Raw genomic sequence first — 259,537 nt, forward strand, 5'->3', positions numbered from 1 at the left:
GTTCAATCCCTATTAATTAAAAAAAATGAAACAAACAATGCAAAATTTAAAAAAATACAGTCTTTCAGTTCACACACACCTCAGTGGCCCACTCCCTCCAATCATACCCAGCCTCCAAATGTGGCTTTTAGGGGAACATTTTTGGATTTAAACCACCACAACAAATATCTATCAGCTATTTGATAGGTTAATTAGAAAAGGATCATCCTATCTGGGCGTGGTGTACAAGCCTGTAATCCTAGCCCTCTGGGAAATTGAGGCAGGAGGATCGAAAATTTGAGTTCAGCTTCTGCAATTTAGTAAGGGCAACCCTCAAAAAAAAAAAGAATCACTCTCAAAATAAAAATAAAGCTGGGTTTAGCAGTGCATCCTGTAGGCCTATCACTCAGGAAAGTGATGCAGGTGGATCACTTTGAGTTGGAGATTGGCCTGGGCTACAAAGTGAGCTCAAACCACACAGTGAGACCCCGTCTCAAAAAACCAAAAAGAATTTTTTTTTTTTTTGTCTTTTTGAGATAGGGTCTCACTATGCAATTCAAACTAGCCTTGAGCTTACTTTAGAACCCAGACTGGTCTCAAACTTGCAGCAATCCTCCTGGCTCAGCTTCCTAACTGCTGGGATGACAGGCATGCCGCCACACCTGGCTCCAATAAGAATTTTAAAAAACATTTTAAATAAATAAAAAATAAAAAGGGCTGGTCATGTTACTCAGTGCAAAGGCCCAGACTCAGGGCTGGGGATTTACCTCAGTGGCACAAGTACCTGCCCGGCAAGTGCAACATTATGAGTTTGATCCCCTGTACAAAACAAAACCAAAGGCCTGGAACTTAATTCCCTGTATTGTGGGTGGGACGGTGGGGGGGGGGACTAAAATCATAACATTGGCATAGAGTAGAAAGGAGGGATTTACACTCTATAATTCAAGAGGTAGCAGAACATATCCACCAATGATGTAAAATGCTAGTGTCATTACTTGTCTCATTTCTTTATTAATATTCCAGTCTTCTTTGTATCTGGCCAGCTTCTGAGCAGGAGTCAATGATGGTCTTGAACAGGAAAGAACTAGGGCCACCCACCATGCCAAACAGATGGGAAGCAGATGCAATGGCTTACACTGTCTGGACCATGCTGGACACAGAAATGGGAGCAACAGGAGGAAAGTGGCAGAGAAGGCCCTGCAGCCCTGGAGTAATTGTTTTGTAGTGATTGCTTAAGTCATTGAATTTTCAGAACTGTTTGTTATTGCAGCTTACTTAGACTGTAACTAGTGGGCTGTATTTTGAACCTGGGAATGAGAAATATGTGATGCCCCTGGTGGAAGGGGTGCTGCTCCTGGGCCAAGAGACTTGGGGAGAACAGGTCCGGGAAGAATGCAGGGGAGGGGAGAATGATTCATTTCATGTAGAGTATGTTGAGTGCCTGCACAGTGGTGTGCAGTAATGCTCTTCATGGAGGGAGTGCTCTGATCAGAAGCATTTGCAGGTTGTCATGACGTGAATACCCTCTGCATGCCTGATTTCATGTCACTGCAATCAATACCTTAGGGACAGGGGCATGATCCTCCCCAGATGTTACGTGATTTCACCAGATGAGCTCAGAGGAGCGGTGCACAGTGGGTTCTTTGGGAGCCGGTCTGAGCTGGCCCGACTTAATGAAAGCACACCACTGTTCTTCAGCTTCCAAAGGCAGATCTTCAGCCTGCAGTGGGCCACAGGGAAGAGATGACAGGCGCAGTTAGTGGGGAAAGTCACAGCAGTGGGCAAAATCACCAAGGGATGACATGGTGAGTGAGAAGAGAAGGTCAAAGTTTGAAGCCTGAGAAAATTGTTTGCAGAGTACTCCCAGGAGAAGAGGCCAAGGAAATGACTGACAAAGAAGAGGCAAATTGCCAGTTGTGGTGGTGCATGCCTGTAATCACAGCACTCTGGGAGGCTGAGGCAGGAAGATCAGGCGTTCCAGTCCTGACTGGGCAATTTAGTGACTTAGTGAGACCTTGTCTTAAAATTAGAAACATTGTAAAAAGGCTGGGGATGTAGTGCAGTGTGAAGGCCTTGAGTTCAATCCTCACTGAGTCCTGGGGGCGGGGAGTGGGGGGAAGAGGTAAAGAAGTGTCCCAGTGACCTTGTCTTTTTTTTTTTTTTTTTTGGACTTTTTTAGACAGGGTCTCCCTATGCAGTTCAGGCTGGCCTTGAGCTCACTTTGTAGCCCAGGCTGGTCTGGAACTTGCAACAATCCTCCCACTTCAGCCTCCTGAGTGCTGGGATTACAGGCATGAGCCACCATTGCAATAACAACGCCTGGCTGCAATAATCTGCCCGGCTGCGGATTGAACTCACAACCTCGAGCTTGCCAGGCAGGCGCTTATACCGCTAAGCTAAATCCCCAACCCTGAGCCTTGTCTTTTCATGTGCAGTACTTCTGCCTTCTCAACATGTGCTCATCCACTAGCTATGCCCTACCTACCTGTGGATTTCACCTCCTCTTCCTTTCATCCTTTCCACTGTCACCTAAATAAGCTCAGTAGCTCCCATAAAAAAATCACATATTGGCCGGGTGTGGTGGTGCACTCTTGTAATTCCAGCACTTAGCAGGCTGAGACAGGAGAATCCTTGCAAGTTTGAGACTTATCTAGGCCATAAAGTGAGCTCAAGACCAGCCAGAACTGCAGAGCAAGACCCTGTCTCAAAAAAAAAAAAAAATAATAATAATAAAAATCACGCATTGGGCTGGGGCATAGCTCTGTGGCACAGCACTTGTCCGGCAGACAAAAAGCCCTGTGTTCCATCCCCAGCACCAAAAAACAAAAAGCTGAGTGCAGCCCACCTTTCTCCACCCTGTGAGCTGAAATTCCCAAAGCCTTGGCCACTCTGGTGCAGCCTACTGTCATAGATTCCTCACTTTCAGTGCAGAATCTCTAGGCAAAGCCACTGGCCACCCTCATGTTCCTTTTTCCGGGGAACACTTCTCAGCACAGCGTGGCCTCATCTCTGTAGCATTCAGCACAGCTCAGCTTTTGCTTTTGGGAACACTCTTTCCTATTGGGTTTTGAAACTCTGCATTCTCCTGATTTTCCTTCTTAGCTCTCGGATTCTCCTTCGGTAGCTTGTGCTCTGCCCAACTTCTAAATGTTGGGGTTCCTCAGAGTTTGGTGTGAGGCAACCTTGTCTTTCCCTTGAACTTCTTCATGACTTCATCTGCTCTATCATGTCACTCACCCTTGGGGTACTATTGTAACTCATATTGCCCCAGACCTGCCTCTGCAGTCACCTATGGGACATTTCTCCTGCCACCCCAAACTCTTGATCTTCCTCCCTAAATGCTTAGTTTCCCAGATGTTTGGCTCTTAGTAAACACTATCCTCATTGTTTTTTCTCTGTCACCTTTATAGATTATAAATTTCTTGCAGTCCAAGAAGGTGCAATTGCAGTTCTCAGTTGTATCCTTGATCCCTAGGATGGTGCTCTCGATACATCACTGGGAGCCAAGAAATCTGAGCTGAATGAGTTAAATAGTGAAGCAAATTGGCTTCACTAACCAGAGAGAGGAAGCAGTATCATTTGCCCTTCAGAGATTAACAAAATTAAATTCTAGTCCTAGGCCACTAATTTTCTGTTATTTTAGGGAAGTCATTGTGTCCCTTCTGTAGACTGAGGAGACTGAAATAAATTCTCTATAAGGTCACTTCAAAATTTTAACATCTAATAGACATCCCTTTCCTATTGCTAATATGTTGCCAAATTGGTAGGTATATATAAATAGAATTTTGTATAAAACAAAAACACTTTTTTTCTTAAAAACTTGTGCTTCTGAAAACTACTTGTAATGCATTTTATAGAGGCTAAATGAGTAGTCTTGATACTATGTTAGCTTTCCTATTGCTGGGTGAAATACCTAATATCCACAATTTAAAGGAGGAGAGATTTAATTTGGCTTTTGGTTTCAGGGGACTCAGAACATGGTTCACTGGATCCACGGTAGAAACAGCATGGCAGAAGGGTGTGATGGAGAGAGGAAGGCTACTCAACTCATGGTAGCCAAGAAACAAAAGAGGGAAGAGAGGATCCAGGGACAAAAATATATCTATCTAGGTCATGCCCCACAATGGCCCACCTTCAACCAGCTCCCACCTCCTAGCAGCACATTCAGCCATAAACTCACCAATCGATGAATCTATTGATAGGGATAGCACCCCTGTGATTCAACCACTTTCTCAAAGCCCCACCTCTCTATATATGATATTTTGGGGGACCTTTTAGATCTAAGCTATTACAGATACTTTAAATTATGGGAACTCCAAACTGGCCATGGTGACACACTCCTGTAATCCCAGAACTTGGGAGACTGAGGCAGGAGGATCATTGCAAGTTCAAGTCCAGTCTGGGCTATAAAGTGAGCCCAAGGCCAGCCTGAACTGCATAGCAAGACCTTGTTTCAAAAAAAAAAAAAAAAAAATGAGAACTCTATGAAAGAATGACTTAAACATTCTAAGGCATTTTCACAATCCAAGGGGATCCATCTCAATAACCCAAGAGACTTGCAGGACAGACAGCCCTCATCACCCTCACTGAACACAGGTGATAACGGAGATTCACGCTTACATTGTCATCTCTTTATCCGGGTGGCTTACATTGGGGTTTCATCAAGAGATTGCATCGACATAATTGCACAATCAAGTCGTTAAGGCTGCCTGGGTTTGCATCTCAACTTGGTCTGTTATCACGACTACAAAACTAGCCAGCTAGTACTTAACTTCACAGTACTGTGAAGATTAAATAACGTAAGCATGAAATCCAGTAAATGTGAGCTATTATTACAGTGGCAAACAGCCACTGTACAGGGATCTATAAAAGCCCACTGGGCAATACTGATAAACTGGCTGAGAAAGAAAGACTCGCCTCACTATACTGTATTCTCAAGGTTGCTTTACTAAGAATTGAACCCAGGGTCTTCACATTGCGCCAAATCCCCAGCCCACCTTTATTTTAACCTTTTGCAACAGGGTCTCGATAACTCGTTAAATTGGCTAGGTTAGTGTCAGACTTGAGATTCTCCTGTCTCAGCCTCCTAGAGTGTTGGAATGACAGCTTTATGTCAGCGGTGCGCCAGTGTTCCTTTCGGGTCTCATTTAAATTGGAATCTATTCTTTCTTTGCTTGGACACCAAATCCTGCTCGGAACCGGATCTTTGTAGCTCCGCCTCCGGACGGGGCGTGACCTTACTAGGATGGGGGCGTGGCCAGGTCGAGAACTGGGCTTTAGAGCTCCCTTTTCCCTGTCTGGAGCCGCCCAGTCCGGGAGGGGCTGGAGGTCGATCACGTGGCCCGCGAGCGGGTTTTTACCCTCCCTTGCGCCGGTACCACTTGTGCTACCCCAGAGGGGAAATGTCTGGCTTCTTTTAGGGAAGCGAACCATTAATATTAGTGCTTTTTGCGTTCAAATAATGTAGGATAGTATCTTCTTGGGACTGAGTCAGTCTGTACCTCTGAAATGGTGTTCTCTCTTTTGGTCTCCCCCTCTGGTAGTGGTCTCGTCCAGCCGGGCCCTGGGCGCGGCGGCGGCGGTGGCCGCGTCACTGGCGGGCGGGATCCCTCCGCTCTGGGGAGAGCAGTGCTGGACGGTTGAGTTGGAGTGACTGAGGAAATTCATCCGCGTCGCCGCCGCCGCCTCCGCCGCGGAGGAAGACAGGACCTCCCCCGCTCCGCCAGCGACCCCCTTCGCAGAGTTCCCACCGCCACAGGTACCTCCGCTGACAAAAGGAGTCCTCATCTCCCCCAGCCCCAAATTCCCATGAGTTAAATTTCCTTCCTGTCTCTTTCCCCGGTCTGGCTCTTGGGAGCGGACGTAACTCGCCAGACCTCCCCTCCCTTCCTCTGGCCCCATCGCTCCCAAACCCGGAAGGGGAACCGGGGGACCCTTAGCCCCAGCAATGCATGCGTTCCTTGTACCATCGGCTGCGTTTTCCTGACCCCAGACCCCATTCCAGCCCTGCCTGCCTCTAGCTCCCTTAGTAGTTGGGGGCTAAATTCCGGGCTTCCTCTAGGCCCCGTCCCGCCCCCTTGACCCCCAGCTCCCGCCGGTCGGGGTGGCACCCCTCGTGTTCTCTTATTTCGCACCCTCGCCGGAATTCGCCTTGCAAAACTCCAAAATGTTGGGACAGACTGCAAGGCCGCGAGGCCACCCTGCCGTCGTCCCCACCCCACCCTTGATTTGCGCCCTGCCCATGGTTTCTGGCCCCAAACAAACTGGAGACCTCGGCACCCCGTCCCCTTGCAAGTCCTCACCCCAAGCTTAGCTTCTAAGCGTCTGCCCCCCGCCCAGTTTTCTTCGGGCAAAATGGAGGTCGTGGGGGCCGGGAGGGCCAGGTCCACTGCGCTCCGCAGCGCGCGGCGTTAGCCTGCGCCTCCCAGCTGCCAGATCGGGGGACCCTCTCTGTCCCCTCCCTTGCGCCCCACCACACTGGCGGAGGCGGTGGCACCCCCTTTTCTGTTTGGGGCCCTGGCTGCCGTATCCCCAGAATCCCCCGAGCGGTCTCGGAGGGTGATGGGATGGAGAGGTGAAGCGCGGCCCCCGCCTCCAATGGCTTCCTCCTGGTCGCTTCCTCTTCCCGGGTCCCGGGCCGTGTCCACACCTGGAGTGGGGTAGGGCCGTGCCCCCGGGGCAGGGGCATCCCCTGGCGCCTGCGTAGTATTTAGGGAGGGGGACATATCAGTGGGGAAGAGGAACGCTCAGGGCTGGGGGAAGTGGGAGCTGGGTGGCAGACCCCGGCTCAGCCATGCAGTGTGAGCGGCCAGATCGCACAGGTGTCCCCGGGGCAGAGGAGGGGGAACAGGACGCCGGGGACTGGGCAGAACCAGCCAGACCCTGTGGGACCCGGCGCCGCGCCCGCAGACTGAGCCCCCGAGGTGCAGAGGGCGCGGGAGCCGGCCGCCTGGGGCCGCTCGCCGGCGCCTGGGAGAGAGCAGCGCCGCGCCCCAGGGCCGGGGGCCTCTCTTCGGAGCCCTAATTACTTCAGCACGGCTCCCACGGGCTTTGAAGGCTCCTCAGGCGGGCAGGTGGCGGGCCGGGGCTCTGGAGGGGAGCAGTGGCTCTGGGTTGCCTTACCCGCCGCTGTCGCCCCCACCCGCGGCGCACGGCTAATGGGGTGCAGCCGGCACTGAGATTATCCGGAGTGAGCCTTCCCAAACCTATTAGTGCCCAATCGGCTTTTCCCAAATCCTGTAAACAGCTACCCCGGCCGGTTCTAGGGAGAGGCGGGGAGGCTGGGTGGGGCGGGGGCGTTGGGGCCGGGGGTGGGGTCACCCACCCTACAGGTCTCTGCTGGGGATGCGGTTCCCTTGGTAACGGGGCTAGGGTGGGGGCACTTCACCAATGAGGTGCTCTCAGTCCGGGTGACGGTTGCCTAGGCAACCCCACGAACAGCCCAACCTCCCCACTCTGGACTCCCCCCCACTATAGAAGCTGGGGGGGTGTGTGTTGAGGGTGTGCGGCTTGTGGGGGTGAATTTAAAGAGGCACCGCCCCTTTTAAAATTAGGTGCTGGGAGGGCGTTGCCTTGCGGGCTGGGGCGGACGCCAGGTCTGTTTTCGAAGGGACTCCCCCCCCCCTCCCCAGTTCCTGCCGCGGGTGTCCCGCCCGGTCTGCTGCTGTCCGAGGGAGGGGTTTCCCCTGCGTTTCCTCTTGCACTTCCCGCTACATTTCCGGGGGGCGGGAGGAAGATTGGGGAAGTCGCCTTTCTCGGCCACGTCTTACCGGTGCTAACGTACCAGAGACCCTTGTCCTGCTCGGGGAGCGGTGTCTGCCCCTCTCCCTGCCGAGCTCACCCCTTCCGGGTGGCGCGTCCACCCCGCCTTTCCCCCTGCTTGCCCGGCTGCAGCGGCCTTGGGGCCTGACGTCAGCCCTGCATCCCCCAGGCCTCGGGCCAGCGGCCAGGAGCTGCCTCCCCCAGCCCCCGTCCCGCGGCCCCCAGCCGCCCCCAACCCCGCCCCACGGGCCCGGCGCCATGAGTGAGCTGGAGCAACTGAGACAGGAGGCCGAGCAGCTTCGGAATCAGATCCGGGTGAGGGCCTGGCCGCCTCTGGGATGGGGAAGCTGAGGGGCAGGGCCTTGCTGCTTGTGGGGTTGCTGCCTGCTTTACTTCCCTAGGGGGCTGTCTGAGTGATGGGGAGGATGCCCTAATCTCTGCGTGTCTCCTCTTACCCACTGCCTTTCCTCTTCTTTTCTCTTTCCTTTCTTTCCCCAACCTTCTTCTCTTTTGCTTTTCTCCGGCTCTGCCATCTCTTGCAGGATGCCCGAAAAGCATGTGGGGATTCAACGCTGACCCAGGTGAGGCCACTGCACCTGGGGACTCAGGAGTAAGGGCTGGAGGCATGTCATTGGGTTGAGGTCTTGTTGCCTGGTTCTGCCTGAGCCCTTGTGTTTCCACCTCCAGATCACAGCTGGGCTGGACCCAGTGGGGAGAATCCAGATGAGGACACGGAGGACTCTCCGGGGGCATCTTGCAAAAATCTATGCCATGCACTGGGGGACAGACTCAAGGTGTGTGGGTGGCCAGGGTGGGGCTTTGTGCTCAGCTTTGGTGCTCACAAGCTAAGGGATGATCTTATATTGGCTGGAGCAGCAGTGGAGGGAGGATGGCCTCTGAAGTCTGATGGGATTGGGCATCACTGGTGAGCCAGGAAAGGTAGGACCACAGACAGGATACCTGAGCTACTGTCTCCAGATGGGAGAGGGTGGCCTGCCTCCACACCCTGACCTGCTGCCTCTCCCTGACCTGTCTCCCAGGCTGCTGGTCAGCGCCTCCCAGGATGGGAAGCTCATCATCTGGGACAGCTACACCACCAACAAGGTAGAGGCACTACCTGAGGGAAGCTGGCGTGGCACTGGGCTTCGGAGTCCTGGCTGTCCTTGAGCCTGGCACTACCCTTCCTCCACAGGTCCATGCCATCCCACTTCGTTCCTCCTGGGTCATGACCTGTGCCTACGCGCCCTCAGGGAACTTTGTGGCCTGTGGGGGTTTGGACAACATCTGTTCCATCTACAGCCTCAAGACCCGAGAAGGCAATGTCAGGGTCAGCCGGGAGCTGCCTGGCCACACTGGTGAGAGGGGTTCAGCAGGCAAGGGCTTTGCTGTAGGAGAGGGGCTGTGCTACCCTCCCATTGACTCAGCTGACCAGCCTCTCTCCCCAGGGTACTTGTCGTGCTGCCGCTTTCTGGATGACAACCAAATCATCACCAGCTCTGGGGATACCACCTGGTGAGGCCTCACAGGAATGGGCAATCTGGGCTTACCCGTACTTCTCACAGCCCTGTCCCATTGCTCAACAGGACTGCAACCTGAGGCCCCTGGCTTGGGCCCTCCATGTGTCCTTCACCCCCCATCTCTGATCCCTTCCTCCTTGTCCCCTTTCCAGTGCCCTGTGGGACATTGAGACAGGCCAGCAGACTGTGGGTTTTGCTGGACACAGTGGGGATGTGATGTCCCTGTCACTGGCTCCCGATGGACGCACCTTTGTATCAGGTGCCTGTGACGCCTCTATCAAGCTGTGGGACGTGCGGGATTCCATGTGCCGACAGACCTTCATTGGTCATGAGTCCGACATCAACGCCGTGGCTGTAAGTTGGGGTCAAGCCGCCAGCCATGCTTTCCTAAGTCCTGGCCCTGCCCTCCACCCTCATCCCCCTGTATCTGTCCCACAGTTCTTCCCCAACGGCTATGCCTTTACCACGGGCTCTGATGACGCCACATGCCGCCTGTTTGACCTACGGGCCGATCAGGAACTCCTCATGTACTCTCACGACAACATCATCTGTGGCATCACCTCGGTGGCCTTCTCGCGCAGTGGCCGGCTGCTGCTCGCGGGCTATGATGACTTCAACTGCAACATCTGGGATGCTATGAAGGGGGACCGCGCAGGTGAGGCCTGGGTGCTGGGGGGGGGGGGCGGCGGCACAGAACCCAGAGCCCAGCTGGGGCCTGTCAACATGCCTTTTTCTCAGGTGTCCTTGCTGGCCATGACAACCGAGTGAGCTGCCTTGGGGTCACTGATGATGGCATGGCTGTGGCCACAGGCTCCTGGGACTCCTTCCTCAAGATCTGGAACTAACTGCCCCGATCCCAGCTGGGCCCAGGCCAGGAGGGGCCCTGCCCACGCCCACACTACAGGCCAGGAGCTTTGGGGCTGGGTCCACACCAAGCCTCCCTCCTTGGGCCACGGGGCCACGGTCCCTGCTTCCCCACCCAGGTTTGGTTCCTCCCGGGAGGGGGGGCCCCCACTGTGGAGAAAAAGATGGGGATGGTATAGGGGAAGAGGAGGTGGGCAGAAAGCCCTTATCCTTTTGCTGCCCTGGAGTTAGGGCCTCACCTCTCTGGATGGCCAGGGGCAGGAGGTAGAAACTCCAGGGGCTGGCTTTTTTAAAACTGGTTTTATTTTAATTTTTTAATTATTTTCAGTTTTTCCATAAAGGAACCAATTCCACCTCTGTACCCAGTGTCCTCCCTTGCTTTGTCTTCCTCCTTTCTCTGCTGAGGGCAGACCACAGATAAAGAGGACCCCTACGAGGGGGGACGGGGGTATAGGGAGGAAAGGCCTTTTCTCTAGGCAAAGCGTAAGCCAGAGGCAGGATCAGAGATGTTCCCAGAGGCTGGCCGCCCCACACTGGTCTCCCCACACCCCAGCTCCTTCACTTCCAGGCCCTGAGCCTTCCCCACTCATCCCTCAAGTCCCTTCCCAAACAAAGCCAGGAGCAGCAGTGGACAGGGGGAACACACACCAAGTTTTATTAGGAGTATTTACATGGGGCAGGTAGAAGGATGGGACAGTCACATGGGGAAGTGGGGGGAACTGTAGGTACAAGGCAGATGAGGGAACACAGAATGACCCCTTTTCCACCCCAATCCCAGGTGGGGGGCAGCAGGGCCCAGGAAGACTGGGACAGGACAGCAATGGGATCTGAGTCCCTGGGTGGGACTCAGGGCTTGTAAACATTGACCACTCTCAGAGGGGATGGGGTGGGAGAGGGCTCCCCCTACACTTCCTCACAGGGTTAAGGCCTCTCCAGGCTTGTGGGGCCCCCAACTCAAAGTCTCTTTAGCTCTGGGGGGAAAGGGACAGGAAGAGACAGGAAGTGTCCCCCTCCCCCTGCATTGGCTGTGGCAGGGGCAGGGTGGTTACATTCAGTCACAACAGGAGTCTCCCCTACCCCTCTAATGCCACCATACTGGCAAGAGGGAAGGGGGAGCTGGGGGGCCAGCAGCAGCAAGACATTTCCCCCTGGCCCATCACCCCCTTATTGCTTTATAGAGAATATTGTCTTTTCACGGACACTTAACACTGTCGAAACCAGGGAGAAGTAGGTGGAGGGGCCCTGCCACCCCGAGGCCAGCTTATTCCCCAACACTGACCCAGTTGCCACTTTGGTGCCAAAAAAAAAAAAAAAACGAAAGAAAAAAAAAGTCTTCTCTCTGGAGATAGATGGGGAAATAAACTGGGGCAGCTCCCCACTTCCCCAGGGCAGTAAGGAGCAATACATTCATGGAGGGAGGCAGTGGCAGTGTCGCCCTAATACTGCACTCAGCAATGAGGTCGATGGGAGAAGTTTGATGAGAATGCAAAAGGTTAGACAAACCACCAAAAAAACAAACAAAAACAATGGAGACAAGCCCAGGTGGGGGTCAGGAGAAGTCGGTGAGCAACAGGAGACACCTGCACTCTTGACCCCAGCCTTACCCGACATTTAAAACACGTCGAGGGGAGGCCTCTTGCTCCTCTCCCATTTGGTCAGCGAAGGGTCGGGCGCAGAGCTGGGTGATCCACACCCCACACGGCAGCCTGGGGGCAGGGCGCTCTGGTGCACGCAGCAGCCTCCACCTGAGCCGCCCACTTCTGGCCCTTTGAGGCTCTCCTGCCCCTCTTGACAGCAAGGACTGGCCTCTGCCAGCTGTGAAGTAGCGCCTTCCCAGCTCCTAGAGGAACCACTCCGCTCCTCTGGGGGTAGGTAAGGCGGTGGGGGGGGCTTGGGAACCAAAGAATACATTCATGTGGCAAGGCAGGGAGCTGGGGCTTTCGGCATCACACCAGGCCGGCAGGCTCCCGAAATGGCAGCGGTGGGGGAAGCCCCTCAGCAGGCCTGAGTCCAAGTCCGCCCCTGACAGAAGGCGGTCACCAACTGGCCTTTCCCCATCTCCCCATCAGCTAGCGCATGGAATGGCAGCTGGGGGCTGAGGCGACTTGTCCAATTTGTGCAACTTTCCCCCAAAGCAGCGAAGCCAAGGGGTGACTTTGGCCCCTACCCTGGACACCTCTGCCACAGTCACAGCAACAGGGAGCTGCTCACAGCGGGTCCGGTGGGCGGGGCATTGAGGGGGCCTCGCTGTGCAAACTGCTGGGGCCCCAGCTTTGTTACCCCAACAGCCCACCTTCCGGGGACAGCAGGGTAAGTTCAGCCTCAGGGGCCAGGCAGGACAGGTCCATGGGGCATGTGTCCCCACTGCCCTAAATAACAGTGTGTTTTTCCTTTCAGCCTAACTTTTTTTTTCATTATTTTTCATCATTTTTCTTAAAAAAAAGCAAACAAAACTTCTGTGGACCTTCCATTATCACACTATCCCCCCAGGGAGAAAGTGTGTCTAGAATCTAGCTTTTTAACAAAATTTTTTTGTCTCCTAACGTTTTCTTCAGTCATTTAAAATTAAAAAAAAAAAAAAAAAGAAAAAACCCCTTCCCCCCCAATCTGTAAAGTGCCTCGTGGTGGGTGAGTTAAGGTGCATCGTGTGGTTTGTAACAAGTGCTGGGGACCCTGCCCCTGCTTCCTCCTCTGCTCCTTGCTGGGAGCCTGCAGACTGGGGACCCGAGGGTCCAAGCTGTGGCTGCCACTCCTGGCCTCAAGCCCAGGGCGCTAGTGGGACAGGCTGGTCAGTAGTCATCCACGCTCTCGATCTCACCAGAAGGTCCATGCAGGGAGTACCCTAAAGCCATGAAGAACTGGGCATGAACTTCCCCAGTCCCCTCTGGACGTCCAAGAAGGAAGCCAAGTACCTTCTGCAGTCCCCTCACCCCCACGCTCACCCAAGATGCTGGGGTCGGAGTGCAGCATCAGTGCCCGCCTCTTGGCCTTGGTGCCCTCCCCAGGGCCAAGTTTGGTGCTGTGGTTGGCCTGAAAGGCTGTCTGCAGGGAGGCACTGCTCAGCCATACCTCCTAGGGCAGCAGAGAGGATGGTGAGTCAAGCGGGTGTGTGGCACCCCTCCCCAGACCCCCTGAGCACTTACCTGCTGCTGATGCTGCCGCTGCTGGCTGGCTTTCTGCTTGGCCCTCCGCTCCAGGAATTGTTTGGCAAATTCTTTGGCTTCCAGAGTGTCCCCCAGGCAGGAACGGATATAATCATGTACATCATAGGGGGACTCCACTTCCTTGAGGATGGCAACAGCCATGGGCACTGTGGGAAATGGTAGTGCCATCAAGCACACCTGGCCAGACCAGAAGCCCTGCCCCACAGCATGTCTGGCTGTGTGTGTGCCATGCCCTACCATCCAGGCTGCCTGTGGTGCTCAGGGTGTGTAGCATCTGCTCACACCACTGAGTGAAGCCGTCCTGGGGCCTGGGGATGCCCTGTAGCAGCTTCAGCAGCTTCTCTTCTTCCTCTGTCTTTTTGCGAACAGGCCGACCTGACAGGTGGCTATAGGAGTCGCTGAGGAGTGTAGGAAATTGGAGGGCAGGGATTAGCCCAGGAATCAGCACCCCTTACCCCATCCTCCTAGCCCTCCAGGTCCCACACCCACCTAAGAGACGGGCTGCTCCGGCTATTCTTCAGACCGAGACCACGGGCCAGGCTTCCACTGCTCTTGAGCGTGTCCTCCCAGAGCCCCAGGCTGCCACCGCCACTGCCCCCACTCTTGTCAGGCCCGCCCCACAGTGGCCCGGCCTCAGAAACCCACTGGTTCAGGGGGGCAGCACCCAGGCCCCCAAGCTGCTGAGATGGCAAGAAGTCAGAGGGCTCTAATCAGGAGCCCAGGAAAGCTAGGCAGGGCAACTTGTTTATGTGGTACAGGGAAAGGTAGCAGGTTAAGAGCCATGCAGAAGAGATGTCAAAACCATACCACTTGGATATACAGGAAGGAGCCTGGGCCCAGTGCCCCTCCCCCCCGCCCTGCGCCCACCACACCGGGGGCGTGGCCTGCTCACCGAGCGGTGGTTGGGGGCCTGGGCCCTTGGTGGCTCCCGGGGCACAGGTGGCTTGTGCAGCTGTCGCTCGCCCTCCAGCTGCAGCTCCAGCAGTGTCTTCATGGACAGACCCTGCTTAGCCAGGCCGGCCCAGAGTGGCGGTGGTGAGCTGGGTGCAGGTGGCACAGGAACTGTGGTTGACGCCTGCTGCTGCTGTTGCAGCAGCTTTAGGAGCAGTTCTTGCTGCCGCACCTAGCAGAGGAGGGAGCACTCAAGTGGGACTGGCAGCAGCCGGAGCCTCAGCCAGCCACCATGGTAGGGGCACTGACCTGCTTGCGTCGGAAGAGCTCCTCCTCCTCCTGCCTCCGCTTCTGCTCCTCCTGCTGCTGCTGCTGGCGGCGCTTTTCCTCACGGCGTTTCCGCTCTTCTTCCTCCCGCTTCACCCTGAGCTCCACTTCTCTGCGTTCCTGGAACTAAGCCGGGGCAGATCACAGATGGGAATGCAGCCACCCCCCATCTCTGAGCCGGGGTGCTGAGCTCAGGGCGCTAGCTACTCACTTTATGCTGCAGCTGGAGCTGTTCTAGTATTGGACCCTGAGTCGAAGAGTTAATTGGTATGTCCCAAAGACTGGCCTCACCACCTGCAGAAGGCACGGACAGCTAAAGGAGGGCACTCAGTCACAGTGGTAGCTGCAGTGTGAGGATGACAGGCAGACCCAGTCCCATCTTCCCCAGAGCCAGCCAGTCAGTCACTCACCAGATTGTGATGAGGCTGAGGTATGTATGTCCCAGAGGGGGCTTGAATCTGGCACCGACAAGGACCGGCTAATCGTCGGGAGCAGATTCTGGTCTCCACCTCTGAGGAGTAAACTACTGACTTTCAGGGCTCTATACCCATATGTTTGGCCCCCTCCCCTTGGCCTCATCCTCAGAATCCAGACACCCATGCCCACACAGACCTGGGGGGTTTGAGAGCCTGGAGCTGCTGCAGAAACGTCGTGAGTTGTTGCTGCTGCGGCGGTGCCAGGTCCCCCATAGCTGCCTTTTCCCGGAGCGAACATGGCGAGAGTTGGCGACTGTACAGACAGACAGCACAACAGTGGGCCACGCGGTACCACTGGCCAGCCTGAGGGCCAAGCCTCACAGCCCCTGTACCTGCCGACCAGCTGAAGGAACTGCTGGTGCTGCAGTTGCTGGTACAAGGCTGCCGTGGCCAGTTCCTGCTGCTTCTTCAGCCGCTCCTGGTCCATGTTTCCCTGCATGGGGTAAAAGCACGTCTGGTGTGCACAGCCAGGAGAAGGTCCCTGGGGTCCTGCCTGCTTCTGCCAGTCTGCCACCTCCCACCAGCCCTCCCTGCAAGGGGCAGCAGCAGAACATCATGCTCACCAGCAGTGGGGGTGGTGAGGGACCGGGGGCGAAGGGCACACGGCCCCACATCTTGATCACTTCTCCCAGAGGCTGGAAGCCCTCATCGCAACCCCGCTTCACCAGCAAGGACATGGAGAAGTAGCCGGCCTGGAACCATTCTGCCATCTCCTGGGTTGTGAAGGGGCCTGGGCCAAGCATGTGAGGGAGGCAAAGGACAATGCCACTACGGTCAGAGGGTGCACTGACAACACCCTGAGCAAAAAGAGCACAACCCTCTGGCTCCCACAGCTACCTTGGATCTCGCCCTGGGGGTCCTTGTAGAACCACTTTCGGGCAGCGCCGTGGCTGAGGGGGAGGGCAGTGGCAGCAGTGGGGTGGCGCAGGCCCTGGCTCTGCATGGCAGCCGTGAACTGCTCCTCCTCCAGGGAGCTGTCCTGCAGGGAGGCTACTAGCTTCTCTGCCTCCTAGGAGCCCACAAGAGAGGCAAAGCTGATGCCAATCAACAAAGCGTCAGTGTGGGAACACAGGGCTGGCATGGGTAAAGAGGGCTGGATCACAGACCAGGCAGAATCTGGAATGGGTAGTCAGGGACGGAGACAGATGAGCAATGACACTCTGCTTGCCTAGGCATCCCCATACCTGCTGCAGGTGCTTCAAGCCTTCTTCATCTTCCAGGTCTCCAGAGGGCGGAGGGGGAGAGCCAATACTAGGGCTCAGCTGGATTCTCTGCATGTCATCTCCTAGAAAAAGTGAGGGGACATGAAAAGGGGACAGGACAGTTCCCATTCACCCCCTAGACAAATGGGTTCTTGCTATAGCCCCCCCTCAATAATGACACCCTATGTGCCCCTTCTTTACCAGCACTGCCCACAGGTATCCCCACCATACCTACCTTCAGCTGCGGGGAGTTCCTTCTCCACTGCTTCATCACCCTCCCCATTCGTGCCCCAGAGTGGGCCCAAGGTGGGCAGTAGGGACGGAGAGGTGGACTTCTCTGGAGGCGGCAGTGGGGGTAGCTCCTTCTCGCCTGAAGGAGGAGAACAATCACAAAGCCGGGCATGGTGGCACAGCTGGTAAATCCCAGCACTCTGAGAGGCTGAGGCAGGAGGACTATAAGTTGAAACTCAGCCTGGGCAACTAAATGACTTAACAAAACCCTGTCTCAAAATAAAAAGTAAAAAAAAAAAAAGACCAGAAATGTAGATCAGTGTGAAGGCCATAGGGTTGGTAATGCATCCTTGGTAATGCAAAAAAGAGTCAAACATCAGGACTCAAAACCAAACTGTGGAGGCCTCCACATGCAAGGTGGTACAAACAACCTCGGGCAGCATGTCTATCCTCTAACAAAACTCTGGGAGTGCAAATGTCCTGTGGCTCTCCAGCCCACACTGCAGGATGTCAGCAGGCCTGTGCTCCGAGGACCCTCACAGGGATTTCAAGACCATCCTCATCACGTGTGATCTTACCTCACATGCTTTCAGCACAGCTCCGCTGCTCCGGGTCCCTCCCACCAGAGCACTTGCTTAGCCTGTGGTCCTAAGCAGCCTGACCCTACAGCTAGGTGAGCCGCCAGCACCCTGCTCACTGACTGACATCACCATCCCTCAACCTCCTACCCTGAGTAGTCCCATGACTTACCTGCCTCAGGTTGCTCCTCATCCAGCCCTTCTTGAGCCTCTTCCTCCTCTTCTTCCAGGCCCTGGAAGTCAAGCTCTTGCTCCTCAGGAATGGGCTCCTTGGGGCCCTTCTGTGTGGGCGAGAGGCAGGAAGAACACAGTGAGGGAGCCAGGGCAGCCAGGGGCCCCAAGTGGGGCATGTAACTCTCCACCCTCTTCACAGCCCTCTCCTCTCCTTAAAGATACCTTGAGAGGCAAGAAGGCCCCGGAGGCATCAAAGGTGCCCATCTCTTCATCCTCATCATCAAGGCACCACTCTGGGAGCCCATCCTTGTCGTCATCAAAGCCATCGGGCCCACGGCACCTCCGGAGATGAGAGCCACCCCCCCCAACCCGCCCCTCCTCTTCACCACACCCTCCTCGATCCCCACGTAAATCGAATTCAAACTTTCGACGTCGCTCCCCATGTTCCCGCCAGCCAGCAGAGCGGGGGCCACCATCTGGAAGGAAAAGTAAAATTGGCACACAGATCAAGCCAGGATCGCCCTCTTCTGCCATTCATAGGACATGCCAGGAACCACCAGCATCACCAACACTGTTTTCCCTCATCCTCACCCCACAGAGCCCTCTGCTCCCTCCTCTCGGCCTCAGGAGCACACCCTCCAGTTCCTGAACCCTGTGGCACCACTCTAAATCTCACCAGGACTAGCAGAGCGCCAGCGATCACCATCTCGCCGGGGTCCTGCCCCAAGTCTCCAGCTGCCCTCTTCCTCCTCCTCTTGCTCTTCTCGAAGTGAGCGCCAGTTCTCGCTGTCTGAGCGGGCATGCTCCTTCCTTGGGCCAGCCCCGCTCTCCTCAAACCCAGATCGTGCTGGCCATGGAAAGATACACACAGTAAGCAGGACAGCCACCCTGGTACCTGGACAGGCCCTTTGGCTTCTACCACTGCCCCTATAACCCTGCCCCTCCTGGGGGTACCCCCATCCCAGTCTACCTCCCACCCCTAGGCACCCACCATGCCTGCCACTCTCATACCTCCATCCCTCCTTGCTGACTTCTCAAACCGCCTGTCGCCTCTGTAGGAAAGAAAGGTGTTGGTCAAGAAGAGTACCTGTCCCTGACCCTGCAGGAGTGTTATACACTCTGCCCTGGGGTAGGGGTAGAACAGAGGGAAGAAGGAAAAACAGGCTCAGGAGGAAGGAGCACCAAGGGTCACACAGAACAGATCACAGGGACAAATAGGCCCTAAGAGAATCGGAAGCAAAGGGTCACAGGGAACTCTGACCAGGGCTTATATGGAGGGTCCCTGCTAACTCCTAGTCTCCCTCCATGGACACTGGCCCAGGCCTTCCTGGCTCTGCCTCTATGCCACCTCCTTCCAACCCCACCTGTCATCCCAGCTCTGGCTTCGCTGGATCTCCCGGGGGTTTCGCCCAAAGGCTCCATCACCTTCTTCAATGCTTCTTTGGTAAAAGCAACTGTCGCCACGGCCACGGCCTAGAGAAGGACAACAGACACACCTGCATCTGCAACTTGGCAGTGTCTCTCCACACTTTAACGACCCCAGCTCAGCCCTGCCTGCCCCTGAATCCGCAGTACCCCTCTACCTCGGCTCCTCGTGCTGCCCCTGCCACGGGAGGTCCCAGTCAGGGGGGGAGCAGCTCCTTTCCCCATCAGTCTCAACACAGCCACACTGTTCACTGACAGGGAGAAGTTCCTCTGAGGAGGCAGCCAGGGGTGGGAGTAAGGAGCCAGGCACTGGACCAATCCGGCTCCCCCAACCTTGCCCCCATAGCCTTGGCCTGGACTGGTCCCACCTGCTCCTCCTCAGTCAGAGGCTCCAGGGCCAGGGGCTGCAGTGGCTCCTCCTGCAACACTGCGGCAAACTCCTTGTCCTGAAGTTCTTCAGGCACCTGCAGCAGGGCAGGAAGGCCCAGACACCACAGGTCAGGGCCTCTCTGCAGCTGAGGCCACACAAGTGCAGATGCCACTCCCCACTCAGCCACCACACCTTGTCCTCCTTCACATAGAGGGCCAGCATCTCCTCTCGCCCGTAGCGGTAGTCGGCCAACTTGTACTTGGGCATGGCAGGGGAAGGGGGTGGTGAGGCCACGCTGCCACCGCTGGAAAGGGCCCTTAGCCTGCAGCAAACACGAAGGACGAGAGCACCTGGGGTCCCAGCGGCCCTGCTCCTCTCCCACAGCATGACCACACCAGCCCCAGCATGTGTGACTTACCACTCAGGCCCAAAGTTGAGTGTCTCTGCTGCCATTGTGGAGCTGGGGTGCTTCCCAGAGGTCAGGGGGTGAACAGAGCAGGAAGGACCTTGTGTACACTGTCCAAACACCTGTGGGGCCAGGAACACACAGGACATAAAGCTGTACAGCCTCTGTGCTTGGCCATTGGTCCCACTTTAGTCAGCACCGCACTGGGCTTGGGCTAGCTCATGGCTCACTGGGGCTGGGAAAGGGCTCACCTAAGCTGCTGGCCACTCACACCATGAATTAACAGAAGCTGTTAGGGCCACTGGGAGACCTGGGGGTGTAAGGAAAGAGACACTAGAGGCCCTCCTGCCTCTACAGCCCCCCCCCCCAAACCCAGCACACTAACCTGGTAGTCTTGCCGGAAAAGCGGTAGGGGGTCCTGGGCTCTCTTCAGGCAGGGGTCAATGCTGGAGTTAACTAGGGTCCCCACACCCCTGGCTACTGGTATGGCCTCAGTTCCTCTGGGCCTTTCACTTCTGGCAATGATCCTTAAGGACAAGTAAGAAGGGGTTAAAGCATGGGTCACAGCTCAGCAACACAGCGTCTGCCTGGGAAGTAAAATGTTGTGAGTTCAATCCCCAGTACAAAAAATAAATAAATAAAATAAATAAGTTCATGGGTCACATGGCATCCCTGTCTCTGCTGTCTTCCCTTCCCACAGGACTAATGCGGCCCCCAGCTGCTGGAGGCACAAGCAGGACACTAGCTGGATGCTGAAGAGTGGCACCCCAAGCCTGGTCTCAGATTACTTGTACTCTAACCAGGAAGTTTCAACAGCAAATGTAGCAGAGAATTCAATAAAAAGGTGACTAAGGTACTCATGGTCATTCCAGGACATAAAACAGGAAACAAAGCCACCAGAGCCACAAATGTCTCAGAGAGCAAAAGGTTATGAACCAAAGGATGACAAACCTAGAAGCAAAACTGCTTTCCTCAAGGAAAACAATCAGGATTGGCTGCTCTATTACTAGAATCTAGGCACTGGGTCAGGAGAGGAACCAGTATGAAAGAGGCAGAAATTCTTCCAGGGCCAAAGACAGCCACACAAGGTGTCTCAGGGCCAGCTTCCCCAATAGAACACGCACCTAGCCCTCTACTTGCATACCAACAATGAAAGGCAGGGGAAGGGGCTGGGGATTTAGCTCAGCAGCATAAGCGCCTGCCTTGCAAGCAGGCAGTCGTGAGTTCGATCCCTGGTACCGATAAAAACGAAAAAGACAAAAAAAAAAAAAAAAGAAAGGCAGGGGGACAGGGTCCTCAGATACAGACAGTAGAAGGATCCCTCACCATAGAATAGAAAGCAGGTCAGAGTCACTGAGGCTGACAAGTGGTGGTCGTGGGGGTAGCAGCAGCGACCAGTCCCTCTAAACAACAACAGAGGAAACTCTTGGGAGAGGGTTCATCCCTGGTGGGACTGAAGCTGAGGAGGAAGGCCAGGCAGTGTCCAGGGATGCTCGAGGGCTCCGTCACTGGCCGGGAGGGAAGCTGGGCCACAGCGCGTCTGCAGTGCCCATCCACTCCAGGATGCCGGGTCTGCAGGGAGGAGGGGAAGCTTCTGTCAGGGACCTAGGACAGGAGCTCTCTCGTCTGCACCACAGCCAAAGCAAGATGTGATGACTGACACTGGACTGCCCAGAATCACAGCAGCTGAGGATCTAGAGTGAGACACCTAAGCTGGCTAAGTGCCCTGAACATCTCCTCCTCTCTGACCCTCCAAAGCTTCAGTGACATTGCTGCTATGGGTCCCCACATGGCATAGCTTCTCCTCCCACTGCACTGGAGGAGGGCACAACCCTTAGGCAATCCCATGGCAACTGGATGGACTCAAAGATATGATCAGTCAAACAGCCAGTCACAAACACAACAGTGGAGGATTCCTCTTGAAGGACGAACCCAGGGCAGGTTAGATCAGACGATGCAGGAGAAGGAGGTGTGGAGCCGTTTAATGGGCCCATATTTTCAGCAGACACTGAGGAGAAAGTTCTAGGTAGGCAGGTTTGGTAACAATGGCTGCACAGCATAGCAAGAATGCAACACCTCAGAATTGTACTTACAATTGGTCAATGGTGAATTTTGCATCAATAATAAAAAAAAGGGGCCAGAGATACAGCTCAGTGGCATAAGCACCTGCCTGGCAAGCACAAGGTCCTGAGTTCCGTGCCCAATACCAAAAATTATAATAATGATAGTAATAATAAAGAAAGCTCCAGTGAGGCCAGTGGTAAAGCACATGCTTAGCATACACAAGACCCTGGGTTCCATTCCCAGCACTTCAAAAAGTAAAGAAAAAAAGCTTTGAGAGAAAAGAGCCCTTTAGGGATAAGCACTGCACACCTATGCCATCCTGACTGCAAGAAAAACACCCCACATTCCTTCAAATAATACCCAAGACAGCAAGACAGGCAATTTTGAGCCTCCTCGGTTCACTCATAGTGGGACATACACTAATTCTGGGGGCACCAAAGGGACTACAGGGTGGGACGAGGAAGAATGGAAGGGGCAGCAGAGGCAAAGTGACATGAGACAAGGGTCTGAGAACCAAAGCAAAGGAAGACACAGCCAGCGAAGCAGGCGCTGGGCCACCATGTGGTCTACATCCTCCCTTCAGACTGCCTCTGTCCCCACACTGCCTGGAAGCAGAGGGTTCTTGTTTGGGGACAACTCTGCTCCCCCAAGTTTTGGCCATGGATGGAGACATTCAAGGCTGTCTCAGATGGGGGTGGGGTGCCACTAGAATCTTTTAGGTAAAGACCAAGTATCCCACAAGACACCCTACAATGCCCAGAACAGACTCTAAGACAAAAAATACTATCTGATCCACAACAGCACCAATGGAGAATCCCTCATCCCTGAGTCCAGTACAGTCTACTTGGAGTTTACAGGAGAACAGAAGAGGGAGAACCAAGTGTCTGTTCATTCATTTTCCCCTCAGAGCAGCAGGGAACAATTCTTTAATTACACTATCCCATGAGAGAACTCTGAAGTCCTGCCAGGAGGGAATCCCCAAGAAAAGAACAGATTAAAAGAAAACCAGCACCAACCCCAAGTTCATTGGTCACACGCTCCAGGACAAGCACTTGAATCCCTTTTCTAATGAAGAAAGGCTTGGGAGAGGTGGCCTGCTAGGACCAGGACCCCTGCCCTTCCCACCTCTCCTTTCTATCACAGGCCTACTCCTTGTCACCTGCCCTTGGCACTGTCTGTCTACCTCAGCTTCTGGCCCCCTCAGCAGCCTTTCTCTTTCAGATTTCAGCGAACCTTTACTCTCTTAGCATCTGAATTACTGCTATTAAAAGGCTGCCCCCTACTGGAAGCAAGAGGAGAGGGTACATACCCCTGCCAGGAGCTCCCAACTGCCTTGAAGGACCCAAGAGGCAGTGCTCTGGAGTTCAGACCACATGGGAAAAGGAAAGGATGTAAGGAATGGACACTCTCACCACACGCTAAGTTAAGAACATTATTTCCTTACTCCATCACCCCTAAAATTAGCCCCAATCCAGAGCAATGTGCCTTGGCACCACTTAGTACCACCGTTAATAGAGACAGTCCCCAAAGTCCCAAGTCACAGAACCACTGCCGGCCCATGCCATTGGGAGGTGACTGGGCCCTTTTTCAGGTGCTGGGAGGAGAACTCAGAGGCTGAAATGGGCTGCAGCCTGAGTTACTGTGCTGGTTAGTTCTCCCAGCTCTCTGCAATTGGGTACTAGTTAGCAGTTTTCAAAGCACTTTCACTCTACATCATTTGATCCTTTTTGCCCACTTGCCCAGGTGGGGGCTCAAGCCAGGGAAAACAAGGCAGAGAGTAGCAGCGGCCTGGTCAGGGCACACTCTCCAACCATGTCAACACTACCCAAGACTGCAGAGTTCTCTGAGGCATCCCTGGCCAGTGGAAAGCCATTTTTCATTTTTCAGACTTCAAAATCCTTCACATGTCACCTCTTGGCATCTTCTCTAAAGTGGGGCCATTTTTTCTATCCTAAACTCCAAACACAGATGTAAAAATGTGGGGTTCCTGATCCATCAAATCAAGCACAGTACCAATGGCTCCACTGGCTCACTAAACCAGTCCAGAAGTCTAAACACAACCCACTTGACTACAATCACCATCTGAGACCCACAAGGGTCTCTGATTCACAGGCAACGGCAGGAACACAAAGTCCTGAGGCTTCTTCACATCTTTCCCAATTGCAAGATCAAGATCTAAGACTACAGAGAAGCAGGGCTGGAGGGTGGCAGGCCTGCAGGGGCAAGGACAAGATGCTGAGAAAGACCCAGAGTCCAAACTCCCACTTGTAAGCAGCAAAGGAGAGCAGCTTACTGGTCCCAGGCATGTGTGGATCGCTGAATGCAAGAAGCTGGCATGGCATGAAGGACAATCTTTGGAAAAGCAGCACTTCAAGATGCAAGAAGAGAATAAGATCGGGATGGGCGGGAGGAAAGATCCGGCCACTAAGTACAGTATTTATTCAGCATTTCCCAGTGGCCAACATGCGAGTGAAACAAACCACAACTAGACTGGGAACTGTAGTAACAGCTGGGTCAGGGAGGAAACACTAGGTCTCTTTCAAGTTTCTCGCAAAAAAAAAAAAAAAAAAAGAAAAGAAAAGAAAAGAAAAGAAAAAAAGAAAGAAAAAAGAGGCAAAGAGTGAGTGTCTGTAGCCAGGTAGCTGCTGCATTAAAGGCACGGGCTGGGAAGAGCCTGGCCTGGCGACACCAGGGAGACCCGTGGTTCTTGCTAAAGGCAAGTGTTTCCCGGGGCTGGGCAACCAGGAGAAAGGGGACCCTGATGACCAAGCACTAAGGTGGCCGCTTGAGATGCAAGTAACGTAGGTGAGGAGCTCGGCGAGGTGCTTGGGTGGAGGGGAAGCTTCCATGTTGGCCAAACTGGCAGAGCGATTGGACCAGGAGCCCCGCAAGCCAGGCCCCGCTAGCAGAGAGGGGAACCCGGCGACACGCTAGGGATACCCATGGGGAGCACGGGGCGCGCACTCCCCGCTGGGGCCTCGGGCAGGGAGGGGTGCGAGCGACCCCGAGGGGGGCGACCGTTAGCGCGCGGGGACGACGTGCCCTTCAGGGAGGGGCGCAGGTGCGCGAGGGGCGGCCGACGCCGGGGCTCGGGCCCGGGGCCGGGGCGGCGACGGCGGGACGCGGGAGGGCCTCCCGCGGGCTCGGGGACGCCGGCGTCGGGGGCGGGCCTGCGGGGCCGGGGTCCGCCGAGCGCTTACCGCAGGCGGGCGGGCGCAGGGTCCGGTCCCAGGCGGGGGCGACGCGCAGCGGCGGTGGCGGTGGTGGCAGCGGGTGGCGCGCGGCGGGCCGGGGCCGGGAGGCGGTGGTGGCGGTGGCAGCGGCGGCGGCGGGGAGGGGGCGCAGGCGCTCCCGCGGCGGCCGCTCCTCTCTGTTTGTGTTTGTAGCAAGATGGCTGCCCGCCTCGCACCACGTGACGCGGACGCGGGGCCGCGGGGCCGCCCCCTTCGACGCCGCCGCCTGCCTCGGCCTCCGCGGCTCGGCGCGTTCCGACCCGCAGCCCGGCTCCGCGCGTGCCTGGCAGGGCGCGGCACAGACACCCGCCGCCCCCGGTAAACCCCCCCCCGCCGCCGCCGCCCGCCGCACGTGATTCGGGAGCCCAGCCGTCACGTGACGTGGGGTCCGCGACGGGCGGGCGGTGGGTTCTTGGGGTGCGCCCGGCTCTGCCCGCGAGTACCCCAGGCTCCAGGCTGCGGCCAGCGGCGTCCCCCAGGAATCCTGCCAGGGTTGAAAGAGCCTAAAGAAAACCCACAACTCTGTTTTCCTCGTTCGCGTGGGATCGAGGAGAGGACCAAGTCTAAGGATTCGCAAAGGGCCCGAGGCTGCCTGACGGGCAAGACCAGGAGTTTTGTCTGGCTTCGGCGAGGGAGCTCATGCTTAGCAGCCTCAGGTTCTCCTCTGGAACTTCGTAAAAATTTTAGTTTTAGTAATACCAAAGATTGAACGTCAGGCCGTTGCACTCGCCGAGCTATATCCCCAGCCCTGTTTATTTTTCATTTCGAGATAAGTCTGGTAAAATTACCTAGTGTCCAGGCTGGACTCCAACTTGCAGTTCTCCTGCCTCTGCTTCCCAGAGTGTTGGCATAAGAGGCACAAAACACCAGCCCTGAGTTACAGGCTTAAAAGAGCCGTTTTAGCAGTGCTCTGTGCCCCATTCCCTTCTTGGGAGTTCTGTAACAATGAAAAGATGTGAATGTGAAAGGCTGAGAAAAGGGGAAACTACTATGCAAATGTGCGACCTAGATGGAGAAACCTCTTTTGTTTCAGAATTTTTCGAGATTGATGAATGATTTCTCTGAAGCGCCTTGAACTTTTCAGGATGCGAAAGTTCTTATGTGCTTTTACCATTTTCTTGGGGAGGCAGTGAGAATGTACACTCTACTTCCCTGCTTCCTAACACAGCTGCTTATCGCCCTGGCCGAGCCCTGGGATTCTGTGCCTCAGATCTGGAAGCCCTGCCACTACCTGAAGGGACTGAGTTCCTGCTCTCAGGAGGGGGCCAGCATTTGTGGTGCCTGTTTTTCACACTTGTTGCCTTTCCTGCAGCCAGGCTTTCTGCTCACTCACAGGCGGGAAAACAGCAGTAGTTAAGAAAAAGAGGGTCCCAGCACTACGGAGACTGAGGCAGGAAGATTTTAGAGTTCTAGGCCAACCTGGGTAACTTAATGTAGACCCTGTCTAAAATCTTGCAAATGAAAAAAGAAAGATAATAAGTTGGAGGTGCAGCTCAATGTGAAAACCCTGGATTCACTCCCCAGTACAAGAAAAAGAAAGAAACTAGAAAATAAGAAAGAAAAGGAAAAGACAGGACAGGAAGAGAAACTGGCCTCATCGGCTACCCACTGTGACCCTAGCCAAATTAGCTGCTTTTGGATTGTAAGACACAATACAGTGCTTGGTGCAGGGCAAGATCATTAAAAATATCAGCTGATGGGGTTCCTGGTTCTTCGGGGTCTTAGAAACTCAATATTCATGTTGTTTACACTGTTTGAAAGTGTGTCAATAGGCTGGCAGGCTGGCGCATAACAGTCCTAGAGGAGTTGTTTAAAGTGAGGGAGAGCCTAGGTTGAGCTAAAGCACTTTTAAGGAAGAAAAAAATTCCAAGCTTCAGCCCCAAAGTTCTACAATTTGCTTGTGAATTTGCTTGCTAGAATAAAATTTGTAAATCATGGAAGCTGTTGTTTTGCCTCTAACTCAAAAAGTTTTTGTTCTCGGGTATGGTGGTACATGCCTATGATCTCAGTACTCAGAAAGCTGGGGCAGGAGGATCACTGTGAGTTTGAAGTAACTGAGCTACATACAGAGTTTGAGGCCACCCTGAACTACATAGCAAGACCTTGACTTTTTTTTTTTTTAACCTTGTCTTTAAAAAGGTTTTTAAAAAGCTTTAGCAGTTCCTAAGCAAATGTGAGATTGGATCTGTGGGTAGAGGAATGGTGGGAGAAGGAGGAGTGACCCTTGGGCAGGGGAACAGGACTGGAAGTTACTGCTCCCACTGAGCTGGAGGGAAGGGAAGGAACTGGGTGGGTTTGCAGAAAGTGGGTATGCATTTGGGAGTATTGACTGTCCAGGCTGCTGAAAATAAATGAAATGAAGGTGAAATTCCAGTTGAGTTTCAGTTGCCACTGGGAAAGCTTTGTTTGGTTTTGTGATACTGGGGATCAAACCCAGGGCCTCCAAGTGTTAGCTGAGAGCTACAGCCCCAGCTCACATCAGTTTTTGAGAACAGCTTGCTATGTAGTCCCGTAGCTGCAGGAGAGCTCTAGCATTGGAAACGGGAGGGTCAGCCCTGAGTCTCCAGGGTACCTGTGGGTGACACTAACACTGATAATGGCTTTTACCTGTAAAATGGGAAAGGCGGTACAGAAGACATTGAAGTGTATGAACTTTCCCTTTGAGAAAGGAAATTCTGAAGTCAAAACTGTGTGTGTGCCCAGGTGGTGGTGGGAAGTGCCTGTAATCCCAGCAGTAGGGAGGCTGAAGCAGGAGGATACCCATGAGTTTGAGGGCAGCCTGAGCACTATAAAATGCAAAGTTGGCTGAACTAACAGTGAGATTGTCTCCAAAAACAACAAAGCACAACAAAACCTGAGTCTCCCATATAAAGTTTAAAAATTACCAGCAAATCACTTGGGCCTATTATATTAATGTTTATTCAGGCACTACGCTGTGAAATGTCTTGATTTGCGCTTTAAAAATCTGCAAGCATAGCACTTGGGAGGTTGAAGCCAGAGAATTGTTGCAAGTTCAAGATCAGCCTGGGTTAGAAAGTGAGCTCAAGGCCAGTTTGAATTGCATAGCCAAAAGACAAAAAAATACAAGCTTTTGAGTGGAGCAGAGATTTGGTTTAGATGGTCCATCAAGGTGAAAGAGATGCTTCAAGCAAAACTAAACAGCTAAGCTCAAATTCCACCTTTCCTTTTATACTTTGCAGTGCTGGGGGTGGAACCCAGAGGCTTGCACATACTAGGCACTCTGCCACTGAACTATACACACCAAGACCCTTTGCCTTTTTAAAATGACTTTATTGTGGTGCTGGGGAATTAAACACAGGGCCTTCATGCTAAGTTTTGAGACAGTAAGTTGCTCAGGCTGGGCTGGAACTTGGGATACTTCTGACTCAGCCTCCCAGAGCATTGGCCTGCCCCCCCCCTTTTAAATAATGGTAGATTCCATCTTTTTTTTTTGTACCAGGGATTGAACTCACAACCTGTGTTTGTCAAGCAGGCCTTATGCTGCTGAGCTAAACCCCTAGCTAATAATGGTAAGATTCCTTTGTGGTGTTTCCTCCCCATGAAATGCAAAGAGATAAGGTCTGTGTTATATGGACAACAAAATCTGTAAAACTTGAGTGTCTTGAAAAGTTACACAATCTGAGTCATGCAGTGATTGCTCATAGTCTGTGCTCATTATTAGTTATCAGACATAACAGGCCTTAAAACTAATTTTTGCATTAGTAAATACTTTCTGCCAGAAGCTAAATTGTCTTTGTTGACCAAATACTGTCCATATAATTGCTTAGAAATGGCTGTGATGGTGCAATCTCAGAATTCAGGAGAGCAAGGCTGGAGGATTGCATGAATTCAAAGCCAGCCTGAGCTACATAGTAAGACTACCCCAAAAAACCATATGTATCTGGCTATTTCTCAAGTCACCCATGACCTCTACATTGCTAAGTCCACTGGCCCATTATCTTAGGTGACCTGTCAGTAGTCTGTGACATAGCCGGTCACTCCCTTCCCTAGAAATGCTCTCTTCACCTGCCTTCCAAGACACTATACTCCTTTGGTTTTTTCCCTAGCTCACAAACTTCAACGTGTCAGGTCTTCTCTGGTCCCTCCCTTTGGCCCCAACCTCCCAAGGTTCAGCCCTTCAGCACCTGCCTTTTACACCAAGATACCAGCACCACTGCTAGACATTCCTATCTCAGCTTCAGCTTGTGCTTCCTCTAGAAAAATCTGAAGCCACAAGATCGTATTCTGCCTAGAGGCACCGCCAAATCCTGTACGTTGCTGCATCCTTCACGTAGTTCATACTATGGAATTTGTTTGTTTTCTGGTGCTCAGGATTTAACTCGGGGCCTTCACAGTGAGCCACATCTCCAGTTCTATTTTCATTTTTATTTCGAGACAGGGACTTACTAATTTACTAAATTGTTGAGGCTAGAACTTGTCACCCTCCTGTCTCATCTTCCAGAGTGCTGGGATAGATATACACCACCATGCTTGGTTAGTTCATACTATTTGCTCATCTTGTCCTTTTTTTTTTTTTTTTTTTTTTTTTGTCTTTTTCGTTTTTATCGATACCGGGGATCGAACTCATGACTGCCTGCTTGCAAGACAGACGCTTATGCCACTGAGCTAAATCCCCAGCCCCTGCTCATCTTGTCTTTTACATCAAAATATGAATTGCTTACCCCAGTATTATATAACTTGTATTTTTTCTTTTATTTGCATTTATTTTATGCCTAATTTATTTTTGTGCCATAAGTTTTTGTTTCTGCAGTTTCTTCTGGGATATCTTTTTCTTTTGTGCAACTTCCTCCCCTGGTTTAGGAGCAATTTGTTCCTTTTAGGTCAGGGTCATCTGTGTAGGTGGGGGAGCTCATGTATGGGTGAATCCGGCCCTGAGCTCTGTAAGTGTGGCAGTGCATTTTGGGTGCTTTGTTCACCTGGATATGTTCAATGACCAGAGAGTCTACAGCTAAAACCTTAAGTTCAGCATCACTATTTGCATTTTTAAGCATGTACAGCAAAAATTCAGCACTCTTTTTGGGTCACCAACCCTGTGTCTAGCCCTACTGTTTGGCCTGGGCACATCAACTCTACCATTGTAACACCAGAATGGCACACAATGCTTCTCCAATGTGACATCCTTCAGACACTTGGTAGCCTTTCAGATATGCATACCTTTGATGGCCTGGGCAGTTTCATGGATGTTCTTAAAGTGAACACAAAGGTTTGAGCCTCTTGATTTGCAAGATTTTGTGGGGTTTTCTGTGTCAAGAGCATAGCGAACCATTTTTACTGGTCACCTCAGGCTGCTTACAGGAAAAGCCATCATATGTATTTTAACACCCCCACAGGTTGATCCAGCTCTGATTGCTCTGCAGTAGTCCGGGGTTTATTTTACCATTCACCAATTAAAAGACATCTGGATTGCTTCCAAATTGGAGCTAGTGTGAGTAGGACTGCAGTAGATGTTGACTATGGGTTTTGAGGCTATGTGCCTAGAAATGCTTTTGCTGGGCTCTATCGTACAGAAACTGCCAAGCTGTTTTGTAGAGTGACTGGACCATTTTACATTTCCATAAGCAGTCCATGAAAGATCCGTACTCATCCACACTTGGTATTGTCAGAATTTGTATTTTAGCTATTGTAGTAAGTGAGAGGCATTATCAAAGTGTGCCTTTAATGTCCATTTCCTTAATGGCTAACAATACAGAACATTTATTTTACTTTAATATTATTAGGGATTGAACCCAGGGCATTCACCTTCACACTGAGTTACATCCCCAGTTCTTTTTTTTTTCTTTTCAGACAAGGTCTAACTCACTAAGTTGCTCAGGATGCGCTCAAATTTGTGGTTCTCCTGCCTCAGCCTCCCAGTGCTGGGATTATAGTGTATGCCATGTTTGAATGTTTTATGATATGCTTAGTTATCACCTTTATACCCTTTTAAAACAGAAATGCCAAAGATTTTTTTTTTTGCCTATTTTGTAATTTTTTTTTTTGAGACAAGTCTCACTGTGTAATCCAGGATAGTCTCAGTTACCCCCAAATGCTGGGATCACGGGCATGTGTCACCATGCCCAGCCTGTTTTCTAACTTTTGAATTTAGAAAGTTCTTTATACAAATCTGTTGCTGGCTATATGATTTGGAGTTATGTTCTCCAAGCCTGTAGCTTCTCTTGATTTGAAACTTTTAAAAATATTTATTAGTACAAGTTTATAGTACATAATGATTACATTCATCATGGATTGAAATTTTCATGCCTTTTTTTTTTTTTTTTTTTTTTTTTTTTTTGAGACCTGGTCTCGCTATGTAGTATAAGGCTGGCCAGAGGCTGGGGATTTAGCTCAGTGGCATAAGCACCTGCCTTGCAAGCAGGCGGTTGTGATTTCGATCCCTGGTACTGATTAAAAAAAAAGACAAAAAAAGGCTGGCCTGAACTCATGGTGATCCTCCTGCCATAGCTTCCCAAGTGCTAGGATTACAGACCTGCACCACCATGCCTGGCAGCGGGTTGCAATTTTGATGAAGTTCTACTTATCAGGGTTTTTAAAATTTTATGGATTGGGGCTGGGGATTTAGCTCAGCAGCATAAGCGCCTGCCTTGGAAGCAGGCAATCGTGAGTTCGATCCCCGGTACCGATAAAAAGACAAAAAAAAAAAAAAATTTATGAATTGTTCCTTTGGAACCACATCTAAGAACTCTACCTGACCCTACCTAAGATTTCCCTCTATGTTTGAATCCAAGAAGTTTTATTGTTTTGCTCTTTTGTGACAAGGTCTTGCTATGTACTCCAGGCTGGCCTTAAACATACTGTGTATCCTAGGCTGGTCTCAAACTTCCTGAGATCCCCCTGCCTCAGCCTCCCAAGCACCAGGATTACAGGGATGCACCATGATGCTTGGCCCATCTAAACCATTTTATAGTTTCAGATTTTATATTTTGATTTGCCATCCATTTTGAATTGCTGAAGTTCATTTTTTGACCTACTGTCCAATTGCTTCAGCACCACTTGTTGAAAACACATGTTTTCTCTACTGGGAACTATTTTTATACCGTTGTCAAAGCACACACACACCAAGTTAGCTTTCTTGGTGGACTGCCAATCTCTCCATACCATTTTTTTCAATTTTGGGTCTATCATTCAGCCAATACAACATTTCCTTGATTACTGCATTGTTTTTTGTTTTGAGATAGGGTCTGGCCATGTAGTCTAGGCTGGTCTTGAACTTGTGACAACCTTCCTGCCTCAGCTCCTCCAGTACTGGGATTGCATTCATGTATCATGCCTGACTTCCTTTCCCTGTCTAAATTTTAGAATACAATTATGTATATAAAAGTTTTTGCTGAGATTTTCATAGCAATTGCATTAAACGTATAGATCAATTTGGAGAGAACTAATCTTTTTCTTGAATCTTCCATTTTAACTTGTGGTTAACGAAAACAATGGAGCAGAAGAAGAAAATGCCAGGATTTATTTGGTACTGGGAATGAGCAAAACCTTCTTTCCAACCTTGGGTCAAATGCAGTGAAACTATGTCCTAGGAAGCTAGAGAATGGTTTGGGCGTCAGAGATGTCAACTCACATGTGCAGGTTTACAGTTTGCAGGATCACACTGGCTTTCACAGCTCAGTGGCACGGCAGAAATTAGTATCCCAGTTGAGAGACGGGGCAGTCAACGACGCAAGTCTCTTTCCAAAGGGAATTGGCCAGAAGCTAGACAGGAAGCTGGGCGTGGTGGCACACACTTGTAATCCTAGCACTCTTGGGAGGCAGGAGGATTCCAAATTCGAGCACACTTTCGGCAATTTAGCCAGGCCTGATCTCAAAAGTAAGAGAGCTGGGGATGCAGTTCAGTATCAGAACCTGGTCTCACTAGCCTGCCCGGTAGGGGGCGGCAAGCTGCTGCTCCTGGGTCACCGGCCCCAAAGCTGGGGGCGGCGGCTGCGGGGTGGATCCCCGTGAACTGCTGCAGAGACCAGAGGTCCGCTCTACCCAAGCCTTTGCCGACAGGGGGAACTCGAAGGAAGCGGAGTCCAGTTTGCTTTCAAGCCCCTTCTAGACCACGCACCTCTAAACTTGCCCCACTCCCTGCCCACACCCCCATCCCCAATCTTCCACGCGCCTAGCACTTTCCGGCACGGTTTCGGCTCGTGGAGCCCTCCACTGCTTGGAATTACACTCACCCAGAAAACTCACCCCTCCCCTTCTAGCTGGGCCCCCAGCCTCCTCGCCCCGCCCCCCGGCGTACGCGTGTAGATCCCGTCACGCCGGTAAGTCTCGCGGTGCCAAACTCCTCGAGAGTTCGCGCGAGTGCTCAGAAAAGGGGCGGTGAGAACGGAGGCCGGGAAGGCGATTCGGCGTGGGGCGGGACGCGGAGCGCGTGCGCACTCCTTAGCTTTCCTGGGAGCTTCTCTCTAGCGTTCTCGTTGTGCTTCCCTTGTGTTCTCTCTTCCCTTCTCTCGGACTTTACGAGTCACGGCAGCGGTCTTCAATTGGGACGGTTGGCGAGCTCTGGAGTGGCCTGGCCGGGAACGGGCTGCGTGCGCGTGGAGGACGCTGTGGAGCGGACAGGGTAGGCGCTGAAGAGCTGGGTAAGGGGGCGGCGGTGGGGCGTAAGGTTGGGCGCGATGCAACGAATGAATGAAAACTCAGAAGCTGGAAGGGGAGAGGCATGGAGCACGCCCCATCCGGGATGCACTCTTTGTAAAACTGATGCTAAGTTGTTTGTGATCTCTCCGATCTAGTGGCAGCTCTCGCAGCATGGCTGAAAATCGAGAGCCCCGTGGTGCCGTCGAGGCTGAGCTGGACCCAGTGGAGTACACTCTTAGGAAACGCCTTCCCCACCGCTTGCCCCGGAGGCCCAATGACATTTATGTCAACATGAAGACTGACTTTAAGGCCCAACTGGCTCGCTGCCAGAAGCTGCTGGACGGCGGGGCACGAGGTCAGAATGCATGCACCGAGATCTACATTCATGGCTTGGGCCTGGCCATCAACCGTGCTATCAACATTGCCCTGCAGCTGCAGGCGGGCAGCTTTGGATCTTTGCAGGTGGCTGCCAATACCTCCACTGTGGAGCTTGTGGATGAGCTGGAACCAGAGACTGATACGCGGGAGCCACTAACCCGAACCCGAAACAACTCAGCCATCCACATCCGGGTCTTCAGGGTCACGCCCAAGTAATCAAACGAAGTCCTACCATCACCATACACAGCTAGGTCCCAACGCGGCTCTCTTGACTCTTGTACTAAGTACTGTTATGGACCATCTGCTAGAGCCATGTAAGAGGAAGCCCATTTCCTCGGCCCGAAAGACTGAACTGAGGGTGGGAAGGTAATTTCTCTTATGGGGCCCAACCAGTGGATTTTTCTTATCCTGGACAATAAAAAGTATGAAGTTGTTTTAGCGCCTGCCACTCATGGGCACTGTCTGTTTCCTGTATAATTCTGTGTGTATCTGAGCAAGAAGAGTGGGAAACCTAAAAAATATTAGGTCCTGGAAAAGACCCATGTCCAGCCTTCACGGAGTCCATAGATTATACTGCAAGTAATATAATATAAAACAAGCTGAGTTTTATGCTTGATTTTTCCAGAACTAGCAGTTGAACCCAGGGCCTTGGCACTGAGGTACATCCCCAGGCTATTTTATTTTATCTTACTTGACACAGGTTCTCACGAAGTCCCTGAGTTGCCCATGCTGTTCTCGAACTTGAAATGCTTTTACCTCAGCCTCCCAAAGTATAGGGATTACAGACATGTACCACCATGCCTAGCCAGACATACCGTTTAAAATACAGTACAGAAGCTAGCCAATTCCAATGTTTACCTAGAATTTGTCATGATCTCAGCACTGTTTTCCTTTTCTTTTCTTTTTTTTTTTTTTAGTACTGGGGGTTGAACTCATGACCTTGCACTTGCCAGGCAAGCGCTTGCACCCCTGAGCTAAATCCCCATCCCTATGATCTCAGGATTGGACAGGTAAAGTGTCCATTCCCTTGCTGAGATGCAGCTGAGATGACTGCTCTATGCTCAGGATTTGTTAAGCTTCTCTCCAGTGATGGTTCCAGGCACTGGACGAATGAGGGCCCAAAATAAAGTATGTGAACTGAGATTTTGGGGCCACCTTAATGTCAGGTTCCCTGGGATGAAATTAGGGGTTGTTTGTTTGCCTGTTTGTCTTTATGAGACAGGGTTTCTCTGTGCAGGTCAAGCTGGCCTTGAACTCATTATGTAGCCCAGACTGGCCTTGAACTAGCAGTGAGCCCCTTGCTTCAGCCTCCCAAATTCTGAGATTCTGCAGTGTCCAAATGTACCCCAGGCAGCTGCCAGGCAGAACTTTTGCTGCCCCCCTGATTGGGCTATACAGTGGGACTAAGATGTCTCCTCCAGAGTAATTAATTATGGAAGACAGCTAGTCCGTGCTTTTTTGTTCAGATATTTATGGGATAACCACGTTTTACATCAAACCAGAGATACCTCAAGCATTCTTTATCAAAGGGGGTTAGTGACTCAGTGGGCCTTCAGCTCAGTATATTGGGGAGAGTTTCATTTTTTAAAAAACAAGTAAAAAGTGATTGTCATTTAAATAGGAACATTTTATTGAAACTTTTTCTAGGTAGATAGGTGTATACAGTCAGTGCTCTATGTCCTCAAGCTGTGCATCTTCAGATTTAGTTGAAAACACTAAAAACAAGTCTGTGTTGAACACATGCAAATTTCTTTACTTAGCATTATTCTCTAAACATGGCCTTATAACTATTTACATTGTGTTATCTATAAGTAACCCAATGTGTATAAGATGGTTTATTGTACAGGAGAGTATGGGTTGGTTCTATGTAAATACATCTTATTTAACTGAAGTCAGTATCCTTGTATTTTGGTATCTTTCGGGTCACACTGGAACTGATCCTTGAATACCAAGGGACAACTGTATGTACATGTGTACCAGTTAGGATATATTGTGACTCTTACTGTTGTTCGAGGTTACAAGAGTCTGAAACCCTTGCTGGGTGTGGTGGAACACACCTATAATTGCATCACTTGGGAGGCTGAGGCAGGAGAATCAAATGTTTGAGCCAGCTAGGGCTACACAGTGGGTTCAAGGCCAACCTGAACTACATAGCAAGACCCTCTCTCAAACAACAGCAAAAAGGCTGGGCATGGCAGTGCACTTGGGAAGCTGAGGCAGGAGTGTTGTCATGAGTTTGAGGCCAGCCCTGGCTAAGTGGTCAGTTTAAGACCAGCCTGAAAAAAAAAAAAAAAAAAAAAAAAAAAAAAAAAAAAAAGACCAGCCTGAACTATATGGCAAGACAATGTCTCAGGGGCTGGAGGTTTAGCTCAGCGGCATAAGCGCCTGCCTTGGAAGCAGGCAGTCGTGAGTTCGATCCCCGGTACCGATAAAAAGGAAAAAGACAAAAAAAAAAAAAAAAAAAAAAAAAAAAAAAAAAAGACAATGTCTCAAAAAACCAAAATTAAAAATAAACAATGACAATAACAGAAAAGAGCTAATCTTACATGTTTGCAACTATGTTTTACTCTAGTTATAAAGGTAATTTGGTTTAAATCTGAAAATAGCTCCTAATTTACCAAAATCTCTTCCTTTGGTTTGTACATATGACACAGTTCCTTCATGTAAGGAGCTCAACATCTACTTGGAAAGGTTGGCAAATTTTTCTGAATAAGATATTGAAGAAGTAATAGCTATGATATGAAAGTGGGGAGATGTAAAGACTTTAATTTTGCTTGTGGGGTCCCAAAAGGTTTCACCTTTGATATGGGTACTGAAGGATGAATAGGAGTTTGCCAGGCAGAAAACAGGTAAAAGAGCAATCTGGCAAAGGGATTAAGGGGAGATTCACAAATATCTGGGGATGTACAGGGACTGGACAGACAGAAGATGGCTAGAAAACAAGGTACTGAGGAGATGAGGGAGACAAGGCTGCTAACATTTCCCTCCAACCACCCCCTCCATCAGCCTTAACCGTAATCCCTCAGTAGCAGAGTGGGGAGGCAGGAAGCTGAGCGGCCTGTGTGTCTCCCTGCACGTATATGTTCTGCCTCCGTGCTTACAGCCTGGGCCTCGCCAAAGTGGTGGCAGGCAGCCCTTTGCGCTCGGTTTGTTTTGGCAGCTTGCACTACAGCCTATGTGTTTGTTGTTTCTACTCAGTCTTTCCTCACTGCTTGCCAGTGGGCTTCCCCTCGGTGCGGTTCGCACCAACAGCCTTAGAGGCCCCACCTTCGGGAGGAGGGTCCCAGGCTCACAGAGAGATGGTGGCAGTCAGCCATTGGCCAGCAAGGCTCCTGCATCTGACAGGGCCCCTCCAGGTGGTGCAGGGAAGGTTGTCTCCCCCTAGGGACCTCCTCGGTGAGGATGCTGGTCCTAGCTTCTGTTCCTGTCCTATTAGGGCTCTTCTGGTGACTTCCAACCAAGCTTAGCCTCAGGGCAAGGGATGGGGACAAGTGTGTCCAGCAACAGGGCACTGCTTTTATCAATGGGTGCAGTGCACACCATGAAGGGGCAGTGACCTCTTACTTCAGAAATGGGTCCTGAAGGGCCAGATTCAAATCCAGATGCTCATTATCCTTGGCATTTCCTGTGCATCTGCCACTTGGAAGGATCTGTGTTAGGCTCCGGGCCTGCCAGGAGGGGCATAAACTGCTGGTCTTGTAATGTCTGCTGGGAAACTTTTTTTTTTTTTTTGAGACAGGGTCTTGCCATGTAATCCAGGCTGGCCTCAAACTCAGGTGCTCCTCCTGCTTCAGCCTCTAGAGTGCTGGGATTATAGGTGTGTGCCAGCAAGCAGGCAAGAAGACATTACTTTTTTATTTTTTTGAAAATTTCTTGCTCCCCTTGGCCTCTTCCACCTTAGTTGTGCTTCTGGTGCAAAGGTCAGGGACAAGATGGTGCTACCAGTACAGGTCTCTCCGCTCATGGAGGCAGCTGCTACCCTGCCCTGGCTGTGGGCATATTCTCTGGAGTGAAGCACTACACCTACCTGAAGCCTTGGGCAGAGGAGGAGAGGTGGACAGCCCCAGGGGAGAAGAGGCAGGATGACTGGAAGGGATCAAGAAGGAACTGGCAGAGGCTTGAGATGAAAGCGTATGGAAGTGAGAGGTTGCCCCAGCTCCAGCAGATGAATAAACTTCTGAGTTAAAAAATAAATTGCTCAAAACTCTTCTAGCAATAGTAAGGATTCAATTAAGAATAAGGGCTATGTAATCTCAATTGTTCTAGGAGCTGAGACAATAGGATGGCAAGTTTGAGGCCTGCAATGGACAATATAGTGATACTTGTCTCAAATTTGAAAAAAAAAAAAAAGCAGTGGAAGATGCCAGATGTGGTGGTGCGTGCCTGTAATCCCAGCACTTGGGAAGCTGAGGCAGGAGAGTTGCTATTAGCTTGAGGCCAGTCTGAACTATGTAGTAAAACCTTTTATCAAAAAAAAAAAAAAAAAAAAAAAAAAAAAAAAAAGGAGCTGGTAATAGAGCCCAGTGGTTCAGAGCCTCTGTGTTTGATGCTGGAATGTGAGGGTGGGGGTGGTAAGAGTGTCTATTGTTTTTATTTGTTTGTTTGTTTGATTTTTGTCTTTTTGAGACAAGGTTTCACTATGTAGTTCAGGCTGGCCTTGAACTTATTTTGTAGTCCAGTCTGGCCTTGAACTTATGGCAATCCTCCTGCCTCAGCCTCCTAAGTACTGGGATTACAAGTGTGCAATACCACATCCAGCTCAGATATTGTTTTGGTAGTAAGCAAAGGTTTATTTTTTTTTTTAAAGCCTGTTCTCCATTGATCCTTTGCTTTCCAGGTGACCAGGAGTTAGCCATAAAACAGCTGAGATAATTCTAACGAGGTGATTTTCTATCCGATCCGGACGCTGGTGAGTCCCTGATGAATTCAGACAGGTAGCAGTCCAGAGGGGCCACAGGACTCCTGCTTGTTTTGTAGGCAGGCTGTGTGTCCTTGCAAGATACCACTGTTTGAAATAGGTAAGCAAAGGGTGGGCTTTTTCCCTCCCTGCCAGTTCAGAGTCTTCAAAACTCATCTGCTGGGGCTGGGGATTTAGCTCAGCGGCATAAGCGCCTGCCTTGCAAGCAGGCAGTCGTGAGTTCGATCCCCACTACAGATAAAAAGGAAAAAGACAAAAAATAAAATAAAATAAATTCACTATGTAGCCCATGCTAGCCTCAAACTCAAAGTGAAGCTCCTACCTCAGCCTCCTGAGTGCTCTGGATCAGAGGTATTGTCATGCCTGACAGCAGGGCTTTAAAATTTAGAACTTTATAGTTTTATATAGATGCTATGGAGAGGGACTTGGGAATATTATTCTTTGATACCTGTGAGCTAGAATCTTAGGCTGAGGCCCAATGCATGTTGCAGAGATCCGGCTGGGGGCAGGAGCTCGAGATAGATGTCCTCTGTGCTATAGGAGCCCTGCTTGCAGGACTCCTGCATGTAACTGAAGAAAGTGGCCCTGTGATGCTGTGGGGCTTGTCTAGGATGTGCCCAGAGATTTCCCTTAAGCCAAAGTCATGGAGGTTTCTTGCACTGGTGGGGTCAGAGATCCTTGCAGGGCCCCAGGCTTTGAGGAAGCTTGTCCACTGTGTGTCTGTCTGCAGGGATCTGTGGCACTCAACAGGGTGTGAGGAAGGCTTCTTCTATGTGCACTCAACACAGGTGCCCTCCACTGCTTTGATGACTTCTTTTCAATGAGCTGCTGGGTGGGGTCAGCTGCAGCATCAGAGATAAGGTGCTGTGGATCTGTCCCAGCTCCTGAGAGGGAAGAATGGAAGATGCTAAAAGCATACCGAGGAGTACCCTGGAGACTCGGTCTCCAGCCTGTCTCAGAATGGATAAGTGGGAGACGTCATAAAGCAGGGAGGGTGGTACTGATGCCCCACACCGCTGAGAAGCAATTATGATCATTTTCATAGAAACACTCAGAGGCCAGGGGTGCCGATGCGAGCCTCTAATCCCAACACTCTGGGAAGATCACAGGTTTAAGCCCAGCCTGGGCAACTTGGTGACTCAGTAAACTCCTGCTTCAAAATTAAAAGAATTTTTTTAAATCAACGGTTCAGTTCGAGGACCATGAGTTCAATAGCCAGCATCACAAAAATAAACGAAGCTCAGAAATAAGGTTGCCTGGCCAATTTGGGTACCTGCAAATGAGAGGCACAGCTCTTATCCAAGATCTCTGACTCACCCTGTCTTTTTGAGACTGTGTGTCATTATGCAGTGAACTCACTTTGTAGTCTGGAACTTGAGGTAATCCATCGTCCTGTCTCAGCCTCTGAAGTGCTGAGATTAGAGGTGTGTGCCACCACACTTGGCCTAGCAATAGCCCCTGTAAACTGCTGGGTCAAGAGCTACTTGCTAAAAATAGGAACCTAGATGACCAATTCTGTTGGTTTGTTTGTTACCAAGAAAGCAGCCCTTGCCTCAGTTTCTTTGAACTGACTTGGCAAAGGCCTGTCCGAGTTCTCAGCAGGTTTCCCTGAGTTCTGTAGTGCTTTCCCTCAGCCAGCAGGGCCAGGACCTCCAGACCTCACCCCCTTTCGGGGCTTTAGCCGCCTCACTTCCCAGCACACAAGGTCTTCAGGGTGCTGGCAGAACTCCGAGAGGAACAGCCGCAGTGTGGAGGAGAGGAGCTGGGGCTTGCACTGCCAGGGGTCGAGGGCAGCTCTGAGCTGTAAATTGCCTTCTCCTTGGACCTTCGACCTGAAATGGCTGCCAGTAGGGGTCTGTGGAATGGAGCTGGCCTCCACCCCCGCCACTGAGTCCTCACAACTGTCCTCTTCAAGCCTGACTCCGTGGCTGCCAGCTCAGAAAGTGACCAGAAACTCGGTGAGCCCAGGACTCCAGGGAGCAAGGCCAGCCAGGCCCAGGTCACTCCCCATCATCACCTCATACTCCCTGGCATGAAGGCCATGCATGGGGACCATGCTGGGTGCTTGGTGGCCATGAAGGTGCACAGGACCTGCCACATGCTGCCCTTTGTTCTCTGTATCAGGGAACCCCAATAGCATGAGTGCAGAGGGAATGAATCTCAGCTGAGACTTTATGAATACGTCCTGGAATCGTGCAGTGCTCACCTCTAATAGATGGACATCATGGCCCCACAAGGGGAAAACCGAGGTCACACATGCACATGACGGCGATGCAGCAGGAGGAGCCGCTTCACACTGGGGGACTGGGGAAGACCCCATGGAGGAGGGCTGCTGTGGGTTTGGGCTTTGAAGAAAGGGAGGTGAGTGGCAATGTCACCCAGGTAAAAGGCACAGATTTAGCCATGAGCAGCACGCTGTAAGCACCTATGATGGAGAATGCACTGGAAAGAGGTGGATGACAGGACACGGATGGTCTGGTCCTGAGGTCTTCGGGAGCTGTAGCAGATTCCTGCTCAAGGCAGGGTGACACAAACGAGGCTTTCAGGGATGGAGTTACCTGAGCAGCTCCAGGACGCAGAGGCTGGGAGCCTGGGTCTCTCCATGGGCCCTCTGGTGGCAGGAGGGAAGGAGCTGGTCCCCAGCCCAGCAGTCCCCTCCCTCTCCTCTGGCTGTGTCCTCCCCACCCCTCTGCCCTGGGCCCCTCTCCGTGGTCAGGTCAGGACAGTGACGCAGGAGTCAGGGCCCAGCAGGGCGGGAGACGCGTGTGGACGTGTGTGCACGTGTCTGGCTCCCAGCTTTGCTGGGCTCCAAGTGCAGAGCCTGGGCGCCAGGTTCTGGAAGGGCCCCAGCAGGCCCAATCGAGGGAGAGCAGGGAGCAGCATGGAGGCAGGCGTCCAGCCCCCATTTGTCCAGCCAGTAGTTTCCTGGCCTTGTCTTCCACCAGCCTCTCCCTTTTCAGATCATGCTCTCCCACTGTACTCTCAGGGCTCCCTGCTTCACCCTAGCAGGTCACCTCAGCCTGGAATCCCTGGCCACCTCAGGGATAAGCTTCTTGGCCTTTTCTCCTTAGTTTTGTTTTTGTTTCTGAGTTCTTGTTGTTTGTTTTGTTTTCTGTACTGGGGACTGGGTATTAAACTCAGAGCCTTTACATTGAGCTACATCCCAGCCTAATTTTTTTTTTTTTAATTTTGAAACAAGGTCTCCTCACTAAATTGGAAGTTGCCTGTCTGGGCTAGAACTTGTGATCCTCCTGTCTCAGCCTTCCAGAGTGTTAGGAGTACAAGTGCAAACCACCACTCCTGTCTGTATGGTTCATAGCTTTGTTCCAGCTTTCCTGGCAAAGAGTATGTTCATAAACATTTCTTTACATTTTTTTTTTTTCTTGTTTTGTTTTGTTTTGGTGGCACCAAGGATTGAACTCACAACCTCACGCTTGCCAGGCAGGCGCTTATGCCACTGAGCTAAACCGCTGGCCCAAATTTTTTTTCTTTTTTTCCAAATTTTTTTTTCTTAAGGGGCTGGGGATTTAACTTAGTAGGCATAAGCGCCTGCCTTGCAAGCGCGTGGTTGCAAGTTCAATCCCTGGTCCCGATTAAAAAAAAAATTTTTTTTTTGTCTTTTTTGTTTTTTTTTTATCAGTATCAGGGATCGAACTCAGGACTGCCTGCTTGCAAGACAGGCGCTTATGCCGCTGAGCTAAATCCCTAGCCCCTAATTTTTTTTTTTTTTTTTCCTTAAACGAATGAATGAATGATTTCCTATCCTTTCTAAAAGAAATCCACATTCTTCAAGGTGGCATTCAAGGTCCTTTGCAACCTGACTCCTCCACAACCTCACTCTGGCCTCTCACCTCCCGGCTCTCTCTCCTCCATCCCTTCACCCTCCTGCAGCTCGGCGAGCCGGCCCCCCACCCCCACCTTTGCCTACTGGAACCCACCCACTCTTCAAGGCTGCCTCCTGCTCAACCCCGCATCACCTCTGTCTCCCTTCCTCAGCTGGAGGGAGCGCCCCCTTTCCGAGCTCTTTGCGCAGCGCAGCTCCGCAGGCTGCAACCCTCACACGCCCCGGTTACCCAGCTCACTTCAGAACGTGCATGCTGCAAACTCCAGGCAAGAGGAGCTAGGTCTCAGCACCTCTTTTTGTACTGCAAAGTATCATGCACAAAGGAGGTATATGGAGGCTGGTGACGCAGCTCAGTGGTACAGCACTTGCCTAGTGTGCAACAGGCCCTAGGTTCGAATCCCAGCACAGCAAAAAACAAACAAGAAACAAGGCAGGCACTAAATGCACGCATCTGATAGCTCTAATATCACGTGACTTAATCAAGCGCAGAGGACTAACTACAACCTCTGTATTTGTAAGACGGCTTTGTTTTTTTTTAAAGCCAGTCAAATTTAGCAGTGGGGGAGGGGTGGTATACCAACTTTAGTGACACTAATGTTAATAAATTCTGATAACCCACTGCCATCGGACCAGCCGACGGCTTTGTTTTTTAAAGACAAAAAATAAGAAAAAGGATGATCCAAAATTTCAAGACAGGGGCTAGGGATTTAGCTCAGCGGCATAAGTGCCTGCCTTGCAAGCAGGCAGTCGTGAGTTCGATTCCCAGTACCGATAAAAAAAGAATAAGATAAAAAACAAAACAAAACAAAATTTCAAAACAAGATAATAGGAAAGCAACAATGGCTGATATATTTCGTATTATTTTCAAAGAAGTTGCCTGGATTACAAACTGGAGGCATCCAAACAAACCTTTCTTTTCAATGAACTAATAGAAATTAGTAGTATAATTATCTTAACTATGTAGTATATTGACTGCTATTTTTGATGACTTCTAAGTGAGGTAGGATGGTGCTTTCCTCGTACCCACTGGACAAGTGAGAGCAGTGAGGTTCCAGGGCTGAGGCCACTTTCTAAGGTTTGAGAAGCCAGGAAGCATGGACTCTTGCCCCGGTGAGTTTGGCCCCCCTGCCTTGAAGCTTCCAGAAGCCACAAAAGCTCACCTGTAAATCCCAATGCCATCACTCCTGGAATCAGGTCAATTTCAAAGCTTGTAAGAATTTTGCCAACTGGGAAATCTATATCACAGGTCAAAACACCTAATGCCGACTGGATGAGGTGTGGTATGCCTGTAATCCCAGCACTCTGGGAGGCTGAGGCAAGAGGATCACAAGTTCTATCCCAACCAGGAAACATTGATTTAGCGAGGAGACCCTGTCTCAAAATTTAAAAAGATGGGGGCTCAGGATTTAGCTCAGCGGCATAAGCACCTGCCTTGCAAGCAGGCAGTCGTGAGTTCGATTCCCGCTACCGATAAAAAGGAAAAAGACAAAAAAAAAAAAAAAAAAACATTAAAAAGATGTAACTCAGTGCAAAGGTTCTGGGTTCAGTTCCCAATATGAGAAAAAAGGAGAAAGGAAAGAAGGAAAGAAAAGGAAGAAAAGAAAGAAGGAAGAGAGAGGAAAGAAAAGAAAGCTGGCCAGATATGGTGGCTCACACCTGTAATCCCAGCACTTGGGAGACTGAGGCAGGATGGTCAATCATTGTGAGTTTGAGGGCAGCCTGGGGACACAGGACAGTGTGGTATATGGCATGAGACCCTGTCTCAAAAAAAAAAAAAAAAAAGCTGATATCAAAACCCAAGAGTGTCCTGAACAGGTTACCAGTGTTCTGAAACTTAAGATGCTAGGCTTTTAGGGTCCTAGAAAAGAAGCATTGGGGGAAGAAGAACCCCAAATTCTTTGCTGCATTTGCCTCCATTCAGTTCCTCAACATGGACCACAGTGGTTTCTAGATAGCGCCCAGATTGTGAAGGAAGGAACCCAGTTGCTTCCAGGTTTCCAGACCCAGCCATTCCACCAGAACCCAGGAACCCAGCAGCTTTGAGTACCCACCCCAACCCCCACTCTAGGGTAGGCGTCGGGGTCCCCAGCCTTTCCCAGACAGGCGCCCCCGGCTAGGGGCCAGGTATCCCGCCAGTCCCAAGACCCCAACCCCTGGCCCAGCGCGCCCCGCGCCTGCACGCGCGCCTCCAGTAGCCCTGCCCCGGCCCCGCGAACCCCCGACCCAGGCGTCCTGCCCCGGGCTGTGACCCCGCGTGGCCCCCACCCCCGGCGACCCCTCACGCACACAGCCTCACCCCCACCCCCACGGCGCACGCACACAGGCTGATAACAGCCCCGACCCCCGCCGGAGCCGCAGTGTCCCCGGGCCAACCCTGACCGGTCGCTGTGTCGTGCTGTCCTCCGGGACCCGCTTTCCTCCGACCCCCGGCTGGGCGGCCGCGACGAGCCCGTGACCCCCTCCTTCAGGCCCGCGGGGTGTCTCTGTCCCACCGAGCTTCCCGGGATGAGGGCTCCCGGCGTGGGCGCCGGTCGAGTCCCGGGTCGCTGAGGGGCCCCGCCAGGCGCGGAGATGGGGGCGCGCGGTGAGTGTTCCGGGGCTGCGGGAGGAGGCGGGATTTACCCCCAGCCTGCCGGGGCGGGCTAGGTTCAAGGACCCGCGATTTGCCTAGGACCCGCGAAAGGGGGAGGGGGTGGGGCGGCCTCCACGTGCCCGGCAGGATTTGCCGGGGAGGGGGTGGTGGTGGTGGAATGGACAAAACCTGATCCCGGCGCCGGGGACGAGGTTTGAGAGTTCAGGGAGGAGAGGCGTGGGTCTGCGGGTGGAGAGCAAGCCGATCTGCGGATACCTGAGTCCTGGAGCAGCGGGCGGGATCTGCTCTGGCGCGCACCAGGATTGAAGTTTGGCCCGAGAAGTAGATAGTAGATGCCGGGCGCGGGGGGTGGGGTGTGTGCGCGCGGCGGGATTGAATGAAGGCTGCGCTCGCACTGCCCGGCCGGCGGGGACTGGCTGGGGGCAGACCCTGGCTCACTCTCAGTCTGCCGCGCTTCTAGAATGTCCTACCTGGCTCCTGCTGTCATTGCTGCTGCTGCCTCTGGGGCTCCCAGCCCCTCTGGACGGCCCCCTGCGCCTCATCTGTGACAGCACAGTTCTGGAGAGATACATTGTGGAGGCCAAGGATGCAGAGAACGTCACGGTGAGGCCCCCTCCTTGGTCCACCCCGCAGGACTGACTCTTGGGGCTCCAGCGGTCTCCTCCTCTCTGGTCCAGGAACCTGGTGCTTGGTTCGAGATGGAGTGAAAACCAAGCCAGATCCTCAACCCAAGATAGACGTGGTGTCCCCCAAAGCATGTCTGGAAGCTAGGCAGGAGGCAAAGCCTGGGCGTCATGGGCCGAGAGCCAAGGCCCAGGGTCCCCAGGGCCGCTGACTCCCCCACTGCTTTTCAGATGAGTTGCACTGAAGGCTGCAGCCTGGGTGAGAATATCACTGTCCCAGACACCAAAGTGAACTTCTGTGCTTGGGAGAAGATGGGGGTGAGTGAAAGTTTTCCTTCCTCTTGGTGTGCATGCTTGTGTGTGTTCCTGACAGGGTAGAAATGAGAGAAGAAACCAAGTAGCAAAGATGCTACTCATTCATTCATTCATTCATTCAGTGAATGTTATTGGGAGCCTGTTTGCTCAGCCTGGCTGCTGAGTTGGGGAGGAAGGAAGAGGTGACAGAGGACAGCTGACTCCAACTCTTTGCTCCTCTAGGTGGGGCAGCAAGCTGCAGAGGTGTGGCAAGGTCTGGTGCTGCTCTCAGAAGCCATGCTTCAGGGCCAGGCCCTGCTGGCCAACTCCTCCCAGCAGTCAGAGACCCTGCAGCTGCACTTGGACAAAGCTGTCAGCGGCCTTCGCAGCCTCACCTCACTGCTTCACTTGCTGGGAGCTCAGGTGAGCAGGAAGGACTTGGGCACTTCCACTTATCTTTTCTGTAAGATAGAAGGAAAAGGCTGGATGTAGTGGCTTGGTGCTTGTAATCTCAACACTCTGGGAGGCTGAGGCAGGAAGATTGCAAGTTTAAGCCCAGCCTGGACAGTTTACCAATTTAGCAAGATTTTGTCTCAAAATAAACAATAAAAAGAATAGAGGGCTGGGGATTTAGCTCAGCAGCATAAGCACCTGCCTAGCAAGCTCAAGGTTGAGAGTTTGATCTCTGATACCAATAAAAAAAAAGAAAAAGAAAAAAAGAAATATAGTTCAGTGCAAAGACCCTGGATTCAATTGCCAGTCCTGTAAAAAGAAAAAGAAAAAGAAAAAAAGAGTAAAAAGGATTCTGCTGAGGAATACTGGTGCTCTCCATGTCCCCCATTCTGTCCCTGATCCCATTTCCATCTGGGTCCCCAGCACCATGGTAACCTCTTGTTTTCCCCGACAGAAAGCACCCATCTTGCCTCCAGATGCAGCCTCCCCTGCTCCACTCCGAACATTCCCTGTGGATACTCTGTGCAAACTCTTCCAAGTCTACTCCAATTTCCTCCGGGGGAAACTGAAGCTGTACACAGGGATGGCCTGCAGGAGAGGGGACAGGTGACCAGGTGCCTGCCCCGGGCTCATTCACAGCCTGCTCACCATCACCACCACCACTGCCACCGCCTGTGCCACACCTTCCCTCTGCCACTCCCAACCCTCCAGCAGCTGTCTCCTCAATGCCAGCCTGTTACACGGACACTCCAGTGCAGCGATGACATCTTGGGGACCCGAGAAACTGTCCAGAGCTCAGCTCTGAGACCTAAGGATGTCACAGGACCAGCCTGAGACCCCAAGCAGGAGAAATACAGGGGATAGCTTTAAACTCAGGCAGAGCTGCGCGGAGGAGACGCCTGACCTCACTTGGTGCTCTGCAGAGCTGTGATATCGGCACAGGCTCTGGAGGCCGACGCTTCTTTCTGCACCCTCCAAGCAGGGACAGGATGGACTGGAGAATTTAGGTGGCAACCATGAATTCTCTAGGTCTTGTGGCAACTCCCATGGCTACTGGACAATGGGGGTGGGGGCTAGAAAGATGGGACAGGGGCTGGTTCCTGGCTGTCATGGAAGTGTGTGTCTAAATTTTTCATGTTTTTAAACCTCACTGCTAAGAGCTGAATCCACCAGCATGGCCCTTGGTCGTTCTGTTTCCCCAGAAGCCTCCACTCCCATCCTGGCAGCAGGGCGTCAGATCTGGGAAGTTGGAGATGGAGGGGGCTGGGCCCTACGTGCTGCCTCACATGGCCTGGGTGACCTCTTGACCCTACTGGGCCCGAGGCCACAGGCTCTGCCCACGCTGGTCAATAAGGAGGCCCCAGTCAAGGTTGTCCCTCAGTGGGCAGCTGCCAGCCCGCCAGCCTGCCGCCACGACAATCATTTAGCTGTCATTAAGGAAATGGGAGTCCAGAGGAGGTAGGGTTCCCTTTGGAAAGGGGCTACCCTGCCTCTCCTCTTAGGCCCTTTGAGTTATCCCACATCCCTGCATCAGCTTCCTAGCTTAGCATGTAACCCCCATTTTTAATCTAGTGGTCTGGGGACTGTCAGCATTTGGGGCCCAGCATGCACCTTGCAGAAGAGCAGGTGGACAGGTGCAGCAGGAGCCGCCTTCATGGGCTATTGTCTTATTGGGCTCTTGCTCTGTGAAAAGCGCCATCCTGGCAGTCCCCTACATGTTTTCACACAACCCTATGAGAAGTTCCTGCTGCCATTCCTATTGAGCAGAGGAAGAAGCAAAGTTCCAGGCCAAGAAAAGAGGGTTCCCAAATTCCCCCATTTCTCCTTCCCTCATCTGCTCTTTTCTGCCTTCTCTCTCCTGGGGTGACAGGCATAGCCCTGAGACCCAAGAAACCCAGCCTCTACCCTTTTCTGCAGGGTGAGAGGAATTCATCAGAATGAACCCAGTGTCTCCCCATTGAGTTACGTTCTTTTATTTTTCATTGTGAGACAGAGTGTAGCTAAATTGATAAATTATCTAGATTGGGCTCTAACTTCTGGTCCCCCTGTGTTGGCCTCTCGGTGCTGGGATTACAGCTGGATGCCACCATGTTCAGCTGCAGCTTCCACTCTTGATCCTGCTTCTAATTCTGCCCTTGACTCTGGACAATGACTCAATTCCTTCCTAGAAGTAATGCTTCACCTGCAAAGAAAGTTTCACCCAGCAAAAGATGCCACAGAACTGTGTGGGGACCTCCATCACAGCCATTATCCTGTAATTGTTGGCTGGTCTTTCTGTTTCTAAAACAAAACACAGAGATTTCAGCCAGTATCTCTGCACGTATGCAAAGGAGAGAGAAAATGTTTTTGCAGTCGTGGCAGGAAAAATTACAGGTGGAAAGATTGCAGATTTAAACTCAGCCTGAGCAACTTAGTGAGACCACATCTCAAAAGAGAAAATAAGAAGGCCTAGGGATGTAGCCTAATGTGAAGGCCCTGGGTTCAAACTCCATTACTGGCTCTAAAGAAAGGACGTAGAGGCGAAGAGAAAGAACAAAAAATAAAAAACAGGTTAGAAGTTGGAGGGTACTATAATTACCAAATATTGGGGAGATGAGAGAGAAAGGTCGAACTGGGGTAGGAGGACTGGACAAAGGGAGGACCGCCCCCCACCCCCGAATTTCCCCTTGGCTAACCTGCGGTAGTTCCTGGGTTACAGTGCCCTCTTCAGGTACCATTGGGAACTGCCAGAAAAATTACAAGCTTTGGAATCCCGGAGGGTCCTGAGGCTGGCATTTCAATACAAATCTATACTGTGGTTTCCTCAAGTGACATCTGACATCTCCCCACTGCTGTGGGTCACTAAGGGACAAACCTCCCCTTAGGTGGGTGAAATTGGATCTGGCAGACTTGTTTTTAAGTCTGAGGAATCCAGCTAATAATTGACAGCTGGGACCTGAACAAAAGATTTAGGACTCATAACTCCAAAGTCTTGTCCTCCCCTCAGCTTGATTTGTTGTCTAAGACACAGGCATCCCAGCACAGAGTAGCTGGCTCTTTTTTCTCCCCAGGATTCAGGGTCACTGACTTTCTTCCTCTACTTCTCTTCAAGCTCCTTACTGCTTTTAACTTTTCAAAAGAGCGTTGAATCAGAATTCTGTGGTCACCCCGGAAGGGATTTATTCCACACTTGCGGGATGCCAAACTTTGCCCCAGTGCCAGAAAATGTGACACAACATTCAGTCCGCTCCACACAGAGGCCTGGGAGAGAAAAGATGAGAAGCGAGCAAATTAGACCTTGTCAGCTTGCTGTGTGACTGAGGGCCTAGATGGAGCAGCCCTGAGGCCTGGGAAGAAAAAAGCCTCAGCATCAAGAGAACCTCATGGGGCCCAGAGAGTCTGGCTGAGAGGTGCAGACACACCGAAAGGGTCCCCCCAGGAGAGATTTCCTCTGGTAATACTGACGATGTTGCTAATTAAAGTCACATTGGATCTCTGGCACCCACACGACTGGCTGTGATTCCCATCATAACACCACGAATCAGCGGCAGACTAAGTGTTACCCCCAGCTGTCACATAGGGAGGCCAAATTCCCCTAGGCAAGTGACCAAGCCAGCTCTGCTGACTTCCTGGCATGGACAGGAGCTGGCGCACTGCAATTCTGAGACTGTCTAATAGTGTCAATCTGCTGCTGTAGGAGCTCAGTGATTTACAAGGAGCTCTCCTGACATTCCTTCGTTTGCTGTCCTAAACCTATGAGGGAGGAAGGGATGGAAAGGGGCCCCCATTTTGGAGAGGAAACAGGAGCCCAGCCAGCCACTCAAGCCCCCCAGGAAAGGGCCAGCTCAACCCTACATGTGAGCTTGAGTCCTCCCCAGCCGAATCAGGGTGGCCAAACAGCTGCCTGGGGCTTCCTCCGAAGTCAACCGAGTCCTTACCTCAACTTCTGAGTCTGACTTAGCTAAATGAGATATTTTCACCGTTGGAATCTAAGCTGAATACTATGATGCTATTGTAACCTGGTGAGGCTAATTCTACCATAAAACGGCGACAAAGATTATTGGTGCCTTGGTTACTTCTGTCTTGCGGCTGAGACAAAGAATCCAACGTCCAAAATTAAAGGAAGAAAGGTTTATTTAGCTCACAGTTTGCAGAGGTCTCAGTCCATAACCAGCTGGCTCCAAGGCAAAGCTGCATCTCAGACAGACATCGCAGACCAGAAACAGTTCATGATGGCAGAAAGTAGCAAAGACAAGCAAGGGGCCTTGATGGCATTTTCTGCCCCTTTTATCAGGCTACTCAGGGCAGGTAGCACTCACACCCTTAATCCTAGTCTTTTTGAGCCTAGCATTCCACACACTCTAGATTCAACCGTGTTTTTTTAAAGCCCCACCTATGACCCCATGAGGCTCTGAGTAGAGGGTAACTACACAGAAACCATAATAGCTGGCAACCGAAAAACAGAGCGGTGGAGTTTCCCAGCTTAGAAGAGTCCCATCAAAATGTCTAAACTCACTTTTTGATTTTGTTCAAAATTAGCCAGGTGTGGTGGTGCGACACCTGGAATTTCAGCACTCTTAGATGTTGAGGCAGGAGAATCACAACTTCGACTCAGTATGAATAACTCAGCAAGATCTTGTCTAAAACAAAGCAAAATAGGATGTAGCTCAATACAATCGGCCCTGGGTTTGGTCCCCAATACCTTGAAAAAAATTAATTACCAAGTCAAGTGTGATGGTGCATACCTGTAATCCTAGCTACTTGGGAGTCTGAGGTAGGAAGATTGTGTGTCCCAGAGTTCAGGGCCAGCCTGGGCAACATAACCAAGAAAACATTTCAAAGGAGGAAGAGGAAGAAGAAGAAAAGGAGGAGGAACCCCAGAAAATCTTGTAAATACATATGTAAGTTTCAGATTTTTAAAAAATACACGACAGCATGATTTAATCTGTCTCCCTTCCTAAAATGGGATTAAAGTCCATAAAAGGTGAAGAAGGTACTTAAAGATGCACAGAACAGGGGGGTGGGGTGGGGTAGTCCTGTTTTCGATTTTCTGCATTTTCTTTCTTTTTTTTTTTTTTTTTTTTTTTTTGGTCTTTTACCTTTTTATCGGTACTGGGGATCGAACTCACAACTGCCTGCTTGCAAGGCAGGCGCTTATGCTGCTGAGCTAAATCCCCAGTCCCGATTTTCTGCATTTTCCCAAATCCCAGCTTCTCATACTATATTCCTACAGTTCCTAAGCTTATCAAGTCTCAGGGTCTCTGCAGCCTTGCCCGCTCGGGCTTCTCCAAATGCAGAATGCAGCGGGCCACCCCCAGCTTCCTGTCCTGTGTTGAGCTCCGATCCTCACAACCTCCAGGCTGACTGGAAGCTGTGACCACCAAACACTGGGGTACCAAGCAGGTCAGCAAAAGCAGCTGTCAGAGGACTGATTGCCCAACCAGGACAGATTGGGGATCAATCAGTGCTGCTGTCCCTCCTTGGGTTAACTATCTCCTGGCCCTGACCCTTCTGGTTACTACTCTGCTGACCCAGCATGGTGGAGGGGGAGATAAGAGCTTGAGATGGAGCCCAAGGAGGCCCAGGGCTCTCTCCTCAGATTGGACCCTTGTATCTTGCTCTTTCGCACTGAGTTACATTCCCAGCCCTCTAAATTCTTTTTACTTTTTCTTTTTTTAATTTTGAAATAGGTTCTCACGAGTTTGCTCAGGCTGGCCTAAAACTTGGGATTCTGCTGCCTCGGTTTTCTGAGTAGCTAGAAAACCAATGGTACCACCACACCCAGTTTACAGAGGGCCTTTCTGACCTTTCTCCTACACACTGTGCAGCACTAAGCTGGCCCCTTGCCGAGAGCTCAGAATAATGACCAGGGAAAGGCTGGGCGCCTCAAGCCTAGATGTGAGATCGAGTTGGGCTGCTGAGGCAAAATGAATGAAATAGAAGGTTTGGGAACGGCTGCTTGTAGCGGGGTCAGCAAATCTGGGCCGAGGACAGCTCAGCACACTGGCCAGAGCCATGTCCAGCCCCGTAGAGCTGTGTGTGCATGGAAGGCATCAGGGGGGTTGTTTTGCTTTGCGTGTTGGGGATCAGACTTAGGACCTTGAGCAGGTGCTCCACCCAGCAGAGTCACAGCCCCACCTTCAATGGTCTTTAAAAAGCAGGAAAACTACCCTTCTGGCTGAGATTGTATATAGACCTGCTGTTTAGGAAGCTGATAAAAGTGGGGCTGAGCCAGGTATGATAGCCCAAACCTGCAGTCCCAGCACTGGGAGGCTAAACTTGTAGGAAGACTACAAGTTTAAATCTAACCTGGGCAACCTAACCACTGAAGAAATCCTGACTCTAGTTAAAAGCTGCTTTTAAAAAGATTATAGAGAGCTCAGTGCAGAAGCTCTGGGTTCAGCTCCTGGGTCTACATGTGTACCTCTGGTCTGGCCTCTCTCAGTCTCTTGCTATGTACAGCATGTGACACTCAACAAGGGGACATGTTCTGAGACATGTGTCATCAGGAGGTCCTGTTGTCGGCACATCTCAGAGTGCACTTACACAAGACTAGATGGCGTGGCAGCCACTGCAGGTGGCCTCCTCATGTCACCACGAGACGGGATAAACAGGGGCTGGCTGAAGCTATGGAGCTGGCATCATGTGGCAGACTGACTGAAAACTGTTTGCTTGTTTGTTTGTGGCACTGGGGATGGAACTCACATGCTCGGCAAGCTATGTATGCTTATAAACAGCTGGCAGTGTGGTGGGTTCGTTTCCAGGGTTGCCACGAGCATGTGAGTCATGCACCGAGACATTAGGACACTAGGGTAGCTGTGATGTCACTAGAAATACGAGATTTCAGATCTGTCATAATCTTTTGGGATGATCACCATACATGCAGGAATGTGATGCTGTGGGGCCTGCACATGCTAGGCATGGTGGTGTAATCACAGCACTCAGGAGGCTGATACAGGAGGATCATCACAAGATCCAGGCCAGTCTGGCTACATAGTGAGTTTAAGGGCAGCTTGTACTCCAAAGCAAGACCCTGTCTCAAAATGCCAAATTAACAAATAAATACAATACAATAAAATAAATATGCATGTTCCTTGTGCTCATTAAGGACTTTATATAAGTGGGATCACACTGTACGTATTTTTTTCTGTGATTCACCTCTTCCGTTTAATAATATGGCTAGGTGCTTTTTCTACTATTACAGTATACAGATATACCTACAACAGTTTCTTTTTTCTTAAATTTTAAATCAAGAATAGACTTTTTTTTTTTTTTACCAGTACCAGTGATTGAACTCACAACCACGCACTTACAAGGCAGGTGCTTATTCGGCTGAGCTAAATCCCCAGCCCCAAAATAGACTTTAATAAACAGTATTAGTAAGTATTACTAAGTAATAGTGTCAAGTAATGATTTTTAAAAATTATTTATGAGCTGGGCATGGTGGCTCACACCTGTATTCCTAGCACTCTGGGGGCTGAGGCAGGTGGATTGCTGCAAGTTCAAGACCAACCTACAAAGTGAGCTCAAGGCCAGCCTGAACTGCATAGTGGGATCTTTTCTCAAAAAATAAAAAATAAAATATATATATATATGTCATTTAGTATTTAGCATCTTAGGTACTTCAGTGGTTTCAAGAACACTCACATTGTTCGTTAACCATCACCACCATCCACCTTCTGAGGCTGAGACAGAAGGACTGCAATCCTCCAGACTTATTTGCCAAGAGAGGAGGCAAATAAGCCTCCCTTCCCTTTCCTCCCCTCCATTTTTTTCCTTTTTGTTTCCTTTCTTTTTTTCTTTCCTTCCTCTTTCTCTTCTTTCTTTCTTTCTTTCTTTCTTTCTTTCTTTCTTTCTTCCTTCCTTCCTTCCTTCCTTCCTTTCTTTCTTTCTTTCTTTCTTTCTGTCTTTTTCTGTTTCTGGTGCTGGGAATCATACCCAGGGCCCTTAGCAAGCTAAGCACAACCTCTGTCATTGAGCTACACTCCTAGACCTCAGAACTCTTCCATCTGCAAAACAACCTCTGTACCCAACTAAACAGCACCATCTTATTCCCTCTCTTCCCCTCCTCAAGGCCAGGGCCCGTGTGTCCTGGGCGTGCACTTTACCACTGAGCTACACCCCCAGCCCATCCCTCCTATTAAGGCTGGTAATACTTTGTGTATGTGTGTGCACACACACGCGCGCGTGTGTGTCTGTGTGTATGTGTGTGTGTGTTACTCACCCCCAGCTTGGTGGTCCCCTGGACTTCTTCCACCTCTAGGCTGTTAGGACCAGAACATACATGTACAGACATGTGTTTCAGATCTTTGCTTCAGCCCTTTGAACATATACCTACAAGTAGAATGTTTGGTCACACAATGTGACAGTTGATCTTGTCACACTGAGAGATGCCTGGGAGATTGGCAAAGCATATTTTCGAGTGTGTCTGGTGGATCTTGGGGATCATATCTGGTCCTGGCCCCCTTTCCCTCGGGCTCCTCCCCTCTCCTCTGCTCCCCAGCTGCCAGGAACTGAGCGGCTTCCCTCCATCACACCCTTCTGCCCTTCTGCCATGATGTTTCTGCCTCGGACCAACCCAACCAAGGACTGAGCTCCAAAACCATGAGTCCAAATAAATCATTTCTTTCTTGAAATTGTGGGGGCTTTGTTTTTGTTTTCTTTTGTTTGCTTTTGTATTTTTGAGACAGGGTTTCACTATGAAGTTCAGGCTGGCCTTGAACCCACTTTGAGGCCCAGGCTGGCCTTAAACTCACAGTGATCCTCCTGCCTCAGCCTCCCGAGTGCTTGAATTATAGATGTGTGTCACCAGTCCTGGATGTGTGTATATTTTGTTCTGGCAACACAAAAGCTCACTAACTAGTACATAGTAATTCTATTTTTAACTTTTTGAGGAGCATTTTTCTTGTTAATGCCTGCATTCCATTTCTTATACATATTTACTGATAAGCATTAAAATCATCTTGAAGACTTTTTTCCTATTGTAAACAATATAATTAACCCTGTAAGGTAGGTACATCTCTGCACAGATGTACTCGTGCTTCTGTGGGAAGATTCCTACAAGGGAATGTGGGATCAATGATGTACACATGTACTCAGTGTGTTGGTGGTGGTGGCTGTGGTTCCAGCTACTTGGGAGGCTGAGGCAGGAGAATAGCTTGGTCTCAGGAGTTCAGGGACATCTAAACAACATAGTGACACCACATGCCAGGAAGAAAAAGAGTGAAGAAGGAAAACTAAAATAAGCATATCTGAAATTTAGGAGCCATGGTCAAGTCATATCCTTTCTTTTTTGCTTAAAGAGCTGTATTGTTTCTCACTTTTGTAACCGCTACCATCACATGAGTAAATCACCAGTGCTTCAAAAAATATGTAACAGTGTCCGATTGCCTTCCACACACTTTTACTTTGCTTGGTTATTGAGACAGCCTTTGGTTATGCAGGCCAGGCTGGCCTCAAGCTTGCACCCTCCTGCCTCAGCTTTCACAGCGGCTGAAATAACAGGCCTGCAACGTACATTTTTACTCGCCTCCTTTCTTTCCTGCACCACTGAGGATTAAACCTAAAGCCTCCACACAGACCTACATTCCCAGTCCTTTTCCTACTTTTTATTTTGATACAGGGTTTCACTAAGTTTTTTTTGTTGTTGTTGTTTTGTCTTTTTCTTTTTTATCTGTACGGGGGATCAAACTCACAACCACACACTTGCAAGGCAGGTGCTTAGGCCACTGAGCTAAATCCCCAGCCCCCACTAAATCTTTAGGTTGTCAAATTGTCCAAGATGAGTTCAAACTTGCAATCCTCTTGCCTCAGCCTCCAGAGGGCCCAACATACATTTTGTTTTGTTTTGTGCCTTTTTCCTTTTTATCGGTATCAGGGATCGAACTCACGACTGCCTGCTTGCAAGGCAGGCGCTTATGCCACTGAGCTAAATCCCCAGCCCCGCCAACATACATTTTTTTTTTCCCAACATACATTTTTTTTTTTTTTTGGCTTTTCCCTTTTTACCGGTTCCAGGGATCGAACTCACGACTGTCTGCTTGCAAGGCAGGCGCTTATGCCACTGAGCTAAATCCCCGGCCCCCCAACATACATTTTTATCACCAGAGTACTTTACTGTGCTACTTTCATGCTGTCCAACTCTTATTGTTATCAATCTTTTATATTTTTGTCAATACGACAGTTGTAGGTTTTTAGCTTTAACTCCCAGCCAACCTTTATTCTCCAGGGCAGAACCAGAGATTTTTTTACAAGGTTGGTGTTATATGAGTACGTTGATGCTTAGTAGGGAGGTAGAACCTCTTTTGAATCCTCTGTGACTGTCTTCTTCGATTCTTTGCCCATGGCTGCTTTTAGTGCTTTCAGGGCTTGGCCCCCCCATTACCTCTGCTCCCACTGCCCTTTATAGAATTTTGAGATTGAAATGACTTTCTGCTGGAACCCTGCAGACAATGTTCCGCCACCTCTTGGAATCCATGGTTGCCATTGGAAAGCTCAACGCCATGCTGATTCCTCAATTCTTTTCTCTCTGGAAGGGTTTCAGGATCCTCCACTTGCGCCTGATAGTCTCAAATTTCCTGAAGTCCCTTTGGTGCGTCTCTGTAGGCAGTGTACCTTAGTATTTTGGGCCTGGGGCAGTTTCTTGTAAGTCTTTCCTCTTTTAAAATAATTTTTAAACGGGCTGTGGTGGCTCACAACTGTAATCCCGGCACTTGGGAGGCTGAAGCAGGAGGATCGCTGTGAGTTCATGACCAGCCTGGGCTATGTAGTGAGTCTAAGGCCAGTCTGGACTTCAGGACTCCTTTTTTTTTCTTTATTCTGGAACTCACAACCATGCACTTGCAAAGCAGGCGCTTATGCTGCTGAGCTAAGTCCCCCACCTCAGTCTGGACTGCATAGCAAGACCATGTCTCAAAGGAAAATAATAATAATAATAATTTCTTTTCGTTTGTTCCCTCTTTCTGAGCTCTTTTTGTTTGACATGAGCCTTCTTGTATTGATCCCCTATGTTTCTCTCTTTTCTTTTTCTTCCCTATTTTATTTCACTTGGTTTCAATTTCTCACTCTTCTGTTGGATTTTCAATTTTACTCTCATAGCTTTCATTTCGTAGGGCTTTCTCGTTTTTTTCTGTTTTCTCATTGCCTCCTCTGAAGGCTGCCAATCAGGGCAGTGCAGAAGCGTGTAATAGTGGCCAAGAGTCTGGCATGGTGGTTCATGTGCCTGTAATCCCAGCACTGCAGGAGGCTGAGGCAGTAAGATTTGGAAGTTCCGGACCAGTCTGGGCAGCTTAGTGACTTTTTGAGACCCTGCCTCCAAATAAAAAATAAAAAGCATCAAGGTGGTAGCTCCAAGCACAGGCCTTGGGTTCAATCCCCAGGGCTAGGATGCGAGAGAGAAGAGTGACCCAGGCTCCTCACTCTGCCTCCCCTCCTCCCGAGGGCAGCCTCTGAATCCCTCATGGCTTCTCCAGTTTGGATTCTGGTGCTGCTGCTGGGCGCTACCTGGGACCAGGGCCGCACGTCTTTTCCAATTGGGTAAGCTGGGTTCAGCAAGGAATGTGAAAGGGGCGTCTGGGCTGGCTCTGACGAAGGTGGAGGGCACAGGTGAGGTAAGGAAAAATACCAAGTCCTAGAGAGGTAGGAGGAGCTCAATGGGAGGTGGGGGACCTGACTCTTTACGGAAATGGATGCTGCACAGCCCCAGGCCTGGAACTGAGGACCAACAAAGGATCCAGAGATGGGTGAGGAGGCCAGAAGTCAGGCCCTTCACAAAGTGAGACTTCAAGCAGGAGGCACAAGAAATGACCGATGAAGCCAGGCGTGGTAGCACATGCCTGTGATCCCAGCACTCTGGGAGGTTGAAGCAGGAGGGTCACAAGTTCCAGCCTTATTAAGACCCTGTCTCAAAATGAAAACTAAAAAGGGCTGGCAATGTAGCTCTGTGCAAAGGTCCTGGATTTAATCCCCAGTACTACAAAACTAACAAAAACAGCCCCACAAATGGCAGATGCCTTTGTGGCCTGGAGGTTGAATGGAAGGGATTTGAACAAGCATAATTTGAACAACGAAAACAAAGTGCTGTTCTAGGTGGCCCTTCCTGCCCGGCAGGGGCAAAGGCTTCTCCGTGAAATCTGCAGGGTAAGGAGCAAAGGCAGGGTCACCTTTGCTATCCATATAACTGTTGGGTGGGTTGTGACAAGGAACTGGGGACCCATAAAGTCCTTACATATGGACAAAAGCTTGGGCTTCTCTATCAAAGATCTCAACTCTAAGGACAGAGACATTTCCCAGGGAAATGTTAGTACTAGGAATTGAACTCATGACTTTGTACTTGCCTGGTAGACACTTAAGCCACTAAGCTAAATCCCCAGCCCAGCCTTAGAATTCTTGATAGTGACAAGATTGACATCTGTTTTTTGCTTTCTCCAGGTCAGATTCAAGCACACAAGCTCCACTGGACTGGGAATTGGCTGGTCAGAGCACAGAGGACGGCTGTGAGTTGGGACCTGGACTACTTAGGCCTTCTCTTCCTCCTCGGGACCCCTGTTCTGGCACCTCATGCCACTCCCTAACCCAAGGTGGCCTCATAGGTGCCCTCGGGGCAGGGCAATTCTATAAACATGGAATAAGTGTGTAAAGGTCAATCCTTGGGCAACAGAGGGCCAAGGGAATGGTAGAGAAGCAGAATCCTGGAAGGCTGAGACAGGAGGATGGCAACTTCCAGCCCAGCTTAGGTAATTTGACAAGGTTCTTTCAAAATAAAAATAAACAAATAAAGTCTGGGGACACAGCTCAGAGCAAAGGCCTAGAGTTCAATCCCTAGTATAAAAAAAGCTGCAGAGATTTGGGAGCAGAATTTTTGAAGAGAAATTTATAGAGAGTGAGTGGGGCAGGCAGAATCAGAGGTCCAGGTGATGATAAACTGACGTAGGAGTTGATTCAGCTGGACAGATAGACCTCATCGTGGCAGCACATGGTGGTTCACCGGTTTGTTGGTTGGTTTGCTTGTTTGCAGGACTAGGGATGGAACCCCAGACCTTCGCAGCGACTTACATCCCCAATCCTTTTTATTTTCAGACTAAGCTGCTCATTTGTCCAGGCTGGGTGAACTTGCCATCCTCTGGCTTAGCCTCTGACAGTTGCTGGGGTTACAGGTGTGCCCGGCCAGCACATAGCCCCAAGTTTAGCTGCAGGGCGCAGGACTCCCACCTCCCCGCCCCGCCGCGCTCCGCCCCCTGCGGCGATCTGGCCCCGCCCCACCCCACCCCTCCCTTGCCTCACCGCTGCGCTCTCTCCCAGCCGTCCTGGCGCAGTGTGATTTCGAGGACAACTCCAAGCCGCTCTGTGAATGGTCCCAAGTATCCGCAGATAATGGTGACTGGACTCGAACCAGGGGGCTCGCCCGGGCTAGCACCTCCGGGCCCCCCGGGGGGTTCCCCAATGGAGGTGAGGGGCCTGGGGAAAGGGAGGATGGGTGGGTGGGGACTGCGGGAGCGGACCCGGGCACTGAGATGCGGAGGAGGTGGCAGCACTACGTGGGGGTGGACCGCTTGGTCGGCAGCGTCCTGACTCAGCCTCCTGCAGAGGGCTACTACCTGCGCATGGAGTCGGGCAGCTTCCCCAGGGGCGGCGTGGCGCGCCTGCTCAGTCCGATGCTTTGGGAGTCGGGTCCGCTGTGCCTGCGCTTCGCCTACCACATGTTCGGGCTGTCGTCGGGCTCGCAGCTCCGGCTGCTGCTGCTCACCGGCTCGCAGAACACCCAGCCCACCGTGCTCTGGAAGGTGGAGAACACCCAGAGCCCCTCCTGGATGCCCACTGCCGTCACCATCCCCGCGGAGCTCGCCCTGCCCAGCCAGGTGAGGCCCACACAGACAGACGCCCCTGCTGCCCACTGTGGGAAGCTGGGGGTCAGGGCCCACAGGGTGGGCAGTGACAAGGGTGGCTGCGGCCGGGCCATCTGAATTCAGGTACCAGAAGCCAAAGCTGTGGACTCACAGGGTCGGGGTTCCTATGTTCCCTGTCCGGCAGCTGATATTCGAGGGGATGAGGGGCAGCACCGCCTACCTGGACATCTCTCTGGATTCCATCTCCATCCATCGGGGCACCTGCAATCGGGGTGAGTTTCCGTCTCCCCCTGCCTCGTGTGCTCTTTCTCCCCCTCACCCAGGACCCCCAGAAAAACTGCCCGGAGTGGCCAGAGTGGAGGCAGCCAGCCCCTTCTGCCCCATCCCTGGGACCTTTGAAGCAGCCTCACCCCAAAAAGAGCTGTGGGACACCTGGTCTGCAGTGAGCGACCATTCTAGGTGTCCCTGGACCATCTGTGTCTTCTTAGCTTAGGAAGTCCCACGGTCAAGGGAGATATGGTGGCACAGTCCTGTCATCCCAGCACTTGGGAGACTGAGGCAAGAGGATTGAAAGTTTGAGCCCTAGCGGCTGGGGATTTAGCTCAGTGGCATAAGCGCCTGCCTTGCAAGCAGGCAGTCGTGAGTTCGATCCCTGGTACTGATAAAAACGAAAAAGACAAAAAAAGAAAAAAGAAAAAAAAAGTTTGAGTCCTGCCTGGGGAATTTAGGGAGGCTCTGTCTTGAAGTAAAAAAAAAAAAAAAAAAAAAAAAAGGAAGTAAATGAATAAATAAAACCCTGGGGATGTAGCTTAGTGCAAAGGCCCCAGGTTCAGTCCCCATTACTGCCCTGCCCTGCCAATAAAAGAAGAAAAAAGAATCTCACTTCTCAGGAAACCCCGTGTTCCAGGAGAACCTGGTTGTGAGGTCACTCTTGCTCTTAGTACTCCCTCAATTGGTCCAGAATGAGGCCTGTGGGCTCTTACACATTCTTTTTTTCTTTTTCTTTTTTGTCTTTTTTCTTTTTATTGGTACCAGGGATCGAACTCACAACTGCCTGCTTGCAAGGCAGGTGCTTATGCCGCTGAGCTAAATCCCCAGCCCCGGCTCTTACACATTCAAGGGGCGCAGATTTATAGAACCGAACAAAGAATCTGGGGAGCTGGCTGAAGGTAGCCAGGGCTGAATGGCATAGGCACCGGGCTGGGCCTTCTGTACCCATGACCTGACTCTCGGTCATGCATGCCAGGCACTAGTGTGCCTAGCTGATAGAGGGTTAGGGGATGAGTGTCAGGAACCCAGCTGTAAGCCATCGGGGTGTGGGGGCTCCAGAGTGCACCAGGCTCGGCATGGGGTGGAGGCTGGAACACAGCTGGGACTCCAGCCTGGCCGCCCTTTCTCCAGCTGCTACCCCTTGGAGAAAGCTACATGGGCCTTCTGTCCTTCCTCCCCCCAGTCTGCGTGATGCAGACGTGCAGCTTTGACATCCCAGATGACCTCTGTGGCTGGAGCTGGGTCCCCACTGCATCTGGGGCCAAGTGGAGCCAGTGGAAGGGACCATCGGGGAAGCCGGGCGTGGGGCCGAATGATGACTTCTCCAGCCCTGGTAGTGAGTACTGACTGCACCTTCGCCCTGAGGTGACCTCTGTGCACCCCATAGCAACCGCCTTGGGCCAGTTCCCGTGAACCCCAGAGTGCTCAGCCTCTCATAGCTCAGGTTTCATGACAGGAAACAAACCCCAAGCACCCCTACCCTGGATCCCCAAACTGCCACCTGACCACTGGTGCTTGACAGATCCAACCCTCCTGCCCCTTCCTTCTGTTGCTTGATGCCATCCGATTTCCCCACATTCATTCCTCATCTTCAGTGTCAGGTAGTGTCCTGAGCACTTCAGAATAAGTGTGCAAAACAGACATGGTGGTGCACATCAATAATCACAACTTTTGGGAGTATGAGGCAGGAAAATCATTGCAAATTCCAGGCCAGTCTGAACTACATAGCAAGACCCTATCTCCCAGGCAGATGGGCTGGCTGTACAAAAACCCTGAGGTAGTAGCAGGCTTGAGACACAGAAAAAACCATTGAGGGACAAGAGTCTGGCTACTGTTTCTAAAAGGATTTTTGTTGGTGGTGGTACCAGGAATTGAACTCAGGACCTTATGCTTGGCAGGCAGGCACTTATACCACTGAGCCATATCCCTGGCCCTGGCTGCTGCTTCTGAAAGGCTGCTCAGCTCCTGGTGGCAGCACTCAGCTCCTCACCCAGTCTGGTCACCTCTGGGAGGCTTGAAGGGCTCAGCCAGGGTGATGCATGTGTAGTCCCATCTCAGTGCTACCTATTCCAGGTGGCTGCAGGACTCCCCTGGGCCAAATCTGCATCCTCCTGGGACCTCTTCCCTGCGTCCCTCCCACCTGCCAGCCCTTTCCTTTTGCAGGTGGCTTCTACATGCTCCTGGACCCCAAGTATGCCAAGCCAGGGCAGAAGTCGGTGCTCCTGAGCCCACTGAGCCACTCGACTGGCTGTCTGACACTGTCCTTCCACTATACCCTGTGGGGCCAGGCTCCAGGAGCAGCTCTTCTGGTCTACGGCTCAGTCTCAGGTTGTGGGGGGAGAAGTTGCTGGGTTTGCACCAAGCCCAGTGCATCTTTGAAGGTTGGGCTGAGGGCTGAGGGGGTGGGGTGCAGACAAGCCTCACCATGGAACTGAATCTGGGATATGTGTGGATGAGGCAATGGGGAGGGCCCCAGATTGTAGGCAAATGAAGGTGCCATGGAAGTGAGAGAGGACTGACACTTAGGGAATATTGCCCAAGTGTTCCCTCTGTGATTCAACTTCTGGGGTACAGGTTCAAAGTAATTTTTCACTCTCTTTGAACTTGCTCATCTGTCCAATTCTTTTATTTTAATACTGGGATTTACTTTTAACTTTGGGATAGTTTCATTAAATTGCTAAGTTGCCTAGGCTGAGTTCAAACCTACTATCCTCCTGCCTCAGCCTTCCAGAGTTCTGGGATTAGAGGTGTGCACCACCACAGCTGGCTGTATCTGACATTTTTTTTCCATTGTAGGCAGCATCCGGAAACACACACTCTTCTCAGGACAACCTGGATCTAACTGGCAGCCTGTTTCTGTCAATTACACGGGACAAGGACAGATCGAGGTACAGAGAAACAAAGGGTTGGCTCTTGCATGTGGCAGATTCCCCAGATGTTGAAGTGAATTGAAGGTCAAGGCACAGGAGCAGGGACCTGGGTCCCCAGATGGGAAGGTCATGTTGGGGGTTCTATTCCCTGTCTTTGCAGTTCAGCGTGGTGGGCGTGTTTGGTGAGACCCCAGAGCCGGCGGTGGCAGTGGATGAAGTCAGCATTGCTCCCTGTGAAGGTGAGAGTGGAAACCCCAGATTGGAGGTGGTAAGGAGCAGTGGAGAGCAGGGCTGGAGTTTCTCCAACCTCCCTCTCGTACCCACCAGAGAGCTTTCCCCAGTGTGACTTTGAAGACAGTGCCTATCCCTTCTGTGACTGGAGACACACCTTGGGGGACAGTGGCCAATGGGCCTGGGGAAGCGAAAACATGTCCACCCGTGGTGTAGGCTCCTTCGGAGAGGCCCTGTTTGGAGGTAAGGAGGCTGAGGATCTGGAGAGGCTGGCAGGTACCATGGAAGGAGGAGGGTATTGGAGGAGGCCCTTGGCTGCCGACAGGTGGTTGCTGGGAAACTGCCCTGACCTGGGCTGCAGACATCCGCACGGATTTGGTCAACGATGTTCACAGCTGCAGGATCACTGAGTGCTGCTCTCACTCAAGAAAATCCAGCCCTCCAACTCTGTGGAGCCCAAAGCTTCAAACTCTATCTCAGTTTTAGTTAGGACATTTGCAAGTGGTGGCTTAGAGGTTTGGTTTTCTTTTTCTTTTCTGTCATTTTCAGGTAAAAATCCCACTTGGAGTCAGCTGTGAGGTGCCAGGGGTGTAATCCCAGCATTCAGGGAGGCTGAGATGGGAGGACTGCAAGTTTGAGCCTAGCCTGAGTGACTTAGCAGCTTAGCCACATTCTGACTCAGAGTTAGAAAGTGGAAAAGAACTGGGGATGTAGTTCACTGTGAAGGACCCAGATCCGATCTCTAGTAACTCAGCCACACAAACAAAAGTCTAACATGGGCAGAGGTCTGCTTAGATGTCATGCAGAAGGCCAGCTTGGTTCTGGATGTTGAGTCTTATTTCAGCTGTCCCCCTCTTCCATCCAGGCGAGCACTATGTCTACCTGGATACCGACAGGTCCTCCCAGGAGGGACAGTTGGCGAGGCTGGTGAGCCGGCCCTTCTGCGCCCCAGGCAACGTCTGTGTGGAGTTTTCTTACCACATGTATGGTCTCGGATATGGTGCCACGCTCAGGCTTTTGCTGCAGAGCCCCGCGGGCAGCACCCCCATCCCACTCTGGGAGCGCATCGGGCCTCAGAAGCCCAACTGGCTAAACGCCTCTGTCACCATCCCTTCGGGACATCAGCAGCCCATGCAGGTGACACTGTGGGAATGGCCTGGAGGGGGAAAGGGTGGCTGGGACTGTTGAGGTTCCTCCAGAGTGGCCTTGGGCAAGGACAGGCCCTGCAGGGTTGCTGAATGGCCAGGGGTTCATTTTCTTTTTTCTTTTCTTTCTTTTGTCTTTTTGAGACAGGGTTTCACTATGTGGTTCAGGCTGGCCTTGAACTCACTTTATATCCCAGATTGGCCTCAAACTCACAGTGATCCTTCTGCCTCAGCCTCCCAAGTGCTGGGATATAGGTGCATGCTGCCACACCGGGTCTTATTTTCCTTTCTGTCCCACATTGCTTTCAGCTAATTTTGGAGGCCATCCGGGGGAGCAATGCTGCCTTTGTGGTTGCTGTGAGTTTCATCTTTATCAGTCAAAGGGCTTGTCGAGGTAAGGAGACACTCAAGGTCCCAGGAAGAGTCAGACCCGATGTGACCACCTTGGGCTGTCTGTCTCTATATGAACTCTGTGAAGTGCAAGCCCTCAATTGGATGTCCTGGCCAAGTCCAGTAAGCTTAGCTCTCTGGGTGGCTGAGGCAGGAGGATCAAAAACTCAAGCTCAGTCTGGGAAATTTAGCAACTTAAAACCTGTGTTAAAAAAAAAAGAAGAAGAATACAAAGCACTGGGGATATAGCTCAGTGTAAAGGCTCTGGTTTTAGTCCCCAATACCAGGAAAAGAAAAAGTAAATCCTCTTGCCAGGAGTTCCACACAGCTGACATGGTTTCTATACACCTGTTCACTTCCCCTGCACTATCAGGGTGCTTATTTGGGCAAACATGGCGGGTGAGGGTGGGGCATGGGGAATTGAACCCAAGACCTTTACACTAAGCTGCATTCCCAGCCCCTTTTTTTTTTCTTTTTCTTTTTTTTTTTGTCTTTTTCATTTTTATCGGTACCGGGGATCGAACTCACAACTGTCTGCTTGCAAGGCAGGTGCTTATGCCGCTGAGCTAAACCCCCAGCCCCCCCAGCCCTTTTTTAAATTTTTGATATAGGGGCTCACTAAATTGCGTAAGATAAGCTCAAACTTGCAGTACTCCTGCCTCAGCCTCCCGGAGTGCTGGGATTACAGAAATGTGCCATCATGCTTGACTAGTAAACTTGTCTTTGATGCCATAGATTTCTGGGACTGGATCTGAAACCTCTTACCTAGCACTTGTAAAGACAGGTTAAATGTCCTGTTTTTTCTTATGCTTCTTGTACCCCGCACACTGTCAGACATATGTTAGAAGCAGTTTCTTTCTTTTTTTTTTTTTGTCTTTTTCATTTTTATCGGTACCGGGGATCGAACTCACAACTGTCTGCTTGCAAGGCAGGTGCTTATGCCGCTGAGCTAAATCCCCAGCCCTAGAAGCAGTTTCTTGAGTGTTAGTTAAATGAGTGATGTCTGGGTTTGAGAGTTGAAGAAAAGGTGACCATGTGTCCCTTCATGCTCACCCACTGCAATTTGATGTGAATGAAGGGAAGGGTATAAATTTTCTTTTGGTACCAACAATCAAACTCAGGACCTTGTGCTTGCCAGGCCAACACTTATGCCACTGAGCTATTATCCCTGGCCCAGGATGGTTATGATTTTGACTAAACTCAAGGATTTGTTTTTCTTTGCAGCACCAGTGCCAACAGCAGTGCTTCCTACCACTTCCCCTATGGAAAAGTCAGAAAAACCTACAGTCCTCACAGAAGAACCCACTGTGCCTGCTAAAGAAATCACCGTCCGCATGGAAGGACTCGCCATTTCTACCAAAGAATCTACTGTCCCCACAGGAAAACCTGCCATTCGCACTGAATGGACCACTATCCTCACAGAAAAACTCACCATTCCCACTGAATGGACCACTGTCCCCACAGTTAAGCCCACCATTCCCACTGAAGGGGCCACGGTCCCCACAGAAAAACCTGCCATTTCCGCTGTGGAGACCCCTACACCCACAGAAAAACCCACCATTCCCACTGAAGGGACCACAATCCTCACAGAAAAGTCCACCATTCTCACTGAAGGGAGCACCACCCCCACAGAAAAGCCCACCATTTCCACTGAAGGGAGCACCATTCCCACAGAAAAGCCCACCATTCCCACTGAAGGGACCACCATCCCCACAGAAAAACCTGCCATTCCCACTGAAGGGACTACTGTCCCCACAGAAAAGCCCACCATTCCCATCGAAGGGACCACAATCCCCACAGAAAAGCCCATCATTCCCACTGAAGGGAGCACTGTCTCCACAGAAGAGCCCACCATTCCCACTGAAGGGATCACCACCACCACAGAAAAGCCCACCATTCCCACTGAAGGTTCCCCCATTCCCACTGAAGGGACCACTGTCCCCACAGAAAAGCCCACCATTCCCACTGAAGGTTCCGCCATTCCCACTGAAGGGACCACTGTCCCCACAGAAGAGCCCACCATTCCCACTGAAGGGATCACCATCCCCACAGAAAAGCCCACCATTCCCACTGAAGGGGCCACCATTCCCACTGAAGGGACCACCATTCCCACTGAAGGGACCACTGTCCCCACAGAAAAGCCCACCATTCCCACTGAAGGGACTACTGTCCCCACAGAAGAGCCCACCATCCCCCCAGAAGAGCCCACCATTCCCACTGAAGGGACCACCATTCCCACTGAAGGGACCACTGTCCCCACAGAAAAGCCCACCATTCCCATTGAAGGGACTACTGTACCCACAGAAGAGCCCACCATCCCCCCAGAAGAGCCCACCATCCCCACAGAAGAGCCCACCATCCCCACAGAGGAGCCCACCATCCCCACAGAAGAGCCCACCATTCCCACTGAAAGTATCACCATTCCCACAGAAAAGCCCACCATTCCCACTGAAGGTTCCACCATTCCCACTGAAGGGACCACCATCCCCACAGAAAAGCCCACCATTGCCACTGAAGGGATCACTATCCCCACAGAAGAGCCCACCATTTCCACTGAAGGGACCACCATTCCCACAGAAAAGTCCACCATTACCATTGAAGGAACCACCATCCCCACAGAAGAGACCACCATTCCCATTGAAGAGACCACCATCCCCACAGAAGAGACCACCGTTCTCACTGAAGTGACCACTGTCTCCACAGAAAAACCCACCATTCCCACTGAAGGGGCCACTGTCTCCACAGAAAAACCCACCATTCCCACTGAAGTTTCCACCATTCCCACTGAGTGGTCCACTGTCTCCAGTGAAAAAGCCCTTAATGCTGAAGAGACCAGCAAAGATCTGTCCTCCACAGAAAAACCCATTGTCACCATTGAGAAGACCAAAGCATGTCTGCTCTCGTGCTCCACCTCCACTTTCCTGCCCACTGAGCCCACAGCCCTGATGATGCCTCTAGAAGCTTCAGGTGCCTCCATGACCAACAACATACCAGCTATCACTACAAACCCTGCCCCCACCACAGGTAGGAGGGGATGGGTGCTGGGCACAGGGCTGAGAGACAGAATCCTGTCACCTCAGCAGAGTGACCTAGGCCTCTCCTGAGCTGGAGACAACAAGATTGGACAGGGTGACAGGAGAACCAAATATAGCTGCTCTCTTCCACCGTTGTCTTTTTTTCCATTACTGGGGACTGAATACAGGGGCTTCACACTGAACTGCATCCCCAGCCCTTTCTTATTTTTTTATTTTATTTTTTATTTTGAGACAGGATTTCAGTAAGTCACCAAGTTGCCCAGGTTGGGCTTGAATTTATATCCTCCTGCCTCAACCTTGCAGAGTGCTGGGATAACTGGCATGCACCACCATGCCAAGCCCCTCTTTTAAAGTATATAATTCAGTGTTTTTATTTCTTTTGGGGGAATAGCAGGAATCCAACTCAAGACCTTGGACTTGCCAGGCAGGCACTTATGCCATTGAACTATATTCCTGGTCCAATTCAGTGTTTTTAAATGTGTTCCAAAGGTTGTGTAACCATCATCACTTTTTCTTTTTTCTTTTCTTTTCTGTTTTATTTTTTTCTTTTTCTTTTTCTTTTTTCTTTCTTTTTTTGGCCCATGGTGTGGAACCCAAGGCCTTCACACTGAGCTACATCCCTGGTTGTTGTTTATTTTTTATTTTGAAACAAACTTTTTTTTGGTTCCGGGGCTGTAACCCACAACCACATGGTGCTTATGCCACTGAACAGAGACAAACTCTTAAGTCACTAAATTGCCCAGGCTGTGCCTCAAATTTGTGATCCTCCTGCCTCAGCCTCTCAGAGTTCTGGGATTACAGGTGTGTACCATTGTGTCTGGCCCACTTTCTAATTCCAGATAGTTTTATCACCCCAAAAGTAAATCTCTTCTCCTTCAGAAGTTACTCGCTATTCCTTGATCTTTTCAGACCCTGATGATATTAATCTTTCTATAGCCTGGATTTTTTCTGCACATATAAGATGTGAGCTTTTGTGCCAGGCTTTGTCATTGAGCTGATGTCCTCAGTGCCTCATCCTAACTGTGTAGCTGTGTCAGAACCTCGCTCCTTTCAATGGTGGAACATTAGGTGCCTCCTCTTTAGGGAGGAGTTTAAGGCTGGGCAGAGGCAGGGAGGCTCTTGGGAGCAGCTGCAGAGCAGGGGCTTGATGGAGGCTGTGTCTTCCCCCAGCGAACTGTCCCCCAAATGCCCACTACGAATCTTGTGCGTGCCCGGTGTCCTGTGAGAACCCCAAGCCCAGGTGCATGCTGCCTTGCCACCCAGGCTGCGTCTGCAATCGTGGTTTCCTGCTCAGTGCCAGACGGTGCATCAAGGCCTCATCCTGCAACTGTATCTATGGCAATAAGAGGTATAAGGTAAGCGAGCCAGGATGCTGCCACTCCTGGAGGAATGCTTGGGCCCTGCTGCACCTGCTTCCAGGGTGAGATGAACTGGGGCAGTCAGGAGGGCCAGTTCAAGGCTGTGCTTAGTCAGGGTCTTGCTGTGTTGGGTGCTTTTGTTTTTGTTTTGTTTTTTTTTTTTTTGGTACTAGGAATCAAACTCATAACCTGAGGCACTGTGCCACAGAGCTATATCCCCAGTTTGCTGTGTAGTTTAGGCTAATTTTGAACTAATTTTGTAATCCAGGTGATCCTCTTGCCTCAGGTGCCTGAGTGCTGGGATTACAGGTACTACACTTGACTCAATATGTACTTTTTGATGACCCTCTTTGCTCATGCTGTGAATCTTAGTTAGGCTTTCACTTTGGCCCAATGTCATGCTAGCCTGTGCTGAAGAGTCTGTCACCCATAGTCCTGAGCTAAACATTTCTTCCAGTCTTATTATTCCCGAAATTCAGGGCTAGAGCATTTATCTGCCACAAGCAAGGCCCTCAGTTCCATGCCCAGAACAACAACAACCCCTCCCCTCAAAAAAAAAAAAAAAAAAAAAAAAAAAAAAAAAACAGAAGCAAAAATACTGGAGATGGTGGCACATAGCTGCAATCCAAGCTGTCTGGGAGCCTGAGCCAGGATGGCAGATTTGAACCTAGCCTGGGTAATTTAATGAGACCTTGTCACAAAATAAAATATAAAAAAGGGCTGGGGTCCAGCACACACCTATAATCCTAGCACTCAAGAGGCAGAAGCAAGAGGATTGCCTCAAGTTTGAGTCCAGCCTAGGCTGCATAGTGAGTTCAAGACCAGCCTGAATTTCAGAGCGAGATTCTGGCTCAAAAATCCAAAAGCAAGGTGGGTGCTGGAGATGTAGGTCAAAGGAAAAGGTTCAATGCCAAGTGTGAGGAAAAAAAGTTACTGATGGGATAGTTTACATGTGTGCTCCCTGCCCTATACTAAGCCTTCAAAATCTGTGGCCGAGAATGTAGCTCAGTAGCACAGTGCCTGCCTGGCAAACTCGAGGCCCTGAGTTTGATTTCCAGTACAAAAAAAAAATCCAACTTGTATTTTATACATTGAGTATTTGTCATTTTTGGTGGCCCACGGACTGGCTGGTGACTGGTGGCTGGTGGCTGGTGGCCAAAATAATGGACCAATCTGCAACCCAGCAGACCTAAGCTTGAATCTGCGCTGCAGCATCCACTCACCAACCGGCCTTGGGCAAGTTACTTTACCTTACTGGGGACTGAACCCAAGGCCATGACACTGAGCTAACCCCAGCCCGTGTTTCTGATTTTTTATTTTGTGGCCGAGTGGCTGAGTTGCCCATGCTGGGTTTGAATTTGCTGTTCTCCTGTCTCAGCTTCCCAGAGGGCCAAGATTAAAGGCTTGCACCACCACACTTGGCTTTTTACCTCTTTAACTCTGTTTCCATATCTATAAAAGTATATACAGTTAAGATTTTCTGCCTCGGGGCTGGGGATTTTAGCTCAGTGGCATAAGCGCCTGCCTTGCAAGCAGGCAGTCGTGAGTTCGATCCCTAGTACTGATAAAAACGGAAAAGACAAAAAAAAAAAAAAAAGATTTTTTGCCTCATATAAGATTGCTGTCTTGGAGAAATTAGCTTCTGATGACACAGTGCTAGTTACTTAATAAACGTTCATTGTTATCATGAATGGTTTATGATAAATATCACATGCAACCATTAATTAAAAGTGCAGTAAGTTACTCAATAGCATCCAGAGCCACCCTCAGCTGCAGGTGTCCATCCTGCCCACTCTGGCGGCAGAGCTTCTGCTGATCTCTCCAGCTCCCCAGAACCCTCTCTGCCCACCTCCTGGGGTGCTGAGGAGGCACTGCAAGGAGCAGCTCGATGCCACCTGGGCAGACAGGAGCGTGGCACCAGCATCAGGGTCCCCACCACCAGGAGGCAGAGTTAATTTTCACATGCTTCAATGGGTGCATTAAACGTTTGCCCAAGCACTTTCTGTCATCCCGGCAATGGGCACCTCATAAATAGGGTAAGCGTCTTGCATTTCTAATGCTCTCACCCAACTGTGGCGGTGTATGTCTGTAATCTTGGCAGCCTAGGAGGCTGAGGCAGAAAGATATATAGTTTGAGCCCAGCCTGGGGAACTTAGTGACATAATAAAACCCTGTCTCTAGATAGACAGCCAGACAGCCAGGCATAATGGTAAATACCTGTAATCCTAGTACTGGGGAGGCTGAGGCAGAAGGATTACCATGATTTTAAGGCCAGCCTGGACCCTGTCTCAAAAAAAGAAGCAGCGGGGAGCTGGTGACATAGCTCTGTAAAAGCACTGAGTTCAATTCCTAGTACTGCAAATGAGTAAACAAACACACACATGGATGCTCTTGGAGTTGGAGGGGCACATCTGATTCTTCCTGACTTCTTACGAAGTGAGAGCTGTCTGCTGTGACATGCCCAGGTCAAGATAGGGAGTAAAGACATAGTCCTTACCTGGATGCTTACCGCCAATCAAAAATAAACATAAAAGTGCCATTGTGGTGGGTCAGTCTTCAGAAGGACAGTCTCAGTGCAATGAAGGTGACCTAGTTGAGGAGTCTTGAGATATCTTCCCAAGACAGCTGCCCTTGAACTGAACTATGCTGGTTGCCATGGAATAGGAAAAACAGGGAGTGAAAAACATGCAGAGATTCAAGAGTAGCATGTGCAAGTGCCGTGTGGCTGTCAGGGACTGTCAGGTTGGCAAAGAGGGCATGGGAGTGAGTTTAGGTGCGCACGGGACTGGAGGAAGAGGTCTAGATAGAAGGATCTGAGAGATACGGCTTTGTGACTCTGGATCCCTCGCTCCCAGCCTGGGCAGAAGTGGTTCGGCCCTAACTGTACAAAGTACTGTAGCTGCTGGCCAGGCAACCGGATGAAGTGCCAGCGCGCTCGGTGTGGGATACACTCTGTGTGCCGGCTGAAGGATAACAAGTATGGATGCTACCCATACGGTGAGTGCCTCCTTGCTTACTATTGAGGGGTGTGATGCTGGGGTCTTGTGCCCTCCCTGCAGTGGAGGAGCTACTGCATCACCGGGCAGGAGAGCTGGTGTGCGGGCCCAGCCTGGCTGGCTGTGGGAAGCAGCTTCTGGGTCTCCCATCTCCTCAACAGACACTGCCACCTGCTTTGTGTATGGGGACCCTCATTATGTCACCTTTGACAAGAGGCAAATTGGCTTCACTGGCAAATGCACGTACATCTTGGCCCAGCCTTGCAACTCCACAGGTAAGGCTTTGAGTGTCAGTCACAGCCTGGGGGTCAAAACTGCTGAGCATCGGGGACTGTGTATGGCAGGGCCTGGATGGGAGCAGATGGGTACAAGAGGCCACACTGAGGCAAAATCCTCTGTGTGGCAGATGTTGTGATGTCAACCCAGAGGCAGGCTCTCAGGCCCAGGCCACTGGGGAAAGTGCAGTGCAACCTATCATTCATCAGCTGGGCGTGGTGGTGCGGCCTGTCATCCCAATACTGCAGTAGGCTGAGGCAGGAGGGTCCCAAACTCAATGCCAGTCTGGGCAACTTAGTGACTTAGGGAAACCCTGTCTCAAAATAAAAAATAAATCAGGTCTGAGGCTGTGGCTCAGTGCAGAGGCCTTGGGCTCAGTCCCCAGTAGTGTACTGGGAAAACAAAAAACTCATCGAATGAGTCCCTAGTCTCTTCCTTCCTCTCCCCACCCAGAGCCATTCTTCAGGGTGACAGCAAAGAATGAGGAACGGGGACAGGAAGGTGTGACCTGCCTGAGTAAAGTCTCTGTGACCCTGCCAGAGACCACCGTCACCCTACTCAAGGGCCGACAGACCTTGGTGAGCCCTGTCCTTGTCCACCTCGGGGAGGCCACCAGGCCAGCCCAGCCACCTCTAAGTGGGCTGAGGGAGAGACCTGTGGCTACCAACTGCGGGTGTGGGTATGCCAGGTCCTCTTCGACCCCCAGATTAGTGTCTGTCCCCTCTTCCTGCCTCTCTGTCTGCCAGGTTGAAGGCCAGAAAGTCACCCTACCAATCATGCCTGCCAAAGGTGTCTTCGTGGGTCCAAGTGGGCGATTTGTGGAGCTGAAGACGGTGTTTGGTCTGCGTGTGAGATGGGATGGCGAGCAGCAGCTGTTTGTGACGGTGTCCAGGTGAGGGGTGGCCCCGTGGGCAGCTGCCTTGCTCCAAGCTTCACACTGCTTCTGGACCCCCCTAGAGCCTGCGCTCTAACCTCCTTCCCTTCCAGGCCCTGATGCTCAGCCATGCAGGGGCCTTGGGGCGGGCAGGAAGCTGCAGGCTTCCTTGGGCTAGGGAGGCAGACAGCAGGGTACACACCACAGAGTGCTTGGGCCTGTGCGCGAGGAGTCACGCAGGCTTTGTTTGGACCCGCTCCCTGGGGAAATGGACAGACTTTATCCAAACAGTGATCAGGATTTGGGAAAGCCAGCTGGAGTGATTTAGGGCCAGCTGGGGATGTTTTATGGCTGGGCAGCCTCCTGGTTGAGCAGAGGGGCACAGAGAGACTGTCAAGGCAGCTCGGGAAGGCCCGCAGAGTCCTCCTGCGCCCAGCACCTGGCGTGGAGTCCATGTCGGGAGTAGGCACTTTTCCTTTTCCCCCTTTACCGTAGCACTGGGCCTTTGCACTGAGCCACACTCCCAGCCCTCGGTAAGTTGCCCACCCAGGCTATGCTTGAGCTTGGATTTCTCCTGCCTCAGCCTCCCAGACTACTGGGATTCCAGATGTGCACCACCACACCTGGCAGGAATAGGCACCTCTTAACCCACTGGGGATCCTTTGACAACTGGTCACCTCCTCCCCTATTCATGCCACCCGCTCTCTGTCTCCACAGTGCCTACGCTGGCAAACTCTGTGGTTTCTGTGGCAACTATGATGGGGACAGCAACAACGACAGCCTGAAGCCGAACGGTAGCCCAGCACTGGATGATGAGGAGCTGGGGAACAGCTGGCAGTCAGCCGAGGATGAGGGCAGGGAGTAAGTGAGGAGCCCTCGTCTGGTGGCCTGGTCCACGTCTCCACCCTCCTGGCCTTTGCCACCTTCTAAGACCCACCACAACCTACTGGGGAGGCTGAGGCAAGAAGATCACTTGAGCCACAACTTCGAGGCCAGTCTGAGCAACAGAGCATGGCCCTGTCTCAAAAAACAGAAACCACAGCTGACATTGCCCCTTTCCCTTCACCTTCCTGGAGCCTCCAGGTAGCTCTTCCCTCTGGGCTCAGGGTTCCAGTGTCTTCTGTACCATGCCACCTCAGTAGCTGCTGGCTGGACTTCAGCGGGAAGCCACCCTTGGCTCTGAGCACTGGGCTGTCTGCCTTCCAGGTGCCTGCCGGACCAGGCAGACTTCCCTCTCTGTGACGTGGCCTTGAAGAGCACCATATCAGGGCCCAGGTTCTGTGGCAGCCTGATGGACTTGAGAGGACCATTTGAGTAAGGCAGGGGGTGAGGGGTCCCCCAGAGGACAGGAGAACGTGCTCCCTCTTGCTCACCCGACCTCTTGCCCAGGACCTGCCTGCTGCATCTGAAGGCCTCTCTCTTCTTCGACAACTGCGTGTCGGACCTGTGCAACTTCCAGGGGCTCCCAGTGATGCTGTGTGCCCACCTGTCAGCCATGACGGCAGCCTGCCAGGACGCTGGCTACCCCGTGAAGCCCTGGAGGCGACCCCAGTTCTGTCGTGAGTTGCCATCCGGAAGCAGGGGAGAAGATGTGCGACCTTTTCTTCAGACGCAGACAGGACATAAAATGGGGGGTGACTGCAGTGGGAGCGGGGCTTAGCAGTAGGATGTGCACTTGGCCTGCATGAGGTCCAGTATCAAATAATCAATAAAGTTGGCGATGAAGCCAGGCGAGGTGGTGCACACGTGGAACCCGCCACACATACTTTCACATGAGGACAGGGCAAGGGGCAGAGCCGCAAACATCCCCGAGAAAATCACAGTCACTTGCAAACTCAAAAGGCTGGCTAGGGCCAGGGAAGTGCCTGCCTGGCAAGCAAGAGGCCATGAATTCAATCCCCGGTACCACAAAAAGAAAAAGGCTGGCTGGCTGGCTGAGTTGCTTTCTTTCTCTTATTTACTTTTGCAATATTGGAGATTGAACCCAGAGTCTTCACACTGTGATACATCCCCCACCTCCTCTTTTCTTTTTTCTTTTGAAACGAGATCTTGCTAAATCCTTAAGTCGCCCGGGCTAGGCTTGATTTTGCAATCCTCCTGCCTCGGCCTGCCAAAGTGCTGGAATTACACCTGCATACCACCACTTCTGATGGACTCTGTTGCCCTCTCCCCTCCCCCATCCCACCTGTCTGCTTCTAACCTGAGTGTCTGCCTCCCTGTTCTGCAGCCCTCAACTGCCCAAGCAACAGCAGATACTCCCTGTGCACCAGTCCCTGCCCAGAAACCTGCCACAAAGCCTTCAACAAGCCCTGCCGGGGCCGGTGCGTGGAAGCCTGCGAGTGCAACCCGGGATTCGTGCTCAGTGGCCTGGAGTGTGTGCCCTGGGCCCGGTGTGGGTGCCTTGGCCCCACAGGGCGCTACTTCAAGGTGAGTGGCTGGGGTGGCTCTCAGCCCTGCAGCCAGAAAGGACCCGCTCCTGGGGCCTGCCCTCAGCCCCAGAGGCCTGCCCTTCCTGCACCTAGCTGGCTCTCACTTCCCTTTCTCTTCTTGGCCCTGGAGCTGGAACCCACGGCCTTCTCATGTTAAGCAAGTGCTTTACCACTGAACCACAGCTGAAGGGCTCTTTATCAACCTCTTTCTCGCGCCGTGGGCTGCCTCCCAGCCACCTCTGCCCATTGGAATCTGCTGTCTCCCTTGGGGCCCTATTGAACTGCTCTCCTTCTTAAAGCCTTCCTGATAAACCAAGTCAGAAAACATCTCAAGAAGCCAGGTGTGGTGGTGCATGCCTGTAACTGCAGTCCTCTGGGAAGCTGAGGTAGGAGGATTGCAAGTTGAAGTCCAGCTCAGGCGGTGTGGCCTTGTAGCAAGACTTCATCTCAAAATAAAAATAGAAAAGAGCTGGGATGTAGCTCCTTGAAGAGGCCCAATCTCCAGTACCACAAAAGGAAGGAAGAAAGGAAGGAAGAAAGGAAGGAAGGAAGGAAGGAAGGAAGGAAGGAAGGAAGGAAGGACAGAAGGAGAATTTCTAGTAAAGAGATATTTTCTATCTAGTTAATTACTGAATTTCTGACATCTAGCAAATTACAGACAGACATCAACTAAAATACCAAAGTAACAAAGAGATGGTCTGGATGATAGGAGGTATGATATAGGAGTGATATATGGACCTCCAAATAATGTAAGGGAAATATAACTCCCACTTGCTAGATGTCCAAAACGCTGAGTTCCTGTTTTTTAAAACTGAGGAATGAGGGGCTGAGGATTTAGCTCAGCGGCGTAAGCGCCTGACTTGCAAGCAGGTAGCTGTGAGTTCGATGCCTGGTACCAATAAAAATGAAAAAGACAAAAAAACAAAACAAAACTGAGGAATGGGCTGGGCATGGTGATGCACACCTGTAATCCTGGAATTTAGGAGATGGAGGCAGGAGAAGTGCCATGAATTTGGGGCCAGCCTGGGCTACATTGCGAATTGAAAGCCAGCTTGAACTACATGGTGAGACCCTGCCTCAAATAAATAAAATACAATGAAATCGAAGAATGAATTCTCGGAATGATATAGGAGAAATGCTAGATGTCAAATACACTGAGTTTGTGTTTCCTGAAGTCGAAGAATGGATTCTAAGGAACAACAGAGGTTAAGAGTAGGACATGTATTGGGGAAAGGAATGAAGAATTAGGATGGGAAGCAGGAATAGCCCTGAGAGACAGGAGGGGCTCCGAGAGGGCTGCGAACGAGCCCACCCCTCAGAGGAAGTTTTCCAGAGCAGAATCATGAGGTGAGTACAATGTGGGTCAAAATTATGATCAACCAATAAGATCGAGAGTATAGTGCCTTAGGTAATATTGATCTAACCGTAGCAAGGATACGTGCGTGACATCATTAACCTTGGTTGATGGAATTTAAGAGTAAGGAGTCTATTGAAAGAGAACTGTTATCTAAGAGAGACCGAAGGGGGCCCAGAAAGTGGCTTGCCCACCAACCTCGATTCTCAAGGGTGTTTTATGGAGCAAACCCATGAGGTGAGACAGGTTGAAGGTGGGACGAAACTATAGCCAACAAATAAGATTACAGATACAGCCGCTTATGGACTATTGATCCAATGGGAAGTCACAAGCTGGGTGTGAGGCGGGACAAAACTATGTTGAACCAGTAAGATTACAACAAGGAGAGTCCTTAGGTAAGACTGATTAAATGCAGATAGAATGAGTAAACAAATCACGTAGCAAAGGGTAAAGGAATGGGCTAGGGAGGTTTTGGTTCCCTCTCTAAGGTGATGGATGCTTATTTAAAATAACTGTCACTGCTGTTCTTCCCTAGGGGAAGCCTGCAGGTATGGTCGTCTTCTTTTCCTTAAAGCCTGGCCTTCAGCGAATGCACCTCTGGCCACGGTTGTCCTCTGTGCTGAGGCCCCAGCCCTAACTGCTGTAATATTTATAACTAGCTGAGCTGTCTGTAATTTCTGGGCTGAGTCAATGAGCCAGTGCCAGATGTTGGAATGGGAATGGCAGTGGGCTCTGTCTCCCTGGGAAAACCTCCTTTCCTTTCTTCTCTCAGCTAGGGGAGCGCTGGTACAAGCCAGGGTGCAAAGAACTCTGCGTCTGTCGCAGCAACAATCGCATTCACTGCCGGCCCTGGAAGTGTCAGGCGCAGGAGGCCTGTGGCCACCGGAGAGGCCTATACGGCTGCTACGCCCAAAGTGAGTGGTCAGGGGAAGGTGACTGAGGGCTCTCGGTTGGTGGGGGGGAGGCCTTGCCCAAAGCAGTGTCTCTGGGGCTGTGTGTTAGTCAGCTTTCTGTGACTGTAATAAATACCTGAAATCTATCAGTTTATAAAGTAAAAAGGTTATGACCAGGCATGGTGGTGCACTCCTATACTCCCAGCACTCAGGAGGCTAAGGCAAGAGGATTGCTGTGAGTTTAAGGCCAGCATGGGCTACAAAATGAGTTCAAGGACAACCTGAACTATATAGTGAGACCCTGTCTCGAAAAGACAACAAAAAAAAAAAAAAAAAAAGAGAGAGAGAGAGAGAAAGAAAAGGTTGACTTTGGATCACAGTTCTGGAGGTTTCAGACAATTTAAAGGAAGGAAAGTTTATTTTGGCTCTCATTTTTGTTCCATGGCCAGCCAGGAAACAGCATGGCAGAGGGGCCTGACTGAGGAAAACTGCTCCCCTCAGGGAGCCAGGAAGCAGAGAGAAAGGAGGAGCCGGGGGGGGGGGGACCTCCAGAGACCACCCCTTCAGGACAGACCCCAGCTCCTAACAGCAAGGTCCCTCAAGGCCTCACAGAGTCAAGCACTTTCCGGAAGCTCTGCCTATGAACCCATGAGGCTGTGGGGGGCATTTTTGATGTAAACCACAAAAGTGGGGAGTGCATGGCCAAGGCATTCAGCTCATAGCTGGGACACGAAGGAGAGCAAGAGAGGCCAGGGCACAGTCCCTCCACAGCCAGACGGACGCCCAGTGCCCAGGGCCTAGCGGTGTCATTAAGGCCTCAGAGAGGGGAATGTGAGTGGAGCAGAGCCCCTGCTTCACATCCCCAAGCCAAACCAAGAGCTCTTTCTAGAGGGCCACCACATCCAAAGATGGCCCCTAGGTGCCATCTAACATGGGCTCGCCAAGATGGCGCCCCTGGATTGGGGCTCCATGGTGCAGGGCCCTGAGACCCTGAAGCCTGTCCTCTCCTGCCAGGTTCTGCCACCTGCACTACCTTGGGTGACCCTCACTACCTGACATTTGATGGAGCCCTGCACCACTTCCTGGGGACCTGTACTTACATCTTGACACAGCCTTGCTGGTCCAAGTACCCGGAGAACAACTTTGTCGTGAGCGCCAGCAATGAAATCCGCGATGGGAACATGGAGGCCGTCTATGTCAAGGCTGTTCACGTGTGGGTCTTGGACCTCAGGATCTCACTGATCAAAGGCCGTAGGGTGATGGTGTGTGCCGCCCCCTGCCTCCCAGACCCCACACTGCCTTGCACACTGTCCACAGGGACAGCTGCCGTCCTCTTAAAGCCCCTGGGGATGAGCTGCACCCCTCTTCCTCTGTGAAATACTCACTACCCCTTTTGCCCTGGGTTTGGTTTGTATGTTTGTATCCCCAGCACTGGAGATGGAACCCAGGGCCTTTGTACTGAGCTACATCTCCATCCCATATTCTGAGACAAGGTGTCGCTAAAATGCCCAGTCTAGGCTCAACTTGTGATCCTCCTGCCTCAGCCTTCTAGACAGGCATGCATACCACACATCGTACCCCAGATTTTGCCCCCATGTGGTTTATGTCTTACGTTCCTAACTCTTCTTACTGTGTCCCCACCCCCACCTCTACAGCTGAATGGCCATCAGGTGGCCCTCCCTGTGTGGTTGCTGCAAGGCCGGGTGACCATTAGCCTCAGTGGCTCCTTTATCCTGCTCTACACGAACTCTGGGCTTCAGGTTCGCTACGATGGGAACCACCTGGTGGAGGTGACAGTGACCTCCTCCTATGCCGGCCAGCTCTGCGGGCTCTGTGGTGAGCACCTGTGGGAAAAGCAGGGAGGAGGGGCACACGGGCCTGACCTCATCCCCAGGTCTTCACTGGGTGTCCTTGTCACTGGTGCATCAGTTGAGGACACTGGGTGTGAGGGTAGGTGCTCAGGGAAGCCAGAGATGCAGGGCTCAGTCACACAGGTCGGTCATCCCAGCACTCTGGGAGGTGGAGGCAGACGGATCAAAAATTGGGCTGGACAACTTCATGACTTAGCGGGACTTGTCTCAAAACAAGAAATAAAGGACAGGGCTGTAGCTCAGTGTGAAGGCCCTGGGTTCAGTCTCCACCACTGCAAAAGGAAAAAATGGAAAGCCCGAGATGAAAGAAAGGCTAGTCAGCCCTGAGGCACACAGTAGGTGTCAGTGAGAAGCCCCTGTGGTCAGGAGGGTGGTGGCGCTGAGCTGGGGGTACCAGGAGCAGCTCTGTCACCTCTATTCACTGCCCGCTCCTGCAGGGAATTACAACAACAACAGCTTGGATGACAACCTGGGCCCAGATGGGAAGCCCATGGGCAGCTCCTCCCAGCTGGGGGCCGCCTGGAGGTCCTTGGAAGGCTCTGAGCCAGGGTGAGCTGGGGACAGGGACCCAGGCAGAGCCTGGGGAGGAGAAGCATCTGTCTCCCGAGTTCCTGTCTCCCTCTGTGCTATAGCCCCCATGCTAGGAAACCAGCTGGCTGTCTCCCTTTGATTCTCTCTGAGGTTGGAGATTTTTTTTTTTTTATAATTTTTTTTTATCTTTTTCGTTTTTTTTTTTTTTTTTTTGTCTTTTTCCTTTTTATCGGTACCGGGGATTGAACTCACAACTGCCTGCTTGCAAGGCAGAAGCTTATGCCGCTGAGCTAAATCCCCAGCCCCTTCTTTTTCGTTTTTATCGGTACCAGGGATTGAACTCACGACCGCACACTTGCAAGGCAGGTGCTTATGCTGCTGAGCTAAATCCCCAGCCCCGAGGTTGGAGATTTTTGATTGTGTGTTTTGTTTTATGTTTTGCTTTTTTTCTCCTCTCTCTTTCTTCCTCTGCCTATTTTCTCTGTCTTTCCTTAACTAAAGTCACTGAGGTTTCCCAGGCAAGTTTCAGACTTGGGATCCTCCTGCCTCAACCCCAGAGTGCTAGGATTACAGGTGTGTAGCAGAAAGCTCTGCTGAATATTGTTTCCCTTTTTCTGGTTTTTGGTTTTTTGTTTGTTTGTTTTCTGAGACAGAGCCTCACTATCTAGTTCAGGCTGGCCTTGAACTCAAGGTAATGCTCCCAAGTGCTAGGATTACAGGTGTGCCCCACTACACCCAGCCATGGTTAAATTTTGAAAAGCTTATTCTCCCTTGCTTAATGACCCCATTGGCAAGCCTATTTGGGAAGTCCGGCCTTGCTCCTTCCTGTTTGAGGCTACTATTTCCTTCTCTTTCCTTGTCTCCCTTCAATTTGAGGCCAGTTCCTCAGCTTTGTTTTCTGTCTTTCCTTCCAGTTGCTTTGTGGCTGGTACTGAGCCCTCCAGCTGCCCAGAGGATGACAAGATAGACACTTGGAGTAAGAACTGTGAGATCTTGACAAACCCCCTAGGTAAGACACAGCCTTGCTGCCCAAACTTTGTCCTCCCTCTTCCCTGGGGACAGGAGGTGATGGTGCATGCCTGTAATCCCAGCACTCAGGAGGAGGTTGAGGCAGGAGGCGTTCAAGTCCATCCTGGCCTACAAAGTGAGTTCAAGGTTAACCTGAATGCCATAGCAAGACCCTGTCTCTAAATAAATAAATAAACAAATAAATAAAATAAAAAATCAGTTTAACTAAATAAATTAGTTGGGGGCCTGGGATTTAGCTCAGTGGCATAAGCATTGCACTGACAAATACAAGGTCATGAGTTTGATCCCCGGTATGGAAAAAAAATAATAAATCAGTAATTCTGGCTTTTGTTGGAAATAGACATCACATTAACCACACAGAAGTGTCAGGGCTCACCTTCCTTTCGCTGTCCTCCAGGGCCTTTCTCCAACTGCCACCAGCTGGTACCCCCGCAGGCCAGCTTTGTCAGCTGTGTGCAGGGCCAGTGTGGGTCCAACGGTGACAGCCTGGCACTGTGCCGCTCCCTGCATGCCTACGCATCCCTATGTGCCCTGGCTGGCCAGGTTCTTGCCTGGCGCAACGATACCTTCTGCCGTGAGTAACCTGAATGCTGCTTCTGTGGCTGGGAGGGAGCCCCAGAACCCCCGCTGCTTCTCCCCTCAGTCTTGCTCCTCTGCATGCGTGGAAGCTTCCACCCTTCCTAGAGCCTTGCTCCCAGCTCCTGGGGCCCAGCCCCTCACCTGCTAGCGGCTCTGCTCTCTGACTCTTCTGTCATCAGAATGTCTGCTTTTAGCTGGGCATGGTGGTGCATGCCCATAATCCCAGCGCTGAAGGAGGCTGAAGCAAGAGGATCTCCAATTCAAAACCAGCACCCCATAGGTCGGGAGAGCTGGGCAATTTAGAGACTTGTAGTCCTGCCTCAAAAATAAATAAATAAATAAATAAATAAATAAATAAAGAGCTGAGGATGGTAGGGATGTAGTTCATTGTGAAGGCTCTGGGTTCAGTCCCCAGTAACACACACACATGCACACACACACGCACTTGTACCTTCGCTTTTACCTAGGCCAGCTCTGTTCACTTCTTCTTTCCCCTGAAACTCTTTTTTTTTTTTTTTTTTGTCTTTTTTATTTTTATCGGTACCGGGGATTGAACTCACGACCGCCTGCTTGCAAGGCAGGTGCTTATGCCGCTGAGCTAAATCCCCAGCCCCTGAAACTTTTTTTAATTGTGGCAAAATATATGTAACATAGCCAGGCGTGGTGGCACACTCCTATAATCTCAGCATACCTTGAAGGCTAAGGCAGGAGGATCACCATAACTTCAAGGCCAGCCTGGTCCACATAGTGCAAGGCCAGCCTGCACTGCACAGCAAGACACTATCTCAAAAACATATGTGTGTGTGTGTGCATGTGTGTAACAAAAGTTAACCACACTCACTTTTTTTCAAATATCAAATTTCTTTTTCTTTTTCTTTCTTTCTTTTTTTTTTTTTTTGGTACTGGACCTTGAATCTAGGGCCTTTGCACTAAGCTATATCCCCAGACCTCATAAAATATATTTTGTATCTTGAGACAGTCTTGTTAAGTCACTAAGTTTCCCATGCTGAGCTGGAACTTGCAACCCTCTTGCCTCAGCCTTCCAGGTATGGATCACAATGGCCCAGCCTTGTAAGGCTGAATAACTGTCCATTGCCTGGATAGAACACATACAACATGTCTGTTCCCCCATCAGTGGACATTCTCAGGAGCTCTCAAGATCCCACAGTCCGCAGCTGGAACGCCACACTGCTTTTCCTAACACATGTGTTCCTTTTAGCTCTGAGGTGTCCACCTAATAGCACCTACAGCTCCTGTGCCAGGCCCTGCCCGCCCACCTGCCTCAGCCTGAGCAACCCCAAGGACTGTCTGACCACGCTGCCCTGTACAGAAGGCTGCGAGTGCTGGAAAGGCCACATCCTGAGCGGAACCTCCTGCGTGCCCCTTAACCAGTGTGGCTGCATTGAGCCCCAGGGCTTCTACCACCCGGTGAGAGACCAGCCGGCAGGGGGTGCCCTTCTTGTTCCAGCTGCAAACGGGGGTGTGGACAAGCACAGGCCAGAGTGCCCGAGGGCCCTGAGCTCTGGAAGGGGTCTGGCAGACCTGGGCTGGGGATGAGATCCCATGCAGCAAGTTAGAGATGGAGGCACCCATCTGACACAGGATGCCACCCAGCTTTTGGGAGGGCTGTGCCCATTTCTGGCTTCCCAGGTCCGGTGGCCCTGCTGATCCTACCACCCCATAGGTCGGGGAGAGCTGGTACCCAGACAGGACCTGCACCTCCCGCTGCACCTGCTTGGCCCACAACAACATCACCTGCCGCCAGGCCACCTGCCAGGAGAACCAGGTGTGCTGGCTCCACAACGGGCTGCTCAGCTGCTGGGCGCCAGGTAGGAGCTCACAGTGCTGGGGCACCCACAGTGCCTCACTCTCCCCTGTGCATTCTGTACTCAGAGAAGAAGGGCACCTTGGAGTTCACCCGCTGTCCTAACCGTTTCTATTCTACATCAGAACAGTTGAGACTGGGTGATTTATTTAAAAAGGATTTGTGTGTGTGTGTGTGTGTGTGTGTGTGTGTGTGTGTGTGTATACACATATGATATACTGGGGCCTTTGCACTCAGTTACAACCCCACAAACACCTTTTATTTTGAGGCAGGGTCTCACTAAGTTTCTAAATTGCCTAAGCTGGGTTTGAACTTTCTTTCCTCCTGCCTCAACCTCCAAGAGTGCTGGGATTACATGGTAGGATGGCAGTATCTTGTGAGAAACCAAGCTGACCTTCATTCATATGGACCCAATTTCCTGATACCTAACCCACTGCCTCAACAACTCATGAATCAGTTACTCATGGAGAGAGAAATCCATTCGCAAGGACAGAATTCTTACCACTCTGTCACTTCTCTGTTGGTCAGCTTTTGGTTGCTGTGACAAAATATCCCAAAGTATTTAAGGAGAAAAAGGTTGTTTGGGCTCATGGTTTCAGGGATTTCAGTCCATGGCACTCGACTCCTTTGCTTCTGGGCCTGCCATGAGGCAAGTCTGCATGGGAGGACTGTGTGGGGCAGCACACTGTTGGGCTGTTCACCACATGGCAGCCAGGAAGGAGAGAGGAGGAGGAGCCAGGGGCAAGAACAAGGTGTGATCTAAAAATATGATAAATTTTTTTTTTGTCTTTTTCCTTTTCCTTTTTATCGGTACCGGGGATCTAACCCACGACTGCCTGCTTGCAACGCAGGCACTTATGCCGCTGAGCTAAATCCCCAGCCCCCAATAAACCTTAAATTTAAAAAATTACTACAGTAGCGCTGGGCATGATGGCACACACTTGTAATCCTAACACTCAGGAGGCTGAGGCAGGCAGATCATTGCCTGGGCTACAAAATGAGCTTAAGGTCAGACTGAACTGCATAGCAAGACCCTGTTTCAAGAAGACAAAAGCTGAGTGTGGTGGCACATGTCTGTAATCCCACAACTGGGAGGCTGAGGCAGGAAGATCACTGGGAGTTCGATACCAACCTGGGCTGCAAAATGAGCTCAAGGACAGCCTGAACTGCATAACGAAACCCTGTCTCAAAAATACAAAAAAAAAAAATTAAATGAAAATTTAAAATAGATTATTACAGTGAAAGACACATTGCCAAGAATTCCCCATTAAAAGTCTCCCCCTCACTTCGAACATATCATTCTTGCCACTTTCTTTCTTTCTTTTTTTTTAAAGTTGGTACCAGGAATTGAACTCACAACCACACACTTACAAGGCAGGCACTCACACCGCTGAGCTAAATCCCCAGCCCTCTTGCCACTTTCTGAAGCAGTTCTTGAAGTCCTCTTTCCTGAGTGTCTTTAGCTCTGATGCTTCTATACCCCAAAGGGACTGAAAACATTCACTTCTCATGGTCTTTTTTTACTTGGGGGGGGGTGCTAGCAAATAAAGTGGATTTGGACACAGTGTTTTTACAAGCTGGCCTCTGTTAGGTGGCACTGAGTGGCAGCATTCACTATATATTTGATCACACCTCAGAGAGACTCATGAAAGAGGACTTTGGAGCTGCTTCAGAAAGTGGCAGGAACTGTGGATAAGTGTGTTGGAAGCCAAGAGGAAGAGGAGGATTTTGAGGGAGGATCAGGACATCGTGCTTTTCACTGTAATAAACGTCCAGAACGTAACCCTGAGCATGTGTTTTGGTCCCCTGTTGCACACCTTTGCGAAGAACACTTCAGTGCCCTCCCTGCTGCCCCTGGGCCCCAGCACCCCACAACACTCCAGTGCAGCTGGGGACTCATCCATGGATCAGCCCAGTGATGGGGTCTGCACCCCGAGATCCACAGTCACCTCTGCAGGCCCCACTGCGGAACACTGTTGCTTTGGGGTTCAAGCCCTCCATCCATGAGTCCTGGGCAGTATTTTATATATGACCATAACACACCCCAGAGGCTCCCCCTGGAAATCCCATTACCATACCACTTTCAGATTCAGTTTCTAACACAGGAAGTGGGGTGGGGAACATGCAAACCACAGCACCTGTGTTTCTCCCCTGGTGACCTGCATGTGATGAGCTGTGACTGTTCACACCTCTGCCCCTGCCACACACCAGCTGGCCCTGGGCCTTGGGCCTTTTCGCAGATTTTCCTAGATGTTTCTCTTTTCCTGTCCTGGGGCTCCCTAGCCTTTTCCAGGAGGGGAGAATGCAGGGCCTGATCTCACCAATATGGGCAACCCCTCAGCCAGCTCTCTCCTCCAGGTGCAGGCGTCTGCAGGGCTTTGGGGGATTTCAAGTACGTGGGCTTCGACAGCAGTAGCCACCTTGTCCAGAATGCCTGTGCACACATCCTGGTGAAGGTGTGTCACCCCAACATGGACCTGCCTGTCTTCAAGATAAGCACCAAGAGTGAGGGCAGGACCGGGGCTTTCAACCATCGCCAGGTCTACATTGAGGTGGCCAATGTCCAGATCATTCTGCAGGAGGGCCACCAAGTGCTGGTGAGTTGGATGTGGTGACAGGCCCTGGAGAGAGGAGGAGAGAATAATGGGGAGAGGACTCTGGTCTTCCTCCCACTCACGGATGCCACCTTCCCCTTCAGATCAATGGCACACCTGTCACCCTTCCTGCCACTTCCCAGATCACAGGGCTCAGCATCACCTCCAGCGGCATCTACACCATGGTGCACCTGCAGCCTGGAGTGCAAGTCAAGTTTGACGGTCATCGTTTCTTAGAGATCAAAGTCCCTATGGCTTATTATGGAAAGGTGAGGATGATACCACCTCTGAGCGGAGGGGTGGGGTGAGGCGGGGCAGTATCTCAATTTCCCCACCCCAAGATGTCAAGGGCACCTTTCTGGGTGTAGTATCCCAACAAACAGTGCCCCTGGGAGCCAGCAAGATGGCCCATGCCTGTGAGTCTAGCACTCTGGGAGGCTGAGGCAGAAGGAGCTTAGTCTGAACAACTTAACAATTCAGCAAGACCTTGCCTCAGAATACAAGAGAAAAAGGGCTGAGTGTACCTCAGTAAGAAGGCCCAGGATTCAGGCCCCAGTGTTGAAAAAAAAAAACCCTTGGGCCTCCCAGAGCTGAGCACCTTGTGCCCACTCAGGTCTGTGGTGTGTGTGGGAACTTCAACGGGGAGGAGGAGGATGAGCTGATGATGCCTAGCGATGAGCCAGCCCAGGACGACCATGAGTTCGTGGACAGCTGGAGAGACGAGGACATTGACTCAGAGTAACAGTACCCTAAGACCTCCCCCTTGTCATGACTGAGGGAGCGGAAACGAGACTGCAGGCCACATCCGGGACAGGAACAGCAGGGGTCCCTCCAGGGCTGTGGTTTGAGAAAGGGGGCTTCTGGGCTTCCAGGTTGATGGAACTGAGTTGGGGAAGTAGAAAATTTCCTTTCTACTTAGAAATGCAGGAGGGGAAAACCAAAGAAAAGAAAGTCAGGCTTGGTGGTGAAAAGCAATAATCCCAGCGCTCAGGAGGCTGAGGCAGGAGGATCACTATGATTTCAAGACCAGCCTAGAGTACAGAACTCAAGGCCAGTCTAAATAGCATAGTGAAATTCTATCTCAAAAAAGACCAAAAAAAAAAAAAAAAAAAAAAAAGCCTGCTCTGGTGATGCACACCTAAATCAAAGATCAAAGCACTCTGGGAGGCTGGTTGATCCCAAGTTCAACTCCAGCCTGGGCAAAGTTGCAGGACTTGGTCTTAAAATTTAAAAAAATAAACAGTAGTGTAGAGCTCAGTGCAAAAGCACTGGGGTTTAATCCTTAGTATGAAAGGGGGGAAAAGAAAAAGGAAAGAAAAAAACCCTAGGAGAAGATGAGGCCACATGCAAATTTGGCCTCAGCTCAGACAGCTTCCCATGAAGAAAAGAAAGGCCAGGAGTCCCCAAGGTCTCTTAGGGTCACTTGGGAGCAGCGCTCTGTAGTCCTAGGTGGCACCATGGCTGTCCCCAAGCTGATCCTGTTCCTTTCCCTGACAGCTGCCAGGAGGAGGATGAGCAGGCAGAGCAAACCCTGAACGGAAACTGCAGGCTGGAGGACATTGAGATGGCCCAGGCGCACTGCCAGGCGGCCCTGCAGGCTCCGGCCTGGGCCAAGTGTGCCACACGCGTGACTCTCAGGCCCTTCCTGCTGGACTGCACGAGCAAGCTCTGTGAGTTTGGAGGCCTCAGCCAGGCACTGTGTGAGGTCCTGCAGTCCTTCGGGGCCGCCTGTCAAAGCGAGGGCGTCAAGGTGCCGGTCTGGAGGAACGGCAGCTTCTGCCGTGAGTGTCCTGCTGCCACCCCGACCTGCCACATTCCTCCCAGGGTCCCGGGAAGCCCCCTCAGTCTCCTTCCAGGCTGTCCCTGACCTACCTTCCTTCCTACCTCCCCTCACCCCTACCCAGAAACATCTCCTTCTGCTCCTCCTCTCCATCCTCCTTCTGAAGTACTGGAGATTAAATCTAGGGCCTTTTCCCTGAGCTGCATCCCAGCCCTTGTGATCTTTCAAGACAGGGTCTCACTAAATTGCCCAGTGTGGGCTTGTACTTCTGATCCTCCTGTCTCAGCCTCCTGAGTGCTGGGATAACAGGCACGTGTGTCCATACCTGGCTTCCATTACTATATTATATCATAATTTGTCTTTTCTTTTGTGGTGCTGGGGAACCAACCCAGGACTTTGTACATGCTAGACAAGCATTCTGTCCCTGTCCTATCATAATTTATGGTCTTTTTTTGAGACCAAGTGCTGAGATTACAAGTACATGCCACCATTCCTGGCTCCCTAGACACTTTTTAAAAGTTTTGATACAGACTTGCTAAATTGCCCAGACTGGGCTTAAATTTAGAACCCTCTTGCCTCAGCCTCCCAAAATGCTGAGGTTATTATCGTGCTACCATGCATGGCTGCATCCGTACTTATGAGAGATGTCACTAAATGACCTTCCAAAGGTTAAAGGATTTACATCCCATACATGCCTTCATTTTTCATATGTTAAATACCCAGGTATGAGCAGGTCTATTCCCCCACAGCCTCACCAGCACCATGCGTGTCAAGTCTTTGGATTTCTGCCCATGGGGATAAGTCCAAAGGAATGAACCTTATTTACATGTTTGTTATGAAGTGAGGTTGTTCATTCTCTCATACGTTGTTGAATTTTCTTTCCTGTGAACTCTCTATTCATATTTGTTCACATATTTCCATTGGGTTGTTGGTCTGAAACCATTGTGTAAAAGTCCTTTATGGAAAATAGCTCTTTATTAGAGCACTAGTTACACAAAATTTTCCAGGTTTTTTTTTTTTTTTAATTCACCATGTAGGAAAAAATTTTATTTTTCTAAGATCAAATATATTAATCATTGTTTTCTACCTTCTGCATCTTGGGCCATAGTTAAAAATGCTGTTGCCACAGAAATTAAATTTTTTGACCATGCTTTGCTTTAGAATTTTTAAATCTTTTGAAATATATTTTTTTGGAGGCAGAATCTTCCTATGTGTCTTGAAGCTTAACGTGAATTTGCTATGTCGCCCTGGCTGGCCTTGAATTTGAGATCTTCCTGCTTTAGTCTCTTAAGCACTGGGACTACAGGCAAATGCTACCACACCTGTTTTAAATATTTAAATGTTTAACCCATGAGAATTTATCCTGGTGTGTGGTATGAAGTCTTTGTTTTTATTTGATTTTAAACTTTTTTTTTTTTGAGACAGGGTCTCACTGTGCAATTCAGGCTTGAGCTCACTTTGTAGTCCAAGCTGGTCTCAAACTTGCAGTGATCTGCCTGCCTCGGCCTCCTGAGTGCTGGGATTCCAGGCATGCGCCACCACACCTGACCGAGATGGCTTTCCCTGCCACCTGAGAGGTCCTAACTAATCATCCACTAAATTCCCCCAACCAGCTGAATGAGGATCTGAGTTTTCTTTCCTGTTCCATTGGTCCAACTATATCTGCATTTGCCAGGAATTCGATGTAATCATCGAGACTCTAAAATGTGTTTTATTGCCATGTGTGGTGCCACATGCCTATAATCCCAGCACCTGAGAGGCTGAGGCAAGAGGATCACTGTGAGTTCGAGATCAGCCTGAACTACATGGCGATATGCTGTGTCAAAAACAGACAACAGGGGCTGGGGATTTAGCTCAGCAGCATAAGCACCTGCCTTGCAAGCAGGCGTTGCGAGTTCAATCCCCAGTACCGATTTAAAAAAAAAAAAACCAGACAACAAAAAAGTATTTTAACTTTTGGTAGACACATCTCACTAATCACTATTCATTTTGAGAGTTTTGCTAACCTTTTTAATTTCCTTATATTTCCACTGCATCTTCAAAATCACTGTATCCTATGAAACACACACACACACACCCTGTTAGTCTATTTCATTGGGATCATATTAAATGAATGTTTCATGTGTTCCCAACTTTTTTCCCTTGAAGTCTTTTTTTTGGCAGTACTGGAGACCAAACGCAGGGCATTTGCGCTGAGCTAGCTACAGCCTCATCCTTTCTTGATTTTAAGTCTCACTAAGTTACTAAATTGGACTCAGATTTAATATCCTCCTGCCTCAGCCTCCTGAGTGCTGGGATTACAAGTGTGCACCACCATGCCCTCCCCTCTCAGGGTTGATGCCTGCCTACCTGCTCTGCACCCTTTTACACACGCACACCATCTGCTGCACACTCCAGAGTCACACTGTGGCTGCCGGCTGACAAGCCTGGTTCCATGCTCTTTCCCAGTCCTTCCTCCTTAGGGCCTGCACGCAGCCATGCTCCCCACTGACTTCGGGATGGAGAAGGAAAGGATTCCCAGGCTCCTCCCCAGCCTGGTTTCGGGCCCCTTCCGGCCTTCCACTCACCTGCACCCCTGTTCCTGCAGCTCTGAAGTGCCCAGCGTACAGCAGGTATACCACCTGCACGCCTACCTGCCTGCCATCTTGCTGGGACCTGGATGGCCGCTGCGAGGACGCCACAGTCCCCTCTGCCTCCTCCTGCGCTGAGGGCTGCGTCTGTCAGGCTGGCTACGTGCTGAACGAGGACAAGTGTGTGCCCAGAAGCCATTGTGGCTGCAAGGATGCCCAGGGTGGTTTCATCCCTGTGAGTGGACAGGGACAGTGGGAGGTGGACACAGCCCTTGAGGGTGGCACCATCTTTCCGCAGCCGGACACACCCAGCCTCTGTGGCTGGCCCTGGGAAACTCGGGCTGGGGTCTGTGGTTTGAGTTTGGGATACAAGAGGGCAGAGTGCAAAGGTCAAAGTGCCCAGTGCTGAAGGACCCAGACTTGACCTCTGTGCCTCAGTTTCCCCATCTGTAAAATGAGGGGCACTGCCTGGACAGATACAAAAGGCACCAAGCACAGTGCTTCCCGGGGGATGTAGGGACATAGAGATCCAGTGGCATCGTAACTGCTTCTGGCCAGGGCACTTTATATCTGTCCCTGGGCTTCCACGAGGACAGCTGGCTCCAGCCCCCTGCACCCCAAGGAGGCTCAGTTTATTGTGTGAAATGGCCTAGCATTCACACAGGACCTTTATCACATGTCCTCCTGCAGACTTTATATCATCTCTAGCTGACTTCTAATAGCCAGTATAATGGCAAACCTGGTCCACAGAGTGAGTTTTTTGTTTTTTTGGTCTTTTTCCTTTTTATTGGTACCAGGGATCAAACTCATGACTGCCTGCTTGCAAGGCAGGCGCTTATGCTGCTGAGCTAAATCCCCAGCCCCCTCCATAGTGAGTTTAAGCCCAGCTTGAACTACATAGTGAGACTCTGTTTCAAGAAGAAAGAAAGAAAGAAAGAAAGAAAGAAAGAAAGAAAGAAAGAAAGAAAGAAAGACTCTGCATCTTCAGTACAGGGACAGTTTTTTTTGTTTTGTTTTGTTTGTTTTTTTAACACAGGGTCTTGCTTTGAGTGCAGGATCATCTTGAACTCACTGTATTCTGCCAACTGGCCTTGAATTTATGGCAATCCTCCTGCGTTAGCCTTCTCAGTGCTAAGATTATAGGCATGCACTACCACACACAGCTAAAATTTTTTATTTAAAGACAGGTTAAAGACAGGCATGGTAGTGTGTACCTAAAATCCAAGCAGTTGGAAGCTGAGGTAGGAGGATCATTGGGAGTTCAAGGCCAGCTGAACTGCATAGTGAAACCCTGTCTCAAAAAGACAAAAATAGGGGCTGGGGATTTAGCTCAGCAGGCATAAGAGCCTGCCTTGCAAGCAGGCAGTCATGCAGTCGTGCAGTCGTGAGTTCCATCCCCGGTACCGATAAAAAGGAAAAAGACAAAAATAAAGGCCAAGGGTTTCGCTCAGCAGCACAAGCACCTACCTGGCAAGCACAAGGTTGTGAGCTTGATCCCCAGTTTAGGGGGGAAAAAAAAAAAAAAAAAACAGAAATGAAAGACAAGTTCCCATTAAATTCCCAAGTTTCCCAGACTGGACTTGAATTTTCAACCCTTCTGCCTCAGCCTCCCAGTGCTGGCCTCACAACTGTGCGTCACCACCCCTGACCTCCTTCCCTCTCTCTCTTCAAATGGCTCTTCCAGGCCGGTAGGACGTGGATCTCCAGAGGCTGCACCAAGCAATGTGCCTGCTCTGAAGGAATCGTTCAGTGCTGGGCCTTCCACTGCCCTCCTGGGTCCCACTGCCAGGACAACGAAGATAGGGACAGCAACTGCGTCCCCAATAGTAGGAAGCTGGGGGAGGGGGCTGGGCCAGCAGGGCCAGCAGGGCCTCAGCCTGGCTTTGAACTGGGGCTCACACCAACCACGGCCACGTTTAAATTACTGAGTCTCTGGTGTACCCTACCCTAAAGACCCAAAGGATCAGAAAGAGAACCAAAGTAAGGGTTCTGGAGAGGGAGAAAGTGGAAGAGAAGTGTCCAGGGAGCTGGCCTGAGAGGGGGACAGGAGGTATCATGGTGGGGACATAACCTCCAGGGACACATATCTGCTGCGATGCCCACTCCGTGTGCTCCCCTTCCTGGCAGAGTCGCAGCACTGCTCCATCTTTGGGGACCCACATTACCGCACCTTTGACAGCCGCAGCTACCACTTCCAGGGCCGCATGACCTACATCCTGGTGAAGACGGTGGACGACCTCCCCAGTGGTATGCAGCCCCTGGTCGTGGAGGGGCGTAACAAGATGTACTCACCCAGGAGCCCTGTCTTCCTGTATGAAGTGATCATCAGTGTCTACAACTACAGAGTTCAGCTCCAGTACGGTCTGGTGCTTCTGGTTAGTAAGAGGCAGCCTGGGGCTGGGTGTGGCCATGCAGGCTGACAATCCCAGCACTCTGAAAGGCTGAGGCAGGAGGATCTCAAGTTCAAGTCTCACCTGGGCAATCTAGTGATGCAGTGAGCACAAACAGGAAAATAAATAACAGGCTGGGGATGTCGCTCATTGTGAGGGTCTAGGGTTCAATCTTCAATGCTGCCAAAGACAAAAACAAAACCAAAGCAAAACAAAACACTTAGGTTGGAAGAAGCAGCTGGTCAGGCAATCCAGCAGGTCCTGTGTACCCTCTCTAGGTCAACAGCCAGAAGATGGCCTTGCCCTACAGGCCCAACAAGCACCTGCGGATCATCCTGCGCGGCCAGCGGCTGTATCTGATCACAGACTTTGAGCTGGTCATCAGCTTCGATGGGAGGAGCAGTGCCGGTATCTGAGAGGGCGAGTTTGTGGGTGGGGCAGTGGAGGACCCCTCAGACAGGCAAACCATGGGAAGCAGAGCCCTGCCCTGACATGGGGTCCCCAGCTTGAGGGGAGCTCAGTCCGGGGACCCCCTTGCTCTTGCAGTGATCTCTCTGCCCAGAATGTACCAGATGCTGGTGGTCGGCCTGTGTGGGAACTATGACGGCGACCGCAAGAATGACTTCATGCAGCCCAGCGGGATGCTCACCCGCAGCATCAGTGCCTTCGGCAAAAGCTGGGAAGTGAAGAACCAGGAGACCCTCCTCCGTGTCCCGAGGTGAGAGACTTCCAGGAGCACAGCCACCCACCCCCTCGACTCCTCTTTACCCCTGGAAACCCCATCAACTCCGTCAGCCTCTCTCCCCAAGCTCACTGCCTCCGGCCCTGACTTCTCTGCTCCAGGGCCTTCCAGGAAGAGGAAGAAGAGGAAAACTCATACTCCCAAGCAGGGTCCCGGTGCAGCCCCGAGCAGCTGGCTCTCATCAATGGCACCCAGGCCTGCGGGGTGCTGGGGGACCCCCAGGGCCCTTTTGCTGCCTGTCACCATGTGGTGGTCCCAGATCCCTTCCAGGAGTGAGTCAAGGGCCCAAGACTTGGGGGAAGGGCCCAGCTGGCTCTGGGCTTCTGCTGTGTTGGCTCCGTGATGGTGCCACCCTCCAGCTTGGCTTGGCTCCCCTACCTGCCTCTGCCTGGGGTCTTTCTGTTCAGGCTGCAGGCCTTTTTCTCCTCGACCCTGTCACCCTCCACCCCAGGCATTGTATGGCGGATCTGTGTACCACTCAGGACCCCAAAGATCAAGAGGAGCTCCGATGCCAGGTCCTCAGTGGGTACGCCATTCTGTGCCAGGAGGAAGGTACCAGCCTGGCCAGCTGGCGGGACCACACCGGCTGCGGTGAGGCGCTGCACCCGCCGGCTGTTCCACCTCTTCCCCCACTTGGTCCTCACCCGAGGCTTCCCATCTTGGTTCCTCCATCCCTCATCCCTCGTGCCTCGTGACTCCATCATAGCAAGTCCGAGGCAGGGTCCCTATGCAGCCTAACTGCTTCTCCTCCTTCCCGGGAGCCTCTTCCTGTGGGACACCCCATCTTTGCCTATCTGATCCCCACAAATGTTTTCAAGTCCCTGACTCCCTGAGGAAGCCAGTCTCCTCATTCGGACTTCCCAGCCCCCAGCCAGCTCCATGCAGTTGGGTGACCCTGCCCCCCTCCTCCACCTTGAGTCACGGTCCCCAAGCCTGTTTTCTGGCCCCAGCTCCTGACCCAGCCTCTGTCCCTTCAGCCATGACATGTCCAGCCAATACAGTGTATCAGAGCTGCATGACACCCTGCCCGGCAACCTGTGCCAATCTGGCAGCTCCGGGGGAATGTGAGGGCCCCTGTGTGGAAGGCTGTGCCAGCCTCCCGGGTTACGCCTACAGCGGCATCCAGAGCCTCCCCTTGGCCAGCTGTGGCTGCACCACCAATGGCATCTACTACCAGGTCTGGGCTGGTGGCGGGAGGCGCCGGGGAGTTGAGGTGCTGACAAAGCCAGAGCCCCACCAACCCGGCCCTTCCTTTCTAGCTGGGTGACAGCTTCGTGGCTGAGGACTGCTCCCTGCATTGCACCTGTGCCAGCTCCCAGGTCCTGCTGTGTAAGCCCTTCAGCTGCAGTGATGGGGAGATCTGCACCCTGGCCAACCTCACTCGGGGCTGCTTCCGGGGTAAGCTGGGCTGCTTTTTCTCCAAGCTGTCTGAAGCTCCCAAGGTGGACCCCTGGGCCACAATCAATCTCTGTTCTCTGCCTGGGACTTCTGCATTGATGTCAGGAAAGGACTTATTCCTGCTACCCACTAGCCTTGTCCCAGGGTCTCCTATAGTTCTGGCCTCCAGCATCTGGGGTGAAGCTCTTTCCTATTTTATGGGTAATGGAAATGAAGTTCAAACTAGGTATGGTGGTGTAGGCTTGTAATTCCCATACTCCAGGAGGCTGAGGCAGGAAGATCACAATTTTAAGTCCAACCTGGCAACTTAGTGAGACCCAGTCTCAAATTTAAAAATTAAAAAAAGCCTATGAATATAACTCAGTTCAGAAGCCCTGGGCTTAATCCCCAGTACCTTTAAAAGTAGAGAGAGAGGGCCAGGGATTTAGCTCAGTGGCTTAAGCACCTGTCTGGCAAACTTGAGGTTGTAAGTTCAATCCCCAATACCAACAGAGAGAGACAGAGACAGAGACAGAGACAGAGACAGGTGATAAAATTTCCCCAGAGCCTAGGGCTATGGTGTAGTTTGGGCCTGACCTCCAGCCAGGCTCTAGTATCCCCTGCCTTCCTCCCTGGGGTCCAGCCTGCAGCTGGATCTCTCATGTTCTGAGGGTCCTCCAGGACCACTCCTCTCCATCCTGCAGAAAGCCCATGCCTGTGGAACCCTTGTCAGAATGACGGTCAGTGTGAGGAGCATGGGTCCAGCTTCATCTGCAAGTGTGAACTCGGTTACGGGGGAGACCTCTGCACAGAGCCTCAGGATGTGCCAGCTCCTAGAGAGAAAGGTAAGGGCCATACCCACTGACAAGCAGCACAGAATTATTCTAGTATCTAAAAGAGACATAAATGTAGCATGTTAGATATCATATACAATATATTGCTCATAATATTGATAATACATGGCACCTATATTACAGGGATCACATTACCATACTATCACTAGAGTTAGGTGTGGCAGCTTCATCCCAATAATCCTACCACTCTGGGAGGCGGAGGTAAGATGGCAAATTCAAGCCCAGCCAGGGCAACTTAGAAAGATGCTGTCTCGGGGCTGGGGACTTAGCTCAGCGGCATAAGCGCCTGCCTTGCAAGCAGGCAGTCGTGAGTTCGATCCCTGGTACTGATAAAAAGGAAAAAGACAAAAAAAAAAAAAGAAGATGCTGTCTCAAAATTAAAAGAAATAAAAATTTACAAAAGGCTAGAAGAATAGCTCAGTGCAAAGGCCCTGGGCTCATCCTCAGTACAAAAACCAAAAGATCCCTAGGGATTGGTGGGCCATGGATGCTTGATCCTACCACCTACCCATATGCTCTGGAATCTTTTCTCTTAAACAACTTTTTTACCCCTCACCCCTCTGTACCTACCTAGTTAACTCCCGCGTCTGCCACTCTGTGTGTCTCCAACACTTTTTCCTATTTTTCTCTACCCCAAACTCAAATTCCACCATGCTTCCAGAGCAAAGGTTCCCCAGGTTTCCCTGGGACCCAAGGCACATCTGCCTCCCAACCCGAGCTGGGATGAATGGGCACTGATGGTGGAAAGAATTCCTGAGCCGCCTGGATCTAGGAGCCCACCGGATGAGCAGTTCCTAAAAAAGCCCATGGGAATTGGGTCTAGATAGTGAAAGGGTTACTGGAGGTGGGTGGCACCAGGGCCTCAAGGTCCCCTGGGGTGACAGTGTCCTGGAGAGGGAATGAGCCACCACCAGAGATGAAGGGGAATGTGGTCCCTCAGCTGGCAACTGAGGACCGAGGACGCCTCCTCATGCCTCCCCTTTTCCACTCTCTGGTCCGTTTCTCTCCCTGCACCCAGAAGCACCCAGCTTGGTGGCCATCCTGCTGAGCATGCTCATGCCTGTCATGGTCTTAGTCCATGTGCTGAGCAGAGAGTGCATTTGCAAGAGGAGGAAGAGAAGGAAGAGAAGGTGAGCTCCTGGTGGTGTGGTGCTGGGGCCTGGGATGTCAGAAGACCTCATGCCTCTGTTCTCCACCCCTCCTAGGAAGAAAACAGAGCACAGAGCCCAGCTGCTGACCCCAGGTGAATAAGCCTCAAGGCCAGGACATGGGCGGCCAGAGGGGACTTCTGTGCCTGACACATGTTTTCTTGCTTTCTCCTCAGATATCATTGCAGAGCCTACCTGCAAAGTCACAGTTCTGAGTTGACCTCAAACAAAGAGATAAAAAAAAAAAAAAAACTTGTTTACTTATTTATTTATTTATTTATTTTTTTTTTTACCCTCCCCAGTACTGGGAATTGAACACTGGGCCTTTGCACTGGACCACACCCCTGACCCTTTTTTATTTTGAGACAGTCTTTCCACTAAACTGCTAGAGTGCCCAAATTGGGCTCAAATTGCAATCTTCCTGCCTCAGCCTCGCAAGAGTGCTGGGTTACAGATGTGCCACCACACCCAGCTAGAAATCCTGGGTCTGCCAAGGTAACTGGAAAGTCATTGAGAAGCTCTAAGTTCCTAATGATGAGAAGCTCAGGGGAGGGGGGCTGGGACTTTTCCCTTAGGGTGGTCCTGGGCAACCCCAGCCCTCTAGCTCCTCCTGGTTACTATGAGAAGTGAGGGTGGGATTGGCTCAGGCTTGGGGGTAGGAGCACTGCACTCCACCCAACCCTTCCTAGGGTCTCATTCTGGGTTGAGGGGAGGGGTTGAACCCTCTGAACGAAAGCTGGGCTCCAAAGACAGAAAATAGCCGGCCAGCTAGGAGGGGGAGGATGGAGCTGGGAGCCTTGCTCTGGGGATGTGGAAGCAGGTAGGACACCAGGATTATTGTCTGCACACACCCTCCAAGACCACCAGGTCTGTGACAGACTTCCTTGAAGGACGTGAGACCTAATCCAGGTGAGCAAAGGGCCCTGCCCAGCAGAGCTTTCCCTGCCTTAGTGGGGTGCCCTGCTTCTAGGAAAGCACAGGGCCCCTGGTCCCCATCTGGTTTTCTTCGCCTCTTACCTGTCTCTTCTTGGAGCCCTTGACGTTTATTTCTGCTGAATCAGCTCTTCAAGGTTACTTTGTCTAGCCCAGATGTGGCAGAGGAAGAGCCTTGGCTGTCAGGCCTCCGCTGGATGGACACCTTCCCTGGGTAGGGCTGAGTCCTGGGCCACCCCCTTTCAGAGGTAGAAAACATGAGCACTGTATCCCCAAGGGAAAGATGGGACAGAGGAGCTGGGGATTTAGCTCCGCAGCATAAGCGCCTGCCTGGCAAATGCAAGGCCATCAGTTCCATCGCAGGTGCCAAAAAAAAGATGAGACAGAGGGCTGTAGATGCTGGAAACCACGGACAGGCTCCCTGGGCTAGGAGGTCCTGCACTAACCCCAACATGACAACAGGGGGCGACCGAGAGGCCAAGGTGAGAAAGCTGCTCCCACAAAACCAGGCTGGCCCCCATCAGACCTGCCCCTGCAGGTGTCCCAGGGGGAGGGCAGGGAGAAAAAAAAAAAAAAAAAAAAAAAAACACGAGGGGAGGGATGACCCCAGCCTTCTCTTCCTGTCTGGTAAGTCGCGCAGAGAGCGCAGACGCAGACGTATGAGGGTGGCCCCCTCTCTGCCCAGGCTGGAGAACCTGCCAGGGCGGCAGATTGAATGAAGGAATTGTGCAGCAGGCACACGTGGGGTCTTCTGCAGCCACTCCCAGCTCTCCCCCTCCCCCACTGCTGTTAAACTAACCCCAGCTGCCAACATCTGGCCCACATCTGTCTACCCCAACTGACTAGACGCTCCCCCCTATGTACCCCACCCTCACAGGGGGCTGCAGGACTATGAACGTAAACCTCCTTCCTCCTCACAGCACCCTGGTAGGCCTAAAAGGAACCAGGACAGACTGGAAGGGGGCAGCCCCACCCCGGAGGTGCCCCAGGCTCTTGGCACAGCCAGCTGAGGCAGTTAGAAGCAGCTGCCAGTGACTCATCTCTCACAGCCCCCACCCCGCCACCCCACCCTGGGGCTGGGAACCAAGCACCCAGGCCCCTGCCCCCACTGTCTGATCATCTGGACCCAACCCCACGGTCTTCAGAAATCTAGCTCCCCCTGGAACTGTGATATGACTCGTTTTATTTATACAAAAAAGTTTCTTTTTAATTTTTAAATATAATTTAAGAACCCCTCCAAGCACCGGGTGTCTGTCTGGTTCCCACCACCGACCCCCTGCCCCTTTATCCCCTCCCCTGTACCCCCTGACGGACACAGTTTAGGGGTGCTTGTGGAGCAAGTGAACCTGGGGTTGTGGCATGGCCAAGGCACTGTTCTGGAAGTGGACACCTCAATGGGTCCGATGCAACACAGGCAAAGGAGGAGCGGGGGCAACAGGTGCCTCCAACACAGACACTAGGACAAGGATGCTAGAAAAACAAAAAATGGGGGACGAGAGGAAAAGTAAGACCAAAAACAAAATCTCATGAACCTTCAATATGAAGGCAGCAGATGGGAAGGGGCATTTACAAGGCAAAGATGATTGTGTCGGGTGGTGGCAGCAGCAAGTTGGGACATCAAACCCCAATGACCATGTCACTGGGCTGTGACACCCCTTCCTGCCTCCTGGGATAGTGCTCCTCCAATCCCAAGCTGGCAGGCTGGTCACCCTCTCTTTGGTCTGCAGGGACTTGTCCCTCAAGGTGAGGGGGAGCACCTGGGGAGCTGGCAGATTAAGGGTGTCACCTCTTCCTCTGGGTAGATCTAGTCCTGAGGGAAAGACACCCTCACCTTGGCTCTGGGGTTTTCCCCCTGAGGGGCCAGAAAGTCGTTTCTACCCTCCCAAGTGGCACAGTCCCCTAAAATACTCTTTCCAAATTGCCAACTCCCCACCCCCACGGGTTCAAAGTGCTATCCAGCGGGGCACAGGGCGGGAGATCTTTGTGATCTACCAGACTCTGCCCCCCTCCCCGAAAGAAGAGGAGGCTGTGTTTCTGGGGTGAAGAGGTCCTCCAGGTCAGTACTGCGGGGCTGGCCCTCCTGTCCCGCCTGGAGTTCCAGGCTTGGCTTGGGATTTCATATGCTGGACACTGGCCAAGATCTTCTTCTGGTGTCCCGCCAGAGTGACTCCAATTCGGAGCAGGTCCCTGAGAGAGAAAAAAGCATTTTACATGCTATCACGCTTCCAGACCTGAACACCTCGCTTACCTCCAGACCCACTTTCAGAGGCCCGGGATAGTCAGCCAATGAGACCGTCAGTGTGGACTGGGGAATGGACAGAATGACGTCAATAGTTGTGAGGTAGTTTTTGAAGATTTAAGGCCCAGGACACCCTTCTGCGCAGCTGCGGTAGAGCGTGTGGCTGCGTTTCCACCAAGCAGGGGTTTAGGGGGTGGGGCTGGGAGGGGAAGGAAGTTAACTGTAGAAAGCCTGGGGGAAGGGGCTGCACAGATTGTTTTAGTGGTTAAAGAAGTAAGCCAGCGAGAGAGGGAGAGAGGAGGAATTGGGTGGAGAGGATGGGGAGCGCCTGGCACACACAGATAAAGGTGATAATGGAGAAGAGGGGCAGACAGGTTAGGGCGGAGAGCACCCAGGCCCAGCATTCAAGCATTCAAGCAGAGCCCCTAGGAGAGAAAGCGTCTCAGCAGCTGACCTGGGAGAAGTTACTTGGGAGTCAGAGGAATCATAAAAGCATTTAACATTAAAGCCGGGAAGGATCTCTAAAAGCTAGTCCAGTGTTCTCCTTTTATGGTGGGAAAAGAGCAGCAAGGGCTGACACGTTCTGAGAGCTAAGTGTGGAATGCAGATAGATGCACAAAGATAGACGGCAGGGTGGCAGCAAGAAGGGCGGTGACCTGGGCCGGGCAGGATCACCGCCGGGGGTGAGGGTGGGCATGAGGAGACCTGCTTCTTAGCACACACACACCCCAAGCTCTTCTGCTTGGGGGCTGCTCTGGGCATAGCCCTGGGTGACTTCCTTACTGCTGCTGCTCGGAGATTACCCAGAGGTTGACCCCAGAGGCACCCGAAGACCTGAGTTAGATCCTCCCCTGCTCACTATCCCCAAGTGCCTCTGGCTCCTCCGCTCTCCTGCCATCCTCCCTCCACTTACTCTGCAGAGATCTGGCTGACCAGCTCGAAGGAGCCGAACCCAGCTGCTGCAAAACTTTCTTCATATCTTCCCATCTTGATGGCTCGAAGCCACTCGCCCACAGAGCCAAAGGCTGAGTAGTGTGGCTGCCGCTGGTCAAGGAGTGGGTGTGAGGCCCTGTTAGGTAGGGAGGAGTGGAATGCTAAGTCCCAGGCCCGAGTCTAGGAATGCAAGCCCCTCTCGGAGAGGCCCATGGGCATCACCTCGAGTACCACCAGAGGGCTAGGAGGGGGATCTCAGGCCCTGACAGACTAGGGAAGGAGGGTTTGTTCTCTGGGGTCCTCACCCGCCGTTCTCCCTGGCCACGATTTTGAGGCTGGCAGGGTTCCGGATCATCTTGTCCAGAGCGCTGACCACCTGGGGGAAGCGGGGCCGGGCATTCCGGTCCTTCTGCCAACAGTCCAGCATGAGCTGGTGGAGGGAGGTGGGGCAGTCTGGAGGTGGGGGCAGTCGGTAGTCTTGTTCAATGGCGTTGATCACCTGGGATGACAGGAAGAAGCACTTGGTGAGGCTGTCCCAAGACTCCAGGAAATGGTGACCTAGCCGATGCTAGGACAGATCTGGAAGCCCTTTTAGCTGGGCCAGAGTGGGCAGTGGCTGGATACCTTAGCAGATCTCAGGCTATAATCTGGACATGCAGCTTGCCAACCCTGCCCTCTGTTCCTGCATCCTTCTGTGACCCACATAATGCTGCAGAAAACTCTCCCATGCAAACATCACCTCTTCTATGTCACCTCCCACCATCCCAAGAACCTCCTTCCACCCAGGATGAATCTAGAAACCTCACTCCCAACGTATTTCCTAGATGAGAGAACACAGAAAAGCTTGGTGTGATCACAGGACACTTACGTCCTGATTGCTCATGTCCCAGTATGGTCGCTCTCCAAAAGACATCACCTCCCACATCACAATCCCATAGCTCCATGCATCGCTGGCAGAGGTGAACTTCCGGAAGGCGATGGCCTCGGGGGCCGTCCATCGGATGGGAATCTTTCCACCCTGGGAAGGAGGAAAAAGTAAACCCAGGCCCTCAGCCCCTGAACAGGCCCCTATGCTGTCTTCTCCCCCTAGGTCTGACCTTTCTTTCTTTCTGGGACCCAAGGTCCCATTTCCCCAACTCTGTTCCTTTCCTAGACATCCAGAAGTCGGTTCACCCTTAGCCCGTGCCTCTATCCCTGGGCCAGAACTGCCAATCCCCCCTGCTCCCACCTTTCTAACCTGCCCTCCGACGTGGCCCTGAGACACTAGCTTATGCCCCGTGCCCATCCTCACCAGAGAGCTGGTGTAGGTGGGATCAGAAGAGTTCTCCTCCAGGAAGCGGGACAGGCCGAAGTCTGAGACCTTGCACACCAGGTTGCTGTTGACCAGGATGTTGCGGGCAGCCAGGTCTCGGTGCACATAGCTCATCTCAGCCAGGTACCGCATGCCCGAGGCAATGCCCCGCAACATGCCCACCAGCTGGATGACAGTGAACTGCCCGTCGTTCAGCTGGGGAGTGGACAAGGAGAAGCCTTGGTTGGGATGACCCACCATTCCCTACCCTTCCACTCCTTGAACCGTGCCTGACACTTAGAGACCTGCCACCTCACCTGTAGGGAACCTGCCAACTTGTAAGGTGAACAACCCAAGTTCTTCCGGCTTGCAACAACCTCACCACAGGCCTACTGACGATACAGTGACCTTAAGTACTTTTCTTCGTTTAACCACATACAGTACTTCACATGCAGAAAATACTCAAGCGGTACTTTTTTAATTTTCAGATAGTGTCCCACTTTGTAGTTCAGGCTGCTAACCACAATCTCATTCAGCCCTCTTGGACCAAATGTGTTTGGTTTTGCCAGTGAGAAATGAGTACCCAGTGCCCAGCTGAGGTCTGAAGCCCAACCTTCTCTCCCTGAGTTTGCTCCAGCAGGTGAATCAGCCAGGCAGAGTTAACTGATCCTATCTCCTGGGCTCAGCTGGGTTCAGGAGACACTTCTGCAGCCCTGTGGGGTCAGGGACCAGAGACCATATGAATCCCAAACCCATTCTGCAGGCACGCACCTGCCCTGGGCCTTCCATCTCAGTTCCTGGAAACACCATCTGGGCAGTGATTAGGTAAAGACCTCAGCATCCCCTGCAACACCTCCCCCCAACCCCACCTACTGCTGCAGTCCATCACCATATTCTGCTGGCTGTGCTTCCAAAACATGTTCTCAATTCAGCCACTTCTTCCTAGCCAAAGTCCAAAGGGCTGTGCCAGCCTCCCCCATTGCCCTCTTCTGCACCAGCTCCCCATCCACAGGGATCTCTTTCGGTCTCTCACTGTTCCGCCAAACTCTCCCAAGCACTGCCCACCTCAGGAATCCCACTACACCTCTGCTCACAACGTGCAACCACACTGAACCTGTTTCTTAAATGGTTCCCGCCTGCTCTGGGCCCCAAACTCTCTCTTCCCATCTTCTTCTTTTTTTTTTTTTTATTGCTACCAGGGCTTGAACTTACCATCTTACACTTGCCAGGCAGGTGCTTAAGCCACTGAGCTAAATCCCCATCCTCTCTACCCATCTTCTAGTGACTGACTCTTTTATTTTTTAGTACTTCGACCTGAATCCAGCGCTTCTACAATGAGCTATATCTCTAGCCCTTTTTCATTTTTTATTTTGAGACAAGTTTTTGCCAAGCTGCTAATTTGTTCAGGCTGTATTCAAACTTGGAACCCTCCTGCCTTAGCCTCAAGAGAGTCTTGGGATCATAGATATACGCCATTACACCTGGCCCCAAATGCCATCTCTTCTCCCATCTATTTTGTCCCCCCTTGCACTGTGACCTTTGGATATCAGGACAGATTCTCATGTCCCCAGGAAGAGGTCAGGCTAAACTCCTGCCACTGTGGGCTCTGTCTCTGCATCACTGGTGGAAGCCAGATGTGGTGTCTCCCAAGTGACACATACAGCATCCCCTGCAGTGTGGCCACACATTTAACTTCCATCTTATTAGAACACAGAGAGCTTCACTTGCCGGACACCATCCAGAAACAATGACCCTCTCAGGAAGAAGCCAGGAGCCCAGGACACTGGAGGGTCAGAGATAAGGGGCCCAGCTCTTCAGCAAAGCAGTGCTCAGGAATCAGACGATCAGAAAAACCCAGCAGCAAGTGACAACCAGAGGAAAGTGAGTGAGTATCCACTAGTAGGAAAATGTTCTGAGTTCCGCTTCCTTCCTTCCTTCCTTCCCTCCTTTTCTCTCTCTGTCTCTGTTTTTGGTGGACCTGGGACTGAACTCTGGGGCTTGCACAACTCTTTTTATTTTTCATTTTGAGGCAGTTTTGCTAAGCAGCAAATTTTCCCAGACTAGGCTCAAACTTGTGGTCCTCCTGCCTCAGCCTCCACAGTGCTGTGATTACAGACTTATGCCACTATGTCTGGCCCTGAGTTTTTTCTTCTCATGCCTAATGAGATTTTAAAAGGATTTTTTTTCTTTCATTAAAACCAGTTAAGTGATCTCATCTCCAGCCAGTGCCCTACGACCCCATCTGATATCTACTTTTCACTGCCGTAATGATTTGCTATTTATTAATTTCACAAGGCTGTCTGCTTGGCAAGAGCAGAAATCCTGTCTGCCATGTTCTCGGCTTTATTGCCAGGTCCTGGATGGTGGCTGGTGAACAAGAGACGCTCAGTAAATATTTGTCACAAGAAAGAATGACCTCCTACAGAAAGAACCAAAGACACACTAGACTCAGGGACTCAACTCTTCCCCAGCCGAAAGCCAAGAGCAGAGCTGAGCATGAGGGCATGGCTTCTAATCCCAGCTCTCTGGGGTGCTCAGAAAGGATGACCTCAAATTCAAGCCCAACCTGGAAAATGTGGTGACTTAGTGAGACCTTATCTCAAAATAAAAAATAAAAAAGGTTGGGGATATGGCTCAGTGCAAAGGCCCTGAGTTCAATCCCCAGTACCACAGGGGAAAAAAAAAAAGAAGAGAAGGCTGGAGCCCAGGGAAAGGAGCTGGCAGCTGGTGAGGGGCCCACCGTGTACCCACTTCTAGGCTGCCCGGGGACGGGTGCTGGCTCACCCGCAGGAAGGAGTCCAGGGCGCCGTTCTCCATGAACTCCGTGAGGATCATGACGGGCACGCTGTTGGTGACCACGCCCTCCAGGCGGATGATGTTGGGGTGCTCAAACTGGCCCATGATGGAGGCCTCGCTCAGGAACTCGCGCCGCTGCCTCTCCGTGTAGCCGCCCTTCAGGGTCTTGATGGCCACACAGGTCTCCTTTTTCCCTGGGGCCTTCAGCCGTCCCCGGCAGACCTCCCCGAACTCGCCTTGGGGGTCAGACAGGATGATCAGCTCTGCACTGGCCCTGCCCCTGCCCTCCCACCCTGCCTGCAGGTCCCTGCTGCTTACCTGCCCCGATCACCTCCTCGATCTTCACGTAGGACACGTCGATCTCTTTGGCGAATTCCCTCACAGCCTCATTGGGGTCTTCGTAAGTGAAGGGGTCAATGTAGACCTTCGTACCTAAACAGTGGTGCAAGGTCCACTTAGTCAAGGGGTAACACTCCCCTGGAATCCCAGCACTCTGGAAGGCTGAGGAGGATGGCTAGTTTGAACCCAGCCTGGGCAACTTAAGGACTCAGTGAGACCCTGTCTCAAAATTAAAAATAAAGCTGGGGATTTAGCTCAGTGGCACAAGTGCCTGCCTGCCAAGCATGAAGTTGTGAGTTTGATCTCTGGTACCAAAAACAAAATAAAACAAAAAACAAAATTAAAAATAGAAAGGCAGGTAGGAATTGTAGCTCAAGGAAAAGGCCCTGGGGTTAGCCCCTAGTGCTGCAAAAATTTTTTTAAAAATGTAACTTTGGGGCTGGGGATATAGCTCAGAGGCACAGCGCATGCCTGGAAAGCACAAGGTCCTGAGTTCAATTCCTAGTACCAAAAAAAAAAAAAAGTAACCTCAGCAGGACTGGATTCCCTTTAGGACAGGTGCGCTTACCGTGCCCGATGAGGTACTGCCCATGTTTGTCTGAGTATTCTGCTTCCCTCCCGTTGCTCTGCTTCCTATAGCCAGTGGGAAAGAAGCAAAAGGTAAACTGAGCCCACACACTTCAATGTCCCTGTAAAAGAACTCAGGGAAGGGCTGGGGTGTACTTCCGGTCAGCACCTACATAGCACTCGTGAGCAGAAAAAAGAAAAGGCACTCAGGGAGGAAAGGACTCAGGTTCAGCAAAGATCCCAAATGGAAAGAGGCCCAAAGAGCAGCCAGAGACCTTCTCCCCAGAGCCCACAGCCTGTAGCAGGCGCCCAGAGCCCTCACCTGAGGCAGAGGACGGCGATGACAATCACCACCAGGACCAGCACCACGCCCACGACTGCCGTGCCAGCAATCAGGGCCAGCTGCTCGCGCCAGGTGTTGCTCTCTGCTGGAGGACAGGCCACTGGTCAGGAGGAGCTACGGCCCCAGTGGCTGCAGCCCCAGCCTTGGACATTGAGCTCAGGTTTCTGGAGAACAGGCCCCAGCTCCGTGTGGCCGGTGGGGCTCCAAACTGGCCCATGGCTCCTCCAAGGCCATTCAGCACAGGGCAGGGGGGGGATGCTTCCCGGTTTTGTTGCTGCCAAGGCAGCTTTAATTTTGGTTAGTAAGAATTGGCATTCACAAAATCACATTGAAATGAAAGATTCCAAAGACAAAGGGAGGAAAGAGGGATGTAAAAATAATTGTCATGTTATATACATGTATCAACTCCCCCTGATGCATGTAATCATATATACCATCAACGTATTTAAACAGGGGCCGTGGATTTAGCTCAGCAGCATGAGCGCCTGCCTGGCAAGTGCCAGGTCATGAGTTTGATCCCCGGCACCAAATAAATAAATAAATAAATAAATAAATAAAAACCCAAAAAGAGTCCTACCCAAGTGGAAACAACTCAAATATCTATCAGTGGATGAATGGGGAAAAAAAAAAGGGTTCCATCTCTATGGTGGAATGCTATGCAGCCATGAAATGGGTGGAGCACTGAGACAGGCCATAACTTGGACAAACCTCACAAATATATGCTCAGGGGAAGCGGGGACTAGCTAGAAAATGCCATGCATGGTATGACTCCATTTACATAAATTATCCACAAGAGGCAAATGTGTAAGTGTTTGCCAGGGGATGGGGATGGGAGGCTGAGATGATGGCTACTGGGCAGAGGGTCTCTTTCAGGGTGCTGGAAATGTTCTCAGCCGAACGACAGTGGCTGTATAACTATGAATGCATTAAGAGCCACTGGATTATATACTTCAAATGGAATGGATGAATCGCATGGCATGGGGAGTGCATTTCCCAATAAAGCTATTTAAAAATTACACAATTAGCTGGGTATGTTGGCTCACACCTATGATCCCAGCACTCAAGAGGCTGAGGCAGCAAGATCGCAAGTTAGAGGACAGACTAGGCTAAAGAAGAGTTCAAGGCCAGACTGGACTATATAATGAGACTGTCTTAAAAACAAACAAAAACAAAAAACAAAAAACATTACAAAGTTTAGAAAACACTGGCCTGGCCTATTAACAGCTGCAGGTGTTACCGCATGGAACCCTCAGAACCCTGTAAAGAGGCTCCATGACTGACTGCCCACTTTATTAACTGAGAGATGGGAGGCTCCCACATCAAGAGGCAGGAGTTTCAGTTCCTCCCTGCACCCTCTCTGCACTGGGCCAGGCCCACATGGGCTAAGGCTGGGTTGTGTGGGGGTGCCCACCCACACCTACTCACCGTCCAGCTGGGTCTGGCTGTGGTGCTCCTGGCCGAAGGGTCCATAGCCGGCCTCAGAGCGCGCGCGCACCTGAACCAGGTAGCTGGCTCCGCGCTTCAGCCCCTGGAGCTCTGCCCGGTTTTCTGATGTCTTCAGGAACCGGACGCTGCTCGGGCCCTCTGCACCCTGTCCAGAAGGAGGGGGACTGTAAGACACAGCCCTGGTTTCTTCCTACCTCCTGCCACCTCCACACACCCCACAGCGGCATCCAGGTTCTGCCGCGTGGCAGCTGAAGCCTTGGAGCCCACTCGGGTGACCCTGTGCCGCACTTATTACTCACTCTGTCCTTGGGGCAGTTCTGTGACCGGCAGAGACATGCACGTTTTTGTTTTTGCTTTAGTACTAAGGATGGAAGCCAGGGGCTTTGCACTGAGTTACATCCTCAGCCCTTTTATATTCTAAGACAGGGTCTCACTTGCTAAATTGCCCAGACTGGGCTCAAACTTGAGATCCTCCTGCTTCACTCTCCCCGCATGCTGAGATGACAGGTGTACCACCACACCCAGATTGTTATATTTTATAAATGAGAATACTAAGGCTCAGAGGCCCTGGAGATGGCCTGTGTACACATATGTGGCGAATCTAGAATTCAGATGCCCACTCAATGTCTACAATTCAAGTGTCCTGGCCCTGGACCAAGACCGTGGCCCTCCAGCCCCTCCAGGGCTGGCTGGCTGCCTCACCTTCTCATGGTACTTGACCTCGTAGTCCAGCACAGCCCCACTGGATGCTCGGGGAACGGCCCACGCCAAGGTCAAGCTGCTGGGTGAGGACCGTGTCACACGGATGTCAGATACTGCAGGAGGCACTGCGACACAGACACTCATGAGGCCCCGATGCACAGCAAATCAAGCCCTTATTTTTCCCCACCCGTGCTCTCTTGGCTCCACCTGACATCAAGCTGCATCAAGAACTCCTTTTTGTTTTGTTTGGGGATTGCACACAGGGCCTTACACTGAGTCACCTAGCTCTTACTGTTTATTCTGTAGCGGGGTCCTGCTAACGCCCTGCTTTGCCCAGGTGGGGCTCAAATTTGAGTGTTAGGATCACAGGCCTGCACCATCACGCCTGGCTTCCCTCTGCATCTTTTTCACCTTCTGTGTCTTGTCTCCTCCATGCTTCTTGGGAATCCACACTCCAGCCCTGTGTCCACCCCTTTAGGTCCTAAGGCTGCTGGCCTTTCCTACAGACATCTCTCCAGCCCACCACACAGTGCCCATTCTCTATCTCACCCTCGCGGTCAGTGGTGACGTTGACCAGCTCAAATGGGACAGGCCCTGTGGCTAAGGAGGACACGCCATTCAAAGCGGTGACTTCGAAGGTGTAGGTAAAGTCAGGACGCAGCCCTCGAATGGCCACCCAGGGCTCGACCAGATCTCGAGGCCCAGGGTCGAAGGTCAGGTCGCCCCCGCAGGGCGTGCAGGAGCCCCCTGGGCGGCACTCCCTGCAGCGCAGCGCGTAGGTGAGGTCGTCCCGGCCACCAGACTCCAGGGGCGCGCTCCACTCCAAGTGCAGGGAGGAGCCGTTCAGGTGGTGGATGACACTGCGCGGGGCCGATGGCGGTGCTGCGGAGGCCGGCAGTCAGCGGGGCGTGCTGACCTCCTGCCTCACGGATGGTGAGGACGGGAGGGGTCCGGGGAGGGAGGGGTGCCATGCAGGGTCCACCCGGGAGTCAATGTCCCCTCCCTTAGGAGCGGCCTGGTCACTTACTGGTGCAGGCTGCACTGCGTGAGTCCGCGCGGGTGCGGTAGTACCCGATGCGGCACTGGCAGACTGAGGATCCGATGGTGTTGGTGTGGCTGTTGGCGGGGCAGGGCTGGCAGGACCCTTCCCCTGACTGCGGCTTGAAGGTTCCCTGGCCGCAGGCTAAGGGGTGGATGAGAGAAAGGGTTCATCTAAAACCATGTACCGTGGCTTGGCATGGTGGTAAGGGCCTGTAATTCTAGCACTTGGGAGGCTGAGGCAGGTGGATCACTGAGTTCAACGCCTGCCTGGGCTACAATAGTGAGTCCAAGTCCAGTCTGAATTACAAAGTGAGAGTCTGTCTCAAAAAAAAAAAGTGCTCCAAAGACCAGGCATGGTGATGCCTGCAATCCCAGTGCTCAGGTGGCTGAGGCAGGAGGATCATAAGTTTTTTTGTTTTGTTTTGTTTTGGTACTGGGGATCAAACTCATGACCTTGTATTTGCCAGGCAGGCACTTAAGCAGCTGAGCTAAATCCCCAGCCCAAGGATCTTAAGGTTGAGGCCACCTGAGCTACATGGCAAGACTCTTTTTTTTTTTTTTTTTTTTGTCTTTTTCCTTTTTATCGGTACCAGGGATCGAACCCACGACTGCTTGCAACGCAGGCGCTTATGCCGCTGAGCTAAATCCCCAGCCCCCATGGCAAGACTCTTGTCTCAAACAAACAGTACACCGAAAATATGCAGCTGCTTCTAAGGATGTACACAGTGCTAAAAGGGGATGGAGGCAGGATTCCCAGAATTCTCACCTCTGAGAATGGATGGGACCCTTCTTTCAGAACAGGGCTTCATTACCTTTTCTTTTTTTTTTTTTTTTTGGTGGTACTGGGAATTGAACTCACGACCTCACACTTGCCAGGTAGGCACTTAAGCCGCTGAGCTAAATCCCCAGCCCTGCATTACCTTTTATTTACTTATTTTTTCCTGGTACTAAGATCAAACCCAGTTCTTCCATACTAAGCTATATCCCCAGCCCTTCTGTTGTTGTTCTTTCTGTCTGTTTGGTGCTCATTAAATTCAAAGGTGCCCAGGTTGGGCTCAAACTTGCAAAGCATCCTGCTTCAGCTTCCCAGAATGCTGAGATTACAGGACGGCCCTTTACACCTAGTTAAGATTCAACCTTTTTGGACACCGACCATAGCTGTCCAGTGAATGCCTCAGACCCTTGGTTCAGAGTAGATTTTAAGTGCACATCCCAAAATACACAGAATAATCAAGGAAACCAAGACACAGTGATCAATGTATTTAAAAAGAAACCAAGAAATTGACCCAGCTATTTCCCTTCCAGATATCTTCCCAAAAGAGTTAAAGACATCTGATTACAGCAATCCGTGCATACCATGCTCACAGCAGCACAACTCACAAAAGCTAAACATGGGAAGTGCCCTATGTGTCCATCCACAGATGAATAAAGAAATGTATTTACACCCAGTGGAGCACTGCTCTGCCACAAAGGATAAACCTGAGTCATCTCTAGGAAAATGGATGCACCAGAGACCATAATGTTAGTGAAATAAGTCAAGATATAAATATTACACGGTTTCTTTTCTGTGAGAAACCTGTAACATAAAGAGCAAAATGAAAGAGATAATAGGAAGTAGGGAGACAGATCTTTTCTCAAAGGGAAAGAGGATCAAGAGAGGTGGGGAGAGAGGAGGGACAGAGAAGAGGAATTAAGACGTGCTATGTACATATACAGGCTCCACATAAGGAACGCAAACACTATGGACTGCACGCATGTCCTAATGAAAAAAATCAGAAGTAAAAAGAAGCAAGTTCACAGCAAAGTCCCCTGGGTTTCTTTGGTAACCGCCATGATAGTGAAGTTGTGATGAGCAAAGTCAGTATCCTCTCAGCTCCCTGCAATGCTTAGAGGACCATGACTATCTCCCTGGGCAGTGTGTGTAAGCCTCATGTCCGCCACAAATGCTGGGCTGCTGGCCACATCCCACAGGAGATAAGTGGTTCATTTGAGGTGAAGATTCATGAAAATAAAAAGTCATTTTTAAAGGTGGCACACTCTTATCATCCCAGCACTCTAGGAGGCTGAGGCAAGAGAGGATCAAAACATCAACCCTGGGCTGGGGATTTAGCTCAGTGGCATAAGCACCTGCCTGGCAAGTGCGAGGTCATGAGTTTGATCCCCAGTACCACCAAAAAACAAACAGCAACAACAAAACAAAACGTCAACCCTAGAGGGCTGACATATACTTCAGAGGCACAGCGCCTGCCTGGCAAGCATGAGGTCTTGAGTTTGATTCTCAGTACAAAAAAAAAAATCCAAACCAACAACAACAAAAAGCAATCACTCTAGCCTGAGCTAATGGGACCCTGTCTCAAAACGTAGAACAGGGCTGGGAGTGTAGCTCAGGGCAAAGACCTTGGGTTCAATTCCCAATACTGAAAAAAAAAGGTCATTTTTTTCCTCCTCCACTAAGGCTCACAGATGCTATACAAATCCACACATGGGCACAGTGACAAGCACTTGTATTCCCAACTACTTAGGTAGCTGACACAGGAGGCTGCTTGAACCTAAGTGTTCAGGGCCAGCTGGACAACACAGTGAGACCCCCAACTCATCAAAATAAACAGAAGTCCTCATCTAGAGAAAAAGCACTAAGAACTTGGTACCAGTCAATCGAAAGGAACCAAAAACGAACAAAAATGGAGACCATAATATCCTTGTCCTACCCAATGCTATGTACCCTGCTCGAGGACAGTACTGCCTCTGGGGCCAGCCTCCATACAGTGTCCAGAAAAGAAGTTGTTGGCCATGGGTATGGGCAGAGTCTGGAAGCGAGGAAGAGATCATAACTCTGCCGAGGGCTTTGACAGCCAGTGCCAGAGAGTGAAGAAACTTCAAAGCAGAAAACTAAAGGAGGAGAGCCAGGCCCTTGGGAGGCTGAGGCAGGAAGATCACCGATTTCAAGGTCAGCCTTGGGTACACAGCGAGAGCCTATCACAAACAAACAAACAAACAAACAAACAATATAGCCAAGAGTAGGGAGCAGGACAGGCCGAGCTTCTCTGGAGGCTGCAGCCCTCACCTCGGCACCTTGTGTTCCCCTCCACGGCCTCGTAGCCCGCGGCGCAGGTGCAGCCAATGACCGGCTGCTCGGCCCACTGGCCGTCCTCACGGCAGTACAGGCTGGGGCTGGGACCAGGCGCAGGGACCGCGTCGGCCACGCAGCTGCCCGCTACCGGCACCACAAGCTCACGGGGCACAGTCTCTGGGAAGCGGGTCAGGTTCACGGTCAGCTGGGGGCACTTCTTATAGAACAGGTGCAGAGACAGCAGGGCCATGCAGGCGCCCTGGTCCTGGAAGGCCAGGTAGAAGCCAGCCTTGCTGAGGGGGCCCAGCCGCAGTGTCTTCACGTTCGCCTTCCCTGTGGCCTCGGCCCCGGGGCGCTTCCGGGTCAGATGCTCCGCAGCCACTGTGTCCACCTGCGGGAGAAGACTCACTGGCCCCACTCCTCAGGACCTGGGTGCTGTCATCCTCCCAGCACCTCCCGTCCCTAACTTTCCTATTCTCAAACCTTCTCCCGCCCACCCCAGTGTGCACTTCTGCACAGGCCCTGAAGCTGCCCACCAATCCTCTGGCTGCTAAAAAAATGCATCCAGGTGCTCATGTGTTCTACATTTATCATCACCTACACAGTGCCAGGTCCCAGTCTCAGAGCCGAGGAGAGACAGAAGTGAATGAATCAAGCCAGGTATAGTGATGCACGCCTGCAATCCCAACACGCGGGGAGGCTAAGGCAGGAGGACCCCAAGTTTAGGCCTACCCCAGGTAATTCAGCAAGAACCTGTCTCAAAATAAAGGATGGACTACACAGGTAGCTCAGTGTGAAGGCCCTGGGGTCAGTTCCCAGGACTATCAAGTAGCAAAAGGAGGAAGACAGGAAAATGAAGGAATTACAGAGAAGGGCCAGGCATGTGGACAGAGAGGGAGGACCCTGGGCAGGGAGAATCAATCAGCTAAGGCAACACCAGGAGGCCTGGGAGTTGGAAAACGAAAGACAGGTGGGGACTCAGTGGCAGCATCAGAGAGAAGCAGCCAGGGTGAATCACCCACTGCTGCACTGGCTGGGGCTGCAGAAGAACCTGATGCACAGAAAGGGTGAAGTGAGCAGGGGGCAGATGGGTCACACTCTAGTAACCCCAGCACTTCCAGGAGGTTGAGGCAAGAGGATCTCAAGTCCAACCCTAAGTTATCCAAATCAGTTATTCAATAAAACAGGTTGGGGACGTAGCTGAATGCTAAGGCCTTAGATTCAATCCCCAGTACTGAGAGAGAGAGAGAGAGACAGAGACAGAGACAGAGACAGAGACAGAGACAGAGACAGACAGAAACAGAGAGAGACAAGAGAGGAGACCGCATGGCTGGTCCAGGAACAGAGGTGGCCCACACAGTCCGCCCAACTGTATTATGCTGCTCCCCTGGCCCAGACCACCCCCTTCCCTCCCCAGGCTTCAGCCTGTGGCGGCTTCCAATCCCCCAAGCCGCTGCCAAGGGCTCTGGGTTGCCCCACACTGCCTGCCATCCTGAGCCCCGATACCTTGATGTAGGGGTTCTCCATCCAGGCTGGTGTGAGCGCCGTGGCCGTGTCAGCATCGCTCTCGTAGTAGAAGACAGTGAAGGTCTCCTTGCAGGCGCGCCCCGCACGCGGCAGGGACAGGCACTCGAGCATGGTGAAGCGCAGCGTGGCATAGACATGCACTGCCTCGCGCCGAGGGACCCAGCCGGTGCGCAGCCAGTGCGCCACACCAGGTGAACGCTGCAGGTCACACACCTCATAGGTGCGCACACTATGCTGCTCCTCATCCAGGCCACTCACCTCCTCCCACTGTGGGGAGACAGGAAGGGGCCGCTGGAGCCTCCATCTAGGGGCCCCTCCTCCCTCAGTTTCCCTCTGGGGGTCTGGCTCTCACCTGACCATCGGCCTGCGGGAATGTCACCCACTTGAGATCGGCAGTTTCCAATTTTGTGTTTAGCAGGGTCTCTAAGGCAGGGAGAAAATGGGTAGAGAGATCAGGAAGAGTCTGGGACTTGCTACCAGTGACCCTCTTAGTTCCAAACTGGGGGTCTGGGGGACAGAGGAGGGGCAAGCTCTGTCTTCTGCATCCTGCTCCTGGGGATTTATCCATTGTCTAATTTATCCGTTGACTGATTGATTACAGTACCAGGGACTGAACCCTGGGCCTTCACACTGAGCTGTATCCCTAGCCCTTTTCATATTTTTCATTTTGAGACAGGGACTAAGTCACTCAGTTGCCCAAACTGAGCTCTCAAATTTGGGATACTCCTGCCCTGGCCTCCTAGATTGCTAGGATTAGACACATACCTAGCTTTCCAGCTCTTATTCTGACTGGCAACCCCACCCTAGTGGCTGGTGGCCCCCCTGCCTTCTGCAACAGCCTTTGGAAACCCCCAGCCCTAAGGCCTCCCTCATGAGTGGTGCCCTGGAGGAGGGACTGGAAGGACACAGCGGTGGACCATGGTAAAGAAGAGCCTTGCCCAGACCACGCATGGGCAGAGGGCTGCTGGCAGAGCCACATCTCTCTGCAGGCCATCTGAGTCCCCACATTCCCCTCTCCAAAGACCCACAGTTGGCTTCCCCATCCTCAGCTCCACTCCTAAGTCTCCAAACCCTTTTCACTCCAAAGCCCCAGTGCTCCCCTCAGGCTAGGTAAGCTTGGGCCCCAGGCACACCCCCACCACCATTTGCTATTCCAGGGAGGAAGAAGTGCCGGAGGCCAGGACTCTTGGGTTCTCCTGTGGCTCCTTCACAGGCCCCACATCTGGATTTGGTTACCGGAAGGAGAGGGGGAGGAGATTTTAGGGGTGTGCATGTAAGGGGGAGGGTGAACACACCTGGCTGGGCTGGGGCATCATGGGAAAGAGACGGGAATTAGGAGAAACTGCAGTGGAAGGGAAGGGAGAGAAGGGGGAACCCCTCTGAGGACAGAGTATTGTTGGGAGGCAGGAGGACTGGGCGGGGCAGGAGTCAGGGGATCTGGGAGGAGCAGAGAGCCTCTCTGGGGAGCCAGCTGCACACCTGAGGGCTAGAGCTGGGGAGAGGGATGGGCGGCCTCCTCTCAAAGATCAGATGATGTCCATGGGGCAGGGGGCAGGTGGGAACCTGGCCAGCCCAAGGTGAGCCCCAGGGCCCCCATGGGTGGCAGGAGACAGCCTAGCACGCTGGGGACAGGATGCCCGGGTTCTGGGAAGGGGGTGGATAGAGGCTGTCGTCTCCACCCTCCATTGTTCCAGCCTGGGTAGTGTTTTCCTGTCTCCAATTTACACACTGTCTCTGCTGTAGGGCTGTCCCCAGCTCTGGGCTCAGCCTCACTTTCTCTCTGGTCCCCGACTCGCCTGCTCCAGCTTTGACCAGCCAATTGGTCGCCTCTCACTTCTATGAGGCAGCCCGATGTCTGCATCCACTTCTCTTTCTGACTGCCACGATGTCTCCTACTTCACACCTCCCTTGGTGCACATGGCCTGGTAAATTACTTCACATTTCCCAGCCTCTGCTTCCTCATCTATAAAATAGGAGTGGCTAGGCCTCCCTCCCCCTGGGCTGCTGCTGCAGGTGAAAATAACGTGGAAAGCAGGGGGGCTGGGCAGTCGTCTGGGGCTGCTGCAGCACCAGGTAACAGGCACGAGAACACATGTCTGCTTTCTGCACTTTTCTTTCTCCCTCACCAAACTCCATGTGGGTGCTTTTTCTGCCCCACTTAGCTTCCTCTTTCCCAGCCCACAAGTCTATCTCTGAGCAGGAAAGATCTCCCCACCCAGCCCAGAGCTGTACCACGAAATGGTCTGTTTTCCAAGTGCTTCTCCTCCCCTTCAGTGCCCCCCAAAGCCCACTCCCCTGAGACCCCTTTGATTCTAAGCAATGAAGGGGGAGGCAGCTTACTAAAAGGAGATTAGAGACACAAGAGAAGGGCTGATGGGGCTCTGGGCTGCCCCTCTAGGAGGTGTGGAGGACAGAGAGGCCCACGGATCTTGAGAAAATGTTTGCAGGGGAATACAGAAAAGAGGAACTTGGAGAGGCTAAAAAGAGAGAGCTGAGCTGAGTTAGGGTGACCCGGGGTGGTGCACGACAGTTTCTGGTAAGGAGATGGGGACAGCCAAGGACTCTGTAAGGCTGAGGTCTAAGGGGCATTTAAAGGGATGAGCACAGCCTGAGCAAACCGGGCGAGCCTTTCTAAGGTCTGGTTCGTGACGGCAGAGGTGGCCACGGTGACAGGGGTGTGGAGTTGAAGGAGCCAGGTGTGAACATAAAAGAATGGACGGTAGGATCACGTTATGGCCTACCACGAAGTTCTGCCTGGTCCATGGCGTTTGAAATGCTCCAGAAATGTGCCATTATGCTTAGCCAGAGGTGGGAAAGCGGACAGAAACTTTGGGATAGTTCGTAAGATTGAGGTGGGAAAGACAGGAAAGGCTGCCAAAGTCGTCTGGCATCAGAAGTAAGAGTCTGGGGAGCCGGGCAGGGGAACGTCCCGGGTCACAGCCCGACTCCATCTCTTTCCCAAACAAAAGAAAACTCCACTCCCCGCCGGGCTGCCTCCTCCCCGCCCTCTCCCGTTCCAGCCAAAAGTGTTGGGGATCGGGGTTCCAAGGTAGGTGGTAAAGAGGACTCGAGTCCCTCTACTCCGAGGCCCAATTTTGGGGGATCCAAGAATGGCAGGGGTGCCCATGAAACTCACCTTCTAAAGCAGCGGCGAGCGAAGCCCAGCAGATTAGCGCCCGGAGCTCCATGGCGCCTTCTTCCTGCAATTGGATCCGATCCGAGTTTGGGGGGCCCTAGCCCCCCCAGGTCTGGCTCTCTCCTTGGGCGGGTGGACGCCGATTCCCCGCGTGAGACTCTCGGTCGAGGCCCTCAGCGCTGGCCCATGCGGAGGAGCGGGGCACCGGGCAGCGGCGCCCAGGTGTGGCCCCGCGTTCCTACCGCGCGCGCGGGAGGCCAGCCAGGGGGACGTCCGGGCAGTGGCCGCGCTCGGTGGGCGCGGAGCGAGACGTGGCTGGAGTCGGGGTCCCTCCGGGGCCTCGGGGTCCCGCCCCCGCTGGCTGGGAGCTCGCCGTCTCCCCCCCTCGCTGGAGAGGCGCTGCTCGAGCCGCCAGCCGAGTGCGCTTCGCGCAGGCGGGGAGAGTGGGAGCCAGAGCTGGGACGCAGCGGGAGGGAGGGAGGGAGGGAGGGAGACTTCGGCGCGGGGCCGGGCGGGCCGGGCCGGGGCTGAGCCGGGATGGGTCTGGGCCGGGCGGCGCCTAGCCTGGGAGGGAGCGGGGCGGGGGCAGCCTCCGCGCGGGGCTAGGCGAGGGGGCCGGGCGCGCTGATTGGTGAGCGCGCTGCTGAATAATTCATGAGGTAAACGGAGTGGGGCGCAGACCAGAGCAGCTCGGGAAGTTGGGAGAAAGTTTGGGGAAGGGGGAGGGGCGGCGGGCAAGAAGCCGAGGTCCCGCCCAAACGTGCACGGTGCCTGTGCGCCCTGTCCCGGACTGCGCGTGTTGGGGCCGGGACCCAGGATCCCTGAGGACAGACCCTAACCCAGCAGGCACCGACGAACAGAGAAGCCCACCCACCAAAGCCACGCAGGGCCGCGTGGACGTGAGCAAAAATGCGCGCTAGATGCACAAAGCGGACCTCGCTGCGAACACGGGATTCCGCTCCTGGACGCGCCTGTTACCCCCTAGCTGGCTCCTGGAACTGCTTTTGGAGGGGAAAGGTGGTGAAAGGAAAGGGTAGAAGCTTTAGAGAGTGGAGGGTCGCCTGTCAGTCCCTGGGCAGCAGTCCCAGCTTCTTGGGTAAGCCTGTAGCGAACGATCACATAGTCACTCTGCACGTAGCCTTGCGCGGAAAAGTGTGCAGAAAGGCTGGAGCTGTCGGTTCCAATGAAAAGGGATATAGCCAAAATGAAGAAGCAAAGGTCAATAAAAGGGAGGCGTGTCCGACAGGGCGAGAGGTCGAGGAGATTTCCAAATTCCCATTCTCTCACTCTCACTCTCGCGTTTGGAGTGCTCTCCCCGCCGCCTCAGCCCTGACCCGAGGGACTGGGGCTACTGCCGCGGTCTTTCCTGAGATCGTTTCCTGTCTGGCTCCTGGGGGGCCTCGGATAGCTGAAAGGTGCCCTTACTCTCCTTGCCAACTCCCCCCATCCATCAGTTAGAAAGGAAGTTCCAGGAAACCGGGCACCCCCTTCTACTTTGCGGCGCCAGTAGTGGGGGTCACTGTTCACAGCGTGGAGGGGAAGGGGCGCTGCGGCCTGGAGGATTGGAAGGAAAAGGCTTAAGCTCAGAAGATAATTAAGGAGAACAATGTCTGGAGGCGCTGAGGAGTCCAGAGACAGAAGGAGGTATCGGGACATTTGGGGGACTGCCAAACGCTCCTACGCCCCTCCTCCCCAGAGAGGACGCTGGGTCCGCCATGACCTCTTGTCCCCGTGCACTTATCTTCCTGACACAAGCGATGCTGTGGACACCCCTGCCCTTCCTCGTCGCCCTGCCTGGGTCCTGCTCCGGGGTGCAGGGTCACCAAGGGCAGGAAACAGCCGGCTTGGCTGGAGCCAACCAGACCAGCCCAGGCCGGGAATCCCCTCCTCCCTCCCCACGCAGGCCGGCAGCCCCCCCCCCCCCTTATTCAGGCTCTCCCTCCACTTTATCCATGCACACCCCTCTTGCTCTGCACCGAGATCCTCCAGCCTCTCCGTCTCCCCCAGAGCTCTGCCCTCCACCCCACTCAGGCCCTGCTGCCCTGAGTGTCCTTCTTCTTGGGAGATGTAGTGCATCACTCTGCAGAGAAGAGTCACATGCCAGATTGGCAAGGGACAGCAGTGCAAAGGGAAGCCAGGCAGGGTGGAGTGAGGGGCTGCTGTGAGCCAGGGCTAAAGAGGTGAAGTGGCTTGCGTCATACCGGAACTCTGTGTATTTGACCTTGGGGACCAACCTCCTCCACTGGCTAACTAGTGGAAAGAGAGGCCCCAGGTCAGAAAACATTCAGAATAGCTGGGCATGGTGGTGCATACCTGTAATCCCAGCACTCTGAGAGGCTGAGGCAGGAGGAGTTCTGAGAATTCAACGACATCCTAGGCTGCACAGTGAGTTCAAAGCAAGCCTGAACTACACAGCAAGACCCTGTCTCAAAAACAAAACAAAACAAAACAAAAAAATTCTCACCTTTTTGTGGTTGTTAGCTCCCACACTCTGTGTGTACTCTAACTCTTAGTGTCTACCATAGATCTATAAAAGAAAGAATAAACAAACTTTTATTGAGCAATTACTAGATGCCTAGTACTGTAAAACAAACCAGGCATGGTGGCACATATCTGTAATCCCAGCACTGGGGAGGCTAAAGAAGGGAGATTGCAAATTCAACCTCAACCTATTTGAGACCTTGTCTCAACAAATGGGCTGGATTCAATCCCCAGTCTCCCCCATCCCTCAAGTAAAACACAGCTCCTGACCTCAAAAAAAAAATTGGTGAAAATGAATATATTTTATAATCTGATGTATTATCTGCTGAAAGTCTCATGATGTTCCCTTTGGATGGAGATGATGTCTCCATCTTTCAGGCTAACTAGTCAGTATGCAAATGTTTTCCCCACCCACAGCCTCTGACCCCTTTCAGGCAAATTTGAGTTTTCTATAAATCTTGTGGCATAGACAGATGGGCATTCCTGCCACTGTTTTAATTAGCGCTTGTCACAGAGGCCCGAACAAATCTCAGGCCCTTCCTTCCTTGATTTTCAGAAATTTAGCCCACTTTGCTATCCCCACATCCCAAATGTTAGACTGTCACCTTGCTCCTGGCCCAAGCCATAGGCTGTTTCTACACACACCCACAGTTATAGGGAGCAACCCTAAATAGTTCTAGGGTTCTTATTTATTTATTTTTGCAGTTTGAACCCAAGTCCTTCACATTGAATGTCATCCCCAGACCTTTTTTTATTTTTTATTTGAGGCAGGGTCTCACTAAATCACTAAGTTGCCCAGGCTAGGATGTAACTTGGAATCCTCCTGCCTCAGCCTCCCAAAGTGCTGGGATTACAGGTGTAAACCACCATTGCAGCCCTCCAGGCTATAGGAGTCTCTCTTTCTTTCTTTCTTCTATCTTTTTGAGGCAGGACCTCACTACCCAGTTCAGGCTGGCCTTGAGTTCACTTTGTAGCCCAGACTGGTCTCAACCTCACAATGATCCTCCTACTCAGCCTCCCAAGTGCTGAGATTACAGGCGTGTGCCACCAGGCCTGGCTTCTGTAGGATTCTCTTTTGTTACCCACATCGGGACAGTTTCTTTTCCTAACAATAAATCCTCCCTTTTCACTGTAAACTATTGAAGTTTTGCTTCTCATTCTAGCCTCCTCTATCCCTGCCCTGCCTAACTGCCACTTGGTCCAAAGTTCAAGTTTACCTCGAAGCTCATGAAGTTTAAATTTCAGTGCCCCTCACCTGCCTGACTTCTTCCGTGGCCCTGGTTAATGAATGCCGTAAATTTAAACAGTTCTCCAGATGGGCCCCAGGCTAGTGTCTTACAGCTCTTAGACAAAAGGACTTTGATAGAGGTTGGCATTAGCAAAAGTAAATTTCAAACCTTGAGGAATTCCTCTCTCTGTCTCTGTCTCTGTCTCTGTCTCTCTTTGCTGTGCTGGGGATGGCCCTCTGTACACACTAGCAAGCATCCTCTGCTAGGTTATACCTGCATCCCTGATTGTGCATTTCTTTGTGTGTGGTCGATGCAGGAAATGTGTTGTGCTCACCTTTGTCACTCAGGAGCAGGTCTGGTGCACAGAAAGAGCTCGGGTGAGTCTTTGTTCCTATTTATCCTTTTATTGACCATTCTTCTATTTACAGAGTAGTGTTTTCTATTTTTGATTTTGTAAGCACTATGAATTGAACCCCAGGCCTTCACACTGAGCTATTATCCTCATTGTTTTTTAAATTTGAGACAGGCATCAGGCTCGGTGGGGTGCATGCCTGTAATCCCAGCACTTGAGAGGCTGAGGCAGGAGGATCTTTGCAAGTTCAACATCAGCCTGAGTTACAAAGTAAGCTCAAGGCCAGCCTGAACTGCATAGTGGGACCCTGTCTCAAAAAGACAAAAAAAAAAAAAAAAAAAAAAAAAATTGAGAGAGGCTCGTGTTACATCTCCCAGGTTGCACTGGAATTTGAAATCTTTCTGCCTCAGCCTTCCAGAGCACCAAGATTACAAGCATGGAAAAAAAAAAAAAAAAGATTACAAGCATGCACCACCAATCATTATTCAGTGATTCATATTTTTTCAGTGATTAGGTATCGAACAGTCACCATGGGCCAAGATGGAGAACACGAAGTCATCCTCCTCCTCCTTTGACTAGACAGCTCACAGGTAGAACATTCAGGAGACTACAGCAATACCTGGGCAGTTATGTGCTGAACATGCATAGGGGGCTCAGCAGGAGCACGGGGAATCCAGCCTGTGGCTTCCAGGTGAGCTCTCTAGGGAGGGTGCTGTTGAATGAGTCCTGCAGGAGATGCTGGGATGAGAGTTCACAGGCAGAAGGAGTGGCAAATGCAATGCAAGACTGCAGGTAAGGGGTCGTCCCATTGTGACAGTTACCAGGGTAGACAGTGCCAGTACAGTGACAGCTGATGAGCTGCAAGGGCCAGAACTGGTTCCTGTAGACGTTCCCACGGTCTGTCCTGAGCCCCTGCAGCAGCCACCTGCTTAGGACTTTCAGGCTGAGAAGTGTCATGGTCCAGTTTGCATGGAAAGATCTCACAACTGGGTGTAGTACATGCCTGTAATCCCAGCACTTGGAAGCTGAGGCAAGAGGATCCTTACGAGTTCAAGACCAACCTGGTCTACAAAGTGAGTGCAAGGTCAGCCTGATTGCATAGTGAGACCTGGTGTCAAAAAAAAAAAAAAAAAAAAAGAGAGAGAGAGAGAGAAAGATTTCACAGTTTTGGAGGGCAGATTGAAAGCAATCTAGACAGAAAAATCAGTGCAAAAAGCCGGGCGTGGTAGCACACTCCTGTAATCCCAACACTTGGGAGGTTGAGGTAGGAGGATCACTGCCTTCGAGTTCAAGACCAGCGTAGGCTACAAAGTGAGCCCTAGGCCAGCCTGAACTGCATGGTGAGACCGTGTCTCAAAAAGACGAAACAAACAAATAAATCAATGCAATATTCCAACAGCAGTGTGAAGCTATGGTATGTAGAGCTTGGGATCTGACTGTTCTTTCTTTCTTTTTTTTTTTTTTTTTTTTTTTTGTCTTTTTCGTTTTTATCGGTACCAGGGATCAAACTCACGACTGCCTGCTTGCAAGGCAGGCGCTTATGCCACTGAGCTAAATCCCCAACCCCGATCTGACTGTTCTTAAGTGAGACTGAAATCACAGGTGACCTAAATTCAGACTTGGGCATCAAGGTGAGAACTGGGGACACAGCAGCCATTGTGGGCATGTGAAGTTTTAACACTGTGCACTGGCAGACCTGCAAGTCAACAAGATCTGAGCTCATCAGGTCAGGAACTCAAAGATAGCCTTTTGGATGGAGACCCAGGTTTGGAAGCTATAGCACATGAGGAGCAGGATAGAGGGCATGACAAAGAATTCAGAGGTTGAAGTCACTGGGGAAAGCTTCACAATCTTTTTTTTTTTTTTTTTTTTTTTTGGTACTGGGATCAAACTCATGACCTTGCACTTGCCAGGCAGGATAAGCCCCCAGCCATACAACCTGTTTTTTTAAGCAACTGTTAACATTTAAATCATGAAAGAAGAAAATAAAATAAATATACTTTAAAAATCATAAAGGAAGAGACAGATTCAAAAATGATTTGTTGGGCTGGGGATATGCTCAGTGGCACAAGGCCATGCCTGGCAAGCACAAGTTCGATCCCGGTACAAAAAAAGAAGAAATGATTTGCCCACAGATGTGGTGGCACACAGTGCAGTCCCAGCACTTTGGGAGGCTGAGGCAGGAGGACCTCAAGTTCAAGTCCAATTTGGGTGACTTAGTGAAACCCTTCCACAAAATAAAAAGGGCTAGAGATATAGCTCAGTATGGAGGCCTTAGATTCAATTCTTGGCACCAAAAAAAGTGATCTATCAAAAGTGCTTAAGCCAGCCTGACCCTTTATTATGTGCTCAGCCTGGTGATGGGCCTCCTGGTCACATACCTGAGATCCTCGCTAGCTCCCAGAGCCCAGGCCCTGGTCAGGCCCCAGTTTCTGCCTTGAAACTTTCTCTTACTGAGCCAGTACTTTGTATTGGCCATCAGAAGGCTGTGATTTACCGCTGACATTTCATGGACTACCCCAAAATTGGCCTGGGAGACAGGAAGGGACCCTGATTGCAAGAAGCCGGGGCTGAGAAAGAGCCAGGATTGGGAGTGGGCAACGGTGAAGTTGATGGGGACGGGAAAAGGGGAGGAGCAGAGCTCAGCCTCAGAGATACCAGAGGACAGGGAGGAGGGGGAGGGAGTCTATGGAGGAGGGGGCAGTGGAAAGGTGGTGGGGGGAGAGGTAGTGCAAGGCTCATTGTCCCTGCAGGGGGAAGTCTTTTGTTTCCTCTCTTCCCCTGGCAGCTTGACAGGATATGAGGCCAAGCCCCCCCATGCCAGCATCCCCCCCACCCAACCCATTGGAGGTGGCCCTTCCCTTGCCATTGTGTCCCTGACAGGAATGGGAGTGGGGGCAGGCTGGAGACTCTGGCTCTAAGAAGGACCCCAAGAGGAACTGTGTGTGGCGCGGCCGGGGCTAGGCTACGAGGGTGCAGAAGGTGCTCGGGTGGTGTGCTCAGGATAGCTCTGTGCCTTGGGAGGAGCAGGAAGACAACTCTGGGTGTGGCCCGCTCAAAGGGTTACAGGTCGCTCCAGGGGGAGGTCGGCAAGGGCCCCAGAGGAGATGACGCAGAGCTTTAGACCTCTCCCAGCCCCCACTATTCTCGCCTGGGGGCCAGAGAGCTCACCTGAACCCCAGCGTCCCCCACCCCCTCCATTCCCTAAGCTTGACATCACTGCAGCAGGGTAGCAGGGATATGGTGACTTCCCAGCAAATACAGGTGTTTCACCTGGGCCTTCACATGCAATTCCTTGGATGCCCTCCCTCCCCAAGATCCGGGTGACTGGCTTCCCTCTGTCCTGGAGGAACCTTGGAATTTCATCCCTCCCCTCCTTTCCCTCCTGGCCCGTTTTGCTCCATCGGCTGTTTCTGCAGGAAGGGCGCCCGGCTCAGCTTCGCCTCCCTTCCCGAGCCCGAGCCTTTTGTTTGCTGGGTCTGCAGGAAATCGTACGGGCGGCGGCCAAGGGCTCATCTGCCCCAGGGACCTGGGGCGGGGCGGGAGGGGGTGCAGATTCACCAGACTTAATGCTGGAGAGCTCAGGGCGGGAGTCGGGGGAATTGCCAGGAAATTATTATTCGAGGCCTAATTCAGAGCCCCCAGGTGGATTGGACATTCTGGTCGCTGGAGGGACAGGCTGGTTCTGTGTGTGTTCGGTGATCCCTAGAACCGGAGCCTGGGCCGATATGAGATTCCCCAACTGGCGCTGACACAAAGGAAAGAAAAACCCCATAGTAAATCCTGCAACCTCGGATCCCAAGTGGTAGGGAGGCTGCAAGCAGGTCCGATCAAGCACTCTTAAGGTTTAGGGAGCCCTCCCCCAAACAGTGACGCGGAGGCCCAGCGCGTAGCCCCACAATTCGCGCCTTCCCAGAACGCAACCGTAGGAAAAAGGCAACCGCGCGGACGCTCTGGCGGACCAGCGTCCTCTCGTTCGTTGCCCTTTCTTTGAAGTCCTCTTACACGCCGCCATCTTCCCATCCTAGGAAAGGGGCGGGGCCTCGCCGTCACGTGATTCGTAGACCCGAGGCCCGGTGCGCTGCTTGCCTGCTGGGCAGATGTGGGAGGATTCCCATAGCCACAGTCAAATTGAATACTTCAGAGAGCCAGAGATGGTTCTAGGCCCTGAACCTAAGATCATATCGCGTGGAGTTTAGCGTTCTGTTGGGAATAGGCAGTGAACAAGACAAATAGGTAGGCAAGGAAAGGAGAGGGGGAAAAGAATTAAGATGTGTTATGTACAGTGTACCTATTCCCGCACGACGAGTATTACTGTGCGCTGCAAATGTGGACTAATAAAAATTAGAAAACTTAAGTAAACAATATATATTAGACGGTGTTAAATGCTATGAGGAACAAAAATGGATCGGATGAGGTGCAGTTCAATTTAAAGAGGAATTTGGCTGGGAAGATTTCACCAGGAACAGAATGAGTCCAGAAGAACTAAAGCAAGCTCATTATGTCTTGAGCCACAGAAGTGGGGTTTTTTTCTTTTCTGTGCTGAAGATTGAACAGAGGGCTTCATACTACACCACATACTCAGTTGGTTTTTTTAAAAGCTTGATATTTATTTATTTATTTATTTATTTATTGGTACTGAACTCACAACCTCATGCTTGGCAGAGAAGCACTTGTGCTCTGAGCTAGACCCTCATTCCCTTGGAGAGCCTGTTAATATTTATACCATGATGGGCTGGGGATTTAGTTCAGTGGTGGAAGTTCTTGCTTGGAAAGTGCAGAGTTGTGAGTTTAGTCCCTGAAGAAGGAAAGAAAGAAAGAAATTTGTACCATGAGCAGGCATGAGGCATGAGCCAGGACTGTAGTTGGTCAATTGGAGCACACTCCGGATAGGTAGGGTGGTTGGCTTTTATTCTGAGAGAAATAGGAAGACACTTGAGGGTTTAGAAAAAGGAGCAGTGTGAGCTAATACTTGCTTTTGATGGCATCACTAGCTGCTCTGTTGAGAAGAGACTTTAGGGTCAAGGACAGAAGCGAGGGAGTAAAAGAAGAGGCTGTTTTCATGATGCAGGAAAGAGATGCTGGTAGCTTGAATCAGGGTCATCAGATGGTGTTGGATGCTGGCTGTATCTTGAAAGTAGAGGCAAATGTATTAGTGAGCCTTCTTATTGCTGAGATACAATCCCTCATCCTCATACTTTATTTATTTATTGTCTTTTTCATTTTTATCGGTACCAGGAATCGAATTCACGATTGCCTGCTTGCAAGGCAGGCACTTATGCCACTGAGCTAAATCCCCAGCCCTATCCTCATACTTTAAAGGAAGAGACCTTTATTTAGCTGATGGCTTCAGGAGATTCAGTACATGGTTTGCTGGCTCCAAGGCAGAAACATCAAAAAGAAAGGGCACAGTGAGAGCCGGGCATGGTGGCTCATGCCTGTAATCCCAGCACTGGGGGAGGCAGGAGGATCCTTGCAAATTCGAGACCAGCCTGGGCTACAAAGTGAGCTCAAGGCCAGCCTGAACTGCACAGAGAGACCCTCTCTCAAACACACACACACACACACAAAAGCATGATGGAGCAAGCTGCTCAGTTCATGGCAGCCAGGAAACAGAGCAGGGGAAGAGTGACAGAGAGAGAGAGGGGCCAGAAACCAGATATAGAAGCCAGACATAGACACTAAGCTCATGACTAGGTGTCCCACCTAGACAGCCAGAAATATACTTTATTAATCTCCTGTGCATCTCAGAATCCAATCATGTCAATAATGAAGCTTAACTGTCACACAAAAGAATTGCCAATGGGTGAGATGTGAGAGGAAGTATTAAAGTATAGCTCCCCACTTTTCTCCCTAACTGGAAAGCTGAGAAGAGCATTCGAGGTTTGAGCTGCTCATTTGATGGCCGAACAGCGATGTTTGTAGATTGCTGGACATAAGGTCTAAAATTCAGAGTGGAGATCTGGGCTGGAGCTATGTCTTGGGGCACTGTTAAACAGATGGTACTTAAAAACTATGACATTAGATGAAGTCACCAAGGCAGTGGGTGTAAGTGGTGGTGGAAAGAAATCTGACTGCACGTTCAGCGGAGTTTCCAGTCCTCAGTGACCTCTTGGCTGTTTATCTAGCACCACCTAGGGGTGTCCCAAAGTTAAGATGAGACATGGGGAAGAAGCCGCAGAAGAGAGCAGAAGAGACTGCGTGGGAAGAAATACTGAATGTGGGAGAAAAATGTGTTTTGGGAGAAGGAAATGAGGGCTCAGTTTGGTAAAATGAGGACAAGAACAGACATGCTATGCTGGCCAGGTAAAAACACTGAAGATTTCCCTTTGCTGAGGAGCAAAAGTCAAGTGTATGGGTTTAAGAAGAAATCAGATGGTGGGCCTGATGACACATACCCGTAATCTCAGTACTCAAGAGGCAGAGGCAGGAGCATTGCCAAAAGTTCAAGGCCAGTTTGGGCTACATAGTTCAAGGCTAGCCTGAACTACATGGCAAGACCCTGTCTCAAAGAAGAAAAAAATCAATCAAGGAGCCAGTCAGTGGCACATGCCTGTAATCTCAGCACTGTGGAAGACTGAGATAGAAGGATCAAAAGTTGTAGCCCAGCTTGGGCAATTTACCAATTTGGCAAAGTCCCTGCTGGAGGGAGGGAGGGAGAGAGAGAGAGAGAGACAGAGACAGAGAGAGAGAGAGAGAGAGAGAGAGAGAGAGAGAGAGAGAGAGAGAGAGAAACAGGTGGTTTAGACAATTCATAAAGGAGTATTGTTATAAAAAATGCAGGAAGTAAATGGAATCAGAAAAAATGTTGTTCTTTGTAAGAGAAATAAAGTATATCTGGGGCTGGAGATTTAGCTCAGCGGCATAAGCGCCTGCCTTGCAAGCAGGCAGTCATGAATTTGATCCCCGGTACTGATAAAAATGAAAAAGACAAAAAAAAAAAAAAAAAAAAAGTATATCTGTGTAAGCATCGGGAATGACCAATGGAAAAAAAAGCAAGCAGCGTCATCTCAGCATTTGGGAGACTGAGGCAGGATCACTGTGAGACCCTGTTTCAAAAACAAAACAAAACCAAGAAAGATCAAGGCATTAAGTTGGGACCTAGTGAACAATGGCAGGTTGACCATGTGACAGGAGGAAGGCAGAGCAGAGGGCACACTAATGCCCAGGGCAGATGGACAGAGAAGAGGCTTGGGGGAGCCTCTTTTGATGCAGTCTGTTTTCTCAGTGAAATGGAACGCAAGGCAGTGGGGCTGAGTGGGAACAGTGGAGGCTGCCCTGGTGGATGGGAGAGGAGGTGAGGGTTAGAATCTGTGGATTGGGTAACATGGACAACAGAAATGGCAGAAGGTTGGGTCACATTAGGGCCCACTGGAGGTTAAAGGTGATACATTTGTAATTTGACCAGGTTGCCAAATGCAGCTATGTTTTCCAGCCACACTGAACCGTTTGGGACAGGCTGACTGAGGTTGTCAGGGTTCTGCTTTTGATTTAGTTTCTTTTTTTGAGACAGGGTCTCGCTATGCAGTTCAGGCTGGCCTTGAGCTCACTTTGTAGCCCAGGCTGGTCTCAAACTCGCAACGGTCCTCCTGCCTCAGCCTCCTGAGTGCTGGGATTACAGGCATGAGCCACCATGCCCGGCCGATTTAGTTTATTTTTGCAGCACAGTGAGCATGCCAGCCCAGTGCTCTACCATTGAGCTGCAGCTCCAGACCTGCAGGGCCATGGGTGAGCCAGACAGGTGTGACAAAGTGAGAAAGGACAGTGTACATGGGATTGGGCATAATCCTGAAATTTAAACTGGGTAAGGGGGAAGTAAGGATTTGAAGGTAGGATCAGTGGATCGATGGATTGGACAGGTCCAGTGAGACAGGATTCTTGGGGTCAGGTTTTCTCCTTGACTAAACTTTATTTATTTATTGTCTTTTTCTTTTTTATTGGTACCAGGGATTGAACTCACCACCACATGCTTGCAAGGCAGGCGCTTATGCCACTGAGCTAAATCCCCAGCCCCCAACTAAACTTTAATCTTTTCTGAGCCCTCTTCTCAACTAGGCCCTAGTGTCCTCTGCCCCTCCCAGGCCTGTCTAGACCTAGAGGGGTAGATATTCGGGTTCAATCCCCAGTAAGTAAATAAAAAAAGAAGTAAGGAATGTATTATTAATACTCTCCAAGCTTTATTTATTCATTTATATTTTTGATACAGGGTTTCACTTTGCCTAGACCTCAGTTTGTAGCTGGGGCTCCTCTAGAACTCACCAACAATCCTCCTGCCTCAGCCGAGTGCTGGGATTACAGGTGTGCACCACCACACCTGGCTCTCCCCAAATTTTAGTGTCATAATCTGAAAATTTGAAATAGCAGAGCTGACTTCACAGAGTGGTTTTGCATATTTATTGCAATGCTGTATGCACAGAGTAATTTACTAAATATATAGGCATTGTTAAAAATGTGTATTAGATCATGAAACTCAGGAGGAACTCTAGCATAGCCTCATTTTACAGAGAAAGCATGAGGAAGCATGCCAAAAGGTGCGGCTATGGATGGTACCTGTAAGCAATGAGGCAGACGGACATGGTGTCACACGTTTGTAATCCCAGCATCCTGGGAAGCTGAAACATGAAGATCTCATCTTCAAGCCCAGCATGGGCAATTAAGTCAGACCTTGTCTCAAAACAAGTGGCTGGGAGTGGTGGGATGTCAGTTCAATGTGATGACAGTGGATGTCAGTTCAGTTTAGGTCCTCGGCTCAACTTTCGATACCCCTCAATAAATAAACAAATTGAGGAGGGGCTCCCGCTTGACACAAGTTCGGTGATCTCTGCTGGGGGGGACAAACCAAACCACCCAGGCCTGCAGCTGCGCGGCTCCCCTAATCGGCGGCCTAGGGCTCCCTCCAGTGGCCGAAGCCAAGAGCGCAGCCGGCGGGCTGCACCGACGCGAGGGCTGGGTCCCCGGTGGGGCTAAGGAAGTCGTCCCGACCGACGTTCCAGGCGGACTTTGGGGCGCTGCACAACTAGGATTCCGGAAGCGCTCGAGCATACTGCCGGGAGTTCCCAGAAACGCACCTGCGCCAGGTGTCGGCCACGCCCACTCCGTAGCGCCTTCTTCGTCACTACACGCCCTCTTTAAATTGCAGCTGCTCCTGCGGGAGCCACAGAGCTGAAGGGGAGCTGCGCGGTGGGCGCCTGTTTGCATCAGGTAATAGTCCGTAGACACTGACACCCGCAACCCACAAGAGACGCAGATCTGCAGACAACAGCGCAACCCCTGGGGTGCACGTGCAGCCGGTCGGCGCCCGCGGGGCCGCGAGGGGCGGGGCTTATGGGGCAAACCCACGGGGCGGGGCCTACTCTGGGGACCAATGGGGTGCCTTGCGGTGGGGGCAGGCTCCGGGCCTGGCCTCCCGGTAGCCGGCAGTCTTTTCCGGCCCGCGCCCCCTTCGCGCGTAGTGGTCCCCTCCAGTGGGCTGGCATCACCCCGAGCACCCGCATCCTCCGGGTGGTGAGTGAGCTGCTTGGTACGCCTGGCTTGCGAGAGGAACATCTTAGAGCCCCTGCACCCCTCTGTGGGACCAGGTGGGCAGGAGCCGGCGGGTTGGGGGAGGAGGAGCCCAGGGACCTTATGTAGCGCTATGCGAGCTGGCCTGGGTTTCTGTTTTGGAATTCTAAGGATGTGTTTGGGAGGGAGTTCCTTGTACGGATGGGTGGAATCTGGTAAGACTCGAGAGAAGGAGGGCGCTGGAGATAGTGGAGGGAGGGAGGAAGGCTTTGGAAGTTACTTGTGAGTACGCCGATTGTGTAGGGGGACTTGAGGGGCGGGTCACGACTTCGGAGGAGGGGGTGAGGAGGACAGCCTTCTCGTAACTTACTTCCCTTTTGAAGGATACACTTCCTCCTGTACCACTAGTTAAACGGGGAGAGGCTGGAGAAATCTGGGCTGCCAAAGCATCTGTGACCCTTTCCGAGCTGTGCACCCCCAGTTTGAGGAACGTGGGGGAAGGGGTAGCCCATAGGAAGTGCGACCAGCCTTGATACTGATGGTTAGGGGTTGAGGGCCTAGGACTATGGGGCAGTAGCTGGGGCCATCTGGAGCCAATATTCCCTTTACAGTTGCGGTCAGAGTTTATGTCTTTGCAGCCCTTCTCTGGGGGATGATGCTGAGTATTTGGTTAGGTAATTTTGTTTTTGTACTGGGGATCAAACCCAGAGCCTTTGCACTAAACTAGTTCTGCAGCCTTTTTGGTTTATTATTATTTTGAGACAGGGTTTCTCCAAGTTTGCTAAGTTGTCCAGGCTGGGCTTGAACTTTGACTCTGCCTGTCTCAGCCTCCCAGAGTGCTGAGATTACAAGTGTGCACTACCATACGGGGCTTGTTTAGTTTTTTTGTAAGGGAATTTAAAGGGGGCATGAAGAACTGCCATTGATGCAGCATAATCTCTTACAGGCCACCTGACCCATTTGTGGCTTCCTGGCTCTTTATTCAGCCATGGCCAGTGAGAGCTCGCCTCTGCTGGCCTACCGGCTCCTAGGGGAAGAAGGGGCCGCCTTGCCTACCAGTGGAGCTGGAGGTTCTGGAGGGGCGCCTGCCCGAAAATTGTCTACCTTCCTGGGTGTGGTAGTGCCCACAGTCCTGTCCATGTTCAGTATAGTTGTCTTCCTGCGGATTGGTGAGTGGAGGGAGTACTTACTGGGTGGGAAGTGGGACAGAGATGGGGCCTGGGAGCACTCTGGGGGAAGTGGGAGACAGCAGAAGGAGGAGGAGGAGTGTGAGGGTGTGTCCAGATTTTTGCTGTCCATTGGGGTGGGGATAGGGTGAGGGGTGGGAATGCCCTATGACTTGGTTTGTCCTTCCCACCTAGGGTTCGTGGTGGGCCATGCTGGGCTTCTGCAGGCCTTGGCCATGCTACTGGTTGCTTATATCATCTTGGCGCTCACTGTCCTGTCTGTCTGTGCCATCGCCACCAATGGAGCTGTCCGAGGAGGCGGAGCCTACTGTATCCTCCACTTTGGATGGGCTGGGGTCTAGGCTGTTCCCACTTCCAGGATGTGTGGGAAAGAAGCCAGTAGCCTCCCTGTGTTGGGGGCAGGGAAATTCTAATGAACAGCCAGGCTAGGGTGATAATGCTTATTAGCAATGTTATCTGGGCATGGTGGTACATACCTGTAATTCCAGCACTCCAGAAGGTTGAGGTAGAAGGATCGTAAGTTCAAGCCCAGGGCAGTTTAGTAATTTAGCAAGACTATATTAAAATCCTAAAAGGGGGACTGGGATTTAGCTCAGCGGCATAAGCAGCACCTGCTTGGCAAGCACAAGATCGTGAGTTCGATCCCTGGTACCCAAAAAAAAAAAAGTCTAAGAAAGGATAACTGGGCACGGTGGCACATGCTTGTGGTCCCTGTACTCAGGAGTCTGAGACAGGAGAATTGCCATGAGTTTGAGGTCAGCCTGGACTACATAGTGGGACCCTTTTTCAAGAACCTCCTGCCCCCAAAATTGAAAAGATGGTCGATATTGTCCTATGTGTTAGTGCCATTGTTTAGCACCTTTTGATCAGATAGTAATCATTTTACAGATGAAGAAAGTGGAGTTCAGAGGGTATTGGGGACTTGTGCAAAGTTATAAGGCTGGGGCAGCTACCCTTGTATACTTGCTACAGCCGGGAACTCAGCGGTCATGGCAGGGCAACAGGCCTGGAGGACAGCTGCAGAGGCAGGTTTATGCTGCAGCCCTTCCTCATGCCACATTTCAGTTTCTTTTTCCTTAATGCTCACTCCTACTTCCACATTCAGTCATGATCAGCCGGACCCTGGGACCTGAGGTCGGGGGCAGCATCGGACTTATGTTCTACCTGGCTAACGTCTGCGGCTGTGCTGTCTCCCTTCTGGGGCTGGTGGAGGCTGTGCTGGACGTCTTTGGGGCTGGTCTGTGTTCTCCCTACCTGGTCCATGTAGTTCTGTTGGTTTGTGGGGTCTGGAATTGTGAATGTGGGAGGGATGCGTTCTTTTCAGGAGAATGCATTCACTTGGTTCGTAACAGATGTGGCCATCCCAAAGATTACTCCTGCACAAAGAGCTTGCCATTTAGCCAGAGAGACCACTCAAATAGTCTCTGAATTGGCAGAGCAAGATTGGTACCCGCCAAGGAATGCTAAGACGCTGGGCCAAAGCTGGGAAATGGAAAGATGGCTGCTTTGCCAGCAGGCGGGTGGAGGGGGTCTGGCCCTGCCTTCTGTCATGGCAGGCGGTGGGTCCCCTTCTTGAGGTCAAGTGTGCTAACTCTAACCCTGCCTGTCTCCAGATCCCACGGGGTCCAGTGGGCTCCAGGTCCTGCCTCAGGGTTATGGCTGGAACCTGCTCTATGGCTCCCTGCTGCTGGGCCTCGTAGGTGGTGTCTGCACGCTGGGAGCTGGCCTCTATGCCCGGGCCTCCTTCCTTACATTCCTTCTGGTGTCCGGCTCCCTGGCCTCCGTGCTGATCAGCTTTGTGGCTGTGGTACCCAAGAACATCCCGTTAGCTCCTCGGCCTGGTGCCAATGGCTCCTCTCTGCCAACCCGCTTTGGCCACTTCACTGGCTTCAACACCAGCACGCTGAAGGACAACTTGGGTGGTGAGCTGGGCTCTGCAATGCCGGGGTCCCTGAATGAGGGTTGGGCATGGGTGCAGCCTGGGCCCTTAGAGTCCCTGCAGCAGAACCTGGAGGTTTTGTGGGAAGTCGGGACTACAGAGCAGTACAGGATGCAGAGCGTGTTCGGGTCAGTGGGGAGAGGCCACAAAGCAGTAGAGGACTTGCGTTCTCACAGGAGGAACAAAGCCTGCACTTAGGAAACACATAGCAAAGTAGAGCTGAGAGGACTTAAGCAGAAGAGGGAGACCTGACTGAAGGCTGGGTAGGCAGGAGCAGAGGGGAATTCAGGTCGGAGTTGGGGTGGGGGAAATGTACATACAAAGGGACAGAAGACAGCGGGGTCAGGGGCAGGGGGGAAGTTCAAGGCTGGCAAATGGCTCTGGGTTGGGGTCTTAGTGAGGGCACCCGAGGAGAGACAGGGACATTGAGGAATGTGAGGGTGGGGTAGCTGGGTCCCAATGCAGGTAACTCTATGAGGATGCTGACATCCTGTCCTTCCTGGGAACACCCCCTCAGCTGGTTACGCCGAGGACTACACCACGGGAGCCATGATGACCTTTGCCAGTGTCTTTGCCGTCCTCTTTAATGGCTGCACAGGCATCATGGCCGGAGCCAACATGTCAGGTGAGAGTCCTTGCCTGCCAATTCCTGGAGGAGGGCCGCCGCCCAAGGGACATGGGGGGATGGCAAGTGGGCTGACTTCTCTCTGTTCTCTACCCTACAGGGGAGCTGAAGGACCCCAGTCGGGCAATTCCTCTGGGCACGATCATTGCTGTCGCCTACACTTTCTTCATCTACATCCTGCTTTTCTTTCTCTCCAGCTTCACTTGTGACAGGTGCCTAGGGTGGGGGCTGAGCTAGGCCCTTGAAGAGTGGGTGAGACACTGTAAGACACTGTAGCAGGCTGGTTGGTGCCCTTAGGTCACTGAATGAAGCACAAACTGGGGGGCAGGTACCTGAATGGCTGGGATGTTGGGGCAATGGGAACCGTTTCTCCCTTTAGGAGAGAGACAGACTGCCCGCTGTCCCTAGGGAGTGCTGGCTACATGGTGATAGCCAAGTTGTCCAACAGCTGCTACGCACCTGGTTCAGTTTTGAACACTTAGTTTGGTGGGTGAGCTGAGGCTGGCTTTCACCTGATACCTATTTGCACAAGTATCTGGCTTCTTCATGTATTGTTAGGAATGACCACTGGGTAAGGAAGTATGAGGCAGACCCGAAATCATCAATGCCTACCAAGTGAATTCCTTAGCACATTTAAGATACAGTATCAAGTGGAGACCACTCTGGTAGCTGAGGCAGGAGGATTGCAAGTTTCATCAACCTGGACAACTTAGCAAGTTTCCAAGACCCTGTCTCAAAATTTAAATAAAAAACATAAACAGGAGTAGGAATGTAGCTCAGTGTGAAGACCCTGGGTTCAGTCCCCAGCATAGCCAAAAAGAAAGATGGGATCAGTTGCAAGGACCCAGCTCTTAACCACACAGTGTCCTGAGCATTTTTCTCACCAGGACCCTTGATGGATGCTCGTGAGTAGATGGATTGATACCTATACCTTCCTACTCCCTTCTGCCCCAGGACTCTTCTGCAGGAAAACTATGGGTTCTTTCGCGCCATCAGCCTGTGGCCCCCACTGGTGTTGATCGGCATCTATGCCACGTCGCTGTCGGCCTCCATGAGCTCACTCATTGGTGCCTCCCGCATCCTGCACGCCCTGGCCCAGGATGACCTCTTTGGTGCGTTGTCCTCTGGCTCCCTGCAGCTCTGAGCACACCCCGCCTGCTCTGTCTGAGTCCCTGCTCGGCCAGGGCTAATGGGGTGGCTGTGATGGTGTTTTTACAGGAGTGATCTTGGCCCCAGCCAAGGTTGTGTCTGGAGGGGGCAACCCCTGGGGGGCTGTCTTGTATTCTTGGGGACTCGTGCAGGTAAGCTGTCCCTTTGAGCTGCCCTGTCCTCATCCACTAGCTGGCAGGAGAAGATCAACTTAGGTGTGGGTGAGGAGGCATGTATGGAAAGGCGAATGCATTGGCATTTCACAGGGACCTATTAGCATTCCCTGAAGGTTCATTGGCACTTCTTGGGGTGCATGTACTGGCATTTCATGGGGATACATTGGTACTTTCAGGGTGCTTTGGCATTCTGACCAGTGTCCCACTTCTTGGTTCCTGCCCAGCTGGTGCTCCTGGCGGGAAAGCTGAACACACTGGCTGCCGTGGTCACAGTCTTTTACCTGGTGGCTTATGCTGCAGTGGATCTGTCCTGCCTAAGCCTGGAATGGGCCTCAGCCCCCAACTTCCGGTGAGACATGACATGGCCACATTCCCAGGGCAAAGGAGGAAGGAGAGGGAAAGAGGAGCCCAGGAGAGTGGCCAACCCTGAGTTCCCTTCCTGCTTCCTTTTCACTGCCAGCCCCACCTTCAGCCTGTTCTCCTGGCACACCTGCCTGCTGGGTGTGGCTTCCTGCCTGCTCATGATGTTCCTCATCAGCCCCGGGGCCGCCGGGGGCTCCCTGCTCCTCATGGGTCTGCTTTCTGCTCTGCTCACAGCTCGAGGAGGCCCCAGCAGCTGGGGCTACGTCAGCCAGGCCTTGCTGTTCCACCAGGTTGGGGGGAGCTTTTGGGAAGGGCGAATGTGGGGCAGTTTGGGCAAGACCTCCCACCCCACCACCTCATCCTGGTCCCCAGGTGCGCAAGTACCTGCTCCGGCTGGATGTCCGGAAGGACCATGTGAAGTTCTGGCGGCCTCAGCTGCTACTCCTGGTGGGGAACCCTCGGGGTGCCCTGCCTCTTCTGCGTCTGGCCAACCAGCTCAAGAAGGGGGGGCTGTATGTGCTGGGCCACGTCACCCTGGGGGACCTTGGTAAGTTGCTGTCACATTTGCTCCCACCCTTCCTGGTTCCCTCTCTCAAGACACAGCTCATGACTTCTGCTTCTGAGAGGACACGCCAGCCAGCTGCAGCCCCTGCCCAGACCCCTGTGACATCTGGATTCTGGGAAGCAGTAAGTGAGCTTGGCCCGCAGCAGCTGCATTCTCTCCTTGCCTTCTCTGCAGACATGCTGCCCTCGGACCCTGTGCAGCCACAGTACGGGGCGTGGCTGAGCCTGGTGGACCGAGCCCAAGTGAAGGCCTTCGTGGACCTCACACTGTCCCCTTCTGTGCGCCAGGGAGCACAGCACCTCCTGCGGATCTCAGGCCTTGGTGAGCTGCTGCTTCTCCCTTCAGCCCCCTCCTTGACCCTTTAAACTTCCACTCCCTTCCCTTAGGGAATAAGCCGCAGATGGCAGACTGCAAAAAGAGTTGACAATATAGTGTGGATAAGACAGGGCTCAAAGATAACAGCCTCAAAAAGCATGTGATAAGGTCTGCAGAGATGCAGAAGACTGGATAGGGAGCTACTGGTGCTGTGGTTTCTCCCGCCTCCCTGACCAAAAACTGGAGGATTGGCCTTGAGAGTCTATCTCTAGGGACAATGGGGGAATTATTTGCATCTTGGACTGCCCCATTAAGCGCGTGGTTTCTCACCACCAGTTCAGAAGAAAACAAGACCGCTAGGCACTGATGTGGCCAGCAAAGGTTTTGTGGAGAACTGGTAACTCAGCCAGGCCTGTGAGGACTTGTGTCATAGGAGGGACCTAACATGGTCACTGACACCGCAAAGGGTGCTGGAGGGTGTGTGGGGCTGACATTTTTTTTTTTGTCTGTTTTTGTGATAGTGGGGATTGAATTCAGGGCCTTTGTACTGAACTACATCCTCAACCCTTTTAATTCTTTTTTATTTTTGAGGAAAGGTCTTGCTAAGTCACTAAAAAGCCCACTTTAGGCTTGAAGGTGGGATCTTTCTGTCTCAGCTTTCCGGAGTGGTGGGGTTACAGGCCTGTGCCACTGGCTCTGGTGGAGTTGACACTTTTGGATGGAGTGGGACATTTCAAGCTTTGTGACTCAGCCCTGGAGTCTCCCGACTTGTGCCCCAGGCTCCACCAAGTCCAGGCTCAGGCTCCTCCTCTTTCCTTCCTCCCTGGACAGTGTCTGTCACCTGAAGGGTCACCCCCTCCTCCACTTAGAGTCTGGCTAAAGTTCAACAGCATTGGACATTGCTCTGCTCTGTGTGAATCAGAATCCTGCAAAATGTTTGGAGCAGGTGGGACTTGTTTAATTTGTGAGACAGCTGGAATTCTGACTTGCTGGTAGGTTGGGGAGCATTAATGAGTCTGATCAGCCCCTGAAGCCTGAGGACTTGCTTTTTTCTAGGCTCCCATCCCCACCTCCACCCCTTTGTGCACAAAAGCCATTGTGTTCAGGAAATTTAGCCTATGGAAGGTGATTATAGCTAAAGGGAAAGCATTTTTCTCTGCATAGTAAATTCCCGGGGCAGGTAGGATTTGAACTATGCTTAGATTTTGACCAGCTTTTGTAAGCGGTCTCTTGAGTTTCATTGTAAACTCAGTCTTATTGAAAGGAGGGAGGACTTACATGATTCTACATTGATGCTTTTTCCTTTTTTCCCTTCTTATACTGGGGATTGAACCCAAGGCCTAGCTTTTTTGAAACAGGTTCATGCTAAATTGCCCAGGCTGGACTTAAACTTGCAATCCTCCTGCCTCAGCCTCTGAGAGTGCTGGGATGATGTGTATGCCAACACACAGCTCACACTGGTGGTTCAAAAATTAAAAATCCCAAGCTTGGCTAGTGGTGCACACCTGTAATCCTAGCACTTAGGAAGCTAGAGGCAGCAGGATCACTGTGAGTTCAAGGCCAGCCTGACCTACAAAGTGAGCTCAAGACTTGTCTGAGAGGTCCGGAGATTTAGCTCAGCGGCACAAGCGCCTGACAAGTGCAAGGTTGTGAGTTCAATCCCGGATACCAAAAAAAAAAAAAAAAAAAGAACTGCCTGAACTGCATAGTGAAACCCTGTCTCAAAAAAAAAAAAAACACATTAAAAATCAGAAGTTGTGGTCAGGGATTTGGGATGTTGAGATTGGTCCACACCCAGTTTAGTGGCTGAAAGCATGTCTTCTGGCTTGGGCAGGACTGTTATCTCTTCTGCTAGGACCTATCAAAGCCTCTAGGCTTTGGGCCAGTGACTTCACTCAGGTTCCTTATCTGTAAAAGAGGAAAATAAATAGCATCTATCTCACAGTATTGCTTCGTAGTTCATAAGCGGTAAAATACAAAGTGTTGTCTACAGGGTGTGGCAAACTCACTGTCTCATCTCAGGGTCCCAGCTGAGGACCACCATCCTCAGGGCCTGCAGCAGTAGAAACAGACTTTTTTTCCTCTCCCAGGGGGGTCTGGGTTGCTGTTTCCCTCATGGTTGAACTGGGGAGTTTGGATGTTCAGATCAACTGGTTTGTCTGGCAGAATTAAACTCACATTTGTCACCATGGAATAGTTGAGCTATATGGGTATAGTGGTAATCTCAGCACTCTGGGAGGCTGAGGCGGGAGGATCTCAAGTTGAACTCAGTCTGGGCAATTTAGTGACTTGGTGAGGGAAAAATAAAAAATAGCAGCAAAAGTAGCTCAGTGAGAAGGCCTGGGTTTAATCGCTAGTACAGCAAAAACAAAACAACACAAAATAGTGTTACTTAAATTTTGCAGTAGACAGCAACTCACTCTCCACACATCACAAGAGATGCATCATGGAGATAATCAAATAAAATGCCTGTGAAAGTGTTAGGAAAACAAAGTCATACAAACACATGATGATACTATAAGCGTCCTGTACCCAGCGCAGTGGGGTTGTCATTCCTGGCAGCTTGCATCAGCAGGGTATAAACGCAGCCTGATTCCTGTCTCTGCCCCCAGGCGGTATGAAGCCAAATACGTTGGTCTTGGGTTTCTACGATGATGCCCCACCGCAAGACCATTTCCTGACAGACCCAGCTTTCATGGAGCCTGCGGATGGCACCCAGGAGGGCGGGTCCCCAGCTCTGAGCACCTTATTTCCCCCACCCAGAGCTCCTGGGAGCCCTCGGGCACTCAGTCCTCAGGACTACGTGGCCACTGTGGCAGATGCCCTCAAGATGAACAAGAATGTGGTTCTGGCCCGAGCCTGCGGGGCTCTGCCTCCTGAGCGGCTCAACCGGGGGTCTGGAAGTGCCTCTCAGCTGCATCATGTGGACGTGTGGCCCCTCAACCTGCTGCGGCCCCGGGGTGGGCCCGGCTATGTGGACGTCTGTGGCCTTTTCCTTCTGCAGATGGCAACCATCTTAGGCATGGTGCCTGCTTGGCACAGTGCCCGGCTACGGATCTTCCTGTGCTTGGGGCCTCGAGAGGCACCAGGGGCTGCTGAGGGGCGGCTTCGTGCACTGTTGAGCCAACTGAGGATTCGGGCTGAGGTGCACGAGGTGGTGTGGGGTGAAGGCGCTGGGGCTGGAGAGCAGGAGGAGGAGGAAGAAGGGGACTTTGTGAATGGAGGGCGGGGCGATGCTGAGGCAGAGGCCCTGGCTTGCAGTGCCAACACCCTAGTGCGGGCACAGCAGGGCCGAGGCACCGGGGGAGGACCTGGGGGGCCCAAGGGTAGGGATGGTGATGAGGGGCCCATCACGGCTCTTACCTTCCTCTACCTGCCCCGGCCACCTGCTGACCCTGCCCGCTACCCCCGCTACCTGGCGCTACTGGAGACTCTGAGCCAGGACCTGGGCCCCACACTGCTTATTCATGGTGTCACCCCTGTCACCTGCACTGACCTCTGAGGTTCATTCCTCCATGGATGGGTAGACAGGGCCCAAGCTCATCCTGATTAGTGGGCCATCCGCTCCCACTGGCCCTGCCCTTGCAATGCAGAGCTGGGAGGACTTTGTAAGGGGATCCTAGATGGGGGCATGGTCTTGTGCCCTTTGGGAGAGGGGCCTAGGATATTCATCTGGGCTCTGTCCCTTGCCCTCAGAGGACAGTGTTGGAAGCCCTTCCCCCTACTGGCCCCTAGCTTCACTGGTGCCTTGATGGGGAGGGGCTGGTCTCCTCTACGACTCCAGGCTACCTCAGTGTCCCCATCTTTGCCACAGATGCACCGGCTCCTCCCCCGGGGGGGATGATGGTTTTGTTTTGTTTTATTTTTCTAACTCTGCTGACCAGGAATAAAAGACCAAAACACTACAGTCTGGCTTGAATACTGCTGGCGTGTAGGTGAGAGGGAGGGGGATGGCAGGGAGAGGCCTGCAAAGGGTGGGGAGGGGTGGGGACAGAGCGTCTTATAGGGAGTCTGCCACGTGCAGAGTTGGGGCGCCGCGGCCTGGGGCTGACGGGGCCTGTGCCTTCCACCCCTGGAGCCCTCATCCCCTTGAAACTGGGCTCCCCGGGAGAACTCTCCCTTCCCTATAGGAGGGGGCAGACTCTAGGAGGGAAGGCAGATTAAGGCCTAGGGGGCCACGTGACCCTCCCCCAGGAATGCGATGATGTCACCGGGGGCGTGGCTGTCCCCAAAATTGGGGAGGAAGGGGAAAAAAGCTAGAAAGTTTCTTTCCTGGAGTCCCAAACGAGGTCTGGAGCGGAAAGGGGGAGGGGGATCAAAGACACAGGCCCAGGACTTTGTGGGGCCCTGACTGCTGTCTGGAGTTGCCCCCATTCCAGGCCATGTCGGGGCCCACCTGGCTTCCCCCGAAGCAGCCAGAGCCCACCAGAGCCCCTCAGGGGAGAGCGCTCCCCCGAGGTGCCCCAGGGCCAGCACCAGCCCACGGAGCAGGTAAGGTGGCCCCGTCCCATTGGCCAGGGAACCAGCGCCCCGGCACTCACGCCTGTCCTCTGCCTCCTGCCCCGCCGGCTTGCTTTCTGCTGCCCCTCCCCAAGCTGACTGGGGTCATCACATGAGTGCCCCCCACCCGGCGCCCTGTATCCCTGGTGCATGGGAGGAGGGGAGCAGCAGAGAGGGCGGCCCTCGGGAGTGCCCCTTCTTCATCTCCACCTTTGGTCTCCATTCTCATCTCAGCCCTCCAGCCTCATCCCAGAGCCAGTTTTTGCCCCCTCCCATCTGAGCAGTGTTACCAGCCCCCTGGGGGACCAGAGGATAGGGGGCCGGCCTGGGTGGGGTCCCATGGACCACCCCAACGTTCCCAGGTGAGAAGTGAAAACTGGGTTGGTTGGGTATGGGATATGGGGCAGCCTAGAGTTGAAGGTATGTGGGATCAAGGGAAGAGAGGAGACCTTGTGGTCTGCATGCTTCCTGCTTCTGTTCCATCCCCAGGGGCTCACTCCTGACCGGGGATGCCTGCGCCCAGCAAGTCTGGACGCAGAGATAGATTCGCTGACCAGCATGCTGGCTGAGCTGGACGGGGGTCGTGGTCATGCACCACGGCGACCAGACCGACAGGTGACTGCTTTTCCTGTGCCTCTCACTCACCTACTCTGTGTTCTCAGGCCCAACAGCCACCCCATCTCCACTTGCTTTCTGAGTGAGCGGTGTCCACACCAGCCTTGGAGAACAGGAGCTTGGCAGAGGGTGGGACCTTGCCAAAATCAGTACTTCCCTGGGGCGTGCACGTGGCATAGACTTGTACAAATGTGGGTGCTGCAGTGACCCAGCTCACTGCCTCTGTGCTTCTCTTCTCAGGCTTATGAGCCCCCTCAGCTACCTGCCTATTGCCCAGGTTCCCTGAAGCCCAACGGAGGAGGGGGCATTCCACCCCCACTGCTTCCAGCATCCCCCTATGGAGGCCCAACTCCAGCTTCCTATGCTACAGCCAGCACCCCAGCCGGCCCTGCCTTCCCTGTGCAAGTAAAGGTGGCCCAGCCAGTGAGAGGCTGTGGGCCACCTAGGCGGGGGGCTTCTCAGGCCTCAGGGCCTCTCCCAGGCCCCCACTTTCCTCTCCCAGGCCGAGGTGAAGCCTGGGGGGCTAGCTATAGGAGCCCCCGTGAGCCAGGACCAGGGATTAAAGAAGAGACTGCAGGGGTCCCTGGCCCTGGAGGAGGAAGAGGAGGCCGGCATGGATCCCAGGTAAGCGTGGGACTTTGGGGCTTGGGGTCTTCAGACAAGTGGGCACTGATAAGGTGGGAGTAGTGCTGGAGGGAGTATTTAAGCTCGTGGTGTGGGGCAGAGTCAGAGTCAAAGGTTAGGCTGGGGATGTGGCTAGAGCTGCCCACTGGCTCTTGGACAGAGATGTTCTCAGATGAGCTTTCTGGGTGGAATTGCCTGGTGCTTTTAAGGACTGTTGCAGCATAGAGCTAAATAGAAGTAACACACCATTCCCACAATTCCCACCTGCAGGTTCCCTTGAGCCAGCCTCCGGAGGAAGAACTAGAGAGACTAACTAAGAAGCTGGTGCACGACATGAACCACCCACCCAGCGGGGAGTACTTCGGTGAGCTGACTGTGAGGGTGGGATGGGAATAGGGAGGGACAGCAGCCCTGGTGTCCTGGGTCTGCGTAGATTGATCCCATCCACCCCTGTGTCCAGGCCGATGTGGCAGCTGTGGAGAAGATGTGGTCGGGGATGGGGCTGGGGTTGTGGCCCTAGACCGTGTCTTCCACGTTGGCTGCTTCGTGTGTTCCACATGCCAGGCCCAGCTCCGGGGCCAGCACTTCTACGCTGTGGAGAGGAGGGCATATTGTGAGAGCTGCTATGTGGTGAGTAGCTGAGACTGAGGGTCTGGAGTCACCAGTGGGACCTGCTATTGAAGCCCAAAAAAGGGATGGGGTTTGAAGCTGGAGAATCAAACTGATATGCACAAGAGGGAGGACTGAAGTGGCTGAGTATTGGCTGTTCAGGGGAAGGACAAGTCTTATGTGGAAGGCTTTTTAAGAATTAAGGGAATGTATGAAATTTCCACAAAAACCCTGTGAGGCAGAGCTGACTATTGATTCATTTTATAGGATGCGGAAGCTCGGAAAGGTTAAATTTCTTGTCTAGGAAGCTGCAGCCTGAGCCTCAGATCTGCTCAAATCTGCTTTCCACTGAACCATCTGTAGAGGCTACATATGTGCATGGCTGGGGTGGCAGGTGGCTTCCTGCTGCTGTAGCCTCCCCCTGACGGTCTCACCCTCATTTCCAACAGGCCACCCTGGAGAAATGCTCCACCTGCTCCCAACCCATCCTGGACCGGATCCTGCGGGCTATGGGGAAGGCCTATCACCCTAGCTGCTTCACCTGTGTGGTGTGCCACCGCGGCCTGGATGGCATCCCCTTCACTGTGGATGCCACCAGCCAGATCCACTGCATTGAGGACTTCCACAGGTCAGGCCTGGGGCCTAGCTGCTTCAGGATATCTGATCTCTCTCTCTGACCCTTCCTGTGTTTAAGTCCTAGGCCTTCTCTTTTCTTTGTAATACCACTGTTTTCCCCAAGACCCAAGAGCATATCTTGGTTCCTTCCGTGGTGGTCTCCTGCATGCCACCTCTCTGGGCTGCAGGCCTGGGTCCTGACAGCCTCCCTGGTTCTCTTCTGCCCCAGGAAGTTTGCCCCACGATGCTCTGTATGTGGTGGGGCCATCATGCCTGAGCCAGGTCAGGAGGAGACTGTGAGAATTGTTGCTCTGGATCGCAGTTTTCATATTGGCTGTTACAAGTGTGAGGTGAGAGGGCCTGGGAAAGAGCAAGGGGTTCCAGGGCCGGGGGGTGCTGGGTAAGGGCTTCAAGGGAAAGAGACCTGGGAACCTGAGTTGATGGAAAGCTGTTCTTCCTGCCAACAGGAATGTGGGCTGCTGCTGTCCTCGGAGGGGGAATGTCAGGGCTGCTACCCACTGGATGGACATATCTTGTGCAAGGCCTGCAGTGCCTGGCGCATCCAGGAGCTCTCAGCCACTGTCACCACTGACTGCTGAGTCTTCTTAAAGACACACCTGCTGTGATCTCAGTCCGCATGCATCACCTTCTCTGACATCTGCCACAACTTTGTACAACTTTGTCATCAAATGCTGTTTTTTCTGTCTCCAATCATGAAATAATAATCCCTCCAAGAGTCTACAAAAAATACTTTCAAGTCTGTTGTCTCACCCAGCCTCACAGCAGTCCAAGACAAGCATGACTGCTGTCCCTGATTATTTTACACAAAGGAATGCCAGAGCTGAGATGTGATTTCCCAAATTGCATGGTTGTCAAATGTTGGAAAGATCGGAACCCAAGTCTTCTTGGCTCTGTTGTGTTTGTGTGTGTGTGTGTGTGTATGTGCGCAGGTGCACACGCTGGGGATTGAACAGAGAGGGCCTCATGCATACCAGGCAAGCACAAGCTTTACTGCTGAGCTACACTTCAGTTTAATAAGACAGGGTCTCACTATCCAGTGTAGGCTGGCCTTGAGCTTAGCCCAGGCTGGTCTCCAACTTGCAACAATTCTGCTTTAGATTCCCAGGGTTCTGGGATTACAAGGGTGCACCACCATACCCAGTTTACATAGTTTGGGGCAGACACCCATTATCAGTGCTGAGAAAAGGCTGCATTATGCTCTAAGGAAGCAGCCTTCCCCATCAAGCCTTACAGTTTTTTTTTTTTTTTAGCCAGGGGCTTGCTACGCAGTTCAAACTGGTCTTTAACTCACTTTGTAGCCCAGGCTAGTCTCGAGCTTCCAAGGATCCTCCTGCCTCAGCCTCCTGATTGCTGGGATTAAAGACGTGTGCCACCATGCTGGGCTCCCTACATTAATTCTTTGCCATGAGACTTGGTGTTAATCCCCAGGAGTGGTGGTGTATTTAATCTGGGTCAGGCCATTTCACTTGCTGCTCAGGATTATAACCCACCTACAGCTAATGCCACCAAAGTATTCGGTTTAAGACAGATCTGCCCGTTTTATGTGAAAATAGGACGCCTCTATCCAAAAAGAGGAGGAACAAATGTTTGTGTAGATAACGCATAATGAGACATCAATAAAGACTGGTGGGAGCAGAAAATGGTGGGAGCAGGCATTTTAAAATGGTTGCTCTATTCCCCAAACGCTCGTCCTTCCCAAGCCCATCTCCTGCGCGCGGAAGAGGCGAAACAACCTCTGAGAGGTCAGGCGGCGCGCCGAGCACTGGTCCGTGGAAGACCACTGCTGGACGCGAACTGGATTAGACCCATGAAACATCTGGAGGTGCGGAAACCTTGATGAGAGCCAGAGAACGCATTCCCTTGGCATTCCGAAAGCGCCACCAACCTCCAGACGCTCGGCTTGGTTCAGTTGGGCTTCCGTAGCTCCTCTCCCTCGCAGTTCTCGTTCCGAAAAGCGCGCGAGAGTTGTGTCCCCGCTCCTCCCATCATTCCCTTGTTTGTCCCTCCCTGCTTTCTTTGCTCTATTTCTAGCTCGCGACGTGCTGGGCTACTTTTGTGGTTAGGGTCCCTGCTGGGGGAGCGGTACCGGCGCGCGTGAGGGTTGCGCGCGCCGGTGCCCTCCGTTCTCGGTTGTCCCATTCTCTTCCCCTCTCTTTGGTGTCTTGTCCGAGAACCTCGTGTATCTCTCTCGCGCGTCCGGGTCGCCCGGAAAACAAGCCCGCCCTTGCTCGCGGCCAACGGCTGAGGCCGCTTCCAGGTGGGGGAGGGGGAGGGCTGAGGGAGGCAGCGAGGCTTAAGGGCTAGGACTTGCCCCGGGGTCACGGGTTTAGCAAGGGGCCCATGGACAAATGAAAGTGTCGGAGCTTCTGTCTGAGATGGCTGGGGCCTCGAAAGGCAGACCTTGCGGCGAGGGAGGCGGGCGTGCTATCTGCGGGAACGTCGTTTACCTTGTTCTTGTCCAACACCCTGCCCAACCCTCCCTGGGTCCCAGGCTCCATCGGACAGCGCCATGGGTGACAGCGATGACGAGTACGATCGAAGGCGCAGGGACAAGTTTAGAAGAGAGCGCAGCGACTATGATCGTTCTCGGGAAAGAGATGAAAGGCGGCGAGGGGATGATTGGAATGACCGGTAATTTTGTCTTGTTTGATTCCGTTCTATTTTACAGTCACTGTTTTTTGCGTTATTGTTTTATTAGGATGAACTGTAGTGAAAAGCCTTCTTGGATCGTTTTCTGTGGTTCTGCTTATTTGCTGTTGGTTAGAGAACTAGATGTGGCTTAATTTCTGACAAGTCCACAAGAGCATGGCAGTAGAGCTTAGAGTTTTGTGTTTGAGAAAACTCAACCTAGCACAAGCGCCAAAAGTGTGTCTCTCATTTTTGTAAATTATACTTTTAAAAGGTTGAAAAACTTTTTCAGCCTGAATACACAATTGACCAGACCAGAGAGGTTTTAATACTGGCTACTTGAAAGAAAAACATATATATATGTAGGGGGGAGAGAGAAATACCTATATGTAAATATAATTTAATTTTTTTTAAGCATTGAGTTTTACTGGCCTTGAAATCACTATGATTGACCTATCTCAGCCTCCTGAGTGCTGGGATTACAGGCATATGCCACTACGCCCAGCTTCTTTTTGGTTTTTTGAGACTGGATTTCTCCAGGTAGTCCAGCCCAGCCTTGAATTTAACTGTATTGCCCAGGTTGACCACTAACTTGTGATCCTCCAGCCTCAGGCTCCTGAGTGCTGGAATCACAGGCATGCTGGGATTTCATGGTGCACACCTGTAATTCCAAACTCTTGGGAAATTTGAGGCTGAAGGATCTCGAATTTCAGATCAGCCTGGGCAACACAGTTCTCAACAAACAAACAAACAAAATACACGTACAGAGACACACTTTCAGTGAGTGAATGCATAATCTCAAAGTGGAAACATTTTCCTAACAGTGAGTTTTAGTGGTAAGAATTTATTTGTTCATTATAGTTGAGAAAGTCAGTTTAGTAAGTTGCTAATCTGCAGTCAGTCTCCAGTAGTGGAGGCTTTGTAGGATTCTGTTTTCCGGCTTTTGTTGTTTGTTGTGTTCCCTGCTCCTCCTCCCATACTGGGAGCAAACTAATGACCTTACACTTGCCAGACAGGCACTTTTGTGGCTAAGCTAAATCACCATCTTTTTGTCTTTTTGTCTTTTTTTGGTCTTTTTGAGACAAGACTTTACTATGCAGTTCAGACTATCCTTGAGCTCACTTTGTAGCCCAGGCTGGCCTCAAAACTCACAGTGATCCTCCTGCCTCAACCTCCTGAGTGCTGGGCTTACAGGCATGAGCCCCCACACCTGGGTGTTTTTATCATTTTTTTGAGATAGGGTTTCAGCTAGACTAGCTTTAAATTCACTTTGTAACCCACGCTGGATTGAATTTGCAGCAATCCTGCTTCAGCTTCTGGAGTGCTGGGATTATAGGTGTCTACCACTATACCCCACCTAAAACTTTTTCTTCTGTATTTTCTTAGAAAAAAGGAACTCAAGGTATTTTTCTAAATTCTAGGTAAGATGAAATGTGGTTATTCCCTTTAGGAGCTTTCAGTATGGGGCTTGACTTGGAATGCGAAATGGTCTTGTGTGCATGGTACACTGTGAATATGTAAGAGGTGATGATGGTATAGATGGTAGGTATTGAAGCAGATACTGAAGATGGGTATAGTGCTTACTGGAGGTAGGTGTTAGGGAGAGTTGCAGAAAAATAATGATAAGCCAGGCTTAGAAAGACTAGTGGGAGTTTCCTAGACTCAGATGATGGGAACAGCTCAAGGTCATAGACAGAGGACCTTGTACAAAGGAGGATATCTTTTTGTTTTGTCTGGTTTTTTTTTTATCAGTACTCTGCTTTCAAGGCAGTGCTTATGCCGCTGAACTAAATCCTCAGCTCTGAGCTCTTGAGTTTGGTCAGTGTAGTGGTTCTCACTTGTCTTCAAACTGTAGGGAGTCTGTGAGGATAAAATTGATTTTGTGGTAGACTAAGATACAGATGTTTTCAGTGACAGTGCAGTAGCAGCGGTGCTAATGCTTTAGCACAAAACCGGGAAAATGGCACCAAGGTTAAAAAAAACAGCAAAAAACAAGAAACAGTTTTGCTTAACTATTCTTTTTTTTTTTTGGTCTTTTTCGTTTTTATCAGTACCAGGGATCAAACTCACGACTGCCTGCTTGCAAGGCAGGCACTTATGCCGCTGGGCTAAACCCCCAGCCCCCTGCGTAACTATTCTTGATAGGGCAACAAAAAGTTTCATTTTACTAAATTGGAATCTTGGCTACATTGGTTGTTTGTCTTTTTGAGACAGGGTCTCACTATGCAGTTCAGGCTGGCCATGAGCTCACTTTGTAGCCCAGGCTGGTCTTGAACTTGCAACCACCCTCCAGCCCCAGCCTCCCGAGTGCTACGATTAGGGGTGTGTGCCACCATGCCTGGGACTACATTGTTTTTCAACGAGGCAAAGTGAAAAGTATGCATAGTGGATCCTACTGAATATAGGACAGTGGTTACTTTGGGCAAGAGGAGTTGGGTGATAGAGTTGGGAGAATTGAACTTTTTTCCAGCTGATGCTGTTTTTACTTGAAAGAATGACTGTCTAGGTATTCATACTGTGTTTGAGTATTGGGCAGACATCTTGAAAATGAATAAGAGACTTGTTAGAGGATAATTGTTGCCAGTGGTGAAGTGGCCTGTTATGGATTGTGTTTCGATGTCCCCTCAAAGCCTCATGTGGTCATAAGTAGCTTTTTCAGAGGTAGATGAATCTAGTGGGTGATTGGTTCGTGGTACAATGCTAGGTTAAGGGTGGGTGATTATTAAATTGGTCCACTGATGTTTTTGCACCAATCCCAGTACCCTGGATACAGTGTAAGGGACAGAAAGAAGCTCCTTGCTTGCTGTGCTACCTTCTGCCCACTGTAAGCTATTTCTCCTCTATGAGGCCTGTCTGCCATGCCACCCTGCCTTAGAGCCAGCTGATTATGGGCTGAAATCTCTACAAACTGAGCTGAATAAACCTTTCTTCCTTTAACTTGTGAGTGTTGGATATTCTGTCTCAGCAATGGGAAAAGTAGGACATAGAATTTTTCAGTGAATACTGAAATTTTGGAAAACTTGTATCTACTGATGTAAGCTTGATAGTTTTCTAGTACAGTTATACCCGAGTTCATGAACTTAATTTATTCTACAATTTTGGAAAAGATGGCCACATTTGTATTGTGGAGAAATGAAATATGGCTGCCATTGTGTTTGTCATACGAGTTTGCAAACAAAAACAAAATTTTGCCAAACACATCTGTTTGGCAACCAGATTGTTTGCAAACAAAAGCATCTGTGAACCAAGGTACAACTTCCAGAAGACAAAAATAGAACACTAATGGAGATGATATTTTGGTATTGTACAGTGATACATGTCAAGAGCTGTTAAAAAAGAGCAAGGTAGAACAATTAATTTTAAACCAGATGGTCACCAGTGTGGTTTTATATTGAACATTCCAACTAACTTTTAAGAGTGTATCTCTTGGGGCTGGGGATTTAGCTCAGCGGCATAAACGCCTGCCTTGCAAGCAGGCAGTCGTGAGTTCGATCCCTCATACCGATAAAAACGAAAAAGACCAAAAAAAAAAGAGTGTATCTCTTGCCCTGGTGTGATGGTATATCCCTATAATCTCAGCACTTAGGCAGCTGAGGCAGGAGGATCCCTGCAAGTTTGAGGCTACTACATACATAGTGAGTTCAACTACACAGCAAGACCCTGACTAAAAACAACAAAAAACACAAAAACTACCGGTGCAGATATCCAATTCTCAGTCCTTTGGAAGCTGAAGCTAGAGGATTGTTTGAGCTTAGGAGTTTGAAGAGGAAATTGTAGGCCAGATAATGAGACCCTGACTCTCTATTTTTTTGGTACCAGGAATCGAACACAAGACCTTGTGCTTGCAGGCAGGTACTGTGCTGCTGAACTATATCCTCAGCCCACAAGCAGTTTGTAATTTTTTGACCCTCTTTTAAGGAAAAAAAAAAAGGAAACTACCTATTGTTGAGATCTGTCATTATCTAAAAACAAAAAAGAATATCCCAAGTTATTTGAAGAGTCTTCTATTAAAGCATTGTCTTTTTTTTCTTTTTTTTTTTTTTTTCTTGAGACAGATTTCTCTGTGTATCTGAGGCTGGCCTGGAACTGCTAAGTGTTGTGATTATAAGAGTGTGCCACCTTGCCTGGCTTCTAAAGTGTTTCTTTTTATGAATCAGTGTGAGGGCAGATTTTCTTTTCTTTCTTTTTTTGGGGAGGAGGAGAGAGACAAGGTATTGCTGTGTAGTTCAGGCTGGCCTCTAACTTATAGTAATCCTCCTGCCTCAGCTTCCTGAGTTCTGGGATTACAGGGATGCATTGCCATCCTTGGCTCAGATTTTCTTCATGCTTGTCCACCAAACACAAGAAACCGAATGTAGAAACTGTCTTCTGTTAAGCCAAATTGAAGGGATGAGTAAAATGTAAAAATAGTACATTCTTTTCAGTAATTTTTTTGGCAGAAAATAATCATTTTTCATGAATTGCAATTTATATTAACATATGATTTTAAGATGTATAAGCCTAAAATTCTCTGGAACCAGAAGAGACCTAGAATAGCAGAGGCAATCCTGGGAAACAAAGATAAAATAGGGGTATCACAATCCTTGACTTGAAATTATAACTATAAAGCTACTGTGATAAAAATGTGTGGCCAAAAAAAAGCAGACCTGAAGATCAGTGGAACAGATTAGAAGATGGAGAAACAGTTACTCAAGACACATTAAGGCACCTTATCTTTGACAAAGGTGCAAAACACATTCACTGAAATGTGAATTCACGTTCACCATTTTAATAAGTGGTGCCTGACACATTTGGCTCTACACATGCCAAAGATTAAAACTGTATCCATATCTTTCACTATGTACTAAGCTTTAAAAAAAAAATTTCTTTTGTTGTTAAGATGGGCCCGAGAAAGTCCGTGTCCTGGTGGAAAGGCTGGGGTTCTTAAGGTGGTTTACTTGCAGTTAAGCAAGAGCATATGGCATGATCAGATTTGTGTTCAACCATGATTACTTTGACAGTAGAGAAGGAAAGCAGAGGCAGAGTAAACACTAATGCTAGGGAACTGATGGGCTTGGACCACTCTGGAGATGGCAAAGGCAGCACAGCTTTGATAAGCTGTAGGTGGAAGGTTAGCAAGATTGCGGTGCCATTGGTGGAGAAGACAGTGGTGCTTAATATCTGGGCAGACCTTTGGCCCCTCAGTGATAGGAACGATAGGGTCATTTCTGATGTGATGGATGAATCTGAGGAAGCTGATTTTTGGTAGGGGATTCCTCCCTTGATCCCTTCCTAGTGGTGGGGCTGGTGCCTACTAGCAAAGGATTTATAAGTGGGAGTGGAGCATGGGAAAGAGGCTGGGCTGGTGGACGTCAGAGGTATTAGTTCGGGGGTGGGGCTGGAATGACAGAAGTAGATGAGAGGCTCTAAGAGTGTAGTTTGGTAGTTTTAGGCTTCTGGTGTGTTATGTCAGTCTCATAGGAGGTGCCTGCTCAGGAGTGTGGTCTTGGCCTATCCATCTATGCCTTTAATGACTTGATGCCGGTTCCTGCCTCCAGGGAGTGGGACCGTGGCCGAGAGCGGCGCAGTCGGGGTGAATATCGTGACTATGACCGGAATCGAAGGGAGCGCTTCTCTCCTCCCCGCCATGAACTCAGCCCTCCACAGAAGCGCATGAGACGAGACTGGTGAGATGGCGTCGGTATCTCTTGTGTTTAGCCTCAGCTGTCTGCCCTCATCCCTGCTGAAAGCTTGTTTCCTGTTCTGAGACCACCTATCCCATTGTTTCCCATGTGTGTGCCTTCCTCTTGCTCTTCGTGCTCTGGTGAGATGGTTCTGGTTTCTTCTCTGACGTTTGTGTCCCCCGCCCTCAGGGATGAGCACAGCTCTGACCCATACCACAGTGGCTATGAGATGCCCTATGCTGGGGGGGGTGGGGGCCCAACTTATGGCCCCCCTCAGCCCTGGGGCCACCCAGACGTCCACATCATGCAGCACCATGTACTGCCTATCCAGGCCAGGTAAAGACCTGGGGTTCTGGGATTCTTGGGAGAAGGGAGTTGGCAGGCTTGGGGCATGGCTTGGGGTTGATGAGCACCCCAGCTAGAGCCTGGGAATAGATTAGATACCCAGGAATGCTTTGTGCTGGGGTGGCATCCATGGGGGGCGCAGAAAGGGGGCAGCTGTCTACTTAGCCACCCAATGCCCCCGTACACACCGGCTTCCTGACTGGCCCCCCAGGCTGGGCAGCATCGCTGAGATTGACTTGGGTGTGCCGCCGCCAGTGATGAAGACTTTCAAGGAGTTCCTGCTGTCGCTGGATGACTCTGTGGATGAGACCGAGGCTGTCAAGCGGTATAATGACTACAAGCTAGATTTTCGAAGGCAGCAGATGCAGGATTTTTTCCTGGCTCATAAAGATGAGGAGTGGTGAGTGCCCCAACTTCCTTGCCACCTTTCTCCCGCATGTTTCCCTGGCTTTGCCAGTGGAGCTGCAGCCCTGTCCTCTTCCCATTTTCCCCAATCCAGAACTTCCTGGGGTGGGGGAGGGGAAGCATAACAGCATTGGCTGATGGGGTCTCCTCTTACTTCAGTGACTGCCACCCCCCCCATCTCCCTTTTCCACTGTCCTCACTGGGACATCTCCAGGCAACTGGCCAGAGCCACCTGGCCCCTTGGGGCAGCAGACAGACTGCTTCCCACTTGCTGGTATTGGGTCATTGTCATCCCCGATCACCAGGACCCTGTGGCATCCTCCCAAAAGCGACGAGTGAATCCAGACAAGAAAAGCAAAGATCTCAGGGTCATTTGGCAGAAAAAGAATTTTAATTTTTTTTTCCTTTTGTGGATGTTTTAATTTTAATCAACCATCTTTTCCCCCCTTCCTGCTCCTCCTCCTCATCCTCTTTCTGCTCCTCCTCCTTGAAAAGAGCCAGAACTGGGAACTACACCCGCTCATCGACGGAGCTCGGAGCAAACCCACCTCCACCCCCACCATACCCAGCCCATACATGAGCCCCTGGGCTGAGCCACCTGCCCCGGCCAGGCAGACAGGCAGGGTACTGCTGTGCACAATGCAGCAGTCTAGCTGAATGTGATTGCTCAGGCAGTTAGTCAGTCAGGGCCCCCACCGCGGAGCCCCGCGGGGGCGGGGCATCTGGGCCGGGAGCCCCAGCCAGGAGCCAGCCGGTGCCCACCAGCCAGCATGGGCCCTGGGCGCCACTAGTTAAATCTTGAGCTCTGTTTGACCAAGCAGCCAAGGTAAAGATCCTGGAGGTGATGCCTGCGGCTTTCCTTTTCTCTGCTCAACTCACGGTTCTGTTTTGTCTTCACTGTCCTTCCTAACTGCTCTCTGTGTCTTGGTACCAACTTCATTTACCTTTGTTTTTTTTCTGTCTCTGTCCCCCATGTTCTGCCTAATATTCCCTTTCTTTTTTAGTTTGTCTGATCTTCAGTTTTTCCCATTTTGATTTCTGGGCCTTTCTCACACTTTGTTCTTGTCTCTCTCTCTCTCTCTCTCTCTCTCTCTCTCTCTCTCTCTCTCGCTCTCTCTCTCGCTCTCGCTCTCTCACTCTCGCTGTTCTTCTCATACTCCTAATTTCTCCTGTATTCTTCCCCCAAGGTCCTATTGAAATGTTTTATTTTTATGTTTCACCCTAACCCTCCAGTCCCCTCTCTCTGTCCCTGAGGCTTTATGGGCACTTTGGTTCTCCCTCTGGTCTTTTCCTGTCCCTTCACCAACCTTGCTGATCTTCCCAAGTGGGGAGAAAGATGTCCTGCCTTTTGGCTATTTCTGTCTGGTGCACTTCAGGTTTCCTTCTGTCTTCCACCTAGGGGTGGAGGGAATTGGCGGGAGCCGGAATGACTGTAATCTGGGATTGGCAATGAAAGGGAGGTTCTTTGGGGGTCAGCTGTTTCTTTAGCCTTCCTCCCTGGAGCTTGGGAAATTACACTTTTTTAAGGTAGTGTTTCCCAGAGACTGAGCCGTAAATCTGCCTCTCCAATCCTGGCCTCCCCCTGTAGGCACTGATCTTCCCAGATCCAGAGCTCTTAGTTCCTGGCTCTCCCCCATGTTGTTGCAGAGCACAACCTGTGGTTCCTTTTGGGGTGTTGGGTGGTTCTAGTGTACCCCTTTCCCTAATCTCTCTGCTTTATGACCTTTTGTGGGTGTGAGAGGATGGGAGCTATGGCCTGTCTTTTCTGGGCCCCTCCCTGCATCCTGGCCCCAGCCTCTGCTGACTATTTTGTCTCTCCCTCCCCTGCTTCCATCCTAGGTTTCGGTCTAAGTACCACCCAGATGAGGTGGGGAAGCGTCGGCAGGAAGCCCGAGGGGCCCTGCAAAACCGACTAAGAGTGTTCTTGTCCCTCATGGAGAGTGGTTGGTTTGATAATCTTCTCCTGGACATAGACCGAGCCGATGCCATTGTCAAGATGCTGGATGCGGGTGTGTGGACTGGGGAAGGTGGAGGTGCTCAGGTGACCATGATCCTGGTTGGGAAGGGGAAGCAGATTGACAGAAGCTGGGCTCTTGATGATGTTCTTTGCTGTCTTTGTGAGTAGCTGTGATTAAGATGGAAGGAGGCACAGAGAATGATCTACGTATCCTGGAGCAGGAGGAGGAGGACGAACAGGCGGGAAAGCCTGGAGAGCCCAGTAAGAAAGAAGAAGGCAGGGCTGGAGCAGGCCTGGGTGATGGAGAACGCAAGGCTGGTGATAAGGATGACAAGAAGGAAGATGGCAAGCAGGTCAGACTGGTGGGATCCAGAGGAGCTGGAGCTAGAGGGCGCTGTGGGGGCGGGGGAGGTGCAACTCAGGTCTGCTGGAGGGAGCTCTGGTAAAGGTAGGGGAGGTGAGACATCCCCAGTGACGGGCTCAACCTGCAGGCAGAAAATGACAGCTCTAATGATGACAAAACCAAGAAATCTGAGGGTAATGGGGACAAGGAAGAGAAGAAAGAAGACTCTGAAAAGGAAGCTAAAAAGGTAAGGTGTCCCTTGCATGGGGCCAATATTCAGGCAGGGGCCAGGGTTACCCTACTCAGCTCCTCCACTGTGGCTCCCACAGAGTAGCAAGAAGCGGAACAGGAAGCACAGTGGCGACGACAGCTTTGATGAGGGCAGTGTGTCTGAGTCTGAGTCTGAGTCTGAGAGTGGCCAAGCTGAGGAGGACAAAGAAGAGACAGGTAGGCTGCATAAGGATGGGGCGAAGGGGAAGGTTGGTTAAGTTTGTGGGGAGACGATACTGGTTTGGGGGTCAGTAACAGCTTTTCTGCCTGCCCCACGAAAATCAATACTAAAACCTCACCAACTCCTACCACTTCCTCATAGAAGAAGCACTTAAGGAGAAGGAGAAGCCTAAAGAAGAGGAAAGGGAGAAGCCCAAAGATGCCACAGGGCTGGAATGTAAGCCCCGGCCTCTGCATAAGACATGCTCCCTCTTCATGCGCAACATTGCGCCCAACATCTCCCGGGCTGAGATCATCTCTGTGAGTGTATTGGGAAATGTATTGGGCAGCCATCCTGGGGTATGGAGAAAAGGCAGTGTGGTTCTGCATGTTACCTAAACAGTCCCTTTCCCATGGGCCCCTGTTTTTCAAGACTGCTTGCATCCTGTCTATGAAGTGTTGGGGTGTTTAAGCCCTTTGTTGGTTTTTCCTTGCCCAAGGATAGGGTTAAAATGAAATGCCCCAGTGGGCTGGAGGAAGGAGTGATTCTTTGAATTACTGAATGGAGTTTCTGTTCTCCCTCCTCCTTGCAGCTTTGTAAAAGATACCCAGGTTTCATGCGTGTGGCACTGTCAGAGCCACAGCCTGAGAGGAGGTAAGGAACTGTGTACTGCAGTTCGAGGGGATTGGTTAATGGCCCACACCACCTCCATCCAGGAACAGCGATGTTCTTTCTTTCTCCTGTAGGTTTTTCCGTCGTGGCTGGGTGACCTTTGACCGCAGCGTTAACATTAAAGAGATCTGTTGGAACCTGCAGAATATCCGAGTGAGTGCTGGGAGTGGGATTATAAAGAAGAGAAAACATGGCTCTGTGTCTCCACTATGATTTCTGACTCCCTTGTCCCTGTGTTCTGTCCACTTTCATGCAGTTACTCTGCTCATGTTAACTGTCTGATCCTGTCTGAGGCAGGACTTTTGTGGTCCCTGTCCTGAAGGAGCTCACAGTCTTAAGTCACTGGTGGTTTTCAGTCTGTGAGCTGCTGTTGCAGTTGATGTTCAGTTTATTTCTTTTGGTTTTTTCCCTCTCTGGTTTTTTGAGACAGGGTCTCACTATGTAGTGCAGGCTGTCCTTTAATCCACTATGTTTCCCAGACTGGTCTCCAACTTGAGATCCTTCTGCTCAGTCTCCCTAGTGCTGGGAAAACAGGTGTCTGCCACTATGTCCAGCTGGCCAATTTTCTGATTTTATCTTCCTTGCAGCTCCGTGAGTGTGAGCTGAGCCCAGGTGTGAACAGAGACCTGACCAGGCGTGTGCGCAACATCAATGGCATTACCCAGCACAAGCAGATAGTGCGCAATGACATCAAGCTGGCGGCCAAACTGGTCCACACGCTGGATGACAGGACCCAGCTCTGGGCCTCTGAGCCAGGGACACCTCCTCTGCCAACAGTCAGTGACTCCCTGGGGGACCATTTCCAAAGCAACCGACACCACCATCTGTACTCTTACCCCTGACCTCACTTGCTCTTTGACAGTCAGTGCCCCCTTCTGCCTACCCACCACCTCACTTGTTTGTGCTTCTCTGGGTGCACCACCTCTGTTTTCCACTACAATATACCAGAATCTGTGGGCTGGGGTGGGGCAAGTACAAGTGACAGCAGAGGTGACAGTTCCATCAAATGAGCCTCGCATCAAGTGAGCCTTGCTCCTCTCCCCTGCCTTCACTTGTGGTGGTGACAGGTTCCTGCCCTGAGGGGACGTTGCCTCTGCCTTTTCCCCCCACAGCAGAGTCTGCCCTCACAGAACCCAATCCTGAAGAACATCACTGACTACCTAATCGAGGAAGTGAGTGCTGAGGAAGAGGAGTTGCTGGGGAGCAGTGGGGGGGCTCCCCCCGAGGAGCCTCCGAAGGAAGGGAACCCAGCAGAGATCAATGTGGAGCGGGATGAGAAGCTGATCAAGGTGCCAGCTGTTACCTTGCAGTGGGGATGGGAAACATGGCTTTGTGGGGGGTGAAAGGATGTGTTACTTTTTTTTTTCCCCCCCTTTTGAGTCAGGGTCTCACGTGTAGCCCAGGCTGGCCTTGAACCTGAGGCTACCCTCCTACCTCAGCCTCCCAAGTGCTGGGATTACAGATGTGTGCTACCACACCTGGCCCTAGTTACTTGTAGCAGTTTCATAGCTGGCTTCAAGGCAGGGCAGCATAGCAGAGGAGGATAGTTGAAGGAGAGAGACACACACAGGCAGATCAAGGGAAGGGGGAGGGAGATAGACTTTTCCCAGTCACTGCCCCAGTGACCCACCTGCCACCAGCTTCAGCCCTTAAATTGCGTTTAGCCATAAACTCGGCAGTGGTGTAATTCTTGAGAACCACACCCACGTGATCTGATCACCTCTCCAAAGCCCACCTGTGAACATGAGGCTTGGAGGGACATAGATACAGTCAAGGGGCCAGAGAGGGGACCCATGGCTTTTGTTTCTTTAGGTTTTGGACAAGCTCCTCCTCTATCTGCGTATCGTGCATTCCCTCGATTATTACAACACCTGCGAGTACCCCAATGAGGACGAGATGCCAAATCGCTGTGGCATCATCCACGTCCGGGGGCCCATGCCTCCCAACCGCATCAGTCATGGCGAAGGTGCCCGCCCACGCTCCCTGTTCTTGAGACCCTGTCTGTGTGCGCTCTTCCCAGCTTTTGCTGGTCTTTGTTGGCAGAACTCTGCCACCCTCTCCTGTCCCTTTTCAGCCTGCCTTTCTCTGCTTCCCACCACAGTGCTAGAGTGGCAGAAGACCTTTGAGGAGAAGCTGACTCCACTGCTGAGTGTGCGGGAATCCCTCTCTGAGGAAGAGGCCCAGAAGATGGGCCGCAAAGATCCTGAGCAGGAAGTGGAAAAATTTGTCACATCCAATACCCAGGAACTGGGCAAGGATAAGTGGCTATGTCCTCTCAGTGGCAAGAAGTTCAAGGTCTGAGATGTTAAGAGAATTGGCCTGTGAGAATGGTGGGAGGCAGGGCTGGGGCCTGAAGCCACCTAAAGGCCTGGGGGGGAAGATGCCAGGGGCTTGACCGAAGGGAGGCTGTCCCCCTCCAGATTGGGTCGGATTGGGGGAGCCCACATTACTTGCTGCTCCGTCTTGATCATTTCCTCTCTACTCAGGGTCCTGAATTTGTGCGCAAACATATCTTCAACAAACATGCAGAGAAGATTGAGGAGGTAAAGAAGGAAGTAGCATTCTTTAACAACTTCCTCACGGATGCCAAACGCCCAGCTCTGCCAGAGATCAAGCCGGCCCAACCCCCTGGCCCTGCCCAGAGTAAGATACGATCCATGAGGGTATGGGGGTCTGGTGCATCTTTTGATTATGCAGTATTCCTTTTTTTAACATGTCATCTCTTACAAGTTTCTACCACATACTGTGGCTGCACTCCTTAGAAGCGCCCCCCCCCCCCCCCCGCAGTAATTCATGTCCCTGTCTGTATTGTACTCCCCCCAGGTCTGACTCCGGGACTCCCCTACCCACACCAGACTCCCCAGGGCCTGATGCCCTATGGCCAGCCCCGGCCTCCTATTTTGGGCTATGGAGGTAAGTGTGGGCAGGGCTGAGAGGGCTTGGTGATTGGTACTAGAAGGAAACGGGCTGAACACTGGTCTTGTTCACAGCTGGTGCTGTGCGCCCTGCAGTCCCCACAGGAGGCCCTCCATATCCGCATGCCCCATATGGTGCTGGCAGAGGGAACTATGATGCTTTTCGAGGCCAGGGTGGCTATCCTGGGAAACCACGCAGCAGGTGAGACTGGGTGAGATGTCCAAGCCCTTTGCCTCCTGCGCACAGGGCCCTCAGGTCTCATCACCTTTGCTCTTGCAGGATGGTTCGAGGAGACCCAAGGGCCATTGTGGAGTATCGGGACCTGGATGCCCCAGATGATGTGGATTTCTTTTGAGCCGTCCACTTTCCTCCATTCTATACTTCTTCCTGCCTTGTCTCGTCAGCTGAGAACTTTTTTGTACGAACAGCTTACTGCCAATAAAAGCACTAAAGTAGTGACTCTTAAATCCGAAGTTGGGTGTGTTGTATACCTTTTCATATCCTCCCAAACATCAGCTGGGGCCATGGTTAGCTGGGCCTGGACACTTTATTATTATGAAGTTCCCTCTTCTCTGCTGGGACACTTGAGAAGTAAACAGTTTCAGTCCTGGGTATGCTGATGCTTTTCAAAGTTACAACTGGTTAGGCACAGGTTGTAGAAAGAGCAGGGATCAAAGGCGCTGTTCACCTCTCGCCAGCCCACCCACCCTGCAGCCTGTAGTTCCCTAGGGTTCTTCGGAGTGCCCCAGTAGTGAGGGTCCAGTATCAAGACGTAGGCTTCGGTGTCTGGCCCCATGCAGACGCCCAGCAGGGCCTTGGCTTGGGCATCGGCATCCCCTCCCACCATCACAGGGCCGCCGCCCCCCGCGAAGTGAGAGTAAAGCCTCTCCAGCTCACCGCAAAGACCCGCTCCACGGGGTGCGTGGCACAGGCGCCCCAGGGGTCCTCCGAAGTGCGCGAGGCAGAGGCTGGCCTCCACGCAGCCGATCCAGCTCCGGGAGCCCCGGAACCCGCGGGGCTTGTCGCCCATATCCTCCAGGGCTGCCTGCACGGCGTCCAGTCCAGGCACGCCCGTGGCCTGGCCCTTTGGCCACGAGCACAGCGTCTGCAGCGTGCGGTAGCCACAGCCCCAGCCACGGTCATCCAGCCCGTCGCAGCCATAGTGATAGTAGAGGTAGTGGCCCGAGAGGACAGCCAGGCGGGCAGGGCCGCGGCGCGGTGGGACCAGGCCCAGGTGCACGTCCTGAAGCAGCTCCAGGGCGGCGGGAACTGCAGCGCTTCCTCTCGGACCCCGGTCTTCTACCAATTGCGGGCAGGAAGGGTGTGCTGGGCTGTGGCACTTTCTCCGGGGGTGTCAGAAATTAGTGCAGCACTGAGTTAGTGCCACACAGATACAGCGACCACTAGGCTCCCATAATGCACTGCCCGCCCGCCTATTGGCTTCACTGCGCAGGCGCGGGCTCTTCTCCCATGGGGCGGTGTTCGACCTGGCGGCTCTCGAGCGCGCAGGCGCAAAGGCTCCTTGGACTGGGCTGATCCTACTTGCAGCCCCTAGACCTGCACTGCCTTTGCTTCTCCATCCCGGCGCCCCGCCCCCGTTCCCAGTAGCGCGCACTCCGGTGGCTATAACAGTTTATTGGCAGCCCAGAGGGGCGAAGGCACCGCGGGGTGAAGGGGGGTGCTCGGCCCGAGACATGCAGAGGACGAGGAGCCCCGGAGGGAAGTCAGGGTCAGACGGGCAGGGTCTGGGACTCGTCTGTTATATCCCTGCCCTTCAATAAATAGTATATACAGCTGCGGGCGGGGCCTGAGGACGTGGGGTCCCGCCGGGGTCACAGGTCTGAGCAGCGGTCCTGCTTGCTGTAATGGTCGAACTGGTTCTTCCAGTGCACCATGTAGGAGCTCCAGCGGTGGAACTCAGCCTTCCACTGGCGCTCCGCCTCGTCCAGCGTGTCTGCGGCGGGAGCCCGGCGGGGCGGGAGGAGGCGCACAGAGGACAGGGAGGGGCGTGAGCGCAGGGGCGACACACGGGGCGGGTGAAGGGGGCCACGTGGGATAGTGGAGAGAGGATCAGGAGAATGTAGGCAAGACGGCAGAGGCAGGATGAGGGAAAGGGCGGGGCCGGAGGAGGATGGCAAGAAGCAGACAGGAGGAGGAAGTGACCGGAAGATAGAGCCACACGGATGGAAACAGAAGGGAATGGGTTGGTGGGGAGAAAAAGAGAAAGAAGCAGAAATGGTTGACGGTTGTAGCCCACTGTGAGGTGCTATCCAGCCCCAGGTCCTTCCTTTTCCCCCAACATCAGGATCAAGCTCCAAAGGATAATTGTATAAAAATAAAAAATTTAAATTGCTTTTTCATTTCCATTTAAACAAAGGTAAGTCCCTGAGGCCTGTCCAGTGTGTGTGTGTAGGAGGGGGTTCTGGGTCCCTAAGAAGCGCCCTTCCCCACAGTCTGGCCACGCTTTAGAGGAGGGGACAAGAGGCTATAGTCACCGCCGCAGGAAGAGGAGGAGAAAGGGTAACAGGGGTAGACCAGGCCTGGGCCTCGGGACAGCCTCCCCATGGGCGGGGCCTGGGCAGGTGCTGGGAGCCTCGGAGGCTGGGGGAAGAAGAGAGGGTTACACCCGGCCAGCTCCTCCTCCCCTCCTGCATCCCCTTTTCTCTCCGCGTACCGGTGGCACTGAGCAATTTGGGCAGGAAGCGGTTCCAGAAGGCGCATGCCTGGGCGCGCAGTCCCCTCCGCACCTCCAGCGGCCGCAGGTTGAGGCTCACGTACTGCTGCGCTCCTGTCGTGTATGCGGGCCACTGAGGGGCCCTGGCGTCGCGCGGGTCATTGGGGTCCCTGCGAAGGGAGAGGCAAGGCTCAGCTCCATGCAAAGGCTTGCGGGGCTCAGACGAATGGGGAATGGAGATGAGGACACGGCAGATGTGTCCCCTTCCTAACCCTGGGGCTTCTGCAGCCCCATGGAGACCTCCCAGTCATGCAGCCTGATTCCAGTTCTTTCTCTTCTCCAGTGTCCTGTCTCACCTAGGAGTTTCCCCTTTCCTCCTGTGTACTCTCTCTTTTTTCCTTTGCCTCAGTTTTTCTATTCCTGTCTTTATCTGTTTTCCTTCCATTAAAAAAAAAAACCAAAACAAGCATACAAAAAAAGGGCTACTTTTGATTGAGTCGAAAAGTGTGTAATTCAGGCACAGCTGTCTCAGCGAGCATCATTTCTACTTTGGGCAACCCCAGTCTGATGCCAGATTTACTGCCCCCTTTATTTAGACAGAAAAAACAAAGGGAGAAAGCGAGAAAGAATATAAATCACTGCTGGTCCAACTTGATTTTACAACCCTCTCCTAACTACTGGATCTCCTTTGTCTTTATCTCTGTCTTCCTCTGTCCCTGTCCTTGACTCTTAAGGGGGTCCCCACTCTGCCTCACACCTTTCTCTGTCTCTCCTTTGTTTCTTTCACTCTGTCTCCTTTCCTCTCCTGCCTCCCTTCCTCACTGTGTGCCCTCCCCACCCCATCCCTGCTGACCCTGTGCGGGCAAAGTTGGCCCAGTATCTCATCATCCGCTGGGCAAAGATTTTCTCCTCCATGGTGTAGTTCAGCGAAGGGTCCAGGGGGAGTCCAAAGATGAACTCAATCTCATAGCCGTGGGGCACCCCCATCCAGAGGGGCCAGGTGATCGTGGAGGCACGGTGTTCAAAGACATAGGCATAAACTCGGGCGCCCTGGGCAGCTAGTCGCCCAGCCAGCTGGGCTACTGGGCACACGACATTGTGGTCGCCCACCACAGCACTCATGGCATCCCTTAAGCGTGCTGGGTCCTCAGGATGCAGCCAGTCCGTGTAATGCAGGACCACAGCCTCAGCCGCCAGGTCGCTCACCTGGGGGACTCCGATGCGTACTCCAGCCAGGAACTGGGCCCGGCTGATGAGAGATTCGTTGTCTTTGCTGAAGCCTGGGGCCCCGTAAACCAGAAAATAGGACCCCTCATCCTTCACCACACCCACCAGCACCTGGGAAGGGGAGGGACAGGACGGACAGGGTACAGACAGACAAGAAGACAAAGAGACAGACAGACAAAGAGCCAGAGAGGTACACAGTTACAGATCCAGAACTACAGAGGAAGAGAGCAGGAGACTGGGGAAGGGACAGAGAGAAGGAAAATATACCCACTCTTTCCCCCTCTGCCCCATGACTACTCTGGGTTTTACACTCAGGGGAGGGAGATGGCCAAGATCCTAAGCTTGGACCTCTGAGAGTGGATCTGCAGGAGCCCCAGGCAGGGTCCCTGACGGGGGAGGGACAGCCAAACCCCTAGGAACCATCTCCACCCCTGCCAACCACTAGTCAGTCACCTGCAAGCCGTGGAAATCTCCAGCATTGATGAGGGCCTCAGGCGTGTCACTAAGGAAGTCTCCATCCACAACAGGCACAAAGGAAAACCGGAAGATGCTTTCCTGGGGCAGCACATGCCACTCGTGGTCCACCAAGTCCTGAGCTGGCCGTGTTCGCAGGCAGGCTACCAATTCTGTGTCATTGCCTCCAGCGCCGCCTGGGGGACAGCCTACAAGACGGGCTAGCAGAGTGGCCCTGCGGCGGGCCTCTCCCATGCCTACTGTGGCCCAGGGCCCATTGGGTGCGCCGCTCTGCAGCACAACCCTGTGGAAGAGGCTCCGGCTGAGGGGGGACAGTACGTGCATACCCACAGAGGCTGCACCTGCGCTCTCCCCAAATAGAGTCACTGATGTGGGGTCCCCTCCAAAGGCTGCCACATTCTCTTGCACCCACTGCAGTGCCAGCCTCTGATCCAGCAGACCCACATTGCCTGGTGCCTCTCGACTCCCTGGCAGAGCCAAGAAGCCAAAGGTTCCCACCCGGTAGTTCATAGACACCAACACTATCCTCTCTGCCTGTGTCAGGAAGCGGCCATCATACACATCCAGGGAGGAGGCCCCGCTGTAGAAGCCACCCCCATAGATCCAGACAAGGACAGGGAGAGGGGATGCAGGCCGAGGGTATGGTGTCCATACGTTGAGGTAGAGGCAGTCCTCACTCAGCTCACGGTTAGGGTTCCACATCTCGATGCCCTCAAAACCGGGGTACAAGGTGTCCACATATTGGTAGCAGACACTAGGGAAGGTTGTAGCATCTAGCACCCCTGACCAGGGCCGCTTGGGCTCTGGTGGCAGAAAGCGTCGGGGGCCCACAGGTGGCTCTGCAAAGGGGATGCCCAGAAAAGCGGAGACAAGGCCACCAGGAGCCTTTAGGCGGATGCCCCGCAGCCGGCCCCCTTGAACTGTCACCAGCAGCTCTGGGTCTTCCCGGCCCTCAGCCCCCACTCCTCCTCCCAGGAGGGAGAAGAGGAAGAGGAGTGGGGAGGCCAGGGAGGTCTTGTGCTGGGGACACCACCAGGGCCTCATGGCTGCCAGAGCAGGCAGGCGTCTGCTGAGAGAAAGAAAAGCAGAGTGAAGGCTGGAGGCAGCAAGGAGGGAGAAGATTAGGTAACAATCTTGCCCAAGGGTTATCTCCCAACTGCAGAGGAGGTGGGGCAGGTTGGCAAGAGGAGAGAAATAGAGGGAGGGAAGAAGACAGGCAGAGGCAAGGTCACCAGCAGGCAGGCAGGCAAGAGGGGACAGAGATCAGGCGGGTGCACACCCCAGACAGATGCACAGAGATAAGACGCGCCAAGGCATACCCTCCCCTGCCCGCAGGGCCCACTGCCCTCACCTTGTCCCCTTGCTCTATAGCTTAGGCTGGGCCCCGTGCATGCAGTGCGGGTACCAGAGACCGCAGTCCACGCAGGGGCCACGGGACAGGGGCGGGGCCCTCGCTGTTGGGTGGCACCACTGGGAGAGCTTGAAACGGCTTCAAGGCACAGCTGTCCTTCCTTGGTTGGCCAGGGCCAGGGCCCTGGGGGAGTGGGTTGGGCATTCAAGTGTGGGAGCCCTAGGTCCTGGGGTACCCTAAATCCTGTCTCCTCCACAATGCGCCACACCCTTCAGCGCCTCCTTTGCTGTCTGGCTCTGAGCTCTGGTACCCGCCGGTTCCTATCAGTGGTTCTGTACCCCGCCCCCCTTACCCGATATGACGAAGGCCTAGCCCACTTGGATGCTAGCCATGGTCCCCCAGTCTAGAGCCCCGGCGCGACAGACGTTGCAGTGCACGCCGTCGCCAGCGGGGGGCAGTAGAGACTGAGGAGAGAAAGGCTCTCCCCGCCCCGAGACCCGGAGCCGGGAACTTGGGGTGGGGGTCTAGGGGCTCGCGGGCATCACAGAAGAACCTGAACGGCAAGCCAGGACGCCAGTGTTCCAGGAGCTCTGGAGATCCCCGGCTGTAGGGGCGAGGACGCTATTTTGGGGCAGCAGCTGCTGTGGTTCCGGCATCTCCAGCCAAGGGATCAAAATTCCCCAGGTCGGAACTCCCCCCGCCCCCTCCCGGCGATTACCCCTCACCCAGTCTCCGACGCTATGAGCTGGGGTGCTGGTACTGCTGGAGATTAACTAGGAAACCCGAGTGGGGCTAATTATAACTCGGGGCTTCCGCTGAGCCTCCCCTTCCCCCCAACTCCAAAAAAAAAAAAAAAAAAAAAGAGAGAGAGAGAGAGAGCGAGAAAGAGACGGTGTCTCCTAGGGAGGGAGTTCCTGGGCCTCAGAGGGGCCTGGGCTGGACGCTGCGCAGGGGTCGCGGCCCTGGTTACGAGCGTCTGGGATGCAGCCAGGCGCCAAGAACCTGCGCAATTTGGGCTCCACTCCAAACAGGGGTCGTCTACCAAAGTCCCCAGTCTCGGGGGGCAGTGGGGAAGGGGATCTCTGGGGTCTCTGCAGGGACGCGGGTGGAGTGGCGACAGCTGGCCCCGCGGGGAGTGGGTAAGTACGCGGCGGCCGAGGAGAGTTACGGAGGAGTACGCGGCGGCGAGGGGCGCGCTGGGCGCCCCTTTTGAGGGCCTACATCGCTCCGGGAACACGCGATTCCCGTGGCGCCGAGGGGCCGCCGGCCAGGGAGGGTCCCGGGCGGGGCAGAGGACTCACCTGAGGCGGCCGAACTGGGCCGGGGTGCGCCGGGAGCTGCAGGCGGCCGCTCTTCCCCGGCGCAGGCTGAGCCGACTGCGACAGCCGCCGCCTCCGGCCCCCCGCACACACCCCTCGGGCCGCGCGGCGCCCCCGCCCGCCCCCGCCCAGTCTCCGCCCCCGGCCCTGCCCGCTCCCCGGGTCGCCACCTCCCCTCCACGTCCCTCCCTCCGAGCCGGGACCCCGGGGCCCAGATGCACTGTGACAGACACTGCCAGACAGATGGACACGACCCAAAGACCCGCACTGGTGGGGCAGATACCCAGATGACAGACGGACCGAGGCACACGCGGGCAGGAGACAGTCTCCTGTAGTGACAGACACAGACAAACTGACTTTCACAGACGGAGGACACAGGGACAGCCTCGGTGGAAGCCGGGAAGTTAGAGCAAGAGCCGAATAAATGAGCATCTCTAGCCACTACACAGTCAGGGGTGGCGTGGGTGGAGCGACACGTGAAAGTGGGGATGAGGACCCCCTCAGGATGCCACGGTTGGTGCAAACGACGTAGGATATGCCTGGGGATGAGGAGACACCTGTAGGAATGGAGATGGGAATATGAGATCTCAAGGGGCAAATGAAGGGAGCTCCCATGGAGGATGGAGAACCCCATGGGGAGGAGGGGGTGACACGGGGACATCTGAGAAGATAGGCCAGAGGTGCGCGCAAGGCTGTGGGGCGAGGCTGCAGCAGTGGAAACTTCCGGAAGCCCCGCGGGTGGGCTTGCGCCACTGGTTCCTTCACGGGTGACCTCGGACTTCGTCACCAAGGTCCGGCAGGGGCATGACATCACCAGCCCAAGCTTTCATTGGTCGCAGCGGCCAGCAGGTGGGAGCGGCCTGGTCTCTGCGTTCCCCCCAACCCATCCCCCTCACCAGCTCGGAGTAGCCAGAGCCGCGCAGAGCCCCCGCACCCCACCCTCCAGGGGTTACCCATGGGGAGAGTGGTGCCACGGCGGCGTCCCCGCGCCCGAAGGGACGCCAGGAATAGTGTGCAGAATTGCACCCACAAGACTTCAGGGCGCAAAAGGTCTACCCGCGGGGGGCGACGGGGTCGGTGCACCAGGCAGCTGTGGGAGACCAGTCTGCATGGGCGAGCGTCGCGACGTGCGTGCGCGTTCGCGCGCAGTGATGCGGGACGCGGCGTGGGCGTGCGGGGACGCGCTCGTATGCTCGTTCTGGCGACCCCGCTCCCCTCCAAGCTCCAAGCATGCGTCCGCCACCGGCAAGGAGCGAAGGTCGGAGATTTCGGGGACTCGCGGCAGACGGTGGCGCCCTTTCCAATCCATAGTAAATCCCGGCCCTGGGACGCGCGGTTCCTAGCTCTCCAAACCAGGAGATTCCCTAGCCCGCCTGCTGCGCGGGAACGGATGCCCGCAGGCCTGGCATATACAGGCGGGGACAATTAGCGCCAGGTTCGCTCAGCGCTCGTTGAAGGTGGACGCTAGATGGCACCAAAGACAGCCTCTCGGACTTCGGAGTCTGGGTGCGGTGCGGGGATAGGGGTGGTGGGAGGGAACGTTGGAGATGCACCCCCCTAGCTGTCATTTCCCTGGTCTCCGCGCTCTCCTTTTCAGGCACCCCGAGGCTCTGTCCTCCACATCGAGGTCCCCTGCGTTTGCCTTTTTGCGTCCTGGACCCCTCCTCGAGGACTCCGTGCTGGCTAGACCGTGTCACCTACTAAAGAGCAGGCCTAAGGGCCAGGGCTGTGGTTGGAAACGGTTTAGGCGCTGCTGCAGGAGTAGTAATTATGCATTATTAGCAAGGTGCAAACAAACGGTGAGAAAGCATGAGGCAGAAGCTGTGGAATTTGGAGCCCTAAGGCCCTGCTAATGTTAGAGTCTTGCCCTTCTGTCACTCCAAGACAGCCAGTTGTAGGACAGGCCTGTCACCTAATCTCTATGACCATAAGTTTCTGTGGAGATGGCCTGGACAGCTTATTGCCCAGGGTTATCACTGGCTAACGATAGCTTAGCAAGTGGAAAGACAGGACAGACTCAGGGGACAGGTCACTGTTGGTCCAGGTCCAGGTCCAGGATGTGATGCTGGAGTCAAGGACAGGACACCAGGGTGGGCAGGAATCCCCCAGGGAGCAGACTATACTTAGCTGGGCTGGGGTTAGTGGCCTTAGCCAATGGGAATGGTGCCCAGATGTCAGCAGCGCCTGGAGCGGAGAGCTGGGACAGAGGCAGCTGCTGGTATTGGTGGGACTGGCATCCATGAGGTGGTTTCTGTGGGACTCTTTAGTTCCTTTCTCGGAGGCTTCAAGAAGCAGCAAGCAGGAGAGGGAAAGGGCAGTGGGGTTTCGAAGACGCTTGACACTTAGGGATAGTGTCCAAGCACCCAGGAGCGTTAGGCTAGAGCTGCACATTGGAAACCTGAAGGGCAGAGTGTCTGCAGCACAGGGGCAGCTGGGGTCCACCTGCAGGGAGCCCTGGTCCGCTGCTCCACCTCTGACTGGTGGCCCAGAGCCAACTTGTGTGTCCTGAGCCTGCATTTTGTCCCAGGATTCTGAGGAGGGGGAGGCCGTGAAGCTGCTGTCCTCATCTCTGAGGGTTTTTACATTTGTAGTGCACCCTACTCTTGCTGTCCAGAAGAGCCAGGCTAAGAAGCGCAGATGTCAGGAGATCCACGGGGTTCCATGGACTTGCCCAGGGCTGCTGTCAGTGAGATCTCTGGAGAGTTGCACTCTTTGTGCAGGCCTCAGTTTCCCCACGTGCCAAATGATGGATTGGACTTGAGAGTGTGTCACATCACAAGGGTCTGCAGAGGGGCTGGTCTGTTTGCTGTTGGGTGTGACCCTCAGTTCTTTGCCAAGAGGTTGAGCTCGGGCCACAGGAGGAGAAATGTTGGCTTGGGTGGCCCCGGGTCCTTCAGCACTGACCTCCCTAGGTCAGCAGGAGGTGCTGTGGGACACCAGATGGATAAGACTGTGACCTTGCTCATAGAAACAGGATTTCCAAGCACACTCTTTCTTTTGCTGAGTTTCCCCAGCCTTTTGTCACACAGCGGTCAAGCCAGCATCACCAGGACACCTTTCCCCTATAGATTCGTTGTCACTTCCTGACATCCTCAGTGTCTCACCCTGCATGGCTCCCCAGGGGTGCCTTTGATTCTTGCAATCTTCTTATGCTGCTTCTGGCCTTTCAGGAATCGATGATCTTGCATCTGCTATCTGCTATGGGTTCTGCTGGTTCAGAGAACCCCCACCTCTCTTGTAGTTCTTGTTTCTCCCTGCTAACAAAAAGTATTCTCACCTCCTCTGTTTATTGGTTAAGATTTTACTCAGCTATATGAAACCAAACCAAACAAACAAACAGTGGCTTAAAGAAAATAAATAGAAATTTTACACAAGAGAGACCCACAACTTGGCCATGCGGAGGTGGCACGGTGCCCTTGATATCAAAGACACGCACAGCACTTGAGTTTACATCCCCCCCCCCCGCCAGAATGTAATTCTAAGGTCATTGACATTATGAAGGTGGCTCAGAGATGCAGCCTCTGTCCTGATCGCTGTGTAGATAAGATCTAGATGAGGCTGTGCTAATATTGGGAAGAGAGAGTGGATACTAAGGGGCAACTTACATTTGCCTGCCTTTGCCAGTCAGTGCAACAATGAAAACGCGTCTAAAATCTCTCAACCCCTATTTCTCTCAGGAACACCCTCTCCGTTTCTGTGATTTGCTCCCCCCTCCCCAGCTGCTGCTCCAGGAGGTATATTGATGCACCTCCGTGCCGCGAGGAGGTTATCCACTAGAGGGCACTGTTGGAATGTGTGCGGCTCACGAAGGAGGGGCGTCTGGAGCAGAGGCTCCTAGGGCAGAGGCCTCTGCACACAGGGGTGAGGGTACACAAAGGGCCCCTGACCAGATAGATTGTCTTGGCCCTGTGGCGCGGGCCTTGTCCCAGATCAGGGGTGAACAGATTGGTGAGGCCAAGACGTCCTAGGCTTCCCTCGGGGGCTCTGGATGCGGTCATTACCCAGCCCCCTGGAAGCAGGTTATTGCTTGACAGTGAGGGATCCCTGATGCCATGTTAGGGACTTTCCTCCTCACCTCCCTCCTCCCTAGCTCCTGCATCCTCTGCTTAAACTGGTCCTAGAATTCCAGGGTGGGAGTGTAGCTCAGTGGTCAGGTGCTTGCTTAGCAAGGGAACGGCCCTGGGTTGCATCCCTAGCATTGAAAAAACCAAATATTCCTAGTTGCCATGGTTCCAGGTTCCAAGTTACTATGGTTCATCCTCCCGTTTGTATTTTTTTCTCCCTTTTAACTAGTTTTGAGCATTTCACACTTTTTATTTTTCTTCTGGGTGTGGGGCTGGAACCCAGGACCTTTGCATTGAGCTGTATCTCCAGCCTCCTTTTTAATTTTCAGGCAAGATCTTACCACGTCTCTAAATTGCTCAGGCTGGATTCAAATGTGGGATCCTCCTGCCTTCACCTCTCAGAGTGCTGGGATTACAGGCATGCACCAACATACCCAGCCATTTCGTACATTCTTAAAGCTTGTGACTGGATAGACTCACATTTTTATCATTTTGTTTACCATTATTTCCTGTGCAGTTAAAACATTCTGTTGTTTTGTCAGGACCCTTCTCTAGCTGGAGATGGGAGCCACATGAGGTTTGCACATGTGTTGGGGACTGATTGGTATCTTTTCAGGCTCCTTATCTGCCTGTGAGCTTTGTTTAATAGCTCAAAGGAGGGGCCAGTGACATAGCTCAGTGGCACAGTGCCTTCCTGGCAAGCACAAGATCTTGAGTTTGATTTCAGGTACAAACAAACAATGTGCTCTGAAAGTTGTGTAATAGGTGTCCTTGATGTCAGGATTATCAAGAAGGAAAGCCGGGCATGGTGGTACATGTCTGTAATCTGTGCACTCCGGGAGGCTGAAGCAGGAAGACTGAAAGTTAGAGCCCAGCCTGGGAAACTCAGTGACTTTGCAAGACTCTGTCTCAAAATAAAAAAGGGCAGGGAATATAGCTTAGTCTGAAGGCCCTGAGTTCAAGCCCTGTACTGTGAAGAAGACGACAGGAGTGGGGGCTGGGGATTTAGCTCAGCGGCATAAGCACCTGCCTTGCAAGTGTGCGGTCGTGAGTTTGATCCCTGGTACCAATAAAAATGAAAACGAAAAATGAAAAAAGAAGACTACAGGAGTGGGGGAGGAGGAGGAGGAAGCAGCAAATCAAAGAGAAAGCATGACACCCCTCGCTGACTCTATCCCTGGATACTCTGCTCCTGACCTGCACAGGTTCTGACTCAGTTTCTGTTTACATGTCACCACTGCACTCTGGGTGACTGCTTGGACAGTGGGAGAGGTCACACTAGGTGCTGTCTGTGTTTGATACCCTAGGAGCTCTTGGAAGGAGTCCCTGTCTGCTCCTGGCTGCCTGCGATATCTGCAGGATAAGTGAAGCACAGGTCCCTTAAATGACCCCAACTGTGGTTCCAAGGACACTGAATATGGTGGCACTCAGAGGCTCAGGACAGTGCAGGCAGGCTGCAAGGTTGGGCCCTTAGGTGACTGTCCAGGGGCCCTGGGGTGGAGTTGGTGAGTGGTCCTGACTCAGTGTTAGTTCGGTGTCGGGACTTCCGGGGTGAGGGTTTTGTGCTCACTCCCCTCACTGCCCTGTGTCCTGGATCCGGCACCACTGTCAGGTACACCTGGTCTCCTCCCAGCCCCAGGCAGAAACCCTGCACCTCGCCCAGACCTTGTCTCCAGATCAAGGGGCTTAGTACAGCACTGCCTGGACTCTGGATGTGAACTCTGACCTCGGAGCTGGGGTGCTTCAGAGCTGCTCACTCCTGCCATAGTGTCTCAGGCCTGGTTGGTCCTTCCTTTCCTGGGATCCTCCTCCTCTCTACCTCTCTTCCGTACTTTCTAACCCTGTGCCCTCCATGTTTCTGTCTGTCTGTCTGTCATCTGTCTCTCTGTCTCCAGTGCTCTCTCTCCCTTTTGGGCTTCAGGGTGAGCCTGTCAGACTTGCCAGCTCTTCCTGTACCGTGGATAAGAGGTGCAGGCAGCCAGCCATGGTGGTGCACACTTGTAATCTTAGCACTCTGGGAGGATGAGACAGGAGGGTCATAAGTTCAAGTCCAGCGTGAGCAATTTAGTGCCATAGGGGGACCCTTCAGCACTTTTGGGGGAGCAGGTGCAGGATGTCTAATTCTGGGGGATAAGAGGAACAGGTGGCAGGGGGTGGTGGTGCATATCTGCAACCCCAGTACTCTGGGAGGCAAGAGTATCACAAGTGGAAACCCAGTCCGGGCAACTTAGTGAAAGTCTGTCTCAAAATAAAACATAAAAAAAGAACTGGGCATGTAGCTCAGTGAGAAAGTGCTGGGCTCGATGCCCAGTTCTGAAAAGAGGGTGAGGGAGGGCAGATGGGTGGCAGCCTTTGCAGTTCCCAGCGGCCTTTCCCATCCCCGCCCCCTTGGGGGTGTGGACTTCCTTCTCTTCCACCACTTCCAGACACGGTGACCTATGGGGACAGCAGACAGGGCTGTCCTTAGCCAGGCTCCTGGGACACCTGAGGTCCCCTGTGGCCAGAGGAGACTGTCCCAAGCCAAGTATCTCCCTGTGCCCTCATTTCCTCAGGAACCACCTCTGCAGCTGCTGCCCTCTGCCCAGAGCAGTGCATTTTCTGGGGTACCATGGCTTTCCAGGGTTGAGATTCATGGGGACAGGGGAACCCTCCTCCAGCCCCTTCTCAGTAGCAGGAGGACATGAGCTTTAGGGGGTGCTGGGCCCCTTGGCCACCCCACTTCCCTATCCTCCCACCAGGTCACCTGGAGTGGGGGGCAGCCAGTGGTGGGGTGGGGAGTCCTGGAACAGGTGGGCACCGTTTTTTGGTATTGGGGATCAAACCCAGGATCTTTGCACTAAGCTACATCCCCAGACCTTTATTTTTTCAGGTCCCCCTATGTCACTAAATTGCTCAAGCTGGACTTGAACTTATGACCCTCCTGTCTCATCCTCCCAGAGTGCTAAGATTACAAGTGTGCACCACCATGGCTGGCTGCCTGCAAGTAACTTGGGGATAAGTCCTTCCACCTTGCTGTAGTCAAGATTTGCAAGGGAAACAATTTAATAAGGACACATAATTCATAGGATTATAACAGTCACCTAAAGAGTCAAATACAAAGGGTACAGGAAATCTCTACACACTAGAGACCCAAAGAACTCAGCTGAGGGCCTGGATCTCATGACAGTGCCCCACTGTGAGTCTAGCTGGAGGCCTGGAGCCCACGACAATGACTCATGCAAGTCTGTTTCATCGATCTGCGCTGGGAAGGCCCAAAGGTCAGCGTGGAAGCTAGAAAGTCTGTACCAGCTGGATGAAGGGTCTGTGCCAGCAGGCTGAGGGATCTGCACTGGAGCCAGGAAGCAACACTCAAGGTAAGGACCAGAGCTCCCCTGAAAAGTACCACACCCATGCTCAGTGATAATGAGGTCCCGAGCTCCTCTGATGATGACAACGGCCAAGTTCATATCAGGAAAGAAGCTCAACAAGCTCCTCCATGAGAACCCACAGCACCACTTCCTCTCCAGTTCTCTTTTTTTTTATGCTGTAGGCAGAAGTTCTCAGGTGAGACTGCACCCAGCACCAGGATGATTCAGTTCAGCTGGGTGTTACAAGTTGACCAGTAGTTGTCAATCCACGATAATCCCCCCGCTTGTCAACTTGTCAACGAGACACATTTCTGTAAACCTGTCTCCAGATACAAAGACGTGCACATAATTACACCTAATGTGTTATAACTACCCTATGTACAAATGGAAACACACTAATTCCCTTCCAAGAATAGAACATAAGTTTTTTTGGGTTGATACTTCCTCATACCATTTCATAACTTCAACATTATAACACAGGTTTAATAGTCCTTAAAGGGAACCAATATTATGTCTATCACATTATATTACATTAGATCCATGTAAGGGAAGAAACGGTGCAATTACAGCCCTCTTTTCTATGATCACAGGCTCATAGCTGGTATTTAGAACAACCTTCTATTACCCATTCTGTATTCCCTTGGCCTTCAGTAAGCACCTCGGCAGGTTTTGGTTCTTTCCAGAGTGCAGTGACCCACCCCTTCATTTCTGAAGGCTCTGGCCATTTGTCACTCTGCCTATAGTAGGTTGTTGTACTTTCCTGTTGACTTTAATAACAGGGCATGGTAGTAATAAAAGGCGCCCTAAGGGATCTCCTGCACTTCACGCATATTCTGCCTTTCCTCACTGTGGAGTAGGAGTCCAATTTCCCCTTGATACTCTGGGTCAGTCACCCCTGACAACACTGTGACACTCTGTTTAGCTTGTTTCCTCAGAGGCATGAGGAGACCAAAATGACCAGGGGAGGCTTTAGCTTCCAGTTCGATGGTATCATTGTTGTGCTTCTGGGTACAAGCATTCCTCCCTCTGGAACTAAGATTTCTAAGCCAGCAGAATATAAGGTTGTAGAGACAGGAAGCAAAAATTTTGCTAGCCAGGCATGGTGGTACATGCCTGTAATCCCACCACTTGGGAGGCTGAGGCAGGAGAAGCCTTGCAAGTTCGAGACCAGCCTGGGTTACAAAGTGAGTTCAAGGTCAGTCTAAACCACATAGCAAGACCTTGTCTCAAAAAAAAAAAAAAAAAAAAAAAAAAAAAGCCCAAAACAATTTTTTTTTTTTTGCTAGTAGATCACTAGCACTAGCTAAGTGTGAGTGGTACCATTCCTGATTTCATCCCTCGATTCCTGGACCCACGAATCTTGGCTATGAGAGACACAATACCGTACAGTGGACACTGACTCAAAGCATAACAGCCTTTTGAAGTACCTTAACCCAGCTCTGCAAACTATTACCTGCTAGCAGGCACTGTAACTGTGTCTTCAAAAGACCATTTCACCTTTTTATCAATCCAGCTCCTTCTGGATGGTGAGGGACGTGGTAGGACCAGTGAACTCCATAGCATGAGCCCACTACCTCACTTCTTTGGCTGTAAAATTTGTTCCCTGGCCAGAGGCAATGCTGTGTGGAGTTCCATGATGGTGGATAGGTGAGTCCATGGATGGTAGTTTTGGCAGATGCATTACATGTGGCAAAGGCAAAGCCATACCCAGAATACATGTCTGTGCCAGTGAGGAGGAAAAGTGAGGTCCCTACCATGATGGGAGCGGTCCAATATAATCAGCCTGCCACCAGGATACAAGTTGATCACCCTGGGATGGTGTCATACTGGGACACTGGAACTCAGCGCTGGTTTCTGCTACTGGCATATTGGGTATTCAGCAGTGGCTGTACCCAGATCAGCCCTGGTGAGTGGGAGTCCATGTTGCCAAGACCATGCCACTGTGGACACTCTGTTGCTGGGCCTAGTGGACAATGACGGGAGGCTGAAGATTGGCCACCATCCACAGAACAGGTGGTCTTATCTACTTGATTATCAAAGTCCTCTTCTGCTGATATCGCCTTTTGGTGAGTATTTACATTGGAACCAAATATTTTTGTATCCTTTGCCCATATGGAGAGGGCTTACCTCTTCTCAAATGTCTTCGTCACCAATTTTCCAATTGTGTTCCTTCCAAGTTTCTGACCATCTGACCAGACCATTGGCTACAGCCCATGAATCAGTATAGTCTCACATCTGGCCATTTCTCCTTTCAGGCAAAATGTGCTACCACGTATACTGCCTGAAGTTCTGTCCACTGATGATTTCCCATCAGCACTGTCCTTTAGGGATATCCCAGAAGGGGCTGAAATGCTGTGGCTGTCCACTTGCAGTGGTGATTGAATCCTTGCAGAGCTATCCATAAACCGGGCCCTAACCTTCTCTTCCTCTGACAGCTGATCGTGTGGTGCACCCCACAAGGCTGTATGTACATTCGGGGAAACAGAAGGCAATATATCAGGCGCAGGAGCCATAGGTATTTGGGCAATTTCTTCATACAATTTACTTGTGCCCTCTGGACCTGCCTAGCTCAATCACAAATATGTCACTGTGCACCTCCAACCTTATCACTTAGTGGATCAAGTAATACGCAGGCCATGATAGGCAATTCAGGTCACATGCTAACCTGGTGTCCCATAGCCAAATGTTCAGTTTTCACTAAGGCCCAGCAGCAGGCCATGAGCTGTTTTTCAGAGAGTACTTGTCTGCAGATGATGCCAGAGCCTTGCTCCAAAAGTCTAAAGGCCTTTGCTGCAATTTACCTTTGGGGGCCTGCTAGAGACACCAAACAACGTCTCCATCTGCCACTGACACTTCGAGTACCCCTGGGTCTGCTGGATCACATGGCCCCAGCGGGGGAGCATCCTGCACACCCACCTGGACCTGTTGCAGAGCCCTTTCCAGTCTGAGCCCACTCCAAATTAGCAGCTGTCTGAGTCACTTGGTAAATGAGCCAAAGTAAGATGCTTAAGTGAGAAATGTGTTGCCTTCAAAATCCAAATAGGCCCATAAGGCATTGTGTCTCCTTTTTGGTCACAGAGGAAGCCAGATACAACGACTTATCTTTTAATTTAGAAGGAATAGCTCTACATACCTCACTACCTGTACCAAAATTTGTACTAGGGTTTTACTAGAGAAACAAATATAACACAAGATATACAAATATATAAGAAATTGGGCTGGGGATGTAACTCAGTGCCACAACACCTTCCGGGTAAGTGTGAGATTATGAGTACAATTTCCAGTACAAACAACAACTGAAAAACAAGATTGGCTCACTGTGGTCAGCCAGAGAGGGAACATGCAGAGGGGGAAGCATGCTGGAGGCTGAAGGATTCAATCCAAGGTCTAGAGTTCACTTCAGTGTCCTGTACAAGTCTATGTCAAGAGGCTGATGGGTCTGATGGCTGAAGAGTCTATCCTAGAAGGCTGAAGGATCCAAGGCAGAAACTGGAGAGGCTGAGCTAGAAGCCAGGGAACAATATCCAAGCTGAAAGTGAAGACTGGAACTTCTCCAAAGAACAGAGGCCATCCATCCTTCTTTATTTCCCCTTTACACCTTCTGGACCATGAGCCACCCTAGGGCAGGGCTTCTACAACATAGGGCGAGGAATTGCTGAGCCAGTTTAATTGTCTAAACTTAACAAGTTAATACTATCGTTCAACCACTGCATACTTCCTCACTGCGGAAGGCCCTATTAAGAGAGGCAAAGGAGACCAGAGGATCTCAGAAGAGCAGGGAGAAGTTATTTTCTGGCTGGGGATTCCTGTTTATGTTGCAGCCAATAAGTTCATAAAACTTAAAAGACCTCTTGTCCTCTTGTCACGATTTTCATCCCTAGAAGCAATATTTCTCTTGGGCTTATTGCATTTATACAGGTACACTTCCTTCTGCCCTGCCCCACGTTCCCGTATAAAGTGTGCCTCCTAGACACACTTTACACTTTGCTTTCAGTGTGGTTAGCATTCTCGAAAAGCCTGCTAAAATTTAATCCTATTATGACATGATTGGTGACTGTAAGAAGTGATTGTGTGCTGGGTGTGGTGTGGCACACATCTATAATCCGAGCATTACAGGAGACTGAGGCAGGACCTGTCTTGAAATAAAAATTGAAAACAGGTATGGGCATGCGGCTCCTAGTGAAGGTGCTGGGTTCAGTCTGTGCTGGTTAGGGAGGAGTATCAAATTGATGGCTTTGGGATTAGTAAAGTCCACTTCTTGGTGTATCTGGGTTGCTCATGCCTTTGAGGACTACATCTGGTCCCTTGTCCCTTCCTCTCTGGTACTGTCCATATGCTCTCCTTCCTGGATGCCGTGAACTAAGGAGCTTTCATCTTTTAGGCCCCTATTCCATGCTGTTTCTTCCTTGGAACCAGCTGACCATGGACTGAACCTTCTGAAATTATGGAGGTATATGAAATATACACCTCCCTCTTTTAAGTTGTTGGGTATTGAGTCCCAGCAATGGGAAAGCTGACAATAGGAAAGCTAATACAAAAAGCCTCGCAAAAACAGAAACAAAAACAAAAACCAACAGAAAATGGTGGTGATGAGCCAGGTATGGTGGCTCACACCTGTAATCCCAGCACTTGGAACGCTGAGGCAGGAGGATTATTGCAAGTTCGAGACTAGCCTGGGTTATACAGTGAACTCAAGGCATTTGAACTGCGTAGAGAAACCCTGTCTCAAAAAGGCCAAAAAAAAAAAAAAAAAAAAAGTGATGGTAAGAACTGTCTTTAGGTGCTGATTAGTAATGGATTAGTCCACTCTCTCCAGTGGTAGATTCACAGGGGTCCTACACTGAAGCCTGGCCGGGTCACTGGTGCATCCCTGTGTATCACCATGGGATGCCCCCACACCAGACTCTGCCAGCAAGCAGGGCGCCAGAACTTGTGCTAGAACCATAAGCCAAAATAAACCTCTTTTCTTTGTGATGTGCCCAGTCTGTAGTACTGTGCCATTAGCAACAGAGAACTGACCAACATACACTTTAGAACTTTTAACCTATTCTTCTTAATTTATTTATATTTTTTGCAGTACTGAGAATTGAACCCAAAGCCTTCACACTGAGCCAAATCTCCAGGCTTTTATTATTGTTATTACTTTTTAAATTTTGAGATGAGTTCTTACTAAGTTGCCCAAGTGGTACTAAAACTTTAAACCTCCTGCCTCAGGCTTCTCAAGTGCTGGGGTTATAGGGGTGCACCAGTGCATCCGGGAAGACAGTTACCTTTTAGTACATAGAGTTCCTTATTCTTTATTTTTTCATATTTGTTAGCTTATTTATTTTCATAGAACTGAGAACTGAACTCAGGGCCTAAGTTATATCCCCAGGCATTTTTATGTTTTATTTGGAGACAGGGTTTTATCAAGTAGTTGAGATGCTCATGTTGGGCCCCAACCTTTTTTTTTTCTTTTTTATCAGTACCGGGGATCGAACTCACGACTGCCTGCTTGCAAGGCAGGCGATTATGCCGCTGAGCTAAATCTCCAGCCCCTGCCCCAACTTATCATCCTCTTGCCTCAGTGTCCCAGAGTACTGGGACTGTAGGCCTTGACCACCATGCCCCCCCCCCTTTAATGAAAAGCCACATTCTCTGCATTATCTCGTTCTCCTCTTTCAGTTTGGACAGCTCCTTAGTCTTCTGTCTTTCATGACCTCCATGACTTGAAGAGCAGGCGATTGTTTGGTAGAATGATCGTGATTTACTTTTGTGTGGCACTTGCTGGTGATTCGAGTCAGGTGAGGCACATGTGGCTGTCATGCTGCAGAAGTACACTGTGCCCTTCGGGGACATCCCAGCAGGAGATATAGGACGATGATGCGCTCAGGTGCTGGGTTAAGGGGGTGTCCACGCAGTGTCTCATCTCTGCTGTGATGGTATTATTTTGCTCTTTGTAGTTAATAAGTACAACAGCATTATTGTAAACACCACTTAAGAATGAAAAAATGCTGCAGATAATAAAAGGTGGCATCCACGGTAAGATGCACACATGTTTTAGAGATGTAAAAAAAGTGGAAAAATAGCCAGATGTGGTGAATATCTGTAATCCCAGCACTCTGGGAGGCAGAGGCAGGAGGACAGCAAGTGTGACCCCAACCTGGACCACTTAGTGAGACCCTCTTGGAAAACAAAACAAAACAAAAACAAGAAAAGGGCTGGGACTGTAGCTCAGTGCAAAGGCCCTCTGTTCAATTCCCACTACTGCAAACAAAACAAAACCAAAGCAGTAAAATATATACTCAGAGGGCTGGGGATTTGGCTCATTGGCACAGTGCCTTCTGGCAAGTGCAGGTCGAGTTCAATTCCTGGTAGCAAAAAATAAAAATAAAAATATAAATAAAAAATATATATATATGGCTCAGGACTAAGGAAACACTATAATTCTCTTAGGGATATGTTTTCCTTGTGGTTCAATGCATAGCAATGTTTGTAAATGTTTCATTAACATTTGAAAAAATAGATATTGTCTGTTTTCAGGATCTAGAATTCATTATGTAGATAATTTGCTTTGCTTTAATTTTTTATGTCATTTAGGGTTTTAAAAGGATTTTTTTGGTAGTGCTAGGGATTAAACCCAGTGCCATGTGCATACTAGCTAAATACTTTGCCGCTGAGCTACACCCCCAGCCTTGTGGAGACTGAGGTGGGAGAATCTCAACGTTGAGGTTAGCCTGGGCAATTTAGTGAGATTCTGCCTAAAATAAGAAGGAAAAAGGGTGGGGATGCAGCTCAGTCAAAGGCCCTCAGTACATAAAGAAAAAAATGAACCATTATTGATACATCAAACAATTTAGAGGGCTGGGGATTTAGCTCAGCAACATAAGCGCCTGCCTGGCAAGTGTGAGGTCCTTATGTTCGATCCTTGTTACCAAAAAAAGGGCAACAACAACCTCACCCCCCACAATTTAGTTGACTGTCAAAGACTGACCTGTCACCTGTTGACCAGCCTGTGCTACATATGGAGTTCAAGGGTAGCCTGAACTACATAGTGAGATCTTGTCTTAAAAAAAAAGGAGGGGAAAACTTCAGGGATGGGGAACAGGCGAGCAGATTTAGGAGCATGGGGAGGTGGGTCTTAGTCTGCTTGGGCTATTGCAGCAGAATACCATAGCTGGATGCAGTTTGTAAAGCACAAGTCCATTTCTCCCAGTCCTGCAGGAAGGGAGCCCAAGATGTAGATGTAGCCCTCTGGGTACCTGGCGGGTTGGGGGCTCACTTCCGGGTCCCTGGATGTCAATTTCTTGCAACCAGTTCTCACGGGGTAGAAGGGCTGAGGGAGCACTGGGTGGTCTCTCTGGTCAGGGTGTGGATCCCACCCTGATCCCACCCTGAGGCCGAACTGCATATAATATGGCCACCTCCCCAGACCCCACCTCCAAGTGTTGTCACATTAGGGATCGAGTCTCAACAAAGAAAAAAATTTTTTGTTGTTTTTTTGAAAACAAAGTCTTGCTATGTAGCCCAGACTGGATTTCACCTTGCTATGTAGCCCAGGGTGACCTTGAACTCGAGGTCCTCTTGCCTCAGCTGCCCAAGCCATGTATGAATATTGGTTTCTCTTTGTGTGTCAGTGTTAAAATCTTTCTAATGTTTGTCTAATTAATTATTTAATTAAATTTGTGGTACCTTTTGCATGCTAAGCACAGGCTCCATCACTAAGCTACATCCCTGGCTCTAACATGTTTGTTTTTGTTTTTGGCACTGAAGGTTGAACTCATGACCTTGTACTTGTCAGGCAGGCACTTGGGTGGCTGAGCTAAATCTCCAGCTTTAAAAATGTTTCTGGTCTTTCTGACATAGAGTCTTGCTATGCAATTCAGGATGGCCTTGAACTTACTTTGTAGCCCAGGCTGGTCTTGAACTTGTGAATGATTCTCCTGCCTCAGCCTCCCAAGTGCTAGGATTACAGGAGTGCGTCACCATGCTTGGCTTTAAAAAGTGTTTTTTGAGATGGCAAGTTTGAGCCCAGCCTGAGCAACTCAGATCCTGACTCAAGGTAAACTAAAAAGGACCGGTGAGGCTGCTCAGTGAAAGGCCCTAAGTTCAATCCTCTATGCCATGAAAAATAAAATGAAATAAAATACCATATTTTGAGCACACACAAAGTAACTTTAATTCATCTTATTTCTATGACAGTGACTTTCCTTTTTTTTGGTCTTTTTCGTTTTTATTGGTACCAGGGATCGAACTCACGACTGGCTGCTTGCAAGGCAGGCGCTTATGCCGCTGAGCTAAATCCCCAGCCCCACCTTTTCTATGTTTTTAACGTTTACTGTTTTGTAACTTACAATAATTTCACTCTATGGTTGATCCTTCCTTTTGTGTTTTTTAATAATGTGGAATATTTAAGGTTATGAGTGGTTGTGAACATATATTTTATGCTGTTGGTGTCTTCTGATGGTATCTTGCTGTGAGTAATAATGAGATCAATATAAATTTGCGAACTTCCTCCATTCCCTCACTATCTGTGTTTTTTTTTTAGTGTTTACCTTTGTACTGTTAAGCGTTTTATATATTTATTACTTGTTTAATCAGTTTTCAATTCTATCTTTGGAACCACCTGTGAAAGGTGAGGATCAGCAATGCTGTATATCATTCTACTTCTTTCTCTCTCAGACAATATGTATTATTTTTTATGTTGTCCAGTTTTATAATGCATACACTGCCTTTTTAATTTTTATTTATTAATCTACTTAGGTTTAGTAAGACAGGGTCTCATTATGTAGTGCAAGGCTGCCTCGAACTTGCTACGTAGCCCTGGCTCATGGTGATCGTCCTGTTTCAGCCTCCTGCATGCTGGAGGTGTGTGGCACATGCCTGACTTGTTGGGTGTCCTTACACAACATCTACAAGTCTGGAAACAGACGTAGGCAGCACTCATGTCTCCAGGATTCCAGGGGAAAGCCAGGGACACAAGAAGTCATTGATTAAAGTGGGGGGGCTGATTTGTCCCTGGCCCCAGGCCCCAGGCCCCTGGGCAGTGGAGCTGGAATCCATCCTTGCCCCCGCTCTTCTCCCCGTGGGTGCTTGTGGATGTAGTTTAGCTTTGCTTGTGTCTCAAATTCATCAGTAAAATGTGTATGTTAGGCTCCATACGTGTCTATTTTCCTGCCAAATCTAAAACTTACGTTTACTCAGAGAGCACAGCAATTAAGGTCAGGGGCCTGGGGCTGGGCCTGGTGGCGCACGCTTGTGGTCCTGGCAGTGAACACGAGTGTGGCGTCACATTTCAGTTATCACCATTCAGCTGGGAAACGGGGGTGTACATATACCTCTTTGGGACCCTCCTTGCAACCCTTCCGGGTGTGTATGGAGAGGTGGGGTTGTTCAGCCAGATGGGAATTCTGGTTTAGCTGTGTGAAGAATCGCTACAGTGGTGGTGGCTTTTAGCCTTTCCCACCAGCAGGGTGCAAAGGTTTCGATTTCTCGGTGTCCTCAGTAAGGCTCCTCCCTGCCTCCCTCCCTGCTTCCCTTCCTTCTTTTGCTGTGCTGGGAATGAGACCTACAGCTTTCTGCTCTGTTATGGTTGACTTTAAAGAGTTCCCTCTAAATTCTGAATATTAATTCTTTTTGGTCATATGATTTACTTCCCTTTTTTTTTGTACCAGGAATCAAACTTAGGACTTTTGTGCTGGCCAGGCAGGCGTGTGCCACTGAACTGTATCTCCAGCTCAACAAATGTTTTTTCTATGGGTTGTCTTTGTATTCTGTTTGTAGTGTGTGTGTGTGTGTGTGTGTGTTAGGGATGGAACACAGGGCCTCCTCTAGTCCTTTAAACAAGTACTTTATGACAGTCTTACTAAATTGCTAAATTGCCCAAGCTGGGCTCAAACTTGCAATCCTCCTGTCTCAGCCTCCCAGAGTACTGGATTTCAGGTGTGCACTAACCTTCCTCGTACAATATACTCACACTTGCCAGGCAGGCACTGTGCCACGGAGGTCCCCAGCTCCTCATATGCTCTTTTTAAAGAAGTCGTCATTCAATCAGCCAGAGAGCAGCACCACCACCAACAAAGGGTTGGGAACAGCAGGACTCTAGCTGGGGAGGGGTAGAAACAGACTGGCAGCTCAGGGTCCCTGCTGCTGAGCAAAGTGTCTTTTTAGTTCATTTGTTTTGGTCCTAACTTTCAATCCTGTGTGACGCAAGTGTTTACCTTTCAGTATTCTGTTTGCCCTGGAAGGAGCGGGCCACCAGCGCTCAATCAATTACAAGGAGAGCAAGTTTCTGCCCAGCTGGCTGTGCGGTGGGCTGGGTTGCCAACTGGGCAGGAAGACAGTAGAGATTAACATTCCAGAAGGGCAACGAGCAGTCTTCCTGCATGAGGTTTACTTGGCTCAACCTGGAGAAAAGTGCACAGGCCCAGTGGACCACCTTTTGCACAGTCCTTGGGAAACAATTAACCACAGAAGCAGTGTTTGCACAGCTTGTTTTGTGTTTCATTTTACCTCATAAACCTATAAAAGATGATATTCATTGCTCTGAATGTATGTGCGTTTCTTCCAAAAGGACAAGTTCCAGGCTGAAATGTCTGAGGTTATTAGCCCTCAGTACGGCCTGAAAGGAAACCGTGCGAAGTCGTGCTGCAGGCAGAAGCTGGCCAGATCTTACTGTCTCTCTCCGTACCCCGGTTGGGGTAAATTCATAGGTAAACTGCCTTAAAGAGACGGTCATACATGAACTGGCTGCTTTGGGTGCTGTGGTAGGCGGCTGATTTTATTCTAGCAATTACTAGGCATGCATAAAAGAAGGTGCAAACGAGGAAGAGAAGTTCATATGGGACAAACTACACAGGGCATAGAGGCCGGCAAATATTTGTCAAAAAACAGTTTACTCCTGATTCCTGTCATAAATGACTGCAGAGCTCTTAACTAAGTAGTAAATTATGTTAAATAACCAGCTACTGAGGCTCATGGGCTTAAGTTGGTCAGCTCACTGCTGACCAAACCAAAGGAGGCCATATATCTGGGTTAAAAGGAAAAGGATTTATTCAAAGCTAGCTCCAGGGAGATGGAGGGGCCCATTCGCTTCAAATCACCATCTCCTGGTTGACACATGGACAAAATTCTTTTATCGTAAGGAGTGGGGTGGTGGCGTGGGGTTTATACAGAGTGACCAAAATGCACAGAGCTCCATGCTTGCTTTGTCACTTGCAGCCATTGGCTCATTTTCCTCTTTTTAAGACAGGGTCTCACTGTGCAGTTCAGGCTGGCCTTGAACTCACTGTGTAGCCCAGGCTGGCCTCAAACTTGCAGTGATCTCACTGCTTCAGCCTTTTGAGTTCTGGGGTTACAGGTATGGTCACCACACCTGGCTCATCCTCCTTGTCCTTGTGGGAAAAAAAGCCAGGCCCTGGGGACTGGGGAGTTAGCTCAGCGATATAAGTGCCTGCTTTGCAAGTGCATGGTTGTGAGTTCAGTCATGAGCTCGTTCATGAGCTAGGTTGTGAGCTCTGTAGTGAGTTCGATCCCTGGTACAAAAAAAAAAAAAAAAAAAAAAAAAAAAAAGAAGCCAGACCCCTGGCCTCCTGGGGCTGGCATTTGCATCCTGTATCACATCTGTGGGGCCGAGGAGGGGGTGTCTGCTCAGTGGTTGGGCAGCTAGACACTTGGAGGAGTTGCTTATCTTGAAAAGAAAAACAAAACTCAACTTTGAAGCTTATTTTCTTGGTGCCACATACAATCATGAGGTGCCAAGTACAATCTTGAGGTGCCATTCTCAATCCTGAAAGTATCTGGGGGGGGGCATTAAGTATGTGGTGTGCATGAGGACAGAGATGAACACCTGTTTTGTTTTGTTTTTCTAATTTTTAGGAGGAAAGACATCCAGATTGGTTATAAGGAGGTAAAATCACAGTGTGGGGGAAAATTATAGGCATGTGCTTAGCCACTATCTCAGCTTAATCCAGAAGTTTACGTATTCTTTTTCTACAGGGAGGGAAAGGATAAGAAATCTTGGGGATCTAATCGATGGCATCTTAGGGGAACTTTGGTGTGTGCTCAGAGAACACAATGGCTGGGGTCAAAGTCTGTGAGGTTCATCAAACAGGTGAGGGTTTGTAAATGATTCTCCTTGGGGCCCAAATAGAAGACAATGGCATGTGACAAAGTCTCTCCAGGTGGGCTGTCCGGCTGTCCTTTCTTCCTGTGACAAGTTTAATTGCTAGGAGCTCAAAGAAAATAGCAGAGATAATTGTTTGGTGGCCTGGACTTTGGGCAGAGAAGGCAATTTAGCAGAATCTCTCTCCCTGAATGGAATATTCTTTACTTACTATATAAATGTGTAACACTATTAGTTACAGATCTTTTACATACAATTAAACTATTGTTAACCTCTTAAAAACCCACGTGATTGGAGTTTACTGCATATGTTCTTCTGCAAATTAATCCTTATCCTCAATTTTTGGGGCAGAGTTTTTTGAGGCAGGGCTCACTGTGTAGTTCAGGCTGGCCTTGAACTCACTATGCAGTTCAGGTTGGCCTTGAACTTGCAGTGATCCTCTTGCCTCAGCCTCTGGAGTGCTGTGATTACAGGCATGTGCGGTCACACCCAGTTTTGGCCTCAATATTACCCTATTTCTCCGTTTTAAGATATGAAAAATCATGTCTTATCATCTTGCTTATTACCAAAATAGTTTCCAATGCCATCTCATCTCTTCTACAAAAGGACTAGACGTGACAGTTTTACCATCCCTGCTTCCTACACCACCGAACATATGGACACAGAATCGGGTATGGGAGCTGCCTGTTTCCCATGGGAACCAGCCCTGGATGCTGCCAGAAGCGCCTGGCCCAGTTTGCCCTGTCCTGGAAGGACTGTCCATTTTTTAGGGTGACCCCTTACTTCCACTTCTCTGGGATAGTCCCTGACCAGTACACCAGCTCTTACTGGCTTCCACTGATCACAAAGCCAAATATCAGCCTTTCATCTGCCATCATGAGAAGCCTTGTCCCCTGATCCCTGCCATGACTTCCAGAGATGGTTTTCATGGGTCCCTTTGGCTTCTGCTACCAGATGCCGACAGCATCCACTGTAGCCACAGTTCAGATGATCTCAGGGAGGTGACCTAATATTCCTGGGCCCTCTTCCCTTCCTCTCATCCTGACCTGTTTCTGGGCTCTGTTTCCTCACCACTTTGTCCCTAATCCTTGACACGGAGGGGATGGCCCCAGCTTGTACTTTCTAAGGTTCTTGGCTTCCCCAAGACCCCAGTGACAGTGGTGGGACTTGGGAGAGGAGCCAGTGCTGGCTACTGACTTCCCAGGAATCCCACTTGGGTGTCACCTGGCTCACGGCGTGAGGAGGCACAAGGAAGAGCCCCAATGGTGGATGTCCTGAAGCTTGGTCAGCTCTCCTAGCCTCAGTATCCCTGTATTCTCATCCCTGACCCTTCCTTCTACCCAGCAGCCCTTTGGTTCATCTTGAGGTCTGGCTGGACCCATGCTAACGTGTGGTGGTGTTGGGTCTCAGGCAGCCTGCAGGAAAGCAGTGTTGGATTCCATAGCTCTGGTTTAGCACTGCACGCCCTTCGCTCCTCTCCAGCTTTCCAGGTTAGGGGTGGGCCGTTCCCCACCAGTAGTTGGGGGTGGGGGCTACTACGTGTTTCCAGATTTGCTTTCTGATCGTACTTGATAGAGGAGACAAAGGATACGTGGGACACATAGGCTGAGAGAAAAGGAGTGGAGGGGCATTCTAGGTGTAGGAACAGCTCTGGGAAAGCAGGAAGGTGGACAAGGCCTGCAGCCAGGAAGCTATAGGCTGCAGCAGAGAAGGATGTGGGCAGCTAAGGTGAAACAGAAGGGAGATCAGAGTTGGTCTTCCCAGGAGCCTGGTGCGCCTGCAACAGCGATTCATTATGTCTATGACCCTACCTCCATGATGGGCATTTTATGGTATTTGATAATTAGAAAAAAAAAAAAAACCCAAAACTACTGGGGCTGGACCTGGTGGCAAGTGCTTGTGATTTCAGCATTCTGGAGGTTGAGGCAAGAGGATCACAAGTTTGAGCCCAGCCTGGGCAACTTAGCGTCTTAGCAAAACCTTGTTTTAAAACAAAATAAAGGGGCTGGGGGTTTAGCTCAGCAGCATAAGCACCTGCCTTGCAAGCAGGCGGTCGTGAGTTCGATCCCCGGTACCGATAAAAATGAAAAAAGACCAAAAAAATAAAAAAGGGCTGGAGATGTAATTCAGTGTACACACACACACACACACACACACACACACACACACACACGACAGCACAAAGATTGGAAGCTCTCCAAGGCTGCAGTTTTGTTTTGTTTCCAGCTTCTTGGCTAGCTTGGTGCTGGATTCTAACACTCCAGTGTATCTATGGAGATAGCTTTGGAAAACAGTAACAAACCTTTTTGCACCTAGATCTTCCTTACTTATGGTGGGGTTATGTCCTGCTGAATCCTTCAAAAATTGGAAATATTCTACGCTGAAAATGCATTTATCACACCGCAGCTCAGCCTACCTCACACATGCTTACTTTACTGACGTTGGTTTACAGTGGGGCAGCATCATCTTACACAAGGCCCGCTTTATATTTTGTGTAATTTATTTAACACTGTGCTGGGACGACCTGCATTTATGTGCGAGTGAGTGTAATGAGTAATGAGTATCCCAAGGATCCAGCATGGAGTGTAACTCAACGTTCACTTGTACATTACTTGTTTTTGTTTTGCAGTATTGAGGCTGGAACCCAGCATTCATGCTACGCAAATGTTCTACCACGGAGATACCCAAGCCCTATCAGCCTCTGGATCACCACAATCCCATTTTGAGAGTTTCCAATTTCCACTGGAGTTGCAGTCCACTGGATGGGGAAGCATCCTTGTGAATGCCGCCTTGGTTTTCTCCTCCTTGTCCTTTCCCTCTTCCTTTTTTTTCTTCATTTCTTTAATGTGTGTGTGTGTGTGTGTGTGTGTGTGTGTGTGTGTGTATTACTGGTGATTGAACACAGGCATGCTCTACCACTGTGCTACATCCACAATCATTTTATTTTATTGTCTTGGTACCAGGGATCAAACTCACAACCTCATGCTTGCCAGGCAGGTGCTTGTGCCACTGAGCTAAATCCCCAGCCCTCATTTTGCTTTGAGACAGGATCTCACTAAGTTGCCTAGATGGGCCTCAGATTTGCAATCATCCTGCCTTTACCCCTCAAGTGCTGGAATTACAGCCCCACAAGAGCAGATGAAACTGCTGGGCCCTACAGCACACATTTAAAGCTCTAGTTGATGGGCTGGAGTTGTAGCTCAGTGATGAAATGTTTGCCTAGCACGTGTGAGACCCTAGTTCCAAACTGCCACACCACCAAACCAATCAAAACACAAAATTAAATAGAGGCAATCTTGTATGCATAACGAGACATTGTCTCAAAAGATGAAACAAAAACATAAAATAGATGCAATCAAACTGCCTTTTGTGGAGATAGGGCATTGAGATAGGATCTCACTATGTAGTTCAGTCTGGGGTAGAACTCTCTAGGTAGCCCAGGCTAGCCTTGAAGTCACAGATCCTCCTGCCTCCACCCCTGAGTGCTGGGCTTACTCAAATTGCCTTTTTAAAGTAACTCAATCCACTTCTACTGGCCAGGTAGGAACAGTTATTCTTCACCTTGCTGCCAGCACTGGATGGACTCAACCTCCCTAATAGTCATGAAGTTGTTCCCTAATAGTCAAAACTACGGGGCACCTATGTTCGGTGGTCCTCTGTCCTTCCTTCTCTGAGCCCTGGCTCACCTCTTCACATGGCTTCTGGTTGAACTTTGTGACTCTCCCGCCTGTGTCTGGCTGCAGGGTCATGGTGCCAGGGACTTGCAGGAGGTGGGCTGGAGGGCGGAGTGGGGCCTGTGTGTTTCTGAGGACTGGAACTAAGCACTAAGCGAGATTTCAAGGGAGCCGGGACTCTGGAATCTACCGCAGTGCTCTCGCACACGCGTCCTCCATGGGGGGCAGGGGAGGAAAGGCAGCGTCCTTGGAAGGAACTGCTGAGGGTGACGCCAGCAGCACCCCCATCTCCCGGGGCCTGTCTGTTTGTCCCCTCCCTTTGCACAGTGGTGGGGCAGGAGAGAGTGGGAGGGCTTGAGGCTGGGTGGGGCAAAGGTGAGCTGCTCCCTGGTGCGCCAGACCAGGCAGATAACCACTTTCGGTTGGGGCCAGGTGTTAGTGAGCACGCTGCGGCTGGCTGTGGCTGGATTCCAGCTGCCATTCCCAGTCCTGGCACCTGCTCTGTCCCCAGCCCTGGGTACAACCCCTGCCCACCGGGCCCATGTTGCTGCCCAGGTTCCTCAGCCTCCTCTGGATGCTCAGCACCTCACTGGGGGTTACAGGTAAGGGGAAAGATGGGAGGGGATGCAGAGCACGTGGAGAGGGGGCTCTGAGGTTTTTGGTTGCAGAGGCCAGGATGGGGTGGGGGTGGAGGAGAAGGAAGCTGGGTCACTTGCTGCTGCTTTTGACTTGAACTGAAAAGGCTGCAGGGGTCCAGCACTGAGATATGTATCCCAGGGTGGGAGTGAACTCTTCCTGGAACATGGCTCTTCTTCCCTAGACTTCTTCCATTCTCTGTCTCCCTTTTGGCTCCACGTGTCCCCTCCCCTCAGGCTCGGGCCCTCTCCACACTGGATTCTTCCCTTCTCTGCAGCGATCGGTGCCTCCAGGTCTTTCTCCTCTCCTTACCTCTGCCCTGGGTGTACCCATCCCCCTTCCCTAGCTCTGCCCCTTGTGCGTGCCACCAGTCACACCTGTTTCTGGGCATAGCTGTGGTCACCAGGCCTGGAGGTCCTGAAGTCCTCTTTGCCTTACCCCAAGGGTGGCTCCTAGACACATGGTGTGGGGTGCGGCAGATCCTGTTGGGTTCAGGAGCCCTGATTCCTCAATGGGCACTTTTCCCTCTCTGTCCTGAGATGATGGTCCTAGATTCCACTCCCAACCTAGAGGACCCTAGGTTCCGGACTCACTCTCCTGCTGGGTGCATCCTGGCAGAAATTCACCTTCTCCTGCAAATGACATGTAGCTCTTTGGAAGGAGCTTACTGAGATACTGGGCCCCATCCCAGAGAATAGGAGCTCAATGGAGGTGCTTCTTGCTGACTCCAGCTGCCCGTCTTCCCAGCCTCTCAGCTCAGCTCAGGAGCTCCCTGGTCCTCAGTGTCACTATCTGTGAAATGGCCTGGTGTTGCCTGAAGACCGAGGGCCCCTATGCTGGTAGGCTAATCTAGTGGTTGAAATAGAAGCCCGGTCTTTTGTGTGTGTCTTTTGTCTGCGTGATTAACATTCTCCACTAAACCTTCTGGTCTTCGGAATTCATGTCCTGCCTGCTGAGGTCTTTCTTTTGGAGAGTTTCCTTCTCCACCCCCTCCCTCCACATCCCTCAGTCTCTGCAGTCTGAACTGCAACCTCTCTTACTCCTTGGTTGTCCCCACTGACCCTTGTCCATGCCACACTGAGCACAGCCTTGCAAAGGAAGGAAGGAGATAAGAGAGTCTCCTGGTTGGAAGGACAGAGGAGGGTCAAAGGGTGGGGCAGAAAGCCAGTGGGCAGGAGGATTCCTGGCTGTTGGGACAGCTGTCAGAGGGGAGGATGGAGCAGGGGGAGGGAAGGGCAGGCCCAGGTGCGGTGCAGGAAGGGGGTGCTTCAGAGGGCCCACGACCTGCAGCTGCTGCAGGACTGGGGAGCTGGGCAACGCTTCCCCCTGCTCAGGACAGACTCTTGGTGGTGGGCTCCAGACAGGAAGCCCTCAGCTCCAAAAGGCCTCTCCCTAGTGCCTCTGTCGGTGGTGGTGGGGATAAAGTGTGTCACCCAGCCCTCTGGGTAGGAAAATGGGACAGCTAATAACCTATGTGGCATGATGGTGATTCACAAATTTACCAGTGGGTTCCTCTATTCTCTGCCAACACAGAAACCTCTGGTACAGAAGCAGTGCAGGGGCCCTCTCAAGCTACTTCTCTTGTTCTAGACAACACGTCCAACCCTCTCCCCACAACCACTTCACATGGACAAACTTCTGCAACACTGTCCAGTGCTGCGCTCTTTTCTAAACTTTCAGTGACCAGTACGGATGGCGGGAAGGATGGAAGCTCTCCAAGCACCAGTCCTGCGGTATTCAGTCCTGATGGCTCATCCACCTCCCTCAGCACCAGGGTTGGCACCAGCGACCAATCTTACCAGTCCCCCACTCTAGGGAATACTGCTACTACCTCTGGACTTCTACCTTCTACCTCTACTTCACCAGCCACCAGGGGTAGTGCCACCACTCCTCTGTCTACCTTGGAGATCACCTCAACTACTGAGGCCAGGTCCACAGCTACACCTGACAGCTCCCCCTCCAGCTCTCTTACGGGTGCTGTCACATATGCCACATCTCACGGTTCCTCTGCCAACACCAAAACAGACACAGCAGCCACTGCCACCACGGGCACACCCCTCAGCCCCTCTCTGTCTACCTTAGAAACAGTCACGACTGCTTCCACAATGGTAGGGTCATCAGCTGCCCCGTCCACCTCTCACAGCACTGCCAGGTTCCCAGACTCAAGCAGCCACTCACCCGACAGCACATCCTCAGCTGCCCCCTCGTCACCCCCCACGAGTCTGAGTGTCACACAGACCCCCACGTCCTCAGCCACATTGTCGCTGAGTACACACCTCCCTCCCGTCACAAGCACAGGTCTCCCTGCCTCTTCTCTGGGCAGCACTGGGCCCCTGACCACCATGACACACAGCACCTCCACTCTCACGGCTGTCACTACTTCAGACACCCACACCCACAGCAGCCTCTCCAGCTCCACCCCACAGAGCACAGATACCACAGACCCTGCTAGCACTGCCCTGACCTCGGCTGCCCACTTTACCTCCACTCTCACAGGAGCTGGACACAGCAGCACCCTTGATGCCAGCACCCTGGGGCCATCAGCATCCTCCTCTGCTGCATCTGCCACCACTACTGCCCCCACACTGCCAGGCAGTATGTCCCCCGCTCCTACAGTGCTGGCCACCCACTCCACAGCAGCTGAGTCCACTCCACCACCCACTCTCACCAGCACATTCTCAGCAAGCTCAGGAACAGAACCAGGTTCCACAGCTGCAGCCACCACTGCAACAGGTCAGACCACCTTCACCACCGCTAGTGCCACCTCCACTGCAGAATCCACCCTCACTCTCACCACTGACACTGGCACAGCAGCTCTCAAGACAGACACTACTGCTGCTCCTCACAGCTCGGCCACCACCCACACAGCTGCGCCCACTTCCGGGACATCCTCCCCCTCACCTCCCAGCACCAGCACTGTGGTAACATCAGCCAGAAGTCCTCTGCCTTCTACCTCTGCTTCACCAGCCACCTCTGGTGGCACTGCCACCACTCCTCTCTCTACCTTGCCGACCTCGTTTCCAACTACTGAGGCCAGGTCCACAGCTACACCTGACAGCTCCCCCTCCAGCTCTCTTACGGGTGCTGTCACATATCCCACATCTCACGGTTCCTCTGCCACCAGCAAAACAGACACAGCAGCCACTGCCACCACGGGAACACCCTTCAGCCCCTCTCTGTCTACCTTAGAAACAGTCACGACTGCTTCCACAATCGTGGTGTCATCAGCTGCCCCGTCCACCTCTCACAGCACTGCCAGGTTCCCAGACTCAAGCAGCCACTCACCCGACAGCACATCCTCAGCTGCCCCCTCGTCACCCCCCACGAGTCTGAGTGTCACACAGACCCCCACGTCCTCAGCCACATTGTCGCTGAGTACACACCTCCCTCCCGTCACAAGCACAGGTCTCCCTGCCTCTTCTCTGGGCAGCACTGGGCCCCTGACCACCATGACACACAGCACCTCCACTCTCACGGCTGTCACTACTTCAGACACCCACACCCACAGCAGCCTCTCCGGCTCCACCCCACAGAGCACAGATACCACAGACCCTGCTGGCACTGCCCTGACCTCGGCTGCCCACTTTACCTCCACTCTCACAGGAGCCGGACACAGCAGCACCCTTGCTGCCAGCACCCCGGGGCCATCAGCATCCTCCTCTGCTGCATCTGCCACCAATACTGCCCCCACACTGCCGGGCAGTATGTCCCCCGCTCCTACAGTGCTGGCCACCCACTCCACAGCAGCTGAGTCCGCTCCACCACCCACTCTCACCAGCACATTCTCAGCAAGCTCAGGAACAGAACCAGGTTCCACAGCTGCAGCCACCACTGCCACAGGTCAGACCACCTTCACCACCGCTAGTGCCACCTCCACTGCAGAATCCACCCTCACTCTCACCACTGACACTGGCACAGCAGCTCTCAAGACAGACATTACTGCTGCTCCTCACAGCTCGGCCACCACCCACACAGCTGCGCCCACTTCCGGGACATCCTCCCCCTCACCTCCCAGCACCAGCACTGTGGTAACATCAGCCAGAAGTCCTCTGCCTTCTACCTCTGCTTCACCAGCCACCTCTGGTGGCACTGCCACCACTCCTCTGTCTACCTTGGAGATCACCTCAACTACTGAGGCCAGGTCCACAGCTACACCTGACAGCTCCCCCTCTAGCTCTCCTACGGGTGCTGTCACATATTCCACATCTCACGGTTCCTCTGCCAACACCAAAACAGACACAGCAGCCACTGCCACCATGGGAACACCCTTCAGCCCCTCTCTGTCTACCTTAGAAGCAGTCACGACTGCTTCCACAATCGTGGTGTCATCAGCTGTCCCATCCACCTCTCACAGCACTGCCAGGTTCCCAGACTCAAGCAGCCACTCCACTGACAGCACATCCTCAGCTGCCCCCTCGTCACCCCCCACGAGTCTGAGTGTCACACAGACCCCCACGTCCTCAGCCACATTGTCGCTCAGTACACACCTCCCTCCCGTCACAAGCACAGGTCTCCCTGCCTCTTCTCTGGGCAGCACTGGGCCCCTGACCACCATGACACACAGCACCTCCACTCTCACGGCTGTCACTACTTCAGACACCCACACCCACAGCAGCCTCTCCGGCTCCACCCCACAGAGCACAGATACCACAGACCCTGCTAGCACTGCCCTGACCTCGGCTGCCCGCTTCACCTCCACTCTCCCAGGAGCCGGACACAGCAGCACCCTTGCTGCCAGCACCCCGGGGCCATCAGCATCCTCCTCTGCTGCATCTGCCACCACTACTGCCCCCACACTGCCGGGCAGTATGTCCCCCGCTCCAACAGTGCTGGCCACCCACTCCACAGCAGCTGAGTCCACTCCACCACCCACTCTCACCAGCACATTCTCAGCAAGCTCAGGAACAGAACCAGGTTCCACAGCTGCAGCCACCACTGCAACAGGTCAGACCACCTTCACCACCGCTAGTGCCACCTCCACTGCAGAATCCACCCTCACTCTCACCACTGACACTGGCACAGCAGCTCTCAAGACAGACACTACTGCTGCTCCTCACAGCTCGGCCACCACCCACACAGCTGCGCCCCCTTCAGGGACATCCTCCCCCTCACCTCCCAGCACCAGCACTGTGGTAACATCAGCCAGAAGTCCTCTGCCTTCTACCTCTGCTTCACCAGCCACCTCTGGTGGCACTGCCACCACTCCTCTCTCTACCTTGCCGACCTCGTTTCCAACTACTGAGGCCAGGTCCACAGCTACACGTGACAGCTCCCCCTCCAGCTCTCTTACGGGTGCTGTCACATACCCCACATCTCACGGTTCCTCTGCCACCACCAAAACAGACACAGCAGCCACTGCCACCACGGGAACACCCCTCAGCCCCTCTCTGTCTACCTTAGAAGCAGTCACGACTGCTTCCACAATGGTGGTGTCATCAGCTGTCCCATCCACCTCTCACAGCACTGCCAGGTTCACAGACTCAAGCAGCCACTCCACTGACAGCACATCCTCAGCTGCCCCCTCGTCACCCCCCACGAGTCTGAGTGTCACACAGACCCCCACGTCCTCAGCCACATTGTCGCTGAGTACACACCTCCCTCCCGTCACAAGAACAGGTCTCCCTGCCTCTTCTCTGGGCAGCACTGGGCCCCTGACCACCATGACACACAGCACCTCCACTCTCACGGCTGTCACTACTTCAGACACCCACACCCACAGCAGCCCCTCCAGCTCCACCCCACAGAGCACAGATACCACAGACCCTGCTGGCACTGCCCTGACCTCGGCTGCCCACTTTACCTCCACTCTCACAGGAGCTGGACACAGCAGCACCCTTGCTGCCAGCACCCTGGGGCCATCAGCATCCTCCTCTGCTGCATCTGCCACCAATACTGCCCCCACACTGCCGGGCAGTATGTCCCCCGCTCCTACAGTCCTGGCCACCCACTCCACAGCAGCTGAGTCCACTCCACCACCCAGTCTCACCAGCACATTCTCAGCAAGCTCAGGAACAGAACCAGGTTCCACAGCTGCAGCCACCACTGCAACAGGTCAGACCACCTTCACCACCGCTAGTGCCACCTCCACTGCAGAATCCACCCTCACTCTCACCACTGACACTGGCACAGCAGCTCTCAAGACAGACACTACTGCTGCTCCTCACAGCTCGGCCACCACCCACACAGCTGCGTCCCCTTCAGGGACATCCTCCCCCTCACCTCCCAGCACCAGCACTGTGGTAACATCAGCCGGGAGCAGTCCTCTGTCTTCTACCTCTGCTTCACCAGCCACCTCTGGTGGCACTGCCACCACTCCTCTGTCTTCCTTGCCGACCTCGTTTCCAACTACTGAGGCCAGGTCCACAGCTACACGTGACAGCTCCCCCTCCAGCTCTCTTACGGGTGCTGTCACATATCCCACATCTCACGGTTCCTCTGCCTCCAGCAAAACAGACACAGCAGCCACTGCCACCACGGGAACACCCTTCAGCCCCTCTCTGTCTACCTTAGAAGCAGTCACGACTGCTTCCACAATCGTGGTGTCATCAGCTGCCCCGTCCACCTCTCACAGCACTGCCAGGTTCCCAGACTCAAGCAGCCACTCACCGGACAGCACATCCTCAGCTGCCCCCTCGTCACCCCCCACGAGTCTGAGTGTCACACAGACCCCCACGTCCTCAGCCACATTGTCGCTCAGTACACACCTCCCTCCCGTCACAAGCACAGGTCTCCCTGCCTCTTCTCTGGGCAGCACTGGGCCCCTGACCACCATGACACACAGCACCTCCACTCTCACGGCTGTCACTACTTCAGACACCCACACCCACAGCAGCCTCTCCGGCTCCACCCCACAGAGCACAGATACCACAGACCCTGCTAGCACTGCCCTGACCTCGGCTGCCCACTTTACCTCCACTCTCACAGGAGCTGGACACAGCAGCACCCTTGATGCCAGCACCCTGGGGCCATCAGCATCCTCCTCTGCTGCATCTGCCACCAATACTGCCCCCACACTGCCGAGCAGTATGTCCCCCGCTCCTACAGTCCTGGCCACCCACTCCACAGCAGCTGAGTCCACTCCACCACCCACTCTCACCAGCACATTCTCAGCAAGCTCAGGAACAGAACCAGGTTCCACAGCTGCAGCCACCACTGCAACAGGTCAGACCACCTTCACCACCGCTAGTGCCACCTCCACTGCAGAATCCACCCTCACTCTCACCACTGACACTGGCACAGCAGCTCTCAAGACAGACACTTCTGCTGCTCCTCACAGCTCGGCCACCACCCACACAGCTGCGCCCCCTTCAGGGACATCCTCCCCCTCACCTCCCAGCACCAGCACTGTGGTAACATCAGCCAGAAGTCCTCTGCCTTCTACCTCTGCTTCACCAGCCACCTCTGGTGGCACTGCCACCACTCCTCTGTCTACCTTGGAGATCACCTCAACTACTGAGGCCAGGTCCACAGCTACACCTGACAGCTCCCCCTCTAGCTCTCCTACGGGTGCTGTCACATATGCCACATCTCACGGTTCCTCTGCCAACACCAAAACAGACACAGCAGCCACTGCCACCACGGGAACACCCTTTAGCCCCTCTCTGTCTACCTTAGAAGCAGTCACGACTGCTTCCACAATGGTGGTGTCATCAGCTGTCCCATCCACCTCTCACAGCACTGCCAGGTTCCCAGACTCAAGCAGCCACTCCACTGACAGCACATCCTCAGCTGCCCCCTCGTCACCCCCCACGAGTCTGAGTGTCACACAGACCCCCACGTCCTCAGCCACATTGTCGCTCAGTACACACCTCCCTCCCGTCACAAGCACAGGTCTCCCTGCCTCTTCTCTGGGCAGCACTGGGCCCCTGACCACCATGACACACAGCACCTCCACTCTCACGGCTGTCACTACTTCAGACACCCACACGCACAGCAGCCTCTCCGGCTCCATCCCACAGAGCACAGATACCACAGACCCTGCTAGCACTGCCCTGACCTCGGCTGCCCACTTTACCTCCACTCTCACAGGAGCTGGACACAGCAGCACCCTTGCTGCCAGCACCCCGGGGCCATCAGCATCCTCCTCTGCTGCATCTGCCACCACTACTGCCCCCACACTGCCGGGCAGTATGTCCCCCGCTCCTACAGTCCTGTGCACCCACTCCACAGCAGCTCAGTCCACTCCACCACCCAGTCTCACCAGCACATTCTCAGCAAGCTCAGGAACAGAACCAGGTTCCACAGCTGCAGCCACCACTGCAACAGGTCAGACCACCTTCACCACCGCTAGTGCCACCTCCACTGCAGAATCCACCCTCACTCTCACCACTGACACTGGCACAGCAGCTCTCAAGACAGACACTACTGCTGCTCCTCACAGCTCGGCCACCACCCACACAGCTGCGCCCCCTTCAGGGACATCCTCCCCCTCACCTCCCAGCACCAGCACTGTGGTAACATCAGCCGGGAGCAGTCCTCTGTCTTCTACCTCTGCTTCACCAGCCACCTCTGGTGGCACTGCCACCACTCCTCTGTCTTCCTTGCCGACCTCGTTTCCAACTACTGAGGCCAGGTCCACAGCTACACGTGACAGCTCCCCCTCCAGCTCTCTTACGGGTGCTGTCACATATCCCACATCTCACGGTTCCTCTGCCTCCAGCAAAACAGACACAGCAGCCACTGCCACCACGGGAACACCCTTCAGCCCCTCTCTGTCTACCTTAGAAGCAGTCACGACTGCTTCCACAATCGTGGTGTCATCAGCTGCCCCGACCACCTCTCACAGCACTGCCAGGTTCCCAGACTCAAGCAGCCACTCACCGGACAGCACATCCTCAGCTGCCCCCTCGTCACCCCCCACGAGTCTGAGTGTCACACAGACCCCCACGTCCTCAGCCACATTGTCGCTCAGTACACACCTCCCTCCCGTCACAAGCACAGGTCTCCCTGCCTCTTCTCTGGGCAGCACTGGGCCCCTGACCACCATGACACACAGCACCTCCACTCTCACGGCTGTCACTACTTCAGACACCCACACCCACAGCAGCCTCTCCGGCTCCACCCCACAGAGCACAGATACCACAGACCCTGCTAGCACTGCCCTGACCTCGGCTGCCCACTTTACCTCCACTCTCACAGGAGCCGGACACAGCAGCACCCTTGCTGCCAGCATCCCGGGGCCATCAGCATCCTCCTCTGCTGCATCTGCCACCACTACTGCCCCCACACTGCCAGGCAGTATGTCCCCCGCTCCTACAGTCCTGGCCACCCACTCCACAGCAGCTGAGTCCACTCCACCACCCACTCTCACCAGCACATTCTCAGCAAGCTCAGGAACAGAACCAGGTTCCACAGCTGCAGCCACCACTGCAACAGGTCAGACCACCTTCACCACCGCTAGTGCCACCTCCACTGCAGAATCCACCCTCACTCTCACCACTGACACTGGCACAGCAGCTCTCAAGACAGACACTTCTGCTGCTCCTCACAGCTCGGCCACCACCCACACAGCTGCGCCCCCTTCAGGGACATCCTCCCCCTCACCTCCCAGCACCAGCACTGTGGTAACATCAGCCAGAAGTCCTCTGCCTTCTACCTCTGCTTCACCAGCTACCTCTGGTGGCACTGCCACCACTCCTCTGTCTACCTTGGAGATCACCTCAACTACTGAGGCCAGGTCCACAGCTACACCTGACAGCTCCCCATCTAGCTCTCCTACGGGTGCTGTCACATATGCCACATCTCACGGTTCCTCTGCCAACACCAAAACAGACACAGCAGCCACTGCCACCACGGGAACACCCTTTAGCCCCTCTCTGTCTACCTTAGAAGCAGTCACGACTGCTTCCACAATGGTGGTGTCATCAGCTGTCCCATCCACCTCTCACAGCACTGCCAGGTTCCCAGACTCAAGCAGCCACTCCACTGACAGCACATCCTCAGCTGCCCCCTCGTCACCCCCCACGAGTCTGAGTGTCACACAGACCCCCACGTCCTCAGCCACATTGTCGCTGAGTACACACCTCCCTCCCGTCACAAGCACAGGTCTCCCTGCCTCTTCTCTGAGCAGCACTGGGCCCCTGACCACCATGACACACAGCACCTCCACTCTCACGGCTGTCACTACTTCAGACACCCACACCCACAGCAGCCTCTCCGGCTCCATCCCACAGAGCACAGATACCACAGACCCTGCTAGCACTGCCCTGACCTCGGCTGCCCACTTTACCTCCACTCTCACAGGAGCTGGACACAGCAGCACCCTTGCTGCCAGCACCCCGGGGCCATCAGCATCCTCCTCTGCTGCATCTGCCACCACTACTGCCCCCACACTGCCGGGCAGTATGTCCCCCGCTCCTACAGTCCTGTGCACCCACTCCACAGCAGCTCAGTCCACTCCACCACCCAGTCTCACCAGCACATTCTCAGCAAGCTCAGGAACAGAACCAGGTTCCACAGCTGCAGCCACCACTGCAACAGGTCAGACCACCTTCACCACCGCTAGTGCCACCTCCACTGCAGAATCCACCCTCACTCTCACCACTGACACTGGCACAGCAGCTCTCAAGACAGACACTACTGCTGCTCCTCACAGCTCGGCCACCACCCACACAGCTGCGCCCACTTCCGGGACATCCTCCCCCTCACCTCCCAGCACCAGCACTGTGGTAACATCAGCCAGAAGTCCTCTGCCTTCTACCTCTGCTTCACCAGCCACCTCTGGTGGCACTGCCACCACTCCTCTCTCTACCTTGCCGACCTCGTTTCCAACTACTGAGGCCAGGTCCACAGCTACACGTGACAGCTCCCCCTCCAGCTCTCTTACGGGTGCTGTCACATACCCCACATCTCACGGTTCCTCTGCCACCAGCAAAACAGACACAGCAGCCACTGCCACCACGGGAACACCCCTCAGCCCCTCTCTGTCTACCTTAGAAGCAGTCACGACTGCTTCCACAATGGTTGTGTCATCAGCTGCCCCATCCACCTCTCACAGCACTGCCAGGTTCCCAGACTCAAGCAGCCACTCCACTGACAGCACATCCTCAGCTGCCCCCTCGTCACCTCCCACGAGTCTGAGTGTCACACAGACCCCCACGTCCTCAGCCACATTGTCGCTCAGTACACACCTCCCTCCCGTCACAAGCACAGGTCTCCCTGCCTCTTCTCTGGGCAGCACTGGGCCCCTGACCACCATGACACACAGCACCTCCACTCTCACGGCTGTCACTACTTCAGACACCCACACCCACAGCAGCCCCTCCAGCTCCACCCCACAGAGCACAGATACCACAGACCCTGCTGGCACTGCCCTGACCTCGGCTGCCCCCTTCACCTCCACTCTCACAGGAGCCGGACACAGCAGCACCCTTGCTGCCAGCACCCTGGGGCCATCAGCATCCTCCTCTGCTGCATCTGCCACCAATACTGCCCCCACACTGCCAGGCAGTATGTCCCCCGCTCCTACAGTCCTGGCCACCCACTCCACAGCAGCTCAGTCCACTCCACCACCCACTCTCACCAGCACATTCTCAGCAAGCTCAGGAACAGAACCAGGTTCCACAGCTGCAGCCACCACTGCAACAGGTCAGACCACCTTCACCACCGCTAGTGCCACCTCCACTGCAGAATCCACCCTCACTCTCACCACTGACACTGGCACAGCAGCTCTCAAGACAGACACTTCTGCTGCTCCTCACAGCTCGGCCACCACCCACACAGCTGCGCCCCCTTCAGGGACATCCTCCCCCTCACCTCCCAGCACCAGCCCTGTGGTAACATCAGCTGGGAGCAGTGCTCTGCCTTCTACCTCCACATCTGACAGTTCCTCTGCCACCAGCAGAGCAGGCACAGCAGCCACTGCCACCATGAGCACACATATCAGCCCCACACTTCCCATGTCAGAAACAGCCAGGATGGACACCACAGGGGTACCTTCTCTGTCTTCTACTGTGATCCCATCAGCATCCATTAGCATATTGACATCAGCATCAGATGCCCCTATTACAAATACCACGGTGTCCGTCCCTAAGACCTCTGTCTCCATTCCCATTCTTGTGACCTCACCTACTTCCTCCAGCGGCCCCAGCACGGAATCTTTGTCTCAGGGAAACACAGCTACAAATGCAATGAGCACCTCTTTTGGTTCCCTGATCCCTGCAACATCCTCAGGAATAATGTCCTCAGCTCCTTCCTCTGCCAGCAGCAATTCCCTGGTGACTACTGTTACCAGCTCTGTCCCTACCCCTCATATCTCCAGCACAGAAAGCTCTTCTTCTGTCCCGACTTTTCCTCCTTTGTCTTCATCTGCAACTACCAGAGTGTTCCCCACTACCTCGCCACCTGCCACAGCTCCCGCTGAAACCAGTCCCTTTTCTTACATTTCCCTTCCTTCCACTACAATACTCCCTCCCTCCCCCACAATGAAGGGTACAGTGACTCCCACGTCCCCATTCTCAGTCTTCCCCACCACTCCCGAAACGGTTACCAGTCTTAGTGCCACCAGTGAAAGAGCCATCCTTTCTACATATACGGACACCACGGCTTCCAGGACTCCAGAAGCTGAGCTTGCCGCCACCACTGCTGGCGCTCTCAGCTCTGCCAGCGCTGCCACATCACCCATCAACACAGTGTCGGCTGACAGCCAAACACCCACCGAGACACGGCTGAACACCAGTTTTGTCACCACCCCACATATGGCTGCCGGCTCCACTGTGGAACCAAGCAGCAACCTTCCAACTGTCATGACAACAAGCAAGCTGATACCTCCCACTCCTTCTACCCCTGAGACTCCAGAGAGACCAGTGGCCACCACAAAGACTTCGCTCACCACAACAAGCAACCTGATACCTTCCACTCCTCCTACCACTCAGACTCCAGAGAGACCAGTGGCCACCACAAAGACTTCGCCCACCACGACAAGCAAGCTGATACCTCCCCCTCCTCCTACCACTCAGACTCCAGAGAGACCAGTGGCCACCACAAAGACTTTGTCCACCACGACAAGCAAGCTGATACCTCCCCCTCCTCCTACCACTCAGACTCCAGAGAGACCAGTGGCCACCACAAAGACTTCGCCCACCACCACGTCACCAAGAACCACTTCGAGTAGTACTCAGCTGACTACTACCCTAGGTGGGACCACCTGTTTCCTGCTCTTTTCTCTTCCTCCCCTGCTGAATTCCTGTCACTGCAATCGGGTCCCATTTGATTTCCCTTTCCTGTCTCCCAGGCACCTGTGAAAACGGTGGCACCTGGGAACAAGGGCACTGCAAATGCCCCCCGGGTTTCACTGGGAAACGCTGTGAGCAGATTAATAAATGCCTGAATGGGGGGACAATGGATGGCCTCAAGTGCATCTGCCCTAGCACCTTCTATGGCTCCTTCTGTGAGAATCCCGTGGAACAAGTAGAACTGGGTGAGTGGCAGGGCTGTGTGCTCTGCAAATCCTCCCACAGGTGTCTGCAGTTGTCCTGGAGGTACCCACACACCATTCTTCCAGTCCCTCTATCCCTGGCTTCTGTCGCATGTCCTCTGCTGTCCCATGCCAGGCCTCCTCTCCACCCTCCTCTCCAGGACCAGGTGGTTACTGGCTTTAGAAGATGCCCGGGCATCCTTCTGGTCTGGGCTGCTTGGAGCTCGATTCTAAACCCAGCACAAGTCTGATGTGGGTCTCACTGAACTAAAGCCCAGGTGTTACCAAGGCCTCGTTCTTTTCAGAGGCTTTGGGAAAGAATCTATTTCTGTACACTTCTGGCTTTTGGAGCCTCCCATTCCTTGTGATAAGGCCTCTAGAAGTGATCTTCCTATGCCTTTTCTTCATAGTTATATCTTCCTCTTTTGGGGAACAAGCGATGCTGGAGAATTGAACATTCTAGCCAAGCCCTCTAGCAGATACCCAATCCCCAGCTCAGTCACATCTTCTGACTGACTCCCAGGTGTTTTGCCTCCCCCTTTCCCTGTTAAGGACTCTTGTGACAACACTGGGCCCACTTGGATAGTATTTGTGAATTTTCCTAAATTAAAGTCTGCTTATTAATAGTCTAATTTTATGTACCTCCTAATGCAGATTATTTGCAATCTAATTTTATATTTTCATGTAACATAACACATTCACAGATTCCCTCTGGAGATTAGGGCCGAGACATTTTGGGGGACATTATCCTGTTTACCCCAGGGGCAGATAAGTAAAGGACTACAGGTTGACAGCCACGCATCCTGATGTCTTTTTTTTTTTTTTTTTTTTTTTTTTTTTGGTCTTTTTCATTTTTATCGGTACCAGGGATCGAACTCACGACTGCCTGCTTGCAAGGCAGGCGCTTATGCCGCTGAGCTAAATCCCCAGCCCCTCATCCTGATGTCTTTCCCTCACCTCCAGGCAGCTCATCCCAGAATCCCGTCTTCTCTCCCTGCTGTTATTCAGCCAGTCCCCAGGGCCTGTGGAGAGGAGGCAGAGGGAGAGTGGAGGGGAGGGGAGATGGTGGTGGTGATGGCTGATGGGGCAGATGGGAAGTGACCAAAGCTGGGCATGCTGTGTACAGATACTGTGGAGGCCGAAGTGGGCATGGAGGTGTCTGTCGACCAGGAGTTCTCTGAAGAGCTCAAAGACAACACTTCCGAGGCCTACAGAGAGTTCAGCAACCTCTTCCGGGTTCAGGTGAGGGGAGAAGAGAGGGAACATAGGGTCTTCTCCTGGAGTTCAGCTTGGGTTCTTGGGTGCCCTCAGGCCCGCATCTCAGACGTGAGCTCAGGGATCCTTGGCATTTCAGGTGAAGAAGATTTACGAAAACGTGCCGGGGTTCCAAGATGTGGAGATCCTGTCCCTGAGGTAGGAGGCCACCTGGAAGATGTGGTGGCAGCATTAAAGGGTGGCAAGGGTTGTGAAGAAAGGCCGGGGAAGCCACCTTCTACTTCTGGAACCATCACATTTCTTGAAGACAGGGGTGGAAGAAATTACTCAGGGGGGCTTTTTGTGATTATTATCGGGGGCCATTTCTCTGCATAACGGATGACAGTGCTCCTCTTCAGCAAGCTGGGACATGTAAGGAGGTGGTGTTGGGACTGTTGACTTGGGCTCTCTCTGGCTGGCTATAGCTCTATTTGGGCTGGTCAGCACTAGAGAGGAGTGTGGGGCAGGCAGCCCAGAGGAACTTGGTTTGGTGCTAGCTTCATGCAATGCAAGGAGAAGGTCCAGCATTCTGCAATCTGCCTTGCCAGGCTGAAAAAGATGTGGGTGGCATTCTAACTCATGGCTGTATTTGTGGCTGGTCCTGGAGGTGCCCTTCCAAGGACCCATGTGCCTCAGGTCTGGCTGTGCTCTAAGGCCCCTGCCTCTTCCAGGAATGGCAGCATCGTGGTGGACTATATAGTCCTGCTGAAGCTGCCCTTCAGCAACCAGCTGGAGGAAAAATACAACGATGTGAAGGCCACCCTCGTGGAGGAGCTCCTGAATGCCAGCAAGAGTGAAGACAGCTGTCTGGATAACCAGAGTGAGCAGGGTTGCGGGGAGGAGTCCAGGTCAACATTGACCAGGGTGCCCTTAGAGCCCAGAGGCCAGCTCTGCAGTGCCCAGGGCAGGTGGGGAAGAGGGCACAGGGTGGGACAAGGGAAGGTCTCACCAGACCAGGTGGAGGGGAGAGACCCCCTAGCAGGTATGATGAATATTCTCCTGATGGCTGAAGACACCTGATTATTGAGGGGGGAAGAAGGGAGGTAACAGCAGTCTTTCCTCCTGGCCCCACCACATCTGGGAACACCAGCACTCCTTCTCCCTCCCTCCCCATACCTGCTCAGCTCAGCGTCTGCCCCCCCCCCCCCAGCTCTGTGTTTCAAGCCTGATTCCGTCAAGCTGAACAACAGCATCGAGACAGCCCTGGACCCGAAAGGTGAGGGTGGGGCAAAGAGCTGAGTGGCCTCAGGTGGCCAGGAGCCCTCCCACCAGGGACAGCTGCCCTTTGTAGGTCCCTGGGCAGAGGAGGAAACCTTTAGGGGAGGTAAATGACATGACCCAGGGCTGGCCTTCCTAGCCCTTGTTAGACGTTCCCACGCGGGCACTAGCAGATAAGGGGAGGGGGCAGAGGTGCAGAGGGGCTCCTCCCATCTGACTCCAGGGTCAGCCCCACGGTACCACCCCCCAAAATGTTCTTCCCACGCGTTTCGGGTCACTAGAACCACACTCCTGCATGGAATGAATGCGGTCCCTGTCTGCAACCCCTTCCCTAACCCCCCAGCTATCTGCCAAAGAACAGTCGCCGAGGGCTACGAGGAGTTCTACTTCCCCTATGTGGAAGGGAACCTGCTTCGCTGTGTCACCAATTGCACTCCGAATGTGGAGGGTGCCATCGACTGTAACCAGGGCCAGTGTTTTCTGGAGAAGAGTGGGCCCGTTTGCCGGTGAGGCCCCGCCCACATACAGGCCCCTCTCACCACCCATGCAATAGGCCCCGTCCACCCACCGCCTGTCCTGTGGTCTCACCACTCCTCGCTAAACGCTACAGTGAGGTCCAGCTCCAATGCCCCGCCCACCTCTTTAGAGTGAGCCCCGCCTAGTCCCCGCCCACAGCCTGGGTAAGCCCCGCCCTGGACCCGCCCATCTCCTTGGATGAGGGCCCCCTCCCCTTCAGGGTCGAGCCCCGCCTTCTGCCCGCCTGTGAGCTCTCTGAGACCTGTGACCTCTCCAGCTGCTTCTCCACCGACACGTACTGGTTCTCGGGTCCGCGCTGTGAGGTGGCCGTCCAGTGGAGGGCGCTGGTCGGGGGACTAGCGGGCGCCGGCGCGCTGCTCCTGCTCTTGCTGTTGGGGGCGCTGAGTTTCTGGGTGATGCGGTCCTGGAAGAAGGACAGCGGGTGAGGCTCTGAGGGAGGGGGTGGCGGCAGGGGTGACGGGGAGAGCAGGGGTCTCAGGGTGAGCAGCCCTGCCTGACCGCACTATGCTTCTGCTTAGATCCAAAGCAGAGGACAGGCAATGGTTCGAGGTCTGGGATGATGACACCGTGGGGACTTTCTGCAACACGGGCTTCGTGGATGACAAGACAGGTGAGTACTGTTAACTGGGAAGGCAGGAGGGGCTTCCCTGAGAACTTTGCAGCCTGGGCAGGACTAAGCCAGTGCCTCAGCCCAGGACTGACATATAGGAGAGTAAATATTGTCTCTCCCTGCATGTCTGCCTCTTGGGGGCTCATCCTGTCTCTCCTGTCCCCTCCCCTGACTGTTCTCGGTTCTCTCTCTCTCACTCATTTTCTCTAGTCAAGGATGCAAACTTCCAAGTGGCTTTGCATACGGTTGACCCCGGTGTACAGGTGAGAGGGGTGGGGAAGCAGAGGCACTCTCCCAGTCAAGCCCAGCAGGGCACCTCGTTCCTCACTCTGCTCACCCACACTTGGGACAGGTGCACATCCAGAGACCTGAGGTGGCCATGTCCTCACTGTGAGCCCTACACCTCCACCCTGCCTGCGACAGCAAGAGGGAGCCATCTACACCAGGTCCTTGCAAGAGATACCTCCGTGACCTCTGCAGCCTCTCCAGTGTCCTTGGGCAAAACCAGACTGTCCCCTTGACCCCCTCCTTCTCCTGACTTGGCTGAAACCCACTCGGGGACCTGGGTCACATCTAGACTCTTGCACGGTGGGACCTTGAGTGAGTCAGTGTTCTCCCATTTCTGTCTCCTCACGTTGAAAATGGGTATGACTTGCTCATCCTGATACCTGGAGGTTACTGTGAAAACCGCTGGGTCTGGCCAGTTCTCTGTCCCTGTCCACCCTTCTGTCTCAGCTCACGTGTTTACATTGCCTGATTCAGGCTGTCACATCCTCACCTCTGGGGCCCAGTCTTAGGCCTCCATTCCTGTTTGTACCCTGTTACCATCCAATGTCACTTGTCTCCCATCCTGAGCCTGTGGCCAGTTTGGAGCCCCCACCCATATAACTCCTCGCTGGGGGCCTTACTCTCCTTTAAGTTTTTCCTCTTCTGAGCTGACTTCCCAGTCAGTCCCCTTCCCAACCCTACAGCTCCCCCAATTTCTGTATTCCCCTTCTCCCCTACCCTCATATCCTCCGCCCTGAATCGTGTCTCTTCCCCACACCCCTCCCCTAGACAGGTGCAGGTACCCCGGTGTCTTAGGCTCCCTCAGCCTGCACTCCCAGCTCTGAGTCCCACTTGGAGGCTCTTCCTGTCCTGCCACCCTCAAAGGTCCTGGAACCACTTTGCGGGGAGGTAGGGGTGGGGTGGGGGATAAATTTCCCCAGATCCCCAAGGGTGAAGAGAAGTGAGTCTCCTCCTCTTTGCCCTCATGCCCCACCCCTCCTCCTCATCTTCACCACCTCCTTCCTACCCTTCCCACTCCCCCTACACTGTGTCACCCTCCTCGCTGTTGTGACCTCAGCCTGAAGTCTCAGCCTCCTTTGCCAGGAAATCAGTGTAGGGAACAGGGAGTCGGCCAGCAAGTGCAGCTCCTCCCAGATACTCGCCTGAGACAGGCTACTCTGCGTCTCCTTTTCTCCTGGTGTCTTCCGTCTGGCTGGAGAAACAGGGACTTCAGACTGCGAGGCTGGCCGGCCCTGGATGCATCACCTTCTCCTGGGGAGGGACTGTGGGCAGCTGTTAGGGTCATAGTTGTACAAAGGCTGATCAAAAACTATGCGGTGTATTTAAATAAAACAATTATTACAATAGAAGTTATATTGCCATTAATCTCCCTTAGATTACTTTGCTTTGAACATTTTTATCTCGTTGTTCTTTCCACTTCCGGAGCAGTTCTGGAAGTCCTCTTTCCTGAGTGTTTATGAGGTGTGATGCTGCTGCCAGGTACCATCCAAGGGAAAGCACAGCCTGCGGTGGCCCCCTTTTGCGCAGAGGTATAAAGCGTAGTTCCCCAAAGATCTTAGGCCCCTTCCCCAATTTCTGTATTCCCCTTCTCCCCTACCCTCGTATCCTCCGCCCTGAATCCTGTCTCTTCCCCACACCCCTCCCCTAGACAGGTGCAGGTACCCCAGTGTCTTAGGCTCCCTCAGCCTGCACTCCCAGCTCTGAGTCCCACTTGGAGGCTCTTCCTGCCCTGCCACCCTCAAAGGTCCTGGAACCACTTTGCGGGGAGGTAGGGGTGGGGTGGGGGATAAAAATAGATCTTAGGCCCTCACTGCAGGGCTGGTCCATGCAGGCTCAGGCCCTCCGGTCTCACTGTTGTAGGTAATCAGTCCTGTGTGACCAGAGCTGGGGCAGTAGGGAACAGCCTGCCTGGTGGTTCTCTGTGTCGGGGGCTTGGGAGAGGTCCCTTGGACCTTTGCTCTGGGCCATGACCATGGCTTTCTTCATCTCTGACTGGCCAGGGTGGAGACTAGGCCATAAAGTCTCAAATGTGAAGGGAGCCCCACCTGGAAACAGGAAAGTACTGGAAATTTGGAAGGGACCAGCTTGAGGTGGGCCATGGGGAAGGCTGAGTGAAGAGGGCTTCTTGGGGTAGGGAAGACTTTTCTTCCCCCAGGCTGGTCTGCTGCCATCATTTCCTCATGGGATACTGAGACTCCCCCTCCTTGGGGTCCTCCGCCCCCATCTACTCTGACATCTCTGTTTACTGTCCCTCCTTTGTGTCTTGCTCCACCCAGTGACTTGGCTTCTTGAAATGACTCTGGCTGGAGTAGTCATCACAGAAGGAGTTAGAGATAGGTGACAGAGTGTCCTTTGACTGACTTTCTGTGGTCACTGTGTGTTACCCACCCACTGTCATCACCTCAGCCTCCCATCCTAAGTCAGGCATCAGGGCAGGCATTGTCCTTCCCAAGTCAAAGGTCTCCAGGTTCCTTTATATAGCGGCTCCTTTCCTGCGAGCCTCTCATTTCCTGGCCCCTCGGAGAGGGAAGGTGCTGTCGCCGGGGGCCCACGCTCTGGGAGATGCTGGTGATCTGGATTCTGCTGCTGGCCTTCCAGCTCTGGACGTCCACTGGTACCTCGGATCCAACATCAAAAGCGGGTGAGTGAGAGCCAGGCTGCCCTGAGTGTGCCTGGGCTGGGCAGGGCTGAGAGTGGCAGCCTCTTTCCTTGAACTGCCAAAGAGCTGGTGACCTGTGATGTGACCTCAGCCTGCCTTTGGGGCTAACATGGCCACTATAACACCTTGAAAGACTGGAAAAAGGGATGCATCTATGGATGTGCCCAGTGCAGCCCCCTGACAGAGATGGCTGGAATGTCTCTCCTACTGTCCCAGCCTCTCTGGGGGCTGAAGGCTTTCTGCGTCTGTTCTCCAGGGCCCTCTCAGGGAGAGAAGTCACCTGAGGGGGTCATCTGGCAGCTCCCTCTCTTCGCTGTGGGGAGCTGTAGGTGAATTTGGGGAAAATCCCCTAGTTAGATGTGGCTGAGGTCTTGGGTGGGGAGACATAGGCTGTCAGATGGCCCTTGTTGACTGTGTCACTGCCAAGTCTGGGAAGTGACAGATGATAAGCTGGTCTCATTCATACTCTTTGATTCTCCCGTGGCGGGGAAGAGCCCCTGGGGAGGAGGGTAGGAACAGGGGAACCAGGGATAGAGGCCTTGGCTGGAACAGGGAGTCCTGGACTTGGTGGGGGGGCTTCCAGGGGCAGAAGGAGCTGTGGTTTGGGGGTATCTGGAGTCTTTAGGGGTGAAGCTCAGGCCTCAGAAGCCACCTTGGCCATCCAGCTGTGATGCATTTCCTTCTTCCTGATCCAGGCATGTTGAGGGGCCTTGAGGGAGTGGGCAATGAGTGGGGTGGGCTGGTGGATTTGGGGACACCATGCAAGTGCATTGGTCACAGACACATTCCCCTCAAGAGGAGGAAACTATGGGCAGGGGTCCATGCTGGGAGGGCTCTTCCTGTCCTTGCTGCCCAAAGGTGGCTGGTGGCTTTGAGGACCGCTCCCTGGGTAGCTTATCTGAGGAGGGATGGTGGCCATGATGATGACAATGATAAAGGGCCCAGCCACATCCAAAAGACACTGACCACTCAGCCAGGTGCTTAAAACTGTATGTGGACAACACAGTGAATCTGTTAGGGTGCAGGAGAGGTGAGGGAACATCCATCTAGGGCTAGCGCCACTGGGGACAGACAGCCGGAAGCGAACGGCCACTCAGGACTCCAAGGCCCCATCTCTCGCTTTGGAAAACCCCGAGTTTCCAAAGCTGCTTCACAGCTAGTGCTGCTGATTCTCCCAAGGAGGAATGTGTGAGAAGTCAGGGGACAGGGACTTGAGACACAGAGGATGAGTGACTTACCTGGGGCCATCCAGGAAGCAGTGATAGCACGGCAGTCATCTGACAGCAGGCTTGTACTTTCTGCCCCTAGAGGCTCCGGAGGACCTTGGCCCTCTACCCCGCCCCCCTCCAGACCGCTGGTCTGGGTTCTTAGGGAGCTGTTTAGATGTGAGCTCAGGGACTGCTGGTGGCATCCTGAGTTTCTGCTCTTTCGTCTCTCTTGGTGCTGCGGCTTGCAGGGAGACTGAGGAGGTTTGGATGGGCAGGCAGCTGGGAGAAGGGAAGAGCATCCTGGCCTCGCAGGGGAACAGAGATAGAGGAAGGTGGGGAGGCCAGTGGTAGGTGTGCCTGGCAGAGCAGAAGTTGGTACAGTAGCATTTGCAGGCAACAGGGACAGTAGAGCCATGCTGAGGCTTTGGGATTTCAGAGGAACTTTGACAGGCTTAGTGGGGCTGGTGATGTCCCTGCCGGGGCACAGGGGCATCAGAGGGGCCTGGAATGGGACCCTACGACCCAGCATCCCCTGTGGGAATGGAGGCTCCATTTGTGGGTGGGCTGCGAGGCACCAAGGGTTTCCACTGACGGGGAGGGTGGGAGCCTCTCTTTGATTGGTGACAAGGGTCTCTAGTTGGTTTGGGGTTTTTGGCTGGCGCTGTCCTGGAGGCCCAGTGCTCATAAAAGGCATCCCGAAAGAGGGCACTGTCTAGAAGTTGCCATTTTCCATGTGATGCTACAGGGACATAACCAGAAAATGCCAGGGATCAGCTTGAGAGTGGGAATTATATTGTTTTGTTGTTGTTGTTTTCTCTACTATGGATTAAACCTCACGGCTCTCACACTGAGCCACACCCTAGAACTTTTAAATTTTTTTTTTTATTTTGAGAAAATATGTTGCTAAGTTGCTAAACCAACATTCAATCCTCCTGCCTCAGCCTCCCAGGCTGCTGGAATTACAAGTGTGCACCTCCTGTTTCACAAATCCCAAGTTTCAAAGGGTAGGGGTGAGCTCAGGGGACCAAAGTGACGTCCCTGGGGCCAGAGTCCCTCAGCCCTGCTGGGAAGAGGGAGGGGAAACAGTACTCGGCATCTATAAAATCTGGGAAGAATGTGGCAGAGGTGAGAAGGGTTCCCGGTACATAAAGGCAACCTTTGAAACTATGTGAGAGTAACGAGAAGGACCCGCTGCTCTACATGGAGAGCAATAAACTCAGTCACTCTGTAAACACTCGAGACCAAGGGCGGGCTCTGCCTGAGCAGGTGCTCTGGACAAAATAGGGAAATAAAACATTTATAGTTGATTTAATGAGATGGGAACCAAGAGCCATCACAGCCTGGCCTGCTGCTGGAGGCCTGAGGGGGATCGAGGGTGGGGGTGGGGTGGCAGTGCAGAGGAGGCATGGGGTCACTCCTGCTTGGGCCATGAGGCTCCAGGGGAGGCAGCCTTCAGATGTGGTGGCAGCTGGGGAGAGTAGAGGGAGGAACAATTCACAGATGCTCTAAGCCCTTAGGTGACTATAGCACTGACTCAGCCATGTACGGCCACGGAGAGATTAGGCACACCGATGCGCTGGTGCCTCAGAAAGGACAGTCGGTGAAGCCACACTGACCAGAGGGTCTGGGTATGATATGAATAATAAAAATTACCACCGGGCTGAGGCAGGACTATGGCAAGTTCAAGGCCAGCCTGGGAAATTTAGGAGACTCTGTCTCAAAATAGAAATTAGAAAAGCATTTGGGATATAAATGAGTGGAAGAATGCCCTTGGCTTAAATCTCTAGTACTGAAAGATAAATAAATGGGGGCTGGGGATTTAGCTCAGCGGCATAAGCGCCTGCCTCAAAAGCAGGCAGTCGTGGGTTCGATCCCTGGTACCCGTAAAAAAAAGAAAAAGCCAAAAAAAAAAAAAAAAAAAAAAAAAAGAAAGACAAATAAATGGGCAATTAAACAGTAAATATTACTGCTGTTCACTGAAGATCTGCTGGGTGCTTGGCATTGTTCTGAGTATCTGTTTTCTCACTTCACAGCAGCCCTAAGGGAGCAGTTCTGTTACTGATTTCTGTTTTCATTCACAGGGACACAGAGGCACAGGGATAATCAGTAATTTGCTCAGGGTCTTCCTTCCATTCCAGAGAGGAGCTAGAACCTGAGCCCAAGCCTTCTGGTTCCAGAACCCCCATTCTTTGTCGTTTTCCATAACTGGGGGTCTCGGGGAGTTTTGACTTTATGTGATGCCATTTGTGTCACCCTCCCTCCAAAGACTCTAGGAATGCTGCCCCTTCACTTCTGGCTGCTCCTGGAGTCCCCTGGCCTATGGCAGCAGTCTTCCAATCTGTCTCCTCCTCATCCTGTAGCTGGGCAGGTGCAATGCATAAGGCAGGAAGAATAAAAAATTTATAGTGGATTTAATATGATGGGAGCCGTAGCCTCAAACAAGGACATGAGTGTTTGGGCTTGGACCCACCCTAAATCTAATCCTGAGTTGTTAAGTTAATTACATCTGCAAAGGCTTTATTTCTAAACAAGGTCCCATTCATTGGTCCCTGGATGCATGCATCTTATGCAAGTGAGGGACACTGAAGCAGGTGGCCATGGCTTTAACGGGGCAGTGGGCGAGGGTGAGGGTGGTGCCACCTGGGCGAGTCAGGAAGCCCACCCACTTGCCACAGGTGTGAGCAGCCAGAGGGGAAAGAGCCAGAGGACCTGGGTCCCATTCTCCACTGTGACCTTACCAGGCACAAACAACCTTACAGAAGAGGAAACAGACCCAAGCCACTGTCTTTATGCATGGCAGGGCTCAACACGCACCCAGGACTGTTGACCGAAGTCCACTCCTGTGGAGTGAGCAGGCTGGTCAAGGCAGGCGTCATGCGCCTCATTTTTCAAAGGGATATGGAAGTTTAGAGAAGGTCATGGGTTGCCCAAGGTCACACAACTGCGTAGAGGCTGATACGGAGAAACTTGGGGGGTTCCACTCCATATCTCAAGGAGGTGCTAATGGGGGGTGCCCTTGGAGACTCCAATGCCTCATTTTCCCACAAGCAGCGGTATATTTTGGAGGTGACAGAGGGACAATTTCACAGTTCAGAGATGCTCTTCAGAGCTCTTGCTCCTAGGTGCCTTCTGCTGCCTTCCCTTAGGTCACTGTGATGAAAGACATTTGCTCTTATAACTTTTTAAAAGAAAAATCCAAATAAATGTAGGACAGAGAAGAAAGAAAGCTAAAAACCCCGCCAGGAAGTTCCCTGTGTGGTTAACGGGATCTGTGTCAACACTGGATGGAATGAGAAGGGACCAGGGTTTGCTCAGGAGGATCCCAACTGGTATCTTTGGTGCCCAGTGGGACTCGGACCTGGGTAAATGCATAATGTCCTTAAGTGTTCTGGCCACAAAGCTCTGGGACTCCCAGTGCAGTAATCATCTGTGATGAGTGGTTTTTCTCCCTGGCTTCTCCAAGACTGGTATGGTGCATACTGAATTTCTTTTAGTTTTCTTGACTTCCTTTTTCTTTCTTGTAGTTTTAAACTAGTAAAGTGAGACACGTCTTTTACTTAGAGTACATTGTAAGAGGCTAGGACTTTTTTTTTTTTTTTGGGTACTAGGGCTCAAACGCAGGGCCTCACACTTGCCAGGCAGACACTGTGACACTGAGCTATATCCCCAGCCCCCAAACTTTCTTTTAAAAAGTATATACTTTTATTGTATCTTAAAACTTTAAATCCGCTTTATTTGAAGAAGAAGGAGGAGGAGGAGGAGAAGGAGGAAGACAAAAAGAAGAGGAAAAAGGAAAAAAATATTTTAATACGGGGCTAGGGATGTAGCTCACAAGTATAGCACCTGCTGGCATGTGCAAGGCTCTGGTTTTGATTCCCAGCACTATAATAATAATAATAATAATAATAATAATAATAATAATAATAATATAACATGAATGCATGCTCACCACAGAACATTTAGAAAATACAGAGAAACAAAAGAAAACATCTCAAATTTCCCACTCAGATAAACATTACTGATACTTTGTATTATCTCTAAGTGCATGTTTAGATTAGATAACCAGTTTACTTATTTTTATTTTTAATTTGCTCAGTGCTGGAGATTGAACTCAGGACCTTGGGCAAACTAAACAAGCACTCTACCACGGAGTTCTGCTCCCAGTCGCCCGGCAATTTTATATTTCTGTGTGTTTTCTTCTTAGTTTCTGTTTTGGTTAGTGTATGTTTGCAATTCGTAAGTGCATTTATCTTGGGGGCATGGTTCATAGACATATTGCTTCTGAATCATCTTTGCTTCTCCTTTGTACCTTCCCATCTTCCCTCAAGCCCTACCCCCATCCATTGCCACAAGGTCTGTCTCTATGTCCTGTCATACCTTTTATTTATTTATTTATTTATTTATTTATTTATTTATTTATATTTTTTTGGTACCAGAGAACAAACTCACACCCTTGCGCATGCCATGCAGGTTCTTCCTGAGCTAAATCCCTGGCCTTATTTTTACCCTTTAAATTATTTAAACTTTGAATTTCTTATATAAGAGAAACCATGTGATATTTAACCTGCTGTGTCTGATTTTTTCACCTAGCAGTGTGGTCTCCAGGTGGATTCAGTTTCCTACAGATGACTCAGGTTTATTATAAAGAAATGGCAGAGCAGATGTGTAAATTCCACATTTTCTTTACCCATTCATCTGTTGATAGACCTATGGACCACTTCCAAGGTTTAGCCACTGTGAGTAGTACTGCTATAAACACAGGTGGCAGTTTATTTTTTAATGGCTTATTAATAATTACACCTAACCACTTTCCTATTCATAGACATATTTTCTCCAGTTTTCACTATGCTAAGTAGTGATTTAATATACATTCTTGTATAAAATCTTTGTCAAATTATTTCGAGATCAGTAACCAGAAGTGACATCCTTTTTTTTTGTCTTCTTTTTTATCAGTACTGGGGATTGAACTCATGACCACCTGCTTGCAAGGCAGGTCCTTATGCCACTGAGCTAAATCCCCAGCCCCTAGAAGTGACATCCTAAAATGACCTATGGACCTGGGTGCATATCTCCAAACTGTCTTTTAGAAATGTGATGCCAGGTTCACATCAATCAACATCATATGTGACCACCCCAACCAACACCAGTTCTTACGACCATCTAACAGCGAGTTAGGGGTGCTTGATAGCTGAAAAGCTAGTAGTTGCTTGCCTTATTTTGGTTGTTTTTGCACAAAATTACTTTTCCTTCTCACAGGCTTCTTGGCCACTTGAGTGTCATTGGAGAAGAAATGTGCTTTTCCTCTGACCACTTTCCTAGTGTGTCCCTGACCTTGGTCGGGGTGGGGGAACTCCTTGGTGTCACCAGCAGCTCCACCAGAGGTCCTGGTCCCTGGAGGAGCTTGCCTGGCAGAGGGTGGCAGGTGGCAGAGCCCCCTTCAGTCCTGGCTCCCCTTTCAATGGATGAGCCAGGAACAGCAGCAGGGGTGGAGGGAGAGCCAGTAGCAGGCGATGGTGTCTTGGGCTCTAAATGGGAGGAAAGATTGGAGGAAGAGGGAGGGCAGTTTGCTGGGTTGCACAGGGGATTACGCATTCCGAGCTTGGTGCCACGGAGCGGGTGGTAGAAGTGATGAGGTGTGGATCCAGAAATAATGACAAGAGTGCAGGTCCAGAGTGGCCCCCGTTCTTCAGTGTCCTAGCCTTCACTGGGTCCCCTGGTCACCCATCTGCCACTGTATGGCCTCAGCAGTCTTCCTGCCTATGCCTCTTCTCATGACCCCAGTGACAGAATTTAAGGCATGTTGGAACCAGAGCCCTTTGCTGAATGTTCTCTGTTTAAATTTTTAGTGGGGATTGAACACAGGGCCTTTGCCCTAAGCTACCTCTCCAGCCCTTTTTCTTTTTCATTTTGAGACAAGATCTCACCAAGGTACTAAGTTACCCAGGCTGGGCTTGAACTTGAAATAGTCTTGCCTCAGCCTGCTAGAGCACCAGGATTACTAGCATGCATCACAATACCAGGCTTGTATCTTTACAAGATCAGTAGATGAGCTTGGTTCTGTACAGTTGTCTTACCACTGAGCTGAATTCTCTCCTTTGACATGGTGGAAGTGGAGGGGCTGAGCACAGGAGGCTTCTGGGGATGGAGGTTGGCATGGCTGAGCTGTGGCTGAGGGACTGCTAGGGAGAAAGCTCACACTCAAAGGCTGTGGCCACCCAGCAGAGGTGGAAGATTGGAGAGTGAGTCCCCTGCCTGGCCTGATGGACGCGCTCACAGCCGTATTCCTTCCCATATTCTGTCTACTTTTCCCGCATCCCTTCTCTAACTCAGGGGCCCCTCTGCCCTCCTGGCCTGGAGGGTTCCTCCCTTACCCACCCCCTTGAGACCCTCTGTCCTGCTCTCCCAGGGACTGCCACAGTGCTCAGCCCCAGCAAAACCACCTCTCAGTTCTGTACCCACCTCTTTGGGCTCCCACCCACCTTTAACACTTGTGACCTCGGGGACCAGGTCAGGCCTTGGGACCAAAGGCAAATCAGCCTCCACTCCTCTCTGGGGGACGAGGTGGGAGAGGCCCATGTGGGAGTGTGCAGGAGTCTGCACAGGGAGGAGACAGTCCTCTGCTGCTTGCTGAGAAGCCTTCTAGGCGGAGGTCTTACTGAAAATATTGTGCTTCTTTTTCCTCTATAGAAGATGGAATTTATTGGATTTAGTCACAGGTCCTAGTGCAATTCTTATAAAAGTAGAACATATTTCTTGTGACAAGTCCAACAAAGAAAAGGCATATAAAGGCCATTTATGACTACCTCCCTGATTCCGGAGAAATGGATGGGTGAGGCGGAGTGACATTTCTGGACTGCTGCTGAGACTCCTGCTGTCACCCTTTCCCAGGACAGTACAATTGAGCTAGAGATTGGTGGCAGAATGTTTGCTTAGTGTGCACCAGACTCTGGGTCTCATCCCCAGCACTGCAAATTGGCAACAACAAGATCTTTTCAATCTTCTTGAGTTTAGAATTCCAAAATCTTAGGCAATGTTGCACTCGCACCTGAGCTGTATTGAGAGCCGAGCCGCTCGCTATGCCTCTTCCCTAATGTTATGCAAAGCCGAAGACCAGGAGCGGCAATAGCAGGGCTGTCTTGGCCGCTTGTCCACTTTGGCCCCAGTCCAGGTGCAGCCCAGCCTCTCCCTGTGACAGACCGAGTCTTTCAGGACCCTGTGAAATGGGACTATCTGGTAGGGCAGGGAGGCCTCTATCTTGGTGGTGACCACAAGGGCTTAGGTTGGCTTAGGGTTAGGTGATGAGGGTTAGGTGATGAGGGTGCTTCTCTAAGGCAGTCTTGGGGAGGGGCAAGAAGCTGACAGGGATGACCTAGTGACCCCAAGGGTGATGGCACCCATGGTACGAAGACCCTTTCCTTGTGTGATCTCCATCTCACAGTGAGATGATGATGACAGGACTTAGATTCCCACTTTTGAAAATAGTTCTACACGCACACTTGCATGTGCCAAGTGCTCCCTCCAGTCACAAGTCCATGCCTACCTCTTACTACGACACAGCAGTAGCCCGTTAGGGGTTAAAGAGCCTGCTGAGGCAGCTTGTGGCGACCACAGTGTGGCCAAATAGAGGTGGCAGTGTTCCGAGTAGGTGGCTAAGTCCTATGCATGCAAAAATATCTGGAAACAAAGGAGAGGGAGAGAATTACCCATGGTAAAGGGCCTGCCTTGATCCTCTTATTTCTCGGGGAACATGCTTGGGCAATGGTGCGGGAACAGATGTCCAGAATTCACACCAGAGCACCTGGGCAGAGGAGCATAACCCAGTGTGCTAGGGAGGTGTGCACAAGCAAGGTGGGACAGCAGGGAGGAAGTGGTGATCTTCACCACCACACAGCTTGTCAAAACTCACAGACCCACTCTGAACGAGTCAAGACATGGAGGCCAATAAAGCCCCCAGAAATTACCTAGCAGAACCTTTAAAAACTAGACAAAAAATTACACTCACAGAACAATGAATGGTAAAACACTATGGGAAATTTTACCAAATCTAGGTGCTTCCAATGGAATTCCTGGCCCTGCAAAGGAAAATACAAGTTTATGATCATGGGGTAACCAGTGGCACCCAGCTAATCTGGCTCAGGAATATAGCCACAAACCTCCATGAGACACTGGTAACTTTATGGCCTTCTCTGATCTATCTCCACTCAACAAAAACTTTCACCACAGGCACAACCGTGGGCCTGTCGACCCCTGAATGCATCTCTGAATCTGCACACTCATCAGATTCGCTACAGACCTCGGCAACCACAGTCCCATCTGAAGCATCCACAGCTTCCAAAGGAAGCCTTGGTTCATCTCCCACTGCACCATCAACCTACAGCTCCCAAACTGCAGTTTCGGAAGGGGTGTCTACGGCTGCACCCAGCAGCAGCACCACCTCAGACTATGCACCAGTGCAGACAGACGTCACGGTCCTTTCTGAGGCATCCACATTCTCTGGAACAAGCCCCGTCTCCACTCACACTCCAGCGTCACCATGCAGCTCGCCTACCTCAGTGTCCGTGGAAGGACAGACATCCTCGCCTGGCAGCACAGACTCAGAACTCACAGGTGTGCCCTCCTCCAGCTCTCACAGCACTGCACAGTCTGTGGGATCTATAGCCACGGCAGAGAGCTCAGCCACAGCAGAGTCCACTGACAGCCCACAAACCACAGGCCTGGGTGGAGGATGGACAGCATCTGCACAGGGGTCACCCACAGCAAGCACTGCCACGCCCTCTGGTAGCTCCCAAACCACCATCTTGCCTTTCTCTTCCACAGCTTTAGCAGGCAGCCCGGATTCAGCACACAGTACAGGGCCAACACACAGCTCCCTGACCCCAGGGGAGACCGAAGTGTCCACAGCCTCACCTGCTAGTCCAGGCTCAGCACTCACAACGCTGTCATCAGACACAGTGCACACAGCCCTCCTGACTGTGGAGTCTGCCACCTTCCAAAGCAGCCTCACCACCACACCCACAGGAGTGTCTCCCAGCAACTCCCCAGCCACCATCTCGCCTCACAGACCTGCAACACTCTCACCAGACTCCTCTTCAGGGCACACGAGCGTCTCGTCTGAGATCTCTCAAAGCACAGCTGAGCATGAAGGACCAACTGCCACAAGCAGCTGGACTTCGACACACACTACAGTGATAGTGGATGTCACCTCCCCAGCCACCATTTGGCCAGAAGCATCTGCAAGCTTTCCAAGCAGCACAGGCCCACCACACACCACGGTGATTTCAGCACAGAGCACTCACATCTCAGTCACGGGTGAGGAATGGACGACCGGGAAAGTCAGCTCTGAGTCTACACCCTCAATGCTGCCCTCACAGACCTCTGCAGCCACAGACCGTGGGGATGCATCCAGTGTGTCTCAGGGGAGCCCTGTTCCGGCACATACAACTCCCTCATCCTACAGCTCCCGAACCTCAGTGCGGGGTGAGGGAACCACAGTGTTTCTGGCTGACACCAGTCCAGGTGGGACAACAGTGCCATCAGACAGCACCCCAACCTCAGTCCTCTCTGAAACATCCACAGTCTTTGAAAGAAGTCCTTCCACACTGAGTGCACTGGCCCCAGGAAACTCCCAAACCACAGTGCCGTCACAAGACTCTACCACCTCTCCTGGCAGCATGGCTTCGGGAGCCACAGAGGGACCGTCTGTCAGCTCCCAAACCACAGACGTGGCTGTGGAATCCACACCGTCCTCACCCAGCTCATCTTCAGAGCACACGTCTGCCTCCTCTGACAGCTCCCAAAGCACAGTCATGCATGGTGGATCTACAGGCTTCCCAAGCAGCTCAGGTGAAGGACACACCACAGCGACTTCTGACACAACCCCATCCACACCTCTGACTGAGGCAACGAAAAGCTCTCCAAGCAGCCCAAGCTCTGCACACACAGCAGGGCCATCACACAGCCCTCTCACCGCAGGCACGGCCGAGGGACTGACAACACCTGAAGGCATCTCTGAATCTGCACACTCAACAGACTCGCTACAGACCTTGGCAACCACAGTCCCATCTGAAGCATCCACAGCTTCCAAAGGAAGCCTTGGTTCATCTCCCACTGCACCATCAACCTACAGCTCCCAAACTGCAGTTTCGGAAGGGGTGTCTACGGCTGCACCCAGCAGCAGCACCACCTTGGACTATGCAACAGTGCAGACAGACGTCACGGTCCTTTCTGAGGCATCCACATTCTCTGGAACAAGCCCCGTCTCCACTCACACTCCACCGTCACCACACAGCTCGCCTAGCTCAGTGTCCGGGGAAGGACAGACATTCTCACCTGGCAGCACAGACTCAGAACTCACAGGTGTGCCCTCCTCCAGCTCTCACAGCACTGCCCGGTCTGTGGGATCTACAGCCACGGCAGCGAGCTCAGCCACAGCAGAGTCCACTGACAGCCCACAAACCACAGGCCTGGGTGGAGGATGGACAGCATCTGCACAGGGGTCACCCACAGCAAGCACTGCCACGCCCTCTGGTAGCTCCCAAACCACCATCTTGCCTTTCTCTTCCACAGCTTTAGCAGGCAGCCCGGATTCAGCACACAGTACAGGGCCAACACACAGCCCCCTGACCCCAGGGGAGACCGAAGTGTCCACAGCCTCACCTGCTAGTCCAGGCTCAGCACTCACAACGCTGTCATCAGACACAGTGCACACAGCCCTCCTGACTGTGGAGTCTGCCACCTTCCAAAGCAGCCTCACCACCACACCCACAGGAGTGTCTCCCAGCAACTCCCCAGCCACCATCTCGCCTCACAGACCTGCAACACTCTCACCGGACTCCTCTTCAGGGCACACGAGCGTCTCATCTGAGAGCTCTCAAAGCACAGCTGAGCATGCAGAACCAACTGCCACAAGCAGCTGGACTTCGACACACACTACAGTGATAGTGGATGTCACCTCCCCAGCCACCATTTGGCCAGAAGCATCTGCAAGCTTTCCAAGCAGCACAGGCCCACCACACACCACAGTTTCAGCACAGAGCACTCACATCTCAGTCACGGGTGAGGGATGGACGACCGGGAAAGTCAGCTCTGAGTCTACACCCTCAATGCTGCCCTCACAGACCTCTGCAGCCACAGACCGTGGGGATGCATCCAGTGTGTCTCAGGGGAGCCCTGTTCCGGCACATACAATTCCCTCATCCTACAGCTCCCGAACCTCAGTGCGGGGTGAGGGAACCACAGTGTTTCTGGCTGACACCAGTCCAGATATGACAACAGTGCCATCAGACAGCACCCCAACCTCAGTCCTCTCTGAAACATCCACAGTCTTTGAAAGAAGTCCTTCCACACTGAGTGCACTGGCCCCAGGAGACTCCCAAACCACAGTGCCGTCACAAGACTCTACCACCTCTCCTGGCAGCATGGCTTCGGGAGCCACAGAGGGACCGTCTGTCAGCTCCCAAACCACAGACGTGGCTGTGGAATCCACACCGTCCTCACCCAGCTCATCTTCAGAGCACACGTCTGCCTCCTCTGACAGCTCCCAAAGCACAGTCATGCACGGTGGATCTACAGGCTTCCCAAGCAGCTCAGGTGAAGGACACACCACAGCGACTTCTGACACAACCCCATCCACACCTCTGACTGAGGCAACGACAAGCTCTCCAAGCAGCCCAAGCTCTGCACACACAGCAGTGCCATCACACAGCCCTCTCACCACAGGCACGGCCGAGGGACTGACGACACCTGAAGGCATCTCTGAATCTGCACACTCATCAGACTCGCTACAGACCTTGGCAACCACAGTCCCATCTGAAGCATCCACAGCTTCCAAAGGAAGCCTTGGTTCATCTCCCACTGCACCATCAACCTACAGCTCCCAAACTGCAGTTTCGGAAGGGGTGTCTACGGCTGCACCCAGCAGCAGCACCACCTCGGACTCTGCAACAGTTCAGACAGACGTCACGGTCCTTTCTGAGGCATCCACATTCTCTGGAACAAGCCCCGTCTCCACTCACACTCCACCGTCACCACACAGCTCGCCTAGCTCAGTGTCCGGGGAAGGACAGACATCCTCGCCTGGCAGCACAGACTCAGAACTCACAGGTGTGCCCTCCTCCAGCTCTCACAGCACTGCACAGTCTGTGGGATCTACAGCCACGGCAGCGAGCTCAGCCACAGCAGAGTCCACTGACAGCCCACAAACCACAGGCCTGGGTGGAGGATGGACAGCATCTGCACGGGGGTCACCCACAGCAAGCACTGCCACGCCCTCTGGTAGCTCCCAAACCACCATCTTGCCTTTCTCTTCCACAGCTTTAGCAGGCAGCCCGGATTCAGCACACAGTACAGGGCCAACACACAGCCCCCTGACCCCAGGGGAGACCGAAGTGTCCACAGCCTCACCTGCTAGTCCAGGCTCAGCACTCACAACGCTGTCATCAGACACAGTGCACACAGCCCTCCTGACTGTGGAGTCTGCCACCTTCCAAAGCAGCCTCACCACCACACCCACAGGAGTGTCTCCCAGCAACTCCCCAGCCACCATCTCGCCTCACAGACCTGCAACACTCTCACCGGACTCTTCTTCAGGGCACACGAGCGTCTCATCTGAGAGCTCTCAAAGCACAGCTGAGCATGAAGAACCAACTGCCACAAGCAGCTGGACTTCGACACACACTACAGTGATAGTGGATGTCACCTCCCCAGCCACCATTTGGCCAGAAGCATCTGCAAGCTTTCCAAGCAGCACAGGCCCACCACACACCACAGTTTCAGCACAGAGCACTCACATCTCAGTCACGGGTGAGGGATGGACGACCGGGAAAGTCAGCTCTGAGTCTACACCCTCAATGCTGCCCTCACAGACCTCTGCAGCCACAGACCGTGGGGATGCATCCAGTGTGTCTCAGGGGAGCCCTGTTCCGGCACATACAACTCCCTCATCCTACAGCTCCCGAACCTCAGTGCGGGGTGAGGGAACCACAGTGTTTCTGGCTGACACCAGTCCAGATATGACAACAGTGCCATCAGACAGCACCCCAACCTCAGTCCTCTCTGAAACATCCACAGTCTTTGAAAGAAGTCCTTCCACACTGAGTGCACTGGCCCCAGGAGACTCCCAAACCACAGTGCCGTCACAAGACTCTACCACCTCTCCTGGCAGCATGGCTTCGGGAGCCACAGAGGGACCGTCTGTCAGCTCCCAAACCACAGACATGGCTGTAGAATCCGCACCGTCCTCACCCAGCTCATCTTCAGAGCACACGTCTGCCTCCTCTGACAGCTCCCAAAGCACAGTCATGCACGGTGGATCTACAGGCTTCCCAAGCAGCTCAGGTGAAGGACACACCACAGCGACTTCTGACACAACCCCATCCACACCTCTGACTGAGGCAACGACAAGCTCTCCAAGCAGCCCAAGCTCTGCACACACAGCAGTGCCATCACACAGCCCTCTCACCACAGGCACGGCCGAGGGACTGACGACACCTGAAGGCATCTCTGAATCTGCACACTCATCAGACTCGCTACAGACCTTGGCAACCACAGTCCCATCTGAAGCATCCACAGCTTCCAAAGGAAGCCTTGGTTCATCTCCCACTGCACCATCAACCTACAGCTCCCAAACTGCAGTTTCGGACGGGGTGTCTACGGCTGCACCCAGCAGCAGCACCACCTCGGACTCTGCAACAGTGCAGACAGACGTCACGGTCCTTTCTGAGGCATCCACATTCTCTGGAACAAGCCCCGTCTCCACTCACACTCCAGCGTCACCACACAGCTCGCCTAGCTCAGTGTCCGTGGAAGGACAGACATCCTTGCCTGGCAGCACAGACTCAGAACTCACAGGTGTGCCCTCCTCCAGCTCTCACAGCACTGCACAGTCTGTGGGATCTACAGCCACGGCAGCGAGCTCAGCCACAGCAGAGTCCACTGACAGCCCACAAACCACAGGCCTGGGTGGAGGATGGACAGCATCTGCACGGGGGTCACCCACAGCAAGCACTGCCACGCCCTCTGGTAGCTCCCAAACCACCATCTTGCCTTTCTCTTCCACAGCTTTAGCAGGCAGCCCGGATTCAGCACACAGTACAGGGCCAACACACAGCCCCCTGACCCCAGGGGAGACCGAAGTGTCCACAGCCTCACCTGCTAGTCCAGGCTCAGCACTCACAACGCTGTCATCAGACACAGTGCACACAGCCCTCCTGACTGTGGAGTCTGCCACCTTCCAAAGCAGCCTCACCACCACACCCACAGGAGTGTCTCCCAGCAACTCCCCAGCCACCATCTCGCCTCACAGACCTGCAACACTCTCACCGGACTCCTCTTCAGGGCACACGAGCGTCTCATCTGAGAGCTCTCAAAGCACAGCTGAGCATGAAGAACCAACTGCCACAAGCAGCTGGACTTCGACACACACTACAGTGATAGTGGATGTCACCTCCCCAGCCACCATTTGGCCAGAAGCATCTGCAAGCTTTCCAAGCAGCACAGGCCCACCACACACCACAGTTTCAGCACAGAGCACTCACATCTCAGTCACGGGTGAGGGATGGACGACCGGGAAAGTCAGCTCTGAGTCTACACCCTCAATGCTGCCCTCACAGACCTCTGCAGCCACAGACCGTGGGGATGCATCCAGTGTGTCCCAGGGGAGCCCTGTTCCGGCACACACAACTCTCTCATCCTACAGCTCCCGAACCTCAGTGCTGGGTGAGGGAACCACAGTGTTTCTGGCTGACACCAGTCCAGATATGACAACAGTGCCATCAGACAGCACCCCAACCTCAGTCCTCTCTGAAACATCCACAGTCTTTGAAAGAAGTCCTTCCACACTGAGTGCACTGGCCCCAGGAGACTCCCAAACCACAGTGCCGTCACAAGACTCTACCACCTCTCCTGGCAGCATGGCTTCGGGAGCCACAGAGGGACCGTCTGTCAGCTCCCAAACCACAGACATGGCTGTAGAATCCACACCGTCCTCACCCAGCTCATCTTCAGAGCACACGTCTGCCTCCTCTGACAGCTCCCAAAGCACAGTCATGCACGGTGGATCTACAGGCTTCCCAAGCAGCTCAGGTGAAGGACACACCACAGCGACTTCTGACACAACCCCATCCACACCTCTGACTGAGGCAACGACAAGCTCTCCAAGCAGCCCAAGCTCTGCACACACAGCAGGGCCATCACACAGCCCTCTCACCACAGGCACGGCCGAGGGACTGACGACACCTGAAGGCATCTCTGAATCTGCACACTCATCAGACTCGCTACAGACCTTGGCAACCACAGTCCCATCTGAAGCATCCACAGCTTCCAAAGGAAGCCTTGGTTCATCTCCCACTGCACCATCAACCTACAGCTCCCAAACTGCAGTTTCGGACGGGGTGTCTACGGCTGCACCCAGCAGCAGCACCACCTCGGACTCTGTGACAGTCCCAGCCCTTTCTGAGACATCCACATTCTCTGGAACAAGTCCCGTCTCCACTCACACTCCAGCATCACCACACAGCTCTCCTAGCTCAGTGTCCGGGGAAGGACAGACATCCTCGCCTGGCAGCACAGACTCAGAACTCACAGGTGCGCCCTCCTCCAGCTCTCACAGCACTGCACAGTCTGTGGGATCTACAGCCAAGGCAGCGAGCTCAGCCACAGCAGAGTCCACTGACAGCCCACAAACCACAGGCCTGGGTGGAGGATGGACAGCGTCTGCACAGGGGTCACCCACAGCAAGCACTGCCATGCCCTCTGGTAGCTCCCAAACCACCATCTTGCCTTCCTCTTCCACAGCTTTAGCAGGCAGCCCGGATTCAGCACACAGTACAGGGCCAACACAGAGCTCCCTGACCCCAGGGGAGACCGAAGTGTCCACAGCCTCACCTGCTAGTCCAGGCTCAGCACGAACAACTCTGCCATCAGACACTGACTACACCACAGCTGTGCCTGAAGATTGGACAGCAGTTTCAAGCCACCCAGTATCATCATCCCACACAGTGAGGACAGAAACGTCTCATTCTACACCTGTGTCTCCAGGATCTCCCACCAGCCACAGTACTCTAGGTTCCATCCCCACAGGAGTGTCACCTGATAGTCCCCAAACCACAGTGCTGGCTCAGGAAGCTACAGCATCCTCTGCTCACCTCACCTCTTCAGCACACATCACGGCTTCTTCTCAGAGCTCCCTGAGCTCAGCGCACCCCTCAGGAGCCACAACCTTTCCCAGCAGCCCGGGTTCCATACCCACCACCATGATCTCTCATACAGCCCAAAACACCGTCTCTGAAGCTGCTTCTTCAGCCTCTTCTTTGAATTCCTCCTCTTCCGTTTTGACAGTCTCTGCCTCTTCTGCTCTTCCAGTTTCCTCTAGCTCTTCTCCTCTTCCCTCTTCCCCCACCTCTCTGTCTACCCAGTCCCCATTCCCAGGTGTCAGCAGCAGCTGGTCCACTGTGCACTCCACGTCCATTGCCACCACTTCCAAGGTCGTCTCTTCGACATCAAGTAAGTTTCTTTCTATGTGATTGTGTGAACTTTGGTTTCTCTTTATTTGCAACCTAGTCACGTTCCCTCATTTGTTGTCACGCTCCCCTTTCCCTTCTGCAGTCACCATCCATGCCATCTAGTTTTGATTTGTAGTGCTGTTTTCTCTTTGTCCGATTTGTTCTTTCTTTGCTCCCTGAAGCTAAGCGATCCCCCAGTCTTACTCCCTTTATCAAGTTCAATGCCCTAATGTTGGGAACTGGGTGGGAGCCAGTTTCTGCTCCTTGGGCTTCCTTGATGACCTTCATGAGTTTTGTGCCTCCACAGTGCAATGCTTCAATGGGGGATCGTGGAACGGAAACAGGTGTGACTGCAAACCTGGCTCCACCGGTCAGCAGTGCCAGTTCCTCGTGTACAACTTCCTCCTAGGTAAGGACCATTTTCAGGCCTGGCCTCACTTCGGGGAGAAGAGTTGGTGTGGATCAGGGTCCTTCTGCCTCTGCCTCTGCCTCTGTGGGGCAGTTTTTTGTGAACTCTCCAGTTTTCTTGTGCAGGAGTAGGGGATTCTTAGCCCAGCCCTTCCTGCATCTCTACCTCTGAATCCCTCTGCATCTCAATCTGGCTGCCTCCTGGCATGGAGGTATAAGGGACAGAGGCCTTAGTAGCTGCCACCTGACTCTTGAGATTTCCTTCTCTTTCCTCCACACTTCTCCCAAGAGCAGTAGGCAGAGAATTCACCCATCCCAGGAGATATTCCTGAGAGGTCACTACCTCATACCTAATATGGCCTGTTTCCACAGAGACCCCACTAGTCATGGCAAAGGTCCATGTGACAGTGAAAGTGACTCACAGGAATTTCACGAAGGACCTGGCTGACCCATCTTCCCCGACATACCTGAACTTCACTGATTTGTTCAAGAAGCGGGTAAGAGCAGTGGAGGCCAGGTGTTTGAAGCCACGAGGTGCTCCTTTGAGACCCTCAGCCCCCCCAGTCCCTGGAGGGATTCTTCCCAGAGCTTCCACCCACCCCATCCTGACTGGGTCTCAGTGCCTGTTCCAGCCTCCTTCCTGAGGGCCCCACAGAAGGAGCCTGAGAGGAAGGATGGGACCAGCTGGGTGCAAGTTGAGCTATTTCTTTCAGATGAATGAAGTGTACAGAGGCTCTGATCTCCCCCAGTACAAAGAGGTGATCATCAACAATCTGGCGTGAGTATATCGAGCAGCTTTTTTGGCTGTCAGAGCCCCTTCTCAATCCTGTGGTTCTGCTTTATCCTATCAGGAATGGTTGGAGGTCTAGGCAACACTGAGACCATTTATCAATTGTTCATTCATTCATCGTTCGCTTTTTCATTCACCAGCACTTACGTTAATCACTACTTGTCCATTCATTCTTTCATCACATTCATTTATTATCATTTGCTTGTTCATTCACGCAACCATCATGCTTATTAATGTATCACTTGTTTATTCATTCATTCATTCTTTATTCATTCAACAAATTTAGTAAAAGCCCTGTGCCAGGTGCTGAGAATAGAGCCCTTTCAGCTTTCCTAGAGCCGAGAGTGGCAGAATACAGACAGGACGATGTCTGGGCAGTGTGGTGAGAGTTACGAGAAGGGACACATGTTATGAGAAGGATGCATCAGGAGGTCCTGAAGCAAGGCGGGTGATGGTGGAGGGAATTCTTCCCTGGAGATGTGACAACTCACTGAGCCTTGGAGGACCAGAGGAGGGAAGAGGAAAGAAATAAAGTGACCCCAAGGAAAGAGGAGGACAGTTCCAGGAACTTCCTGGCTGTTTGAGGGGCAGCAGCGAGGATGGGAAAAGGTTGGAAATATGGCTCTTGCCCAGATAGTTGGACTTTAGGGGCCAGCCAGGATGTAGTAAAAGTCTCTTCCCATCCATATCCCTCAATATCCCCATCGTTTTCCTTTGTCTCTGTGGTTCTGACAAGTCTGGTTACATCGCAGACTATGAATCACACAGCAACTTTTTGGTTTATTTCACTTAGCATTTTGTTCTCAAATTTCATCCAGGTTGTGGCATGTGGCACGATGCCCTTCCTTTTTAAGGTTCAGTAATATTCCACTGCATATAGATATCACATTCCCCTGTGAATGGACCTTAGGTTCATTGTTACTTTGGTGCTATTAAGAATAATGCTGCTACTGGGCATGGTGGTGCATGCCTGTAACTCCAGCACTCGGGAAGCTGAGGCAGGAGGATCACCATGGGTTCGCAGCCAGCCTGGGGTACATAAGCAAGTTCAAGGCCAGTCTGGCTACATAAGTGAGTTCAAGGGAGGCTCTGCCTCAATCCACCCCCAGCCCCTGCAAAAAGAATGCTACTACTGTAGGTCTAATGAGCAAGTATTTCTTCAAGACTCCATCATCAGTTATTTGAATAATTCTGTGCATCGCAGCTGTACCATTTAACATGCCCTCCAACATCTCCCCCTTGCTGTCCGGGCCCCCCTTGCTGGGTGTGTGGGTAACACGGACTAATTGATGAAACAACTTCTGCTTCCAGTGAAGGCAGCATCGTGGTGCAAAATGACGTTGTCCTGGAGGCAAACTACACCCCGGAGTATAAAGAACTGTTTAAGAACCTCACAAAGGTCGTGAGGCACAAAATCTTGGAAGAAACCAATTCATCTGAAAGTGATAACATCAAGTGTGAAGGTAGGTCTGCCTGAAGCTCCTCGACAGTGGTGGGAAAGCAGGTCTTGGTTTCTGTCTCCCCCTCCTCTCCTTTCTTCTGGAATGCCAGCGTCATCACTATAGGAATCTGGAAGCCAGGCTGAAGTGAGAGCAGACACAAGGATCTTTTGGCACAGGGACAGTGGAAATAATCCTGTGCCTGAGGTCATGAGCACACACTCTCTTTCTCAGGTAGAGTTTATTGGAGTGGTGGTGGCTGCAGAGGTGTGTGTGCCTTTCAGCTGAATTGTGGCGTTAGCCAAAGAGCAGTAGCGTTGATGAAGAGAGGGACCAAGCTGTCAGAGAACAAAGACAACAGTGGATGTTTATGGATTTGTTGGGCTGGGCTGAAGTCCAGTCATCTTCATTGGCCAGGTGTTTCTTCCTGTGACAGACTTAGACCACTGGGTGATCAAGGTCCACTTGTCCTAGAGGTTGTTGAATTCTTGCACAGCTGATGCTATCTTCCTGCTCCGAGATATGGCACATATCTCGGTCTTTCCTGGGCCCTTGGAAAGGATTGAACGACTTTAGGTGCCTGGGCTGCTGCGGCTACTGGAAAAGCACGGGGCAGGAGCAGAGAAGAGGGGAGGGGAAAGAAAACATGGATCAGCTCCAACGGGCAAGAGGCTGAGTGGACCCTACAGTACAGTGTTGGGTGAACATTTTTTAATTACACGATCAGCAAGACTACAGGCAGAGCTGAGGAGAATCTAACCGAGGGATTAAGACAGCAAAGGAAATGGACTCAGACAGACAGAGATACAAACCTTTCATCCCATCGTAGTTACCGATCAGATAGATATCTGTGGGCTCAAATGAAAAATCAATCTTTTTGTTTTACTTTATTTTGTTTTTTAGTACTAGGGACTGAACCCAGGACTTTTGCACTGAGCTGCATCTCCCTTCTTTTTGCTCCTCTTCCTCTTTCTCCTCCTCCTCTCTTCTTCTTCTTTTTCTTCTTTTGAGACAGTGTGTTGCTAAGTCACTTGCTAAGTTACCCAAAGTGGCCTCAAACTTCCAATCCTTGGGCCTCAGCCTCCCAGAGCGCTGGAATTACAGGGCTGTGCCGATATGCTAGTTAGTGTTTCCAACAAAAGCAGCCTTCGAGCTTCTGCAAAGTAATCAGCGCAATTTCTGTCACAACTCACATGTCAGGTGCTATGTATACAGCAAGGCCAGGGAGGCTAATAATGTACTGTCCAGCTGGGTGGGCTCCCAAACAAGGGATTTCTACATTTACTAAGGGCAAGTGAAGCTAGATTTTTGAAACAGTTCCCCCACATGGCACACATGTTCTGTCTCTGCAGTTTATCAGAGTCTAGAGACAGGACTGCTGTAAAAAGCACAAAAAGTAGGGAGGTGGCACATACTATGTCTGAAAGGGGCTCATTTTGTTGTCTCAGCCTTCTGTCCCTCCATGTGTCCCCCACTGTGTCACACGACCCTCCCCCAGTGTCACCCTCCTGTTACCAGGCCCTCTCACTCCCTGGGCGGAGGTCTTTATCTCCTTCAGTGTCTCAGTTCATAAGTCCAGTTGCCTACCTGGGACCGGAAAAGATCAGATCCCTCCTGCTTTGGCCAGGGTGGAGGGTGTGGTATAGAACGGGCTGCCCCCTGGAGGCAGGAGAAGCGTTTCTGTTGGCCTTATCTCCCTCCCATCCTTGGCAGGCTCCAAGCTGTGTTACAATATGAAGGACACTGCTGTGGAGGAGGCCGTCCCGAACTTCAGCCAGGGTGAGCAGCTACATTGAGCCATGCACAGGAGCGGGGGAGCGTAGGCCGTGAATGTGGGGTCTTAGGGAGCCTCAGCTGGACTCACTCGTGCTACCCACCTCATCCTCAGAGCAATGTAGACGGGATGCTGCCGATGAGTATGGTCAGTTCTACTCTGTGGAGGAGATGAATGGGCAGCTGTACTGTGTGACCAGGTGCACCCGAGGCTCCAAGGACTACCTCAACTGCAACCTGGGCGAGTGCCAACTGCTGCTCAGCGGCCCCCACTGCCTGTGAGTGCTCCCCTAAGTCCAGCACAGCCCCTCCTTCCAGCATCCTTTGGAGCCAGAGTGGGGCGGCAGAGCTGGGAAGATGACCCCTCCTCCTTCCCTCCCATCCCCTCTTCCCACTTCCCTGGCTATCTTATTCCCCACAGCCTCATGGGAGTGAGGCATGGGCATAGATCCATTCAACAGGAAAGCTAGTCCCTTCCTGGGGAAGTTCGGTTTCATTTCTATCACCTGGCTCTCCTGACACCCGCCCCCCTCTCTCCTCTCTCTCATTAATTTCCCCTCTCTTATCTCAGCTGTGGTTCCATTATCAGCTGTGGCGGTGGCCGACATGCTTAATTTCCTACGATTGTAAATTAAATTGCAAAATATAAAACATGATAAGAAGCCCATCCAGGTGTGGGCAGCTTTGAGATTAGATGGGTAAACATCACGTGTCTGGCATGAGCTGCCCAGCTCCCTGGGAGCCCTCTGAATTCCTGTCATTTCCAATTCCTGCTTTGCAATCCCTCTGTCCCCAGCCTCTACTTGCCTTAAGGACCCAGGTTCCCCGGGGACCCAGAGACTGCCCTTGGGGCAGGGAAAACCTTGTGCTTGTGCTCTGGACCCTGACTTTGGCCTTGGGGAGGCTGATGTGAGGCATGCCGGGGACTGAGCCTGTGTGTGTCTCCAGATGCCCGAACACAGACTCACACTGGTACTGGGGAGAGACCTGTGAGTCGAATATCAGCAAGAACCTGGTGTACGGACTGGTGGGCACCGTGTTGGCAGTGCTGCTGGTCATCATGCTGATCCTGGCTATCTTCCTTGGGCACTCCAAGCGGAGACTGCACAGGTGAGCAAGGGGGCCAGCATGTAGCTCAGGGAGAGGACGCAGAGCTGACACAGGGACACGCAGCTGACACTGAGGCTGGATGGGTAACAGCCAGGGTTGCTTCCAGTATAATATGATAGGTCACATCTGTTGGGCAGAGAAAACTTAAGCACTAAAGTGAGATTGCATGATGACATTACCAGTGGTGGTTGTCACCTGGGCTGTCACAGAGAAGCTCTGCCACATGGGGAAGCTGGGACTGAGCCACCTGGGTCTCCACTCTCCTCTGCTGTGTGGGGGATAAGGGGGTGCCCAGGGCTGGCAGTGTGACAAAGCCACCCTGAGCTCTGCTAGGGTGTGAGGGGCATCTGGGAAGCCCAGCCAGTGCCCTGAGGTGGGAGGATGGTGACTTTGCTCTTCATTCTCTGCCGGCATCGGAGCCCTCCCGGACTCAGGGTGTAGCTGTGATATGCTCCTTTCCCTAGGGAAGCTCAGACCTCTGTGCTCACCCCTATTTCTGTTGGCAGCCAAGAATACGAGATGTCTCAAGAGTGGCAGGAAGAAGGTGTCCCCAGAAGCTTCCAGAACATGGGCGTCTGGGAAGGTACCTGTGGTCAGGGCAGGGTGTGGGAAAGCTGCGGGGTGCACAGCTCTGTGGCCACAGGGTCTCACAGTCACCCTGTCCCCTTACTGCGGTCGGCCTGTCTCCCATCTGCTGCTGCAGCCTGGTCTGTGCCCCTGCCTCGCTGGCATGGCATAAAGCCCCAGACAACCCTCAGCCTTCTCTCAGCTTCTCCCCATCAAATTCCCAAGGCCGGAACCCCTTCTCATTCTTCCTTCTGCTTCCTTCAGACACATGGAGCTGGAACGTTCTGCTCCCTGCCAGGGGCAGCAGCTGATATAGGACAGGCTGGTGCGTTGGCCTTCCGTGCCGCCTCCCTGACCTTCAGCCCTCTAGTTTTAGCTCTCTTAAGGCTGCTCCAGCTGCGTCTGTTAGGATCTCTGTTCACACAGCTTTCCCCGTGAGCCCAGCTTTGTGCCTTCCCAGTTCTTCCTGACACCCTCTTGGCCACCCTGCCCAGACAGCATCATGGCCAGATGTCAGATCTTGCACAGGGTGGTGGGGCCGTGGGGGTTAGGGAGTTCTCGGGAGGCTGAGACTCATTGTCTGGGCAGTGAGTCAGACAGAGGTGACTCCACCGTCATGAACTGTTCTGTTATGACAGGGAGGGATGCCCAGGCAAGGGGCACTGCACAAGCAAAAACTTTGAGGTGGGAAAAGACAGGACCTGTGGAGGGAACTAAAGGCAAGGAACCCCCAGAAAAACGAGTTGGGGGTCATGAGTAGGCAGAGCCAGATACTGTCAGGCTTCAGGCCATGCTTTGACCAGAGGACTGGATGCGTGTTTGGAGTGGCTCATTCAGGTGGGTCCTTGGCAGCACTAACACAGGGGTCCAGGGGACAGGATGAGGAGGCTCGGTGGACTGAGGGGCCAGGCAGCCTGGTGAGGCATTTGGAGGTATGCAGGGCTGCCAGAGGGCGGGGAGGATTCTCAGAGTCCTGAGGTGGGGCAGAACCAGGACTGGTTCTGGGGTCACTGGCTGGGATACGCATTGTAGGGAGAAGCAGGAGCTGCCTCTCTGATGAGCCCAGAGGTCAGTAGCCTGAGAGGAGCACAGGGTGTTACCTGCCCTGGGTGGGAAGCAGAAGGAGAGTGAGCCATCAGGGCAGGAGGTCCCTTAAGGAGGGCAGAGAGAAGCAGGAATGCCAGGCCCCACCTACCTGATGGCCAGGAGGGAGGGAGGGTCTGCCGGACTGAGGAAGTCAGTCTGGTACCCATGACGGGGATGGGGGCTGGTTCATAGCTGGACTCTGCTTGCTGTGGTTACTGTTGTCTAGGGGGAGGGCTGGGACACCTGTTGACTCAGAGGCTGCAAGAGTTCCACCCAACTCCTCACCACTCCTCACCTGTGACCACTGCCCATCAGGCCCTTGGCTATGGCCTGAACTTTTTAGGGCTGTCGCTTTATGTGACTCTGCTTCTGGCCTGTCCCTGGGGTATGCTGGGCCAGCTTCCTGAGCACTTCTGGAATTGCCCAGGCACCCTTGAGGGGTGAATGGAGAGAGGATTGGCCCCTTTTATCTGGAGGCCTCCTCACTTTCTGTGTGTGTCCCAGACTTCTCTGGCTCCCTCTCACCCCATACCCTCCCCACAGACTCGACATTACAGGACAGATTTGGCCTGGAGAATGCCTACAGCCGCTTCCAGCCCTCGCTAGAGACCGTCAATCCCACCGCACAGGTGACTCAGAGAGACTTGCTTCGGCCCTGTGGCTTCCTCATGCCCTGATGCTTGCCTGGCCTAGCCCTGGCGCTCTTCCCTCCAGCCCTGGGACTCCCACCCCAGCCCTGGGACTGTCCCTTGGGCCTCACTTGCCCTCCCTCTCTGCAGTTCCACTTTCAGAAGCCAGAGGTGGTGAAGATTACTCGATGAGAGGCACCCAGGCTCCCAGCCTTCATGCAGGTTTGGACCAGAGAGTGACCCAGAGCACACCACGAACCCCGGACTGGCCGAGAAGAAAGCAGTGCTGGGCCCTGAGGCCGTGTCTGTGCACAGTGGATGGACTGGCCTGTGGTTTCCTGTTACAGCCCGCTGGAAAGGCCATGGGGACTGTGAGCGGTTCCATCTGCTCCTTCACTCTCGCCGGCTGCCCAGGGGTCCTAGGCTACCAGATCCCTTGGCATCTTTGTTCACCCTCGGGCTTCTCCCCACTGTGGAATTTTCCTGACAATAAAAGCAATTTTTAAAGAGCACAGTGATGTTAGCACTTTCCTTCCCTCCCCTGCAGGCTGTGGGGGGCTGTGGCCTGCATCTAGGATGTCTGGGGCATCTGCGACTGGGGCCAGGTGGTGGTAGGGGAGCTGGGAGAAGGGGTCACTCTGCTCAACTGAGACTGGGCTGGGTCTCCTCAATCTGTAGTCTCTGGCATACAAGCTCACAGTCAGGGGCTGGGGACAAGAGCGAACCTCAAGTTTGAGGAGCGAGGGGTAAGGGCTCTGAGTGAGCTGACCCTCAGGGTGGGCAAGGCCACTCCAGATAGCCATGGGGTGCTGTGGTCACCTCTGAACCTCAAGAACTCCTAGCCATCGCAGGGCTGGGATTGATTCAGCTGTGGCTGGGGCTGTACCCCATGTCCTGCTGGGGTACCCATAGGATGCAGAAGGGCTCAAGGAGGGGGTGTCCTTAGCAGCAGCTGGGTCCAACCCGGGAGACCTTCTGTTAGGCTCAGACTCTCCCACTGCCTCACCGCTTTCCTGGGGGGCAGCGGGATGCTGATCTCAGCCTCCCGGCCGCTGTGGGCCCTGCGCTGCCCCTCCGGCAAGGTGATAAATCTCTGTTTATGTGTTGTTCGGCCATGGAGAGGAACCTCTCCCTCTGCCCTTTGGCCTGGTAAAAACCCACACCCCAAGTCTGGAGGGAAGCTCCCAGATTGACTCACGTTACAATTGGTCCCCAGTTCTTCAGGGGTCAAAGGTCTCCAAGCCCTTTTTATTTTTGGGGCTCCTTGGCTGCTGTTCACTTTGCTCGCTTGTGGGAAGGGTAACAGGTGAGCTCAGCCCTCTGCATGCCAATGCAGATGCAGGTGACAGCCGCGCTCTGTCTTCTGGTCCTCATCCCCCAGCTCCTGCCTGACCGAACTGCTGCCACCGAGCAGGGTGAGTGACCCTCAATCCACAGGCCGCCGTCCGGATCTGCCCTGTCCGGGTCCTTACCTTCTCTCCCGAGACTTCTCTCCAGGGCTTTGGAGCAGCACATCCACCTCCCTCCTGCCCTAACTGCCCGGTCTCCAGATGAGAGCTACTGAGGCCTGCCCTGCCTGCCAGCTGGCTGCCCCAGGCTTTTTTTTTTTTTTTTTGTCTTTTTTCTTTTTATCTGTACCGGGGATCAAACTCACGACTGCCTGCTTGCAAGACAGGCACTTATGCCGCTGAGCTAAATCCCCAGCCCCGGCTGCTCCAGGCTTAAACGGAGTCCACAGGCATGGTCCATGCCCAGGCAGATGCCTAGTCACCGTGAGACCTGGCCCTTCACCTGGTGTCTGCTCCCATCCAACCTCCTCTGCCTCTACCTCTGTACCAAACGCCCCAGATGCTGCCTCGAAGAGGTCTTTCTGTTCATTTGTTTGGAGGCTTTTTTGTTTTGTATTTTTGGTTTTGTCTTTTTGAGACAGGGTCTCAGGTTGCTATGTAGTTCAGCATGGCCTTGAACTCACTTTGTAGCCTAGGCTGGCCTCAAACTCCTGGATCCTCCTGCCTCAGCCTCCTGAGTGCTGGGATTACAGGCGTGCACCTCTGGCCTCTTCTAGCTCTTGACACAATCAATTCTTTTTCTTTTCTTTCTCTTTTTCTTCCCTTCTCTCCTGTCCTCTCCCATCTCCTGTCCTCTCCTGTCCTCTCCTGTCCTCTCCTCTCCTGTCCTCTCCCATCTCCTGTCCGCTAAGTTTATTGATACATTTGAGATACATTTTAGAATAATCACATTCATCGTAGGGAATTTGTACCTGCAATGGGGGAACATTTTAGGTCTAAATCATAACCTCCCTCAACAGCATCTCAGAAGAACCTGAGCTGAAACTTGCGGCTCTTGCAACTATTTGTGATTCCTTTTTTATTTTATTCCATTAGCTTTCGGCTCCATCCTGGGGATCAAACCCAGGGCCTTAGCACTAAGCCACATCCTCGGCATGCATTTATTTATTTACTTTGAGATGAGGTATTGCTAAGTCACTTAGTTGCCCAGGCTGGACTCAAACTTGCCATCCTCCTGCCTCAGCCTCCCAGGTTGATTGTGGAGATCACAGATGCGATCTGTTTGGTTTCTTGTCACTTGTCTGTCTAGTGGGAAGACTTCTGTGCTGACTGGTGCTTAGAAGGGACTTGAATTTGATTTTATGCCCTCAGTTCTTGCATTGGAAGTTTCAATAAGCTGAACAAATTGCTCCATGCCCTGTAGATTGCATAACTGGACCCAGCTAGAGCCAAGCCCACCATCTCAGACTGTGAGTTGCCCAGTCACTCAGGTTGTGGCCAAGGTTGGGGACAGGGAGGCAAAGCATTGTGATGGTAACCAAGAAGGACTAATGTGTCCCTGAAATAGACATCCTTATATAAGAGAGATGACCACAGGTCCAGGCCTAGAAGCAGTGCATGCTCCCCTGCCTGTATCTGGGTCCCAGGGCTGCAGTGGGGCAGTTCTGGGAGCCCAGGATTCATGGTCAGTGTCTTCCTCCATGGGCCCCAAGGCCTTGTCGCCACTGACCCCTGAGGATTGGGAAGAAGCTGAGGGTAAAGGAAGCTCTGGGCTCTGCAGGGCTGTGGGATGGAGGTTGGAGAAGGGGGCCAGGCCTTGGCAGGGCAGTGCGAGGCTGCCAGGTGCGGCTAGCAGGAGTGCCTATATCCTGTGTGCCAGTGCTTCTCTGGGAGATTTCACACTGGCCGTTTTTGGCCTTATTTTTATTTTGATTCGTTAATTTTGATCAACTATAGAGGAATAGATTGTTCACACTGAAGCCAAAAAGTTCATCTGGATCTCAAAAGGTTAAGATTGGGCAGACAAACAGCTGTCTCTCCACCAGAAGCAATGGGAGAGGGGACAGGCAAATGGACACAGAGAAAGAGGAAGTTGTGCTTGGGTCACCTATTACCTCCTTTGCTCTTCCTTTTGTTAGCAATCATTTTTTTTTTTTTGAGATATATCTTTCTATTTAGCCTTGGCTGGCCTTACACTCAAGATCCTCCTGCCTCAGCTTCTCCAGCGCTGTTATAGACGATGGGCATAAACCACCACACCCAGTGTAGCAATTTTTTTCCCTAGTACTGGGGATTGAACCCATGACTTTTACACTGAGCTACCTTATACTACTTCCCACCTCCACTTTTTTTTGACACAGCCCCTAATTTGTCCAGGCTGTGCTCAAATTTGTGATCCTTCTGCCTCAACCTCCCCGTATGCTAGAATTACAGGTGTGTACCACCTATTTTTTAAAAGTAATTGTACCAGCTGGGCATGGTGGCTCACATTCATAATCTTAGCACTTGGGAGACTGATGCCGGATGATTGTTACAAACTGCATAATGAGACCCTGTCTGAAAAAGACAAAAAAAAAAATAAACTAAAAAAGTAATTTTTTACCCCTGTACCTCTGTGTGCTAGGATACAACTCAGCAGTGGAGCACCTGCCCTCAGCACCACAAATATTAAACACTAAAGCCACTCCTTGCCCCTGCGGGGTTGCCTCTCATCCCTTTCTGTTCTGGGTCAATTGGAAGCCATCGCCCTCAAACACTTAGGTGGCCTTCTTTGGAGAAACAATCTGTGCAGATGATCAAGTTAAATTGAGGTCACTGACATGACTGGTGTCCTTGTGAATGGAGAAATGGGGACCCAGAGACAGGTTCACAGGGGGAGAATGTGGCCAGAGGAGAAGGCGGAAATTGGGGTGGCATGTCTCCTTAGCCAAGAAACACAGGATGGCCGGCTGCCCCCTGAGGCTGGGAGAGCATCCTGGGTGGATCTTCTTTGGTGACTTTGGTCCCGCTAACCCCAGGGACCTGGATTCCTGGCCAGAACTATGAGACAGGAAGTCTGTCCTGTTCTGAGCCCTCCAGGTGGGCACTGTGAGCAGCCCTGGGAAGCAACTGCAGCCTCTCTGTGGGCCCCATGGTTGCAGGGGTGGGTGCAACCAGAGAGGAGTCAGAGGAGGGTCCTGCAGGTCCTCAGGGCCCCATACACAAGTCCTGGAAGATGCAGACCTTAGCATCTCTCAAGACGAAGCTATAGGTAGGGCCAAGCACAGATGTAGGGTTCAAGACAGGGCAGGTCAGGAAGAGCAAAGGTTACATGCCAAGTGGACAAGTGACTGAGCCCCAGGCACTGGGCACATCATGCTAAATGTGGGGGTCAGAGATCACTGGCTGAGGTAGACAAGGCAGGGCTGACCCAGAGGACACTGTTTGTTGGTACCTCACCCATCCAGGTACGCAGGAAGGTGAGAGGGCAGCCACGGGGAAGGGCCATCAGCAGGCCCACACCCTGTCCTGGCATTGCCAGCCCAGTGGTTTAAGGATGGGTGGAGCCCTCCATCCTGGGAGAGAGGATGACCATGAGGCTCAGACATTGCTCAAAGCTGACCCAGGCCCTGAGAGGGCGGAAAACAGAATCACACAGAGCAAGGGCAGAGTCTAAAAAGACCCACTTTACAGAAGGAAGACTGAGGCTGGAGAGAAGTGAGGCAGGGTGAGGAAATGTCAAGGGGGGCAGGGAAGAAGTAGCAAAAAGAAGAGAGGAGAGAGAGAGAATCCAGGAAGAGGGAAAGGAGAAAGGAGAGAAAGGAGGGATGTGAGGAGGCCAGGAAGCGCTCCTCCCTGCTGAGACCATAGCTGCGACACAGAGGCCACGAGCAGAGGCCCCTAGGCCTCTTTCCCATTTCCTCCTTTAAGAAAAGCTGGCCAGGAAGGGGCTGGGGCAGGATCCCCACTGTTCCTGGATGTACAGCTCAGAGGGGTGATGTCCAGGGCAGACCCAAGATGACAATGACTGCAAGGCTGGGCACGAGGCTCAACTCCAGCACTGTGTCCCCTTTCTTCCCCCTAAGATGACAGCTCCAGAGGACATGAAGTTCAGCCTGCGGCTTCCGTTTCTGCCTTAATTTCTCTCCACACTTCTCTAGGCCAAGGGGAGGGGCGGCTCCCGGGACCCGCTGCTTGCTCTGCTGTGCCAAGCATGGCCCCAAGCCCTAGAGCCCAAAACTCCTAAGTTGGAAGCATCTTCAGTGGTCCCAGCTCTTGCTTTTGGAGGGGAGAGACTGAGGCCAGAGATAACAGCATGGCTATGTGACACATAGCCAGCTCATGGCAAGATTATTCTGGGCTGTTTGAAGCTGCACCTTGGCTATAGTCCAGTGCCATATCACCTGGGTGATGTAGAAATGGCCTAGACAGTGCGGATCTCTAATGACAACACTCTAGGAGGCTGAGGCAAGGAAGATTATAGAGTCAGGCGGGAGGGAGGCCTTACACGTGAGGATTGGCTGGTGCACTGGGACCCACCTGATTATGGTCTAGTCCTGGTGTGATCGCCCTGGAATCTTCATGGATGAGGTGTGGTTCTCTGTTCCTAGGAAAGAGCTATCTCTCTCTCTGAAGTAGCCTCAGTCATGTGAGGCTCCACTTCTCCTGGAATCAGGCTTACATGCGTCAGTTTGGGCAACTTAATGACTTAACAAAATCTTGGGTCAAAATTTTAAAAGGTGGGGTTGGGGATTTAGCTCAGCGGCATAAGCGCCTGTCTTGCAAGCAGGCAGTTGTGAGTTCGATCCCTGCTACCGATAAAAACAAAAAAGCCAAAAATAAAAAAATTTTTAAAAGGTGGGGCTGGGGATTTAGCTCAGCGGCATAAACAGCTACCTGGCAAGCGCGAGGTCAAAAGTTTGATTCCCGCTACCGAAAATAAATAAATAAAAGGGTTGATGAGGTAGCTCAGTGTGAAGGTCTTGGGTTCAATCCCTAGTGTGGAGGGCAGGAGAGGAGCATCCCCTCCTTGTCTCCTCTCTTCCCTCGCCCTCTATCTCTTGGTCCCTCTCCCATTTGAGAAAAATCTCCCCACTTCCTATTATCTTTCTTTTTGCTCTTTATTTATATTTGGGGTTTTCTCAAGGTGTATTCATTTCCCTACAAATGACTTCAGCTTACCCCTCCTCATTCCAGAGCAGTGCTCCACTGGGTATAAATACCACATTTTAATCCATTCATCTGAAAAATATCAAATATACCAGAGAAATAGTGTATATTTTAATATTGCTAAAACTTTTTCAATGTTCCCTTAATTTTATACTTTTAATGTCAATCAGAAGCAAACAATGGAAAACTAATAACCAATACTTTCAATGACCAGCTGAGATGTCTTTTACCTTTTACCTCTTACCAGAAAAAGAAATTTAACTGGAAAGTTTAAGAGAAGTAGGAAAGGGCTCTAGCACGTGCAGCTGGAGGGGGCACATCCTGATACAGGGGTTCAGACGTGGGCACTCACAAAGGCGGGAGGGAGGCCTTACACGCGAGGATTGGCTGGTGCACTGGGACCCACCTGATTATGGTCTAGTCCTGTTGTTATCGCCCTGGAATCTTCATGGCTGAGGTGTGGTTCTCTGTTCCTAGGAAAGAGCTATCTCTCTCTGAAGTAGCCTCAGTCATGTGAGGCTCCACTTCTGGAATCAGGCTTACGTGTGTTCTGTTTTTAGAGCAACCTTTGCTTCGGGCTTACTTTCCTTTTAAATGATTTTTAAAACCTGAAAATAAACTCAAGGTGGTAGTCCATGCCTGCAAGCCCAGCACTCAGGCGGCAGTGGCAGGAGGATTGCTGTGAGTTCGAAGACAGCTTAGACTACGTAGTAAGCTCAAAGCCAGCTTGAACTACATAGAAGACCCTGTCCAAAAAACCTGAAAGCACCTTTTTTTTGTAGTACTGGGGATTAAACTCAGTGTCTTTGCACTGACCTACATCCTCAGCCCTTCGTACTTTTTATTTTGAGACAGGATCTCACTAAGTGTCTGAACTGCCCAGGCTGGGTTTGAAGTCACGATCTCCCTGCTTTACCCTCCCAGAGTGCTGGGATTACAGGCCTAAGCCTCAGTGGACCCAACTTGAAAGTATAATCTTATTCCTATTTACCTTTTGGCTTAACTTTTCATTATGGAAAGGTAATAAACATTTTATTAGTTTATATCATTTGGAGGAAGGATAGTACACGATGGCCAGTGCTGGGACAGAGAGCTTGGCTGTGGACTGCAGCTTTCAGTGATATCTAAATTGAATGGCGGGTGTGTCATTTGGCTGAGTCACAGTAACAAAGCACCACTACGTGGGTGGCCGAGAGATCATTGTCCCACAGTTCTCAAGGCCGAAAAGTCCAGTGCCAAGGAGGTGACAGGGTTGGTTTCTCCCGAGCGCTGTGGGGGAGAATCTACTTGTTGCCTCTGCTTCTGGGACCTAACTGGCCATCTTCTCTGTCGCCTGCCACGTAGAAACCTTGTGTTTCTCCCCTGCCCCTTCCAGTTCCTTCTTGTCCCCCTCTCCATTTTTTTTTTTTAAATGAGCAAGTGCATTTAGAATCTGCAGTGTCAATTAACAGAACTGGCAAGCACAGACATGCTGCTATGCCATTTTTAGACATTTTTTTTTTTATTGGTGCCAGGGATCGAACTCAGGACCATGCACTTGCAAGCCAGGTACTTATGCCGCTGAGCTAAATCCCTGGCCTCATGTCATGCCATTTTTAACCATGAATTGATATTAGAGTTTTTCAGGTGATTCCCCTACTCCCCCAGCTGTTGAGATGATCGTATGATTTTTTTTTTTGTTTTTCAGTTTGTCAAAATGGTGAATTACTTGCCCGGTGTGGTGGTGTAGACCTGTAATCCCAGCACTCAGGAAGCTGAGGCAGGAGGATCACTGTGCATTCAGGGCCAACCTGGGCTACATAGTGAGCTCAAGACCAGCCTGAACTACCTAATGAAACCCTGTATCAGAAAAGGGAGGTGGTGAATTACAGAACTGGGGCTGTAACACAGGGGTAGAGCACTTGCCTAACACGCCTGCGGCCTTGGGTTTGATCCCCAGCACCACTCCGCATTCTCAGAAGAGGTGAATTATGTGTATTGATTTTAAATATTAGATCAATACTCCATTTAGAATAAACCTCACTTCATCATGATATATCATCCTTTCAACATATTCAATTCAGTTTGCTAAATTTATGTTTAGAAATTTTGGGTCTAGGTTCAAAAAGGATATCAGTCAGTGGTTTGCTTTGCTTTGTAATGACTTTATGTGGCTTTCATATCGAAGTAAGGCAGGTTCCCTAGAGTAAGTGATATGTATTCCCTCCCCTCTAGTCTGTGAAAGCACCCGTGTAGACTTGGTACTGTTTCTTCCATTAGCATCTGGTGGACCTCACCACTGAAGCTATTTGCCTACAGAATCTGAAAATGGTGGACATTTTCTTCAAGGTCCTTGTGTTTAGGATTGGGTGAGCTTCTTAAATCTATGGACTGGGGGTTTTTATTGAGCTTGACAATTTGGGGCTTTGATTGCTTCACATACTTTTTGGTTCTTCCTTTCTCTGTTTGCTTTGAGGGACTCTGATACATACGCATTAGGCTGCTGAGAGCAGCTCTGAGACTCACTGATTCTCTTTCTTTTTTGTGGTGCTGGTGATGGGACCCAGCACTTCACACACACTAAGAAAGTACTGAACTATACCCAGGCCTCGGACCTTCTAAAACATTTTTAGAATCATTTTTCCCTATGTGTTTTGGCTAGTTTTATTGCCGTGCCTTGAAATTATTATTTTTTCAATGTCTCCTGCATTTAATGCCTTCTGGTATATCTTAGCTCTAGAAATTCTGCTGGGGCCTTTTTTATTTCTTCCATTTCTCCCCCTCCCCTATTTCCTTCCCTCCTTTCATTTCTCCCCCTCTGCCCCAGCCTTCTTTATTTCTTGAATTGAGCTCAGGGCCTTCACACTGACCTACGTGTCCAGCCCTTATTTTTGGAGACAGGTCTTGTGAAGTCACCAAGTTGCCCCGGTTGCTGGGGCTTGAATTTACGATCCTTTGTTTCAGCTTCCCCGAGTGCCCCACCTCATGGTCAGCTCTATTTAATTTTTACAAATATAAAGTTATAAAAACTATTTAATGTCCTTTTCTGATAACTCATCTATAGCAACTTTGGAAAAGTTCAACTCTTTTGCTCCTTGGCGACTTATCTTCTTGACTTTTTCTGCTTAGAGTGATTAGACGACAGACATTGTGAATTTCACCTTGTCACATACTGGATATCTTTGTGTGCTTGTAAATCTTGAGGCTTATTCTGGAATGTGGCTCAGTTATTTGGAAAAGTTTGATTCTCTGGGGATTTGTGCTTATGGTTTGCTTACGTGGGTCCAGAAATACACCCAGCCAAGGGCTTTATGGCTTAGCAGGGAAGCAAGTCTGTCCTGAGTGCTCTGCTCAAGGCCCTGTGAGCTGAGTCTCCCCAGTCTGACTAATGGCATCAGCACTGACCCCAGCCCTGTGTGCAAGCCAGACCGAGACCCTTCAGCCTTTTCCAGTGGAGTTGTCTGGGCTTTTCCTTTCCGCACGAACCTGCACTCCCCAGCACCGGGCTGGATCATCCAGGAGAGAGCCTTGCTGGGCTCCAGGGTCCATCTACCTACCTCACTCCATTGTTGTGCAAGAAGGTAGAGGCCAAGTGACAGGGCAGTGAAAGAATTCACCAGGATCAGAAAAAGATAAAGATGAGATTTTGTCCAGATCAGAGTACACAGTCTGAGAGCAGGGATCCGAGAGAGTCACGTCCTCTCTGGAGGACAAGAGGCCATGTTTGTATAAGGGATTCAAGATGGGACAAGGGTCTCAGTGAGTAAAGGTTGATATCTCAAAAACTTATTTTCCAGAGTGTCGTACTTCTTTGTTCGTCTTTTAGGAAAACCTGCATTGTAACTAAGACGGTCCATCAAAGTTATAAACGGACAAGATCATTTACTTTGGCCTCATCTCACTGGGAGAAAGATTTATTTTTATCTCATATTGTTTTTGGTCTGTGTGATGTGTTATCTTATGACTGCTTCCTACATGCTGGGCAGGCCTGCTTTGATTGGGGAATTTCCTTATTTAACCTTTTTGTTACCAGTGGATAATCACCACGCCTCCTGTAATTCTGCCCTGTGAACTCTGGCTACCTTGGCCTCACCAGGCTCTTGCCATCTGCACTGGTCCATTTGGCTCCCCCTAGCTTAACATTCCCCCCTCTACTCCATGGAAACTCAAATCAATAAGCAGGGGAACTTGTAGGGCTCTCATCACATCTCGGTTATATCTCAGGAATCAATGATCTGCTGTATCTAATATCTGGAGTATCGGTGGTCATTGTTTCGTGGGTTTTGGGACAGGGGGTACGGTCAGGTGGAAAGATAAATCCATTCCTACCACACCATCTTGGCCAGAAACAGAAGCAAACAATTGCTCTTTTGAGCATCTCTGTTAGTGCTTAATCTATTTTACATACCTGACTAATTACATTTTTAAAAGTATTTTCTAATGCATTTATATAATTAATATGGTAGCTGGGTATGGTGGTAGATGTCTGTAATCTGACACTTGGGAGGCTGAAATAGGAGGATTGCCACAAGTTCAAGGCCAGCCTGGACTGCATGGTGAGACCTTGTCTCAAAACACAAAAACAAAAAATTACATATACAATAAAATTTAAAAAATTAATTTAAAGCAATTAATGTGATGTATTCCCTATTAGCCTTCCCCAGTGGGGTCTTCCTGGCCTTGAGTTCTTTCTGGTGTATTAAGGACAGTGGGTGTCTGGGTGAGACATAAAACCTTTCCAAGTGTTGTAATCAGCCTAGAGTTCTTCTTGCTCTGATCAGCAAAGTGCAGCTCTGCTGGAAGTCCTGATGTCACCCATGAAAGTGGATACTGTTGGATGCCAACAGTTGACACAGCCAGCTGTTGGTCACTGATGCTGCTGGACCTGCTTGGTGCTCTCAGGACCACCAAATTGAGTATTTATGTAGTTGTGCCGTGCTGCAGAACAGCCCCTCCATACACAAGAAAGAACCTTCTAGACTAACCTGAGAAACGGCTGAGGTGTGCTGCTTATATAGGAGCACACCTGTGATTGGTCTAAATACAGGCTGTTGATTGGTGCAGCTGTCATAGCCCGCATCCAGTGAGGGGGCTAGATTCCCTGAAACAAGGGAATCTTCTGGAAGGCTAGCTGTGGGGGTTGGGGATGCTGACAATGAGCCCAGATCACTCCCTTCCTGGGCGAACCCTCCCTTTTTAAAAAAGACAGTGGTTGCTTCTGAAGTGGCAAGAGCGGTTTCTTTTGCCTTACAGTTCTGGAGCCTGGGAAGTCCAAGAGCCTGCTCTGCTCTGTGGAGTGGGAGGGCGGTGGCTGCGGGTGGAGAAGGCAAACATGATGGGCAACCATGCTGGAGAGCAACCCACTCTCCTGGTGGCTGATCCAGTAGCCGGGAGGTACCCCAGTTCCTCCAGAAAGGCATGATCTACCATTTTCTTTCTCTATCTCTCCTCCTTCCTTCCTTTCCTTTTTCCTTCCTTCCTTCCTTCTTTCCTTCCTTTTTCCTTTCTTTCCTTCCTTCCTTTCTTTCTTTCTTTTTTTGAGACAACATCTTCGATGCTGTCCTTCAACTCACCATACAGTCTTGAACTCACTATGTAGCCTAGGCTGGCCTCAAACTTGCAGGGATCCTCCTGCCTCCGTCTCCCAAATGCTGGGTTTACAGGCGTGTTTCACAACGCCTGGCAATGGATCCCTTTTGGTGGCGTAATTATCTCAAAGGCTCCAAACTCTTCAATACCAAGCATTGAGAATCAAGATTCAAGATGGGTTTCAGAAGAGACAAAACATGGCAGTAATAAGTCCACAAATCTGTAAAATAAGTGTAGAAGTATGATAAATCTTAGGTGCTTGTAAATGTTTTTTTTTTTTTTTTCAGAAACACATTCCTCTATCTTGTAAATGTTTTAATATTGTTTGGAAACTTAGCAAGATTTTAACTTTTTAACTTTAGCATCACAATTCTAAATCAGTCACTCATTTCTGTATTTTAAACTGCAACCCTAACGGGGGCATGTTATGCTAACAGTCCGTATCTCTTGACATTGGAACTATATTAAATCCTGCCTGGTGCAGTGAACACACGGACCATCCCATCACTCGGGAAGGCTGAGGTGATTACAAGTCAGAGCCCAGCCTGAGCAACTTAGCAAGACACTGTCTCAAAATAAAAAGTAAAAAAGCTACTAAGGATGTGTGAAGGCCCTGGATCCAATCCACAGTACCACAAAACCAACAAACTATGGGCTTGAATTTGTTAAGGATAACTAGAGAAACTATAGGTTTCTGGACCTAAATGAAGATCCCCACTGTCCTAGGAAGGATATTTTTGCATATGCTAAAATAAATAGCCTGAACATGGATAATGGCCCAATGATTCTGCTTTGAGTTTCTTCTTGCTTATGTAAGCATGAAAGACAAGCACTCCTGACGGCCAGACAGCTTCCCCTCAAATGTTGATTCAGGTACCTAGACTCCTTCTGCTTCAGGCTTTACTCTTCTCTTGCACCTCCTTACCTTTGCCTCCCCTGACACAAGAAGAAACTGTCAGGCATGCAGGCACGTGCCTATAATCCCAGCACTCAGGAGGCTGAAGCAGGAGGATCACTGTGAGTTTGAAGCCAGCTTGAGCTATATAGTGAGATCGAAGGTCTAAAATATATAGCAAGATGCTGTATAAAAACAAAAAATAAGAAACACATAAAACAAAGAAAAAAGAAAAGAAAACAAGAGGATCAGAGATACAGCTCGGGAGCACAACACCTGCCTGGCAAGCACAAGGTCATAAATTCAATTCCCAGAATAACAACAACAAAAAGGAAAAATTGGAACCATCTGGGAAGTATTACAGGCCACGTCTGGAAGCGGCATCTGTCTATCCACGGGAAAGGTCTTAGCCACATGTCAATATGTACCACCCTGAAGCCTGACAGGCCAGGTGCACCCTTTCCTACACCTATAGCCCATCCGGCACTTTGGGGCCTGACTTCTGAGGGAGACAGACCACACGCGTGATTCCTAGCTGGAGGGTGAGCTCACTGGTCCGGGGCAAGGCCTGTCCAGAGCAAGAAGTAGGATTTGAAACAATAACCCTACCAAAATTAAAAGAGGCCAGGATGCAAAGGAGGATTGAGCATCCAGAAGAAAAACTGCCCACTCTTTCTTTCAGGTCTCAGTGAAAGCCAGAGCAGGGCTGTGTGGGATGGAGGTGGGTGCAGCCAGAAGGAGGACCCCCAGGAGGATTCCCAGGACCCACTGTGCCAGCAGGTGACCAGGAACTCTGAGCCAGGTGAGGAAAAGGATGGATACAGTCAGGGAAGGAGCCACTCTTGCAAATTGGGTGGGGAGGGCCCACCATGCTGGCAAAGATAATTACAGCTTCTGATTCCTGGGGTTGGGGGAACATGGAAAGTTAGATGAACTGGGAGGGAGGAGGATAGAAAGACAAGAAGGAGGTCATGCCCAACTGAATGCAACAAAGGATAGAAAGCAGGGTAGGGAGGAGGCAAACACCAGGGAAGAATTTCCTATAGTTGCAGTACAAAACATTAATGTTATTTCTTATATAATATTTGCAGTAAAAAGCTCAAACAGAAGAGCAAACCCTTACACACAGATGATGATAACAGAAACGGACTTGGAAGAAATTCAAACAAATTTCAGGAACATTAATGAAATAAAAAATGAACATGCAAGAAACGAGACTGAGTTAGATGAACTTCTCACTGGAAGTGAATATAATCCAGGGTACCCACGAGGAAGTGCAACAACCACAGGAAAAACAAATGGGACTGGCGCATGGCAGCCATCAATGGAAGCCACCAGGAGAAGGGCTAAAGGCTCCCTAACAGAAAGTACCAGTGCAGCGCTGCCCAATACAAGTGCCGCAAGGGTCAGGAGGGTCCGCAAGTCACCCGAGGATAACCAAATCAGTGCCATGACCCAGAGCCCGGGGGCTTCTTCCCCTGCCTCTACCACAGTGCCCAGCAAAAGCCATTCTCTCCCGGAGGACTCCCAGGAAAGCCCAAGGTACAGCACAACGACGAGCAGTATCACAGCCTCTACCAAGGCGAGTAAGACACTTGCCACCAGCCAGACAGCAGCAGCCTCAAGCAGTTCGGAAGCGGGCACCCTGGCTCCTGCCACCAGCACGTTGGCCCCCGGCTCCACGGGAGCCAGCTCGGCCCCGGCCTCGCCCACGGGGGCCACCACTCCTTCCCCCGCGGCCCCCGAGACGCCTTCGTCCCTGGCACCGGCCCTCAGCTCCACCGCGTCCGCCCCGGAGACCTCGGCCGGGAGCCTGGCGCCCACCACCGTGCCCCGCACCAGCTCGCTGCCGCGGACCAGCCCGGCTGACAGCAGCCTGAGCACGACTCCTCCTGCTGCCAGCCCCGGGCCTGGCACCGCCTCCACGGGTGCCGGCTGGGTGCCCACCTCTGTCCCCGGCACGCCCGGTGCCCTCGCCACCACCGCCGGGCCAAGCGTGGCGCCCACCAGTGTCTCGGCCAGCACCACACTTGCCACCAGCCAGACAGCAGCAGCCTCAAGCAGTTCGGAAGCGGGCACCCTGGCTCCTGCCACCAGCACGTTGGCCCCCGGCTCCACGGGAGCCAGCTCGGCCCCGGCCTCGCCCACGGGGGCCACCACTCCTTCCCCCGCGGCCCCCGAGACGCCTTCGTCCCCGGCACCGGCCCTCAGCTCCACCGCGTCCGCCCCGGAGACCTCGGCCGGGAGCCTGGCGCCCACCACCGTGCCCCGCACCAGCTCGCTGCCGCGGACCAGCCCGGCTGACAGCAGCCTGAGCACGACTCCTCCTGCTGCCAGCCCCGGGCCTGGCACCGCCTCCACGGGTGCCGGCTGGGTGCCCACCTCTGTCCCCGGCACGCCCGGTGCCCTCGCCACCACCGCCGGGCCAAGCGTGGCGCCCACCAGTGTCTCGGCCAGCACCACACTTGCCACCAGCCAGACAGCAGCAGCCTCAAGCAGTTCGGAAGCGGGCACCCTGGCTCCTGCCACCAGCACGTTGGCCCCCGGCTCCACGGGAGCCAGCTCGGCCCCGGCCTCGCCCACGGGGGCCACCACTCCTTCCCCCGCGGCCCCCGAGACGCCTTCGTCCCCGGCACCGGCCCTCAGCTCCACCGCGTCCGCCCCGGAGACCTCGGCCGGGAGCCTGGCGCCCACCACCGTGCCCCGCACCAGCTCGCTGCCGCGGACCAGCCCGGCTGACAGCAGCCTGAGCACGACTCCTCCTGCTGCCAGCCCCGGGCCTGGCACCGCCTCCACGGGTGCCGGCTGGGTGCCCACCTCTGTCCCCGGCACGCCCGGTGCCCTCGCCACCACCGCCGGGCCAAGCGTGGCGCCCACCAGTGTCTCGGCCAGCACCACACTTGCCACCAGCCAGACAGCAGCAGCCTCAAGCAGTTCGGAAGCGGGCACCCTGGCTCCTGCCACCAGCACGTTGGCCCCCGGCTCCACGGGAGCCAGCTCGGCCCCGGCCTCGCCCACGGGGGCCACCACTCCTTCCCCCGCGGCCCCCGAGACGCCTTCGTCCCCGGCACCGGCCCTCAGCTCCACCGCGTCCGCCCCGGAGACCTCGGCCGGGAGCCTGGCGCCCACCACCGTGCCCCGCACCAGCTCGCTGCCGCGGACCAGCCCGGCTGACAGCAGCCTGAGCACGACTCCTCCTGCTGCCAGCCCCGGGCCTGGCACCGCCTCCACGGGTGCCGGCTGGGTGCCCACCTCTGTCCCCGGCACGCCCGGTGCCCTCGCCACCACCGCCGGGCCAAGCGTGGCGCCCACCAGTGTCTCGGCCAGCACCACACTTGCCACCAGCCAGACAGCAGCAGCCTCAAGCAGTTCGGAAGCGGGCACCCTGGCTCCTGCCACCAGCACGTTGGCCCCCGGCTCCACGGGAGCCAGCTCGGCCCCGGCCTCGCCCACGGGGGCCACCACTCCTTCCCCCGCGGCCCCCGAGACGCCTTCGTCCCCGGCACCGGCCCTCAGCTCCACCGCGTCCGCCCCGGAGACCTCGGCCGGGAGCCTGGCGCCCACCACCGTGCCCCGCACCAGCTCGCTGCCGCGGACCAGCCCGGCTGACAGCAGCCTGAGCACGACTCCTCCTGCTGCCAGCCCCGGGCCTGGCACCGCCTCCACGGGTGCCGGCTGGGTGCCCACCTCTGTCCCCGGCACGCCCGGTGCCCTCGCCACCACCGCCGGGCCAAGCGTGGCGCCCACCAGTGTCTCGGCCAGCACCACACTTGCCACCAGCCAGACAGCAGCAGCCTCAAGCAGTTCGGAAGCGGGCACCCTGGCTCCTGCCACCAGCACGTTGGCCCCCGGCTCCACGGGAGCCAGCTCGGCCCCGGCCTCGCCCACGGGGGCCACCACTCCTTCCCCCGCGGCCCCCGAGACGCCTTCGTCCCCGGCACCGGCCCTCAGCTCCACCGCGTCCGCCCCGGAGACCTCGGCCGGGAGCCTGGCGCCCACCACCGTGCCCCGCACCAGCTCGCTGCCGCGGACCAGCCCGGCTGACAGCAGCCTGAGCACGACTCCTCCTGCTGCCAGCCCCGGGCCTGGCACCGCCTCCACGGGTGCCGGCTGGGTGCCCACCTCTGTCCCCGGCACGCCCGGTGCCCTCGCCACCACCGCCGGGCCAAGCGTGGCGCCCACCAGTGTCTCGGCCAGCACCACACTTGCCACCAGCCAGACAGCAGCAGCCTCAAGCAGTTCGGAAGCGGGCACCCTGGCTCCTGCCACCAGCACGTTGGCCCCCGGCTCCACGGGAGCCAGCTCGGCCCCGGCCTCGCCCACGGGGGCCACCACTCCTTCCCCCGCGGCCCCCGAGACGCCTTCGTCCCCGGCACCGGCCCTCAGCTCCACCGCGTCCGCCCCGGAGACCTCGGCCGGGAGCCTGGCGCCCACCACCGTGCCCCGCACCAGCTCGCTGCCGCGCACCAGCCCGGCTGACAGCAGCCTGCGCACGACTCCTCCTGCTGCCAGCCCCGGGCCTGGCACCGCCTCCACGGGTGCCGGCTGGGTGCCCACCTCTGTCCCCGGCACGCCCGGTGCCCTCGCCACCACCGCCGGGCCAAGCGTGGCGCCCACCAGTGTCTCGGCCAGCACCACACTTGCCACCAGCCAGACAGCAGCAGCCTCAAGCAGTTCGGAAGCGGGCACCCTGGCTCCTGCCACCAGCACGTTGGCCCCCGGCTCCACGGGAGCCAGCTCGGCCCCGGCCTCGCCCACGGGGGCCACCACTCCTTCCCCCGCGGCCCCCGAGACGCCTTCGTCCCCGGCACCGGCCCTCAGCTCCACCGCGTCCGCCCCGGAGACCTCGGCCGGGAGCCTGGCGCCCACCACCGTGCCCCGCACCAGCTCGCTGCCGCGGACCAGCCCGGCTGACAGCAGCCTGAGCACGACTCCTCCTGCTGCCAGCCCCGGGCCTGGCACCGCCTCCACGGGTGCCGGCTGGGTGCCCACCTCTGTCCCCGGCACGCCCGGTGCCCTCGCCACCACCGCCGGGCCAAGCGTGGCGCCCACCAGTGTCTCGGCCAGCACCACACTTGCCACCAGCCAGACAGCAGCAGCCTCAAGCAGTTCGGAAGCGGGCACCCTGGCTCCTGCCACCAGCACGTTGGCCCCCGGCTCCACGGGAGCCAGCTCGGCCCCGGCCTCGCCCACGGGGGCCACCACTCCTTCCCCCGCGGCCCCCGAGACGCCTTCGTCCCCGGCACCGGCCCTCAGCTCCACCGCGTCCGCCCCGGAGACCTCGGCCGGGAGCCTGGCGCCCACCACCGTGCCCCGCACCAGCTCGCTGCCGCGGACCAGCCCGGCTGACAGCAGCCTGAGCACGACTCCTCCTGCTGCCAGCCCCGGGCCTGGCACCGCCTCCACGGGTGCCGGCTGGGTGCCCACCTCTGTCCCCGGCACGCCCGGTGCCCTCGCCACCACCGCCGGGCCAAGCGTGGCGCCCACCAGTGTCTCGGCCAGCACCACACTTGCCACCAGCCAGACAGCAGCAGCCTCAAGCAGTTCGGAAGCGGGCACCCTGGCTCCTGCCACCAGCACGTTGGCCCCCGGCTCCACGGGAGCCAGCTCGGCCCCGGCCTCGCCCACGGGGGCCACCACTCCTTCCCCCGCGGCCCCCGAGACGCCTTCGTCCCCGGCACCGGCCCTCAGCTCCACCGCGTCCGCCCCGGAGACCTCGGCCGGGAGCCTGGCGCCCACCACCGTGCCCCGCACCAGCTCGCTGCCGCGGACCAGCCCGGCTGACAGCAGCCTGAGCACGACTCCTCCTGCTGCCAGCCCCGGGCCTGGCACCGCCTCCACGGGTGCCGGCTGGGTGCCCACCTCTGTCCCCGGCACGCCCGGTGCCCTCGCCACCACCGCCGGGCCAAGCGTGGCGCCCACCAGTGTCTCGGCCAGCACCACACTTGCCACCAGCCAGACAGCAGCAGCCTCAAGCAGTTCGGAAGCGGGCACCCTGGCTCCTGCCACCAGCACGTTGGCCCCCGGCTCCACGGGAGCCAGCTCGGCCCCGGCCTCGCCCACGGGGGCCACCACTCCTTCCCCCGCGGCCCCCGAGACGCCTTCGTCCCCGGCACCGGCCCTCAGCTCCACCGCGTCCGCCCCGGAGACCTCGGCCGGGAGCCTGGCGCCCACCACCGTGCCCCGCACCAGCTCGCTGCCGCGCACCAGCCCGGCTGACAGCAGCCTGCGCACGACTCCTCCTGCTGCCAGCCCCGGGCCTGGCACCGCCTCCACGGGTGCCGGCTGGGTGCCCACCTCTGTCCCCGGCACGCCCGGTGCCCTCGCCACCACCGCCGGGCCAAGCGTGGCGCCCACCAGTGTCTCGGCCAGCACCACACTTGCCACCAGCCAGACAGCAGCAGCCTCAAGCAGTTCGGAAGCGGGCACCCTGGCTCCTGCCACCAGCACGTTGGCCCCCGGCTCCACGGGAGCCAGCTCGGCCCCGGCCTCGCCCACGGGGGCCACCACTCCTTCCCCCGCGGCCCCCGAGACGCCTTCGTCCCCGGCACCGGCCCTCAGCTCCACCGCGTCCGCCCCGGAGACCTCGGCCGGGAGCCTGGCGCCCACCACCGTGCCCCGCACCAGCTCGCTGCCGCGGACCAGCCCGGCTGACAGCAGCCTGAGCACGACTCCTCCTGCTGCCAGCCCCGGGCCTGGCACCGCCTCCACGGGTGCCGGCTGGGTGCCCACCTCTGTCCCCGGCACGCCCGGTGCCCTCGCCACCACCGCCGGGCCAAGCGTGGCGCCCACCAGTGTCTCGGCCAGCACCACACTTGCCACCAGCCAGACAGCAGCAGCCTCAAGCAGTTCGGAAGCGGGCACCCTGGCTCCTGCCACCAGCACGTTGGCCCCCGGCTCCACGGGAGCCAGCTCGGCCCCGGCCTCGCCCACGGGGGCCACCACTCCTTCCCCCGCGGCCCCCGAGACGCCTTCGTCCCCGGCACCGGCCCTCAGCTCCACCGCGTCCGCCCCGGAGACCTCGGCCGGGAGCCTGGCGCCCACCACCGTGCCCCGCACCAGCTCGCTGCCGCGGACCAGCCCGGCTGACAGCAGCCTGAGCACGACTCCTCCTGCTGCCAGCCCCGGGCCTGGCACCGCCTCCACGGGTGCCGGCTGGGTGCCCACCTCTGTCCCCGGCACGCCCGGTGCCCTCGCCACCACCGCCGGGCCAAGCGTGGCGCCCACCAGTGTCTCGGCCAGCACCACACTTGCCACCAGCCAGACAGCAGCAGCCTCAAGCAGTTCGGAAGCGGGCACCCTGGCTCCTGCCACCAGCACGTTGGCCCCCGGCTCCACGGGAGCCAGCTCGGCCCCGGCCTCGCCCACGGGGGCCACCACTCCTTCCCCCGCGGCCCCCGAGACGCCTTCGTCCCCGGCACCGGCCCTCAGCTCCACCGCGTCCGCCCCGGAGACCTCGGCCGGGAGCCTGGCGCCCACCACCGTGCCCCGCACCAGCTCGCTGCCGCGCACCAGCCCGGCTGACAGCAGCCTGCGCACGACTCCTCCTGCTGCCAGCCCCGGGCCTGGCACCGCCTCCACGGGTGCCGGCTGGGTGCCCACCTCTGTCCCCGGCACGCCCGGTGCCCTCGCCACCACCGCCGGGCCAAGCGTGGCGCCCACCAGTGTCTCGGCCAGCACCACACTTGCCACCAGCCAGACAGCAGCAGCCTCAAGCAGTTCGGAAGCGGGCACCCTGGCTCCTGCCACCAGCACGTTGGCCCCCGGCTCCACGGGAGCCAGCTCGGCCCCGGCCTCGCCCACGGGGGCCACCACTCCTTCCCCCGCGGCCCCCGAGACGCCTTCGTCCCCGGCACCGGCCCTCAGCTCCACCGCGTCCGCCCCGGAGACCTCGGCCGGGAGCCTGGCGCCCACCACCGTGCCCCGCACCAGCTCGCTGCCGCGGACCAGCCCGGCTGACAGCAGCCTGAGCACGACTCCTCCTGCTGCCAGCCCCGGGCCTGGCACCGCCTCCACGGGTGCCGGCTGGGTGCCCACCTCTGTCCCCGGCACGCCCGGTGCCCTCGCCACCACCGCCGGGCCAAGCGTGGCGCCCACCAGTGTCTCGGCCAGCACCACACTTGCCACCAGCCAGACAGCAGCAGCCTCAAGCAGTTCGGAAGCGGGCACCCTGGCTCCTGCCACCAGCACGTTGGCCCCCGGCTCCACGGGAGCCAGCTCGGCCCCGGCCTCGCCCACGGGGGCCACCACTCCTTCCCCCGCGGCCCCCGAGACGCCTTCGTCCCCGGCACCGGCCCTCAGCTCCACCGCGTCCGCCCCGGAGACCTCGGCCGGGAGCCTGGCGCCCACCACCGTGCCCCGCACCAGCTCGCTGCCGCGGACCAGCCCGGCTGACAGCAGCCTGAGCACGACTCCTCCTGCTGCCAGCCCCGGGCCTGGCACCGCCTCCACGGGTGCCGGCTGGGTGCCCACCTCTGTCCCCGGCACGCCCGGTGCCCTCGCCACCACCGCCGGGCCAAGCGTGGCGCCCACCAGTGTCTCGGCCAGCACCACACTTGCCACCAGCCAGACAGCAGCAGCCTCAAGCAGTTCGGAAGCGGGCACCCTGGCTCCTGCCACCAGCACGTTGGCCCCCGGCTCCACGGGAGCCAGCTCGGCCCCGGCCTCGCCCACGGGGGCCACCACTCCTTCCCCCGCGGCCCCCGAGACGCCTTCGTCCCCGGCACCGGCCCTCAGCTCCACCGCGTCCGCCCCGGAGACCTCGGCCGGGAGCCTGGCGCCCACCACCGTGCCCCGCACCAGCTCGCTGCCGCGGACCAGCCCGGCTGACAGCAGCCTGAGCACGACTCCTCCTGCTGCCAGCCCCGGGCCTGGCACCGCCTCCACGGGTGCCGGCTGGGTGCCCACCTCTGTCCCCGGCACGCCCGGTGCCCTCGCCACCACCGCCGGGCCAAGCGTGGCGCCCACCAGTGTCTCGGCCAGCACCACACTTGCCACCAGCCAGACAGCAGCAGCCTCAAGCAGTTCGGAAGCGGGCACCCTGGCTCCTGCCACCAGCACGTTGGCCCCCGGCTCCACGGGAGCCAGCTCGGCCCCGGCCTCGCCCACGGGGGCCACCACTCCTTCCCCCGCGGCCCCCGAGACGCCTTCGTCCCCGGCACCGGCCCTCAGCTCCACCGCGTCCGCCCCGGAGACCTCGGCCGGGAGCCTGGCGCCCACCACCGTGCCCCGCACCAGCTCGCTGCCGCGGACCAGCCCGGCTGACAGCAGCCTGAGCACGACTCCTCCTGCTGCCAGCCCCGGGCCTGGCACCGCCTCCACGGGTGCCGGCTGGGTGCCCACCTCTGTCCCCGGCACGCCCGGTGCCCTCGCCACCACCGCCGGGCCAAGCGTGGCGCCCACCAGTGTCTCGGCCAGCACCACACTTGCCACCAGCCAGACAGCAGCAGCCTCAAGCAGTTCGGAAGCGGGCACCCTGGCTCCTGCCACCAGCACGTTGGCCCCCGGCTCCACGGGAGCCAGCTCGGCCCCGGCCTCGCCCACGGGGGCCACCACTCCTTCCCCCGCGGCCCCCGAGACGCCTTCGTCCCCGGCACCGGCCCTCAGCTCCACCGCGTCCGCCCCGGAGACCTCGGCCGGGAGCCTGGCGCCCACCACCGTGCCCCGCACCAGCTCGCTGCCGCGGACCAGCCCGGCTGACAGCAGCCTGAGCACGACTCCTCCTGCTGCCAGCCCCGTGCCTGGCACCGCCTCCACGGGTGCCGGCTGGGTGCCCACCTCTGTCCCCGGCTCGCCCGGTGCCCTCGCCACCACCGCCGGGCCAAGCGTGGCGCCCACCAGTGTCTCGGCCAGCACCACACTTGCCACCAGCCAGACAGCAGCAGCCTCAAGCAGTTCGGAAGCGGGCACCCTGGCTCCTGCCACCAGCACGTTGGCCCCCGGCTCCACGGGAGCCAGCTCGGCCCCGGCCTCGCCCACGGGGGCAACCACTCCTTCCCCCGCGGCCCCCGAGACGCCTTCGTCCCCGGCACCGGCCCTCAGCTCCACCGCGTCCACCCCGGAGACCTCGGCCGGGAGCCTGGCGCCCACCACTGTGCCCC

General features: G+C 52.8%; 14 protein-coding genes, 1 long non-coding RNA gene and 1 pseudogene across 35 annotated transcripts; 9 read left to right on the top strand and 7 right to left on the bottom strand.

Annotated features, from left to right (window-relative positions):
- Window positions 1–970: 970 nt before the first annotated feature.
- On the bottom strand, window positions 971–5,623 carry LOC111756928 (uncharacterized). Its single transcript, XR_002791308.2, has 2 exons — window positions 5,481–5,623; window positions 971–1,699 (listed from the first exon to the last, which is right to left on the bottom strand). It is a non-coding gene; the product is annotated as an uncharacterized LOC111756928 (long non-coding RNA).
- Gnb2 (G protein subunit beta 2) lies at window positions 5,582–10,482 on the top strand. The gene is made up of 10 exons (XM_013152670.3): window positions 5,582–5,737; window positions 7,910–8,055; window positions 8,283–8,321; window positions 8,428–8,534; window positions 8,781–8,844; window positions 8,933–9,095; window positions 9,186–9,252; window positions 9,410–9,611; window positions 9,696–9,912; window positions 9,996–10,482. Exons 2-10 carry the CDS (start codon window positions 7,999–8,001, stop codon window positions 10,100–10,102), a joined length of 1,023 nt encoding a protein of 340 aa, XP_013008124.1. The 5' UTR covers window positions 5,582–5,737; window positions 7,910–7,998; the 3' UTR covers window positions 10,103–10,482.
- Window positions 10,483–10,751: 269 nt separating this feature from the next.
- Gigyf1 (GRB10 interacting GYF protein 1) lies at window positions 10,752–24,885 on the bottom strand. Of its 6 annotated transcripts, none has more exons than XM_063234233.1 (28): window positions 24,630–24,885; window positions 20,692–20,937; window positions 19,751–19,892; window positions 19,617–19,666; window positions 19,378–19,487; window positions 19,152–19,281; window positions 18,958–19,053; window positions 18,748–18,859; window positions 18,529–18,637; window positions 18,176–18,216; window positions 17,841–18,011; window positions 17,387–17,640; window positions 17,163–17,271; window positions 16,417–16,551; window positions 16,164–16,264; window positions 15,817–15,988; window positions 15,543–15,709; window positions 15,312–15,412; window positions 15,116–15,232; window positions 14,914–15,014; window positions 14,715–14,797; window positions 14,486–14,629; window positions 14,178–14,408; window positions 13,775–13,965; window positions 13,523–13,683; window positions 13,265–13,431; window positions 13,064–13,193; window positions 10,752–12,963 (listed from the first exon to the last, which is right to left on the bottom strand). In XM_063234233.1, the coding sequence occupies exons 5-28, from the start codon at window positions 19,410–19,412 to the stop codon at window positions 12,911–12,913; spliced, it is 3,111 nt and encodes a 1,036-aa protein (XP_063090303.1). In that variant the 5' UTR covers window positions 19,413–19,487; window positions 19,617–19,666; window positions 19,751–19,892; window positions 20,692–20,937; window positions 24,630–24,885; the 3' UTR covers window positions 10,752–12,910. The 6 variants fall into 6 exon arrangements, with proteins under 6 accessions (XP_063090303.1, XP_063090301.1, XP_063090304.1 ...); XM_063234231.1 differs by having other exon boundaries at window positions 19,617–19,675; window positions 24,630–24,884; XM_063234234.1 differs by lacking the exon at window positions 20,692–20,937.
- Window positions 24,886–29,228: 4,343 nt separating this feature from the next.
- On the bottom strand, window positions 29,229–30,214 carry LOC106027748 (large ribosomal subunit protein uL22-like; annotated as a pseudogene).
- A 2,782-nt stretch (window positions 30,215–32,996) lies between these two features.
- On the top strand, window positions 32,997–34,080 carry Pop7 (POP7 homolog, ribonuclease P/MRP subunit). The gene is made up of 2 exons (XM_005003685.4): window positions 32,997–33,237; window positions 33,410–34,080. Exon 2 carries the CDS (start codon window positions 33,426–33,428, stop codon window positions 33,846–33,848), a length of 423 nt encoding a protein of 140 aa, XP_005003742.1. The 5' UTR covers window positions 32,997–33,237; window positions 33,410–33,425; the 3' UTR covers window positions 33,849–34,080.
- A 10,885-nt stretch (window positions 34,081–44,965) lies between these two features.
- Window positions 44,966–47,344, top strand: Epo (erythropoietin). The gene is made up of 5 exons (XM_003470146.2): window positions 44,966–44,978; window positions 45,448–45,590; window positions 45,842–45,928; window positions 46,148–46,327; window positions 46,812–47,344. Exons 1-5 carry the CDS (start codon window positions 44,966–44,968, stop codon window positions 46,965–46,967), a joined length of 579 nt encoding a protein of 192 aa, XP_003470194.1. The 3' UTR covers window positions 46,968–47,344.
- A 187-nt stretch (window positions 47,345–47,531) lies between these two features.
- On the top strand, window positions 47,532–98,129 carry Zan (zonadhesin). The gene is given in 48 exon segments (XM_063233613.1): window positions 47,532–47,815; window positions 57,808–57,871; window positions 59,650–60,192; window positions 60,365–60,452; window positions 60,504–60,622; window positions 61,427–61,481; window positions 61,634–61,783; window positions 62,614–62,778; window positions 63,247–63,338; window positions 63,481–63,559; window positions 63,648–63,794; window positions 64,417–64,688; window positions 65,006–65,090; window positions 66,311–68,110; window positions 69,292–69,476; window positions 72,335–72,476; window positions 72,637–72,750; window positions 73,205–73,329; window positions 73,498–73,643; window positions 74,343–74,486; window positions 74,793–74,939; window positions 75,015–75,184; window positions 75,853–76,052; window positions 78,181–78,322; window positions 79,316–79,563; window positions 79,957–80,137; window positions 80,610–80,721; window positions 81,618–81,712; window positions 82,130–82,306; window positions 83,531–83,739; window positions 83,996–84,140; window positions 86,495–86,733; window positions 86,835–86,999; window positions 87,344–87,468; window positions 88,228–88,511; window positions 91,098–91,315; window positions 92,765–92,906; window positions 93,208–93,455; window positions 93,749–93,878; window positions 94,017–94,188; window positions 94,314–94,484; window positions 94,664–94,803; window positions 95,190–95,389; window positions 95,472–95,610; window positions 96,294–96,434; window positions 97,462–97,573; window positions 97,649–97,686; window positions 97,768–98,129. Coding segments are annotated over 48 exon segments (9,333 nt in total). The 3' UTR covers window positions 97,812–98,129.
- Window positions 98,130–99,704: 1,575 nt separating this feature from the next.
- On the bottom strand, window positions 99,705–118,448 carry Ephb4 (EPH receptor B4). 2 transcript variants are annotated; one of them, XM_063234236.1, is made up of 17 exons: window positions 117,955–118,448; window positions 115,171–115,241; window positions 114,798–115,085; window positions 113,286–113,682; window positions 110,208–110,363; window positions 109,730–110,062; window positions 109,181–109,305; window positions 108,458–108,623; window positions 107,012–107,114; window positions 106,691–106,755; window positions 106,102–106,215; window positions 105,772–106,019; window positions 102,988–103,203; window positions 102,565–102,714; window positions 102,002–102,195; window positions 101,677–101,832; window positions 99,705–100,711 (listed from the first exon to the last, which is right to left on the bottom strand). In XM_063234236.1, the coding sequence occupies exons 1-17, from the start codon at window positions 118,004–118,006 to the stop codon at window positions 100,582–100,584; spliced, it is 2,964 nt and encodes a 987-aa protein (XP_063090306.1). In that variant the 5' UTR covers window positions 118,007–118,448; the 3' UTR covers window positions 99,705–100,581. The 2 variants fall into 2 exon arrangements, with proteins under 2 accessions (XP_063090306.1, XP_063090305.1); XM_063234235.1 differs by having other exon boundaries at window positions 107,012–107,117.
- A 12,628-nt stretch (window positions 118,449–131,076) lies between these two features.
- Slc12a9 (solute carrier family 12 member 9) lies at window positions 131,077–141,741 on the top strand. Of its 5 annotated transcripts, none has more exons than XM_013152768.3 (14): window positions 131,077–131,217; window positions 132,464–132,686; window positions 132,879–133,013; window positions 133,810–133,941; window positions 134,318–134,626; window positions 135,161–135,268; window positions 135,369–135,480; window positions 136,223–136,380; window positions 136,487–136,569; window positions 136,818–136,942; window positions 137,054–137,246; window positions 137,329–137,503; window positions 137,696–137,842; window positions 140,449–141,741. In XM_013152768.3, the coding sequence occupies exons 2-14, from the start codon at window positions 132,506–132,508 to the stop codon at window positions 141,336–141,338; spliced, it is 2,748 nt and encodes a 915-aa protein (XP_013008222.1). In that variant the 5' UTR covers window positions 131,077–131,217; window positions 132,464–132,505; the 3' UTR covers window positions 141,339–141,741. The 5 variants fall into 5 exon arrangements, with proteins under 5 accessions (XP_013008222.1, XP_013008221.1, XP_003469978.1 ...); XM_013152767.3 differs by lacking the exon at window positions 131,077–131,217 and adding an exon at window positions 131,389–131,520; XM_003469930.5 differs by lacking the exon at window positions 131,077–131,217 and adding an exon at window positions 131,390–131,594.
- Window positions 141,742–141,887: 146 nt separating this feature from the next.
- On the top strand, window positions 141,888–145,698 carry Trip6 (thyroid hormone receptor interactor 6). The gene is made up of 9 exons (XM_003469928.5): window positions 141,888–142,327; window positions 142,571–142,698; window positions 142,826–142,951; window positions 143,192–143,575; window positions 143,846–143,939; window positions 144,036–144,205; window positions 144,634–144,812; window positions 145,029–145,149; window positions 145,267–145,698. Exons 1-9 carry the CDS (start codon window positions 142,219–142,221, stop codon window positions 145,396–145,398), a joined length of 1,443 nt encoding a protein of 480 aa, XP_003469976.1. The 5' UTR covers window positions 141,888–142,218; the 3' UTR covers window positions 145,399–145,698.
- A 1,123-nt stretch (window positions 145,699–146,821) lies between these two features.
- On the top strand, window positions 146,822–160,652 carry Srrt (serrate, RNA effector molecule). Of its 8 annotated transcripts, none has more exons than XM_013152664.3 (20): window positions 146,822–147,077; window positions 147,312–147,451; window positions 152,986–153,114; window positions 153,301–153,447; window positions 153,668–153,856; window positions 155,701–155,870; window positions 155,987–156,171; window positions 156,310–156,408; window positions 156,491–156,608; window positions 156,754–156,911; window positions 157,184–157,245; window positions 157,338–157,416; window positions 157,851–158,039; window positions 158,376–158,552; window positions 159,076–159,229; window positions 159,365–159,558; window positions 159,750–159,906; window positions 160,075–160,176; window positions 160,275–160,380; window positions 160,459–160,652. In XM_013152664.3, the coding sequence occupies exons 2-20, from the start codon at window positions 147,330–147,332 to the stop codon at window positions 160,532–160,534; spliced, it is 2,613 nt and encodes an 870-aa protein (XP_013008118.1). In that variant the 5' UTR covers window positions 146,822–147,077; window positions 147,312–147,329; the 3' UTR covers window positions 160,535–160,652. The 8 variants fall into 8 exon arrangements, with proteins under 8 accessions (XP_013008118.1, XP_063090312.1, XP_013008119.1 ...); XM_063234242.1 differs by having other exon boundaries at window positions 160,087–160,176; XM_013152665.3 differs by having other exon boundaries at window positions 158,379–158,552.
- A 55-nt stretch (window positions 160,653–160,707) lies between these two features.
- On the bottom strand, window positions 160,708–161,704 carry Ufsp1 (UFM1 specific peptidase 1 (inactive)). The gene has a single exon (XM_013152541.2). It carries the CDS (start codon window positions 161,207–161,209, stop codon window positions 160,781–160,783), a length of 429 nt encoding a protein of 142 aa, XP_013007995.2. The 5' UTR covers window positions 161,210–161,704; the 3' UTR covers window positions 160,708–160,780.
- Window positions 161,705–161,799: 95 nt separating this feature from the next.
- Window positions 161,800–166,275, bottom strand: Ache (acetylcholinesterase (Yt blood group)). Of its 3 annotated transcripts, none has more exons than XM_005003656.4 (5): window positions 165,906–166,275; window positions 164,534–165,623; window positions 163,707–164,191; window positions 162,854–163,023; window positions 161,800–162,133 (listed from the first exon to the last, which is right to left on the bottom strand). In XM_005003656.4, the coding sequence occupies exons 2-5, from the start codon at window positions 165,596–165,598 to the stop codon at window positions 162,012–162,014; spliced, it is 1,842 nt and encodes a 613-aa protein (XP_005003713.1). In that variant the 5' UTR covers window positions 165,599–165,623; window positions 165,906–166,275; the 3' UTR covers window positions 161,800–162,011. The 3 variants fall into 3 exon arrangements, with proteins under 3 accessions (XP_005003713.1, XP_005003712.1, NP_001171362.1); XM_005003655.4 differs by having other exon boundaries at window positions 164,534–165,620; window positions 165,906–166,274; NM_001177891.1 differs by lacking the exon at window positions 165,906–166,275 and having other exon boundaries at window positions 161,922–162,133; window positions 164,534–165,612.
- Window positions 166,067–197,388, bottom strand: LOC134472509 (uncharacterized). The gene is made up of 2 exons (XM_063234243.1): window positions 197,268–197,388; window positions 166,067–170,481 (listed from the first exon to the last, which is right to left on the bottom strand). Exon 2 carries the CDS (start codon window positions 168,033–168,035, stop codon window positions 167,070–167,072), a length of 966 nt encoding a protein of 321 aa, XP_063090313.1. The 5' UTR covers window positions 168,036–170,481; window positions 197,268–197,388; the 3' UTR covers window positions 166,067–167,069.
- On the top strand, window positions 166,451–209,718 carry LOC101787314 (mucin-3A). The gene is made up of 13 exons (XM_063234237.1): window positions 166,451–166,589; window positions 189,368–191,014; window positions 192,582–204,182; window positions 204,280–204,465; window positions 205,589–205,704; window positions 205,817–205,875; window positions 206,388–206,536; window positions 206,867–206,932; window positions 207,278–207,440; window positions 207,728–207,892; window positions 207,990–208,081; window positions 208,292–208,344; window positions 208,434–209,718. Exons 2-13 carry the CDS (start codon window positions 190,954–190,956, stop codon window positions 208,473–208,475), a joined length of 12,753 nt encoding a protein of 4,250 aa, XP_063090307.1. The 5' UTR covers window positions 166,451–166,589; window positions 189,368–190,953; the 3' UTR covers window positions 208,476–209,718.
- A 1,145-nt stretch (window positions 209,719–210,863) lies between these two features.
- LOC100734632 (mucin-12) lies at window positions 210,864–237,049 on the top strand. 2 transcript variants are annotated; one of them, XM_063234239.1, is made up of 12 exons: window positions 210,864–211,010; window positions 220,460–228,736; window positions 229,043–229,144; window positions 229,516–229,640; window positions 229,857–229,921; window positions 231,245–231,396; window positions 233,086–233,151; window positions 233,261–233,423; window positions 234,094–234,255; window positions 234,762–234,838; window positions 236,452–236,537; window positions 236,688–236,907. In XM_063234239.1, the coding sequence occupies exons 1-12, from the start codon at window positions 210,932–210,934 to the stop codon at window positions 236,727–236,729; spliced, it is 9,396 nt and encodes a 3,131-aa protein (XP_063090309.1). In that variant the 5' UTR covers window positions 210,864–210,931; the 3' UTR covers window positions 236,730–236,907. The 2 variants fall into 2 exon arrangements, with proteins under 2 accessions (XP_063090309.1, XP_063090308.1); XM_063234238.1 differs by lacking the exon at window positions 234,762–234,838 and having other exon boundaries at window positions 210,868–211,010; window positions 236,688–237,049.
- Window positions 237,050–259,537: the final 22,488 nt, after the last annotated feature.

This window comes from Cavia porcellus, unplaced genomic scaffold (genome assembly GCF_034190915.1).
Source record: "Cavia porcellus strain 051 isolate PalLab524CR breed Dunkin Hartley unplaced genomic scaffold, mCavPor4.1 scaffold_23, whole genome shotgun sequence".
In the NCBI taxonomy this organism is placed as follows: Eukaryota; Metazoa; Chordata; class Mammalia; order Rodentia; family Caviidae; genus Cavia; species Cavia porcellus.

What these genes read in the sequence shown, in the direction of transcription:
- Trip6 (XM_003469928.5), top strand. Translation starts at nt 142,219, where the DNA reads ATGTCGGGGCCCACCTGGCTTCCCCCGAAGCAGCCAGAGCCCACCAGA. An exon ending in TGCATTGAGGACTTCCACAG is followed by an intron (nt 144,813 to 145,028) that starts GTCAGGCCTGGG and finishes CTTCTGCCCCAG; the next exon opens with GAAGTTTGCCCCACGATGCT. An exon ending in TTGGCTGTTACAAGTGTGAG is followed by an intron (nt 145,150 to 145,266) that starts GTGAGAGGGCCT and finishes TCCTGCCAACAG; the next exon opens with GAATGTGGGCTGCTGCTGTC.
- Ephb4 (XM_063234235.1), bottom strand. Translation starts at nt 118,006, where the DNA reads ATGGAGCTCCGGGCGCTAATCTGCTGGGCTTCGCTCGCCGCTGCTTTA. An exon ending in GGGGAACACAAGGTGCCGAG is followed by an intron (nt 110,364 to 113,285) that starts GTGAGGGCTGCA and finishes TCCACCCCTTAG; the next exon opens with CCTGCGGCCAGGGAACCTTC. An exon ending in ACGCAGTGCAGCCTGCACCA is followed by an intron (nt 110,063 to 110,207) that starts GTAAGTGACCAG and finishes CGGCCTCCGCAG; the next exon opens with CACCGCCATCGGCCCCGCGC.
- Gnb2 (XM_013152670.3), top strand. Translation starts at nt 7,999, where the DNA reads ATGAGTGAGCTGGAGCAACTGAGACAGGAGGCCGAGCAGCTTCGGAAT. An exon ending in ACAGCTACACCACCAACAAG is followed by an intron (nt 8,845 to 8,932) that starts GTAGAGGCACTA and finishes CTTCCTCCACAG; the next exon opens with GTCCATGCCATCCCACTTCG. An exon ending in CCGACATCAACGCCGTGGCT is followed by an intron (nt 9,612 to 9,695) that starts GTAAGTTGGGGT and finishes TCTGTCCCACAG; the next exon opens with TTCTTCCCCAACGGCTATGC.
- Epo (XM_003470146.2), top strand. An exon ending in AGGATGCAGAGAACGTCACG is followed by an intron (nt 45,591 to 45,841) that starts GTGAGGCCCCCT and finishes ACTGCTTTTCAG; the next exon opens with ATGAGTTGCACTGAAGGCTG. An exon ending in TTCACTTGCTGGGAGCTCAG is followed by an intron (nt 46,328 to 46,811) that starts GTGAGCAGGAAG and finishes TTTCCCCGACAG; the next exon opens with AAAGCACCCATCTTGCCTCC.
- Srrt (XM_013152660.3), top strand. Translation starts at nt 147,330, where the DNA reads ATGGGTGACAGCGATGACGAGTACGATCGAAGGCGCAGGGACAAGTTT. An exon ending in GTACTGCCTATCCAGGCCAG is followed by an intron (nt 153,448 to 153,667) that starts GTAAAGACCTGG and finishes CTGGCCCCCCAG; the next exon opens with GCTGGGCAGCATCGCTGAGA. An exon ending in TCAGTGGCAAGAAGTTCAAG is followed by an intron (nt 159,559 to 159,749) that starts GTCTGAGATGTT and finishes CTCTCTACTCAG; the next exon opens with GGTCCTGAATTTGTGCGCAA.
- LOC100734632 (XM_063234238.1), top strand. Translation starts at nt 210,932, where the DNA reads ATGCTGGTGATCTGGATTCTGCTGCTGGCCTTCCAGCTCTGGACGTCC. An exon ending in TGATAACATCAAGTGTGAAG is followed by an intron (nt 231,397 to 233,085) that starts GTAGGTCTGCCT and finishes CATCCTTGGCAG; the next exon opens with GCTCCAAGCTGTGTTACAAT. An exon ending in CCGTCAATCCCACCGCACAG is followed by an intron (nt 236,538 to 236,687) that starts GTGACTCAGAGA and finishes CCCTCTCTGCAG; the next exon opens with TTCCACTTTCAGAAGCCAGA.
- Ache (XM_005003656.4), bottom strand. Translation starts at nt 165,598, where the DNA reads ATGAGGCCCTGGTGGTGTCCCCAGCACAAGACCTCCCTGGCCTCCCCA. An exon ending in GCCAACTTTGCCCGCACAGG is followed by an intron (nt 163,024 to 163,706) that starts GTCAGCAGGGAT and finishes CTCCCTTCGCAG; the next exon opens with GGACCCCAATGACCCGCGCG. An exon ending in CAAATTGCTCAGTGCCACCG is followed by an intron (nt 162,134 to 162,853) that starts GTACGCGGAGAG and finishes CTCCCGCCGCAG; the next exon opens with ACACGCTGGACGAGGCGGAG.
- LOC134472509 (XM_063234243.1), bottom strand. Translation starts at nt 168,035, where the DNA reads ATGTCATGCCCCTGCCGGACCTTGGTGACGAAGTCCGAGGTCACCCGT.
- Slc12a9 (XM_013152768.3), top strand. Translation starts at nt 132,506, where the DNA reads ATGGCCAGTGAGAGCTCGCCTCTGCTGGCCTACCGGCTCCTAGGGGAA. An exon ending in TCCAGCTTCACTTGTGACAG is followed by an intron (nt 135,481 to 136,222) that starts GTGCCTAGGGTG and finishes CTTCTGCCCCAG; the next exon opens with GACTCTTCTGCAGGAAAACT. An exon ending in AGGCCTTGCTGTTCCACCAG is followed by an intron (nt 137,247 to 137,328) that starts GTTGGGGGGAGC and finishes CCTGGTCCCCAG; the next exon opens with GTGCGCAAGTACCTGCTCCG.
- Ufsp1 (XM_013152541.2), bottom strand. Translation starts at nt 161,209, where the DNA reads ATGGGCGACAAGCCCCGCGGGTTCCGGGGCTCCCGGAGCTGGATCGGC.
- Gigyf1 (XM_063234229.1), bottom strand. Translation starts at nt 19,412, where the DNA reads ATGGCAGCAGAGACACTCAACTTTGGGCCTGAGTG. An exon ending in TGAGGAGCAACCTGAGGCAG is followed by an intron (nt 16,552 to 17,162) that starts GTAAGTCATGGG and finishes CTCCTCCTTCAG; the next exon opens with GCGAGAAGGAGCTACCCCCA. An exon ending in CAGGCTCTCAAACCCCCCAG is followed by an intron (nt 15,015 to 15,115) that starts GTCTGTGTGGGC and finishes TTTACTCCTCAG; the next exon opens with AGGTGGAGACCAGAATCTGC.
- Pop7 (XM_005003685.4), top strand. Translation starts at nt 33,426, where the DNA reads ATGGCTGAAAATCGAGAGCCCCGTGGTGCCGTCGAGGCTGAGCTGGAC.
- LOC101787314 (XM_063234237.1), top strand. Translation starts at nt 190,954, where the DNA reads ATGTTGCTGCCCAGGTTCCTCAGCCTCCTCTGGATGCTCAGCACCTCA. An exon ending in GACAGCCCTGGACCCGAAAG is followed by an intron (nt 206,933 to 207,277) that starts GTGAGGGTGGGG and finishes CTAACCCCCCAG; the next exon opens with CTATCTGCCAAAGAACAGTC. An exon ending in CGGTTGACCCCGGTGTACAG is followed by an intron (nt 208,345 to 208,433) that starts GTGAGAGGGGTG and finishes CACTTGGGACAG; the next exon opens with GTGCACATCCAGAGACCTGA.